Source organism: Ursus americanus, chromosome 25 (genome assembly GCF_024610735.1).
Source record: "Ursus americanus isolate L20-20 chromosome 25, mUrsAme1.1.p, whole genome shotgun sequence".
NCBI lineage: Eukaryota > Metazoa > Chordata > Mammalia > Carnivora > Ursidae > Ursus > Ursus americanus.
Genome location: NC_142151.1, coordinates 10,323,365 through 10,584,994, shown reverse-complemented (window position 1 = coordinate 10,584,994; position 261,630 = coordinate 10,323,365). Strand labels below are relative to the sequence as shown.

At 38.4% G+C, this 261,630-nt stretch overlaps 4 protein-coding genes across 5 annotated transcripts; 3 read left to right on the top strand and 1 right to left on the bottom strand.

The window, feature by feature from the left end:
* Positions 1-28,987: 28,987 nt before the first annotated feature.
* On the top strand, positions 28,988-78,641 carry LOC123781605 (ovostatin homolog 2-like). Its single transcript, XM_045781219.2, has 36 exons — positions 28,988-29,052; positions 29,371-29,554; positions 30,057-30,213; positions 31,511-31,563; positions 32,004-32,024; positions 33,992-34,160; positions 34,640-34,724; positions 38,141-38,258; positions 41,744-41,855; positions 43,212-43,321; positions 43,659-43,817; positions 44,904-45,131; positions 45,917-45,971; positions 46,402-46,547; positions 46,934-47,083; positions 55,703-55,873; positions 56,681-56,828; positions 59,573-59,678; positions 60,099-60,327; positions 60,690-60,819; positions 63,104-63,222; positions 64,143-64,194; positions 64,954-65,037; positions 65,883-66,059; positions 66,820-66,901; positions 67,946-68,102; positions 70,325-70,399; positions 71,464-71,629; positions 72,646-72,857; positions 73,767-73,976; positions 74,451-74,575; positions 75,616-75,706; positions 76,074-76,142; positions 77,155-77,257; positions 77,981-78,055; positions 78,479-78,641. Exons 1-35 carry the CDS (start codon positions 28,988-28,990, stop codon positions 78,031-78,033), a joined length of 4,371 nt encoding a protein of 1,456 aa, XP_045637175.2. The 3' UTR covers positions 78,034-78,055; positions 78,479-78,641.
* Positions 78,642-120,074: 41,433 nt separating this feature from the next.
* Positions 120,075-147,850, bottom strand: LOC148107755 (uncharacterized). The gene is made up of 7 exons (XM_087855403.1): positions 147,708-147,850; positions 124,081-124,142; positions 123,380-123,437; positions 122,803-122,949; positions 122,400-122,548; positions 122,041-122,115; positions 120,075-120,419 (listed from the first exon to the last, which is right to left on the bottom strand). The coding sequence occupies exons 1-7, from the start codon at positions 147,742-147,744 to the stop codon at positions 120,381-120,383; spliced, it is 567 nt and encodes a 188-aa protein (XP_087711529.1). The 5' UTR covers positions 147,745-147,850; the 3' UTR covers positions 120,075-120,380.
* Positions 147,851-149,122: 1,272 nt separating this feature from the next.
* On the top strand, positions 149,123-195,472 carry LOC123781661 (pregnancy zone protein-like). 2 transcript variants are annotated; one of them, XM_045781311.2, is made up of 36 exons: positions 149,123-149,257; positions 152,195-152,378; positions 153,129-153,282; positions 153,442-153,494; positions 153,992-154,012; positions 154,466-154,634; positions 156,120-156,204; positions 158,302-158,425; positions 159,992-160,106; positions 161,862-161,971; positions 164,158-164,319; positions 164,942-165,169; positions 166,454-166,517; positions 170,144-170,286; positions 173,860-174,009; positions 176,072-176,236; positions 178,393-178,492; positions 181,673-181,808; positions 182,202-182,430; positions 182,936-183,062; positions 183,288-183,409; positions 183,623-183,674; positions 185,823-185,906; positions 186,687-186,863; positions 187,152-187,239; positions 188,381-188,537; positions 188,928-189,002; positions 189,291-189,468; positions 189,773-189,996; positions 190,905-191,123; positions 191,263-191,393; positions 191,767-191,857; positions 192,517-192,585; positions 192,958-193,060; positions 194,028-194,069; positions 194,705-195,472. In XM_045781311.2, the coding sequence occupies exons 1-36, from the start codon at positions 149,175-149,177 to the stop codon at positions 194,725-194,727; spliced, it is 4,437 nt and encodes a 1,478-aa protein (XP_045637267.2). In that variant the 5' UTR covers positions 149,123-149,174; the 3' UTR covers positions 194,728-195,472. The 2 variants fall into 2 exon arrangements, with proteins under 2 accessions (XP_045637267.2, XP_087711729.1); XM_087855603.1 differs by having other exon boundaries at positions 178,393-178,498.
* A 14,083-nt stretch (positions 195,473-209,555) lies between these two features.
* Positions 209,556-257,697, top strand: PZP (pregnancy zone protein). Its single transcript, XM_045781306.2, is given in 37 exon segments — positions 209,556-209,691; positions 214,020-214,203; positions 215,184-215,343; positions 215,519-215,571; positions 216,607-216,627; positions 216,896-217,064; positions 217,498-217,582; positions 221,697-221,808; positions 222,358-222,472; positions 222,622-222,731; positions 224,752-224,913; positions 226,282-226,500; positions 226,751-226,814; positions 229,695-229,831; positions 230,394-230,543; positions 234,966-235,130; positions 235,503-235,605; positions 240,645-240,789; positions 241,398-241,626; positions 242,534-242,660; positions 243,048-243,169; positions 243,835-243,886; positions 244,997-245,080; positions 245,568-245,744; positions 246,029-246,116; positions 247,344-247,500; positions 247,815-247,889; positions 248,302-248,482; positions 250,918-250,952; positions 250,954-251,142; positions 252,587-252,805; positions 252,970-253,097; positions 254,394-254,484; positions 255,148-255,216; positions 256,365-256,467; positions 256,944-256,985; positions 257,545-257,697. Coding segments are annotated over 37 exon segments (4,431 nt in total). The 5' UTR covers positions 209,556-209,605; the 3' UTR covers positions 257,568-257,697.
* Positions 257,698-261,630: the final 3,933 nt, after the last annotated feature.

Sequence of the window (261,630 nt, the reverse complement as noted above, 5' to 3'; positions counted from 1 at the left end):
TTTATTATTCCTACCCTACTTCTTTGAATAAAATAAAGGAATAAATGTGATACCTGGGGGCCACTCCGGGACCCAAAAATTGATTATACATAAAAAGATATCTCAACAGTTCTATAATTCCTATTTTGGGACCTAAATTTGAGAAAGGCAAAATTAACTATTGCCAAAGGAAAAAAAGAGATAAATAGAATACTTTATTTCTTATAAATAGAATACTCTATCTATTAAGCAAAGATGAATAAGAACATTTAATATTAAAAAAAGGAATTTTATTAAAATACGTCAAGATCAAGTTTAGTAGAATAGATCGGTAAACAAAAAGAGCATTTGTTATGTGGGCACAGAAAAATAGTCATTTCACAGAAAAAGAAAAAAATTCTAATTTTGTTCATGTGTAAAATTTATGTGAAAATTTGCAGTAAAGGATTTATTAACACATTTCTATGTATGCATTTACACATATAAATATATATATGTGTGTGTATAAATATACAAATGGAAGATAAATTTACTAAAAATTAAAGTAAATCTAACTTAAAATATAATTAACACAGAACATTAAATAGGACACTCTCTGTATTATATTGCAATATAACAATGTTACATTGGAGCACCTGGGTGACTCAGTCAGTTAAGCATCTACTTTTGGCTCAGGTCATGATCTCAGGGTCCTGGGATTGAGCCCCCCATCAGGATCCCTGCTCAGCAGGGAGCCTGCTCCTCCCTCTCCCTCTGCCCCTCCCCCTCCCCCTGCTTGTGGTCTCTCTCTGTCAAATAAATAAATAAATAAAATCTTTAAAAAAAAAAACAATGTTACATTGATAATATAGGACAATATTCATATTATATTGAAATTGTCATCTTAATAAAGTGCAAAAATGTCCTTAATGAGCAGATAAATCATATTATCTCATATACAAATTCATGTTTCTCTGTAAGCATTGAACCAAAAATGTTTAATCATTTAGATTAATTACCATATTCAACCACATTGATTATTCTCTATATTATAGGTAGGAGTCACTCAACTACTTTCCGGATTTCTCTCAGACAGAATCAATCCACTGTACAGCTGTATATTTGGCACATCCATAGGAGGAGGAAATTCAGGAACCTCCAGTTTTCCATCTTGGTGACATCCATCCTCAGTGCTTATCCTGAGCCAAGACATCAGAACAGCCTTTCTCAACTGGGTTCTATGAGAGAAAGAAGTCCCATGGAGAGTATTAATCGATAATACCTATATTATCAATATTTTCAAGGATGGCACATAGAAAGTACCATTTTGAATGCATAGGAGAGAAGTTAATTCATTTCTTCCATTAGGGGTTTGGGGCTGACTTCTGTTACAGATGTCCAGATGAGAAAAGTTGATTTATTAAGTTCCAGGCTTGTCATTCCTTTGCTTTAATTTTCTTAGTACTCTTAGAAGTAGGCAGCCCCGTATTATACCACAGTAGGGTAAATGCGGTCCCCAAGTGCTTGCTCTGGATGGGCAGTTCATTAATGAGAAACAGGAGATTATTTAATTAGCTTTTTCATCAGTGTGTGATAGAACTGCTGAATTTTTATTTATCAATAGTTACATGATTTTCATTAGTTTCTACTTCATTTAGAGTAGGTAACTGTTACCTATGATCTTCTTCCTAACTTTCCCAAAGATAGGCAACCCAATCTTGGCAGGCCTAACAGAGCACAGATCCATCTCCTGATTATTATCCAGTTTCCAGATGTGGTTATAATTGATATGCCTAATAATGATTAGAGGCCCCACATTTGGCTCACTGATCTGTGAAATAAGCACATCAGACTAGGTGTGAAAAAGTTCTTATCTTACCCTCAGTGAACTAGAAGTTGCCACTCATCTCAGTTTCCCCCACTGCCTCCTCATTTCACTCATTTCTTTTCTTTTCTTTTCTTTTCTTTTCTTTTCTTTTCTTTTCTTTTCTTTTCTTTTCTTTTTAAAGATTTTATTTATTTATTTGACAGAGAGAGACAGCCAGCGAGAGAGGGAACACAAGCAGGGGGAGTGGGAGAGGAAGAAGCAGGCTCCCAGCAGAGGAGCCTGACGTGGGGCTCGATCCCAGAACGCCAGGATCACGCCCTGAGCTGAAGGCAGACGCTTACGACTGAGCCACCCAGGCGCCCCTCATTTCACTCATTTCTGACTCCAAGTCTCATAACAGTGCATATGATTGGTTAAATTCACATTACTTACCTGTACGCTGACTTCAAGGTAATCTAGGAATGGAATTTTCTAACTTCTTTCTTGGAAGTGAGACATGTATGTTGGAAAATTACCAAAGTCTATGAGAAATCCACCAAATGGCCCGAGGTAGAGATTTACACCATGTTATGAGCCCTGACAAATGTGTTGCAAGATGAGTTTAGATTTAAAACAAGACGCATTGGGACACTGTTGCAATGTGATTTAGGAATGAGTTATATTGAAGGGCGTGTTCTTCTTTCTGCCAGAAATGGAATATACGACTCTGGGAGCCAAGATGTGGATATGGCAGTGACTACTATAAAATGCTTGTTTTCCATCCCTGGGACTGTGAGCTTTTCTGATTTAGTTGTTTTAGAACCCAGGAGAGAAATATGTTTTCATTAATACACTTAAGAATTCCACTGAACTGGGAGCACTGACAGTCTTATAGGTACATCAAAAAATAAACCCAACAGAATGAACCTTTGGCCTAAATGCTTCGTGTTCATTTAGATACTTAGGATAGGATTGATCCTCCCTAGATGTAACTCATCTTGCTGACTTGGGCTAGAGAACACATAGAATTGAATATATGGGGAAATTGTCACTCAAATTGATTTATTAAGCCAAAATTGTGTTTAGAGGTCTGTACTTCAGTTATATAATGGGAATTGCATCAGAAACACAAGAAAATTCTATAACTACCGTAATAAAGATCTCAATGGCTCATATTTTCAAGCCAACATGAGCTGGGATCATGTATTCATTTTTGTGCTTCTTTTGGTCAGTCCGTGGAACGTATCTAATACTCTACAGTATTTTTTAATTAGGTATAATCTAACAAGAATACAGGAGGTAAAAATTCTTATGGCCAAAGCATGGTACATAGTTCACTGAGATTTAAAGATATTAGTGTTCTTAAACCCTAACAAACCCTGCCAAAAAGGACTTTTTTTCAGTAAAATATTGACCTAAAATAATGGACTTATATTTTAAATCCAAATATATTATGAAAATATATTAAAACTCAAAAGAAAATTATGAGTTTGGATTTTTTTTAAGTCCCTTTTGATGACATATCAAAAATTTTTGAGAGAAACTTCCAGGGAATCTGCTTACTATGGAAGTATACAAAACTAATTTTTATAGCCTTAAGATAAATATAACTGTGTTCCTATTTTATACACAACATGTGTAAAGTAGAACTCTTACTTCTCTACTCATATTCCACTTCAGAAATTAGTTTTAAGTAATCACTCCGTAGCACTAGCTAAAATAAAGGATTCATTCTTTATTCCTCATGTTCTTTTATCCGTCACAGCAAGTTCAGGTTCCTTCCCTCTCATACATATTCCAAATTCTCCTCTCTTCTCCATCTTCCCAACTACCCTCCAGCACAAAGCTACATTACCTCTCTTTGTATCTCTCCAATAACATCCTTAGTGGTCTACCTGCTGCCATTTTTGGTTCCCTAAAACCTATCCTCAAAGAAGCTGAAGCAATTATTTGTAAAAAATCAGACTCGCAATCATTACTTGAATGACGTTCTACCATAATATATAACATAATTCATTCATTAAAAAATATTTATTGAGCAATTATCAGATGTTACAAGTTTCAGTTCAAGACACTGAAAATACAAGACGACACAGCTTTTTAGTCTCTGCCCTCATTAAGGTCGCACTTAAGTAGAAGAGAGCAAACATTGACTCACCGATTTCAAATGCAATACAATAGGAAGGAGAAATCGTAAGTGGTGCCATGGGTTAAAAAAAAAAGTGATGGGATTATGCTGGTTTGAAGATTTCATTTCCTATTATCTTATACCTGTGGTCTACTATAGAGGTTTTCCAAGAAATGAAAGATAAAACCATCTTTTTTTTTTTTTTCGGTGGGAACTAAAGTTGATTTTCAAGTTTTTTTTAAATATTTTTTTATTATATTATGTTAGTCACCATACAGTACATCCCTGGTTTTTGATGTAAAGTTCGATGATTCATTAGTTGCGTATAACACCCAGTGCACCATGCAATACATGCCCTCCCCACCACCCATCACCAGCCTATCCCATTCCCCCACCCCCATCCCGAAGCCCTCAGTTTGCTTCTCAGAGTCCATAGTCTCTCATGCTTCATTCCCCCTTCTGATTACCCCCCCTTTCTTTATCCCTTCCTTCTCCTATTGATCTTCCTAGTTCTTATGTTCCATAGATGAGAGAAACCATATGATAATTGTCTTTCTCTGCTTGACGTATTTCACTTAGCATTATCTCCTCCAGTGCTGTCCATGTTGCAGCAAATGTTGAGAAATCATTCTTTTTGATAGCTGAGTAATATTCCATTGTATATATGGACAACATCTTCTTAATCCAGTCATCTGTTGAAGGGCATCTCAGCTCCTTCCACAATTTCGCTATTGTGAACAATGCTGCTATGAACATTGGGGTGCGTATGGCCTTTCTCTTCACTACGTCTATATCTTTGGGGTAAATAACCAGTAGTGCAATTGCCAGATCATAGGATAGCCCTATTTTTAAATTTTTAAGGGACCTCCACACTGTTTTCCAACGTGACTGTACCAACCTGCATTCCCACCAACAGTGTAAGAGGGATCCCCTTTCTCTACGTCCTCTCCAACATTTGTTGTTTCTTGCCTTGTCAATTTTTGCCATTCTAACTGGTGTAAGGTGCTATCTCAGTGTTGTTTTGATTTGAATTTCCTTGATGGCTAATGATTTTGAATATTTTTTCATGTGTCTGTTAGCCATTTGTATGTCTTCATTGGAAAAGTGTCTGTTCATATCTTCTGCCCATTTTATGATTTGTTTAGTTTCTCGTGTATTGAGTTTGAGAAGTTCTTTGTAGATCTTGGATACCAGTCTTTTATCTGTAGAATCATTTGCAAATATATTCTCCCATTCTGTGGGCTGCCTCTTGGTTTTTTGACTGTTTCCTTGGCTGTGAAGAAGCTTTTTATCTTGATGAAGTCCCACAAGTTCATTTTATCTTTTGTTTCTCTTGCCTTTGGAGATGTGTCATGAAAAAGGTTGCTGTGGCCGATGTCGTAGAGGTTGCTGCCTATGCTCTCCTCTAGGATTTTGATGGATTCCTGTCTCACATCCAAACACTAAATGGATGAAAACCATCTTCATCATAGAGCACAGCATGGAGAAAAAGACCTTTCTATTTGAGTAACTGAAAAAAGTCCACCAGATCTTAAGTGGGGCAAACAGGTTTTGAAAACACAATTACGTTTGTTGCAGACTTTTGTTGAGCTCAGACTTTGTTATTGCAAATTAGGGCTTGAAAAATAAAAGCAAGTTATAACTAGAAAATTTGCATTATTCTAAAGTTATGTAAATGAAATCCATATAAAGCAAAAGTGCCAGTTCTCCACATCTTTAAAGAAACCACCTTTGTTTAGTCTTTGACCTCCATCAGGTACACTGGCTCCACACAAGGCCTGCCAGGCACCTCAAGCCTCAGGGTTATTCTTGATAATATCCGTAAGTAGACTAAAGTCCATTGTCCTAGATATGGTAATACAGAGGAAAGTGAATGTGATTTGACTTAAGTATTCAAAGAGGAAGTATTTTCATCTATTTTTAGTAACATTTTTTGTTCAATTGCATATTTCAAAGGCATTATCAAGACTGTATTCTTATAGAGACAATGAAGCAAAAACTAGTTGGTTCAAAATATTAGCGTGTTTTAGCCATGGACCAATTGTTTAAGAGGAAAGATTTCAAAGACATGGATAGAATGGGATTTAAAATACAGGTGGAGGAATTTACCTTAAATGAAGGACGGACATTTAATCTTCTGACATTAAAAAAAAAAAAGGAATTGAGGGAAAAATGGATTCAAATGTATTTGAAAGTTTGTGAGAGATGTGAAATCATTAAGTGATATTCTCAATTTTATTGATGCAATGGGATAAAACTTTGAAAAAGAATTCACAGGTCGTACTAAGTGACTTTCCTGGCTGGACCATCACCAGTTTTGCTCTACAAAGGATTAACTTGTATAATTGTGTTATTTCAAAACTAGGCCATGATTAAAAAGAAAAACACATTTATTCTTGGTCAGGGCTATCTAGAAAAATAAGGATTTTACAATTTAAAAAATGCTCCATTTCTTTTGTTGGATGTAGGAAATAGATTGGTAGCTTCTCTCTTTACTTCTTTGTAATACTTCAAAGATATCACGGGTCAGTAGACAAAAGAATACACACACCATTCATATCCTTACGAGGCTTTCAACAAAGATTTAGTCATTTGTGACTTTAGAATAATCCCAAATAAGTGCTTTCTTATTTACACAGTCTTTAGTTTACAAAGGAAAATGCCTGGCTTTCTGCAAGGTCAGTTACCCTTAGATTTTTTTGTCCCAGTGAAGGGGTTTGGTAAGGAAGAAATCTGCCCGTGTTTGCATTGGACTAGATTAATCAAATATTGTTGTACTAATTTTGCACAATTCCAGACCAATTAGGTGGAGTCCAAGTCACAGCAAGCAACTGATTCTCCTTCCTCCTTCCGGAAACAATGGAATCACCGCCCTGGCACCAAGCAAATGACCATTTGCTCTCCCACTAAACAATTGATTCTATTTATTTCTTGGAATATCATTTAGTCTAACCTCAGAGGTAGGATGTATAAACAGAAGGAATCGGAGACTGTGTATTGCGCAATCACCACCTTCTACAAAAGTAGAGTGGAGCTCAGGTCAAAGAGTTTTTACTTTCTTACACCCCATGTCTTACCTCCCCTTAAATGTCCTAACATTTGAGTTTTTACAAAGATTAACACTTTATCTTTAATAACACATTTAATCCTCAGAGGAACTCTAAGATTGGTACTGTTATTTTCTTTATTTTGCAAATGAGGGTATCAGTTTCCAAGAGGTTTCAGCATGTCCAATACCAATCCATTGGAAGTCAGAGCCTGGATTTGAACCCTGTCAGGCCCCACAGCCCACACTCTATTTTCACTATCATTATGACTTAGTCACATTTTACATATATTTTTCAGTGTTAAGAACATAATTTAAACCATAATCAACTTTATAAATATTTTATTTATAAGTTTAAACAATAGTGAATCCTATCTAATGTCTACTCATCACTGATGCGTTTTATGAAATGTAGCAAGCTATTAACACTGAAGCCATTCAATATATGATACCACTAAAATAAGCATGTTTTAGAAATTTTATACTACAAAATTTTCTCCCTTTCTACTCAGATAATACTAACAAATCTTAATTACAATGAATAAATCATTCCCCCCTCCCAGGCATAAACAAAACCTAGCTTTTTTAAAAGGATTTCCATCGCCAGGCATATAATAATAATAGCAGATAATAAATATGATGAATTAGTAAGTGGAGAGGAAAGAACAAATTCATGCGCATCACTGAAACCTGAATTTTTTCCTGTGCAATTACAATCTGGAGAATTTTCTACCTAAGTGGTAGTGAAAAATATATTATCTGAAACTGTCATTACTTGCAACAATATTACCATATACTTAGAAAACTCAAAGGAATCATTTGAAATATTCCCATAAAACTTGGAGAAATATTCAGAAATCAATGGTCTTCATGTGAAAAATAAAACCTCTTTAAAATATGTAAGATACTTTAGTAAGTAACAAAAATAAAATTATTCTGACTTAACAGAATAAACAGTAACTTATTAAAATATCCCTGAAGGAAACAAAGGAGACTTGGCAGAGTGAACAGACAAGCAATGTCTTAGATGGGAAAATCCAACGTTTTCTAAAAGCATCAATTCTCCCTAATTTAATGCAACTCCAATAAAACCGACAACAGATTTTCTTTTATCCTGGAAATAAGCAGACTCTAAAAAGGTTATGGTAAAAGAAACATGAGTCAAGAAAACTCTAAAAAGCAAAAACACAGAAGTAGGAGTGGGAATGAGAGAAGGCAAGCATGAACGGTATTAGAACATATCAAAATTTTTGATCATGTAAATGGGTGCTTGTTTATGTTGCACAATGTTGTACATCTAAATAATTACCAAACTGATCAAAATGTAGATATAAGAGCCATAAAAATTCTAGAAGACAATGTGCTGAGGAACAGCAGCGATTCAAAGAAGGATGAGACAGGTTAGCTGTGAAGAAATGAGGGAGCAGGGGACGACCGCAAGAGTGCAATCGTCCGGAGCCCCTACAGCCTCTCATCTATTGGCAATAAACACAATCAAGGGTAATCAAAGGAGTCTTGTGGTCTGTAGCACATCCTGGTTGAATGAGCACAGTCCTTCAAAGTTAATGATTCAGGAAGTCTTCGGTGAATAGCAGTACATCACGGTGAAAGCCATGCAAAGTAAATCATGTAAAGGGAAGCAAGTGAAGCCTATTCTTAAACATGTTTCTATGGACCCCTATCGTCAGGAGCAATCAGGTTTCGGGTGGGGCAGCATTCCACCCTGAGGGGACCAGGCATTGCCGCTGGGCTGCTGGTTATCTGAGGGGGTTCGGGGAGGGCTGAGTTCTGCCCTGAGCAGACTGGGTGTTCCCAGCTGCTCTGGTCTGATGTCCACGCTGAATCCCCAGGAGCTCACAAACATGTCTATTACATCTTTAGCATAAGCTCTCAGCCGGGGGTGCTGTATTCCCTTTTTTTGCAGAGGCAGTCAGATTTGGCCACTTTACGTTCCACCACTCCTTGGAAGCTTTTCTCATCTGAGGACTAAGCATATTACAAAGATAAAAATAGTAAAGCTCCTGGTAGTACAGTACCGCTCTTAAACCACTGGAAAGGATTTCACCGGGACAGTGCCCCGTCAGTATTTTCTGCCAAGCTTAAGCCTGGTACATTTAGTAAGTCAGCAAGAGCGATGACCTGAACGGTGTCCTGTAGCTGCTTAATATCAATAGTTACCATGATTAGATAAACCTTTGAACTTTGTCCCAAGGGATTTCGGAAGCAGTGTTAACGGAGTAACACAAAATGTGACATTCCTGTCACAAAGATGGCGCCACGTGTAAGTCAATATTTTGTATTTCATCTACATGTGTCATAGTATATTCTAGACCCGAGAGCCGTTCACTTATTTGATCAATAGTTTGACTCCATGCCTTGTTGGCATTGTGATGCCAATCTTGCCCAGATCTTGTTTGCACTGTTTGGTGTAGGGCCACTCCTGCCACCGCAGCTGTGGTGGTGATGGCAATGACGACAAACAGCCATGAGGAGTCTTAGAAGCCTTTTTGAGCTTCTGACCCTCTTACGTAGGACAGCTAACAAGGCTTCATGTCTGGAGAACTCTCCCATGGACGGGGATGGTCAACAGGTAACCATATTCCAACTCTCCTTCGTGCTAGTATGATTGGTCGGTATTTATATCACGATTAGGCAGGTATATAACCTGCAATTTGTGCAAAAAAGCTTTTTGGGACATGTCCAAATCAAGGGGTCCTACCACCAACACATACGGGTCTCTCACACAAGCTTGAATATAGCCTTATCAATGAAAGTTTGTGTTGTTTTCCATCTTTAAATAGGTCCCATTCCAGATCTTAATAGGGGCCTGTGTTGCAGCAAGTTTCCATGTTTGTCTTTTGCGGTAGTCCATAAAAGGAGAGAGGGCAGCTAATCTGTCCCCATGCCACACTATGGGGCCACTGAAAAATAGTATCAATGGAGTATTGAGTACATCGAAGTAAGCTTCGATGGGAGCATTGTCTCCCAGGGGTATTAGACTGCAATCCCCTTAGAGGACCACTCCCATACTACTCCCTAGGAATCAACGCACTGGGCTGATTTGTTCTACATTCCTCCCAATTGGGCTAAACCCCTTCATCCGACCACACTCTGGCCGTTTTACATTGAGGTATTCGTGGGATTTCAGTGTTTTCTTCAGTAAAATGGTAGGCAAAGCCCACAGTACCAAATGAAGTTGCATTTTGGAGGAATTAACGCCTCCAGGAGAGGTCACCAGCCATCCTTGGTTTAATGGTCTTAAGAGATTTTCCTTAAGCAATTTTTTTTTAAAGATTTTATTTATTTATTTAACACAGATAGAGACAGCCAGCGAGAGAGGGAACACAAGCAGGGGGAGTGGGAGAGGAAGAAGCAGGGTCGTAGCGGAGGAGCCTGATGTGGGGCTCGATCCCATAACACCAGGATCACGCCCTGAGCCGAAGGCAGACGCTTAACCGCTATGCCACCCAGGCGCCCCTCCTTAAGCAATTTTCTAACAGCCTGCCCCGACACCACCCAGAGGCCCAGCAGGAGGCAGCGGCAGACAGGTTAGCTGTAAAAGAAAGCATGGGTGCAGGAGCCTACCACAAAGCATACAGATAGCCCAAACAGCTGCAACCTCCCGTATTTATTGGCGGTAAACAATCGAACAACCAAGGGGAGTTTCAATCTGTAGCAAGTACTAGTACATCATGGGGAAGGTCATGTAGACGATGATATTACGTTAAGCAAGTGAGGCCTATTATTACACATGTTTTCTATGGACCCCGCAGGCTATTGTCAAGAGCAATCAAGTTTCGGTTGGGGTGGCGTTCCGCCCGGTAGCAGACCAGGCGTTTCTGGCCGCTGGTTATGAGAGGGTTTCAGGAAGGGCAGCATTCCACCCTGAGCACGCCAGGTGTTCCCAGCTGCTGGTGCTCTGACGTTCACATTAAAGCCCGTGGGGTCACAAACATGTTTTCCTATTATATCCTTAGCATAAGCTCTCAGCCAGCGGCTGCTGCCATTTCCCCCCTTTTTTTGTAGAAGCAGAAGGCAGACTTCGCCACTTCGAGTTCCAACACTCGTCCGAAGGCCTTTCTTCGCATCTGAGGACTAAGCATATTACAAAGAGATAAAACTAATATAGCACTCCTAGAAGGCTGGTACCGTTATTAAACCAGTGGAAAGGACTTGAGGGGGACAGTGTCCCACCAGTATTTTCTGCCAAGCTTCACCTGGTACATTTTGTTAAGTCAGCATGAGTGATGCCCTGAACGGTAGCTTGTAGCTGTTTAATATCAAGAGTTAAATTGTTACCATAATGATTCAACAGGTATCTTCAAACTTTCTCCCAAGGAATTTCGGTTGCATAAGGAAAGGGAGTAACACAACATGTTTTAACATTCCAGTCACAAAGAAGGGACATGTAATTTAGTATTTTGTATTTCATCCCCCAGATATATCATAGTATATTCTAGATCTGAGAGCCGCTCGTTTACCTTTTGATCCTAGTTTGACGACTCCATACCTTGCTGGCATTGCGATGCCCACCTCGGCCAGGTCTTGTCGTTTGTTCGGTGCAATGCTGTTCCTGCCACCGCAGCTGTGGCAGTGATGGCAATAATGCCGAGAAGGGCCGTGATAAGGAGTCCTATAAAACTTTTTGAGCATCGGACCCACTTAAGTGGGACCACTAACAAGGCATGCATGTCCGGAGAACTCTCCCACGGACAGGGATGGTCAACAGGCATCCATATTCCAACTCTCCTTCATGCTAGTAAGATGATTGGTCAGTCTCTACACTACAATTTAGGCAGGTGTATAACCTGCAATTTGTCCCAAAAAGCTCTTTTTGGGACATACCCAATTTAAGGAGTCCCGCCACCAACACGTATGGGTCTCACACACAAGCTTGAATATAGTCCTTAACAGTCTGAAAGCTTGAAGTATAGTTTCTATCTTTAGAATAGGTCCCATTCCAGATCTTAATAGGGGACTGCCACGCAGCAGGTTTCCATAAATGTTTGTCTTTTGCAGTAGTCCATAAAAGGAGGGGGGCAGCTAATCCGTCTTCATACCGTATTACGGGACCATCAGAAATAGAGTAAATGGAAGTATGGTTAAGTACATAGCATCATAAGGTTCGATGATGGGAGCATTGTCTCTCAGTGCAATTAGACTGCAAACCCCCGAGGGAACCAGTCCCATACTACTCCATAGGAATCAATGCACTGGGATGATTTGCTCTACGTTCCTCCCAATTGGGCTGAATCCCTTCACCCAAGCACAATCTGGCCATTTTACATTTAGGTATCAGTGGGATTTCAATGTTTTCTTCAGTAAAATTGTAGGCAAAGCCCACAGTAGATATCAAATGAAGTTGTATTCTGGAGGAATTAACGTCTCCGGAAGAGGTCACCAGCCATCCTTGGTTTAACAGTCCTAAGCGATTTCTGTAACGGCCAATGCATATAGGTCTCGCATTAATGCCCAATGTGGTATTAATTTCTTGTCTTCCGCCTAGATCTGCTATCCTTGGGATCCACTTAGATGCATTAGTGTATACAGGGATGGCATCATCCCATTCAATTGGCCTGATAAGAGGAGGATTATAGGTACATAGGCCCAATAAGTAAAATTGGTGGCTGGTGCCATGCCACAGAGTGGGATACTTACAGCTACCGTCAGTAAGGCCATCATACTAACAGCCATATTGCCAGAGGTAAAGGGGTGCTGTTCATTGTGCAGCACTTCTGCTTTCTGGGTCAGCTTCTTGATCTCACCCCATGGGGGCATCTCTGCCATCTCGGTTCACACAGTGTGATCTTGGTGGTCTGTAGGGTGAGGCCCTCAAAACTGATTGGGGGACTAGGTCGAACGGGATCTCCTCCACTCATGTCAGACCTTTCCCCCAAGTGACAAGTACCTGGAAGCCATTGATTAGATTGTACATCTTTCCACCACATGGGAGGGGACTGAAAACATGTTTCTAAGTGAGATTAAATGTCTTTCAAAAGCTGCAGTCATTTTTGTCTGCTTTAAAAATTTAAGGTAAATAAGGTTTTTGCTAAATATTTCAGTGGGGGTTACATGTATTCCCCCTTTTTTGTTTTTGCAATTGCAGTTTGAGAATTTGGTTGGCTCTTTCTACAATACCTTGTCCTTGGGGATTATAAGGGGTTCCCTTGGAGTGTGAAATAGTCCAAGCATCAAAGAATTGCTGTAATTTGGCAGAAGTATAAGCAGAAGCATTATGTTTTTTATTTTTAGGGAATCTCATTAACAGCAAAAGCACTGGTTAAATGTCAGATGACATGAGGCGCCGATTCTCCAGTTTGAGCAGTAGCCCAGATAAATCGGGAGAATGTATCGATGGTGAGATGAAAGATGATTTTCCAAAGGGGGAGAGATAATGGGTAACATCAATCTGCCAGATTTCGTTGGTTTGTAAACCATGGAGGTTAACCCCAGTTGTTTGAGATTGTGTATTTAATGTGGCACAGGTCGGAGAGGATCGTGTAATAGTTTTAGCTTGTTCCCATGTTAAGTGGAAAGCTATGTTGTAATCCTCGACTATTAACTTGTGAGCCAGTGTATGGAAGTGAGAGGAAGCATCCTGAAATGCTGGGTATCAAAGAGCGTCAGCAGTGGCATTTCCTTTGCAGAGTGGGCCTGGGAGATTATACAATGGCGCACACGGTTGCTGCAACTGTTGAAAAAAGTCATAAGCTGGGTATCCGATGCTGAAATGGAGACTGTCTTGATGTGACTACTGACGTAGACTGTGTAGAAAGAGTCAGAAAGCAGGTTAAATGAATCAGACGTCCTGAAGAGTAATAACAGCCATTAATTCAGATTTCTGAGCAGGTAAGTGAGGGGTCTCAATTATTTTGGTTTGCGGCCCATAGTAACATGCTTTTCCTCTCGCGGATCCGTCTGTAAATAAAGTTAAAGCATTAAGCAAAGGTGAAGAGGCTATGACTTTGGGTAATATAAAGGGAGTTCATTTTAGAAAATAACAGAGGAATGGAGGGATATTGGGAGGGAAAATCCCCCCCAAATTGGCTAAGAGCAATCTGCCAAAGAAATTATTTTGTAGGGCAGTCTTGATCTGTGCCTTAGAAGGAAGAACGATTGAAGGACCCAAGCCAATTGTTTATAGCATTTTCTTCCCATCTGCAAGAAAGGTCTGATATGATCCAAGTGAACGGTGTTTTTGTGGTGTGGTTTGGTTAAAAGGCTTCACGTTGTATTAGAAGGCTGGTAAGTGCAATGAGGTATATGAAAAACAAGTCATGTTAAAGGCATATTTTGAGTTTGCATTTTGTGAATTTGTTCCTCTACAAACAGCTCAATTCTGAAATGGTTGCCTCATTTAGGGTTCGGGGGGCTGTTTAAATCAGGATCACCTTAAAGATTTTGTAGCGCATAGGTAGGAAGGCCTATTTTGGGTCTAATCCAGTTTTGTCTAATAATTTTTGCATATCACTTAAGGTTTTAATGGCATCCTGTCGGATCTGCACCTTTTGAGCACGTATTGTGATACGATCCATTAGGTAACCTAGGTGAGAATAAGGGGTTGAGGTTTGGATTTTCTCAGAAGCAATGACAAATTTATGAAGATCAAATTGCTGCTTGAGAACTAAAAACGACAGCTGATTCTTCAGACTTTGCTGCACATAAAATGTCATCCATGTAATGAATTAAGCAAGCTTGTGGATACTGGACTCTAAATGCTTCGAGAATTCGGGCCACATAACCCTGACATATGGTAGCACTATTTAGCATCCCTTGTGGAAGCACTTTCCATTGAATCCGCCTGCAGGGTTTTGTACAAATTTCAACACTAGGGATAGTGAAAGCGAAGCGGGGACAACGCTGTTGTGTGAATAGAACTGTATAGAGAGTCTTGTAAATCAATAACGGGCCAGTTAAAGGGCACCATATTGGGAGAAGGGAGTCCTGGTTGGAGTGGTCCCATAGGCTGATTGCTACATTGACCGCCTGAAGTCTGTAGGCAGACGCCATTTTCCATACTTCTTTTTGATCACGAAAACTGGCGAATTCCAAGGACTAAAGAATTCCTCTATGTCCTTTCTGAAGCTGCTCTTGAACTTAACCTTGTAAAGCCTGTAGCTTTTGTTTAATGGCCACTGCTCGATCCAAATGGGGTGCTCATCCTTCCACGTCAGCGGGATTGGTTCTGGAGGACCCGTTGGAGGTCAAGCAGTGGCCCCTATGAAAAAGGCGAATTGATATCCACTTTCTTTCTAGGGGTAAGTATCATAAATGCCTCCCACTGTTGGGAGTAAATCTCTGTCCCATAGATTGAGAGGAAAGTCTACTATATAAGGTTGAATATATCCCTTTTGCCCCTCGGGTCCCTCACAAGGAAGGATATGAAGACTCTGGTTTACACTGTCGGCTTGTCCTAAACTTGAGAGTTATCACTGGGGGGCCCGAGGGCCATTTTTTCAGGCCAATTACCAGTTCCAATAATAGATATATCTGTGCGAACATCAGTCTGTATTTTTTAGCCGTTTGGTTTTACTTTAAGAATTTTTTCAGTCAGATACACCCCTGATCGACCAGTACTCCCGAAACCTGCGTCACCACACGTTTGATTTTTAAATTTTCCCTTAATGTACGGCAACAGCAGCACCTGTGCCCTGCAGTTTCCTTTTAAGAATTTATATGGGGTATTTGAAAACAAAGACTTTCTCTGGTATAATCTGAATGACTCCTGTAAGAAGCAGGACACCTTCTTTAGTTAAACTAGATTGCCCCAAAATTAGTCCTGTATCATTTGGTAAGGGGCAAAAAAAACAAGCCTGTGGGAACCTTTTGGGGCATTTGATTGGTAACAGTAAGTTCTCTGCACGGAAGATCGAGTCCAGCGCTCCCCAGTGTAGCACGTAGTAAACCTAAAATTGTCCAAGACTGAAGTTGGGGTGTGCCCCCGCTGGGTTCAGGGCTGAAGGCTTGCCCCGCGAACCATTTCCCTGCAGGACAGTACCATCTTTATGAACTTTAGAGTGGCATTGATTAGCCCAATGACTCCCCTTTTTACATGGGGACAAAGACTGGGAGATTTATTTCGATTGTTTTTTCCCATCGTATTTTTATTCTTAAGACGGCATTGGGCACGAGTATGCCCATTTTTTCCACAACTGAAGCATTGTCCCTTGAAAGTATTTGTTGTTAAGGCTGCCATGGTCTGAGCTAGCAAGTCAGCTTTGTAGGTCTCGGTGCCTACGCCTTGGCACAACTTGATATGATCAATGAGTGCCTTTTCCTTTAAAAGGAGCTATTACTCTTTTACAATCTGAGTTTGCATTTTCATAGGCCAGTAATTGTAATACTATGTCCGCAACTTCTGTATTATTAATCGGTTTCTTAATAGCTTCCTGTAACCGCGCTACGAACGCCGTAAAAGGCTCCTTAGCTCCTTGAATAATCTTTTGAAAAGAGGCATTAGCTGTGGATTTAGACTCAGTTTTTTCCCAAGCACGTAAGCAACATCTGCGAAGCTATTCTATGGCCTGATCATTCATCTGCATTTGTTCCTGTACTTGACTGCAGGGTCCTACCCTCATCAGTTGTTCTAGAGAGATAGGGACATTAGCAGCTCGATCATGAGTCGCAGTGGTCTCCGCAGGATCTTGCCACCACGTGCGAAACTGTAAGAACTCCCCGGGAGGAAAGGACAGTTTTTGCTAACAAAGTCCAGTCTGTAGGAATTAATCGGTTACCTTCCGCAGTGAACTGAACAATGCCCTGGATAAAGGGAGCATACATACCCTAATTTTGGACTGCCTGTTTTAACTCTTTGAGCACTTTAAAGGGAAAGGGTTCGTGCTTGGCTCATATACTCCTTCCGGGTGGTTAGGATCTACCCCGGGAGCCAAACGTTCCCTTCTAGCTACAGGGAAACGGAATCGTAGAGCATCTAAATCTCGTTCTTTAGCTGGAGGTAGGCCTTTTTGGACCACTGAAAGCAAGGATTGAGACCGTCATTTACATGGCGGAGCCGTTGCCTTCTTCTGCGAAAGAGAAATACCGTTTCTCTTTGTAAGCGAGGGTGGCTGTGGAAAACCGTCCATTTCTACGGGGGGAGGAGGAGGAGGGGAACAGGTTCTAATTTTCCTCCTTCTGGGACAGCGTGTTCAGGTCCTGTTGGGGACTCATCTTTAGCACTAGGACTCTCAAGTTCAGTATCACTTTCCGAGTCACTTTCTGAGTCTGGAGTTCGAAGTGGTTCCAGAATAGAAAGAATCAGGGACCAAGTAGGCCAAACAGTAATGGGAATAGACTTTCCTCGAGCATGTTGTTGTTTAAGTTCATGTCCTACTTTTCCCCATGTTTGCAGGTCTAGGGTCCCTAGCGTGGGAAACCATGAGCAATAGTCTTCAATGGCTTTTAGTAATTCAGAAAGTCTGCCCTCACTAACCTTAACTCCTCCCGCTCTCAGGACTTGATGCAAAAAAACGTGCACAAGAATGATAATGATCCGGGCTCTCAGAATTACCCTGAGGAAGTATCCGCGACTCACCAGCAGGAAACGTCCAAGACCTTGCTTCTCTGTCAGGGACCCTTCTCCATTGTAGTTTCAGGTCCCTGTCCAGGCGCACTTGCCGCGAAGGAGCCGCGATTCAAAGACTAAGGCACAAACAACCTAGCTGCGAAAGAAAGGAGGAAACAGCTCCTCCTGAGGGGCTACAGCCTCGCATATTTATTGGCGATAAACAATCAAAGCCAATCAAGGGTAATCAAAGGGAGTCTTAAAGCCTATAGTACATCAAGGTTGAGCAAACAAAGCAAAGCATATTCTTATCTATGTGCGCAGGGACCCTGTGGGTTATGAACAATCAGGTATCTGGGTGGGCGGCGTTCTGCCCTGAGCTCGTTTAGGCATCCCCAGCTGCTCAAACTCTGACGTCTGTCCCAAATCCCATGGGCTCGGCTCCTAAACATGTTTTTCTACTATATCCTTAGCATAAGCTCTCAGCCGGGGGCCACTGCAGGCAGAGAGAGAGGGAGAAGCAGGCTCCCGGCAGAGCAGGGAGAGCCCAATGTGGACTCAATCCCAGGACCCTGGGATCATGACCTGAGCCGAAGGCAGTTGCTTAACCAGTTGAGCCACCCAGGTGCCCGGTAGCACTGTGTCTAAGAGCAAAAGATTAGAATTAATCTAAGAGTCCACATAATTATATCTCTGCTCTTGCAAAAGTCAGTGATGGTGCACTCCATATAATGATACGGCAAGATTTCTAAAACAGATTAGTAAGTGAAAAAAAGGAAGAAGCAAAACAATGCATATGACATGCAAACATTATTGGTAGACAGTTCTCCACAGGTCTCCACGCACATTTTGGGAATAGAGACACTAATGATTTTTTTCTTCCAGACTATCTTTTCAAGGATATATACAGTGAACAGCCTTGGATAATATAGACCATGTCTCCTTCCAAAGCAGAAGGCAGATTCATTTGCTGTCCAATAAAATAAAAGTAATGTCTCTTTTATTTTTAAAATAACTGATTTCTAGTATTTCTAGTATTTCTAGATAACTGATCTTCTAGCAGAGGTCAGGTAGGTCTGTTTGTAGCCTACTGTCAAGGTTTCTTAAGGTTGGGCTGCTGAGCTGTGACTCACACCCACCGCTTATGCAGCATCTCTTGGGGTCATCATGTCGTCACGCCAGTGGAACTGGGAGGGACCATGGAAACCAAAGTGAACATGTGATTGATACTGCTTACCATGAATAATGAGGTTGCTTTGTTTCTGCTCCAGGATTCTAGTGTTTTCTGCTAGCATCATGAAATAGATGGCTAACTTGTCAGCTTGAAAATAAGATAAATTCTCAGATGCTTCACAGGTTTTTGACACTTTGGGAAGATGAAAATGGGATACTGACAGAAACATGCCCTTCTAGAAGAGAAAGGACAAGAGTTCTGTGGGTCAAGCTAGGGAATATGTGGAAACTTCATAGGATCCGCTGGTGAATGCTCTCACTCAAGTTAGTAGGTGAGTAGAGAGAAGCAAGGATGCTCCACTGTCCTACCATTAATGAATGCTTAAAGGCTGAGTGGTTAAGAGGTAGAATTGAAACAAGTTGCCGGAATGGTACCTTAATTGCTTACTCTCCTATAGGCAGGAGAAGGAAGGGATGTGTATTAGCCAGAGTTCTCCAAAGAAAGAGAAACAATAGTATACATAATGATGACAGATGATTGACAGATAGAGGATAGATAGATAAGCAGATAAAGTAGAGATTTATTATGGGAATTGATTCATTTGATTATGGAGGCTAAGATATGCCACAATATGTTGTCCCCAACTGAAGGACCAGGAAAGCCAGGGGTATAATTCACTCTGAGTCCAAAAGCCTAAGAACCCAGAGCTCTGATGTCTGAGGACAGAATAGGGAGGCTTCCACTCAAGAAGAGAGGGAATTTGCCCTTAATCTGCCTTTTTGTTCTGTTCTGGCCTTCAATGGATTGGATGATGCCTGTCCACACTGGTCAAGGCAGATCTTCTTTACTCGGTCTACTGATTCAAATGCTAATTGCTTCCAAACACACTCCCACAGACACACCCAGAAATAATGTTCACTGTCCATCCCTTAGTTCAGTCAAGTTGACACATAAAATTAACTATCAAGGATGTTATTATGAACATAAGGCCTCGAGTCCTGTGACCCCAGCCGAGATCCAATGTGGGTATAGCTGCTAAATCAAAGAGTCCTTAATGGTGTCAGCAATAAATATGTCTTGTTTTGATGGGTAGAAGTTCGCTACCACTTCATTTGTTTGAGCCGTGAGCATTCCCCATCCTCACAGAACTGAGTGAATATGTCTTCCTTACTGATACAGAGTTTATTTCCTTCCACGCTCCCTGACCCACTCCCATCCTGTTTACCCGAACCTCAGCTGCTCTAAGGGGAAAGGGGACTGGAGGTGGTGCAGAGGTCTCTCTGACCCTAAGGAAGACCAAAGACCATATGCGAGACCATATGCGCCTGAGTATGCTGGGGAGTTCTGGAGAGGGGAAGGACTCAAACTTTTTAGACTGCACACCTGAAACCAGGCAGATCTCCGTCATTATCCTTCCTAATCCTGTGGCAGGGTGGGGACATCCAAATTCAACTGATAAGGTTCAAGCCTAGGGGATTCAAACTCAGGTGTGCTTCAGCCATGTGATCGTCTTGTTGAATTGACCGGGTCTTAGATTGTAAGAATAATGATCACTTGGTTGAGTACACTGCTTGCTGAGCTCCCCTGGAGTGGTCCATGGGGGCCACAGTAGAGCACATAATAGGTCCCTGTAAATTTTATTTTTAAAATGCCCTTATTTCTCTTGTACCTGACATTTTTGAACAAAAGATCAGGGTGCAAGTCAGGGATGACTGAAAAAAAAGATATGAAATTGTAGCTACTGAAATGGGACACACTGACTTTTTGGAGGTGGAACAGAGGATCAATTCTAACACCAGGGAGGGAATATCTTAGACCCCAGGGGGCATGGAGAAAGGAGGAATATTAGTGATCTTTGTCTTTCAAAAACCACACCTAGGTGCTTCCTCATGAAGGAACAGGCCCTGGGTGCAGTTCTCTCAAACTGTTCCAAGTGTCCTAATTTTATGTCAGTGTCAGGTCTACTATTCTCCACCAAACCATCCTAACCATGTTTTGATTGTCCTTCCTCTTAACCTTCCAGGAAGCCTATCTTTCTGATAGAGAGAGGGATGGCTTCAGCTCCTGCATCTCCCAAGCAAAACTCCTGCAATGCCTCCAGTGTATTCCCCATGCCTGTTCATTATCTCTTACTGGGCTCCATATATGCCACCCAGCTGTTGGCTTGGACAAAGGGAAAGTTGGACTGACTTCCCTCATGCAGCCCCTCAAAAAAGAAAGACTAGCCTCAATTATTAGAACTCACTGAGACTCTTAAGGTGTATCAGCCAGCTGGGAGGCTATGTCAGTCTATGCCTTAAGACTGATGACTGATAGAAGTCCCACTTGGGATCTCCAACAACTGTAAATAATATTTTGTTCTTAGGCGCACCATTGGAATTATATGTTTCATGTGGAAATCAGGCATTAATTTGCCTTACTCCCCAATACACAGTGACTACCTTATGGGTAGTTAGGAAATTGAAATGTATGGGGCTCTAAGGCAAAAGCTGCTATTTCCAGTTTAGTTAGAATTAGCCCAGATATTTTCTTCCCAGATGTTGTAAGAATATTCCTGTTTCGATGGGGTGGTCGTTTAATTTCCTCTATAGAAGAGGTATTTTGGATTTCATAGAACAACAAAAGAATGTAAAATAAAAATGAGGAAATTGACAAAGGTGGCTGATTTTTTTTTTATTTTGCTGTATAAGGAATTAAAAATTAAAAAGTACAATCATTGGGGCACCTGGGTGGCTAAGTCGGTTAAGCATCTGACTCTTGGTTTTGGCTCAAGTCACGATCTCAGGATGAAGGAATAGAGCACCATGTCAGGCTCCACACTCAGTGGGGAGTCTGCTTGACATTCTCTCTCTCCCTCTCCCTCTGTCCCATCCTCCCCACCTCTCTCTCTCTCAAATAAATAAATAAATAAAATCTTTAAAAGAAAAAGTACAACCATTTATTACTCTATAAAAGAAAGGACATTTGATACCAAACATGTAGGAAGAATATAACTTCAGAATAAAGAACTTAATATGCTGTCAGGCTTCCTTACCTCCCCAAGGATTAATGCAAACTTTGTCCCCAACATCAGTATCACATTCTCAAATATTCTTGCATTATGAATTGACAGTCATCGCCTTGGTGGTTCTCAACAGGGGAAAATTTTGCCCCAGGGGGACATTTGGCAATGTCTGGAGACATTTTTGGTGGTCACAACATACTAGCATCTAGTGAATAGAGATCAGGGATTCTGCTGAACTGAACATCTTACAATGCACAGTCCCGACAACAAAGAACTATCCAGCCCAAAATGTCAGTGGTGTCAAGACTGGGACACCCTGCTCTAGGAGCTCCAAAGAGTAAAGAAATTCGTGTCCTGATAAAAATGACAGCTCACTCAGCACTGCAGGGCAACACTTTTTAGAAAGGAACATCAGTGTCTTCTTTCCTTGGATTTTACGACTTCTGTTAGGGACTTTGACATCTATCTGATGCCACGTGGGTCAAGAGTTAGTTATCATTTAATCAGTGCGCTTCTCATTACCCTCTTTCTCCCAGGCTACATTTTCTGGAGAAAGTGTACATGAAAGTATCTGGCAGAGCGTCTGGTATGTAATAAAGACTCAATGAATGCTGCTTTCCTTGTTTTTTTTCTGTCTTTTCTCTAAACCTTTTTTCCACGTGTAAATCCATGACTGAACTTAATAACATATATGGAACAGCTCACCAACATTCCCTCACAAAGGAAAAATGATCATCTTACATGCTGGAAAGATGACTGGCGGATTAATAGATGTAAGAGACCGAGTTTATCTGAAATGCTCTCAGAATTTTAATTAGCAAATCTGAATGGCCAGTCTTAGAACTTCCTTGAACCCAGTTTCCAATAAAACAACTGTTCCTGTCATTCCCACTTGTAAAACACTTTAATGGATTACAGTTGCCATTTGAACAAAATAAAAACAAAATGGCCTCCTGATTTGGCGTCTCAGTTTTCTGGCTGCCTCATTTCTCACTACATCCTCCTCTCGCTTTCTGTATCCCAGCTACTCTGGCCACTCCGAATCCTTGTACTTGACAGACTTTCCCTTACTTTTAAGCTGCAGCACACTTTTTCCTTCATTTGAGACCTACTACTTACCCCAACAACAGACATATTTTTCCATTACAAACATAATACCTGTCTTTTACCTACAGCATCATACTTTTAAGGAGGTAGCCTTCCCTGCTGCTCTGGCCACCTCTCTTACTTGCTCGGTGAGCACCTTGCAGGGCTCCTATCAAGGCACTTATCATACTGTATTATAACTGCTTTTTAAAATGTCTCTCCCAGGGGTGCCTGGGTGACTCAGTCAGTTAAGCATCTGCCTTCTGCCCAGGTCATGATCTCAGGGTCCTGGGATTGAGCCCCGTGTCTGGATCCCCACTCAGTGGGGAGTCTGCTACTCCCTCTCCCTCTGCCCCTCCCCCCTTGCGTACGCTCTCTCAAAAAAATAAATAAGATCTTTAAAAAATAAATAAAGTGAAATGTCTCCCCTGACATTCAGTTGTAAAGCCTTTTAGAGTGGAAGTCACCTATGTCTTGCTAATTTCTGAATTCCCAATACATTTTTCCCTTGAAAAATGCAGATAATAGATATCCAGTAATTATTTGTTAAATAAATGACAAATTCTTTTAAAACAAATTAATCCACTTTTTATATCTTTACCTAGTTAACTAGTTGGAGGGCTTTTCAAGCAATGCTTAGTTGATAGGCATTGACAGGACTCCAAAGACAAGAGGAAACTGACAAATTCCCATGTGCTACAAAGGTGTAGCAATTTGGCGATCGTGCCCGGGAGGTATCCCTGAAAGATCATGATCAACTCTGAATGGATTCATTGTAGAATGGCATTTGAGCCAAATTACTGAAGTATGTCTTGTCTTGTCCCATGAGTGTCAGAGTAAAAATTCAGCTTACTATGCTTGATATTTACCAACAGGGACACAAAGTCAGAGCTAGAAAGAAATTTGGACTGACCTAAGGCAAAATAGACTGTGAGGAAATATGTCTGAAATTATAACACAGGCCATACCAACACAGATTACCATTAAATGTATCATCCCTGTATCACTGTGATATCAGAAAGTAGTAGAAAGACTGATGCATAAGATTATATGAAATCATGTGGCAAAAGTCACATATGAACATATTCCTTTAAATCTCACCATGAGCTAGGTGTCCAGACCAGAAGGATTACTCAAGGTAGTTTGATTGCCCAGATAGTCACAATCAAGTAGGTCAGTTCCACTCAGCTAAGGTTATTTCACTTTATGATACTATCTCTTCATTTAGGAAGCGAAGGAAAACAGACACAAGCAAATAAGGACACAATGTCCCAGTGCCTGCCTTGTTCTTCAAAAAAAAAATGTTATCTTAACTGGTTTTATCAATCTAGTTGATGATAGAAGGAGAAAGAATACCACCAATTCAGAGGAATTCAGAAACCTGGGTTAGATCATTTTTATCCCCTTTTATTCCGGGGAAGAAAGAGAAAAATCATACTTTATCTCTCATGCCTAACATCAAGCTTCCAAATTCAAAAACTGTTTTGGCCCTAGAGTTTCATACCCTAACCTCTTCCAAGTTCCATTTATTGGAGGTACCATCCAGCCTACTAAATTAAAGTATAACAGCAGTTCTGGGTACGGACTACATTTAATTGAGGCTTCTGATTTTTAGATAATAATAAAATTAAAAACCTGAAGATTCTTAAGTGACACCTCTTTGGTGGGATCCTCATTGATCCTGCTTTCCTCTAGGCAGAAAACTTCCTAAAATCCATGTTTCTTTTACGTTTGCATGGTCTGGAGTGGATCTTGCACTTCTCTTACCAATTATATCACCATATTCTTGAAGAAAATAAACCATGTATTATTGCTTTTTATGTTTCTACCCAAGCACAGATCTATTATTGATATGTGGTCATTTCAAATATATTATGAATATTTTGTGAAACAGTGACTAAATCTCTGTGAATAGACAAGGTTAGCTGGAGTCTAAATGTTTTGCTAAGGTCACGTTTCTACAAGGGCGATCACAGAAATTTCCAGGTGGATGGTGGTTCCAGCGATGACCATGAATTAACTATGAATACTACATTATATTATCATTCTTACACATTCTCCCTCCATCTCATCCACCCCCCACCTCAGCCTTTTTCTCTAGCGAAGAAAAGGGTTGTAGAACTGAAGGTGTCTCAAACACCCTATGGGCGGTAAGCATGTGGTAAAGACTCCATTTGACATTTGTTCATTGATTTGTCTGTTGGGGTGGAAGGATGTTATTTAGGATTGGTAGTGGATGCTTAGGCAAATGGAAGGATAAAACTGCCCTAAATGATCTTGGATAATCTTATCTTTGTCCCTGTTGAATTTTGTTTGCAGAGTTGAAAAATACGGCTTTGTAAACCTAGTCACATCATAAGTATTCATGTGGCCATTCATCATCCAACTGTTTTTCCTCATCACTTTTATTTTAATCACTCATCCACAGGTGGGTATTGTGTGATTAGAAATTTCTTGGCAACCTTAACAACCAATCAGTGATGCAGAAGATAAACATCTGAGAACAAGAAGGGCGATTTCACTTGTAAAGCAGGTTGTTTTAGGAGGAAAAGGTGATTTCCTTTTCAATGGATTGCAACATCGGGAACTGAATAGTTTTATTTTAAAACATAATTAACTTCCTATATACTACTGCTCTTGAGAAATACTCTCATTTGTAGTGTTGACTTAAACATTTCATAAAGGTGAGATAGAAGTTCAAGATTTTCTCAGGAAACCTGAAATATATTTTAAATTTCTGACACTTAAAATGGAGTATTATTAATTATGTAGCTAAGAAAATCAAGAAAATGTTTTCTTGTTGTTTAAAGAATCTATAAAACACAAAATGTCAAAACATTTTAAAGCATTGCCTCAGATTCACCTCAATGGTGTTAGGGAAATAAACCAGTTTTCCCCCATGCCTGATAAATATCACCCAGCTGAAGTAGGAGAGAAGCTAATCTTCACCAGGCTTTCTGGTACCATTGGCTACCTTCTTTTCCTTTGCTAATGATTTTCCTCTATAATTTTAGCAATCCATGGTATTAAACATCATATATATGATGTAATGATTTCCAAATCTATGTTCACATCTCCAACTTTTTTCAGAGCACCAGATTTATTATTTAAACTGTCTACTGGGTACCCCATCTTTGTTGCACTGTAGTCCCCTCCTATGTAATATATACCAAACTTAAATCATCACTTCATCTATATATTCATTTTGTCTTTCCTATCTTGTCTAATTGCAATGGCATTCAACTGGAGTGTAAAAAATGTTTCTTGAGGAGACACTGCCATTGTTCAGTCCCTTACCTTTGTAACTGAGAATGGTTTTTGAGCAGACTCATGTATGGCTCTCTTGCCACTATTTTACTCCTTTCTGTTTTCCATGGAGTACAGAGTCATTATATCTGTTACCCTTCAAGATAACATTCAGTCTCCTTAGCACAAGAAAAAGACTTTTCACAAGCCAATCCAACCTTTTTCAATCTCCTTATTGAATGTCATTCCATACCACATGGTTTTCTCCACCAGTACTGAAACCGTTATTTTTAAAATATACGTAACATTTAATTATAGTTTTATAATTTTCTTCAAAAAGCTGTTATTTCAGAAACAACAAATGTTGGTGAAGTTGTGAAGAAAAAGGAACTCTCACGCACTGTTGGTGGGAGTGCAAGCTGGAGCAGCCACTGTGGAAAATAGTATGGAGGCTCCTCAAAAAATTTAAAATACAATTACCATATGATCCAGTAATTCCACTACTGGGTATTTACCCAAAGAAAACAAAAAGCTAACTTGAAAAGATATATGTACCCCTACAATTTTTGCAGCATTATTTATAATAGCCAAGATATGGAGGCAGCCCATGCCCAACCATAGATGATGGATACAGAAGCTGTGGTATTCATATATACAATGGACTATTACTCAGCCATAATGGATAATGAAATCTTGCCATTGGCTACAACATGAATGGATCTAGAGGGTATAATGCCGAGTGAAATAAGTCAGAGAAAGATAAATATCATATGATCTCACACATATGTGGAATTTAAGAAATAAAACAAATGAACAAAGAAAAAAAAGACAAGCAAAAAAACCAGAATCTTAAATATAGAGAACAAACTGGTGCTTGCCAGAGAGGAGGTGGGTGAGGGGATAGGTGAAGAATTAAGAGTACACTTATGATGAGTACTGAGTAATGGATAGAATTGTTGAATCATTATATTATACACCTGAAACTAATAGTAATTATACTTGAATCCTTTCTTCCTTTCCTTTCTTTCTTCCTTCTCTTCTCCTATCCTCTCTTCCTTCATTCACTTCTCTACTAGAAGGTAAACTGCTTTAGAGAATTGAGTCTTACCCATCTTTTGATCTCTAGAACCCAGCACTATTGCCAATACATCACAAGTACGCAATAGGTAAGGTTGGAATCATATCTGAAGTCTCTGGGACAAGAGCCCATTAACCTGAAGACCACGTTAATCAGATAAAATTATATTTGGGGAAAGAGATATCATAAAAACATGCTAGTCCCAAAGATGAATTAAGATGATGGGGTAAAACATACATTTTCATTAGCAGTGAATTGCCTTGATTAAAGATAAGATAAACAGAGTTATTTAATCAGCATAAAAGTTTTATATTTGGAAAAATGCAAATATTTTAGAGAAGTTTCAATCCTTTGGATTTATCAGCCTTGGGAATAAAGAATTAGTTGCTTTGATCTACAAGCAATCTGCCTTACGGAGCTGTTTGCCTTGAATACTGGTGAGTGAAAGCTGGTGAGCTTCGGTTGTTCGGGAAGCTAGTGTAATTCAATTTATCTTATGAGTCTGGGGAGTGGAGTGGAGAGAGTGTTCTAATAATAAGCCTGAGCGGCTATCAGAGTTTAGGGTGTTGGTCAAAAACAGAGATGAACCGTTTGAGTATTGTTTTTCCCTTTGTATTTGCCTTTGCCCTGTTGCCTGCCCGCCTATTTCTTTTAGAAATAAAGACTAAAACCAGTTCTTTCTTCATGACACAATGTAACATTCTTCAAACCAGATGTTCTAACTCCATCAATACTTGAAATAGAAAATATGTTTAAAAAGAAAGAAAGAGGGGCGCCTGGGTGGCACAGCGGTTAAACGTCTGCCTTCAGCTCAGGGCGTGATCCCGGCGATCTGGGATCAAGCCCCACATCAGGCTCCTCCGCTATGAGCCTGCTTCTTCCTCTCCCACTCCCCCTGCTTGTGTTCCCTCTCTCTCTGGCTGTCTCTATCTCTGTCGAATAAATAAATAAAATCTAAAAAAAAAAAGAAAGAAAGAAAGAAAGAAAGAAAGAAAGAAAGAAAGAAAGAAAGAAAGAAAGAAAAGAAGTGGGAAAATTCACACACTAGAGACAGTCAAGAGGTGGTCAGTTACATTGGTATGGCTCAGTTTCCTTTTAGAAACATTTTGCAGTCAAAATTATGATAGAGTCTTTTTTTTTTTTTGCCAAGAAGTGATGCATAGGTGTGTACACAGTCACACATAAATTTATTACCTTTTCTTTAATTTTTTAATTATAGTTGGTGTAGAAAATGATACTGAATATTGTAAAGAAAATCTTACTAAGAAAATCGTAGTAAATGTTGACCACATATCAACATTTTCAATGTTGTATTCTGTATTAGGAATTTATGAAAGAATAACAACAGTTCCAATTATCTGTAAAATGAGCCTTTATTAAGATATCTATTTGCATCTGTGTTTTGACAACATCAGATATACTACTTTTCTCAGCAGCCTGAAAATTTTACCTTTTGGCAATTGGGATGATAACAGCTCTTGGGAGAGGTATTTTTCTTCCGAGTGCAAATTCCTAGCTATTAATGCTTTTGATACTGCGGTCAGCCCGGGGAGGGAAATGCTAAATTAAACTAATGGACTTCCACGTGTCACACAACTGCTTTCTTTGTTTTCTCTTTTTTCCTGTCCGACCTGTGTTGCTGATTCCAAAAACAGCAGCATCCAGTGAACTTGAGAAGGAAGTTGTATACAAAATGACAAGCACCCCACCCCCGCACCCCACCCCACCGAGTAATGGGAGAGGCCATCTAAATGTGATTGGTGGGTCCCCTGTGACTTGTTCCAAAAAGTAGCTGATCCTTCATTGTGGGTGACTATAAAAGCAAAGAGGTAGAGAGGCAGAGTAGAAGGAAGAAAAGCAAGTGGATAGTTGGGGCAGCTAACATCTACTAAGAAAGAGAGAGAGAGAGATTGAATATTTACCTTCAAGTCTTTATTGTTTAGACACCAGGGTAAAATGGTGCCTGTCATTTTTCTGAGCACCTTTTTGCTTCATTTTGCTGTTTCTGTGACCTCAGAACCGTAAGGAAATGTTATACCCTCTATTCTTTCTATAGTACTAGCAAAGTGACCTTATTAAATGTGTTCTGTGTTAAAATTTGATTGCAATTCACCATTTTAACTTCTGAGACTGAGTGCTGGTTTGCCTTATAAATTTTAAACAAGTGTAAGAAGGGAACTGTCATCTTTTTCTTAAGATAACTCTCTCCGCATACTCAAGTTTATTGTAATATAATGAAAAATGTTTCAGGACTATTTCAATAAGCTAAAATTGTTTCTTATGCATGTTCTGCGTTTCTGCTACACTTGTTTCAAGTGCTGATCCCTTTCTTTGCATAGACGGTATATCCTTTGGGTCTCCTCCGTGATGCAGACTCGTTCTGCCGAAAAGGCTTGTCTCCACCTTTCAAACCTTAATGAATCTGTATCCCTGAGCGTCGTCTTAGAACATGATGGATACAATACCACTATTTTTGACCAATCTGTGGAAGAGGGTAACTTCTATGCTTGTGCAGATTTCCAGGTAAGGCACTGGATTTGCCCTTTCAGAACTTCTGTTGGGGTGATGAAATTATTATAAAAATCATTTTAGGAGAAATAACAAATCTTGATTTGGGATGAATTGTGGAAGCGAGGGAGTAGAACTAGAGAATTCCTGAGAGTAACCCGTGCCACAAAACTTGTGAAATATTGCCATTTTTCTTTCACAGGGAGTGATAACAAAATACAATCACTTCTTTTTAGATAGAACCATTTAACAATATAAGGAAAGAGAATCCAGGTAAAGAGAAGCAAGAGTGGGACTCAGGGCAATGAAAAAAGAAAATGGAAGGCTAGCAGACGTAAAAATAAGTTTATTAGAAACATGCTAAATAAAGAAATTGTAAAAAGTGGTCTCCATGTCTCCCATTAAGAAATAATGTGCTCTCTGGAGACTCTCAGCTTGAGAAACCAAATTAAGACATTGTTTACCAGCTTACCATCTAAAAATTGTTTTCTCATTCTCTTCTCTTTCACGTAAACAGGTTTCTCAGAAGTCCTCTGAGCAGTTGGCTTTTGTGACATTGTTGGCTAAGGGAGAGACGCTTAGAATCTTCGAGAGGAGATCTGTAGCACTCACTTCAGAGGAGACGGTAACCTTTATGCAGACGGATAAACCCATCTACAAACCTGGAGAGAATGGTAAGTCAATGTTCATGTTTCCTCTGTATCGCTGGCCTCAGGAACACATTCTTCAAATTTAGAGCAATCCAAACACGTGAATGTCAGTCTTAAGTTTAAAATGTTATGGGATCGTGGATTTCTAGAATGTCTACTGGTTGTCTAGATCAGTTATGAAACAGTGCCCTCCAACTCCATTAATTGAATGCTTTGCTTCTTAAACTCGTGCATGCCACGTTCACTCTTTAAAAATCCTAGTGACAGCCTTCCATAATACAATGACAACGAGCATGGGACGTGGAGTAAAATTATTTGGTTTCAGTTGTTCCTCCCTAATTTACCATTGGGCAAGCTAATTAAACCTCTGTTTAGACTCAGTTTCCTCTATAGAATAGAGATACTAAGAAGATCTAACTTACTGAAATACTGTGAGAATAAAATAGGATAGGCAATGTAAAATAGTACCTAGCACCCAGTAAAGACTCAGCAAATGACATTATTATTACTATTCATACCAGTAGAAATAATCACAAATCTGATAACCTAAGCAGAGTCCTTCTAATTTTCTTTATTATTACATTAGGTAAAAGGTAGCAGAAAGAACACCGAACTAGGATTCTGAAGGATGTGGTCTTTGTTTTGGCTCTGTGGATAAATTATTGGGTTTTGCCAAGTAAACTCAGCTCTTTGAGATCTTCAGTTTTCCATATATAAAATTAGGGGGTTGGGTGACAGCATCTATGTATTTTCTTCTACTATTATATATTTGCATGATTTAGTTAAAAGACATAAAAGAATTGAAACAGAATTCATATAGTGAGATGCTTTGCTGCATTATATCCTCTCGCCTTGTTAAGATGCTATGATGACAGCTATGTATACAAAGGTGGTTAAAATGGTCTTTTTGGAATTAATTTAATGTTTGCTAACATTAATATGTTTTTCCAGGAAAATTATAGGAGGAGTGTAACTCCTACTATAGATATTTCACATTTGTCTTTCTATGATTAATTCTGGCACCAATTTGTAAGGTATCCCTGTGGGCCTTTAGGGTAGAAGTTTCTGGTGGCAGCAGCAGCTAGTGTCAGGTTTGGTAGTGACAGAGCAATCGGCAACAGAGGAATTACAAATGTGTAATAAGAGATCTTTCCAAATAGAACACAAATTTCAAAGGGTCAAGTGAGGACTAGGGGAGAAGGGAGTGTAGCATTCTGGAATAGCATGACAATTAATTTCTATATCTATTTACAGGCAGTCATACGCAGGAGAGAAATAACAACAACAAACAATATTGTCCCCTCTTCCTCTCTTCTTTTAGTTCAAATTCGCATTGTGACACTGGATACCAAGTTCAGACCTGTTGAGGATTTGGTGAGTTCAATAATTTCTAATGATACAACGAAATTGCAGCAAACGAAACAAATCCATTGCTGTATAAAGTGTCATCAGGAAGCTTTCTGTAAGTACAGAAATCAGTTCTGACATGGAATATTCCACAGGTATAGTTTCAATGCTGACCCCTGAATTTAAACCTTCCCTTTATAGTGAGTTAATTTGTACTTTTTTAGGTCTTCCCATCCTATAACGGAAAAAAAATGGGTTTCATGGAACGTGCTTTCCACTTCCCTGACGAGGTTCAGGATTCCCTCACATTTGGGATTTTCCTGGCATGCTTAGCTATGGAAACTTTGTCTTCTGGGAAAGTTAAGACTGTTTCAACACTAAGTCAGATAATCTCAATAATGCAATATCTGGCAAAAAAAAAAAAAGCACTATTACAATATTAACTTGCATTTTTTTTTTCTTTTCAGTATCCATTGATCACCCTTCAGGTAAGTGAACCGTTTTATTACAATTTCTCAAGACTATTTTCTGAAAGCACTCATTTTTAAAATATTCAGATAAATAATGATGTGTCTAGTTCTCATTACATGTAGTTAGAAATTAAGATAACTGAAATAAGGGGAAGAAAAACTTTTATCTACATACACAGTGTAAGGCCTCAGAGGAAGGCTGCCACGTTTAGTGTAGGTCCTGTGTGGCAAGTGCCGTAATGAGTTTTCATGGAAAATAGAAGATTGGCCTCCTTCTAAGGGAGGTTTATCTTTAAAATTGCTTAGTTTTGGCTATTCGCCTTTCTCAATCTTAATTTGACCACATCTTGTTTTAAGGAAATAGAAAACATAAACACCTAAAGATTTGAAACTAATTAGGTGATATTGTTACAAAATGGATGCTTTGCTTTCAAATCTCTATTGCAGTGTAGTGTGATTTCAAACTCATTTCAAATCTTATGTCTGTCAGTAAATCATTTGTATCAATCGACTCCAACGTATGCATTTTAATTTCTACATGCAGTATGTAACATTATTATTAACTCAGTCTAAATGCTAATACATTGAGATCATCATTAATGAACACGTATGTAAATACCTACTTCAAATAGGCTTCTTTAGAATTTGAATTTTTTTGACTTTGTTAAATGGGTGGCAAATAGTTCATCCTTCTAGTAAGATAAATATCAAGTTGGCCATTTTCACGTTTCCTGCGTCATTAGTAATCCGTAAATAGTAGTATCTTCACATCCTAATTCAGCTAGTGTCGTGTTCCATTGAAAGCAACAGAAAGCTTAACTAACATTGGCTTCAATGGGTAAAAGGTTGATGTTTTCACAAACCTCTACATCTAAGTGTAGGAGCTTCAGGATGGGGACGGTAACAGCATAATATTACCAAGGATCCAGGCTTCTTCTACTTAACCTCCCTGCCATCCCCCGTGTATTGTTTTATTCTCCATGCCAGCTGCATCTGATTCTTTTAGAAATAATTTCCCAGTGACTTCTACTTATATTCAATTGGCCAACACGTGGTCATATGGTCAATCCTTATTGAAAGGAAGCCTGGAAAATTGACTTAGTTGTCTAGACTTTATCATAGAGGAAAGGAAAAAAATTAAAATTAAGTGGGTAGTAAATAATATTTTTGTTTCTTTGTAGAAATCTTTTTTTTTTAAAGATTTTATTTATTTATTCGACAGAGATAGAGACAGCCAGCGAGAGAGGGAACGCAAACAGGGGGAGTGGGAGAGGAAGAAGCAGGCTCACAGCGGAGGAGCCCGATGTGGGGCTTGATCCCAGAACGCCGGGATCACGCCCTGAGCCGAAGGCAGACGCTTAACCGCTGTGCCACCCAGGCGCCCCTATAGAAATCTTTTTATCAGGAGTTCTTTAATCACAACTGGGTAGTATCAATAAACTTATGGAACCAGGCTCACATAAGCTGCAATATGTTAAAAGCAAATAAAGGAGAAAGGGTGGCATTATCAATCCATTCTTATTGTAGAACTTCCATTGAACAGCTCTTGCATGCAGTGTGAAAATTCATGACCAAATAAACACCAGTGACAATCCGTATAGGTATCTGTTAGGATAAATACCTCCTTATACATCTGTTGATGTGGGTCCACTCTAATTTGGAAGGCACTACTCTGGAGCAGGCACAATGAGTTTTACATTTTTTAACTATGCAGCTCTGGTTCAGAAAGACAAAAATTTAAAGCATTCATTACAGGTTATCGTTCTTATCTTTTGGGGGCTTACCAGAAATATACTATATTAATTGAATATTGACATTAATTGAATTTGAATACCTGAGTAAGTTATGTTGTTTTTACAGTTTGAGATATCAGTTCAATAAAATGGTAATTTTCTTTCCTTACCATAACTACAGAAAATACCCCAAAAAGAAGGCAAGACTAATACTCTTTATGACCTCTGATTTTATTTCTTCTTTATTTCTAGGATCCTCAAAATAATAGAATTTTTCAATGGCAAAATGTGACCTCTTTTCAAAATATTACCCAACTCTCATTCCGACTGATTTCAGAACCCACGTTTGGAGATTACTCTATTTTTGTGAGAAGAAAATCAGGAAAGACGTTGACACACCAATTTACTGTTGATAGATACGGTAACCAACTACTACTTATGGTTGTCCCGTATGAATGTAGAGCTCAAAGGACTCAACAAAACAATTTTTATGTTAGATTTAGGCAAAAGTCGATGAGGCTTGATTTAGTTTTCTGCCATTTTCCTTTCTTGGGGTTTTCTGCTTTATCATCTCACTCCTTGTCCCATAGCCTGATTCTAACCTCTGACTCTTCTACCTAGGAAATAGCTCATACCTAGGAAATAGCTCATCTTCTAGAATCCAGACGATCTTCTACATGACGTAGAAGATTATAATAAATGAAATGTGAAGTTCTGAGAGTAGGAAAGAGAAAGGAAAGACACTGTCACTTACACAGAATTTGGGGCAATTGAAACGTGGTCTATAGAGATGCATACATAGCCCAATGTTGTGCACAGAGGCTTCCTTAGTTCCGTGATTGCAATAAGTTTTTCTCCCAGTGATTGTAGGGACTGATGTCTGTTTCTTTGTATTTCCAGTGTTGCCCAAGTTTGAAGTTAAGGTCAGTGCACCACAAACAGTAACTATTTCAGATGATGAATTCCAAGTGAATGTATGTGCTAAGTAAGTATTCAGGAGATTTGACTCCACAGGTCAATACAAAGCTCAGAAAGAATGAGAAATAAAATTAACCATGTAGCTTCAATTACTTATAAGCTTACGTAAGATGATTAGAGAAGTAATGAATTCTCATTGTAAAATATTTGGAAAAGATAAAGAAAAATATAAGAAATTGCATATAATTAATTCTACCAATTGCCACTTACGTTGTGATTTATTTTCTTTTAATCTTTTGTGACTATTTTGCACAACTGCAATCATACTTTTCTACCCACTGTAATTAAGAAAACATGTCTTCATATTCAGCCACTCTTTCATGAATTCCAATTTCTTGCTGCATAAACATACCTCTATATGGCCATACCAGGTTAACTTTTCTTTTATTATATAACATATAAACTATTTGAGTTTGTTTTCCTAGTAAAAAGTACTATTGTAGTATATGTCTTTGTGTATAAGTGGTGTATAAGTAGCTTCTGAATTAAAAATTATTTACTTAAGAAAGATGTCCGGTATTGGAATTATCAAGACAAAAGTATAATGTTCTTTCAGGTTTTGATTGCCATATTACTCACTAAATACGTTGTGTCAGCACACAGTTCCAAAACCTGATATAGAAGTACCTGCCTCATGGAATCATCACCATCCCTGGTGTTTTCATTTAAATGAAAAGAGAAAAGAAAGAAAAGAAACTCTTGAAAATGTCATAGTGGGAAAAGAGATATTTTATCAATTTAATTAGGATTAATTTGAATGCTCTCAATGTGAAAAAAGAATCCTATATGATTTGAGAGATTTTCATTTTCTTTTTGAGAAATTATTTCTAATGTCTTTCATATTTTTAAAAGTGTGGTGCCTTTTTTCAAATTTCTAATAATAATTAATATAGTTAATATTTACTGAATGCCAATTACTGTGCTGGGCATTGCATTCATTACATTCTTACCACAGTGCTATGAAACAAGAGCTGTTATCATCTCTATTTTAGAAAGAAAGATAACAAGATACAGAGAATTGAAATAATTTATCAATATTAATGGAGCTTTTGGATGGCAAACCTAGCATTGGATGTAGACCAATGCTATTTGGCTTCAAAGTTACTCTCCTAACCAAGACCTCTGTTATAATTTATAAACAATGAAAAATTTAGTATTTGACATAATTGTTTAAACTGTTTATTTAATTGATGACATGGAAATTACTTGCTTTTGAACATTTTCGAAGTATTTTTAAATTTTCTTTAGTATTTTCAAAATATCTTTGAGAATATTCAAAGTATTTTAAAGACATATTGGATAAAAGGCTGACACTTTTTACAATGTCCTTTGGACTCTAGGAAAAACATAATATTTTTCTGTTTCAGGGAAGAGTAGCTGACATGTGCCAGAATTTCATAAATGTAATATATGAGAGAGGGAGATTATATGTGTTAAAAATAAGGGGAAAATCAATATAAGTTTCAAAAAATCCAGGATCCTAAATTAGTTTCACTAGTAAAACCCTACCCAGAGCCTGAATTGTCAATGGGATTAATACTTATAATTCATCTGCCCAGTGTTATGCTAAAATAGTACAACACACTTATCAGGAGAGCCAAAATATCTTCATAGGAGACAAAATATCTTCATAGGAGACACGCTAAGCTAAATGTTGATACGGAATTGGAACTTCTGGACACTTCTTTAACATTACATTCCACCTAGATTTGACATTAAATAGTATGCCACTATCAGCAATAATGATAGCCTGCAACAGGACCAGGCCTTGGAGACAGAAGCTGGGGGCTACAAGGTTATTTCTGGGCAGGCTGCAGGAACAGGAGGAAAGAAATGAGTATGTCCAGGAGTGAACAGGAGTGAATGAGTTGCCTACTTCAGGTTTTAGGTGCTGTATCTGTGCACTGTTTCTTTAGTGTTCCCTGGGACTTAACTTGGAACAGCTAGAGAAAACAACAGCAAATCAGATTACTTTAGCCAACAACCTCAGAGATGAATTAAGCTTTTAGAAGGGAAGAAAACTTGCCTACAGGCAAAGGCATTTTAATAAACTGCATTAATATCCACCAAAATCTTTTCAAATCACAAAGAGAATGTTTATTCTTTCCAATCCGTATGAAAATTTGAGCTATGTATTTCATGGGCATGTGTGAACCCGCAGATAATACTACAGTAAGAGTTTCATTTTGTAAGCGACAGACAGAAGACCTAGTAAGATATGTGCAGGAATAACATTTGTGGCCCGGTCTTAGTCTTGCCTCTATTTTGCATGTAATTGATATTTAGAGTTCACTGCTGATTTTAGGGATTTGGGTTGAGTCTCAGAAGCATTTAGAATTTTTAAATAGAGAAAAACCAATTAGTGGAATGGGAAGAGCATGGACTGTGGGAAGTGAGGAAGATCTGAGTTTGAATTTTAATCCTATACAACGTGGAGAAGTGAATTGCTTGATCTCAACTCACTAATCTGTACAATGAGATAATACACCTACATCTTAGGATCACTTAAAAAAATAAATGAGATAATCTATGTAAACATCGGGTATATACTACTGTCCAGCAATCAGGAAAAAAATATTAGAATTGATAAATGTAATTATATTCAGTTTTACTATTTCCTAATTGCACATTCGTCAACTTTTTCTCAATGTTAGTGGAAACAATCCTCCAGTAACAAAAAAACTCAAATCAACTGTATTTCCCTTTGACTGAAACTTTAAAAGAAACTTGTTTTGTACTTTTTTGTGTGTTTTAGGAGAAAATGAGATATTTATTTAACCCCACCCCTAAGACATTATACCTTTCATCAGAGTTTATCTAGTTTATGCCAGTCTCCATACCTTCTCTATTTATTGAATGCACAAGAATTGTTGCTTAAAGTATTGATCTAGACGTATTCTAAGATCCTGAATAATCCACATATTAACTTATATGCATATATGTTTTATGCAAAAGAAAAAAGGTGCTGCAATTTTTATAATTTTTCTATCAGAATAAAATATAATTTTAAAAACTCAATTTAATCATTAAATCCTATTCACTGAGATTTTAGATTCTACATTACCTTGAATTTGATCTTTTCTCATTCCTTCTTTCTCTTTTTTAAAGTAAACTCTACTACGCCCAACATGGGTTTTGAATTTAGGACGCTGAGGTCAGGAGCCACATGTTCTCCCAACAGAGCAAGCCAGGAGCCCCCTGAGTTGGATTTTTTAAAAAGCAGCTGAATCCTAGTAACAGATCCCATGCCTAATTTAACCCAAATTCTTTGGGGAAGGTAGCACCAATAGGTGAGGATTCCCAGTTGAATTTGTTCACTGGGGTAGCCGTAGATTACAGATTTCATATACAATTTCTGAAGAAGCCCATAAAATATTCCCGTGGTATTGTTCACCTATAAGTATGTACACTTTCTCCTACCAGGTACACCTATGGCCAGCCTGTGCAAGGGAAAGCCCAAATCCGGGTGTGCAGAAAATTTTTTTCCTCTGGGAATTGTGAGCACAACAACAATGAAATATGTGAACAATTCATGGCACAGGTACGGATCATCATCTTTACTCAAAAAAAAAAAAAAAGTTCTTGTTCATTTCATTCTGTAGAGAAGGAAAAATTTCCCTCTACCTTTGATGGTCTTCCCCGGGACTAAGAATTAAATTTACATAAATTTACATGAAGCAGGTTAACAGGAGAAAAAAAAAAAAGGAGTTTTATTAGGTGCACATGGAGGCCCCCTAATGAAACTGAGATCTAACAAAATGATCAAGGCAGGTAGTTTTTATACTTGTTAAACAAAGAGACAATAAATTTGTGAGGAATTGACAGGATAAAGAAATGTTTGGGTGCTTTAATTAGTAGGGAATTCTTTTTTTTTTTTTAAAGATTTTATTTATTTATTTGACAGACATAGAGACAGCCAGTGAGAGAGGGAACATGAGCAGGGGGAGCGGGAGAGGAAGAAGCAGGCTCATAGCGGAGGAGCCTGATGTGGGGCTCCATCCCATAACGCCGGGATCACGCCCTGAGCCAAAGGCAGGCGCTTAACCGCTGTGCCACCCAGGCGCCCCATTTAGTAGGGAATTCTAATTGAAATTTGGGCTGAGGTAGTAGATTAGAAAAAAGTAACAGGGTTTATTTCCACAGCTTTCTCTGCTCTCAGGTTCCTCTCTCTAGTGGTAAGGATGTCTTCTTACTTTTTAGTGCAGCGAGGGTGCTTTTCATGTGGGAGATTTGTTTCCTGCTTTCACAGGGATGGAGTAGGGTCTGAGTGTCCTGGCACTGGCTGTTTCTTAAGTAACTTTTATTTAAAATAATCAATATGCCAAAGTGGCATGTTTGGGGAGGCCTGCCCCCAGCCTCTATAATTCCGTTTATAAAAGGGACTTAACAACACTGTTTTCATTTTGTGGATAATGGAGGTTTCCGCTAGATAAGGTGAAGAATGAAGAGCAAATACAACATCTACCAAGAGTCTCTTATTCTCTAGGTCATGTAAATTGTTACCCACATATGGATTCATCGATTTGTTAACTTTGAAAAATCTTATTGGCTTTCTTGTTTTATATACTGTCTACTGACCTCTCTGATCTTTCTGTGTGGAATCAGTAGTCCTCTATCAGATAAATGAACCCCTGATTGTACGCACTATGCAACCTAGAATTGTCCTTTTGAAAAACGCTCATTTGCAAACACCTGCAATGTCAATCAGAGGTTCATTTTTGAAGGCCCCATTTGCTTTCCCCATCTGCAGCATCTCCACCTAAGTAAACAATTCTGCCCATTTCTTTGAGGAATAACTTTGGACTTTGAACATGAAATTTGTATACTGAACTTCAGTTTATAATTGAAGTTTGATTGTCCTGAAGTTACTCACCAAATTGATGGACATCCTTTAGGTAAATATAAATATTTGGCCAAGACAAGCAGAAATCTTTTAGATGGGAATGCAGGCGAAGAAAGGCTGGGTGGAATTCTTCCACATCTGCACATTAGCTGTGCATTTTTCCATGGTGTGACTATAACGTACGTTAGTTAACTGTTTTACCAAGTGATAGATGTTCTCTCAGCTAATGCCTTTTACCCCCATGGTGAAAATTGAGCAATAAATAATCTGCTACAACTACCTTTATATATGAGTGGGTTTACTTATTTGATATAGATTCCTTGGAGTGGGTTCCATGAGTCAAAGTAGATAGATCAATGACAGATAGATACAATTATATATACATACAACTCTAATTTTTAAAAATATTAAGATATTATTGTCCAAAAAGTTTTTAAGCATTCAAATTCCTGTCAGCAACATGTGAGTACACTGTATTTCCCAAATTGCTGTCAGCAATATACATATAGTTTTTTTAAAGTTGCCATTTTGATAGAAATTCATTTTGTTTTAATTTGCATTACTCATGAGTTTGAGCATATTTTCATATTTTTGTTATCAGTTTGAATTTGTTCTTTTAAGAACTCTTCATTATCCATTTTTCCCGTTCACTTTCTTTTCTTATAAATATTACCCTCCATCCTCTACGCATATTTTTTCAAGTCTGCTATTTAAGTACTGACTTCGTGGTATTTTTGAAATATCAAAGCTCCTAATGTTTACTAAGTTCTCAGCCTTAGAAAAAGTCTCACCTACCACCGTGTTGTACATACAGCTATTTCAGCATTTTAAGATTTTAAACATTTCTCAAATCAACATAAAATAGTTGTTGATTATATTCTAAAATACGACATTTTGTTTTCTTCCAAATGGACATTCAGTTGTGTGAGGACCTAATCTTGTACAACTTTGCTCTCCCTCTTTATTCTAAATCATGCTCATGAAAGTTTCATCTATTTTATTGGCCTTTCTCTGACTTTTGTTTTATTATTTCCTTTCTGATATTATTTTTATGTTCCTAAACCATTTATTTTTATTTTCAACATATTCATTCTTTTCCCTAAAATTTTATTTTGTGGATTTTAAAAAAACATTAGTTGTTTCTTTTTGTTAAAAACACATTGCATGGGGCTCCTGGGGGGTTCAGTCGGTTAAGCCTCAGATTCTTGATTTCAGCTTAGGGTCACGATCCCAGCATTGTGGGATCGAGCCCCATGTGGCTCCCTCCTCAGCGGAGAGTCTGCTTCTCCCTCTCCCTCTTCCCCTCCCCTCTGCTCATGTTCTCTCTCTCATTCTCATGCTCTGTCTCTCAAATAAAAAAAAAAAAAAACCCTTTGGGAAAAACACACACACACACTGTGTTTTACCTTTTCCTTTAACCATAGCTTAATACCATAGATTTTCAAGCAAAGCTCTTTTTTCCTTGGTATTAACATTAAGATTCTTGTCTCTCTGACTCAGGGATTACTGAAAAATGTTTTTCCTTTAGTTTCAAGGCACTTAAGATTCTTCCGATTACATTTTATATTTCTTTTTAATTTGTATTATAAATAGATGAAGTAAAATTATCTGTTTTTGTTGTTGTTAATGTTATAGTGGATAATTCAGAGGAGCACATATTCTGGGATCCGAATGCCTAGCTACCACTTTCTATTTGTGTGACCTTGGGCAGATCATATAATCGACCTGTATTTCAGTTTATTCATCCATACCATGGAGGTGATAATAGGTCTAGCTCAGATGGTAGTTTTGAGAATCAAATGAATCGATATGTCCCTCTAACATTTTAAATTTAGGATTAATAGACACTGTTTATTTTAAAATAGAATTAAATCTATATTTCTCATCACTAATGGAAGATTATCTATAGATTTTTCCTTATTTTAAATCAACAGTTTACCTTAAACAGTGTTTTGGTGTTACGCACTTAAGACTCAAGATGGTTTTCTGTAACTCCTTAACTTGCTTTAATTGCTGATGAACTCCCACCCCTTCTTTTGTAATCCTTGGTCGTTTCACCATGTTTGTGGGATGAAGCCATGGGGTGGGGGTGGGGGCGGATAGAAATCTGTGCTAAAACTCTATATCCTTTTAAGACTTTTGAATCCCTAATCTTTTCATTATACCTTCTCTTCATTTTTCAGTTGAGAAATGGTTGTATCACTCAAATTGTAAATACAAAGGTCTTCCAACTCTACCGTTCAGAATTTTTCATGTCATTTCACACCACTGTAACAGTTACGGAATTTGGGACAGGTAATGATCGCATTTTATGGGCAACCTGGGGATATACACAGCTTGCTGGGAAGAAGTTTATCGAGTTAGCAATACTCACCAAATAGAGATCATTCATTGTTCAACATAGTCAAGTGGAGTGTATTTGTCAAGAGGTCAACTTGAAGGTTGCTTTTGAAAAAGATTTTCCTCATAGTATGTAAAATAAACTTATTATGTAAATACGACGTGTTTATATCCGCATCTGTGCCTGCCATCAGTCAGACCGAGGAGCTTTCTTCTGAAATAGTAGAGCTAAGCTAATAAATCACGGATCTCTCTTTAACTTTGTGTAAATCAGTTGATAACCAGTTGCCAGGGTCTAATCTTTGATTTAATACAGGAGATCACAATTTATATCTAGAATGTCACATCCAGCTCCCTGCTTACTGATGTGAAGTTTATTGGAACAGGACCACATTTGTTTACCTTGTTTAAGAGCTACAATTACAAGGCAGAATAGCTGTGGACCTTGTGGTGCAAAGCTTAGAATAACAACTATGAGATCCTCTTCACAGAGGAAGTTTGTCAACCTCTAATTTGATACAAATGGAGACATTTGCAAGTGTAAAATATTAATGAGACATTTACAAGATTACACATAGTAAGTGCTCAATAAATAAAAGAATGGAAAAGAAAAAGTGGAAAGTGAAATTTAATTTGGGGTGGAGAAAACCAGATTCAGTACTAATTATTTCTTGTTACTTAAAAATGGTTGGGCTGATATTATTTATAAAGTGCTCTGTATAAGCGTACTTGATCAATAGTGTCGTGGCATTCATTATGGGTGTTTGTCCCATTCATATTGTAACTCAGCTAGACGTGTTTGTCCCATTCATACTGTAACTCAGCGAGACGTGTCTACCTCTGCTTATCACATGCGTTGCTGACACCATAGCACATTTCTATTTACTTTGCTTTCAGAGATTTTTCTTATCTGGCAAAAGTCTAAAAGCATAGTTATCTGGTAGGCTAAGGAAAGGTTTAAAGGAATTGAAAGCCTTATTCTTGAGATGTCTCTGAAATTCTGTGTTATAAAAGGAGTTACAAGCTAGAACGGAATAGAATGGTCAGAGGAAGGAAATTAAAAGCATTTTCTCCTGCTTCTGATTCAAATACTTTCATATGAATAACATTTTTCAGCTGGATGTATACTATAACCACATAGATATGGAGTATTCTGGAACACGCTCCAAAGCACCCACACCCCCCCTTTCAATGTAAAACAAGAATGTAATTCTGTGTACAGAAGTTTGTGCATGTCCTTGAAGCTGTTTTTCTTTTGAGAGTCTTGATCAAGCAGTGCATTCTCCTCACACTGTTTTTCATTTCTTACAGGTGTGCAGATCAGTGAAAGAGCTTCTACTTTTATCACTCAATTGCTTGGGAGTGTGAGCTTTGAGAACATGGATCCTTTCTATAGAAGAGGAATTTCTTATTTTGGAACTGTAGGTCTGACTTAAAAATACATGTTTTCGTTTCATTTTCTGGGATCATGGATCGCCCTCTGAAAATTTCTGGACACGTTTTTCCTGCTTTCATAACACATTTGTGGCCTTACTACATCTGATAGACGAGAAAAATCCCAGGGGGAAAGAAAGCGATAGATAAAATTATAGCTGTTTCCATTTTATGTATCTATTTAATAGAACATCTTTTTGTCTATAGGAATTTCATAATATTACAAATAAATAATGACATTTAGGAATAGAAAAATTCCTTCTCTGTAGAAATGTGACGTTTTGAGTTTTAAAAATTAATGCTTTTTTTTTTTTTTTTGCACAGCTTAAATTTTCTGGTCCTGATAATGTACCGATGGTGAACAAGTTATTGCAGTTGGAGCTCAATAACAGAATTATAGGAAACTACACCACAGATGAGAATGGGGAAGCTGTGTTCTCTATTGACACTTCAGATATATTCGATCAAGAGTTCAACCTGAAAGTAAGACATCAAAGAGTAGACGAGATCCCACAAAATATTTGAGTGTTAGGGATTTTGAACATTAGGAATCTCTTAAAAGATCATTTGTATTAAGAATATATTTTAGGGGTGCCTGGGTGGCCCAGTCGGTTAAGCCTCAGACTTTTGGTTTCAGCTGAGGTCATGATCTCAAGGCTGTGAGATAGACGCCCTTAGGGCTCGGCACTCAGTGCGGGGTCTGCTAAAGACTCTCTCTCCCTCTGCCCCTCCCCACTCTCTAAAAATAAATAAATAAATCTTAAAAAAAAAGAATATATATTAACAAAGTTTTAATACTTAGAGTATTTTATAGGTTTGTTTGTTCATTAAATAATACCCGAGAATACTTACTCAAGAGGATAAGATAATAGCCGGGTACAATTGTTAAAATGTCTCTACCAACCAGTATTTTCCTCTGAGAAACTACAAATAGTTCATGAAGATGATTTGGCCATTTTTCCCCTTTGATCATTTGATGCACCGGTAAGGGAGATACTATGATGTCTACTTTTCTGCTTCTTTTTTTTTTTTTTAAACATTTTATTTATTTATTCGACAGAGATAGAGACAGCCAGCGAGAGAGGGAACACAAGCAGGGGGAGTGGGAGAGGAAGAAGCAGGCTCATAGCGGAGGAGCCTGATGCGGGGCTCGATCCCATAACGCCGGGATCACGCCCTGAGCCGAAGGCAGACGCTCAACCGCTGTGCCACCCAGGCGCCCCTACTTTTCTGCTTCTTAAACAGAATTTTGGAGTTAAACAATTGTCCGTGTACAAATATAGCTGAAAGACACAGGGTATAAGGCGATTCTCTGACTTCAAGTACAAAGTAAAAATAAATTAGCAAAGGCCTAATAAAACAAACATACAATTACGGTCATGTTTTGTATACAAAAAAGAAGGAAGTGTTATTATTATTTTACTTCCAAAAACTGGGTATTTGAAACGTCAGCCACAAGCTAAAATTCCTCCCTACTTTGAAGAGATAAGAAGCCTTCCATTCTGGAATAATTCCTGTCTTTAAAGGTCTTTACAGCTCTAAGGTCCTTCGCTTTCCTTTTCTTATCAGGCCACATATATTCGACCTATGAGCTGCTATCCTTCCAGCTGGCTAGCGCCTGAGTATGTGGACGCTCATTTCTCAGTTTCACGCTTTTACTCCCGAACCAATAGCTTCCTGAAGATTGCTCCTGAGCCAAAGCAGCTTAGATGCAATCAACAGAAAACTGTCACCGTGCATTACTCCCTAAACGGGGAAGCATATGGGGATGATTCAAATATCAACTTCTTTTATTTGGTGAGTCTCAGTTGATGGATCCTTGGGTCTTGTCTAATTGTCTGCTTAGCACAGTGCAGCTTGGAGCGGGTATGTCAGTCATGCCATGGTGTGTGAGTGAGCCGACCTTCTCACTTTGCTGGGAATACTATGGGATCTATTAAGAACAAACAGAAACAAATAAGCGAACACATCAACAAACACATAAAAAGATCCAAGGCAATTTCAATTTCCCTAAGGAGGAAAAACTTACTATTCCGAGTCTATTATTTTAAGTATTCGATTATAACTCATATCAAGGATTTGTGACCCTTCATGAGAGTACAACATTAGGCAGATACCAGAGAGTAAGGTGCAAGCTCATTCTGATAAGCAGTAAAAGGAATGCGCTTTTTTGGTTCTGTCCCCATATTTATCCGTTCTGTCCTGATAAGCATATTGAAAGGCAAAAAGCTAGAATTTTCTGCCCTATGGATGTCTCTGTCTTACAAATAAGGGAACAGTGGTGAAGAAGTCAGATGACTTGGCTCACTCAAAGCCAGACAGTCTAAATAATTCAGAGCTTCGTATACCCCCTTGCACAGTACACAGTGTATTATTCACCAAGTTTCTAGCACATAATAGGCATTCAATTAATCATGAGTTTCTGTGTTGTTTTCCAAGTTGTGCAGAGTCTACTTTTTGTACTTGCACTTAGACGCTACCTTCTCTCTGGAATAGAATTCTCATTAGACCAGTCATTATCCATTTTTAATATCTGTGAAATGGTATGATGTTCCACATTGTGTTTTCTTTGTTCTGCACAGGTGATGGTGAAAGGAGCGATCTTCCTCAGCGGACGGAAGGAAATCAGAAACAAAGGCATATGTAATGCATTCATTTTTTGCTATGTACCCTGCCTTCATTTTTCTTCCTTTTAAGGAAATGTTACAGGGGTAGAGTCAAGAGGTTAGAAAGAGCACTTAGTGTTAACGATCAGTGGCTGGAAAGCAGTCATATGGCCCAGGGTATCCTTCCAGCTATTTCAGAGAAAGAGTTCTACTTGTTTATATTATTGCCAGGTTATCAAGCGCATTATAGAAAAGTGATGTTCGAAACCCAAATATTGTCAGCGCCTCAATTATGCAGTCTTTTTTGTGTACATCGTTCCCGTTACTTAATTGATTTGCCTTTAAAATAAAGCCCAACTTGCTCTTCCTTCCCATAAGCCATTCTCTTTTAGCGAAGCGTCATCGGTGAGCCAGGGACCTTTGGGGACTGCATCGGTTAATTACATCTCCTATTTACACAGCCTGGAATGGCAACTTCTCATTCCCCATCAACGTCGATGCTGATCTGGCTCCCGTGGCTGTCATGCTTGTCTACACCCTTCACCCCAGTGGGGAAATTGTGGCCGACAGTGCCAGATTCCAGGTTGACAAGTGCTTTAAAAACAAGGTGATGTTTCTTCTATTTTTTGCCTGTCTTTCGAGAGAGCAGTGAGCAGTTTTCTCCCTGTCGTCGTCTTCTTACGTGATTACTATCACCTTTTACATGGTGATCTCAGAGTCAGTGTTGGTATAATTAAATTATTAGAATTGCCAAGCAGAATGAGTAACTTTTGGTAGCAATGCCAATCCTGAGACGATAGAAGGATGGTGAAGATGTCCTCATAGGGAGAGTTAAGGGTGAGAATGGGCGGGAGAAACATAGGTACAGAAATCTATAAACATTTTTTTATTGGAAAAGATTGTGTTTATTTAAATTATTTTGAATGTATTCAAATGTACTTATTCAACTTATTTTTAAAATTATCTTACTCCCCTTTTCTTCCTCCACTTTAGGTTAGCATAAAGTTCTCTAAGGAGCAGGGGCTACCGGGCTCCAACGCCAGTCTCTATCTGCAAGCAGCCCCTGACTCGTTTTGTGCGCTCCGGGCTGTGGATAAAAGTGTTCTTCTGCTGAAAGCGGAACAACAGCTGTCAGCTGAAAGTGTAAGCTCTCGAATTTCCTCATTTTCATCCAGATTCCTCCCCTTCAGCTTATGTTTTGTTTGTTTGTTTTATTTTTTAAGATTTTATTTATTTGTTTGAGAGAGAGAGAGCACGAGCAGTGGGAGAGGCAGGCAGAGGGAGAAGCAGACTTCCCGCTGAGCAGGGAGTCCCATGCGGGACTTGATCCCAGAACCCCGGGATCGTGACCTGAGCCGAAGGCAGATGCTTAACCAACTGAGCCACCTGGGAGCCCTCGATGTTTTTATTTGAGATGAAACATGTTGAGAATATCAAATATTTTCTTCCTTTGTTCTTTCATGGGTTACACACTTCATTTTTCTTGAAACCTACAGTTAAATCTCCGTGTTGAAGGATATGTTTGGATACAGCATCTAAAGTTGTTACCTATTAACAGATCTTATATTGTCATAAGCATTTGCAGACCAGCAATTCTCGACTTTGACATCAAAATTGTTTCCATTAATAACTCTTAGATATTTTCCCTTTATTTTTTATCTCAAGAACATATAAATATTGAGGGGCACCTGGGTGGCACAGCGGTTGAGCATCTGCCTTCAGCTCAGGGCGTGATCCCGGCGTTATGGGATGGAGCCCCACATCAGGCTCCTCCGCTATGAGCCTGCTTCTTCCTCTCCCACTCCCCCTGCTTGTGTTCCCTCTCTCGCTGGCTGTCTCTGTCAAATAAATAAATAAAATCTTTAAAAAAAAAAGAACATATAAATATTGAGATGTATGAACCTATTCACAACTACTTTAATAACTTAAAATTTTTCTTATTATTAAAATTATTCCTATTGCTTTAATATATTTGAACTACTACAACAAAACACCCCAAATTAGGTAGCTTATAAACAACAAAGTATTTCTCGCAGTTCTGGAGGCTGAAATTCTGAAATCAGGAAGCCAGCATGGTCGGGTGAGGTCTCCCTTCTGGTTTGCAGACTCCTTGTATCTTCACGTGGTGGAAGGGACAAGAGACATCTCTCAAGCATATTCTATAAGGGCATGAATCTCATTCTCTACTGGCTCCACTCTCACGACCCAATCACCTCCCAAAGGCTCCACCTCGTAATTCCATCACATTGGGGGTTAGGATTTCAACACATGTATTTTGGGAGGACACCTTCAAACCACAGCACCTGTGTAGTGGAGAAAATGTGCAAAATACACAAAGGCCTAAAGAAGGAAATCTTTAAAATCGTTCATAATCTTAACACTTAGACATATTTTTTTACTTCACAAAATGGACTTCTATTGTACCGAAATGAACATTTGTGATGCGATTTTTTAAATCTCTTCTCTGAAGGCCTGAAAAATGCAATTTTGTTTTGTACTTTTAACATTCTATAGTACGTCTAGTTTTAAGTATAAACTATAAAAATTAATTAATAACAATATACTAATCATGATTAACCATGACATAAACTGTATATTTTTTCCCAATGTAAAAGTTAAATACATTTAAATTTCTTCTTGGTGCTAAGCTTCGAACTGATTTCAGAGTCAGTTAGAAAAGAATCAACAAATAAAGGATAAGCTTATCTATACATGTGGAAAATATATATACACTTTTTTTCTAAGAGTTTCATGGTGCAGGGTAAATAGTTTCTGCTCATTTGGTCCTCATGTTTCTTTAGTGTCATTTAACCTAGAACACAATCTTTCTTTGCCCCTTTTGAAACTGATATTTTTGGAGAACATAAGCCATGTATTTTTGTTTGTTTGTTTGGGTTTTGTTGTTGTTATTTCTGTCATTGTTGTTGTTTGGGGTTCTTTTGTTTGTTTGTTTTTTAGAGAGAGAGTACAAGCAGGGGTGCAGGGCAGAAGGAGAGAGCAAATCTTAAGCAGGCTCAATCTCATGACCCTGAGATCATGACCTGAGCTGAAATCAAGAGTTGGACGTTTAACAGACTAAGCCACCCAGGAACCCCCCCGCCAAGTAGTTTTTTGATAAAATGTTCCTCATTTTAAGTTTGTCTGGTATTTCTCATAATTGGGGCAAGATTATGCATCTCTGGCCAGAATACCACATACACGGTATTGTGAATTTCTCCAGGTACACGACATCCATGTGCCTACCATCGGTGATGGTAATTTTGGTCATCTGATAAATGTGTGCCCATCTATCTCCATGGCCTATTTTCTTCCTTAAACTAATAAGCAATTTGTGCTTATTTTTTTTAAAGATTTTATTTATTTATTTGACAGAGAGAGGGGGAAGACAAGCAGGGGGAGCGGGAGAGGAAGAAGCAGGCTCTCAGCTGAGGAGACTGATGCGGGGCTCGAACCCAGAACACTGGGATCATGCCCTGAGCCAAAGGCAGACGCTTAACGCCTGTGCCACCTGGGCGCCCCAGCAATTTGTGCTTATTAAGACTATTTGTCCACCCTGCTCCTCATCAAAATTTCCTCAGAGTTAACATCCATTGATACTTTTTACCTAAACCAATATTGGTAGGATAGTTGAAACATGATTTGCTAATTTTCCCTCTTCCTCTTTACTTATGGTTGCAGGAATTTTTATGTCTCAAAGATTTATAATTTAGATTTCATAATTCATCACTATCCTTAATTATTTTTATGTTAAAATTATCTTCAATTTTCCAGTGGGAGCATCTTCAAGTTCTTGTGATATGGCCAGATCCTGTTTTTAGCACTCACCAATTTTCTGGCACAAGATGTTCTGGGCCCATCTTCTACTTTCTTTGCACTAGCCTTAAAAATAACTATGTTTCCAGGGAACCTTAATTCCTTAGACTATGGAATAGCATTTTCTTAATTTCTCTCTTTTTAAAATTTAATGTCTATTCAGCTGATACAACATTATCTTTGCTGATTTGTGATACCGCCTTTTTCATATAGTGTATTTCTATTGGTGATTATGTTTATTTCTGGAATTTGTATTCTGTTCCATTGGTCTGTCTATTGATGTGTCAGCACCACACTGTTTTAAGTATGGAAGCTTTGTAATGTGTATTAATTATGGGTAGGAATCAATTCCTCATCCTCATCCCCCAGCTCTTCTGTTTTAGGGTTTCCTTAGCTATTTTTCCATGTTTGATTTTTCCATAGCAACTTTATTTTGGGGATATTCTTTTTTTTTTTTTAAGATTTTATTTATTTATTTGACAGAGATAGAGACAGCCAGCGAGAGAGGGAACACAAGCAGGGGGAGTGGGAGAAGCAGGCTCATAGCGGAGGAGCCTGATGTGGGGCTCGATCCCACAACGCCGGGATCACGCCCTGAGCCGAAGGCAGACGCTTAACCGCTCTGCCACCCAGGCGCCCCTATTTTGGGGGTATTCTATTACATTAACTTTTGCTTTTATCCTTATTCTTTACCATTACTCTTCTCGTTGATGCTATTTTTAGCTTTTTTATTTAGAAGTTTGCATAATTTCCATTTATTTATTTTTACTGGTTTAAGGGTTAAGACCTATGAATTTTTCTCTGATCCCTACTTTTAAAGTATACCTTAGATTCTGATCTATTGTACCATCATTTTTTTGACAATTGTACCATCATTTTTCAGAAACTCTGTAATATTTGCACATAGCCTTTCACTGAAAACTTAGTTAGTGGAACATTCTATAATGTATATGTAAACAGGCCTCCTTATTTGGGGATTTTCTCTTTAATTCCAAGTTATATTGCCTCATGATCAGTAATCTTTCTATTTTATGGAGACTACTGATATTTTTTTGTGCACCCAAGTATATCAACAGATTTTGAGAATGCTTCACTTGAGTTCAGAAGATGTAGTCTCTTTTATTAGTTTGTTTTCTATCCATAAGATCCGATTTTTTCTAAGTTTTTAGTTAAATTCCAGCTGGTTAACATACACAGCAATATTAGTTTCAAGTGTACGAATAGTGATTCAACACTTTCATACAACACCAGTGCTCATCACAAGTGTACCCCTTAATCCCTATCACTTATTGAAACCATCCTCCAACCACCTCCCCCTGGTAACCATCAGTTTGTTCTTTATAGTTAAGAGTTTGTTTCTTGGTTTGGCTCTCACTCTCTCTTTTTCCCTTCTTTTTTTTTTTTTTTTTTTTAAAGATTTTATTTATTTATTTGACAGAGATAGAGACAGCCAGTGAGGGAGGGAACACAAGCAGGGCGAGTGGGAGAGGAAGAAGCAGGCTCATAGCGGAGGAGCCTGACGTGGGGCTCGATCCCGTAACGCCGGGATCACGCCCTGAGCCGAAGGCAGACGCTTAACCGCTGTACCACCCAGGCGCCCCTCTCTTTTTCCCTTCTTAAATTCTACTTATGAGTGAAATCATATGGTATGTCTTTCTCTGACTTAGCATAATACTCTCTAGCTCCATCCACATCATTGGAAACGGCAAGATTCTGTTCTTGTTTTTTTAAATACACTTGACCCATCTTGTACTGAGAGTAGGGTGTTAAACTACCCTATTAAGAGTGTTTCTATCTGCTTCTCCTTGCATCTTGTGTTGTTTCTGCTTTGTGCAAGTGGCTGCTGTATTATCTGGTGCCCAGATATTCAAAACTCTTACACCTTTATTACACAATGGGCGGTTGCACGAGAAAGTGCTCTTCTCTCTCTTATTTGATGGCTTTTGGCTCTAATTCTACTTTTTCTGATATCAAGATAATTATAACCTCTGCTTTCTTATTAATTTCACTTAACTGGCCTTTAGTTTTAATATTTTGAAATACTGTATTTTATGGGTTTTTTTCTATATAGTACAGTGCCGGATTTTGCTTTTTTATATTTATTTTTTTATTTATTTGACAGAGATAGAGACAGCCAGCGAGAGAGGGAACACAAGCAGGGGGAGTGGGAGAGGAAGAAGCAGGCTCACAGCAGAGGAGCCCGATGTGGGGCTCGATCCCAGGACTCTGGGATCACGCCCTGAGCCGAAGGCAGACGCTTAACAACTGTGCCACCCAGGCGCCCCTGGATTTTGCTTTAAAAAAAAAAAAAATTCTTTTTTAAGGAGAATTAAGTCCGTTCACTTGTATTGATATGATTGATATGTTAGATATCAACTTTATCATGTTTTTGTTATCATTACTGCACATTATTTAAATTTAATTTATTTCTTTAGCTTTTTGAGTTTTTCTCTGCTACAGATGTTCTCGAATTTCTTCTTGCCTCGAGCTGAGGTTTAATTTTTATTTTAGTGATTGTCTTTGTGTTTATATCTTTTATAATTCTCTAGCTCACTTTTTTCTTGCCTCATCATTAAAGCTAGCCAGTCTTTTTTTTTTTTTTTAAGATTTTATTTATTTATTTGACAGAGACAGCCAGCGAGAGAGGGAACACAAGCAGGGGGAGTGGGAGAGGAAGAAGCAGGCTCCCAACGGAGGAGCCTGATGTGGGGCTCGATCCCAGAACGCCGGGATCACGCCCTGAGCCGAAGGCAGACGCTTAACCGCTGTGCCACCCAGGCGCCCCTAGCCAGTCATTTTTAAGTAGTATCCCTTGACTCCCTATTACCTACACCACAGTCCATAATTTTATTGTATTTTTCTCTTTTCTCTCATTTTAAAGTCGGATCCTTACTTCTTTGTCCAAACATACTCATTTACATTCTCCTTTTCTCTTCATATCCACAAAGTTCTGCCCACTTCCTCAGTCACCTTTTGGTTGTGTAAAGCTTTTTTATACTAGACTCTTCAGAAGGTCACATGGGTATAGAATTCCCTGAATTTCTCATATTCACAATTGTTTCACTAAAGCTTTCCTGTGGGAAGGACAAGTTATCTGTATCTTAAATCCTTGTTTCCCCTTTCTTTGAGTTTCTTGAAAATGTTATTCCACGATTGCCTTACTTTGAATATTGCTTTCAAGAATTCTGACATGTCTGGGGCACCTGGGTGGCACAGCGGTTAAGCGTCTGCCTTCGGCTCAGGGCGTGATCCCGGCGTTATGGGATCGAGCCCCACGTCAGGCTCCTCTGCTAGGAGCCTGCTTCTTCCTCTCCCACTCCCCCTGCTTGTGTTCCCTCTCTCGCTGGCTGTCTCTCTCTCTCTGTCAAATAAATAAAATCTTAAGAAAAAAAAAAAAAGGAATTCTGACATGTCTAATTCATTTGCCCTTAAAAAGTATTTGAATTTTTTTTTTTTCCTGAAGGTCTTGAGGGCTTTTTTTCCTTTATATTTAAAGTCTAATAGTTTTAGTAAAACATCTCTCAGAATCTATTGTTTGGGAGAAGTGTTACCAGGTACTCAGTAGACCCATTCATTGTGTAAATTCATCTTTTATTTCCAGAATTTGTCTTGGATTATAATTTTAAATGTTAGTTTTTCCATTTTCCTCCTTCTAGAAAAACTCTATAAATATATTGGATCTTCTTTGCCGGCTTTTCAATTCAACTACTCTGCCTATGACTCATTTTAATTTATTCTTCTCTCATTTTTATTCTTTTTTTCTTTACTTTTATGCTGCTTTTTAAAGTTTTCTTTCGATCTGCTTTTTCTTGAGCTCCTTATAGAGTTTATATCTGATATTATTTTAACTCTTTCTGATTTTAATAAATTATCATTTTATTTCTTCCTAGGTTTTGTTCATTTCCATTCTTCCATTCTTTCTTTATTGAATTTCTAATTCGTAGTGCTTTTTAATACCCCAAATGAGTGTTTAAAATTATTTGATTTATATGAAGTGCTTTGGGATGGCTTTTCTGTTTATTTATTTATACAGTCAGTTAGGTAGTTACTTTAGCAGATAAGTTGCATTAGCTAAAGTGTTCCAATTTGCATTTTCCATTTTATCTTATCCTGATTTTGTATGGAATTAATTTTCTCTAGTTCTTAATATTTTTGTGGACAGTGTTCATGGGTAATGAATGCCTTTTCCTGTTATCTTAATGAAATACAATTTCTTTTAAAAGAGGTGTTGTTAATGATGGAAATAGGAGTGGAAATTGGCATATTTTTATTTCCCTTTCCAAGGGGCATCACACCTTCTCTAATAATCTAATTCCCAACAGCCATGCTTTTGGGAGCTGCCACTTCCAAGCCCATTCATTTCAATCCCCTTCCTTGTCTCATATATTGAATCTAAGAACTATGACCCATATTTTGACACTGAATGTAGTACTTTCTTTATCCGGAGTTGACTTGGTGTGTATGTCCTCTCATTTCTCCATCCAATCTCTTCTTTGTCTTACTCTCTTAAGCCTTCCCTCTCCAACTTTCCATACCCTCAGATTTCCAGCAGCAGTACGGAGCTCTGTTGGAATTTGGTGTTTATTTCTTTACTAACAAGTAATTTGAAGGTCATGGTATTATTTATATACTAGTAATGTTAAAGACAGTCATGCATGTTATTATATTTCTTTGATTTTGTATTTGTTTTGGAAGGATATGTAAGAAGATTTAGAATCAGACAGCTACCAGACAGTTGGGGATTCTAGCATTATAATTGCAATGGATCATCTGTCAATTAGGCCTTGGAATAATCTGTAGATCTTCAGGCATCTCTTGCTTACATACTATCCTAAGTCCTGAACCAAAACTGAAAAGTTTTATGAACATGACATTGACCACCTCAAACAAAATTGAAGTTTCCCTCTTCTGAAAGGATGAGTTGACTCAAAAGTGTTAGATTAAATATCACAGCAATGCTCTGTTTTTTCTTCAAATTTTTATTTAAATTCTAGTTAGTTAACATAGAGTGCAATATTTGTTTCAGGAGTAGAATTCAATGATTCATCATTTACGTACAACACCCAGTGCTCAACACGACAAGTGCCCTCCTTACTACCTATCACTCATCTAGCCTATCCCCACCCACACCCCTCCATCAACACTCGGTTTGTTCTCTATCTTTGAGTCTCTTATGATTTGCTTCCCTTTCTCTCTTCCCCCCCATATGTTCATCTGTTTTGTTTCTTAAATTCCACGTATGAGTGAAATCATATGGTATTTGTCTTTCTTTGACTTATTTCGCTTAGCATAATACCCTCTAGTCCATCCACGCCTTTTTGAATGGCAAGATCTCATTCTTTTTGATGGCCGAGTAATATTCCATTGTGTAGATATACCACATCTTCTTTATACATTCTTCAGTCACTGGGCATCTGGGCTCTTTCCATAGTTTGGCTATTGTTGATGATGCTCCTATAAACATTGGGGAGCATGTACCCCTTTGAATCTGTATTTTTGTATCCTTTGGGTAAATACCTATGTAGTGCAATTGCTAGATCTTAGGGTAGTTCTCTTTTCAACTTTTTGAGGAAACTCCATACTGTTTTCCAGAGTGGCTACACTGTTTTGCATTCCCCCCAACAGTGCAAGAGAGTTCCTCTTTCTCCACATCCTCACCAACATCTATTGTTTCCTGTGTTGTTAATTTTAGCCATTCTGACAGGTGTAAGGTGGTATCTCATCATGGTTTGATTAGTATTTTCCTGATTATGAGTACTGTTGAGCATCTTTTCATGTGTCTGTTAGCCATCTGGATGTCTTCTTTGGAAAAAATGGCTATTCATGTCTTCTATGTGATGCCTGTGCCCTTAAAGAAAAGAACAAATTATAATGGCAAAAAACTTGCCAATTTTGTAAAAATAAAACAAATGCTTAAAATCATTGGGAACCATGTGATTTTTCTCATAGGTGTACAGCTTGCTTCCAAATATAGAACTATATGGTTATTTCTATCATGGGCTCAACCTTGATGATGGCAAGCTTGACTCTTGCATTCCTCAAAAAGATATGTTTTACAATGGTTTGTATTACGTACCTGTAAGCAACTATGGGGATGGAGACATCTATAATATTCTCAGGGTAAGATCATTTAAGATTTTAAAAATTATGCCATCTCAATTGTAATTTTAGTATTCATAATGCATATCTATGTTTTATTAATTATGTACCTTTCTTCCTATTCTTGGAGATTGGTGTCCATAATTTGTTTAAAGATCACTCAGAAATTATCTTATAAAAAGGAGATATTAATTTTTGTTAATTTTTCTCTTTTTTAAAAAATAAATAAGTGGCAGTGAAGTTATAAAAACCTCATGTTTGAAGTAATGAGACAGTTTTCAATTTATTGCAATAAATATTATGCAGAAATCGTCAAATCAAGAGGTTAAAATATAGTCCAGGCACCTTCTGTACCTAGGCTATCAATTATGTATGCTGAGGCTTCGACAAAAGGATCTTTATAATTGAGGTCAGAGGAAAAGGGGCATATAATTAGACAGACTTTAGCTTAAGTCCCAACTCTCCAAAAGACTGACTGCATTGTGTGTGGGGGTGTGTGGGGGGGTGTGTATTTGATATTAATTAGGGTGATGATAGTGCTTATCTCATAAGTATTTTTCCCTTTGAATTAAATGGGGAATGATTTAAAATAGCCAAATCCTAGCATATAAATGCTAGCTAAATCACAGTGCTTATCATTTTTTGTTCCAAATTCAAGACTTTCCATACATTAAATTGAGGTGACTTGACTCCTAAAATCCCAGATCCTTGTTAGCAGAGGAGACCTGTATTTATCATCTACTTATGGTTATAATATAGTTGATAGGCCTTTTTAGGTCTTGCATGAAAGAAATGCACAACTTTCTTTTGCTGTTTGTTTCTTTGAAGGCTATGGGTCTGAAAGTCTTTACCAATCTTCATTACCGGAAACCGGAAGTATGCTCAATGGAGGGAAGGCTGCCATTCCCTAGGCCATTGTATCTAGCCTCAGAAGAATTTGCACCGTTGTACAGTTACGCCCCATCTAGAATTGCATGTGGGTAATCTGGAATTTTATGTCTGGGAGATGGCTAAAAGAACTAATGGAATTGGGTGTCTTTGGGATAAAACTATAAAAATTGGGATTTAGGTGTGAATTATGCCATGTTTTTGGCTACCACTAGACATCCTGCAAGTGAATAAAGCAGGATAAGGCAGACCAGAAATGGTTTTTGTTTGTTTTGGTTTTTGTTAAAAGGAAGAATTAGCTTCAGCTATGAAAGGAAGTTTATTTTTTTGGTAGAACACAATATCGGAAGAGCATAGGAAGCAGGCAATGTGTAGGGATGTGGGAGGACGTCATTTTAAGTGAGTGTGACACAGGAGAATGCGGTGTCCTGATGAGGCCCTTATACCTTTATTATGTATAAACCAAAATACACAGAGCTCAAGGCAAAGGGTATTTTAACTCCCAGGTAGCCAAAAAGTTGGCATCAGAGAACTGTGTTCAAATATTAGTCCATTCTCTATTGGAAAGGCTGTAAACACAAAAATCAGCCAGAGTCTTAGATGAATAAGGTCACTAGGCAGATTTTCAAAACAGAAATTTAGTCAGAGAAGAAAAATGAAACAAGATCAGCAAAACAGAACTAAAATCAAAGCTGAATTCCAGGTCTGAAAATACTTGAATAACGCTCTTAAATCCTTCTGTGTAACATTGAATTAGTCCATTAATTCAAGTGTGTCTGTCTGATCCTGAAGATGAGTATCAGAAACCACTAGAGAAAAATCAAAGGCCTGACAACGTTATACAAGGGTGGACTCAGTGAGTAGTCAAGAGACCCTACAAAATCGAGTTTGAACTCACTTTGGAGTCCTAGTCAACAGGTTGAAGCTCCCCACGTTTCTGCTACTTGATGACACCATAAGCTTTATCGGAAACATTTCAACTTTTTAGTATCTTTTGATAAAATATACCAGTCATTCATTTTAATTTCTTCTTTCTTCAGTTATGCATTTGTTAATTCAGTCAACAAACATTTATTGAGGCCAGGCACTGAGTCACACAGTGTAAAGGCAGTGGCTTAATCTCTACCGTCCCGGAACTTTTAGACTAACAGGGAAGTGTTACAGTGAAAACAGGTGAATTCCAAAGGCCTTGGGAGAGTGCATTCCATGGAAAGAATAGGAATAGAGGACATACATTTCTCCAGGGCCTCTTATATCCCCCTGAAGGAAAGAGCATTTACTCCAAGACCTGAAAGAGAATGATTAGGCACCACAAAAAGAGACAGAAGAGCATTCCAAGCTGAGAGGGAAGTATTCTGAAAGACTAGCGAAGAAACTAGAAGCACTTCAGAATGTCAGAAGGGTGGCTCCAGGGCCAGAGTAAAGGCAACCGAAGCAAGAGGGATGGACAGCTCACGAAGACCTTGGAGGGCACTTAAAGAGTTTGGAACTCATTTTCATGAATAATGCACTATTGACAAGTTCTCGGTCAACAATCTAATATGCGTTTTTAAAAGATATCTCTGGCTGCTCTGTGGAAAAGGGGGTTGGGATTTGGTCTGTTTGTATGAAACGTTCTAAATGCTAGTAATTAAGTCGAGAGGGGCGTGCTTGGACTACTATAAAAAGACAGTGGCAATAGAGAATCATGGATAGATTTGAGAGCTGTTTTCAAGCAGTTTTCATCAGATTGGTTAGGATAGGAAATGCAGGATGGGGGTGCGGGATCAAGGACAACTCTTAAGTTTCTGATTTGGATGAGTGGATTTTGGTACCTTTCATGGAGACAGGAAATACTGGAGAGAAACAGGGGGAAGATATAATGCGTTTACTTTTGGGACAGTTTCATCTGAAATGCCTAAAAAGCATCTGAAAAGAAATGTGTGCATAAGGGTGTGACATACATAAGTTTGGAGCTCAGAAGAGAGGTCCAGGCAGGAGACACAGAGGTGGGGGGAGGGGGGACGGACATCCACTCAAGTCCTGTAACGGCACCACGTGTGAAGCTATCAATGGGGAGACAGTGAATACAGAAAAGGGGACCTAAAGCAGAGCTCTTAGGAACAAGTCAAAGAGGGAGAAACATCCTCAGATGAGAATGGCAAAACAGAAGAGAACTAGAATGATACTGACAACAGTGACTGTTTGAAAAGAACAACGTGATTAAGAATGCCAAATACAGGGGCGCCTGGGTGGCACAGCAGTTAAGCGTCTGCCTTCGGCTCAGGGCGTGATCCCGGCGTTCTGGGATCGAGCCCCACATCAGGCTCCTCCGCTAGGAGCCTGCTTCTTCCTCTCCCACTCTCCCTGCTTGTGTTCTCTCTCTCGCTGGCTGTCTCTATCTCTGTCAAATAAATAAATAAAATCTTAAAAAAAAAAAAAAAGAATGCCAAATACAGCCTAGAGGCCAAGCAAGTGAAAGAAAGTGTTTTTTAGAGTTAGTAACATTAATGACACTAGAAACTTTAGGGAAGGTAATGTTAGCATAGTGGAACTGGCAGACACCAGAATGTCAAATGAAAAACTCCATCCAGTGAATAAACATCACTTTCTCTAAATTTGGTTGTGGAGGAACAATGTAGTCTGGTTGTTGTTTTTGTCTGTTTGTTGTTGTTTTTAGAAATGGCAGAGATTTGAACCACAAAATGCTGATGCCTTGGTTGAGATCTACAGTTATTGGCAATGAGCCCCGGGAGCAAAGCACGTGTGGTTAAAGACATGGCTAATTAAGTGTGTGTCACTGAAGCCCATACCTTTACTCCCTCCAAAGAAAGCATTTCTCTTTTCTTTTAGCTTCTGGAGGCATGAAGGAGAATTTTGACTTTGTGGAACAGGCTGTAAGAGAAACAGTAAGAACAAACTTTCCAGAGACATGGATATGGGACCTCGTCAGTGTTGAGTGAGTTTTTGAGTTTTCTCTCCTACATATCTTTATTTCTATTTTATTTTTGTTGTGATCTCTGAAACTTTACTCCTGGGTGTAGAAAGCGGTACCGTATCTGTAAAATATACCATACATTTGTATGTACTGACCATGTATCTTATTTTATTTTTTCTATAGCATTCTCATTTATTAATCTCATGCAGATAGATGTAAGCTGCCTCAATTTTTTAAAAAAATAATGCAGTGTTTAAAGAAATGGGACATTTTTAAGGACAAATTTCATACACATCCGGCTCTCAAGATTGTTATCTAATGCCCCGTCTAAAAGTTTTCATTTACTTTTAACCTTCAGTTAATGCCTTTTTGCTTGCTCTGGACTAAATTTAGTTTCCTCGTTTAGACAAAGAATGTATTTCATCAATGATCTCTCCTCAGTTCCTCAGGCTCAGCAAATCTGTCCTTCCGCATCCCTGATACTATCACCCAGTGGCAGGCAGATGGCTTCTGTGTGAATGGGGATGCTGGATTTGGCATTTCGTCAACAGCTACTCTGGAAATCTCCCAGCCTTTCTTTGTTGAAACGACCTTGCCCTTTTCAGTTGTTCGAAATGAACGATCTGATCTGATCGTCAATGTCTTCAGCTACCTGACCACATGTGTAGAGGTAAGCTGTTCCCTTTGACCTGGAGACAAGATCTAACAAGGCCAAAAGATCCCTCAGTATTTTCCTTGAATATTGCCGTCTTTTATTCTCAAAGGCAAAATGGTACTATAAAGTGATAAGACGTGTTCCTGTATTCCTTAGACAAAGACAGTTGCTTTAATTCACAGCAAAGATTTAAAGACTGCTTTGACAATGTCATTTCATTACGATGTGTGTTCTGCCCTATTTTTCTACTTGTGGGAAGTCATCTGGTATCTTTAATTTTTGCTAACTTAAAATAGTGAATATTCTCAAGATGGGAAGAGGATTAGTAACAGTAAAGTATTTGGAGAGCCAGTCTCATTGCATGACTGTTTTTTTAGATTTCTGTTCAGCTGGAAGCATCTCAGGATTTTGAGGCAAATATCAGCACCCCTAAAAACAACGTCAGTGAGGTTATCCAAGCTGGAGAGAAGAAAACATATGTCTGGACTCTATTACCTAAGACATTGGGTAAGTGGCTATGTGTACGCCAATCTCTCATGGAAAGCCAGCCTTTTTTTTTTTTCAGACCTTTTTTTTTCACTTTTAATTCCAGTAAAGTTAACATATAGTGTTAGTTTCAGGTGCACGATGTAGTGATTCAACAGTTCTATACATTATTCAGGGCTCATCATAATAAGCACACTCTTAATCCTTGGGATGGGTGAAATAGGTAAAGGGGAAAACCAGCCTACTTTTATTGCCTTCATTTATTTTCCTTACATCCTCTATACAAGCATAATTTTCTCCCTCTCCTTTTTTAAAATTCTCAGTTAAAAATCCTGTTTTTATAATCTTTTTTTTTTTTTAAGATTTTATTTATTTATTCGACAGAGACAGCCAGCGAGAGAGGGAACACAAGCAGGGGGAGTGGGGGAGGAAGAAGCAGGCTCATAGCAGAGGAGCCTGATGTGGGGCTCGATCCCATAACACCGGGATCACGCCCTGAGCCGAAGGCAGACGCTTAACCGCTGTGCCACCCAGGCGCCCCTGTTTTTATAATCTAATGTCCGGTAGCTCATGCTTCTATAGAGCAAAACCACCATTCATTTGTATAAAAGTGTAATGTGATTGAAATATGATATAAATGCCAATTTTCATGATCTATCAAATCCATGTATCATATCCTAAAAGAACGTTATATATTCATTAATGTTTCCCAATTCCTTCACTTTCAACTACCATCAGGAACTGGTGTCACCTATCCCAAAATTACTCCTCAATCCCAATGATTGCCAGGATTCACGAATTTACTAACCATATCATGAGACACCAAGAATACTGAACACTAGGATGGAGGTCAAACACTGAGAAGAGTATTGTCTTCATGCACATGTTACCTGCAATATAGAAAAATTAATTTGAAACTATCCTATCTTTTAAAAAGAGTCTAGTACACAGGAAAAGCTAGATGTGGTAGATGATGATACTCATTATCATTTACATAGAAAGTTGTCATTAAAATTTCCTTTATTTCATGTTTCCTATTCATTGTATTATTATTTGGGGCAGCAAAGAGTTTATTTATGCGATCATGTTTGTTCATCTGTGAGGTTGGTCTGACTAAAACTAGATTTCTGATAGATTTTGTTTCTCAATTGTTCTGACTACCCTCGGTCTTCAGAAATCTTACCCTGGCAATTAAGATAGAACACCACATGGCATTTTTTATGGCAAGTGTTATGGCCTTAAGTGGGGGACACAGTTCTAAGAATGGAGAATGAAAGGCTTTCTTAAAAAGAAACAAATGAGACAAAACACAGCAACAAGCAAAAACAAGAATAAATTGGTTATATATATATTGGTGTATAGGCATACAGTAACAGTCAACCAAAAGAAATCTCCTTTTCAATCTTCTAATATTTACAAGTAAGGAAACTGAGGATGGGTTTTAATTGCATGACCTATGATTCACGAGAAGTTAAAAAAAAAATGGATTCCTTGCTAGCACTAATTTAAATCCAATGCCCTTTCCACTATGTCATATTTTACATTTTTGTTTGTTCAAATTTGGGAGAATTTAAGAGTCCTGATTATTTGATGTTGTGTCCCCATATTGGCATATGTAACCTTTATAAACAATTAATTATCAAAGAATTGGCTCTGTTGGCTTTGCAAATTATTATTTTTCCTTAAAATTTCTTACTTTTTAATTAAGTAAATGAGTCACTTATTTTTGTTTGGTTGGTTTTTAAAAACTTTTTATTTGAGTATAGTTGGCCCACAATGTTAATTAGTTTCAGATGTATAGCTTAGTGATTCAACATCTCTGTAGGTTACGCTGTGCTCACCACAAGTATAGTTACCATCTGTCACCATACAAGGCTATTACAGTATCATTGACTATATTCCCCATGCTGTGCCTTTTATTCCCATGACATTCATTCCGTAACTAGAAGTCTGTACCTCCCACTCCCCTTCATCCATTTTGCTCATCCCCCCCACCCCCTTCCCTCTGGCAACCATCTTTTTGTTCTCTGTATTTATAGGTCTGATTCTGCTTTTTGCTTATTTGTTTGTTTTATTTTTTAAGTAACTAATCATTTATTTAATATAAGGAATCATGAAACAGGTAAAACAGAACATACCAAATTATCTTCAGGCAAGAGAAAGAGCAAGTTATTTTGGTCTAAGCACAAAAATGATGATAATATTCAGTTCATCCCATTCAAGATGTGGTTCATTCGATTCTAATAATTTCCCATTACAGAAGGGGCCAATTATCATTTAACTTATATTCAGGAATGTTTTCCAGGTAAAGTGAATATCACTATAGTTGCTGAGTCCAGACCAAGTACTGCCTGCCCAAAAGAAGGAGCTGAGCAGCAGAATCTAAACTGGAAAGATACTGTGGTCAAAAGTCTGTTGGTAGAGGTACGTATATGTGAAACTATCAAGCTCTTCCAGATAAGAAATAAGTTAAATAGGAAAAGACTTTCTTCTTGAACAGGCTTAATTAATTGACTATGGTTACTTTTGACACAAGACATACCATTTTATATGAATTAAACAGCAATAAAATTCATCCTTTCTTTCATTAATACCTGACCTCAGGGTAGTAAAACAACACTTGAAACAGGCTTGATGATATTTTGCTTGCTTCTTTTCTTTTTTTTTAAATGGAATTTTTTTTTAAAGATTTTATTTATTTGACAGAGAGAGACAGCCAGTGAGAGAGGGAACACAAACTGGGGGAGTGGGAGAGGAAGAAGCAGGCTCCCAGCAGAGCAGGGGGCTCGATCCCGGGACTCTGGGATCACACCCAGCGCCCAAGGCAGATGCTTAACTACTGAGCCACCCAAACGCCCCTATTTTGCTTGCTACTGACTCATGTTTCCTGTAGACCTGTTGCTCTTCCCTTCCTTTTTTTTAACTGACTCTCAAAGCTGAGACAAGTCTGCTTGTCCTACACTCCCATGCTGTTCCCATCATCCTCAAAAAGAATTAACACTCGTCAGTGCGTATTTCTCATGTTGCCTCTTGGCCTGTCCCTACTCTGCAAAACACTTCAGTTTATCTATTGGAGATGTTAGACAGGAACAGAGGAGGTGAGAGTGTCCCACAATGACATCAGTTATCTCTGTCCGAAATACGGGAACACAGGGTCTAAAGTGGATCTTGGCAATGTACAGTGACTTTCAAATTTAAACAGATGGGGGAGGCTGAATACATCATCTCCCAGAGACAAACCTGCACCAGCCAGGCCTCCATGAGCTGACGTTTGATTATGTTCCCTACGGGGAAGGTGACCCGGCCTCATTATTTTGTGCTTGTTTTTGTTTACTCTTTGACAGCCTGAAGGGATTGAAAAAGAAATGACTCAAAGTTTCCTTATCTGTACAAAAGGTAAGAGGATCTTTTAGGTGGTCAAATTAGTCCCAAAGAAAAAATTATCAACAGGGTCAGTTTATTTCCTCTCCTTCCACATTGGTTCCTTTGCCATACTGAGTCTTTTCAGTGATTTGCTTTTAAGTACCCAGTGGAGGGTTACTTCATTTCATGCCCTATCTTCACTATATAATTTTGGCTAACAAAAAAGTATATTTATTTATGAGATTTTTTTTTTCGTTCACCTATGACATTGGTCTGCCTCAGCCCATTTTTCCCATCTCATGTATTTTTGGCTCCTCTCGTCATGATCGCGGTACAGTATTGGACAGAGGAAGATCAGGATTATGTCCATTGTACTGTCGGGATAAAGCAACTGAGAGCTGCATCACCGCCCCTCAGTCGCCTCCTTGGTGGCCATCTTGCTGATGATGACCTGATTTTAGTGGGAGTCTCCAAGCTTTCCCTTTTGTGGGTGCTGTTTTATATGTCATAGTCAGTTGTTTTTTGCCTTTTTTTACATACATACATAGTTGAGGCACTAAACTAGTGGTAAATAAGGGCCATTATCCAATACACACATTTATATACCATTTTCTGAATGTCCTGTTATTCTAAACTAGATCAGAGATGTCAGTTTCATCTTTTCTAACAAGCACCTTGCAAGATAAAAGTAAATACTGGAATCTATTTCCTAATATGTTTGTCCCACGCATCTGCTATTGTTTATAAAGGAAAGTTATCACATTATCTTTTTTATCAATATTTTCTTTCTAGGAACCAAAGCCTCCACGCAGGTAGTTTTGGACTTGCCAGACAGGGTGGTGGAAGGATCCACCAGGGCCTTTTTCACGGTTGTGGGTAAGTCGGTTAAATCTTGTCTTTCACGATGATTTGAAAACTTTGATTGAGGTAATCTTACAAAATAATAATCCTTACAATAACAGGATGGAGAGGTTTTTCTAAAGTATTAGTTGGAGGGAAGTACTGCTGAATGTCATCCCCTATGCCTGTTTCCATGTGGGATCCGAAGGGATTACAGTACCGTTTTCAAATCTATGTCCCTAGGAAACGCTTGTTTTGCTGGATGATAGCTGGCATTTAGAAAACAAAGGCTTCTATTATATAGCTCATTCATCTGAAATATTAAATTCCCTTTTCTTTTAAAGACTATTTATTCATTTGACAGAGAGAGAGAGCACAAGCAGGGGGAGTGGGAGAAGCAGGCAGACGGAGAGGGAGAAGCCGGTTCCCCACTGGGGAGCCTGACTTGGGGCTGGATACCATCATGACTTGAGCCAAAGGCAGATGCTTAACTGACTGAGCCACCCAGGCGCCCCTTAAATTCCCTTTTGAAGAATCAAAATAAACTCTGCTTGTTAAAAGATAGTGGGAATTTCCTCAGTAACAGGAAAACTCTTGCATAATAATAATGACAAACAAGCAAACGAACACACACTTTTCTAATCTCCCCCTCTCTCTGATAATGAGATTGTCAGAAATATTTTTCATAACGGAAACTCCTTTAATTTCACCTTCATGCCTATCTCCTCTTTAGAATTGTCTCATGAAAACTTTCCTTGTCTCCACCTTTTAAATGCAATTTTAAATATTTCCTTCTTCCACTATGCCTCTTTTATCCACAGTTATTAATGCTGAGATGCCAACTAGAAGCAGTAGTAACCTTCTGCTTTTCTTATTTTTAGGGGATATTTTAGGACTTGCGATGCAAAATCTGGAGAATCTTCTCCAAATGCCCTCCGGATGTGGAGAGCAGAATGTTGCCCTACTAGCATCGGACACCTATGTCCTTGACTATCTGAAATCTACTAAACAGTTGACAGAGGAAGTTAAATCTAAGGCTTTCTTTTTCTTGTCTAACGGTGAGACCACTTAAGTAATTTCTGCCCATAAAAAATAAAACCAATTGTTACTAATACTAAGATGTCATATAGTTGTTATTATAAGGTATTCTCGTGGGGAGAAAGTGGATCTGTACTCTGGACTGGGGTGCTCTGAGTCCTCACTATTCTTTCTTTTTCTTTTTCTTTTTTTTTTTTTTTTTTGCTTCAATATCAGTGTGGTCATTTGGCTTCATTATTCAGAACAATAACATTTCAAATTATGAGCCCAGTTTTTTTAATCTGAATATTTTGCCCAGCTACCTTGTTTGTTGCTACTGTAGCTATAAATTGTTCATCTATCAATTTCTTTATTTGTTTGCTCAGCGGTGTTCCATTGCAATGAAGTGATTGGATTTGCATGTAGAAAAAGGGTATATAAATCTTGTAAAATATGATATCAAGGAAAGGCCCAAGGGTATAATTTCTTCAGGTTTTCTTTTCAGAAAGTTAACACAGAAGTCAATTAACTTTAAGGAAAAGATATTAAATAATTAGTTAAGTGCCAGTTACTGAGCTGGGCGTAGTCACATGTAATATCTTGTCAGTAAAACCCTCTAAACTTGGAGTTAGTTTTTCCCGCTATGAATAGAGACCCTGAGTTTCAGAAATTAAAATTGAAATGGTCAAGCTAGTGATTTATGTCTGTCTAAAACCCAAACACAAGGCTTGCTCTATGCCATTCTTTTTCTTCTAGTTTTCTTAGATTAAAAAGATAATTTCCTACGATTTTTTACTTTAGGTTATCAAAAGCAGTTGTCTTTCAAAAACTATGATGGTTCATATAGTGTGTTTCGGCAGAGGAATCAGAAAGGAAGCATGTGGTAAGAGATGAAATTTTATTTTAAGTAATATAGGAGTGATCTGAGGAGGGCTTGGGATGGTCTAAGGGGGTTGAGTGTGGTGGGATCTGGAAGCAAAGTGGGTTTCTTTTTTTCTTTTTTTTTTTTTTTAAGATTGTATTTATTTATTTGACAGAGATAGAGACAGCCAGCAAGAGAGGGAACACAAGCAGGGGGAGTGGGAGAGGAAGAAGCAGGCTCATAGCGGAGGAGCCTGATGTGGGGCTTGATCCCACAATGCCGGGATCACGCCCTGAGTCGAAGGCAGACGCTTAACCGCTGTGCCACCCAGGTGCCCCCCAAAGTGGGTTTCAAAGTGAATTTACAGAGGTGAATCAGAGAAGCTAAAGTGTTTGATTATTCTATTTCTAATGCACCCATATACCTGGACTGCCGTGGCAATATGCCTAGAAGTCTCATAATTTACTGACAAACCCTTGTACTTCCACAGCCTAACTTTGTGGAAAATGGCACAGGCTAGTCTACACTGCTCAGAGACCCATGTAGAGTCAGGGGAGAGGAAAGTAAAACCAGAGAGGAAAGTAAAACCAGCGGCACATGGGTGGCTCAGTCAGTTAAGCATCTAACTCTAGATTTCGGCTCAGGTCATGAGTTCAGGGTCTTGCGATCAAGCCCCTCATCAGGCTCTCCTCTCCCTCTCCCCCTGCCCCTCCCCATCCTTCTTTCTCTCTCTCCCTCTGTCTCTAAAAAACAAACAAATAAAAACCAAAAAACCTAGAAGGCCCCAGGGCAATCCATCTCCATGTGTAGATAATCCAATGAACCATAAAGCAAGAACCTTATTTGTAAACATGCTGAAAATAACGTTTTTTTTTTTTACAATTTGATATTCGTAACATTTTATTGACCCAAAGAGAAAACTCACTATCAATAAAGATTCTTTACAGTCAACATTAGCCAAATTAGATGCATCCATTATCCAAAGGGAATAATGGTGATGAACCCGTGCAGTAGAGAACATTTCTTTCTTATCTAACTTTGTCTAACTAGTGATTTGCATTGCAGGCTCAGTGCTCTTACTTTTAAGACATTAGAGAGAATGAAGGAATATGTTTACGTTGATGAACAAGTTCAGAAAGAGACCTTAATCTGGCTTTCAAGCAAACAGAACAAAAATGGCTGCTTTAAAAGTGATGGCAAGCTTTTCAACAATGCCTGGGAGGTGAGAGACGATCAGAACAAGGCTTTCCTTGCCCCTTTGCATGGCCTACCTTTCCTATCTCTGATCTAACTAACCTGGAACAGGGATATTTTTCCTGTGACTGTTACCCTTTCTGAGTCTGCGGAGTCATAGGCCCATGGTGTACTGGTCGACAGCATCATTCCACGGCATGCATGCTAACCCTAGCTGGACTCAACTCCTCCTGAATCTGTGGTTTGCTTCGCTGTATTTAGTTCTTCCATGCAACTAGTCTCCTTCAGTGGATACACTGAAAACAGGAGAGAAGGAAGAGAAAAGAAACCTTGGAAGGAAACATGCATAAATTTGGAAGCAGACAATATGTCAGGGGCAGGCACTCTGATTAGGGAATTCTTTCTATTTATGGATGGCAAGAAATTTCAGGAAGACTAGTAATTTACAGCATTTCAGTGAAACACTCTTCCAATACCTTCTCAAGTCAAATCATAAAGGCCTTGCTTGCTGTAGGTCAAAATTCAACTGAAATGAACTATGTTCTTGACAGTACCCAGGCCTTCTCTTCCCCTGTCCATATTTAGGTAAATCACTAGACATTTTCCATTCTGATTTCCTGGATTTGCAGAAAGCTGTCCACCTCCATTCCATCCTCTGTGCCCTTTATTCTCCTAACTTTGTATTTCCCTCTGAAAACAGTCCCTCTGGTCATCATATTTTAGCATGCCCTAATATCACCTGAAATATTCTGGGCTTTCCCTCTGTATCCTTCCTAATCACCGCTCCTATTCTTGGATTTTGGAACGTAAAGCTAATCCATTCAAAATATGGACAAATGGCCATTCTGTGTGGTATTTAATTTAATGCAGATTGTTTTCAAATTGTTATACTGTTTGTGATATAGAAAAATGTCTTTAAATTATTCCAAATCTATTCTTCACTACAGGAGCTCCCTGGTAGAGAAGAGCTCTTGTTCCCATGTAGAACATGAGAGTTTTTCATGTTCTCTTCTAAAACATCTCCATAACTTTCTTCCTACTGGATTCATCACTGATCACTGCTTCAGTTTGTCTATTCTTACCCAATCCCTTCTCCATAATTTGTGTGTGTGTGTGTGTGTGTGTGTGTGTGTGTGTGTGTTGTGTTGGGAAGGCGTAAGAACCAAGAGAAAAATAAAAACCTACTCTGCAGAGGAATGGCAATAGAACTTACCATTTAAATGGATCCCCACAGCTTAGTTTATTGTTTCCTTCTATAATTATTTGCACCTTGAAAACCGAGCTCCTCAAAAATTCATTTTCTGAAGAAAGAGGTCACCTTTTGTTTAAATAGAGAAAATGAGAGGTTTATACCAGATCAGTGGATCTCCGATGCCATCTGAATGATGTTTGCATTAGTATCATTAAAGCACCCGTTCATGTCCGTGTCTTATTCTTGACTTTCTGAATCAGAATCTCTTGTGTGGATGCTGGTTTATTTGAGGCTTAAATTCCCCACTGCATTTTTGTGCACTGTCAGCTTACAAATTGCGTAACTTAAAAATGTTTTTCTGATTTTACACTTTAAGAATCTACGAGACCTGGGGCGCCTGGGTGGCACAGCGGTTAAGCGTCTGCCTTCGGCCCAGGGCGTGATCCCGGTGTTCTGGGATCGAGCCCCACATCGAGCCCCACATTGAGCCCCACATCGGGCTCCTTTGCTGTGAGCCTGCTTCTTCCTCTCCTACTTCCCCTGCTTGTGTTCCCTCTCTCTCTGGCTGTCTCTATCTCTGTCAAATAAATAAATTTAAAAAAAATCTTAAAAAAAAAAAAAGAATCTACGAGACCTGACTATTGTTACCTCTTAGGATGCTTTTCCAGGGAGGTTCAGGCAGCTTCACAGAAACTTTCTGCTCCGCCGCGAACTTCCTTGTTTGCTTTTCCAAATTAACAACAAGTAGAGTAAAATAGAGCCACGCGAATTCCTTGGAATTCATGACCAAAACTAGGTCACATCAATAGATGATATATGGCATTAGTATACTTGAGATTAATGGTATTTTTTATTTCATTACTATAATGAATCTTGATGGATTCTTAGACAGCATAGTTATTAACCATTTAATTTTAAAATTACATTTAAGGTGTTTTTCTTTAATAAGGGTATTTGTTCCAGTGTTTCTTTCATACTTTGTTTCACTTCAGAAGAATAGCTCTTTTGTGTGTGTGTGGTCTACTGTCCTGTCTGATTAATTGTGCCTTTGTGTTTAGGGTGGAGATGAAGAGGACATTTTATTCACTGCATATGTTGTTGGAGCCTTCCTTGAAGCTGGACTCAATTTCACTGTATGGCTTCCCATCATCCTTGAGTTCTAGTCACTTAAATGCACATTAAATCAATTATGGATTCAGAATGATCTGAAATTGTCAGACCGAATGAAACATCAAGAGAGCGTTTAATTCATTACCACCCCTTAAGTGACTGCTGCTCAAAGTTTTTTTGATTTGTAGGAACCGGTGATGAGCACTGTTGAGTTTTTCTCCAGGGAGAATACACAACTGCACACATGCACAAGCTTCTTTTTTTTTTTTTAAGATTTTATTCATTTATTCGACAGAGATAGACAGCCAGCGACAGAGGGAACACAAGCAGGGGGAGTGGGAGAGGAAGAAGCAGGCTCATAGCGGAGGAGCCTGATGTGGGGCTCGATCCCATAACGCCGGGATCACGCCCTGAGCTGAAGGCAGAGGCTTAACCGCTGTGCCACCCAGGTGCCCCCATACACAAGCTTCTTATACCATTTCGGGTATTGAGATATCTCCTGAAGTTCATCCATGAATTTCAGGTTAAGAATCCCTAGTCTATGTACAGACATAACCCAATATTCTGTTTGTCTAATCAATTCACTGTGTAAACATTTTCAACTTAAGCATGATTCATATTGGCCACCCCCAATCCAAAATTCAGATTATCTGACTAAAAAATCTATTCCTGAACTAAGATAGCAGGAATTTTCACGGTCCTTCGTATATCTCGAAAATCATCTTTAGGAATATAAGCCTCTATTTTAGGCATTAGAGTAAAATATCTTGGTCTAATAATAAATTCATTCTTATGCTTTGCCACATAGAAGAAATACATATTATTAATTAAAATATAACTGATGAGATATAAAACTGCTATTTTTATATTACTTACATTTTATTTCCCAAATACTAATATTACCATTAAAAATGAAATTCAACAATATTTATAAAGTATAATACATGTGTGTATATGAATAAGCTTGTATGTAAAATATACAAGGATATATTATAGACATTTTAAAGAATGATTAGTTTAAATATTCAGCAAGCTTATAAAGTATTCAGATATTATTTTAAAATATATCATCCTTCTCCTTGATTAGTTTCCTGCTGTACGAAATGGGCTCTTTTGCCTGGAGGAGGCACTGGAAGGTGGCATCACTAATGGCTACATCCATGCAATTCTTGCTTATGCTTTCGCATTAGCTGAAAGAGAGAAGCAAGTGGAATCCTTACTCCAGATCCTGGATAAATCTGCTACCAAAACAAGTAAGTAGTATTCTTCATTTTTACTAATGGGGTTGACCTTGAGAAGAAAGCAATGAAACTTACTCAGCAATCATATAGGAACCCTGTCTTCACCGCTATGCTTCTATTTCTCTTACGGAATTTCTCAGTGGTCCCTTCATCTTTAAAGAACATTATACATTTTCTACTTCCCTCTTTCTCCTTTCTGCTAGTTTCTCTTCAAATGAGTGAAGTAAAGGAAATCAAGCATGATGACCACACCATAGACCAAAAGTACTGTTTGTGCAACTTAATCACGCACCACTTTTAACCTAAGGAAGTTGCTACTGGAGGCTGTATGAGTGTGCTAGTAGGGCCACCATAACAAGACACCCCGACTAGGTGGCTTCAACAACAGAAATGTATTATCTCATGGTTCTGGAGGCTAGAAGTCCAAGACTGAGGTGTCAACGGGTGTGGTTTCTTCTAAATTCTCTCTCCTTGGCTTATAGTTGGCTGTCTTCTCCCTCTGTCTTCACAAGGGCTTTTCTCTCTGTGCCTGCCTATCCAGTGTCCCCTCTGTATATCCCGATTTCCTCTTCTTATTGGAACTCCAGTCATACAGGATTAGGGCCCACCCTAACAGCTTCTTTTTAATGGAATCACCCCTTTAAAAAAAGCCCTATCTCCAAATATAGTCACATTCTGAGGCACTGGAGATTAGGACTTGAATATGTGAATTTTAAGAGGACACATCTCGGGGCGCCTGGTTGGCTCAGTCTTTAAGCATCTGCCTTCGGCTCAGGTCATGATCCCAGCGTTCAGGGATCGAAGCCCCACCTCGAGCTCCCTGCTCGGTGGGAAGCCTGCTTCTCCCTCTCCCTCTGCCCCTGCTTATGTGCTCTCTCTCTGTCAAATAAATAAATAAAATCTTAAAAAAAAAAAAAAAGAGGACACATCTCAGCCCACGGCAGGGGCCAGGAATGGAATTTGCACTGTTCTTATGTGTAATTAGTGGTATTTATAGGGACTCTGTGAAAATTCTTCCTTTTCCTCAGATAATGTGATATATTGGGAAAGAGCAAAGAAACCCAAGACGGAAGCATCCCCATCCTTTATTCCTCACGCACCTTCAGCTGAGACCGAGAAGACTTGTTACGTGCTGTTGGCTGTTCTTTCTAAGAAAACTCCCGACCTTACCTATGCGAGTAAGATCGTGCAGTGGCTTGCCCAACAGATGAATTCCCACGGGGGCTTCTCTTCCACTCAGGTGATTGATGTGCTCCCGATCTTAATGACAATAGGTGCAATGCAAAAGATGCTACTTTTCATTAATCTAGATAGCAAAGGTAATCATAGAAAATGCCTCCTGAGATGAAGAATATCTGATATCATGTATCCTGTTATTTAGTCAACAACTATTTATTGGGCCATTCTTGTGTAACAGACACTAGTAAAAATTCGCTATGTACAAATGAACAAACTAAGGCCTCTTTTCAAGGAATTTATGACTCATTTATACCTCCACTTACACAGTAAAAGTGGAATATAGGTTTAGAAGAGATGGTTGTCATAGAGTCTTGATGATAAGTTGGCTATCCGATGACATATGATACTACATATCAACCAACCAAGTAGAAAGATTCTATTTCTGTGGTTTATACATTGGTAAATACAAATGAAAGGAATGCGTAACGGAAGAAAGGGATATAAAAAGAAGAGTGGTTTATGTCTTAACAGGAAAAAAATTAAAATTCAAAGAAATGCAGTTTCTTTCCCACAAAGGAAATCCTGACTTCCCTCCTTACTTTCTTTGCCGTAGTCTTAGTTTCTGAATAGAACCATGTGTTAGTGAATCTGCCGACGTCCTTTTCTGATTTTGATTCCTTTCCTCGAAGATCGATGGGCGTAAGCATTCTCCAAGGCAGCCAAAATACTTAGCAAATGGACATAATGGAAAATCTTATAGATTTAGACTACTGAAATCTAAGATTTGTTGAGGGAGACTAAATGACAACAATTGCATAAGCAAATGTATTTTCCTGTTGTTTAGGATTTTTTTCTTGGTGTTCTGTTGACTTTGGAATGTTTTTATGGATTGACTTAAAGTTCATGGTCAAATGATGACTAATATTGCATTGTATCAAGCTTAGATCTTTGCTTCTACTGTTCTTTGCAGGATACTGCCGTCTGTCTTCTTGCCATAACCCACTACATGAAGTTCACCTTCTCTGATGATCAAAACACTGTCACCTTTAGCAGTGAAGAATCCAGTAAGATTTTCCAGGTTAACAATGACAATCGCTTACTGGTCCAGCGGTCCGAACTAACAAAAGCACATGGACAATACACAGTAGATGTGGAAGGACAAGGTTGTGCATTTATCCAGGTAATAGAAATCTACCTGAGATAGAGATAAATGTTTGCCAGTTAAAGAGCTAGACTATCCTTTCAGTTATTATTTAAATTATATAAATAATATAAATAACACAGACTGTTATTTTACCATTGTGTATTTCCATTATTATTTGTTCTTTCTGTCACTGATATTTTCTAATAAATAGCTGAAAATGCAAATTATTTTACGAAGAGATACTTTTAAGCATAGCTGGATAACTGAGGAGTTTCTTGAAGAGTGTCACTGTTAGAAAGCATTCTGATATTTCCATTATGTCAAGGTTACTTGCTTATGTAAAGATTCTTGCATCTTCTGAAAACTGAACAATTACATTTTGCCTTATTCCTTGATGGTAAATAAGTAAAATAATGTGCAATAATAATGAAAGTAGAGAAAAAATAAGTCCTTCGGTTCTTACTACAGGATAAATGAATGGATTGTCTTCTGATTTGCTATTCTTTCCAGGGTACTCTAAGGTATAATGTACTACTGCCTAAAAAAGCATCTGGATTTTCCCTTTCCTTGGAAATGATCAAGAAAAACTCTTCAGATACATTCCAGAGTAATTTTGACCTGACAGTAACCCTCAAGTAAGTGTCCCATTTTGACATCAACTCCTGGGTTAGAAAGATGGTAATAGATGAAAAAAATAATTGTTTTAAACAGTAGCAAAATCAATATTAATGATGGTAACCAGATGAGTTCATCTGGTTGGTGGTGATAGTTCTGTAGCATAGTCTCTTTCTAGCTCTCTGTGTGCCCGCCACAGTCTAGTACTTATGCAAGCAAGATGTATACTGTAGGCAAGTATAAACTTCAAAGTTTCTGCCTCACGGATATGCCAGCAATGCCTCCATTGTTTTGTGTGTATGGAAGTACTGTCAGATTTGGACAATGGAGTTGATATTTTTCTCCTAAAGACAAGCACAGGTGGGCCGACATCAGAAAACTTACGATGCTTATTCCAAAACTGCATAGAGCAAAATTTTAGACTTTTATTTTTTGGAGTTGACAAAATAATTCTCTTGAATTAAAATATGATTTACAGCTGCCAGAGAGTTTTAGCCCTCATTAATATGTGGGGAAACACTGAGTAAAATTCATCTGGGGGATTTTTCTTAGGATTTCCAAATGAAAATCTCTTAAACATCCGAGCTAAGATAAGAACTACATACACCACAAAACTCTCAACTTCGTGTGCCAACAATGCTGCCCAGCGTTAGGGACATAACCTACATGGGTTGGGGGCATGCTTACTCTAAGATTATGCCAAAATCTTGCCTTCTAAACAAAGATATCCTTTAGGTATTGTGCAAATCTAAGGCTAAGTATATGTGATATAAATTTATCAGCTTTGCTTATAAGCTAGGACTTTGAGGCCTCTAAGAGATTGGGGAGATTCCAGGTCCAGATAATTCACTCTTTATTTCAACTTACGTGTCCACTGTCACTCTAGTTGTGCCTATTCTCAGATGTTTGAGAGTGACTTTCTTCAGATGTTCCCTCTTCAGCTCTTTGACTTTGCTCCAGACATATGGCCAGTTGGTATCTATGAATCCACCATCCTTGCCGTAAGATAGGTCACCTTTCTAGACTGTTGTCTACACTTGTGTTTGTTTTTAAATTTCAGGTATACTGGAATTCGCAATAACTCTAATATGGTCCTTGTTGATGTAAAAATGCTGTCAGGGTTTACTCCAGTCATGGCATCCATTGAGGAGGTAAATAATAGAAGCCTACACTTTCAGCACGGAAAAAGCAATAGTGTGTAGATAAAATAATTCGTTAGCTAAACAAAGTCATGCACTTCTTCCTTTAAACAAATGTATTCAGAGTTCATGTTTATTTTTGCTGTAATGCTAGAGAGACAGTGTTTTTAATTTGTAGCTCTTGGCAGTCATTCTTCCCATAGTTCATAATTGAGTTCTTTATTTAGTCCTTACTTGTTGTTTATAAAATATCATGGCACAGGGAACATCCATAATACAGATTCCTGACAATCGGTGAAGTAAAAAGCATGAAACATTCAATACTGGAAGGTATTCTTTAATATTTATTCTCCATGCCTCCCTGCCAATTTCTATAAAGCTTGAAAACAATGGCCGAGTGATGAAGACTGAAGTCAAGAATGACCATGTTCTTTTCTACTTGGAAACTGTAAGTTGAGCAATAACTGTTTATTTCTTCTATGGCTTTCTCTTCTTTTCTGAAGATAATAGGATGCTTGTATTTTATTCACATGTAGATGAATATATCCAGTTGACACTTGAACGACACAGGTTTGAACTGCATGGGTCCATTCACACAGGATTTTTTTTTTAATAAATGCAGTACAATACTGTAAATATATTCTTTCTTCTTTATGATTTTCTTGATAACATTTTCTTTAGCTTGCTTTACTGTAAGAAAGCAGTATATAATACATATAATCTACAGAATAGATGTTGTTTATATTATCAGTAAGGCTTCTGGTCATCAGTAAGCTGTTAGTAGTTAAGTTTTGGGGAAGTCAAAATTTATATGCAGATTTTCAACTACACAGGGGGGTTGGTGCCCCAAACCCCTGCATTGTTTGAGGATCAGCTGTATATATGAAAAGGTTTTTCAGAAAATATGGGATATTAAAGATGATCAGTGTTCTTCAGTCCCACTGATAATCTATCTTCTCCCTGTTGACTCTAACATTATTTCATATGTGTTTTAGCTACTTTACTAGGCAACTCTCAAGTCAGAAATATCGTGTCCCTGTTTTTCATTCCTTGCAATACCTAACATAGTATGACCACAGAGCAGATGTGTAATTCTTTTATAGTTTGACCTGAACTCCAACAAAGGCTGGAAGGAGTTTGAGTCATCGCTTCTATGTGTACATCATTACCATTCACATAAATGCCTACATTACCCTCATGCTTTCAACTACATTTCTTGCACCTCACTATAAGCAAAGGAACTTAAAATGTCATATAATTTAATGTCGCCAAACTCATTATTTTGTCATTAGGTAAGATCCTGATACCCTAGATCTATTAAATTGGGTAAATCATGAACTTCTGGAGATAATTTGCTCTGATTTTCTTTTTGCAGACCTGCTGATTTATACCTAATGTATTTATGATTTGTGTCTTTGTGGGGTGCAGTCCTGATGTATTTATACTTTGTATCTTTACAGGTTTTTGGTACAGCAAATCATTTTACTTTCTCTGTTGAGCAAACCAACCTTGTGTCCAACATTCAGCCAGCCCCCGTTATGGTCTATGATTATTATGAAAAAGGTAGGCAAGCAACGCCATGCCCTAAAGCTACTGAACATTATATCTATATCTAAGACTCCCTGAGCCACTAAGTTTTCCAAAATCATCCTCCATCATCAAAGACTAAATGACGACTGGTTTTACTTTATATAAATTGATATTTTTTTCTCTTTGATTTATCTTCTGACTGGGTCATTTTCCAGTTACCAGAGTTTTTCAACTCCTGGAATCTTTCTGATATAGTGTGAGAGGGCTCCCCTTTAACTTAAAATACAAACCATGCTGAGCCTCAGGTTCCCTTTGTTGTTATTTTTATTGTTGTTAATGCCAAGACTTACCATTTCATGCTACTTTTATGGACTTGGATTTGACAAGGGGAGCGGGCAATATTCTGAAATGTTATAGGAAAGTCTTGATAGATTAGGTTCCAAAACAATGACTAAGATGTTGTAAAGACCATAAAAATTTTCCCTGGAAGGTCAGTGCGGTTAGTTTCTCATTGAATGTCATATAAAGTCTGTCAAGAAGTATTTGAATTCCTGCTCTGTCATTTACCAATTGAGTGTACTTCATGAAATGCCTTAAACTTTAATAGGATGTTTTTGGATTTAGAAAATGAAGAAGAGATCAACTGTCTTATGAAATTATTGGAAAGATTAGACCTGATGTATCTATGCTGTCTGACATAATCTGATTATAGAAGGTTGGAAATTTAAGAACGGTGAACTTTCCTTTATTTTCCAGATGAATATGCCCTTGTTTCTTACAACATCAACAGTGTGTCAGTTTCCCAGTGAGACAAATAAAGCCCAGGAAAAGGTAAGGAAATTACAAATATTGAAAACAATCTGGTGCTAAAGTGAAACCTAAAAAAGATACAGTGGATGAAGCAAAGAGAAGTCTGTGATAAGTCACAGGATTGAATAGCTATGTGCACCAGAGGAGTATTCTGATAGCCATTAAGATTTTATTTATTTCTTCAAAATAGCTTTAAAGAATTTACAACTATATATGTGGCTTTTATCCATGTCTTATTTTTAAAAATCACTCCCCTGTGTTTTATAAGTTGATAGGTCATTAAATACATACGTACCTATATGTATACATATCCACGTACGTAATCATATGTGTATGTGTGTATGTTTGTATATATGTATGTTTGCTTAGCTATATCTATATATTTATTTATTTATACACACACACAGAGTTATTTATTGTTTAAACTATGTTTTTAAATCCCAGGTGGAAAGCTATTTACTTCGAACAAACTCATTCTTCTGTATCAAACCTGGAAGAAAACCGTGAACCGTCTCCTGTACTGAATATACTGCAATCTTCCATGACTTCTTTCTTATTAGATTTTATTTCTTTATTATCCCATAAAATGCTCTCACTTCTCATCTGAGTCTGTGATTTTCTTTTCTTTCAGTATATTACACATAATTTTCATCCAAGAAAACTCAGGGCTTTCTTTGATGGCAACTCTCATAATTTGTTTTATTGTGGTCAATTCTGAATTGAGACATTATGGTGTACATAATATAGAACCCTCCAGTATCCAGAGGAAGAGAGAGAACATGAGGGTCAGTGGACACGAGGGAAAGAGATTAAGTTGGAGAGGACTTCGTATGAGCTCAAGGAAATAAAAGAAACACACACAATAGAAAACACATAGACTCTTCTCTGTGAAATATCATCAAAGAATGGGGGAGAAGAACCTAGAAAGTCGTAAATTAATTGATGGATTTATTGAATTCCCATACTTGATTGAGAGGGTAATCCAAGGGTATTTTATCTTTTTAAAAAGTATTTTATTGTATTGATCTTGTCACTTATTCCCGAAAAGCAATATTCAATGTCTATCCTTTGCTCCACTTAACACTACTGATAAAACAATAAATTAATATTGAGAAAACCAAGGCAGGAGGAAACTGGAGAAAATAAGGATATGAAAACAATTTCTCTACTGACTTTCATACAGTCTTCTAACCCTGCTGGGATAGTGGTAGAGGCAAAAAATGGATACAGATAAATTCTCCAGTTGTGGGGTTAAAAATAAATTGGAAACAGAGTATACTAGGATCTATCATCAGGACCCAACAAATTAAAAATAGAGTGTTTTAATAGACGACGGTTAGACTTACTTATTTTTGTAATCTCCCTGCCCAGTGTACACTGCTAATAGTTCTTAAATTACAACTGGGCTGTTAATAAATGTTTATGAATTGATTCATCATAGATAAACTGCTGGTGTCAGTCCACATCTGATGCTACAAAAGTTTATTTCAATTTGTTAAGAATTTCTTTATACTGGGGCGCCTGGGTGGCTCAGTCGTTAAGCAGCTGCCTTTGGCTCAGGGCGTGATCCCAGGATCCTGGGATTGAGCCCCGCATCAGGTGCCTCCGCTGTGAGCCTGCTTCTTCCTCTCCCACTCCCCCTGCTTGTGTTCCCTCTCTCTCTGGCTGTCTCTCTCTCTGTCGAATAAATAAATAAAATCTTTAAAAAAAAAAAAGAATTTCTTTATACCTTCTCAGTTCTTATTTTACCAAAACATGGCACATCAGAGGTGTAGTTATGACATCAGTACTCAGAGTTTTTAAAAATACCCTAAGGTCTATACATACTTGGGGATTTCACTGAAGGAAAAATAGGATTCTTCTAGTACATTTTGTGCTAAAGATTCAAGTAAAATAAAGGGAATTTACTTTGTGGTGAATAATGTCTTTTTGCGGGAAACTTCTTTTTTCCTAAATAAATAATTCTCAATCCTCATTTTACTTGGCATGTATCCAAAAGTCCACTGACGTCATAAAATTGTTCCTCAAATTCTAAGCAGGCAAGGAGGGCACGGGGAGGTCTGCCACTGGCTATGGTTTAAGGCATAGAGAAAGTCTGAATTTGATGTTTATATTTGCAAAATTTCTTTGTCAGTATGGGAGGTGACAGGGAACTGAGATCTAAATATCTTCTAAAGGATAAAAGACTATTGGGGCGCCTGGGTGGCTCAGTCATTGGGCGTCTGCCTTCCACTCAGGGCGTGATCCCGGAGTCCTGGGATCGAGCCCCACATCAGGCTCCTCCACTGGGAGCCTGCTTCTTCCTCTTCCACTCCCCCTGCCTGTGTTCTCTCTCTCGCTGGCTCTCTCACTCTGTGTCAAATCAATAAAATAAAATCTTTAAAAAAATAAATAAATGAAATAAAATAATTATTTAAAAAAAAAGAATAAAAGGCTATTGATGAACAATATAGTTCTGTTACTTGCCCTTTACACTGAAACCTCTTTCCAGCTTATGTTGGACAAGAAACCAAAATCATTTCCCTGGTCCACAGTTTAATATAAAATGGAGCATATCGGACATTCCAGTTTAGGAATGTTGAATGGGAAATGCCAAGTGTTGATGTGATTGTGTGTGTTGACGTGTATGCCTGGGTATTGAAGAAGGGATCTTCGTACTCTAGACCACCACGGACTATTTCATGGAGGATGTATAGCTCTGACCTAGATGAGGTCGATGAGGCTCTTTGATCTCATGTTATCAAAGCATCGCAGGACACGTGCCCCTCTTGCCCCTTTACACAGAAGTACTTTGACAACGGGAAGAATGCATTCCCTCTATCATGTTTTTAGGTAGTAATCACACTGTTTTTGCATTTTGAAATAAGTTATGGATACATTTAACAAGTACATGAAATACTTAACCCTAACATCCCCTTTACTGTCTTCTAGAAATCTCTCTTTGGCCTCTTCTTCATTCTATCAATTTTTTTTCTCTTTTCTTAGATCTCAGCCTCTTTCCTTCTATTTTATTTTTCTTCCATCATCACTTAAAGGTTTGAGTCCTCTCTCCCCGTAATGTACACTTCCCTTCTCACTATCTAGATACTTATTGATCTTTTCTCGGCTCCACTTTCTTTTCCCAAACATTAAATCATGTTTTTCATCATGATTCTAGCAAGTCCTTTTCTCTTCTCACTATATACACTAAAAATCCTGCAAAATTAAAATTCACATCTGATTCCCAAATATATGCCTCTCCATTTACCTTTCAGCCCCATGAATCCCACTGTCTACCATACCTTAGCTAAATGTCCCACAGGCACCTCAGTACTATCCATCATTTACCCCCAAACCAGGTTCTTTTACTGAGATCCCTATCTCAGTGTGTGACAATATCACCACTAAACAATTACCTACTATCAATCTTAACTCCTTCCCTGTCTCATCTCTCACATTCTACTCCTTGCTGCTGATAATGGACCAGTGTTGACCTACCACATGAATGACTCATTGATCCACTTGCTTTTATCCACACTGCCCCGTTGCCTTAGTTCAGACCACCAGTCTTGAGTGCATATATGAGCCCAAAACCTCTTCAGATGGTCAGGCTATATCAGTGAATGAAAATAGTAAGAAACGGTTACTCTTGTGGAGCTTATATTTTAATGGGAGGGAGAGACATGTAATATAATCAAACAATATACGCAGGCATAAAATCAGAAACACAGATAAGCAAAATACAAGAAATTGGAAGGTGATAGTGTTATGGAAAATCAAAACCGTAGAGATGGGTGGGAGGACCCAGAATGTCCAGGGAGATGGGAAGAGAAGGACTGAAATACTAGGTAGATTCGGGTTCAACCTCATTGAGGCAGTGACATTTGAGCAAAGGTTTGAAGGAGGTGAGGGAGTTAGCTACATAATGTCTGAGGGAAGAATACTCCAGACCACGAGAGCAACTGGAAAAACAGGAACTTGTGTTTTGCTCTGGCCTCAGGGGGCTTTTGAATGAATCATAATTGTTAAGCCAATCTCATTATCTCAGTTCCCTCTGGCAGGGAGTGGTGTCCCTGGGTGTCCCTGGGGTCAGGTTCCCTAGAATACAGACTCTGAGATGGAGATCTGTGTGTAGGGGGTTTGACTCAGGAGGGCTTTAAAGAATAACACCAGTGGAGGATAAAAGAATCTGGATTATACAGGGAGAGGAGTTGAGCTGCGAAGGACTCCAGTAAAAATTTCAGCCCATAGAGAGCTTTGGTGCCAGGATGGGCTTTTAGAATTCTTCCATCTTTTTTTTTTTTTTTAGATTTTATTTATTTATTTGAGAAAGAGCGAGAAAGCACAAGCAGGAAGAATGGCAGGCAGAGGGAGAGGGAGAAGTAGGCTCCCCACTGATCAGGGAGCCTGATGCAGGGCTTGATCCTAGGACCCTGGGGTCATGACCCGAGCCAAAGGCAGATACTTAACGAACTGAGACACCCAGGTGCCCTAGAATGTTCCCCATCTTAAGGCGAGGGAGGCAGGTCTTTATGCCGCCACAGCACCCATTATGGGAAACGAAGCTGCTATTAAGAAGAAGGGGGAACTTGGGTAAAAAGTCTCTCTGATACTGAGGGAAATTTTCAGAGCTGAACTCATCTAAGAGCCAACAGCCATCAACATCTCTAGAAGCTGGTGTTGCAGGATTGCAGGGTTTTGTCTCAGAGTCAATGAATGAATCTCAGGGTCATAAAAGGGTGAAGTGAAGTAAAAGTTCCTTAAGTGGAGGTGAGAGCAGAAAGGAAAGATAAAGCTCTCTAGAGTGAGAGAGGTCCCGAATGGGTTGCCAGTGAGGGATTTTAGTGGCAATCTTTTATTGAGAACTTGACCAGGAAGCTTGTGGCCTTGAGATTCTTAGCTGCCTTGGTTTGAGCAAGGACTATTGATACCATCCTTAATGACTTACTTCTTTGAGGTCTGACAGCCGCCAAAGAAAAATACTCCCTAACATCCACAGCCAGGTGGTCTGGTCTATTCCTTATCTCTTGTTCACTCTGTCTTAGGCTTCTGCTGGCCAGGAATAGATTCAGAGCCCAGCCAGGGGTCCTCTATCTCTCCCTGCCTATATCTTAAGCCTTTCCTTACTCACTGGGATTATGAGTATTTCTGCCATAGAGGAGAATATCTAAAGAGCACACCACAGATCACTACTTTGGTCCAGCAATAGGATACAAGAACCAAATCTGATTAAGGACCTATACAGAGATGGCTTTTGGGACAGCATCTGGAATGATTTTGCTCCTTGGTAGAAAAGAAGGGGGGGGTGGAAAGAGAGAGAGAGAGGAAGATATTCAGGAGATTCAGGAGGAGAAAAGTCTTTTTCTGCTGACTCCTTTGTTTAAGATTGAGATATTGTTGGGAATAAATAACCTTTGGTACTGCAGGAGGCAAGCTGCCACTAAAAAAGGCAAACAATACTGATCCACCAAGTGTGGAGTAGAAAGAGCGAGAGAAACCCGTTGGTGGCACTGGGTAAGCTGCTGAACCAGCGCCCATACCACCTTCCTCAGAATTTGTGCCAGAAAAGAGAAATGTTTGATTTTTTAAGTCTCTATTAGTTAAGCATTCTGTTACTTGCAGCTGATAAGGATGCTCTCATTATTTTTCCGCAATTCTTCGCCTTTTTTCCCCCTATCCTATTTTTATATAGAATTTGTGATATCTCCTTTTTTAAGTTCTTTCTAGATTACTGATCCCAGGGAAATCATTTTGGAGATGGCCCAGTACAGATGCTAACTGACTGACACGAATCACCCGTTGTTCACAGTAACGTTCTTCACAACTAGAACTTGGGGGTGGGGGGGGCTGCACGCGCACGTGTGTGTATGTGTGTGTGATACTAGGTCTCGACAGGGATTTATCCAAGGTTTCCTATGTGTCAGGCACTGTACTCATTTTTTCTTTTAAAGTGATAGAAGCTTATTAAGTGAAGATACAGAAAAAGCTCTCAAGAGTGAGAGGGGTCCCGACAGGGTTGCCAACGAGGGCCTTTAGGGTTGGTCTTTTATGGGGGGGGGGGGGGGCTAGCCCAGCGATGGGTAGTAAGGAGGGCACATATTGCATGGAGCACTGGGTGTTAAAGGCAAACAATGAATCATGGAGCGCTAAGTCAAAAACTAATGAAGTATTGTAGCAGTTCAATAAAGTCTGAAAGGATTAAAAAAAAGAAAAGAAAGAAAGAAAGAAAGAAAGAAAGAAAGAAAGAAAGAAAGAAAGAAAGAAAGAAAGAAAGAAAGAAAGAAAAGAAAGAAAGAAAAAAAGAAAGCAAGCTAACCAGGGAACTTAAATCCTTTCAACATCTCTACTGATAACACCTCAATGGCTTACTTCCTTTCTAGGGGCCGGTTACTCTTTGTTGGTCACAGGTGATTATCATAAAGACACACACCCCACACAACCCACCCCACACGCCTTATCTCTGGTTTCCCCACACCTCCACATTTTTGGGATTTCTGTGCACCAATCACTTTAAATATATTAATTTATTTAATCCCCACAACAAGCTTATAATGGATTGTTATTATCATTGTCATTTAGGGACAAAGAAAGAGAAACACAGGGAATTTCAGTAACTTAGTCAAGGTCATTCCTCTGGTAAGAACTAGGATCCAAACACTGGCTTCGAAGCTTTAGGACCTTTGCACTATAACTGCTTTGCAAAGAAAGGTAGGAAAATTCTACACACCAATCACAACCTTAACATACCACTATTGAAAAGATGAGGTGAGTAAATGTGGTTTCCTTTGGGCTACAACAAAAGTAGGACTTTATTTATGCAAAGGGGTTGCATTTACCGCAAACCTTTCCCAGCATCGTGCATTCATTCCCAGTCACGCTCCGCCTGAAAGACTAAGTCTGCCTCTGCTGGCAAAAAGATCTGGAAATTTTTATAACTTGCTAGAAAAACTTTGATGCCAAAATCAAAACAAGTTTACAGACACCTTATTATTTTCAGTAACAGTAACTCAGAAGAGAACACTGTGAACTTGCTACGCTTGACAGAGCCCCACCACAGTACGGACTCTGTGGGTCTTCACACAAAGAGAGGTCTGAAGGGAGAACACAGATGAGCATTGCTTACCATCTACTGCATGAAATATCTGCCTGTTGAGGTTATGGGTAGAATTCTAGTTAAGAACAGGTTCCACAGAAGGAAGGACAAGTTCTCATTTGTAACGTGACTCCTCGTACTAAGTTCCTGGCAGATTTCTCTAAGCCCTTAAGCCTCTACCCTAGCACTGAATGTTATGCAAAGTACTGATAGTCAAAGTTTGCAAAATGGTTAGGGTTCTTCCCAGAAGTTTCATGTTTTAATATTAAAAATTATAAATACCACCTGTACTTTAAAGAAAATGAAGCAAGAAAGGTGGAAGGACAAAACAGAAGTTACACTTCAAAATTAACTTTGAAACCAACAATATATTTTCACTAAGATGGGAAACATAATTTCATCTTTTTCTTTCTTATTTTGACTTTTCATGAGTATTTATTACCTATGTATTTTTTAATAGTATATAATGCCTCTATACTTTTCAAACATTTTTCAATGTAGATAAGAGTAACCGGATATAAAATGTCTTTGTGTATTAAATACATGAATATATTGAAATAAAAGCACACAGTATCCATTAATAACATCAATATATTCACAAATACACAGACTTGGACTCATGTTTTCTTTATATTTCATTTTGACAATTACTGGACTCATTCTCTTGATTTCATAGAAGAAGTCGCGGCTCTTTTGAAAATATTTACCATAAAGGGATCCCCAAGATGCATTTTAGATTAGAGCAATGATCTTGAAATTAAGAATGCTAGTTTAGATTTTGCTTGGACCTCTTATTAGTAACTATGAGGAGGCCTTATCCCAATATTATACTTTTATTTTTTTTTAAAGATTTTATTTATTTATTCGACAGAGATAGAGACAGCCAGCGAGAGAGGGAACACAAGCAGGGGGAGTGGGAGAGGAAGAAGCAGGCTCAAGCAGAAGAGCCTGATGTGGGGCTCCATCCCATAACGCCGGGATCACGCCCTGAGCTGAAGGCAGATGCTTAACCGCTGTGCCACCCAGGCGCCCCCCAATATTATACTTTTATACTCCATGATCAAATATATCTCTGCCTTATAGGATGAAAAAAACATACAATGGAGGGGTACCTGGGTGGCTCAGTCAATTTAAGCGTCTGCCTTGAGTTCAGGTTATGATTCCAGGGCCGTAGGATTGAGCCCCACTTCTGGCTCTCTGCTCAGCGGGGAGTCTGCTTCTCCCTCTACTCCTTCCTCGACTCTTGCTTGCGTGTGTGTGCACACTTGCTCTCTCTGAAATAAATAAATAAAATCTTTAAAAAAAAAAAAAGTACACTGGAACATATGTGAATAGAAAAAGGGAGATTTACCATATGTTGGAAGTGTCACCCCAATTTTGCCTGGTGAAAAACCCAACCGTGAGAATCAGAAGCAACCATCAGCCTTCTTACTCCTTGAATTTTTCCTAAAAACCTTGTGTGTCTGTGTTTGGGGATACATACGTATTTCTGCTACGGTTGCTATTTCACATTTAAATTTCACATTTAAACAGCTCGATCACCGTTATCAAATTTAGAGGGTGTGTTTGAGAGATACGTGCATGCACACACATACACACACAATGGCGACTGCGGAAAATTCACTTTGGAGGTTCCCGGGGGGCATCTCAAAGCAATAAGCAATCATCGTCTCTGTCAGATGCGACTGAATTACAGTCAGAGGCAAGTATGAGCAAGATTAAGAGAATCAGTCTGTGAATATTATAATTCCACGGAAAAAGAAAATAAACCAATATTTCAAACATGAGCCCCAGAGAGAAAATTCTAAGGGTAGATACTACAAATTTTAGTTGCTAATTGGCAATCTAGAGAATTCTCATATGGGGAAGTCAATTTAGTGAGCTTGAAGGTAGATACATATTTATTTATCAGAGGAGTAGCTATTGAAATATTTAATCATTATGATTGTCTCTACCAAATCAGGTCAGATTACATGTATATGTGTAAATATAAACGCAACTCATCTTATTCAAAGGAAGTGTTATGGTAATTTTTCCTCATTCAACAAACTTAAACATTTATAATAATTACCTTGTGTTTTCAAAACTCCTCATGTTGAATTTCCTCTAATTAAGGCATCCAAATTACAATATGTTAATAAAGTCTTAGAAAACATTTGACTTCCAGGTATGCCCCATTGCTGGTATGATTTATATTCTGCATTTTAATTAATAAAGATGTCCTAAATGTAAGCACCATTTCAGAGTCGTACCTTGGAGGGAGTGTTATGACAAGGGGCAAAGAAATGCCAAGGGATCAGTCATGGGAAATCATGAAGAGGAGTAGATTTTTGTTGTTGCTTTTCATAAGGGATAACATACAGCATCACCAGTCTGACACGACTTCCTATCTGTGATGTAGAGAAGTCTTAGGTTAAAGGCGTAAAGATATAGTCTTGGTCAACTAAGTGGGACCAATTTTCTTTAGGTTTGGCCCAAAACCTTCAAAGTAAAGAAATACACACTACAAGCCTGTCTTTTTAGAAAGAGGTGAGTGAAAATATAACAAGAAGAAAACACAAGTCAGTACCTCCTTAAATGGGCCATACCCTGTGTCAACCTTGTAAAAGAAAAAGGTAAGCAATTGAGCCAGCAAAATTGAGTTTATTCAAGCATAAAAGAGAAGTTACAATTCAACACAAGCAAATTATGGTGAACCATAGGCAAGTCCAGAGAACAAAGGAAAACAGCATCATTTTACAGAGGAAAGGGGGAAGATGGGAGGAGTTGTTTTGAGCAAAAGTTTACTGAAGTAAAATGAGAACTTGAAGCTGTGATAGCTTCTCATTGGCTGCAGACAAGGGCAGCTTGCTGTTGTGGCCAAAAGAAAAATATCCTTCTTCCTACTGGACTATGAAGCTGTGATAAGTGCACATGCATAAAAGCCCTCTTTCCTTGGCTTGACAACAGCAATTTTTTAAAAAGACTGATATATTTATTTGAGAGAGAGAGAGAGTCCTGGGGGGGGGGAGTATAGAGGAAGAAAGAAAGTCTTTTTTTTTTTTTTAAGATTTTATTTATTTATTTATTCGACAGAGATAGGGACAGCCAGCGAGAGAGGGAACACAAGCAGGGGGAGTGGGAGAGGAAGAAGCAGGCTTCCAGCAGAGGAGCCTGATGTGGGGCTCGATCCCATAACGCCGGGATCACGCCCTGAGCCGAAGGCAGACGCTTAACCGCTGTGCCACCCAGGCGCCCCAAGAAAGAAAATCTTAAGCAGGCTCCACACCCAGTGTAGAGCCTGACACAAGGCTCCATCTCACAACCCTGAGATCATGACCTGAGCCGAAATCAAGTCCAACACCCAACTGACTGAGCCACCCAGGCACCCCCACCAACTGCAATTTTGAGTTAGGTTTCCTTAACATATTTTCACATCTGAACACTAGATGATGACTAGCCTTAGTCCTATTTATTATCTGGAATGTGCAACAGTTGGGAACTCCGCAAAAGACACTACCGGTTGGAAAGGTGAATCATTCTCCATTAAAAGAACGGTGTCCAATTCTGAGTTACACTGTCTCACCACTGTTAAACCACTGTATAAATGGGTTTTTGTTTTAAAAATTTGGGGATCAGGAGTACTTCCTTCATTGTGGCATATATATATGTATAATGAACATTATTTGGCTATAAAAAAAGAAGGGAAACCTGCCAAGGATAGACCCTGAGGACATCGCATCATGCTAAATGAAATAAGTTAGACAGAGAAAGACAAATAGTATATGATCTCACCTAATGTGGAATCTAAAAATAAAAGAAACAAAAAACATAGAAAAAAGATACTAGATATGTGGATACCAGAGCTGAGGGACGGGGGAGGGGGATTGGAGGAAGATGGTCAAAAGGCACAAACTTCCAGTTAGAGGCTAAATGAGTACTAGGAGTGTAATGTACACCATGGCGACAATAGTTAACACTGCTCTCTGGTGCACTGAAGGTTGTTAAGAAAGTAAATCCTAAGAGCTCTCGTCATGAGAAAAATAAAGCTTTTTTCTTCTTCTTTTTTTTTTTGTATTTATATGAGATGATGAATGTTAATAAAACTTAATGTGGTAGTCATTTCACAATGGATGTAAGTCAAATCATTATACTGTATTCCTTAAACTTATACGGTGCTGGAAGTCAATTATATCCTAACAAAACTTAAAAGAAGTGCTTACTTCAAACATATCATAAGGTGGGTTCAGTGACTAGGAAGAAGTTCTCTTTCTTGCTAGCGTTAAACTCTCCTACTTTACTCCCTAACGATATGCTTAGTTGAGAGCAAAGACAAAATTCTATGCAAAATCTGACACTGACTAAAAGCCATAAGTAACTCAAAAGGTACTTGCATTTATTAAATATTTAAAATAGCATTCGCATCTATTAAGAGCTTGTGATAGTCTCACTATTAGAAAGTTAACCATGAACGATGCATACCAGTGGTGCCTTTGAGATTCTGACAGCCACGTACGGATGTGACATAAAAGCAAACATCTATACTGGAACGTGATATTCTGTAACAGAGATATGTACTCGAGTTATGGGAGTTTAAAGCAGTGCCAACTCATTTCATCTGGGGATTCATGAAAGTTTGAAGTGCACCGGGAAGGAGGAAGTACAGAGCTGGCAGGAGGAAAGCCATGGAGAGACATTCTAGACAGAGGATTTAGCACATACACATATACACGGAGAGACAGACAGAGCGTGTGGCTCATGTAAGAAATTGCTCCTGTTTTCATGGAAATTAGCAAAGCGTATCTGTAGAAAAATGGACAAGGTAGTGAAGAACCTTCTTAAGAAGAAACTTGCTGAAGAGTTTGGGATTTATCCTGTACGTAATTATGGACCATTAAAAAAATTTTTAAAAGGACATAATTTTATTAATTTGCATTTGAGGGAGAAAAAACTTGTTCTATTGGCAGTGTAAAATGATTTCCCACTGTTTCCAATAAAAGGGCAATATTAGAGGCAGAGCCCTGCCGAAGAAATCCTTTGTGGTGCATGACGAGATCTCAGCAATCATGAGATTGTCTTCTAAGAGTTTCTTATTTAGTGAAAACCCTAGAGATAAGTAACACAAAATACTTGGCCGTAGTCTTGGAAAGGGAAAGAAGCAAATACAATGCAAAAAAGGGGTAAATGCTTCAGTGTCCTGCCAGGATACCTTTATTTCACGGATCTGGGCCTTGATACGGCTTACCTCGGTTCACTCACACGCATCTTCACACGGTTCCCTAACGGTGAATGCTACAGTGATCTCTTTACCTCCCAGAAGGCTTCTTAAGTTTCTAAGGCAAATTGCCCCACTACTTTCCTGAACTTGGTCTGCCAAGGAATATAAAGAGATGTACCTTGAAAAGGCAATGGGGTGGGGGACAGGAAGCATATCTAGATTGTCCTCACTTTATAGGTGACCACCACCTATCTGCCTTTTGACCTTTATACATTCATCTCTCCCTCTTCCTCTGCGAAATTCCAGAAGACATAACATCAGTCCACACTGAAAATTTTACAGGCAGTTATTGATGGCGAAGTTGTTGCCAATTTAGCCGTTTAAAATTCTTAAGAGAAGACCCACAGATTATCCAGAAACATTTTTAAACTTTATGTTTTCTGGTTTCACATTTGGCATTTAGCATACATAGAAATACCCTACACTTGTAATTAATTATCTGCCTCACCGAAAAACTGGATACTTACTTGGCTCTTCTTGAGTTGTTATCCGTTCTGCCCAAAGTTGCCAAGAGCAAAGAAAAAGCAAACAATGAAATTTAACTCAGAGATCAGAAATAGGGACACGCTAGCCAATTTATTTGCCTGCTCTTTTTACAGGTAGTGACAACAGGGCAGGCCTGAAGAAATTTAGAGTCTATGGGGTACCTGGATGGCTCAGTCAGTTAAAGCGTCTGCTTTAGCTCAGGTCGTGTTCCTGGGGTCCTGAGATTGATCCTCGATCCTTGTATATGCTTCCTGCTTAGCGGGGAGTCTGCTTCTCCTTCTCCCTCTGCTTCGCCCTCTCCCTCTGCCTTCCCTCATTCTCCTCCTGCCTTTCCCCCCACTTCTGCTTTTTCCCCCCTCCCCACTTGTACTCATGCCCTCTGTCTCTTCAGGCTTTCTCTCTCTCTCAAATAAATATCTTTAAAAGAAATAAAAACTAAATTTAAAAAAATTAAGAAATTTAAAGTCCATTTCTTGTATAATTTCAGGTTGCAAGTCCCTCCGCTACCATGATCCCCTCTACTAGTCCTAGAATCCCGCATTTCTATAGCGGGAGCGTCACTGCATTTGTTTAAAGTGTTTATCCTTGCTAGAACACGCAATTAAGACAACAAGCCATTTTCTTTATTTAAACTCAACAAGTTTTAGTTTTTTTCTTGAAAATACATACAGGTAGGGGCGCCTGGGTGGCACAGTGGTTAAGCGTCTGCCTTCGACTCAGGGCGTGATCCCGGCGTTATGGGATCGAGCCCCACGTCAGGCTCTTCTGCTATGAGCCTGCTTCTTCCTCTCCCACTTCCCCTGCTTGTGTTCCCTCTCTCACTGGCTGTCTCTATCTTTGTCGAATAAATAAAAAAAATAATAAAATCTTTAAAAAAAAAAAAAAGAAAATACATACAGGTAAATCTATAAAGACACTGGGCACCTAAGTAGAGAAAAAAAAAAAAAACTCTCATCAAAAATTTGAAAGATGTTTTAAGTTCCAAAAACAAACCCCTAATGGCCATAAAATTAGGAAGAGGCGGTTATTTGCCCCTCCCCCGCCGAACCCAGAGTAAACAATAGTGCCTCCACTGCCTAGGAAAGAGTAATTAGATTTATACTGACAATTACTGTCAGTCTATGAAGAAAGTTTTGTCTTATTTTGGCCATTTTGTGCTGTCTGAGTGTTATTTCACTAGAAATTTCTGTGAAGTATACGAATTTAAACTATATGATATTGAAAGTGTTGAGATGAATATATATGTATTTAAATCTCATTCAATGTTCATAATTTTAGTAAATGAAAATATCTCCTCATATTTTTTTAAGATTTATTTATTTATTTTAGAGAGAGAGAAATAGAGAGAGAGTACAGTGCAGGGGTTTCCTTTCAGGAAAGAATCCCAAGCAGGCTCCACACCCAGTGCAGAGCCCAATGTGGGGCTCAATCCCACAACCCTGAGATCGTGACCTGACCAAAAAAATCAAGAGTCAGACGCTTAACCAACTGAGCCACCCAGGCGCCATCTCCGTCTTATTTTTTAACAGACAAAAATGGTTCAGTTTTCATAGTTTTAAAGCTGAAAAAAATAATAAATAAATAAATAAATAAATAAATAAATAAATAAATAAATAAAGCTGGCAAACTAGTTTCTTATAAGCGATTTCTGCTATGGCCGCATGGGGACTAGACTTTAAGTAGTCCACAAAAAACACATGTCATCTTTTAACAAGGTAAGTCCTGAACTGAATAAGTTTTACATTGAGATTTTCAAGAACGTATCTCTTACAAGAGGAGTGCCCTCTTACTAAAAAAAAAAAAAAAAAAAAGTAATAAAATTAACCTGTTGTGTTCTAATATTACACAACTGTCTCAAATATTTCACAGGGTGTTGACACAATCCAAAACACCTAATTAACTCCGTGTAATGTTTTAAAAGAAGGAACAAATGCAGTATTGTTGAGTCTACATGGAACATATACACACAGACAGAAGCACCCAAACTACCAACCGCTTTTGGATACTGTTTCTGTAATTGGTTTATAAGGAATTTATTTTTATCTTAGGACTTTTGTCTTCATTTTCTTTAGTGACTATGTGTTGTGTAACATTAATCTCTTATAATAAATTTAAATATCACCTAAACTATTTGACATTATGAGAAACATTGGTTCATAATTCCATAGAAATCTGTCCTTCAAATCAGCAGTGCATCATGTCATAGTAAATACCTGGTAGGATTCATATTTTAATATGGTTGAAAAAAATCAATGTAATCAACGAACACATTGAGAGCTCTTGTTGTAGGCTGGGTAATCTGATATGGGGCAGCAATACAAAGGTGAATAAGCAATGCAAAATTCAGCAGGAAACTGATCAGGGAGCCCAAATAAAAATATGTTTAGTGCACCATGGTAACTGCTCTATAGTGGCATGGACAACAGTTGAAAGAAAATAAAATGGCTAGTTTTTCAGGGGCGCCTGGATGGCATAGCGGTTAAGCGTCTGCCTTCGGCTCAGGGCATGATCCCGGAGTTCTGGGATCGAGCCCCACATCAGGCTCCTCTGCTATGAGCCTGCTTCTTCCTCTCCCACTCCCCCTGCTTGTGTTCCCTCTCTCACTGGCTGTCTCTCTCTCTGTCAAATAAATACATAAATAAAATCTTTAAAAAAAAATGGCTAGTTTTTCAGGTAATAAAGAAATACGCCATGGGAATATATAGGCGTGAATTTGGAGACATAAAGGATGAGGTAGTTAATAACACACTAAGCCTTCAAACCTACATAGATTCCAGTTGTGTTTGGGCGAATTAAAGAAGGGGCTGTCCCATACTGCCAAGGGCGAGGTAAAAGAGAAAGTGGTCCCCTGTATGGAAGGAAAAGGGCAGAATGCATCCTATTAATAGCAATGAAAGAAGTATGGGTAATGCTAATGAAGGAATAACTGTGGGAGAGACGTGCCCTGTGGCTTTGGGTTAGCTGGCATCCTAGGGAGTGACTGGATAGGAGCTTTCAGAAGACACTCAGGCCAGGACTTTAACAAAAAGCAATGTGTGACCACTTACCTACCAAGATATGAAGACACTGACATTTACGCAATGGAAGGCTTTCAGCAGAGAAGAGAGAAGATGGGATTTTGTTTTTGAAGGGTTAGCTAACACTGGTAACTATGGAAGAATTAGCTAGATTAGGGCAACATCAATGGCAGAGCTCCAGTTCGAGACTGTTGCAAGAGACCAAGCGAAAGAAGATTATGTCTTGAACAAAGACAGTGAGTAAATAGTGCTGGAGTAAAGGAGAAATCAATTATACGTCTCAGACTGCAATAAGCTAATGCTTTCTGATTTGTCTAATTAACTTAGTAGGAAAGCTCTGAAGACACAAAACTAAACACTTTCCTTCCATTAGCTTTATATCCTTCTCAGGGATCTTTTGAGCTGTGTCTCTGGATGATTACTTGAAGCCTGATCAAGAAATTGTAGGTTATAATTGGAAGTACATAGGTATTTATGCACATTTTTGTTTCTCATCTCTCAAAAGTAATCCACAAAAATGAGGCAGGTCGGTCACCTGGGTGGCTCAGTCGGTGAAGCGTCTGCCTTTGGCTCATGTCATGATCCCAGGGTCCTGGGATTGAGTCCCGCATGGGGCTCCCTGCTCAGTGAGAAGCCTGATTCTCCCTCGGCCTCTGCCTCTCCCCCTGCTTGCGTGCTCTCGATTTTTCTGACAAATAAATAAAATCTTGGAAAAAATAAAGAAGAGGCAGGCCAATCTTAATTATTGATTATGTATTCCTTATCACCTATTAGTCAGTGGAGTAGGCAACTCTTGATCTCAGGGTCATGAGTTTGAGCCTCACATGGGGGTAGAGTTTACTTAAAATAAGTAAATAAATAAATATAAATAAATAAGTAAATGAAATTCTTGCCTTTCTTCTCTCTCCTGTCTCTCTCTCTTAGGTCAGCAAAGTTAAATATATTTCCCAATTCGTCACAAGATTTCTAAATAACTGAACCCTTATTATATATATAACCTGTGCTACCTAAGGTGACATCAAAAGAGAAGATATTTTCTGCCTCAAAATAATTTCATTGGTAGTATGTAGAGAAGGGGCACCTGGGTGGCTCGGTCAGTGAAGCGTCTGACTCCTGATTTCGGCTCAGGTCATGATCTCAGGGTCATGAGATGTAGGTCGTCCTCATCAGGCTCCTTGCTCAGCAGGGAGCCTGCTTGGGATTCTCTCTTGCCCTCTGCCTCTGCCCGTCCCCCTACTCTCTCCCTCCTTGCCCCCCCCCCCGCTCAAATAAATAATTTTTTTAAGTAGGTGAAGAACATAAATAGCCAAAATCAAAGTGATGTTAGAAAAGTATAAACAAACAAAATACATTTCTGTGTCCTTGCTATCTGGAAGAATAGGACTTGGCATACAGTAGACTTAATATTTAATGAATAAGTTATGAAATGAGTATTATATAATGAGTGAATTATGTGATAAGTAAATGAAAACTATGGATGCTTTGTATTTTCGTTATCAAGAGAGGTATTATCTTAGGTCAGCTTCCCCAGAATCAGATTCTGAGACACAAAAAAATAAGCCAGGGAGTTATTAAGAAAGTGGCCCCAGGAGAAACCAAAAAGAGAATGGGGGAAAGCAAGACAGGGAAGGAAAGAGCCAGTCAAGGGGGCAATTGATTTTGGACAATGTCTTAACTTCGGCCTGAGCTGAAGCTTTCTAAGCATAAACCACACTTCAGTTCGTCCCACGTTTAAGAGAGGAAGCGAAGTTTCTATACTCTAACACCAGGCAGTGGCTAGTGATGGGCAACCCCCAAGGTAGTGGTAAACCCCACGGACTTGCCAAGAGTCCAAGGACTGGCCTCTTAAAAAAAGTTCACAGATGCAAGCTGTTAGAAGCAAAGCACTATGAAACCGGGAGTGGGGCAAAGGGCTAGTAAAAGGGAACTAGGACACAGGACACGTGGGTGGGGAATTGGCCGTGAGCGCCCCAGGTGGGTCTCCTGGGGAGGGTGAACTTTCAGAGACTCCCTAGAAAATAGAGATGAAAGGAGGATTTTGTAAACAGAGGAACAATGTTAGAGAAGGCCTGGGGGTGGAGAATCAAGAGAACTTTGGGAAGAGTAACAATTCAGCGCTGCTGAAACACACAACATTTAATCTTGATGAAGTCCCATAAATTCATTTTATCTTTTGTTTCTCTTGCCTTTGGGGATGTATCATGAAAAAGGTTGCTTTGGCCGATGTCGTAGAGGTTGTTGCCTATGTTCTCCTCTAGAATTTTGATGGATTCCTGTCTCACATCGAGGTCTTTCATCCATTTGGAGTTTATTTTTGTGTATGGTGTGAGATAGTGGTCAAGTTTCATTCTTTTGCATGTAGCTGTCCAATTTTCCCAAAAACTAAGAGGCAGCCCACGGAATGGGAGAAGATATTTGCAAATGACACTACAGATAAAGGACTGGTATCCAAGATCTACAAAGAACTTCTCAAACTCAATACACGAGAAACAAATAAACAAATCAAAAAATGGGCAGAAGAAATGAACAGACACTTTTCCAATGAAGACATACAAATGGCTAACAGACACATGAAAAAATGTTCAAAATCATTAGCCATCAAGGAAATTCAAATCAAAACCACACTGAGATACCACCTTACGCCAGTTAGAATGGCAAAAATAGACAAGGCAAGAAACAACAATTGTTGGAGAGGATGTGGAGAAAGGGGATCCCTCCTACATTGTTGGTGGAATGCAAGTTGGTATAGCCACTCTGGAAAACAGTGTGGAGGTCCCTTAAAAAGTTAAAAATTGAGCTACCCTATGATCCAGCCATTGCACTACTGGTTATTTACCCCAAAGATACAGACCTAGTGAAGAGAAGGGCCATATGCACCCCAATGTTCATAGCAGCATTGTCCACAATAGCTAAATCGTGGAAGGAGCCGAGATGCCCTGCAACAGATGACTGGATTAAGAAGTTGTGGTCCACATATACAATGGAATATTACTCAGCAATCAGAAAGAACGAGTTCTCAACATTTGCTACAACATGGACAGCACTGGAGGAGATAATGCTAAGTGAAATAAGTCAAGCAGAGAAAGACAACTATCATATGATTTCTCTCATCTATGGAACATAAGAACTAGAATGATCAGTAGGGGAAGAAAGGGATAAAGAAAGGGGGGGTAATCAGAAGGGGGAATGAAACATGAGAGACTATGGACTATGAGAAACAAACTGAGGGCTACAGAGGGGAGGGGGGGGTGGGGGAATGGGATAGACTGGTGATGGGTAGTAAGGAGGGCACGTATTGCATGGTGCACTGGGTGTTATACACAACTAATGAATCATCGAGCCTTCCATCGGAAACCGGGGATGTACTGTATGGTGACTAACATAATATAATAAAAAATCATTATTAAAAAAAAAAAAAAGAAACACACAACAAAAAGGAAGTCGGTGAAAACGATTTGGGAAACACTTCGGAAAACACTTTGGAAAGGAGGCTTGGGGCCGTGTTGTGAAGGCAGTTGGGTTACAGTCAGTCATAAAGTCGCCCTTTGTGTTTAGAATAGAGGGATAAAAGGATTGAGGAAGGGTTCCAGGGCCTCTTCGGAATTTACTCATTACTTATGTCCGGATAGGAAAAGTGAGAAGTGTTTTTACCCATTCAGGAAAGTGACCCCCACCTCCAAGAAATCCAGGGGAATTATTTTAGAGAAACCGCTCCCTGGTTAAGGGACTAAATAGTCCGAAAATGGTGAGGATCGTCTAAAACAATGTTTTATCAATGGGAGAGTACTACCCACAAGAGGGTGATAACAATGAAAATGATCAAAAGGAAATGAATCATGACTTCCAAGAGAATAAAGCTGCCGTCAGGATGCCTGCCACATTTTGTTTCGTGTGTTGTCGAACCCAGTGTATTAGAGCTAGTTATTGTTTTGTGGCTCCCACATCAGTCTGCTGAGCACTGTTACATAGACGCTTGCTAAGCCCAGAGGCTATGCAGAAAATAGACTTGCAAAAACTGGCAACCTTAAAATCTACTAAGAGCTACAATATGTAGCCACTTGAACCCAGAGAGTAATCAATTCCCCCTAGGGAATCAGAGGACATCTGTCGGGGTTAACGTAGAGCATGAAATCAGCCATAATACCTGGCTTGCTAAAATGTAACACAGAGGCGGCTAAGGGCAGGAAGGTTTCAGAGAGGGGTGTAGGCGTTTGGAACGCCTACGTGACCACTCTGCCCTTGGAATGCCGGGGCGAGTTGCCTTCCTGAAAATTTCTAGCCCAAATAGTAGCCCTGTGATCTAAGGCATGCAGGCATTGTCCCTTAGGCTGTGTTTAGCAGGACTTGTAGACAAGCCCAAATTAGTATATCACGTCTTTCCCGTCAACAGATCCTCCCAGTTTTCAGTAGGACCCTTTGTCACACGGGTCAGGTGCTTGAGGAACAGTGATAAGGATTTGTGATGATCTTGAAGGACCAGTAAAAGCGGAAGCAAAGAAAAGTAAAGGGTTCTCGCGTCTGAGCGTTGACCCCCTTGCCCTTCTCCTCTCTTTCACCGCAAAGTTTGGAGTCATATTTCATCCGTCGGTACCGGGATTGCTGGCTGTTCCCGGCAGACGTCCTCATGTTTTCAATCAGTAGGTTAGAATCTTAATAATGGGCGCGTGCGTGGCGCAGTCGTTAAGAGTCTGCCTTCGGCTCAGGGCGTGATCCCGGCGTTATGGAATCGAGCCCCGCATGGGGCTCCTCCGCTGGAAGCCTGCTTCTTCCTCTCCCACTCCCCCTGCTTGTGTTCCCTCTCTCACTGGCTGTCTTTCTCTGTCAAATAAATAAAATCTTTAAAAAAAAAAAGAATCTTAATAACTGGGAAGCTTCTCGCTGACATTTTCTGATAAGAAAAAATTCCTCTTGTGACAAACTTTCTTTTTCTTAGGATCCACATGTTAATCAAATTCAGTGGGTGAATAAGGAGTCTCTGAGAGGTGTGGTACAGCTCTCCCTCCAATTAACCTCACAGCCTGTCCTTGGCTGGTGTGAAATCATGGGGATGCTCTAAAAAGAAAACATTGCTTTGTGGGGTAGATATAGTACATAATAGCTATGAAGATATTATCCACTAATGATACAAAATAATAAAAATAAAAATCTGTCCAGTTTTGGAAGAGCATGATTACTAAATGGCATTTTTTTTAAGTAGGCGTCACGCCCATCATGGAGTCCAATGAGGGGCGTGAACTCAGGGCTCTGAGATGAAGACCTAAGCTGAGATCAAGAGTTGGTGGCTCAACCAACAGAGCCCCCCAGGCACCCCTGAAATAGCACTTTTATGTGTGTATCTCTTCCTGGCCTCCTTCCTTTTCCTCTGTTAGTGTTTCAGGATTCTCCACCTATCCATCTACTCCGTCTTTATGCCCTAGTTCACCTATAATCTTCATGTCATGTTCTGCTAACCTAGGATCCCTATTGTAACTTTTTTGTGGTATTTGGAATCCAATTTATATGATGGTTTCTGAAGTATTAAGTCTCTCTTTTTTTTTAAGATTTTATTTCTTTATATTAGAGGGAGAGAGAGCATCAGTGGGAGGGAGGGGCAGAGGGAGAGAGAGAATCTCCAGCAGACTCTGAGTGAAGCGCAGAGCCCCACTCGGGACTCAATCTCGCAACCCTGAGGTCACGACCTGAGCTGAAATCAAGAGTCAGCCACTCAACCAAAGGAGCCACCCAGGTGCCCCAAGTCTCTTTTTTAAGACACATTGATGCTTCAGAGCACTCTGTGTAAAAGGAATGGAATTAACATTAGTTGATAAGGATACACTCCCTTTTTGTTATCTTATAAAATCCTCATAAAAGTTCTATTTTGGCGTCGTTATTCCCATTCTACAGGGGAAGATATTGAGACACACTTTCCCAAGAACAATACCTCAAAAGTTATGAATTTGAAATTCAAATGTTCATTTTTCTATCCAATTCCAAAATCCAGCTCTAACGTCCCGCAGTGCCTTCCTATTAACAGCAAATATAACCAAAGTCCATGATTTGTTAAGGGGAAAACAACTGCTTTTTATGAATGCATTTATGTTTTTTTTCTTTTTACTAACAGTGTCACCCAAATGACTATGGATGCACCAGAAAATGTCTTAGTTGTGGACCCTTAATTCAAAGCTGATGTCTGCGCCTTGTCAGTTTGAATTGTGCACAATAAAATGACGTATTTACAGAAAGATATGAGAATAAGATGAAGACAACCAAAAAGAAGTAATACAGAAATATATAGATGGCAAGGGGGAAAAGTATGAAATGATATCACTTATTTTATGAATTTGACTATATGTCTAATTATTTGAGTATGTGTTAGGGCACATGGTTTTAGGTAGTAGTTTAAGACTACAATGTTTTTTATTTTATTTTATTTATTTATTTTTTTAATAGATTTTATTTATTTATTTGACAGAGATAGAGACAGCCAGCGAGAGAGGGAACACAGCAGGGGGAGTGGGAGAGGAAGAAGCAGGCTCACAGCGGAGGAGCCTGATGTGGGGCTCGATCCCATAACGCCGGGATCACGCCCTGAGCCGAAGGCAGAAGCTTAACCGCTGTGCCACCCAGATGCCCCAAGACTACAATGTTTTTTAATTTAAATTTTAGTTAACTTACCATGCAATATTGGTTTCTGGAGTAGAATTCAGTGGTTCCTTACTTACATACAACACCCAGTGCTCATCATAAGTGCCCACCCATCACCCATCTAGTCCATCCCCCCCTTACCTCCGTCTATCAACCCTCAGTTGTTCTCTATTGTTAAGAGTCTCTTATGGTTTGTTTCTGACTATTTCCTTATTTACATCACCAGGTAATACAGTGTTTTGCACTCTCATACATGTGGCCATTGAGATTTCAATTAATTAAAATTAAATATAATTTAAAATTCAGTCTCTCAGTTGTACCAGGCACATTTCAAGCGCTCACCAGCCACATGTAGCTACCAAATTGGGAAGCACAGACATAGAACATAGAACATTCTCATCATTCCAGAAAGTTCTCTTTGGACAGTATCACATGATTACTCTCACTTCTTGATTTAATCTTTATATATTACATGATTAAGGAAAAAATTCATAGCTCAAATTTCCAGACAAAACCACTGTGAGAGCTGGAGGTGACTCCTGGGTAATTCTGCTGCACTGTGGGGAGGGTATCAAAGGCAGACAGGGACTTCACGCAAACAACAAGGCACTTAATTGGTGTATGGTGGAGTACTAGCCAGGTAGTTCAAATTGATTTCTTTCTACCTCCTAACTAAGTGCAGAAGCATTAGCTGAGCTTGTGTAACCAGTAAGAACCGCTGGTGTGCAAACATAAAGCATTGTCTCCTCAGACCTGATGTGAGGATTAATTTTTTCTCTATGAATCAAATCTCATGGATATTACGTTACTTTTCCTTTTGGGTAATTAGAAAGAAAAAAGTACCCTGGTGATTTCTAGTTATAAGGGGAATCTCATTCTAGTCATCTAAAATTGCATGCTAAACTTCAAGGTTAAAGCGTGGCCCATTCTCCAGATTCTCTGCTTTAAGCTGGAAGTCTGTAATGGTAAAGAAGGGGCATGGCTGACCTTTTTATATCCCTATCTTGGACTTCACTTTCATTGTTGGAGCAAGAGGAGGCAAAAGAAGTAGGGGACAGGAAAGTCCCAATATACTTGGGTTGAGGAGGCAAGAAGTTACCAACTTAGCCGGAAAAACCCCTGGACAAAGGAAATCCCCAAAGCCCAGATGACCAAGTACCATCAGTCATGCTAGGCTGTGTGTCACCTCTGTGTTGTTTTGTTGGAGACATACTGCAACTAGCAGACCAGTACTCCGAGACAGGCCACCTGGGAATCCCCAAACGTAAACATGAATAACCAAATCATTAAAGACTAACAGCTTGAAATCAAATATTAAACTGAAAAATGAGTAGCTTATAACAGAGAACATAGTTGAAGATGAACCAGAGCAAGAATTCATTAATAAGTAAAATCTATATACTCAGAAATGAGTGTGTAACATATCTTTTTAAAATAAACAATGAAAGGGGCGCCTGGGTGGCTCTGTCAGTTAAGCATCTGCCTTAGGCTCAGGTCATGATCCCGGGTCCTGGGATCGAGTGTGGCATAGGGCTCTTTGCTCAGCAGAGCCTGCTTCTCCCTCTGCCTTCTTCTCTCTCTGCCTGCTGCTCCCCCTGCTTGTGCTCTCTCTCTCTGACAAATAAAAGCTTAAAAAAAGTCAAAGAAAGGTCTTGGAATTCAGCATGTTGATTTTTAAAATAAAAATGTGTAGATGGACGGATTAGGAGAACGGAGAGCACCGAAGAGAGGATCACTAAGTGGAAGATGAAATTGATGAATTGTCATAGAACACAGCCCAGAGGAATCTACTGATATTTCTTACAGACAATTTTGTTCTTTGACTTTTCTACCTATAGTTTTGATTTTTTTTAAAAGATTTTTTATTTATTTATGTGACAGAGAGACAGCCAGCGAGAGAGGGAACACAAGCAGGGGGAGTGGGAGAGGAAGAAGCAGGCTCATAGCGGAGGAGCCTGATGTGGGGCTCGATCCCAGAACGCCAGGATCACGCCCTGAGCCGAAGGCAGACGCTTAACGACTGCACTACCCAGGCGCCCCTAGTTTTGATTTTTTTAACAATGAAAACATATATATATATATACTCTGTGTAATTAAAAACAAAGATAACTTACATTTTAAAAGTAAAAAATAATGTATGCTCATTATAGCATATTTTGGAAATGCAGAAAAGCCAAAAGATGCAAAATATTATCCTCAGAAATTAAAGCCAATATCATTCTCTTTCTTTTTTATTAATGTCTTTCTTTGTTTATATTGTGTCTTAGTGATTTAGATATATGACTTCTACATGTTGCTTATTTCTAACTTTTTAATTAAAACCTACCTTTGCCTAAAACATTTAACTCAATTAAAATCACATTGTTTTAGATTTCTTCCAGGAACTAAAATTTAAAGTAATTGGCTATTTAAATGTAGGTGCACTAATGGTTTTAGACACTAAAGAAAGGTTTCACAACAGGCTGCACAGATTAATAATGATATTAATCTCTGTAATTTTATCGTTTTTATTTTATTAGGTATGCATATGGCAAACCAATAGAAGGAAAGTTTTGGCTTAGTGTGTGCAAGGAAATCTACTTCTTATTGAAAGTTGCTTAGAGAATTTAAAATAAGGAATTAACCAAAATAGTTTTATGTCAACATCTCAAAGATAACCATGATTAAATTTTGGCTTATTTTCCTTGGGTCTTTTCTTCTTTTATATATAAACATAATTGAGATTATCCTCTACTGAGTTTTTAGTCCAAGGTTTTTGAAACCTAACATTAACAATAATGACTTTGCCATATCATTAGAATAATTTTAAAAAGTGAAATTAATAGCTTCACGGTAGACCATCATACGGATAAACCTTAACTTAGTACTCTTGCTAAACTTTCAGTAATGTTAAATGAACTCAAAATAATGTTGTATAAACATTCTCACACATAAATATGTGCCCCTAGGTCATTACTGACTTAGGATAGATATCTGTAGGTGAAATTTTTAAAGTTCTGATATAATGTCACCAGATGGATGTTTAGTAAAGTTATGCACGAGTATACTCCCAGTACATATACAGTGTCTGTGTGACTTATCGCACTATCATTAGCATTGAGTGATATAAATATTAAAACAAAACTCTTCACAAATGGAAGAGCAACAAAGATGATGCCTCATGTCCCTTTTGGTTTCCAATACAGTGAGTCCAGAAGACAAATATTTTGTATATGATTACTTTCAGTGTTTATTTTCTCCCTTGTAATTGCCCTTGAAACTTTTTTTTATAATAATTTTTTATTATGTTATGTTAGTCACCATACAGTACATACCTAATTTTTGATGTAGTGTTCCATGATTCATTATCTGCGTGTAACACCCAGTGCTCCACGCAATATATGCCCTCCTTAATACCCACCACGGCCTATCCCATTCCCCCACCTCCCTCCCCTCTGAAGCCCTCAGTTTGTTTCCCAGAGTCCATAGTCTGTCATGGTTCATTCCCCCTTCTGTTTACTCCCCCTTCATTCTTCCTTTCCTTCTCCTACCAATCTCCCTGCTATTTCTTATGTTCCATAAATGAGTGAAATCATATAATTGTCTTTCTCTGCTTAACTTATTTCACTAAGCATAATCTCCTCCAGTCCCGTCCATGTTGCTGCAAATGTTGGGTAATCGTTCTTTCTGATAGCTGAGTAATATTCCATTGTATATATGGACCACATCTTCTTAATCCAGTCATCTGTTGAAGGGCATCTCAGCTCCTTCCACAATTTAGCTATTGTGGACAATGCTGTTATGAACAGCCCCTGAAACTTTTTGTCTACTTTGATTTTATTTATAACTAATGTTATCGACCTAGAATTTATTTCAGTGTATTGTGTGATCTATATATGATTTATTTCTGAATAGGTCACCACTTACTAGAAACCTCTTGTTAAAGTTGTCTGTCCCGACTGAGTTTTGAGACCAACTATTGCTTGCTACCTTCTCTACTTATTCTGTTGATTGACCTGCCTTTCTGTTTTATACCATACTCTTTTAATAACTATAATAATATAGCAAGCATTTTCCATGCTACTTTCTTTTTTCTTTTTTTAAGATTTTATTTGTTTATTTGACAGAGAGAGAGGCAGTGAGAGAGGGAACACAAGCAAGTGGAGAGGGAGAGGGAGAAGCAGGCTTCCCGCTGAGCAGGGAGCTGGATGCGGGGCTCGATCCCAGGACCCTGGGATCATGACCAGAGCAGAAGGCAGATGCTTAACGACTGAGACACTCAGGCGCCCCTCCAAACTACTTTCTGTGTTATTTCTAGGATGAAGATGAGGCTTAATGAGAGCTTTTCAGAGCATTCTGAGTTTCCTTTGATTCTAAATACCTCCTCAGGCACATAGTTATTTTACAAATTGTGTCCCTACTCCTATAAATTCCCTGGACTTTTCTTTTTTAATAAATAAAAAATAAAAATTAAATTAAAAATATTTTAATAAATAAGTATTTCCTGATTTGATAACAATACATTTGGAAGATATGAAAAACCCCACCTGAAAAAAATGTGGAAAGAAAGCAACCAATCTGAGTTTTCACTGTTTTTCTTATTAAAAAGAAATGTATTCCTTCCTCTGAATTCCATGGGACTGACATGTCACCCCAATGTTTTATTCAAGGGGAAGAGGATAATGAAATCTTTCTCACTGCATATGTTATTAATACACTGCTAGAAACTGGTCACCCAACCTCAGTACACAGCCCACTGGTGATACCCAAAATTTGCTTCTTAGGGGCTAAAACATTTTACACCAACAAACAGTAGTGGGAAATGTAATTATATGTTTGTGGCTACCCCAAAATAATGCTGGATCAATATCCTTCTCAATAGTCAAATCACATCTTGTAATTGCAACTTCACAGAAATTAAAATGTGTATGTTGCATTTGCCCTTTGAACATTTCAGCACAGACGAGATTCATTGCTGATTTTTCTCTAGTGATGAACACATCTTCATATGTGTTTGCATGTTTGTGTTTGTGGGCATGGTGGAGGAGGTCATCAAGAGGACGTGACCACTGGTTGACCTCCAGGCTCAGCCTCCTAACTGGAGGTTCCTCATCCCTTCCTCTGTCCTTGGAATATACATAGGACACAGCCTTGAGATGGTCATGTGGTGTTGAGAGCTTTTGGCTGGTATACTTGACTGAACCCAGGAAGACCTCCACATAAACTTTAAGATATGGCGGGCGGGTGCGGGGATTCACTGGTCCTGAGGCTGCCCAAGACAAGCCTCATGTGTAAGTTCCCTTGTTTACTCAACCTACCACCTACCATCTAGAGTGGCTTGCCTCTTTCCTTGGTCTTTCCCTGCCCTCCACATATGGGGGGCTGGTTTCTGATTTTACCTGGCAAGTGCCTGAGGGGATTGTGAACCAACAACTGGTGAGCCAGCCAGAAGACTGAAGAAATGGCCTTGGGAAAGAGACATCTGTGGGGGAAATTCCATACTGGCCATTGACTTCTGTGTGAGAAGAGGTGGCTTGTGTGTTAGATGCTTGTGGACTGCAGTGTGAGTACAGGGACCCCTGAAAATATTGTTTCCTGGTATGGCCCACTGACATCCATGCTGAGTCCAGTTGTAGAACAAGACCTTATGACAATGGACAATCTGTTGCTGATTTTGGGAATACTGACAAATCCTGGGAACAGTTACAAGCTGTGGGAAAGATCCAAGACAGAGAAGGAACTTGGAAAGCCAAGAGACTATCCTAATTGGCTGTAAAGGGTCAGGTAAACGTAACCCAGAAGCAAATATGGCTTGACCTCATTGCTGTGGGGACCCCATCTGAACACACAGACAACCTAATACTGCGTTGATTGTCCTGTGGAAAGCCCTAAAGCCTGAACCACAGTTCAGACCTGCCACACCTGCCCCTGTCATCCCTGATGCACCATCTGCTCCAGCACGGGCCTCAGGGACACAGTGCTATTCAGGGTGGGTGCCTCCTGTGCCCTGGGTATAAACTGCAGGCCAAGATTGCCTCCAGGGGAGGGCCATTAAGGGTGACCAGAAGCCTCATGTTGAGCTCACTGTTCACTGGTCCTCCAGAAATAAACGAAGGTGACAGCTCTGGTGGGCAGTGGAGCTGATCCCCTAATGCGTGGCTACCCTCAGAAGCTTTCTGGCTCCCTTGAGGCCCTTGACAGATATGAAGGGCACACAGTTATAGTCAGGAAGGGTCTTTTGACACTGTAAATTGGGTATTCCCCACCCCAGCCCAAGAATATGAGACTTTTATCTCCCCAGTTCCAGAGAACATATTGGACATCGATAGCCTCCAAAGTTAAACTTTGCAAAATTGTATCAGTGAAATCCAGCTCTAGGTTGGGGTAATCAAACCAGCGCTGAGAGGAAATGCCAGTGGGAACTGGTAAGCCTGCTGCTCCCCTGAGGGGTGGTAACTGTCAAACAATATAAACATCCTGGGGGGTATAAGGAGATAGGAGAAACTACGAAAGAACTGCCCTCAGTGGGCATTTTGTGTCCTGACCATAGTGTTTTCAACAATCGGGTATGGCCTATAAATAAGCCTTGTAAGATGACAATGAACTACTGAGAACTGAACAAGATAGTGCCCCCCATCCATGCAGGTTTCGCTGGAACATCTGCAAAGGAGAAGATGGACAATGAACCCACAGAAAATTCAAGGGTCAGGCACTACTGTAAAACTTTGAGGAATTTCTTATTTAGGTGAGACCTGTGTCGTCCCAGAAGCTATGATTGATAAGGTGCAAGCCTATCCAACCCCTAAGAATGTGAATAAGATTTTTTTTTTTAATTTTTATTCCTTTGTAGGCATTTGGGGCTTTGGCAGACTTTTATTCCCTACCTGGCACCTATCCCTGATACTGCCTGATAAAGAAAAGGCATCTGTGGGACCAAGGATCAGAGCAACAAGCTGCCTTTGAAAAGGCAAATGTACTGGTGAAATAGATTAAAGCTTTGGGCATCTCCCAAGTAGGGCTACTGTTCAAGTTAGATGTTTCCATGACTCTGCAAAGTATGGGCCGACACTGTGGCAGAAACAACAGGACTGACTGCTCCTAGGTTTTGGTCTCAGCTCTAGAAGGCGCCAGAAACCTGATATACCCCCATAAAGTAATCATGCCTAGCAGTGCATACAGCCCCCCCCCCCCCCCAAATAGAGCTGCTCACCACAGGACAGCACATTATGGTAACTTTCCTGTCTAGCAAGGAATGGGTTGACAATATGTTCCATCGATTCACCTCTGTCATGGCTCAAAACCCCACTTTGACTAAGTGACATGCCTCTTTGCAGCAGAGGAGCACTGTCTCTAGAAAAGTGGGTGCTACTAGCATGTAGATCCTGCAGATGCCCCCACCCCTATTCCTTATAAAGAGGGAACAGGATAAATTTCCTCTGATGCCTGGTATACAGCGTGATCTAGTCAAGGAAATCTGTCGCAAGGTCTGTCGACGCTGTTCAGCCCAACACTGACACCATCTGGTAGGAAGCAGGAACAAACCATTGCTGCCAGTAGGTTGAGTTCGGAGTGATCTGGCTGGTGGTGATCACTCATAAACCCTGGCCATTAGCCCTTTGTACTGACTATTGGACTGTTCTAAAGAGATTAACCCAATGTCTTGGATGATGGGAAGCCAAGGAGTGAATGATCACGAGTGGGCCCTTATGGGGTCAGGATGTGTGTGGAGACCTTTGGGTTCACCTGCAAGAGCCTGAAACAGTCCTCATTGTCTTCCACAACCTGGCTTATAAGGCACTGACACCCCCTGGCATTCTGAAAGCTGAAGCCCTAGTTCAGGAATGTGCCCTGGCAACTGACCCTTCAGTAGGTCATAGAAAAAGTGACCAGTGCAGTGCTGCCCAGGTGGGATGCTAGGTTATCTGTGCTTGAAGTACAGTAACTTAGTTCATGAAATAACATGTCCTGCGTGTTCTAAACAATGCCCGGGGCAACGGCCAAAAGAGCCAGGACCATCGACTGGAGTTCCCAGCCAGTAAGAGACTGGCAAAATAGGGGTGCCTGGGTGGCACAGCGGTTAAGCGTCTGCCTTCGGCTCAGGGCGTGATCCCGGCGTTCTGGGATCGAGCCCCACATCAGGCTCTTCCGCTGTGAGCCTGCTTCTTCCTCTCCCACTCCCCTGCTTGTGTTCCCTCTCTCGCTGGCTGTCTCTATCTCTGTTGAATAAATAAATAAAATAAAATAAAAAAATTATTAAAAAAAAAAGAGACTGGCAAAATGATTACATTGGTTTCTGACTTCCAAGCAAGCGTTCTAAATGTCTTGGATTGTGTGGGTACTGCCTCACAACTAATTTCAGTTTATTATGAAATTATTCCAATATCAGAACAATGAAAGCTAAAAGGTTATGATAGATTTTTTGCATAAAATACATTTTTATTGGTAATTTATTTTCCTAAATAGTGAGCAAATTTATGTCAATGTTAAATTTTGTAGCTTTTTAAAAAAGCTAGGAAAGGTTCAGCACTTCTAACATGGCAGTCATTGATGCTTCAGGCTTTGTACCTGATAAATCATTTGCTAAGAAGGGAAAGAATTAACTCTTTTTAAATTAAAATAACTTCAAAGATAGGTATAGTGTGTTAGGTCCTGTGCTGTACGTTGGCCCCAAGTTGATTTTTAAAAGAACACATTTTCTATTCTTAAGGAATAAAATTTGAGCCTCATGTATCTAATAGTACAGCATCGAACTTCTCAAATTTATATTCTTATATTGTTGAGACAATAAATCATGAAAAAATAAAACATGTACTTGAGTTGGTGTTTAGTATTATTCTATCCTTTATTATTCTACTAAAAATTAGAAACTAATATTTACCGAGCTCTCAAAACGTTCTCTCTCAAAAATGTTGAATGAGTGAGTATCAAAGATTACTATGTTAGTGAGGCCATATGAAACACTGCAAGTGTTTATAATGATGCAGAAAAGCCACCAACTTGAAACTGAATGTGTTTATCTTTTGTAATAACCAGATGTTTCCATTACTAGTTCCCTGAGTTTTCAGCACATTTTCCCTCCTCATTTTTGTTTCTGGAAGATGACAAGGTAGAAATCAAAACCAACCGTGTCTTTTTCTATCTGGAAAATGTTTGCTGTCATAATTTGGTTTGTGTGTTGGTATATATATTGGAGGCATATTGTGAGTTATTTAATTTTTTAGAAAATTTTCCTAAGGATGTGTCAAAATAACATTGTCAAAATAATTTTGAATACTTGAAATGAAGAGAAATTGAAGAAATAGCTTTCAATAGGCAAAAGAGCATTGATTTATTCCCAGATTATTCGAAAGGAAATTCAATTCTCACTCATTGAATGTGGAGTCAACATTCAGCCCACGTCCATTCAGTCCTATGATTACTTTGCAGCTGTAAGACTTCTATTTAGTTTCAGTGCCGTTGATACTTGAGATTACATTAAATATAAACCAGTTTTCATTTTCTCTACCAGTGTTACAGTTCTGTTTGAAATCACCTTCCCTTGTTATCTTGTAACTCTTCATACCACTTAATGCAAGATATTTCAGAGTTTAAATAGCACATAAATTTTAGATTTGTCTCTCAAACCAGACTTTTCACTAAAATATTAATTTAAATTAAAAGAGAATAAATGTAAAGTAGGTTATCTGTCTGAGTAAATTGTAGATTCAGGCAAAACTAACTTAATGGCTATAAATGTTGACTTACAGGTTTGTTTGTTTTTTACGAATTAGTGCCAATTAGAGGACACAGCAATTATGTTACTTGAATACAGAAAGACATATATACTATTAGAGAAGATAGAGATACCTTAGTAAAAAATATTTTGACAAATCATATTTTTTAAACTCACAACCATTAATTATTCTTTGTAATTCTATGGATCAGCCAGGCTGACTGGGTTGGGCCGGCTTGATTGTTCTGCTTAAATTCCTCTTGTATCTGAGGTCAACCTGGCCAAATGATCTAGGGTGGCCTCCTTCAAATGTCCAGCTGGTGGCAGGCTCTTGGCTGGGGAATAGCTGACTATTGGCCAAGGTAACTTACTCTGGCCTCTAACCTTCAACAAATTAGTCTGGTTATCTATATAGAGGACTATTATCCCCTATCCAAATAGTTCCCAGTACAGTGAGGTTTTTCAATTAAAATAAAATATTTTTATAATCAGAGCTACTTTGCCAAGTAATTTGGGGTTTCTGTTTTCTTCTTTAACCAAATTTTTTTTCCTGTTGTGTGCTTTAGCCAAAGCTCAACAAAGATCATTTCTTATTTACATCACAGAACAAGGAAACGACAGAGCAAAGGCTCTAGACTGGGTATTTTGACTTGAAATTGAAACTTCTCTGTACTACAACACCTTCGTTTCCTTAGGTAAAAAAAAATATGCGTTTTAAATCTCAAAATTCATATTTAATATTTTTAACTCCTTAAAATGGGCAGTGAATACTTTTATTAGTTTTTCTTGATGAACACATTTAAAATTATGAGCATTCCTTGAAGGATTGCTTTTGGTGTTCTTCCCTGTATATTTTGTTTAAAATGTTAGTCATTTTACTGTATTTTAAATATTTTATAACTCTGTTTTGATCATTCCTTTTTTATCTATGACTGCATTTCTTAATTTCTATAGGAAATGACTGCTTGCTTGTCTGTTTTTTGTTGATGTATTTGTTTGGTTTTGGATCCGGGAACAAAATCCTTTTGAGTAAGGAACAGGTGAGGGTAGGTAGGAAGAGATAGGTAGGGGGCTACCATGCGGGGGGCTTGGTGACCGGGTTCACAGAAATCCCAGATGTAGAGAAATGTTATAGATGAGACATTTACCAGAGAGAAAGGTATATAAAGAGTCCACCTTGCTTATTCTAAATATAGACGAGATATTTTCATGAAGTTACAAATCCACCCTGTTTGTCTTAAATGTTATCGATGAGATATTTACCAAGTTCCCTATAAAAGACCAACCAAATGGGACTGCTGTGTGGCTCGGTTGTTAAGCGTCTGCCTTTGGCTCAGGGTGTGATCCCAGAGTCCTGGGATCGAGCCCCACATCAGGCTCCTCTGCTGGGAGCCTGCCTCTTCCTCTCCCACTCCCCTTGCTTGTGTTCCCTCTCTCGCTGGCTCTCTCTCTCTCTCTCTCTGTGTCAAATAAATAAATAAAATCTTCAAAAAAAAAAAGACCAACCAAAAAGCCTTGAGTGGCAACCCATTCTAGACCCCTCTCACTCTAGAGAGCTTTTTTTTTCCCTTTCTGTTATCACCTTCACTTAATAAACTTTCACTTCACTTCACTCCTTTGTGTCCGCAAGTTTCATTCTTTGACTGCATGAGACAAGAACCCTACAACCCCAACACACTTTGATCATTTTCCCTATTAATATTATGATCAGAGACTGTGAATAGTAAAATCAATACTTAATAAAATCTGTTAAAGATTTTATTTGTGACAACATAAATGATCATTTTTTACAAATATAGTGTCTTTAAGGCATATAAGAGTTTTCAGACTTGTTTTAAATAAAGTGTTGCTCGTATTATTGACTTTTTCTCTGTGCTTACTCAATGCTGTTACTAAAAATAAGTAACTTCTTGTGTCTCTAATGTTCATCTAATGTTTATACATTTATGTTCTCTGATTTAGTATCTTCTTGAAAAATTACCCTTTATTGCTATATATAATGTAATGCTAATGATTAACCAATTTACTGTTTTCAACATTAAATAACATCTTGTACGCTGATGATAGCACAACTCCTAATTTGTTTGGGTACATTTTCCATTTTCCCATTTCTTTACTTTTTACTTTCTATAGCATTCCTGTTTTAAATGTTTCCTGTAAATTGTTTTCAGTTGAATGTTCTTTTTTTAGCCCAATCTGATAGTCTATGGTTTAATGAGAGAATTCAATCCACTTGTGTAGTGTAGTAACTGATGTATTTGGTATTATTTCTGGTTTACTTCTTATAAATTATTTAACTACTTCATTGTCGAAGCATTTTGGTATAGTAGGAAAAGCATAGACTCAGGAAGCACACCACCTTGGCTAAAATACCAACCCTACCACTTGCAATCTGGGCACATTATTAAACATCTCTGCTTCAGTTTTCTCATTTGTAAAATATGTAGTATCATAGGTGGGTACTTCGATTTGAGGGAGAGGGATGGGGATAATCTCTGGTAAGGGAAGTACGCCTCAGACTCTTGCAAGAACGTATGTGAAAGATTCCAACGTGAAATAAGCATGGCTAAAAGAGTCACTCAGAATAGGGTCAGGAAGATATTGAGAAAGCAGGACCTATGCATGTCTCCTGTTTCAATTTTTGGAACACCATGAACTTTTGACTCTGTCAATTGCAACTTGTCAGTTGCACCCAGACCATCTTGTAGACTACATCCTTCTATTTTGGAGTGAAACAGAGATAATGTAGCATCTATTAGCTAAATAGCAATTGTGTATTAGATAGTCTTTTTAACTCTATTGGCACCAATTCCTTCAAAACAAGTTATGTAACCTTGTGGGTTTTGCCTTTACAAGCCTGTACTCCCCATTTGCAATTCAAAGCTCACTTTTGATTTTCATCCACTCTGTCTCCAGGATTGGATTCCTAGACCCCATATAAATGCTTGTAATTGCTTAACAATTTCTTCTTCTTGGTCAACACCTCATGCCAGATCTGAGTTCTCCAGGTACCCATACCTGCCCCTTGGACTTCCAAGGTGGCCTTGGCTGCCCAGATGTGAATCTCAGCACTCTCCAGGCTCTAGATATAAATCCTATTACCCCAGCTCCCCCTACTTTCTTCCAGGACCTTCCAAGAAAATAGCCTTCACAACCCCATTGGGAAGCCCCGGGCTTCCCCAAGCTGTACCTTTATCTCCAACATCCTCTAACAGACAGCCCTAGTTGGATTGATCCTGGAACAGTGTTTGGCCTCTGGACTACCTGGAGGGGGAAGGTGTCAGCTGTTTCAGTCTTCTGGTTGTCCCCGGTGCCCTGATGGCTACTCAAAAAATATTTCCGCGTCCTCTGCAGAGGACTCTCCCCATCCTATAATACTCCTTGTGGAACTTCTGTCATTTTGCCATTATCTCTACGGGTCTCATTTGCCAAAGACTGTGCAATTTGGTATTTAAACAAGCAAGTGTGAATTTTTAACAACAACAAAAAATCTATCCAAGAATAATATGGGACTAACACACCTTTTTGGTAGTTTTCATAGCTTTGAGTTAATTGCTTATCTAATAACCTTACCTTCTGGTGAGTAGTCTTGGCTGTCCCCAGCCCCAGCATAACTGAAAAATGCAAACAGCAGCCTGGAGGTGTAATCTCAGATACACTTCACTGGCATCCTGGGCCTTTTTTTTTTTTTTTTTAAGATTTTATTTATTTATTTGACCGAGATCGAGACAGCCAGCGAGAGAGGGAACACAAGCAGGGGGAGTGGGAGAGGAAGAAGCAGGCTCATAGTGGAGTAGCCTGATGTGGGGCTCGATCCCACAACGCCGGGATCACGCCCTGAGCCAAAGGCAGACGCCCAACCGCTGTGCCACCCAGGCGCCCCCATCCTGGGCCTTTTAACCTGCATAGGGGAAGATGGTTCTACTCTTGTCTGCATTTGTTTACTGGAAATGCTGTAACAAATACAACACTGGGAGGCTTAAACAACCCACATTTTTTTTCTCCCAGTTCTGGAAGCTAGAATTCCAATATCAAGGTGTCAGCAGGTTTGGTTTCCTCTGAGTCCTTATTCCTCGGTTTGCCTGTGGCCATCGTCCTTCTTGCTATGTCCTCACGGTCTTCCTTCTGGGTACTAAATTCCTGGTGTGTCTCTGTGTGTCCAAATTTCCTCTTATAAAGACACTAGTGAGATTAGATTAGGCCCACCCTAACGGCCTCATTTTAACTTAATCTTCTCTTCTATGGCCCCATCTCTAAATACAGTCACAGTCTGAGGTCCTGGGGGTTAGATCTTCAGCATATGGATTTGGGAATGGGGGGCACAGTTCAGCTTGTAACACCAACCCTGTAAGTAAGCTTCTATACAGTAATAAAATATCTTCTCCATTCTCCTTCTTATTTATTTCTTTAAAAAGGGGGGGTTGCCTGGGTGGCTCAGTCAGTTAAGCATCTGACTTCTGCTCAGGTCATGAACTCAGGGTCTTGGGATCAAGCCCTACATCAGGCTCCAGGTTCAGTGGGAAATCTGCTTCTCTCTCTCCCTCTGCCCCTCCCCACGTTCAGGCGCGTGCTCTCTCTCTCTCTCTCTCTCAAATAAATAAATAAATAAAATCTTTAAAAAAATAAAAAATAATAAAAACAAAATTTTTAAAAAAATTAACGAAGGGGGGCCAGAGAAGATGATACTAGTACTTTTCTTTAATATTCCAAGAAATCATTAAGGTAGGGCTCTCCACACACCCCCATTTGTTTTGAAGCCTAACTTTTATTTTGTTAGGTGCTACCAGAGAGGAATTCTCTCCCAAAATGACCAGACAGTAGAATCTTCAGAAAGTTTGGCAGTCCTTTCCACAGATTTAGATGTGTTTGAAAATAACTGAACTCTTTCATGAAGACTTAGTTTCCTTACTAAAGAAATTTGTGTCTGTGCCTTCAACTATGTATATTTCGCCATAAAGTTTTAGTAATCGGACAAGTATATTATTCTCAATAATATTATTCTTAATTTAAAAAAATGTTTTTGTAAACTGCTCTTGTCTTTATTTTTTCTTCTATCTGGGTTTTTGGCATATTAAAATTCTTGGTTTAGGTGTTTTTAGCTTTTATCGGACAATTTTGTTGAATCATTTTATTAGCTCTAATATTTCTTTTCCCAATGATGATTTCAGCTTTAGCTTTTAAAATGTAAATTAAAAACAGGATCAAGTCCCAGTTTGAGCAATTGGCTAAATTGTTGTAAAATTGAGATAATAGTAGACGCTCCATCATTGGATTACTGTAAGGATTAAATGTGCTAATAAGTGTCACATTCTTAAGGTAGTGCCTGTTCTATGGGAAACCCTTAGCAAATTATCCTTCTGTGGTGCTCTAGCAAAATAATGACAAGTTAATCTCTTCTTTATTATTTTTCTGATGAAAATTAGATACATTGTTGGAGGAAAAAATGGCTTTTCAACTAATTATCTTCCCACAACTCTGAATATATAAGAAGTGGATGAAAGGGCATTTGTAGCAAAAGCTACTTGTTTATCCTGTGACCCTCTGCTCTGCAAACCAAGCAAGCTCTGTTAAGAGTCTGTTTTTTTTGCTTGAGTGTTTGTTTGCTTTTCATTTTCAAACTGAGTCTAATGTGTTCAACAGATGTTTTTAAGTATGGTAGGGTTAGATCTCAGAATTTAAACTATTTATTTTTAGAATATTTCCCTCCCCTGTGCTTTCTCACTGGCACCTTAGATCATTCCAACACCACAGCAAAAAAGAAAACAGATCCTCCCCCCCCCCCAAAAAAAAACTGTTGACATAAGAGCAGGGCAATAAGATCCTCATGCAGAGCCAGATTTTTCTCTCACAATGTCTCAGTAAGAATGGATACCCTACGATGACCAACCATCTTGATTTACCAAAGTCTGTCCCACTAACAGCAATGAAAATCCTATTTCCCAGGAATTTAGTCACTCCCCAGGATGCAAAAAAAATCCAGATTTTTGGAAATGAGAAGTTGGAGAATCAGTACAAAACACGTATGATGATACAAAATATAGGGGCTGGAAACAACACTGTTTTGAACGTCAAATGTATGTGACATCATCAGCCTCTTGTTGTTACTGGTTTTTTTCCAACCACTGATATAGACAACCATGATCCTTGGGTCACAAAAATGGACCATCCATTATCGCGTCACTCAAAGTGATGCTACTTAAACATGGAACTTAAGTGTGTCATGGTCATAAACATTAACAATCCATCGGTAACTTTGTGAACTAGTTGCGCTCTGTACTAAGATAGTGTGACTTTAATTTTTGACATCGTGACTGTTTTGATTATGTGGTATAAGAGTTCAGATAATAAAAATGAAAATGGTTGCATGATAGTCTTAGTTTGGGCTGCTCTAACAAGACATCATAGACTGGGTAGCTTAGACAGCAAACATTTATTTTTCATAGTTCTGGAGGCTGGAAGTCTGCGATCGGAGTGCTAGCATGGTCTGGATCTGGTGAGACTCCTTTTACTAATGTGCAAATGATCGTCTTCTTGCTCTGTCTTCACATGGTGTAGAGAGAGATATTGTGTCTCCTCCTCTCTTCATCGGGGCAGTAATCCCATCAGGAGGGCCCCCGGCCTCATGAATTAATATAATGCTAAGTGCCTCCCAAAGGTCTCACCTGTAAAACCCATCTCACTGGAGATTAGGGCCTCAACATGTGAACTCTGGGGAGATACATTCAGTCCAAGGCATATACCAAGGCCAGCATCACCCAGACATTACAAAAAAGGGGGGGGCTAAATGTGTTATTTTATTTTATTTTTAAAGATTTTATTTATTTGAGAGAGAGGGTGAGCGAGAGAGAAAGAGAGAGAGAGAAGGAGCAGTGGGAAAGGGGAGGGAAAAGCAGACTCCCTGTTGGGCTCAATCCCGGGACTCCAGAATCATGACCTGAGCCTAAGGTGGATGCTTAACGTAATGAGCCACCCAGGTGCCCCTAAGTGTGTTCTTTTAATGATAAGTGAAAGGATACATGCAACTGGATCAGGGCGTTAACCAAAAGAGCATCCTGCACAATATGCAGAAAACAATGTGGGATTGAACATGGTAGAGAAAAGGATATAAAAGCACATGAACACTGAAACTCTCAAAAAAATGATAATAATAATAATAATAAAGAGGGTGGAAGGAAACTTTTGGAAGTGATGGAAATGTTTATGGCACAGGAGATAATTTCACAGGTATATATTCATCTACAAATTCATCATGGTATGCATTAAATATATACAGTTTTTTTGTATGTTAGTCATACCTCAAAGTGATTTTAAAGGAAAAGACTGAATTTCACAAGTCTACAGTATGGCAGGTGATTACTCGAAAGTTAACCAAAAGATTTTTTCATCTCCCAAAGCAATTACTTGGTTAAAATGATAGCCACTGAATTTGTTTGGGCATATCACTTGAAGGGACACACATAATTGCATCCATCCCTAGGCTGTTCTATAAAAAACTAAGTAAAATTACATTTCCTGATTTAAAGGTCACAGCTAAAATGTCCCTTGGGCAAACAAGAGGGAAATTTTGAGGACAGATGTGTCTGTTGGTCCCTTAGAGGATAAAGCCATTTTTTTCAGATCTTACCAAAGATCATGATTTCAACAGCATATCTAGTAACTTTTATCAAATTACGTTCACAAAAATGTTCTCCTTAGATCTTAGGCACTCTTATTTGAAAAATGAAATTTCAAATCCTCTCCTTGATTTCTATGAAGATTTTAACAAAACCACAGAAAATATAAAACAAAAGATTATTGATATCTTCTCCAAATACAAACTAGATTTTTTCACATGAGACCATGAAAATATAAATTTTGACAAATTCTATTTAGTCTATAAATTCTAACCAAAGAAAAAGAAAAATATCCTGTACATATGGCTTAAAAGAATGTAATTCGCTTACCTGTAGTATTAAGGTTTTCATAATGAAAGAGTTCTCACTTTTCAGCTTCCTCAAAATGTGCAGAAGCACTTCAATAAGATTTCTGACATTACAGAAATGGAAGGAGATAGCCTAGAAGGACATGTGCCCACAAGATGATTGTCATTATAGCCGGCCGTGTCAAAGATGCGGAAATGTTGGCCTGTCATGAAATCTTATTTTCAAATTACAGGACAAAAAGAATGTCCTTCTCTGACTTAGAAATGCATTGAAGATGAAAATGGAAAAAGGGATATAACAGTAAGACAGAAATGTATGTGATTTCTCCAAAACTTTGATGATCTTTGAATAAGCCATACAGAGCTCCCAAAAGGATAAACTGCCTAAATCGGAGTTATTCAGTGTTATAGATACATTACAACAAATACTCACACAGCAGAAAAATTACTTCATTTTGGAAATAAGACTATTTCAGAACAATCACAAAAAGTCACCAGAAAAGAGCAACCAAGTAAAAGAGGTCTTCTTAATTTATTTGCTAAAACTGTAACTTATTTGGAATCCAACATCAGTTTTACAAGTTCAAATACTCTCTCTGCTTTAAAACCATTACCCTGAGAAAGAAAGGTTTAAGTTTGATGACATCCAGGGTGCTTGGGAGTGTTTTAAAATAATGGATATTTAGACATGAATAGCCTATATGAAAAATTTATACGTGTAACAAACCTGATTGACAGCCAATCAGGCTTCAGGAAATTATCAAGGAAAGAAAAATTATAGGGAAACTGATTTGTGATTTGAAAAGATAAAAGAGCTTTAAAAGGAGGATAATCGAAACTTCTGAAACATGGATTCTAGAAAATTCTTTTGGCCCAGATATCCTTGGAACTGCATGAGAAAGACATCTTCCCACATGAGTAGAGAGAGAGAAAACTGAAAAAAATAACTGAACAAAAAGCCTGACTTCTCTCTCAAAAATAGCAAGAAAGAAATAGAAATCTAAAACCTGTTATGCAAATAAACTATAGGGTTGACAGAACTGAGATTACCAACTATTTAAAAAGAAATGAAAATCAGACTCTTCATACCACAACCACCAGAGCAGAATAAAAGTAGTTCTCTGAGGGAAATGTTTGATTTAAAATATGCTAATCAAAGAAAGACTACAAATAATGATCTTAATGACTCACTTTATGAAGTTAAAAAGATTACAAAAAGCAATTTTCAGATATTTGAAAGAGTAAATTAATAATGATCAAAGTAAAAAATAAAATAGAAAATCACACTTAAAAGAGCAGTGAACTCTAAAAGCAAATTCTTTGAAAATAAATGTAAAACAAATGGTCTTACAAAACTGTAAGAAAAGAGAGCCATAAAACCAGCATTGGAATGAGGAAGGATACATAAGTTCTGCCTAAATGAGCGATGAATAATTTATGAGTGATGAATTTATATACTAAACTTATGTACTAGTGGGCCTGGGACCTACTGACTTGTGCCAGTTGTCCTCAAATAATTATTACTAATGGCCGTTTTACCTCAAAAGTCCTAAATTGGGCAATATATTATATAGTTTCACTAATTACAAGAGATTATTATAGTGAGTATCAGTACAATAATTTGAAAAGAAAGAGAAAGTAGACTCTTCCTAGTATAAAGTAAATGACTAAAATTGACATAAAAGTAATCAAAAGCTAGAAGAGAATAAATACCACAGAAGAGATTAGCAAATTTATTTTACTAATAAAGGCACCTAGATGTGGTTTCCTAACTGAGTTATAGTTAACCTTTAGCGAGCTGGGGACTTCCAATAATATGTCAACTATTCCCCCAACTTGGACCTCCACTTTCATTTTATGAGTCAGCTTAATGCCCAAACCCAGAGATATGGCTCCAAAAATAAAAATTAAGCCATATCAATTAGGAGTATAAATAATTCTAAATGAAATGCTATCAAATACAATCCAGAAATATATAAAAAACAGATTTTATTCACAGAATATACAAGAATAATTCAATATCTAGACATCTTTTGATATAGTTTCTTATACCAACAAGGTATAGTCATTGGAGTCTCATTTCTCAGAATTACAGTTTCCTTTAAGAAATAATTTCTCAAGTTTAGGTGTTGCTCTGTAATTGGGCTGGGGACCGGTAAGCATGGGCTGATGTAGAAATCATTACCAGATATTCACAATGTTTCACTGTTTGAAATCTTGAGTCACTGAAAGAAAGTCCACAAATATTTCCAGCTGGCTGATCTTCTAAAAGCAGTGGTCATTTCAGAAGATGTAGCATACTTGAAACAAGTCGTTCCTGGAAGAAATTTTTAAAAGATGTTCAAATTAATTGTACAGCTTCCATGTGTTTGTGGGCAGCTAGGGACTTGGGTAAAGTACATAATTCAGAAAAAAAGTGTGAAAAGAAATATTCTCATAATTGGCCTGAAAAGCGTGTTCCATATGCTTTCATGGTATTCCAAACAACACAATAGACTAAGATTAAATGTGTAAGATTTCCATCACAATACTAAGAGAGACAGTGTGTGTAAAGAAGGGAGACGCTCACATACAGAGAGAGAGAGAACCATGAGGAGGAGCAAAGAGAAGAAAAGGAACAGAAAGAAAAATAAAAGATATGGGAGGCTGAACAGCTGACCTTTCTTCCAGCCTCAAGGATGCGCAAGGATTTTATTTTTGGTCAAATCCTCCTTGAAATACTAATTCAGATAATTTATGGGTACCTCAGATGTAAGATAAATGAGACTCTGGACTCACTGTCAAGTTTATTGAGTAAAATGTAACCTGAATGTTAAGGCACAGACACTGAGTAGGGAAAGGGTTAAGGGGTAGGCAGGGAAAGAGAGGAGGCCCCTCACTGGCTCTGGAACTATCCCTGCCAGGCAGAGATGCTGAGACAGGGCGAACAAGAGATAAGGGAACAAACCAGATGCCCCTGCCCTGGATGTTCGGGGGTATTTTTTATGGCAGCTACATGTAACCACAGAAAATGACCAGACCTCAAAGCAGAAATAAGCCATTAAGAATGTTATCAACAGTCCTTGCTCAAACCAAGACAGCACAAGAATCTCAAGGCCACGACGAACTTTCCCGTCAGTGCTCAATAAAAGACTGCCAGTGGCAGCCCACAGTGGCAGCCCACTTGGGACCCCTCTCACTCTAGGGAGTTTTTTTCTTTCCTTTCTGCTCTCACCTTTACTTAATAAACTTTTATTTCACTTCACCATTTTGTGTCTGTGAGATTCATTCTCTTACCCCTTGAGACAAGAACCCTGTAACAACACCAGAGAAGAGGGCTGGTCTCATATACCCGGGATGAGCACTGGAAGAGATTATGTGACTAACAGCATAAAAACTGAAAGTACCAGTGTCTGATGGCTGCCCTGAGCTGAGGTGATCTGAGCCAATCCCACCTCATCTTTCATGACCTTATGACCTTAGCACTACATGATTTAGGGATTTCAGAATGTGGTTCTGGGAGGCCTCTGTTATGCTGTTCCTGACAATGCTGCGGGTTTTCCTGCTGTATTTTTTTTAAAGATTTATTTATTTATTTTAGAGGGAGAGAGTGCATGGGTGGGGGGACAGAGAGAGGGGAAGAGAGAGTCTCAAACAGACTCTACCCTGAGCACCGACGTGGGGCTCGATCTCACAATTCTGAGATCATGATGTGAGCCAAGACCAAGAGTCAGACACTTACTGGGCTGAACCACCCAGGAGCCTCTATCCTGTGTATTTACATAAAGAAAGTAAACTGGGCAGGACGAAGCCTGTTATGTCTCGTGGGTTTCATTGTTAATGTGAACCTAAGACCACAGCTGCTGGTCAAGCCAAAGCAGCCTTGCAAAGAGACGGATAAAGGTATTGGGAAGAGAGAGTATTTAGTGCCTAGGGGCAGACTGAGAAAAAGTACTCACACAGCTCTTCACTTCTTCCATTGTTTCATACAACATTTTGAGAAATGTTGTCTCCTTTTTATGGGGCAGGTATGCCTTCATTAAAATAGAAATAAATTATATTTATTATTTGATCTTATTTAATTTAAAAATAAGAAAACTATTTATTTCATTCTGTTTTATAATCACGGTAAAATTTTCATGTTCGTGTACTCTCCAGATGAGTAGAACTTTGGGGAACCTCAAGTATTCGAAACCACCATTTTTATTTCCGAATGTTACCAAGTTAAAGGCAATTCTCCTCTTAAGGAGGCCTCTGACATAAAGATAAACGTCCATCTTGAGAGTGAATTTTACTCACAAATCGCCGTTGGCCTTACCTTTTTTCTGGGGTGGTGGCGAGTTTTCCTTAGTATCTTCTCTGTTCTTGACTCACACGCTCTACCGCGGTTCCTCTCAGAAACCAAGGATGTCTTTTCTCCCTTCCGATCATCCAGCTTCAAATTTGACACTTCAAAGAAAACTAGCCCTGAAGGGGAAATGACAAATGTCAGTTTCTCCTGACTCAGGGATATTTGAGATTAAGATCCATGCGTGTAGAAATATATACGTGAAAGAGGGACTATATGTATGAACAATTCAACTGAGAGAGGCTAAAATTCTGAAGTAGGTCCTAAGCAAATACAAGAAACCAATAATAAAATATCTTGTCTCTTACATCTCATCTCTACACTTGTACCCCACCCCAATTATCTTTGAAACCTCTCATAGAGACACACAAACCTGGCGAAGTAGCCTGAGACACACCATTCTTCCCCGCTAGTTCTTTTTCTCCATTTGCTGGCATCTCCAATAGCATTTGGACATCTTCTTCCATTTCATAGTTTTGTAAAAACTTTACTAGAAATTCATGGCCAACGATGGGTTTATCTGATAATACAGGGGGAAAAAAACCTGCTGAAAAGTGGATTCTCCTAAGGAAATTATATTTCACGAAAAATATTCCTCTTATTCAACATGGAGTAACACCCCCGCTTCATGAATTAGAGTTACGGCACAGTGGGCGCAATGGAGAGTCAAAGCAAACAAACAAACAACAGATAACAAACAGAGAGAGAGAGAGAGACAAGCACAGTCTGAGAGAGATGAGAAGTGGCCTACTGTATTCATTCAGGTTTCCTAAAAGTTCTGACAATTTAGAGATATAGTCTTCTCTTTGGCCTGGATTTTTTCCTTTCCTTAACCAAGATAGAAAAGTGTTGAAAAGTCAATAGATAAATATTAAGGATCCTAAAGGCAACAGCTAAAAGAATAATACATACAGATTCTGAGGAGAGGGACAATGTTGTGAAAATGATACCTGTATGGGAGATATCCTCTTTTTGGAGTATGTTCAAAGGAATTTCCAATGAATGATTCTGGAAAATAAAATTTAGAAGATTCTCATTTTGGTGAGATGACTGAGCATACTGGAGCAATTAGATTTATTGGACAGAGTTGATAACCAAATTTGACATTTGTGGGTGTCTTTTTGCTGAATATTGTCCCCCAGAAGATAAAGTGAAACTAAAAGCTGTAGTTATCTCCACAAACTTAAATTTTATCTGGTAGAGTTTAGTCAGAACATTCATAGACAATCAGGTCACGGAAGTCAAGTTGGAGAGAGTTTGATAGTCTATGGCTTTGCCTCAATGCCACTGTGATTCTGTACCCAACACTGGGCTCATGAAAAATCCAATATAGGTGCAGTGAAGTCATGCTCCATTTTCATACTACCATAATCCTCACGAGCACATTTACAATTATATATAACTTTCCAGAGCTCACAGCTCTTGAGTGGTGAAGGAGTTCAATACTAATATTTCCTTTATGCAACATTCCCTCCATCTAAAAGCATGCCCTGGACATGGAGTCACTAGTATTTAAATTCATGTGACCCAGGTCAATATTCCCTTAACATCTCCAGGATGCTTGCTTGCCCTGAAAGAATTATACAACCTTGACAATAGTTTTCTACTATTCCAATGTTCCTCTAACTCCTGGGGGTAAATGACAACTTACCTTGGATGACCAGCACTCCATTTCTGAAATCGCTGAAGACAGATTTCCACTAGGAGAGTTTGCTTTTTAAAGGAAAGTAAATTTAATCAGTGCAAATCCAGCCAATGGAAATAGGTGATTAGATCAAGTTTGGCTCTCACATACCCCTGATAATCTGATGAAGTTTCAGACTCTTAAACCATGAAGATAATACTCCCAATTTCTTTTGAGGGCTTAAATCTTCTAGGGGTATATTTAATCCCTGAAGCCCGTCTATGGAAGTCACGTTTAAATTCCTGGATAAGCAAATTTTCCCTGAAGAGTCTAGTGTCTAAACACAGTCCTATTTATCCTGCATCTGAAAATTTAGGAAGATTTGTAGTGCCAAGGAAGAGTGAGTATAACTGTATTGAGAGGCCAACCAAAAAAGAACTCTTCCGTTCAAACTATCTGTTTTTCACTTCTCTAATTTCAAGTTCAAAAAGAAAATACAAATTTGCCAGTGTAGTGACGGCTTTAAAATATTTGATAAATTTCTAAAAATTTTTTTTTTACTTTGTCTAGTGAAAGAGTGACAGTGTTTTGTTTTTAGCTCAATAGGAGTTTTATGTTTATTTTGGGCAAGATCAGCCAACAAGAATCCTACAAAGAAAGCAACTAAAGATGGTGTCTCCCACCCATGCTGCTCCTAAAAATGCTGGCGTGAGAGACCAATATTCTATTTTGTGCCTAAGCGTTGCTTGGAAATGAAGTTTTCCATCTCTAGGCAGAGTTGAAAGACATTCCAATTCCAGTAATACTAAAAACTATTTTGTTGTTGTGTTTAGAAAGCAAACTCGTGATCTGTGAGTTCCTCTGATTTTTATCTCTTATGGCCCATAATATTTGCCCAATTAGAAAGAAAAAAAGAAAAAAGAAATTTCAATTTTTCCCAGAGAAGGAAGTCATCCCTGATTGGGAAAAAACACATCCTAAATCGCTCCTTAATTCTTTATAAATCTCATCTTTTAGAAGCTTGTGAAGTTCATTAACTTTCTCCTAAAGGCTTTACATGCAGGAAGTGACTATAATGGGAACAAGTTTCATTTGAAAAAAAAAAGCCGCTGAAAACACCCCTCGAGTATTAATTTATTATTAATTTACTTGGGAAATAAATGATTCAATTCTTTGTTATCAAAAATCGGATTCCTTTTAGAAAATTGTTTATCAAACAAAACTTCGGAGACTGATTTTCTTTTACAATCAATGTGTTTTCAGTGACTGAAGAAGTTACTTTTTTAAGCAAATCCTAACTCCATTGTTGCAGCATTACTGAGAGGTAAAATCAATTTTTGCCGGGGCTTTTCTACCCACGGTACTCAGTCATCTTAGAATAGAGGAACTATAATTGAGGAACTATAAAATCTTCCTTATTTCACTTTCAGCTTCCAAACCAAGACCAAAAGATGCCTAGAATAACTTTTGGCAAGGAGTAAAAGCTCACAAAACATTTAATCTCTTTTCTCTAACAAGATTTTTTTTTTCTAATATGCGTATCCTGGATGTCTCCCCAGCATCCACTCACACTGGTATTTTTTTTTCTTACTGGGATAGGGCGGGGAGGGGAGGCTGGCAGGAGAAAAGGATCCAGCCCAGGGGCCGGTCCACTGAGAACAGTTCACCTCATCGAACCCCTCTTGCCTGTTGATGGTTAAGGCAGGCGGCAGCCTAAAGGATAGGGTTAAAACAATCAGCACAGTTGTTAATGGATCTATGATTTTGAGACAGCATTAACATTTCCTTTAAAATAGTTCTTGTCTTTCCCATCTCATCAAAATCAAAATACATGTGTTGATAAGTTAAAAATCATTGGCAAAGACTCGAGAGAGCCTGGTAACCATAGACCCTAATATAATTATCTTTCCAGAAGTCTTACTTAAATTGCATGTCTTAAATTGTACCCTATTATGACTTTCTTTTTTTTTTTTTTAAAGATTTTATTTATCTATTTGACAGAGATAGAGACAGCCAGCGAGAGAGGGAACACAAGCAGGGGGAGTGGGAGAGAAAGAAGCAGGCTCATAGTGGAGGAGTCTGATGTGGGGCTCGATCCCAGAACGCCGGGATCACGCCCTGAGCCGAAGGCAGACGCTTAACCGCTGTGCCACCCAGGCGCCCCCCTATTATGACTTTCAATGCTCAAAAACTAGCGATTTGAAATGTGTATTTCTTTATTTTTAGCCTTTCATCTTTATATTCGTTCTATGACATTTTCGTCTGAGGCAAATCCCTCTGCCCGATCAGGGACCTGAGCACATCACCTCTCCCTACTTTGTTCCTCTAAGTCTCTCCCCTTTTATATCCATAGGATAACCTTTCAGTTTGAAAGCGAAGTGTGACTTCTTTATTCCTATAATGCCTTTTCCATTTATTAAGAAGCTCTGAGAGGCACAGGTTATATTTATTTCGGATTATCTTTCTCTGAACATCAAAATAATTTTCTTTTCAAATTCCTTCAACTTATGTTGTTCTCTGTTCATTCTTATTATCTGTGTCGGTAATTCTCTTTTGAATTAATGTTTGAGTATTTTAATGATGTTTCATGGTGATATATTTTAGTTCAATATATTTCAATATATTTATTCTGTCATCTTACTTTCCACTACATTTCTTTTTTAAAATAAACATGTACTTGAGTAATTATTGTACCTAATTTCTCTCCTTACCAAATGTTATGCACTAACTACACTTTCTTTTTTTTCTTTCTAAGTTTTCTTTTATGTCTTCAATACTATGATCTTTTTCTTCTATATAATACTGACTTTAAGCCATAAAACAGAAGTATGGACAAATCATATTGATTAACATAGATTTGTTAATACCTTAAAAGGCTTCTTACAAAAGTAATATATTAGGAAGAAGTGTACTTTATTGCAGGAATTAAAGAATTCACATTATCTGTTTATGTTGTAAATTAATAATGTAAACCGAGAAGAAAAATATCAGGTGGTAATCTTGATAAGTGTCAAAGGAAAGAATGTGACTTTCTACAATAAACTTCTGATTTTAGGGGCACCCGGGTGGCGCAGTCGTTAAGCGTCTGCCTTCGGCTCAGGGCATGATCCCGGCGTTCTGGGATTGAGCCCCACGTCAGGCTCCTCTGCTGGGAGCCTGCTTCTTCCTCTCCCACTCCCCCTGCTTGTGTTCCCTCTCTCGCTGGCTGTCTCTGTCAAATAAATAAATAAAATCTTAAAAAAAAAAAAAAAAGAAGAAGAAGAAGAAAATAAGCTGATTTTAAATTTTTTTATTAGATTAGACACAGTGAAGCACTTTATATAAAATAAATCAATTTATATAATACAGACATGTTAATGTCAAATATTTTTCTTCTCATATTTTTAAGTATTGCTTCAATCTCATTTCTTATAACTTTTTTATAAACATACACTTCACACTTCCTTTCTATTTTGCTTTCTGTATTTTCTTTCCAACATTTTCATCCCTACATTTCTGTCTTCATCATCTCAGAAACTGCTCAAATTTTAGCCTAAAACAATCCTTTATCCTCTAATGTCAATTCATTTTTTTACTAACTTTAGTGCATTTTTAATTGTTATTCTAATTTGTACTTCTATTATCGCTTTTCATTTCTTTATTTCCTTTTTATCTTATTTTTCTAGAACCTCAATCTGTTCTCTCCTAAGCTTTTTGTCCCTGTTCCATGGAGGTCATACCTTTCATATTCTGTTGTTGATGATGAGCAGTTTTGACTTTAAATTTCTAGCTAATTTATTTAGTAAACTATTTAAAAAACTGAGCTCTTCCTCTGTTTCTGATCATTTTTCTCCATATTTAAGATTTTTTTCTATTTTATACTCCCGTTTTTAAAAATATTTTTATTTATCCTCAAATGAGTAGGAATCTTGCCAGACTCCCACGCGACGAGGCGTGTAGATTTCCCTTGGTTCCATTCACTTGATATACACATGTGTGGCTTAAATGCCCTTCTAAGACCTATACTTATAGGTCAGTATGTTGTCATTAGCACTTTTCTCAATTCCCAGTGATCTACCCAAACTCTTTCCTCTAAGGCAGTGTTTTTCAAACTGAAGATTACTCTGTATTAACAGATCCGGAAATCATTTTAGCAACGTCAGTATGCATCGACATAACTGTTTAAGTATTGCTTGGTGATGGCTTGTTTCAGTTGTATGTACATATACACAGGTATGTATGTAAAATGTGTTTCTTACTGCTCTCATAGTCAGACTTGTTTGAGGAGCACTGCTCTTGGCTGGATCTGCTGTCTAAAGTTGGTTTATATCCTAGTCCCACTGCCTGTTTGAAACCCTTTGAAATGCGGGAACATAACAAAATTCAAATCCACCTTCAGATATTCGTATTTGTTACACATCAGATACAATAAAACTTCCTTTGATACTCTGACATTTCTCCTTACCTCTCTCCCCAACCCCTTCTGGCCCTGGTCTTTACAAACACTGCTCTTAAACACAATGATAAAGCAGAAAGATGGTTGGAAGAGTTGCTTTCTCTCTCCAATGGACAGCATACATAGTTCAGGGATAACTGTTCAATTTTATGGTTTAACACAACCCTATGTTGCTAAGCAAAGGAGGCAAGAATGACATGTCTTTCAGTCTTCTTTCATGTAGATGGAGCTGCTGTGTCTGTTTGGAATCTATCATCACCAGCTATGTATTCAGTGGAACGAAATATGGCTTTGCTATTAGTCTTTTACTTAACTGTCTTATTTTTCAAACTCGTCTGTTTCATTCTAGATATTTTATGGAGAAACTACGGTAACATTTCTAGTCTGATGACATTTGAAAGCACTTATTTTATTTAAAGCTGTCATTTGCCTGTTTTTTTGGTATCATATCCATTTTTTTCTCTTATCTCCTTTTCCCTTTTGGTTTATTTTACTTTGTGAAGGAATTTCAATCTAAAATGGAACCGGATGATATAAAATGAAAAATCTCATGCGTATGCACTCTGCGCTTAGGAAAACAAAACGTTAAGAAACTGATTTTCCATAAATGCCTGATTACAGAAAACTGATAATGTTGAAACTTTCTTAAATGATAGGGAATTGTTCAGGGGTTACTTTATATGAACCTTGGGATATTTTTGTTTATAGTTTCTAGAGAATGAATAAGAAATGCCCCAGATCGGGGCCCCTGGGTGGCTCAGTCATTAAGCGTCTGCCTTTGACTCAGGGCAAGATCCCAGGGTGCTGGGATTGAATCCGCATCGGGCTCCCTGTCTCACTGGGAGCCTGCTTCTTCCTCTCCCACTCCCCTTGCTTGTGTCCCCTCTCTCTCTGGCTGTCTCTTTCTCTGTTAAATAAATAAATAAAATCTTTAAAAAAAAATGCCCCAGATCAGGTCGGTCTCATAAAATAAGTGGAAGTGAACTTTATTTGTATGATTTGACTGGTTTGCCTGCTCCGGGAATTTTCAAAGCTGGTCTCTGCTCTTGATTTTAACAGTCTCTAAAGTGAACTCTCCCCTCTTCACATTCCCTGCCCATAAATAGAGCCTACCCCAGACCCTCATCACATTCCTCTTGCTACAGTTTGTGCATCCTAAATTGCAATTTCTCCGCTAATCCCAAAGAAACTCATCTTTTTTGACAATCTTGAGTTTCTTCAGTCTACCTCTTTTTTAGGTCAATATTCCTTGGTATCAGAAGTACGATCCAGCAACTCCTGGGTGGCTCAGTCATTAGGCGTCTGCTCTTGATTTCAGCTCAGGTCATGATACCAGAGTTGTGAGATGGAGCCCTGCGAGGGGCTCCTCACTGGGCATGGAGCCTGCTTAAGATTGTCTCCCCCCGCCCCCGCCTCTTCCCACCCGCTCTCTCTCTCTCTCTCTCTCTCTAAAGATGAAGAAGAAGAAGAAGAAGAAGAAGAAGAAGAAGAAGAAGAAGAATCATCCAAAGGAGATGACCATGAAGAATGAGGATCCTCCAAACGGAGCAGGGTGCCCTCTCTTCCACAAGCTCCTTTAGCTCCTTGCTTCTAGAAATTGTTGCCTATGATCAGTTCATGTATCTCTCACGTTCTGAGCTCCCTCCTTTCAGCTGACCTTTCTAATCTCATGTGAGATCTGTTTAAGGACTTTGTCCTTTTTAGTGAATACTCATTTGTTTTCTTGGTTTCCAGAGGCACACTAGAATTTTGGTATAATTCTTTGGAATTCTTAAGAGCAAAACCAAAAAATATATGTGGTCAGCACAGGTCGAACAAATAAATGCTACTAGAGGGCCCACCTCCTGCTAATGAAAGATCTTGGTGTCTGAAGTAAAAGACTCTTGTCAGAGGATAAGTTGGTCACACACAGGACAAACTGGCATTTAGTCACCTGCTGCCTACAAGACAACTTCTGTGCAATAAGGGACACCTGGTCACTGTAGGACAACTGGGGCAATGACCATCAGCCAGGAAAAAAAGAAGTAATCCCTGAAAGGAGCACTGTTAAACAAAACACAACTCCCAACCCAAAAAAGCACACCCATCAGGCTATTCAGGAATTGTTTTTCTCTTTGCCCTTAAGAAACCCTCTGAGATAAGGAATCCCAACCACCTAAATGCTCTAACAGTGGCACATTTAGGGGCTCCAGATCCCTGAATGGCCCCACCTTACTAAAGGTAATTTACAACTCCAATGGCCACTATGGGGAACTTGCCATCTCCCCAGACTTGCTTTTCTTCAGACTATCTTAGAAGACCACAGTAATAGGGACGCCTGGGTGGCACAGAGGTTAAGCATCTGCCTTCGGCTCAGGGTGTGATCCCGGTGTTATGGGATCGAGCCCCACATCAGGCTCTTCCGCTATGAGCCTGCTTCTTCCTCTCCCACTCCCCCTGCTTGTGTTCCCTCTCTCGCTGGCTGTCTCTATCTCTGTCGAATAAATAAATAAAATCTTTAAAAAAAAAAAAAGAAGACCACAGAAATAGAACAAACACACTGAATGTGGTAGCTATTTTAATCAATACCTAGTGGATTCTAAATTTATTCAGGATTCTAAATTTGCCTCTTTACAAAATACTATTGTTAAGTTAACTGAAATAAATAAACAACCAAAAGATGATTTAAAAAAAAAAATCTGAGGCGTCTTCTTTAGCAAGACCAGCAAAGGTTCCCCCGACCCCATTGCTCCACCTCCGCTTGATCCACCTTTGCCTTTTTCTAATGTCTTCCTTGACCTGAACTCCCCTTCTTCTCTAAAGCTGAAACCTTACTGACTGAGCCTGTTAAAACTCTCCCTTTTAAAATGAGGCCTCTGAAGATCCTGCTAAACCATTGGGTTCCTAAGTTCCATGGACCAAAGCTGAACTTAGAGCTACAGTAAAAAATTTTCCCAAGGTAACAGGATCCTCATAGATTTGCCAAACAATTCAATTTTGTAATTCAAACTTACCAACCTGGCTTCTCTGATTTTTATCGATTAGTCCACATGCTTGTTGAAGAAGGTCAAGCCCAACACTGGATGAAAACTGCTAATTGGAAAAGCCCTGAACAATCTTTAGAATTCCAGTTAAGTCAGCCACCAGATCTCTTACGTGATCAAGCTTGTGTCATGGCCAAAGGCTTTATCTGTTCGTGATTACTATAGTAGACTCCAAGTTGTTTTAAAAGAAAATTCTAGACTCCCTGTGGACATTGAATTCACCAGAGAAGCCTTTAATTCAGTGTTTACAAATGGTTTAGACAGAGATCTATCTCTGCTAGTCAAGAGAACCTGCAGGAGCATGGGAAACGGTATCCACCCTTGATCTCATCAAACTAGCTGATCAGTTAGGCCATATCCTAGAAGATGATCGCCAAAAAGGGGCAACTAAAATTTTAAATTTCCAAATTCAATATAGGGAATTTCCCAAACAAACCCTCCCTATCAGATTATGTCATTATTGTAAAAGATCTGGCCATTGGGAAAAGGACTGCTACAAATTAAAAAGGTCTAATGATTAGAGTTTTCTAGGAGCCAAGTGTCAGACTCATCCCAATGATGGGACTCCAGGGAAACACAGGGACTGTTTCCTATTCTACCATTAAGTAGGCTGGGGGGAACGAATCTCCAGATCAGAGACAAATCCCTTACAATATGAACACAGGAGCTACTCTATTGGTGCTCAACCCCACAACAATTAAACACCCCCTTCCTCAGAGTAAGACATTTATTCAAATAATAGGGGTCTCAAGTAAACCACAACATGTTCCTATTTCTAAACCTATACCCTTTTCACTTCAGACTTTTGCAAGATAAACATCTATTTCTCTTCAGTGAATTGGTTACTAGCCACTTATTAGGACAAGATTTCCTAGAAAAATATCATACTGCCATTTCTCTCTTGAGTTCAAATCCCCTGCACCGAATATATATCCCTCTAATGTAACCCCCCAAAAATCCAACACCTTTTCCTTTCACATGTACTTTACAAACCAGGGAAGATCAAACTCTAGTTTCATCTCCATTATTAATTTTAGTGTCCCCTACTCAATGGGAAAAATTCTTCATACACATAGGCGGCATTCATAGTGCCCGTTCTGTTAAGATCCAAACCGATCCCTTAAAACCTCCTCCCCAAATTATGAATACCCTATAAACAAGGAAGATTCACAAGGCATAAGATCTATCACAGAGGAACACAAAGTGCCCAGACTTATTATTCCTTGCACCAATCCTTGAAATATCCCTGTTTTATCTATAAGAAAACCTAATGGTTGGGGGTGCCTGGGTGGCACAGCGGTTAAGCACCTGCCTTCAGCTCAGGGCGTGATCCCGGCGTTCTGGGATCGAGCCCCACATCAGGCTCCTCCACTATGAGCCTGCTTCTTCCTCTCCCACTCCCCCTGCTTGTGTTCCTTCTCTCGCTGGCTGTCTCTATCTCTGTCGAATAAATAAATAAAATCTTTAAAAAAAAAAAAAGAAAACCTAATGGTTGAAGATAGAGATTTATCCAAGATCTCCATACAATAAATAATATTGTTATTCCTTACCATCCTGTTGTTTCTAATCCCCATACATTGCTTTCCCTGGGAAGGACAACATACCTAGACAGTAATGTACCTGGGTTTTACTGAAAGTTCTTCTTACTTTTCACAAAGTTTAAAAGGTGATCTAGATGTTATAAAATTTTCTGGAGGCCCCACATTACTACAATATGTAGATGATTTACTTTTCTGCTTACCCTCTCGAGCTTCATGACAAAAAGACCGTATTCATCTGTTAAAACCCTTAGCCCCAAGGGACACAGTGTCTCAAAGGAAAAGTTGTAATTTGTTCATGCTTAAGTACATTACTGTCCCAATCCTTATATGTCTTATTTAAAAAAAAAAAAAGTCCTAAACCTGACCCCATTATCTAGGAAAATCAAGATAGCTTGGCCTTTAAAACCTTGAAGAGAAGCTTAATAAGTCCACCTGCCCTTGGACATTCAAATGATCAGCTACCCTTTTCTGTTTTTTTTTTTTTTAAAGATTTTATTTATTTATTTGACAGACATAGAGACAGCCAGTGAGAGAGGGAACATGAGCAGGGGGAGCGGGAGAGGAAGAAGCAGGCTCATAGCGGAGGAGCCTGATGTGGGGCTCGATCCCATAACGCCGGGATCACGCCCTGAGCCGAAGGCAGACGCTTAACCGCTGTGCCACCCAGGCGCCCCCTTTTCTGTTTTTGTATATGAAAGAGAGGAAAATGTCCTCAGAGTACTTACCCAAAAACAGGGGGTTACCACCGCCCTCTAGATTACTACAGCCAACGATGAGACTTCATGGTCTGAGGTTACCCCTATACTTTAGAACTTTACTGCCCTTCTGGTAAAGGCCATTGAAAAAATAGTTATGGGATCCTTTTTGAACATCTTAGTGCCTCACGCTGAGGCACTAAGCTAAAGGTAAAACCACAAACATCTATACTGGTTTCCTTACTCTCTTGAGCTCACACAACACCCGGCACCTTTCAGCAAGTCCCCTTGCTTCTTATGAATTTCTCTTGCTAACCACCCCTCATATCACTCTCGTTTATTGTAACGATCTCAACCTTGCTGTCCTTCCTCTTTCCTCAATGGACAAAATCCCCTAAGACTGTTTAACCTGGACTATTTACCTCTCACCTGGTAAGTGATTACTTACAAGAAACCCCCTTGAAAAATGTTGATTTTTCACAGTTTACTGATGGCTCCTACATGAAAAAGGAAAATGGAAAATGTTGGCTGGTTATGGGATATCGACTCCTTGTGAAGTCATTGAGACTGCACCTTTATCTTTGGCCATTTCAGCCCAACAAGCTGAATTATATGCTCTTATTTGAGCTTATACTCTAGCTAAAGGTAAAACCACAAACATCTATACTGATGGCCCATGGAGTAGCCCATGGTTTTGGAATGTTGTGGAAACCAATGAGGTTTCCTTACTTCCAACAGAGGCAAAATTAAAAGTGGTCCTTATGTCCAAAATTTATTAGATGCTTTGCTCCTACCAGCAGCTCTAGATATTATTACAGTCCCTGGGCATTCTAAGTCTTATGACTCTGGGAGCCATAAGGAACCACTTTGCTGATACCACCACAAAAACCATACCTCTTACGGGATTCAAAGACTAGAAAATCACTTTCCCTGGTGATGACCTTAGAGGATTAAGGGAAATACAAAAATTGGTCTTTGAATAGGAAAAACAAAACTAGATGTCTAAAGGATTATGAAGAAAAGAAACTTTGATTCGACCCCAATAAAAAACCGGTCCTGCTAGAAAGGTCTAAAATTTCCATTATTAACTACTACACTTGAATTAAATAATCAACTAACATTCATGAATCAATATTGGTGGTGAAATGTTGGCAAGGCTGCAAAAAGTGCTTATCTTGCTTGTTTCGTGTGTCCTAAATTTAACCCAGGGAAACTTATCTGTACTTCTCCTGGACATTTTAATTTACCCAATGTACTATTTAAGGTTTGGCAAATGGATTTCACACAATTGCTCCTGTCTTAGGGATATAAGTATGTTCCAGTAATGGTTTGCATGTTTTCACATTGAACTGAAGCTTTCCCATGTAGGCAAGTTACTGCCCCTTCTGTAGCTAACATCTTATTAGAAAAGATTATTCCCACTTGAGGATCACCCTGCCCCCCTCCAAACTTCATAGTGATCATGGAACCCGATTCAGTGTTCAAATACTTTGATGAGTCTGTACCGTCTGGCTAATTCTGCAACACCGCCATTGTGCTTACCATCCTCAGTCTTCAGGATCGTCCAAATATACAAACGCAATTATTAAAACTCGGTTAGCTAAATTAGTTGAAACTCTCCAAATACCCTGGCCAAACGTTTGCCATTGGTTCTTCTATATCTACTTCCTTCAGGATGCATAAACTTTTGCATTTTTTAAAAGAGTTTATTTATTTACGTGAGAAAGAGAGCTAGAGAGAGAAAGCATGAGTGGGAGAAGGGGCAAATGGAGAGAATATCCAAGCAGGCTCTACTGAGCACAGAGCCAGACGCAGGGCTCGATCTCACGACGCAGGAGATCAGGACCTGAGCAGAAACCAAGTGTGGGAAGCTTGACCGACTGAGCCACCCAAACTTTTGCTTTTTGAAATAATTACAGAATAGCTAATGCGCGGGGCGCCTGGGTGGCACAGCGGTTAAGCGTCTGCCTTCAGCTCAGGGCGAGATCCCGGCGATCTGGGATGGAGCCCCACATCAGGCTCTTCCGCTATGAACCTGCTTCTCCCTCTCCCACTCCCCCTGCTCATGTTCCCTCTCTCGCTGGCTGTCTCTATCTCTGTCGAATAAATAAATAAAATCTTCAAAAAAAAAAAAAAAGAATAGCTAATGCGCTTAGACCTCCCACACACTTATTTTTACCCGCAAACCAATAAAAGGGGACATACTTCAGTTTTGCAAAGGCCTGATCAAGTACTTAGTAAATAAGCATGCTCTGACAGAACAGTCTTCCCATAGTGCATTCCCAGGACATGAAGACAAACTCACATCTTACGCCTGGAAACTTTGTCTGTTGGAAAGATGTCTCCAAAAAAACTCTCCAGGCTCACTGGTAAGGCCTGTCCCAGGTGTTACTAACTGGTCTCTGTGCAGCCAGACTTCAAGGAATAGAGTCCTGGATTCATGAGTCGCATCTCAAGAAAGCCCCAAAACCTGAATGGACTTGTACCCAACTGGTGACCAGAAACTGAAGATCTCTGGGCACTGAAGCAGACAGCGTCTAAAATAGACAACTCACCCAAGATATACAGACTAGGCCTGCGTAACTTTACCTTTTTTAAAAATTACCCTATGTTTAGTTGAATCATGTCATTCAGGCCTTCAATTCATCTTTCTCTAGTTTTTCTATCTTCTTTACTTAAGCTTTAACACATCGTTTTATCCCCACCTTACAGAAACTCTCTGATTCTGCCACCTTATTGCTTACTGGCTTTGTGCCACAGCCGACAATGCTCATGGTGAACCTGAATTGTGGCCTGGCTGCTGTCTTTAGAAGGCTAGTGAAACCTATCTAGCAAAGATAAAGGATTTTCCTGTGGTACCTTTGAATCCATACACATCGTTTTCTAGAAGACTGGTGCCAAATATCATGGTTTTCCATTGGGAATGCCTTACTCATAAAGGGTCACTCAGGTCTGGACTTGTATCCAAAATCTTTGTTTTGAAAACCCATGATGAAAATGGAAAAACTCTAGGATTTCTCCCACCACATAGTTGAAACTATATTATTTTATATGACCTAAAGAACATGAGAGAACCTTAATTCGACTCGCTTTTTCCCTGGATATCTTTTTCCCTAGATATCCAGACCACCACCAAAATCTGACTTATACTAGATCAGCTCACTTGTTACTTCAGTCTACAGAAAATTTAAGATGTTCTCATAACCATTCCTATAACGCTAGTAAACCAGATTTCATGTGTTCCACATAAATGATTATATTTCTGATCATGATACCCCTCTTTCATTTCAAGAAAAAGAATCTGGGCAAAGAAACCTACTATGCTTTATCCTTACAATACATTGCGTATTTCTTTTTTTTTTTAAGATTTTATTTATCATTTACTTGAGAGTGATCAAGAGAGAAAGAGAATGAGCGAGAAGAGACAGCGAGCACAAGAAAGGGAAGGGGCAGAGGGAGAGGGAGAAGCAGGCTTCCCATCAAGGAGGGAGCCCAAAGGAGGCCTTGATCCCATGACTCTGAAATCATGACCTGAACCAAAGGCAGACACTTGACCAACTGAGCCACTCAGGTGCCCTGGGTATTTCTTTTCATGTGAAAAAAAAAAAAAAGAAGTGTATATTCTATGTTTTCCCTTAATTGGAAGGGACACTGTGGGATTATTGCCCTCACCCCTGATGCCAAAATTAAGAAACACTCTTTCCTCTACTGCTTATATACATAATCTAGGGTCTTTATCTTATCAACTTAAAAGGACACATCAGAACTGGGAAATATAATATAATATAATATAATATAATATAATATAATATAATATAATATATATTATAATAATATAATATATATTATTATAATATAATATAATAAATAATATAATATAATAAATAATATAATATAATATAATATAATAAAATTTTGAGTGGCTGTGTACGAATAACTCTATAGTAAATAGAAAGGTTTCGGGACATGTTTTCTCCAGAGACGTTTCAGCTTGGATTGCAGTAGCAGACCTTGAAAAAGCAGTCTGCAATCTTTCGGAGTCATGTCTACCACTTTCAGTGCTTCTGTCTGAGCTTTTGAACACACACAAGCCCAAATAGATAGCCTTCCAGGAATCATGCTACAAAACTACAGAGCCCTAAACCTGCGTACTGCTTAGCAGGGGGGCACCTGTGCCCTACTTGGAAAAGAATGTTGTTTTTATGTCAGTAATTTGAGAAAAATAACACAGGAACTAAAAATAACGAAAGACAAGATCAAGCTGCTGCAGAAGTTAGCCAGACTCCTGGAACTTGGGACAGTCTTGATCTATTAAACATAAGCAATGGGGGAAATTGTCTGAGAAGTATGTTTTAATCAATAGTGACCATTGGGCTTTTGGTCATCGGATGAATTGTTTAATTAAACTTCTTTTGTTCTGTGTTAGTAAGCAAATGTCTTCTTCCCAAATGTAGGTACAAAATAAAATAATTTTGCTTTCAAAGGCTTTTCCTGAAACTCAAGTGACCATGGAAACTAAACCATCCCTCTTAGAAGGATATAACCGAGATTCTTCATTTTCAACCCTCTTGTTCAAATCAGGCCAGTGCCATTCCATACCATGTCCCTCCTTTGTGGGACAAGACACATGAGGATGGTCCCCCAGCTTCATGAAAAAAGACACCTGCGGATGACCCTTCTCAGCTCCATGAAACATACAGTATAATCTAGAAAGAACTACACCTTTGACAAAAATTAACAACACCTGAATGACAGAATTGACCAGCATTGTTTTCTTGAAAGATCTTGATCAAAGGGGAAAAGGTGGAAAAAAGGGGGGTAGGTGAAAGAATTCCAATCTAAAATGGAAAATCTCAGGCAAAGTCAACAGGGGAAAAGGGAGGAAAAACGTAAGGCCTGAGAAAGAGACTTATTACCCATAAATGCCTGATTGACAGAAAACTGATAATGTTGGAATTTTTTTAAATGATATTGAATTGGTCAGGGGTTCCCTCACATGAACCTTGGGGAAAGTTTTGTCTATAGTTTACAGAGACATGAAGAATGACCAGGTCAGGTTGATCTCACAAAAAGCTGAACTGAGCTTTATATGTACGATTAGACTGGTTTTGTCAGCTCAGGGAATTTTCAAAGCTGGTCTCTGTGTTTGAGTGACCTCTCCCCTCTTCACTTTCCCTCCCCATAAATACAGCATGTCCCAAACCCTCAACACACCCGCCTAGAGCTTGCTAGAGTTTATATGCCCCTAATTGCAATTCCTTTGCTGTTCCCAAATCAAGTCATCTTTTTTGGACAATTTTGAGCTTGCCCCAGTTTAGCTCTTTATGCTCTTGACAACTTTTCCCTCCTTTTTCCTACTTTATCTTTTTCTCATATATGACTTTTTTTCTTTAGCATACATTTATTTTTATCTTTTTCAGTTTTCATTTTTAACTTATTATTTTTTTCAAGATTGATTGATTGACTGATTGATTTGAGAGAGAAAGAGAAAACTCCCTGCAGAGGGAGAGGGAGAAAAACTCCCAAGCAGACTCCCTGCGGGGCTCGATCTCAGGACCCTGAAACCACAACCTGAGCTGAAACCCAGAGGCAGACACTCAACCAACGGTGCCACCCAGGAGCCCCAACTTGCTCACTATTTTAATAATTTATTACACTATTTTATTTTTTTTTAAAGATTGTTTATTTATTTGATAGAGAGAGACAGCCAGCGAGAGAGGGAATACAAGCAGGGGGAGTGGGAGAGGAAGAAGCAGGCTCTTAGTGGAGGAGCCTGATATGGGGCTCGAACCCAGAACGCTGGGATCACGCCCTGAGCCAAAGGCAGATGCTTAACCACTGCGCTACCCAGGCGCCCCTATTACACTATTTAAACCATGTCTTTTATTTACTTCACCTTTTCATGGAATTACTTATGTTTTGCATTAGAAAGCATTATTCCAAAGGTATAACTGTTGTAGTTTCTGGACTTTTCTCTCAGTCTTGAGGAAGTTCTAATTTCCTTGAGAGCTGCTATGTTATCTCACTTGTAGCTTCCTCTTTCTCAATCTCAATGCTAAAAATTTGAAATGAGTAATTCTAAAGATACATAGCCCAAAATCTCCACCACCATCCCACAATACTTGCACAGCAGTAGACACTCCATAGATAGTCTAATTCTTCCAAGAGAACAAATGAAATATAAAATACATAATATCTAACATACATAATATCTGACTAAATACATAATATCTAACTCAGTGATGATTAAGTCCTGAAGAGGTATTACTGAATAATAGGAGAGAGAGATTGCAATTTACAAAGGAATCTTAAATATACAATTACCTGTAATTCTCTGTAATTACCAGTTACATGAAATCTTAAATATAAACTCCAGATCTATTTGTTTATAGTAATCAGCTTGCCTCCAATAGCCTCTCGAGGATTATTCTCCCCTGATTCTTGTAATAAATTTGTCAATTGATTTGCCAACAGATAATTAAGAGAAATTTCCATTACTTCTGTTACTCCATATTTTTAGCAAATAGAATTCCTTCTTTCTGCTTCTGATTTGATGGAAATAATAATAATAATAATGATAATGGTGGATTGATTACTTGGGCAAGATATTCAATGAATCGCATAAAAAACTCTTCTGGAATTTATTTCAAACTTAAAACTTTGTGACATTGTATTGTCTCAAAATCCTGAGTCCAGGAGTGCCTGGGTGGCTCAGTAGATTACACGTCTGCCTGCAGCTCCAGGCCATGATCCAGGTCCTGTGATGGAGCCCTGTGTCAGGCTCCCTGCTCAGTAGGGATTCTGCTTCTCCATCTCCTTCTGCCCCTTCCGGCCGCTCATGCTCCCTCTCTCTCTCCCTTTCTCTCTCTCAAATAAATAAGTAAAATCTTTAAAACAAAAATCTTGAGTCCAATAAATCCCCACAAGAATCTGTGAAAAATTGGGGCTCTTGGGTGTTTCACTAGGTGGTTCACTAGGTTCAATCTGACTCTTTTTTTTTAAGATTTTATTTGTTTATTTGACAGAGAGAGAGAGACAGCCAGCTAGAGAGGGAGCACAAGCAGGGGAAGTGGGAGAGAAAGAAGCAGGCTCCCAGTGGAGGAGCCTGATGCGGGGCTTGATCCCAGAACTCCAGGATCACGCCCTGAGCCAAAGGCAGACGCTTAACAACTGAGCCATCCAGGCGCCCCCAATCTGACTCTTGATTTCGGTTCAGTCATGATCTCAGGGTCGTGAGATTGAGCCCGCATGGAGCTGTGTGCTAACTGTGGAGCCTGCTTAAGATTTTCTCTCTCCCTCTCTTTCTGCCCCTTACCCACCTCTTCCCCCCCCCCCTCTCTCTCTAAAATAAAAAGAATCTGTGAAAAATCTGAAAATCCTGTACCCTACTTGGGAGCCCCTGAGGAAACCTGGTGTGTGTAGAAAATGGAGGGTGGAGAGGGGACGATCTTCCATCCAGCTGTCCCTGCCCTGTCTCCTGACATGAAGAACTTCAGCAGCCTTGCCTTTCTCGAGTCTTAGATCAAAAGTTAGGCAGCAATTACTCTGTCCCTGGATTTTGCTTGCCCAAAGGAGGGGCACTTGCCCTGATGTAATTGCCCCACTGTTGAATCCAGGCCAGTAGTCAGAGGAGGCACATAGGGCCATGCCTAACTCCTTTTTCTCCCAACATCTCTTCCTCTTTCCTCTAGCTTGGAGCTCTTTTATGAGATCTGGGGAACTAAAGGACCCCTCTTAGATTTTCAACATAGAGCATCATTCCTTCAAAACAATAAACATTTTTTTCTGAGTAGTTCCTTAAAAATGTATGCTTCTTGTCTTCTTAGAAAATTGCAGAATAGCAGGGCACCTGGATGGCTCAGTCATTAAGCGTCTGCCTTCGGCTCAGGGCATGACCCCAGGGTCCTGGGATCAAGCCCACATCGGGCTCCCTGCTCTGCTGGAACCTGCTTCTTCCTCTCCCACTCCCCCTGCTTGTGTTCCCTCTCTCGCTGGCTGTCTCTCTCTCTCTGTCAAATAAATAAATAAAATCTTAAAAAAAAAAAAAAGAAAATTGCAGAATAGCATCTCTCAGACTCACATTTTCATTTGACAAAAATCAGGGCTCAGAGATAGTTATGTCACACCTAATTATTGCTATACTCTATCATTTTATCACAAAATCAATCATGACAGCATACACCCAGTTACCACTGGAACTGACCTTAGACTTCTGACTCTCCGGTCATTCACTTGGTATGGCATAAACTACATGGACTCAAATGGAGTTTTATCTTTATTTTAATAACACCTCAAAAATATAATTATGTAGAAATATTCTACCATCAGAAACAATAATAAACTAGAAGATTATGAAAGAGAATGGCATTTCTATCTTTCTTACATTTAGCTAATATCTTAACCATTTAAAACATGTTTCCATGTACTAGCTGTGTATTTTTACCCATGTCATTAACAAAAAGGAAAGAAAGTCTTATGTTCTGATGATAAAAGTTATGTAACTGAATCTTGTAGATGACTTCTTGCAGAAAGACTAACTTGACAATCCATCAGGTAAATCTTAACCCATTCTCCTTGAAATGTTTGGTCAATGTTAAATATATACAATCCAATTTATTCCTTTATAATTTTTATATACTTTATGAGAGAGAAAAGGCATCATGTTTCATGGGCACATGATTCTTCATTTACTCAACAATGATTGAATGTTTACTGGATATAAGTTCTCATTCATAAGGAACAGTGACCAACAAAACAAAATCAATTTTTATTCTAGTGAGAGGTGCCAGACAATAACCAATAAATACAATAAGTAAGACATGATATAATATGGCAGAAAATGGTGGGCATTATGCTGACCACAACACTTAAAATTGTAGTCTACCTCCCTATCTTGCGCTCCTACGGATCTCCCTTGCTCCTCTAGTAACTGCAAGCCTTAAATAATTGTTTGTTGAATAAATGAATGAAGAATAATGTGCCCATGAGACATGACACTTCCTTCTCATTGAGAAGACGACAGATGAGCAAAGGTATAAGATGAGGAAGTTAGCTATGTCAACAACCAAGAAAAGAGAAATACAGCAGAAGGGAACAAAAAACACAAAGTCTTTAAGATAGGAAGGTTTCTAGATCCTGGAGGAAAGCAAGTTCAGTATGGCTAAACCTGGAGGAGCAGCAGGTTGGGGCTGTGGAGACAGGAATGTGGGGGAGGGTTGTACAGGCATGGAAAATGTCATTCTCCTGAACAAAATTTCCAATGAAGGCTCAGAGGAAGAAAACTGAGCTGCATAGAACATTATTTTGCTAGCGGGGCAGTTTTTAATGATGTCCATGAAGAAAATATGACTGCAGTCTAAATAAGGAATCACAGCTCAGTTGACAAAGCCACTGCCCTGATCTCTGAATCGGCATGGTGATATTAAACATGAGTCTTTTTAATAAGACCCCCCCAAAAAAAACCCCATGTTCCTTCTATTCTTTTTATCATTTGTCTTGCTTCTCAAAATCTGTGCCTAGACTGGGTGTTATATGTGAGTGATGAATCACTAAATTCTACTCCTGAAACCAATATTACACTATATGTTAACCAACTTGAATTAAAAAAAGAAAAATCTGTGCCTGGAAATCCCTGATGGATGAAAATGTGTCCTTTAAGCTCCAACTTTTCCAGCCTGCTCTCTACTAGACCAAGCATTCACAGGAAGAAAAAATATATACTGAAAATCAGCAAGTTATTACACAGGATAAATTATTGCAGCCAGGATTCTTGCTTCTTTATTCATTAAAAACATTGCTATGAATGTGTATTAGTATGAGTTTCAATTTTATTTCACACTTATGCTTCTAACTCTACCCCCCCCACACACATACACTAGCGTGGCAAGGACCTTCATTCTCACCCACTCACAGTTGCTCAATACTCTGTAAACACATCTTTCTTTGGAAATAACATTGGTTTAGAAATATGTCCAAAGGTAATGATGTCTTTCGTAGAGCTTTTTTTAATAGCTTAAGAATTTTTAAAAAATTATTTGTTGTATAATTAACACATCAACGTTATCAATGATACAAAGTCAACTCTTTTCATGTTTACTTACTCTCCTCTAATCCTTCTTTGTGTAAATATTTAATGCTATTATTAGAGCCATAACTTAGCTTTTGTTCTCTTTTTCATTTAGCAGTAAATAACAGTAATAATTTACATATGTTAATTAATGTAATCCAATTATGCAGGAATTATTATTATTATTAAGCCAATTTTACAGGTGGGGAAGCAGAAGCACTGAGAGGTTGTGTGATTTGCCCAAAATGGCACAATAAGTAAGGAGCCTGGGATTTTATCTGAGGCAGTTTGCCACTTGAGTCTATTCTGTTAACCTCTGTGTTGTCCAAACTTAAGTCCAGTTAAAATATTCCCAGGGGCCCCCGGGTGGCTCAGTCAGTTAAGTGTCCGACTCTTGATTTCCACTCGGGTCATGATCTCAGGGTCATGAGACTGAGCCCTGCATGGGGCTCTGTGCTCAGCGCGAAGTCTGCTTGTTTCCCTTCCTCTACTCCTCCCCCTGCTCGCTCTCTCTCTCAAATAAATAAATACATAAGATTTTTTTTTTTAGATTTTATTTATTTATTCGAGAGAGAGAGAGCATGAGCAGGGGGGAGGAGCAGAGGGAGAGGGAGAAGCAGACTCCCCGCTGAGCAGGTAGGCTGCTGCAGGGCTCCACCCCAGGACCCCAGGATCATGACCTGAGCCAAAGGCAGATGCTTAACTGACTGAGCCCCAGGCGCCCCAAATAAAATCTTAAAAAAAACATATATTCCCACACTGTATTTCAGATTTCTTCTTTTCCAAATACTTTTCTTGGTTCTATGAACATTATTATAGCCAGGAAATGATATCAAATTATTTTATTACTTCATTCCACAAATATTTATTGAGTGTCTATTAAACTGATGACTGGAGTTTCATTACTATATTTTCATTCGTGTGAGTTTAGTGGCTACCTACTATTAAAAATTGGAATGCTGTGACATTGATCTCTGATTTTGACATTTGGCTAAAATCTGCCATTCAGGTTCAGTTGTGGCCTCAACCTATTTCGACATCATTTCTGGATCCCTGAAATTGTGTATAATCAATAATCCTATGATCTTTGTAGGTAATAATTATATAAAATCACTATCATACTGTTGTTAATACAATCAAGGCATAATTTGTGGATCTATTTTAATATATGAATATTCACTTATACTTGTATGTATCTTAGATTTATCTTGGAGTGGAAAACTTCTTGTCAGTCTATTCCAAAAAAACAATTCAAAAAAATTGATATTTGCGGGACACCTGGGTGGCTCAGTTGGTTAAGCATCTGCCTTCGGCTCAGGTCATGATCTCAGGGTCCTGGGATCGAGTCTCGAATCGGGCCTCTTGCTCAGTGGAGAGCCAGATTCTCCCTCTGCCTGCAGCTCGCTCTGCTTGTGCTCTCTCTTCCTCTCTCTCTCTCTCTCTCTCAAATAAATAAATAAATAAAAGCTTTAAAAAAGTTGATATTTGCAAAAACTCCCTTACGACATCAAACCCATTATTGGCCTTATTCATCCATCTGTCCTAAACATTTTCCAGGAATAAAAAAAATATGACATTATAAATGGGTGATTTGGGCTCATTTTTAAATTTTCTGTACTCATACATATTGTAGGGGTGAGTGGCAGAAATAATGACAACTTTCATTTAAAGCCCCTCCTCTTTTCTCCAGCCCTTGTCAATGTCTATTGCCCCTGAGAGTTCCGCAAGAATGAAGCAGAGAGCGTGGAAAGACATACTGAAGCAGAATTGTCCTCCTGGGGGTGCGTGGGTGGCTCGGTCCTTAAGCGTCTGCCTTCGGCTCAGGGCGAGATGCCAGAATCCTGGAATCCAGCCCCGCATCAGGCTTCTCTGCTGGGAGCCTGCTTCTTCCTCTCCCACTCCCCCTGCTTGTGTTCCCTCTCTCGCTGGCAAGACTCTACCTTACCTTGGAATTTAGAAGTCAAACAATTATCATAGGGATGTATATTTATGGGTTTATTAAAATAAAAAATGAAGCATTACTAGTCCTATCAGATATGTTTCATCTCATCAATTATTTTGACAATGAGAACTGGCTTTGCAAAATTAGGTTAATGGTGAACATTTTCTAGAAGCTAAAGATATGTCATGGTTTAGAAAGTAAGTTAAAGAAGTTTATGAGGATTTTTTTATACAAAACTGTAATTGAGTTAATAACATTTTAATTTCCCAAAATTTCTTAAGTATCTTAGTTGTCTCTAAGTAAGAAAGTAACAATCAGTAACCATTTATAGTGCTGATAAGTCTTTTTTGTGTACTTCCTAGAAACTGAGAATGAGATTGAATCTAATGACTGAGCTCCAAACTCTTTTGCAATTGACCTAGTTTCCAGTGCTTTGCTTTCAACAAACTCAAGGAGGCTATTTTTTTTCAGCTGAGAATTATAATTATATAACTACAATTATATTTAATGATGATTATAATGTGACCTTTGGCTTATAACTGAGATGCTTAAATACTTAAATGATATTGTTCTAATAGAAGCTTTCTCGTTTTGCTCTCTTTATGTGAACAAGATTTCTTGGTGCTTACACCTATATGGTAGGAAACAACAAGAATATTCGAGAATAGAAATAGAATAGAATAGAAAAAATAGGAGGTAAATAGATAGTGGAAACTTGCCTCAATAGAGCAATAAGTAATATTCATTCAAGGATACAAAATCTGACTGTGGAAACCAGTTGGATGAAATGTACAATTTATTTCATTAAGAAATTATTTTCAAACTAAATTTTATCTCTTGTGTTTCCTATTTATTCAGATTATAGTAGATGTGTATGGTCTTGATAAGTAATATACCGACAACACTTGTAATGATAATTCAATCCAGAAAAACTGCATTACTACTCTGAGCCTTATAGGTACAAAACCTTTTTTTAATGATTTGATTATCTTTAGTTACAGAAATGAATGATAAGGTGTTCATTAAAATCTATTGAAGAATAAAATACCAGGATAAAACGACGTGGGGAATTAGAATGGAAATACAAGATCCAGAAGAAGCAAGAATCATGTAAAATTTCCAACTAGCAACAAAAGGATCCAACAATGGATGATGGTACGCAATAAATGACGAACGGTATGCACATTGCATTGGATGTGTTTAAAAAGTGATATCACAGTTTCATTTTTAAAATAGTAGTATTTATAATACACTTTTTTATCATCTTGCACATGATGAAAAAATTTAAGCTAAGGAAGTGTGAGGAGTTACATGTTTAATAAAATTCTTTTAGGGAATATAAGAAAAAGGATGGAAGACCAAAGAATATAAAGTCTTAGTTGAGAATGCTGGAAAAAGTATCATTTATGCCACATCATATATATTTTAAATGAACCTAATAAAATTTGCAATTAAAAATCAAAATGATAAGTTTTGATCACACTCAATTTATTCTTCTATTCCCAAAGTTCAAGCTACAGTGCTGATTTTTGCTTCATCCACATATGGATTTTTATTTTTAGTCATTAGGCATTTGGCCAAAATATAGGTTTGTTGCACATCTAATAAGTTTAATTATGCCTGGGAAAAGTAATATAGGACCTCTTATAAGTCATGTATTACTTATTATAAGTTAATTTATCCCACATTAAGCGGGTGGAGAGTAAGTGCATTGCTTAGTGCAGTGCAGGAGTGGAGAGAGAGCACTGGGAGCTCAGTAGAGGAGAAAAGTACGTAAAGATTCTAGTGAGGGAAGGACCCAAAATCAAACACAAGAGATTTATATTCATTCAGCAAACATTTGCCAACTGCTAAGGACCACGACAATGCTTTATTATAGCTTATTCTGTTTGACTTGGCTCTACGTCACCCACAGTTTATTATCCTCCTTGGAATTTAGATATCTTACGTACCTATAGTTTCACAGTTCACAAGGGTGGCTCCGTACATTATCGTCACTTCTCACTCTCTCAGATCATTTACAAAAATGTAGTCAAAAGGGCGCCTGGGTGGCTCAGCCAGTTAAGCGTGGGACTCTTCATTTCACTCAGGTCATGATCTCAGGGTCCTGAGATTGAGTCCCGCCTCCAGCTCCGCGCTGGGTGTGGAGCCTCCTTCAAATTCTCTTTCTCCCTCTGCCCCTCCCCTCACTCGTGCTCTCTCTCTTTCACTCTCAAATAAATAGATCTAAAAAAAAAATGTGTGTCAAAAACAAAAATCTACTTCATTTATGGAGATGCTTGTTTCTCCTCACATACTATTTTAGAGTTTAAACCGGTTCTCTATTTAAAATATACACACTTCATATTCTGGGGTCCTAGTTAAATTAATGTAACAGCGTGGATCTTTCTTATTTCACAATTCCATGAAAATAGATTCTAACACCCCAATCTCCCTCGGAAAGCAAATAGGATGATGAATGACTATTGATAACATTTTTTAAAAGATTTTATTTATTTATTTGACAGAGAGAGTGAGAGAGAGCGCACAGGCAGGCGGAGTGGCCAGCAAAGGGAGAGGGAGAAGCAGACTCCTCGCTGAGCAGGGAGCCCAACGTGGGACTCAATCCCAGGACCCCAAGATCATGACCTGAGCCAAAGGCAGACGCTTAACCAACTGAGCCACCCAGGCGCCCTGATAAAATATTTTTATATTGCTCAAAGTAGAATTAAATAAGAACGTTCATCAAATAAAAGTCGTTTCCTTAGGGAACAATTAATTGGCTTTTATTCTAGATGTTCAATGAACTAAGAAATAATAAGTATGTATTACCTGGGTAGTATCCAAATGAATTATCTTTTTCTTTATGAACAAACAAACATAAAGAGAGCTATAAGATGCAAACATTAAGCTGTTAAACAAGGGAGAGATTGTCTTCAGATTTTTTTTGCTTCAAATCCTTAATTTCCCTCTTTGTTTCATTAAAGAACCATGTAGGATGAAGCTGAGGGGAATAGGTGATGTTCCCTGGACTACCAAGAACCGATTTGGGATATGTATTTATATTAATAGCTCATTAAAAAAAGAAAATGAAAGTCAAGAATATTAATTGACTTCATCAAGTCATATAATTTATTTTGTTTCTTCTTAAAAATACTTAAGGTACTGATTAATAATCAGAACCAGCGTAACCTAAAAGTGCTATTTTTCAAAGGCTTAGAAAATTTGAGAAAGTGTATCAAAGAATACTGATGGTCATAGACATAAGCTGGGATTGATTTTTTTATACTGGAAGTAGTTAATATGTTACAAAAATAAATGTTTAGCAGTTTACTTTCACTGCCCATCAGATAAAATAAAAACCAGTGATTCTGGAACAAGAACAGAGTTCAAGGAATCAAGGGCTCAAATTCCTATTATTTCCTCTTTCTCTCCACACCATGAGGGGAAATCAACTGCCCAATCCAGTCCTGATTCTGTTTTTCCTGCTTCTTCCCAGAGATGCTTCTACTACTCCAAAACCGTAAGCAACATTTCCAGAAAATTCGATTGTCTTTCTCTTTCTTTTTGTGTTATCTGCTTCTTGATATGTGTCTCTTACTTATTTTCTGATTTCCTGTGACATTATCTGCTATTGAAGGGGTTTGGAAAGGTCAGTAAATTGTTATGGCTCATGTGGAAAGAGGCATACTCCAATTCTAGCAAACACAAAGACATAAGGCAGTAACATTTATGAAACATTCGCCAAATAAGAATACAGAATTACACAACATTCATTAAATAATAATATAGAATTTCTGCCAAAAAAAAAAAAGGATACATTCCTTATTGTCTCATGAAAAGGGCTGCAGTGTCTCGTCCACTGAAATGACTCAGTGGCCGTATTTTCCCCAGTGAGGGATCACCAGGATGGATGCATGACTTTCAGACAAGCCAGGCTTTGTGTGTCAGATCGCTCAATTCTTCAGCAAACCTGTAGAGGCTGGCATTAGATCTTGAGAATATACAGATTAACAAAACGTGGGTCCCGCCCTCAATACCTCACAGTATAGAAAATAGGAGGAGATCGTGCACAGAGAAAGGAATCCAGTGCAAAACCAGAAATGAACGTTGCAGGATTCTTTTCTTTTTCTTTTTTTAAATTTTTCCCATGGCTTTTATTTGTGATTCATTAAAGAAAGTTGTTACACTTGGTATTGTAACTTTAGTAACATGAATACAGTTTCTAACTGGATTGTAGGAAATAGGCAGTTTTGCAGTTTCAGTTAATGTATCACTTTCATGTATCATAAAACATACTAAGGGACCAAGATGTTCCTTTTGAATGAGATTTTTATAATCCACAATGCTGGGGAGATCTTAAAGGTATCTTAAAGGAGATCTTAAAGGTAAAAAGATCTTAAAGATCTTTTATAATCCGCAACAGTGGGGAGATCGTAAAGCCTTAAGATCTTTTTTTTTTAATCTCTTAAGAATTTTTATTTTGTTATGTTAGTGAGCGTTGCAGGATTCTGTGAGAATGCCCACAGAGATAACCTATCTCTTCCTGGAACCTTTACGGGATCTAAGAGAAGAGGCATCACCTATGTCTGCAGAGAGAAAGTTGTTTTGTGATAAGTCTTATGAAATAAATGGAATGTATCCAGATAGACAAAGACACTTCAGAAAGAGAGAAAGGCCTGGGCAACCAGAGCATTGCAAAGTGCAGCACATTTGAGTGATTGTAAATGATGGACCAAGAGCAACAGGAAGGGGGTATTTTCTTCTGGGTGGACATGGTAATATACTTGGTGATTAGCCTCGCATGGCTTGGCTTGTCTTCCAGCATCGGAGAGTGAAAGAGAGGAAAGAACTGAAATTGCTTCTGAAATAATACTGCAAAGCAATTCAATTCCTCCTTATCTATTAATTGTTATCTCTTTAGTGTCCTGAAATAAGGAAATTCATGTCATCCACATGAAACCCAAGACCACATGTACACAGGTTCTTAACACTGTCAGTGATAATCAATTGCTTAATCATATTTCGTTGTTGCTAAAAAACATTTTTCAACTTTATAGACATATAATTGACAAAATTACAAAATATACCATTTGATGGTTCCGTGTGTGTGTGTGTGTGTGTGTGTGTGTGTGTGTGTGTATACATATACATAATGGAGGGATTCCTCCCATTGGGCGAATTAACATATCCATCTCTTGCATATTTACTCCTCTACTTCTTCTTTTTCTCCTTCTTATCCTCCTCCTCCTCCTTCTTCTTTTTCTTCTTCCTCTTCTCCTTCCCCTTCTCCTTCTTCTTCTTCTTCTTCTTCTTCTTCTTCTTCTTCTTCTTCTTCTTCTTCTTCTTCTTCTTCTCCTTCTTCTTTTTGTGAGAACATTTAAATTCTACTTCCAGCAAATTTCATTTATACAATGCAGAATTATCAACTACAATCACCATGTCATACATTATATCCCCAGACTTCATTCATCTTATTATAACTGAAAGTTTGTACACTTTTACCAACCTCTCCCGATTTCCTTCAACACCTCTCCACCCCAGCCCCTGGCAGCCACTTTTCTATTCTCCGTTTCTATGAATTTGACTTTTTTAAAAGAGTCTACATATAAGTGACAGCATGCAATATTATCTTTCTCTAGCATATTTCACTTATGATGATCTCAAAGCCCATCCATGTTTTGCAAATGATAAGATTTCCTTTTGTTAAGGCTGAACAATATCTCATTACATATAATCCCAATTTGTTGATCCCTTTCTAAATTTGAGAATAATTTCCTTTTTTAAAAAGACCTTATTTATTTGAGAGAGAGAGGGAGAGAGAGAGAGAGAGAGTTCGAGCGATGGAGAGGGGGGAGAGAGAAAGGAAGAAGCAGACTCTCCGCTGAGCAGGGAGCCCAATGTGGGGCTCGATTCCAAGACCCTGGGATCATGACTTGAGCCAAAGGCAGACACTTAACTGACTGAGCCACCCAGGCAACCCTGACAATAATTTCTTTTTTTTTTTTTTTTAAAGATTTTATTTATTCGACAGAGAGACAGCCAGCGAGAGAGGGAACACAAGCAGGGGGAGTGGGAGAGGAAGAAGCAGGCTCATAGAGGAAGAGCCTGACGTGGGGCTCGATCCCAGAACTCCGGGATCACGCCCTGAGCCGAAGGCAGACGCTGAACCGCTGTGCCACCCAGGCGCCCCTGAAAATAATTTCTATTCAAAATACATAATGACTCATGGATTGCTTATCCATAGCTTATGAATAGCTTTTCAAATATTATGATTGGAAATTTCTGAGTTTCGAAGATCTTTTTGGATTGGCTTTTGAAGAATACATTCCTCTACCCTATTACTGAAATCTGGCTCTGTTCTATGATTGGTGATTACAGAAAAAATGATCTAGAAAACAGCCACGATAATGCCGTCTTTTTAACTTTTCCATGATTGATCCAGGCCTCTTCTCCACAGGCAGTATCTGGTGCTGGTCCCGTCCCAGCTGTACGCTGGGGTTCCTGAGAAGGCTTGTGTCATGCTTAATCACCTGAATGAGACGGTGACACTGAACATTATTCTGGAGTATGGAATGCAGGCCAGAACCCTCCTTGCAGACCTGGTGACAGAGAAGAACTCCTTCTACTGCAGCCCGTTCACTGTCAGTATGACTCCTCGGGATAGGGGAGCTCGATAGAGGAAGAGCATATTAGCTGATGCCTTGTGTCCTGACCCCCGACAATAAAAAAGTATAATGAAAAAACTGAGAAGTACAAAGTGACTTTCAAATTAGATTCTAAAAATGAAAGTTCTACTGAATATGCTTTCATAATATTTACAAACAATTCCAGTGCAAGATGCAAAATGTAGTAGTAGTTATAGGAAAGATTTCATTTGCTCTTAAACTTGTAAGGGAAATAAAGTTCATGCCATTACCCATAAAAACACTGAAACTCATAAATTTGAGTGACTTATTTAAGATCTCACAAGTGGTTGTTGGTTAATGTCTTGTCCTTGTAACCTTTTATTATGTAAGGAATTAAATAATTAATCATACTGGCTAACTACCAATGATAACACATAATGTTGATGTTGACCATCGGAAAATAACATTCGATAATTATTTTAATACCATCATATTGCTGTGGAAATGAGAGTATATTATTGCCTTCACCCTCATGACTGTTTGAAGAACTAGTTCCTTTTATTGCAGTGACATCTTCCCTTTAAATCAACGAAGCATTACCGTGGTGATACATTAAGCATAAGAATCTATAAATCCAGGGACCTAATTCTTGACTTGTTCCTAACTCGTTCTCTGGGACTAACCAAGAGAAATAAGAAAGTCATAAAGACTGAGAAATTCAGAAGTGGGTCTGCACAGATCTTTCAGCTCTTTTCTGCTTTACAGCTTCCAGAGTTACCATCTTCCTCAGGGTTGATTACCGTGGAGGTGAAGGGGCCAACCCAGCAGTTCATAAAGAGGAAGACAGTGCACATCATGAAAGTAGACAGCCTTGTCTTTGTCCAAACAGACAAACCCATCTACAAACCAGGACAAACAGGTATCAGGAAACAAATCAGCAAGGGCAACTTTAAGGGGTGGATGTGTGGTTCTCTATTATTTTATTCTCCAATCATGAAAATCCAGGCATGCTGTTATCTGTGTTATTTACCCCCGATTCCCATTGGAGGATTTCATGGGCAAAATCTCTCTGTTTCAGTGAGATTCCGCGTTGTCTCTGTGGATGTCAATTTCCACCCTTTGAATGAAACGGTAAGTCTCATTACGGTGGATGAGTTTGGGGGAAAGAGGCAAAAACGTCGAGACCATTCTTTTGGAGAACCTGAAACCAATACGATCTCATAAGAGTACCACTGCTGGAGAACAGTTAAAATTTCCTTTTAAAGATCCCAGTAATTTTTATCGAACAAAAGAAAATAAGTGCACTTGATTTCTCCCTTAGAGAAATGGAAACTTTCTCAAAGATAAATTCCATCTGCAAAATGAACTTCTTATTTGGACCTTTTTACCTTAGCATAGGTTTCCTCAATTGTACAGTATTTCATAAAAGTAAAGTCATGACTTCTCAAGAGATATATGTCCCAAACTAATCATATAAAGTGACGAGAACCAAACTGGGGCACATTTCCTTTTTGGACAAGAAATATACAGACTCACTCCCTCTGATCCAGATAGTCTATCAATGCTGATGTCATGGTTTTCTTTTTCTAACCTCTATCCCATATTCATACTATTTTTTTTCTTTCCAGTTCCCAGTGGTTTATATTGAGGTAGGTAATATCTTATGCATCTCAGTTGGAATGAGGACTTACTACAAGTTATGTTCCATTGCCCCTTGCCCCCTCCTCCCTCCCCGCTAGCACTTCACCAAAACTAAACAGTTTTCCGTCTATCTTCAATCCTTTGGAGAGTGGGTAAGACGTAAATGAAGGAACAAAATCCCCTTAAATGATACAAGTTCATGACTCTTCCAATATTTCTAACCAAAATGGATATGCATAATTTCAAAAAGAGGTATTGCAGTCTGCAATATCTCATAGCTGGTAAGCTTGCTGCCCTTTCTTCAGTGTGGAATTCCTAGAAAACTTTGCTCAGTACCTTTGGTGTCAATTTACCATCCATCTCTTATCCAACTCCCAGTGTGCCCTCCCTAAAAAGCTGTCCCTCTACTCAAATTATATATTTCAATTCTTTCTATGAACTCATAATGTTTTTACCTATAGAATCCCAAGAGGAACCGAATTTTCCAATGGCAAAATCTCAGATTGCAAGGGGGACTCAGCCAGCTCTCCTTCCCACTCTCAGTGGAGCCCACTCTGGGTACTTATAAGGTCAAGCTGCAGAAGGAGTCAGGGGAAAAAACAGAGCACCCTTTTGAAGTGAATGAATATGGTAAGAATTCTGCCTGTGTCCAAGACATTTATGACATTAGAGTATTTAAGAGTTTAAGAGTTTTTACACATAGGTACAAGCAAAAATCTAGCATACAGTAGTTGGAAATTAGCTAGTTTTTTTAATTTACCTATTCATTAAGCTTTTTTCATGCACTATCTCATGTAATCCTCTTATCAACCATCTGAGGCGGATACTGTATTGTCTCCATTTTACAAATGAGTACATCAATACTAGAACAGTTAGTAATTTACCAAAATCACAGAGCCAGTGAGAGGTAAGAGAGATTTTAATAGGTCCATTACCCTATTCGAACAGAAATTGTTAACCAATACAACAAACATCTGCAAGCCATCTGTGGATCTGTATCTTGTAACTGAAGGTACCTCCTGGCTGTCTATGACCTACACTTATACTACTCTAATCAAAGTGGTCAGACATTGAAGCCATCTTATTAGCAATCAGTCATGTGGATTTTCTCATGTGAATTGAGCATATCATGCCATGAATGAAGAGACTTATCACAAACACATGATTCCTTGGGGCACCTGGGTGTCTCAGCCGTTAAGCATCTGCCTTCGGCTCAGGTCATGATCCTAGGGTCCTGGAATCGAGCCCCGCATCAGGCTCCCTGCTCGGCGGGAAGCCAGCATCTCCCTCTCACACTCCCCCTGCTTGTGTTTCATCTCTCACTGCCTCTCTTTGTGAAATAAATAAATAAAATCTTAAAAACACACACACACACAAACACACACACACAAAACCATGTGATTCCTCAAATTCACCTGAACTGCCATGAGGATTATAGAACAGGGATGTATTATAGGAACAGCTAGCCTTACGCAGCTGTGAGAGAGAATGGAAAGGTAAGGGTCCAGCAGGAGGAGCTGGTGGATCACAGGAAATTACTAACCAGTTCTCCTGAAGCATTGGTGGAGATGAATAACTTAGCACCTTCAAGGGTATCTTCAGATGCCAAAGTGGACCACAAAGGGAAACTGATAGAAGAATCTATGGAAGACTATATGCATCTCTACCTCATCATATCTACCACTTCAATATTTCTGTAATCAAGTGTCTGGTGGTGGGTCTGGGGCCTCTATTAGTCAGCAGGACAAACAGTTGGGAAGAACTGGACACAGAGGGAAAGAATAAGGACAGATTGGAATTTCCTCACCTCTCTGTACCTGTCACCACATCTAACCAGGATGATCTTCAGAGACTAATGACGCTGCTTTCCTTCCATCTTTAAGTCTTGATGAGATTCAAAGGGATTCTAGGAAATATAGGGCCAACATAACCAAGTTAACATGGTACAAAGTACCCATGGCCATAAACACATCTCTGTGGTCAGTAGGGGTCCTCCTGCTTCTTATTGTAATTGAAATATTTTCATGTGATCCTATGTTATAAGGTTCTGTAATAGAATTGTTACTAATACTTGCAAGATATCCTTCACCTCTTTCTTCCTTCTGTTGACAACAGTTTTGCCCAAATTTGAGGTCCAAGTGAAAATGCCCAAGACTATTGGTTTTCTAGATGAAGAATTTACAGTATCCGTCTGTGGCCTGTGAGTTACATTTTTCATCACATTTCTGTCTCCCTAACTCTATGTGCATTGCAAGTAATCGTTACCAAAGTATTTTAATTAGAGAATGACTTTCTCTCCAATACACCTGAGCTCCAGCTAAGAAGCAAGGGTGGCAGCATAGGACACTTTTACTTCTACCAATAAAAGCATTTATTGAGCACTTAAAATGTGCCAGATAATGTTTTAAGTGCCTTGTGAAATGGGGATGGTTATCCTTAGTGTGCGAATGAGGAAACTATAACACGTGGGGGATAGAAAACTTGTTCAAGTTTCTACGTATAGTAATGAGAGACTAGAATTTAAGTCTAACAGTCTGGCTCCAGACCCTGAACTCTTTGCCACTATCCTATATTGCCTCTGCAATTAAAAAAAAATCCAGCTTCATAAAACATTGTACATGCCAGACACTGTGCCAAACTGAACACAGGACGTCCAGCTCAAGGTCATGTTCATGTTCATAACCTCTGTGTTATTCTGTATCTTATTACCCCCATTTTTTTATTGCTCCCAGTTTCTTAAACTATGGAAAATTGGGGGGGAAAAACAAGCAGACCTTCTTAAGTAGATATATAGATATATAATGTAGAATTCAAAAGTCATGTCATGGTTATTTCTCCCCTGATTGCCTTTTAGTTCAGTAGAACATTCTCCACGTGCACTGACGTGACTGACATGAGGAGAGACACTCTACCTCTTGCTTTTGAAAACAGTATGAGGATCATATTTTCATCTTTCTTACCAGTTTTGATGCTTTACATTTTTCCTTCAGAAGGGAGAGCCCTTTGAGTCGCATTTAGAAATAACATTCAACAACGTGAGATTTAGTAAATAATTTATTGCTTTATCAGCACTTCTAGAAATTAAGAGGGAATAAACTTTAGAAAGGGGAGGCCAAAGCCAAACCTTTCTTACCTCACAGTTTGGGCTAAAGCAAGAGGTCTCAAACTTAGGTGAATATCAGAATCTATGGAGATGATTAGTTAAAATGTAGATTCCTTGGCCCCATGTCTAAAGATTCCAATCATAAATCTAAGGAAAGATTCAGGACTCTGAATCTCAATCCATATCTCAGGTAGTTTCCGTGTAGTAGGTCCATAAAGCATACTCTGAGAAACAGCAGACTACATTTGACCTCCCATCATGTCTTACTTCACTCAGCCTGCTGTGACAACATACCACAGAGTGGGTAGTTTACAAACAATGGAAAGGTATTGCTCGTGGTTCCAGAGGCTGAGAAATCCAAGATCAAGGTGCCAGCACCGTCACGTTCTGGTAAACGTTCTCTCTGGTTCAGAGCTGGTGCCTTCTTGCCATGTCCTCATATGGTGGAAGGGGCAAAGGATCTCTTTGGAACCTCTTTTATAAAGGCACCAATCACATTCAGGAAGGCTCCATCCTCATTATCTAAGCACCTCCCAAAACCTTACCCCCTAATACTATCATCCTTGGGGGTTAAGATTTCCACATATAAATTCTGGGGGGATGCAAACATTCAGACCATACCATAGCATATCCTTGTATGAGATTTGGCAGAATCAGACTAAGTCATTATGATACTGTCCATTTATACATATCTATTCTGTGTAGCTAGTGATTTTGAATATTTAAATTCCCATTTGAGTTCTTATTTTCCTCTTAAGATACATATGACTAAGGGAGAACTTAGAAATACACTGTCTACGCATCCTTAAATTTTTCCCTAAAACAACTTGGGAGGTATTGTAAAACTAGAATTATAACCTAGATAATCTGAAGGCAAGGAAAGAAGGAAATAAGAGAGTCTTATAGTAAAACCTCAATTGAAAGGGAGGAAAGATCTGAGAAAAACTACGTTGTTAACTTTTTGTTTAGAAGTGTTTCAAAAAGATTCAGTATTTTCTCTTAGAGTCGCAGGCGTAGGTCCAACTTAGATAATTAAGACATAGTTTCAGAGTAAGTGCTTCTGAAGTACAAATCTGGAAGGAAATACAACTGCTATATGAACAAGATGGATTTATGAATGGCTCAAATCATGTGAAAAAATATCTGAGTTGTTTATATCAAATATCCTTTTGTATAATTGCTTTATTGTTATAGATACACATATGGAAAGCCTGTCTCTGGTCTGGTGACAATTAATGTATGCAGAAAATACTCACGATACCATTCTGCCTGCCATGGAAGACATTCCCAAAGTATCTGTGAAGAATTCAGTCAACAGGTATATGGAAACCATTCTCCCCAGGACACTAACACCAGGTCTTGTTTTCTCACGGGTAATAATGCAATAAAGAATATCGTACAAAAGAATGCAATGTTGTATAGAGAAAAGAGCACAACAGAGAGTAGTGTGGAGTAGGGAAATATTATAAGACTGCCTGGCAATGTTAGGAGCCCCCTTGAGAGTTGGGTTCATGAATTTATAGTGGTATTTATTTAGCTAGTTTTGTAATTGCCTTCTGATGGTGATCAGCATGCCAGGTATAAAGGCATAAAATAATGTGGAAGTGTCCAAAGTTGGCTTTTCTCAAAAACAATGTGGCAGATGTTAAGAATTTAGTTAGTGGGAGAGGGCGAATGTCTGGCTCAGGTGGTAGAGCAATTCAGGGTTGTGAGGAGAATCAAGTGACTTGTTATGGAATCTAAAGCTCATGTGGAATAATATGAAACCAGCATAAAAAGATAACATAAAGGCCCAGGGAGTGACAGTGAGTGGGCACTAAAAGGTATGGTAAAGAAAGTTATCAAAGCTTCAGAGAGGGGCTCAGTCAGTTGAGCATCCAACTCTAGGTTTCAGCTCGGGGCATGATCTTGGGGTGGTGGAATCGAACCCCACTTTGGGCTCCATGCTGGGTGTGAAGCCTGCATAAGATTCTCTTTCTCCGGCTCCCTCTGCCCTTCCCTCACTTCTCCTCCCCCATGCATGCATGCACACACTCTTTCTCTAAAAAAAAAAAAAAAAAAAAGCCGCAGAGTGCAAATGAATGAAAGGCAAGGGTGTTGAAAATGATGATGGATGTCAAGATAAACATCAATAAGAAAGATAAACATGAGAGAACTTAGGTTGCCAAAACTTTAATATATAGGGGACACAGGAATTCATTTTTATTTTCAAGTGAGTACATTAAAATATGATTAAGTAAATTATAAGGAAATTCAAACAAATTAAATATGATTAAATTTTATTATGCAATAAACATTTTCAGGTAAATAAGTAAAAAAAATGAAAACAAATCTTTCTTAAGGTGTTGGTCCCAATATTTAGTTTGGAATTACTGTAATGATTCGTCTATTCAATGAATATATGTTTTTATTAATATCCTAGGCATGGAGAAATACAGTTAAGAAAATATAATCCTTAGTCAGTGTGTAGACGAAGGTGGTCACAGAGGAGATGTTACATCTGAGCTGAATTTACAAGAACAGTAACTGTTGGCCAAGATAAGAATGGAAGAAAAAATGTTGTCCCTTGGGGAACAATGGATGCAGAGGAAGTAGAGTGGCACATGTGGAAACTAGGAAGTTTAATTTGGCAGAAACAGGATAGGCTTTCAGAAGAGAAGGAGGAAGGCAGAGGTTGGCAATGAGTAACTCAACAATTAATGAAGACATTTGATATCATTTTTGGCTTGGGAAGAAATTTTGGCTTGGGAAAGAATCAGCACCTAAAAGATGGTCAGAACATTTGTAAAATTTCCTTGGGCCAACAAAAAACTTTCACAGGTTGATAACTGACTTTTTTGACAGCAAACCAGAGGACCCAGGAACTCTGTTTCTTTCTCTTCAGGCAGACAGTGAAGGCTGTTTCACACAACTTGTGAGGACAAAAGCATTCCAGCTGAGACAGAAGGGGTATGACATGACTATACACGTGGAAGCCAAAGTCAAAGAGAACGGAACAGGTTCACGTTATTTTCAAATATTTATTAATTCATTAAGTCACCAATATGTTAAGCACTTATCAAACATCCATTCCATGTGAAACACATTGTAGTTTCTGGGGACTATGAAAATAACATGGTCCCTGCTTTCAAGGATCTAGAAATCTAAAGAGAAATTACATATATGTGTGTATATGTGTATGTGTGTGTGTGTATGTTTATATTTACAGCCATAAGAAAATTTCCACGAGAAATGTAAAAACTAAAGTCCAAATGAGTATGAAGAGAGAGAATTCTTTTTTTTTTTCTTTAAGATTTTATTATTTATTTGACAGAGATAGAGACAGCCAGCGAGAGAGGGAACACAAGCAGGGGGAGTGGGAGAGGAAGAAGCAGGCTCATGGCGGAGGAGCCTGATGTGGGGCTCGATCCCATAACGCCGGGATCACGCCCTGAGCCGAAGGCAGATGCTTAACCGCTGTGCCACCCAGGCGCCCCGAGAGAATTAATTCTTATGTAGAGAAAAAGAAAGTTTATAAAGTAGTATGTGAGCTGGTTTGTATAGAATGGCTAATATCTTGAAAGCTAGTGATGGACTGGGAACACATGATTCACATAAAACAAATGTGTTTGGTCTCCGAAGAATCTGAAAATGTAAGTTGGGGCTAAGGTGTGTAAAAAAGGAAATCGCATGTTAAAAAGGTTAGACTTTATTATGAAAAGCCTTGGATATCAGCAGATAGATTTAAGGAGAATGTTCTAAATAATTGATATTTTGAAAATATAATTCCGGCAGACATGAAGAGGACAGGCTGGATGAAACAATTTTAAGAGGTTACAATGTGATACATCAGGTTATTATTCAAAATTGCTCCAAAGATTACAAATCTGGGACCTGGGAAATGGAAATGCCATTAACCAAGATAAGGAGTAGATGAGAAAGAACTATGGTGTTGAGAATGTGTCAAAGATAATTAATTGTAATCTGGAATATCAAGATAGACGTTGACTCATTCAGCTTTAAAAATAATTTTAAAAGAAAACCAGAGCAAAGTCAGGACCAGAAATGTAAATCTGGAACGATTCCCATTGTAATTATCTATATCCTCCTAAGAGTAAGTGCAATTATTCTGAAAGTGAACTCACTTAGCATTGCTAGATAGGGGCTAGAGACAGACAAGGAGAGGCCCAAGGACAGAAACAACTACATTTAGGACATAGTGTCAAATAAACAAGCATAATAAAATTAGAAGTCACAGGGATGGGGGAAAACAATAAAGGTTTAGATGATGAAGCCAAAACACAGATTACACTTCACTGAATGGAAAGGCACCAGGTGTTGCTGTACTGGAAAGGCCATACAGTGAAAGGAAGGGTCTTGCCGGGGAAGTAGTTTGTGATAGACATTTAAGCACATTTTGAGGCCAATGTGAAGAGTCATGTTGTATGCAAAAAGGCGCGGGGAGTGGGAAGGCATCTGAGAGAGACAGAAACAAAAATGGAGCAAGATCACAGAGGAGATGGGAAGAACTTAAGAACACAGGTGGAACCAGTAAGATACTTGTGAAACCACAGAAATTGGGGAATTAAGTACAATAATTTCTGTACGAAGGTGAAGCTAATGTCAGGTTGCTTGTATTTTCTCTGTGAAAAATTCTGGAAAGGATAAGAAATAGAATAGGGATAGTACTTCATCATGATGGAGTGAAGCTGGGGTGGAGGCGGGAGGTGAGTTGAATATAAAGAACTATTCAACTTCTTTTATTTCTTTTTCAGAGTTGGAATTAACCGGGCATGGATCATGTGAAATCACAAATACCTTAAGCAAACTGAAATTTATAAAAGCGGATACACATTATAGGCATGGGCTCCCTTTTTTTGGTCAGGTACAATATTTTTTCAATATAATCATAATTTGGGGGCTGTGGTCTTAAAGAAAATGATTTTTTATACCACAACAGTACAATTGATTATAAAAATAAATATTTATTTAGAATGAGGAAAGAAATTACAGCAAATGATGAACTTAAGAGGCAAATACGATCACATTCAGAAAAATAAAGCACACTTCTATTAGTTCACTTCCTAACACACCTCATTCACACTTTTTTCCTGAGTAGTGTGGCTGCATTCCCTTTTGATTGCCTCTTTATAAACAATGATTTTGTAATATAATTTTTTAAAGATACTCTTTCAGCTTCAAAGCTCAATATTGGTAGTAATATTAGTAAGTTTACAGACTGATATCCAACTTAGTAAACTATGAATTTTCTGTCGTATAAGAGGTATAAGGTTTCTAGGCATTTTAAATTTCCTTTTTTAGTAACTAATCTTTGAATTGACAGTTGATAGATAATTGACAGTTGATAGGCAATTGGCAGATGATAGGAAATTTCCTTATTGACTGTGAAACAGCTTTTAAAGAGCAGAGAACTAAGAGTGTCCACGATAGCCAAACTGTGGAAGGAGCGGAGATACCCTTCAACAGTTGAGTGGATAAAGAAGATGTGGTCCATATATACAGTGGAATATTACTCAGCCATCAGAAAGCATGAATACCCACCACTTGCATCGACATGGATGGAACTGAAGGGATTATGCTAAGTCAATTAAGTCAAACAAAGACAACTATTATATGGTTTCACTCATATGTGGAACATAAGGAATAGCATGGAGGACCACAGGGAAAGGGAGAGAAAAGTGAATGGAAAGAAATCAGAGAGGGAGACAAACCATGAGAGACTCTCGACTCTGGGAACCAAACTCAGAATTACAGAAGGGAGGGGAGTGGGGGGATGGGGTAACTGGGTGGTGGGTATTAAGGAGGGTACTTATGGTGATGAGCTCTGGGTGTTATACACAACTGATGAATCGTTGAACGCTACATCAAAAACTAATGATGTACTATATGCTGGCTAATTAAACATAATAATAAAAAAAACAATAAATTAAAAAAAAGTGTGACTGACTGAGGTAGAAGATTAACTAACTGGATTGGCTGGATAGTTAGTTCTGGTAATCCAGAATAGATCTTGAGGGCCTTTTAGGATATGTTCAGAATTTTGGACTAAGAAGCAACTGAAGATTTTAAGAAGAATAACATGATCACTTTAGCTCAGGCTGTAGAGAGAGTTGTTTGAAGCAAGCAGGAAGCAGCAAGACGGTGAACTGTGTACAATTAAATAAAAAGCTATTGGAAACCAGATGGGGAAAAAAATTGTGTTTTGTCAGCTGAGAAAAGACGTAGAGCTAAAATAAAAACAAAGCACTTCTTTGGGGCCTAAGCATTGCAATTCAGGCCACACGGATTTGGGCAGCAGTTTAAACACTGCTCCCTGTCCCCAAGAACAAATATTAAGGGTTTTTAAAGACAGAGGTGAATTCTTGTACGTGTTATTCATGAGAATTTTGATTGATGTTGGTGGCAGAGAGCTAGTTGTGACTGAATATAATTGGTTGCTAACTCTGTCACTGAGTAAAATCTGTAGCAGGTTCAGGTGTTTGGGCTGAATTTGGCCCAGTTCAAAAGTTCATGGGTCCTCCAGTGAGGACGTGCATAAGGCCCATCTCCTTAATGGCCTCCCAGCGCCATTGTAAACCCCTTGATAAGGGATCTCATTTTATTTCACTTTGAACAAGTTTAACTGGAATGGGAGAAGTAAATAAAATAGTGTTTAACAGAGTAAGAGATAGCACTCGGCCATGGGTTAGAGTTAGTCAGAGAAAGAGAGAAAATGATTTTTAAAAAGGCCCTTGATATTGCTGCATAATCTATGGGATTGAATAGAAGCACCGTGTACAGAGATAGAGAACACCAGGGATGAAAAAAATTGGGAAGGGTAATATTATAAATCCGTTTTTTGGATATTCTCAATTGTTTTGTGTTCACAGAATATCTAAATAAAAATGTCAAAAAGAAAAATAGCTTAGAGCCCAGAAAACAAATCTTATTTTCATACTGATTCTAAGATCTTCAGTAAATGACAGCAGCCACAAGGTCAAGAGGTGAATGCAACAGAGAGTGGAAGATGTCATGGTGACGTAACACCAGCTATCACTTCCACACTTCTAGGTTCTTCTAGTTGATGAGAAGGATCAGCCGATCCCCAATAAAACCGTAGTCGTCAGTGTGGATGTAACTGCATACCATTCCAGCCTTACCACCAATGAGCATGGTTTGGTGAACATTTCCATTGATACCACCAACTTCACGTCTTCTCTCTTTACAGTTATGGTAAGTGGGAAGGGGTATCGAGGACTGCAAAGAGATTACTAAGACCACATAATTTAAGGATATACGGGAAGCATGTAAATTCTAGGGAGAAAAGAAATGGCAATAAAGAGTAAAATAGAAATTAAGCAATTTGGAGACCTAAATTATAAGAAAACATTATTTGCCAGAAAACTTTTACTTTAGATAGACTCAATTTACAGCATGATATAGTTTCAGGAAACACTTATTATATCATCTTGATATTCCCTTGTAAAATTCAATATTTTTACAATTCTATTACAGATTAGATTTTTGTTTGGTTTCTTTGGCGTGCCGCCATTTTTTGTTTTCTGTAAAAAATTTAAATATCTTTACACAATTTATAGGCATAAGGGTATTCAGAAAAAGTAATTGATCTTGACTGTGAGTGAATATTATCTACTAAATCAGTATAGCACAGCCTTAAATAAACTTACGGAAAAGTCACTCACAGATTATGCTTTATTTGGGAAAGCAGACTGTGATGGAACCAAATAGGCATGGTTCACATAAAATCTTCCGTAAACAACTCTTCAGAGTGACCAATATATAAATAATGTACATTAACAAATAGCCTTTTTAAGACCTTTATTCTTTCCACTAGGTCACTTACAAACAGAATAACCTCTGTTTTGATAACTGGTGGCTTGAAGAATTTCATATGAGGGCACAGCACACTGTAAAGCATATTTTCTCCCCGAGTAAGAGTTATGTTCACCTTGAACTCGTTGCTGGTACCATGGCCTGTGGACAAATCCAGGATATCCGGGCACACTACATCCTGAATGGACAGATTCTGAAGGATGAAAAAGAATTAACCTTCTATTATTTGGTAAGAATGGAAACCACTGTAGCTCTTCTTAATTGTGTAAACCCCCAAAAGATTGAGTTCCTATCTAAGTAATGCCTTTTGTAAGATATTAGCGTAAACCCTTTTTCTCTTGAAGAAAAGTTTCTTCCTAATAAAATTATTAATGCTTTTATTTCTTATTTATGCTCTGGTCTCTACTGAAACGTTTTAGCTTTTATGAGTTCCAATGGAAAATTATTGAATGAGAGGAAAAATCAAGAACTTAATCAACAGGAAATAAAAATTATAAACATTGGGGCACCTGGGTGGCTCAGTTGGTGGTTAAGCGTCCAAGTCTTGATTGGTCTCAGCTCAGGTCTTGACCTCGGGGTTGTGAGTTCAAGCCTCATGTTGGACTCCTTGTTAACATGGAACCTACTTAAAAAAAAATTATAAACAATCGTCTGGAAAATATTCAATTTTGACATTAATTGGAGAACTGAAAATTTACACATATAAAGCTTCTAAATAGTCTCAAAGTTCATGACTAGTGTGATTGCAGGGGAAAAGGACATTAACAGGCATATTATAAATTGGTATGATGGCTCTGAGACCAAAAAACCTATTTGTGTCCTGAGACTAAAAACATGATCCAAAATTGATAGTTACTCAAGTAAGTCATTTTAAGAAGAAAAATGTATGTGTAAGAAATTTTATAGGAACATTAACCATAAATAATATTTTTAAACTTCTATGAAAAAGTTAAAAAAAATTGACAGTAAGTTAGAATCTTAGTTTTATTGCTTCCTCGTTATGTGACCATGGACAATTTATACAATCTCATTTGTAAAAACAAATGTCAGTTATCTTCCCTGAATACTAGGGATTGGATTTATACCTATTTCATAGGAATATTGTGCACATTAAATAAAATCTGAAAACCAAATTTTCTAGTTCAATGCCTGACACATAAAGAATATCAATACATTTAGTTTTTTAACAATAGAGAATACCGACATATTTTATACCTGCCCTTACTGTGTGTTGCCTTGTGTATGTTTAAAATATTTGTTGAAAGAACATGTAAACTTGAAGTATTAATATTCACGATAAATAGCAAACATTAAGTAAAATACTAAAACATTGCAAAACTTATATATCTGTTATTTAAGGTATATAACTCTACATATAGGAAAATACTGAGAGAGAACTTAAGTATTCGAAACTTCTGGGTTGCAGTAGAGTGATTATTAATGTATTTAAATATGTTTACGTAAGTTTAATATGTGCCCTTTAAAATGATAATTGGTATATTTCCTTCTTCAGATCAAAGCAAGAGGAAGCATCTCCCAATCGGGAATCCATGTGTTGTCCATTGACCGAGGAGACAGTAAGTACTTCCAGGATTTCCTGTTTTTTTCTCTCATATACTCAAATTCTGAACATTGTAGCAAGATAGAGTTATTTTTACATCTTACATTTTACATGTACATTTTATAGAGATAATGGTCACCAACCTTCTTCCATCAACCAAAGATGAGGAAGCTAATATAAAAAGATGGCATACTAGGTTCATTTTACTCCAGTTAGTATTTTTCTTCATTTTATAACATTTCCATATTTTAAATTTTATTCCTAAAGTAAAATATATTCATTTTATAATTAAATATTTTAAAATGCATAAAATAGGGATGCCTGGGTGGCTCAGTTGGCTAAAATGCATAAAATAATTTCAAAGTGCAGAAAATCACCAGAGAAAAATCTTACTGCCTAGTTCTTTGTATTCATTTCCTATTGCTGCTGTAAGAGATTGCCACCCACTTCCTGGCTTAAAACCATGCAAATTTATCAGCTTACAGTTCTGTAGGTCAGACGTCTCCCTGGGCTAATATCAAGGTGTCAGCAGGACTGTCTGCCTTCTGGAGCTTTCGGGAATTATCTGTTTCCTTGCCTAAGGACCTCCTGCATTCCTCAGTTTCTGTCTTCGATGCCAGAAGTACATCATCTTCAAACTCTCTCTTGCATTTCTGCCCCTTCTTTAAAGATCACTGTGATTACATTGGGCTCACTTGGACAACCCAGGATAATCTTCCCATCTCAAGGTCTTGGACTTAATCACGTTTGCAAAGTCCTTTTTGCTATATAACATAACACATACACAAGTTTTTGAGATTATGCTGTCTTTGGGGGGACATTAGTCTACATACCACAAACTGCCCTTTGGCCCCAAAGATTCACATCCATTCCATATACAAAATGCATTCACCCCATTCCAACAATCCTAAAAGCTTCAATCCTTTATAGCGTTAACTCAAGCCCAAAATCTCATGTAAGTCTCATCAGTTCATAAGGCCCAAATATCATCATCTCAATTATCTAAATTAGATACTGATGGGGCCTTGGATGTAATCCATACTTCCATGACAGAGAGTTATTAGTCCCAAGAAATTTTGAAATCGGCTGGGCAAACATTAGGTTTCAAGATACTGTTTTATCTGCATCCTACAAGTATTTGCTTGTGACATTTTCATTTATGTTCAGTTCAAACATTTTCAAATTTCCCTTTTAATGTCTTTTTTGGACTATGGATGATTCATAAAATAAATATGTTATTTAGTTTCTAAATGTTGAGATACTTTTCAGAAATTTTTCTTATTGATTTCTAATTTAATTCCATTATGATCATTTCTTTTAAATTTACTGAGACATGGGGTACCTGCGTGGCTCACTCAGTTGAGTGTCTGACTCTTGACTTCAGCTCAGGTCATGATCTCAGGGTCGTGAGATCAAGCCCCAAGTCAGCTCCGCACTAGTGCAAAGTCTGTTTGAGATTCTCTCTCTCCTCCCCCCTCCACTACCATCCCCCTGCTCATAAGCTCTCTGAATAAATAAATAAATACAATCTTTTAAAAAATTTTTTTAAATAAATTTACTGAGACAGTTTTATGGCCCCAAATATGATCTACCTTGGTAAATGTTAGCATTTCTATTCTTATGCTCTTAAGTGAAGTGTTTTCTAAATGTCATTTAAGTCAAGTTGGTTCACAGCATTTCTATATCTTAGATCATATTTTCCTTCTGGATTTTCTTGAATCATCAACATCTCTTTTTTTTTTTAATGATTTTTTATTATATTATGTTAGTCACCATACAGTACATCCCTGGTTTCCGATGTAAGGCTTGATGATTCATTAGTTGTGTATAACACCCAGTGCACCATGCAATACATGCCCTCCTTACTACCCATCACCAGTCTATCCCATTCCCCCACCCCCCCATCAACATCTCTTGATGAAAGATAATTAACTTTTCCAAAAAAGAGTTTGTTACAAAAAGATGAACACGTTTGGTCTATTTATTTATTACATGTCCCCAGTCTAAATCTCATAAGTAGTTTCCCTTTTTTCTATTCATTTGAATAATTATAGGCTATCATTTTACTAAGGCAAAATCAAAATAATATAATTTTTTTTGTTGTTGACAGCATATTTAGAGAGATCAAAAAGCTCGTTTACCCAAAATGGGCCAGAATATCCAGGAAAAAATGAAGAATACATGTTACAAAGATTAAAATGTGTTTGTCTTTTATCTTTGAAACTCCATTTCTTCTACTAGTTCTTGGCACACAGTGGGTACACAATAAATACTTTGAAACTAATTCATAAATAAAGGATAGGATATATCTTTGTTTACAATTTGGATGGATAAACTTTATTTAAAGTTTATGTATTTTAACTACCCTTGAAGAGAACTAAATTTGAAGATAATATATTTTCCTGTCTTCATATCTGTCTATAATAAGACTTTTGGATAAAAATATTAATAAAATATGGTCCATGCTTTCAAGATGTTCTCAAGATGTTACACATTTTATGTGTTCTTTGTGTGGTTTCAGTATTATCATTTCAAATTATTTTATTGAAGTATAATTAACACAATGTTATATTAGTTTCAGGTGTACAATATATTGATTTGACAATTCTATACATTACTCCGTGCTCACTATGATAAATATAGTCACCATCTATCACCATACAACGTTATGACAATATTATTGACTGCATTCCCTATGCTGTAGGACTCAGCCATAAAAGAAAAGAAAAGAATGAGATTGTTCCATTTGTGACAACATGGATGGACTTAGAGGGTATTTAGCTAAATGACATAAGTCAGAAGTTTCAAATTTTTTTTGACCCTGAGGTTTCCATGTATTTTCACCACAAGCTGTCCTTAAATTATCTATAGATAGAGGATGGCTATAATTTTTAAAGCATTTTATGCTACAAGCAACTTAGGACATTTATGAGAAAATTAAGTGGGTATATCCTATAAGCATTATGTAGGCACAAAGAAACCACTAAGATAAATACAGGGAATTCTCTGATAAAAATCAGACTCACCTTGTTTTGTATGTGATTATTTGTACCCGTGTCTCTGCGGTATTGAAAATGGCCTGAAGGCAGAGACTGTGCTGCTTTCTTTGAATTATCCTCGTACATACAGAGATAATTAAAGATGTCTAGAAGTTCTTCTCTCTTGACTTTTTTCTTTTTCTTTCTTTTTTTTTTAAGATTTTATTTATTTATTTGACAGAGAGACAGCCAGCGAGAGAGGGAACACAAGCAGGGGGAGTGGGAGAGGAAAGAGCAGGCTCCCAGCCGAGCAGGGAGACTGATGTGGGGCTCGATCCCAGAACCGTGAGATCACGCCCTGAGCCAAAGGCAGACGCTCAACGACTGAGCCTCCCAGGTGCCCCTCTTGACTTTTTTCTTAAGAAATCTTTTTTTAAATTTTAAAAGAAAAATGAGCATTAAGTGTCTTTCTCTACTTAAGCAAAGGAAATGAACAACTTATCCTACATCTTTAAGGAAGCCTGTCGTTGGTTCAGCACGTCGATGTACGCGCACCATGGTATAAATGCAAGTCTTTTCTTACTTTGGTGTGCTCCAGATGTGAGTAACTTTAAAGTTGAGAACTCTTCCGAATTGATTATCTTGGACTTTCTTTATTCTCCAGTGAAAGGCGTATTTTCCTTCTCCTTCCGAGTGGACTCAGACATTGCTCCTGCAGCCCAGTTGCTGGTTTATGCCATTTTACCCAATGGAGAAATTGTTGCCGATACTGAGAAACTCGAGATTGAAAACTGCTTTGCCAATAAGGTGGGTCTTTTGTGAAAGCAGTTCTCTTATACATCTTCCCTTTTGAAGGATGAAAAAGAGGAAATTGTGTCCATTTAACAAACTGCCCCATAGGTCTCCTAAAACATCCTCCAAAGGACTCCGCAGGCAGACAGTAATGCCATACCCCGCCTGAGAGGGCTAGCGAAGAAGTCCAAATGTTTTAAAAGTTTCTTGTTTTATCTTAAAATTCATGTGGAATCCACAATCTGCTCTCTTATAAAGCTTTAATAGTTTCAATTTTGAAGTGTTTTCTTCCCCAAATTTTCAATTAAAAATGATACTTCCCAAGGATGTGTCAGTTTTACCCCGTTGCACCCCCGACACACATCCATGTACTATTGCAGAAACCAGTAAAATTCTGATAATACAGAACAGAGGTGTATGTATGTGCCCCATGTCGAGAAACATAGCCTGGGCCCTCTAATAATGACCACAGCAGAAAAATCTAACATACTTGCAAATGGGATCTTCTATTTCCAAAGAATACATAGTTGTAATAAGAAGCCTACTGAGATATAAATAAGCTTTTTTTTTTTAAGATTTTATTTATTTATTTGACAGAGATAGAGACAGCCAGCGAGAGAGGGAACACAAGCAGGGGGAGTGGGAGAGGAAGAAGCAGGCTCATAGCAGAGGAGCCTGATGTGGGGCTCCATCCCAGAATGCCGGGATCACGCCCTGAGCCGAAGGCAGACGCTTAACCGCTGTGCCACCCAGGCGCCCCGAGATATAAATAAGCTTTATCCCAAGAGAATTTCGTGCTGTAATCATAACATGGAGAATCAGAGGACATTCACCGACTTCACATATCTTTTTAAAAATACACCTAGAAAGACTCTTTAAATGAGTTTTTGGGAGATTAAAAGTATGCATTTATAGCAAGTGAACATTTCTGCAATGAAAGCTATATTAGATTATCCTTTTTAAAATATATAATGATCCACATAAATAAATAATGATCCAAGAAAAAGACACAATGGATGCTGATGTAATTTTTAATTCCATCTTCCTAAAGAATGCTATTAAACCTGGACAGGTGTCCAAGAGCATAATTTCTGTTCTGTTTGAATGTTCTGTGTGTTCCTTGTGAATCTAGGAGAGGCTTCTGTCTCGAACTTCCATGCCCTTCCTGCTAATCGTGGGTAGTTAGTTGTTTGTTAAACCTTGGAATGGCCGTGTTATGCTACCGCTTTCAGCACAGTTTGCTCATTCCAGCAGTGGTTTCTCTCTGGTAGAAACATGCAACAAGTCCTGAATAACACCAGAAAACTTCCCATAGAAGCAAAAGCCCCTGGACATTATTCTCAACCTCTTCATGTTAAATATCTTGTAACTTACTCATCAGAAGTAGAGATAAGCTGAGGTGCCTGGGTGGCTCAGTCTGTTAAGAGTCTGACTCTTGGTTTCAGCTCAGGTCGTTTTCTCAGGGTCATGGGTGCATGTTCTGTCTCTCTCTCTCTCCCTCTCTCTCTCAAAAAAAAAAAAGCTATGAAAAAAGAAAAGTATTTAGAAGAAAGTTGACTATTTTTATTTACCACTAAAAGTTAGTAAAGAGAGTTATTAAAGTTACAGATTGAGGACCCTAGACAGTAGACAACCTGACAGGTTGATGAATTGCGTGAAGAGCGGGCTGAGAATGTGAGGGAAGATCCAGGTCCGTTGGAGATGTGTGTTCCCTCAAACCAATGATATACTAGAAGTATTTTCTTCAATTTTCATAGGGATAGGGAAAAACTATTTTCTATTCAAAATTCATATCCTTCTTTCTTACTTTAAAAATAACAGATTTAGGGGCGCCTGGGTGGCTCAGTCGTTAAGCGTCTGCCTTTGGCTCAGGGTGTGATCCCGGTGTTCCGGGATCGAGTCCCACATCCGGCTCCTCCGCTGGGAGCCTGCCTCTTCCTCTCCCACACCCCCTGCTTGTGTCCCCCCTCTCGCTGGCTGTCTCTCACACTATCAATTAAAAAAAAAATCTAAAAATAAAAAAATAAAAATAACAGATTTAGTATACATGTTATATACGATGTAAGAGTTTAAATTGCCTGTCATTCTTGACTGGATATGATTATTTATTAAGGATAACTGATCAATATGGTTAAGCGAAGACTCTCAAAGTATGTCTTAAAATTCTCTTTTGTTCTCATATCAATAAAATATTTTACATTTTCTAACATAGCCACTTCTTGATTAATAGTATTTTCAATTGATTATAATCCCAAATAATTCATGTGTTCATTTGAAATAGGCACCCAAAAACATATTTTAATAAACTTAAATTTTCTAAAAATAAAAACAAGCATGTTTAAAACAGAATTCTCCATACGCAGTGTTTTCATAATATATTGAACATCTAGAGATGAATATTGCTTCATTGTTTTAAAGGTTTATTTATGTATTTTGAGACAGGGAAAGAGAGTGAGTGAGCACAAGTGAAGGGAGGGGCAGAGGGAGAGAATCTTCAAGCAGACTCCCTGCTGAGCACAAGGCTCAATCTCATGACCCATGGGTCCTGACCTGAGCTGAAACCAAGAATCAGATGCTTAACTGACTGAGCCAGGTACCCCTAGAGATGAATACTATTTCATTTTGAGGATAAATCAATTAATATTTTTCATATGGGTGTCATGATACATGAATCCAACTGTTAAATTAATCCACAGATCATAAACCAGGATTATCATAGTTAAATTCAGCAATCCAGGTCAAATATTATTTACCTAAACATACTGACATTTCATTCCAAGCCAACTCAACTTGTGGTTCAGGAACCTAGAAGGTTACCTGATGCTACTACAGTATCTAAATTCTAAATGATTTTTTTTCTATTTTGAATAGAAAATAAAACTCAGATTCTACTCAAGAAATGCTTACATGAACATAGGGAACTGATAGATTCACTTATCAGTGGGTTTCTACTGGACAAAGCAGAATCAAATCTATGAAAAAAATAGGCACAATTTTCCATTATTTTGTAGCTCTTGCTCTTTATTCACAGTTCTTTGAATTTTCTCAATCAGTTAACTCTCAGGATGTATATTAGATGTTCAATTTTTTTAATGATCCAATAAATCCCCGATCCCGAGAAATAGTACTGCAACCTTTTAGAAAGTCAGATGACTAAGACTGCCACCTGGAGGAGACTTCCCCTGGCTAGTCTCAGAGGCAGAGCATGATTTTTCACAGCACAATGCAAACTACACGCATTCACCATAAAAACACTGCAGAGAGATAGGTCAACTACAGCAAGGTATGTATCTATTAGCATGTGTGTTCTTATTCCATTCAGGATTCTGCTTCAATGTGACCAAAACCAATTTACATTTCACCAGTTACAGAAGGAGCAGGAAACCTAAGTTAACTGGAACCACATTTCCAATTTATTCCAGAGATAGTTAACCGGTAGTCCCGAGGAGTGTGCCCATCTTAAGCCTGGTCCAAAATGGATGAAGAGAAGCCTAGTGTAGAAAGAACTAGTCCTAGCCTGGGGTAGAAGAGAGTGTTGAGGTTGCCATACTTAGAAAATTTGCTACCATAATCATATCCTCTTTACAGGTAACTTTGAGCTTCTCCTCAGCCCAGAGCCTGCCAGCCTCATACAACAACCTGGAGGTCACAGCCACTCCTCACTCCCTCTGTGCCCTCCGTGCGGTAGACCAGAGCGTTCTGCTGATGAAGCCTGAAGCTGAGCTCTCCCCTCAGTCGGTGAGTCCCCTTTCAGTCTCACATGTCAGAAAATGCACACATGAGAAGACCAGTTTGAGAAACTGGAGGCTGTAATGGAGAGGACACGTTTTTCCGAGTGTCAGACATAGTGTATTAAGTTATGTAGGAGATGAAATTAAATTCAGTTCCACAAAAGACATTGCACAAAGTCCTTCACACGTCTCACCTCGCTTCATTCTCTGTTATGATACATTCTCAGTGAGGGAGCAACATGGCTCCCCACCGCGTGCCCCGCCTAGCACAGTACCTCAAGTGTAAAAGGTGCTCGACACATTGTCAATGAATGAATCCATGAAGAATAATTCTTTATGGTGGGTATTATTACCTTACTTTTAAGAATGAAGAAAATGTAGCTAGAATAGATAAAGCCATACAGAAAGAGCAGGCCAAAAATACATCTTAAGGGTGGAACTGGAATCAGATTTCTCATCCGATGCCACCTTTAACGCACCACGTTTCAAGATAGTTTGTGAAGTGCCCGATTTTTAAGGTTTCCTTAAAATCTAGGCACTTACTCACTGGTTTGAAGTATGGACAAAGAAGGGTTTCCATTCAAACTTGTCTTTTAGAGACGCCTCTTGTAACGAAGCACTTTCCAAAAGGCCCGGTAGTTTACTTTCGTCGTGCCTTTATTTAACAAATGTTCACTGCATCTTGACTAGAGGCTGGAGCCTGCTCTGGGAACGGGAGTTCTATTGGTGAATAATCAGATGTGGATTTTTGAACACCTTCTACTTACAGTCCTATGAGGTATTAAATAAGTAACAGAAACATATAAACATGTAATAGTTTCAAATTTTGTTAAGTATAATGAAAGGGCCAAAAACAATGTTGACATGAAAAAGAAATTGGACATTTTTAAAAATAGCTATTAGGAGTGTCTTCTTAGATGGTCAGGGAAAGGAGGGGTAAGGCCAGGCACGACAAAGAATGAGAGTGGCATGGCTGAAGGTCTTGAGTCAGATTAAGACTGGAGTGCTCTAAAAGGAAAAGGTAATGACCTAATAGGTAATGGGGAGGGAAAAGGATGGTAGAGGCTGTAAGTAAAATGGAAAGTAAGGAAGATAGTGATGAGCTCTGTTAGCCTAGAGCGGAATTTGGAGTTGACACTAAATGCTACGGTAAATCTCAAGAGTTGTTTTCAGCTTTTGTTTTTTAAAGATTTTATGTATTTGAGAGAGCAGGCAGGAGCAGGGGCTTGGGAGAGCAGAGAGAGAGGGAGAAGCAGACTCCCTGCTGATCAGAGAGCCGGGTGCACGACTTGATCCCAGGACACTGAGATCATGACCTGAGCCCAGAGCAGACGCTTAATCACTGAGCCACCCAGGTGCCCCGCATCTGAGTTTTAAACAGCAGAGTGACAATTCAGATTTCTGTTAAGGAGATGCTGTTGGCTGCTGAGAGGATGAGAGCAAGAATGAAAGAATGGAAACAGTAGGTTATTGTGGTAGCATAGATCAGAGGTGAGTGCAGCCAGATTAGGAGGTCCTCACGGAGGCCAGTGTTTGCTTAACGGCCTGGGTACTATGTGACTGAGCCGGTGGCCCAACACTAGGCTCTGGGCAAAAACTGAACTGCAGTTGGCTTATTTTCTAGGTTGCCTGTGCACCTAGTTTTTTCTCAAGCCAAAGTTGGTCCTAAAATAGTAGACTAAAACAAACAAACAAAAAACTTGCTAAGAGTTAAAAATGACTTAATCATTACATAAAGCGGGAAAAGGAATGAATCAAGAATTTATAGTGATTATTTTTCAGTGATGGGATTATGAGTGGCTTTCGTTCTCTCATCACACTTCTCTGCACTGTTCACATTTTCTGCTTCCTTTCTTTTTTTAAGATTTATTTACTTCTTTGAGAGAGAGTGCACATGCAAGTAGGGGAGGCGAACAGAGGGAGAGGGAGAATCTCAAGCAGACTCCGTGTTGACCATGGAGCCCCATGTGGGACCACAGTCTTTTCAATCCCAGATTGAACACTATCACACCTGAAATAAAATTAGAAAACTAAACAAGAGTTTTCCCTTTTTTCTCTCCATTTTGCAGGTCTATAATTTGCTACCAGTAAAGAGTGTCCTTAGCGTTGGGTACGGAGGTCCCCTGAACGAAGATAGTGAGCAGTGTGTCAATGCAGACGACATAATTCACGATGGAATCGTTTACACACCAAAGCGGTTCCTGGATGATGATGATATTTACAGTATTTTTGAGGTAATTCATCTTCCTGAAAATATAACCCAAGCCGAGTGTTAAGTATTTGTTAAAATGGAGAACAAGTGGACTTCTAAGCTCTCAAATCTGATCTCGCGCCCCTTAAAGCAAAGCTAAGATTAACAGAGAAATACTGAACCCTCAGAGGCATGGAGAGCTTAGTATACATACAGATATTCAATCACCAATTTATCTGGCACTTTAAAGAGCAAGGGGTATACTTTTAGGGCCCACAACCTTAACCAAATTAATCCCAGAGTTTTTTACTACTGTCATATCCCCCCTCAGCCTCTGTCAGAGATTCTAGTGTGTGAGAATAACCAAACATTTTCCATGACACCCTTGGAAGGGTGACTACCTTATTGGCAGCCATTATAACCGGCTTTGCACAATAAATGCATATTGAATGAATGCAAGACTGAATACACAAAGTATAATACTTTCATCATCTTTAGTGCCACAAAATTTCAGGAAAACTTGAAAGTAGCCTTTCAGGAAGAAGTGATTTATAAAACTTGGGTAGTCATGCTAGCTTTATGGATATGTTAGATTAAAATGTTTTATTTTTGAGATTAACTGTAACTAGGCAGTGTTATGCGAGGAGAGTTGATCCAGTTTGTGAGATAAAGTCTTATCACCACCAAAAGGACTAACAACTCGCTTTATACTTTGAGGAAAACATGTCATTCCTCTGCAGCATAGCAGACAGCAATTTAAATCTCCCTCCTGCGAAGCCTCCAGAATCATCCATCAGTTGGTTGGTGGTAGGGATAGGAAGAGGACTTTTTGGGTTCACTAGCTCATTGTTTAATCTTTAAACATGTATTTCTGACGTCTTTCTCCCTATTCCATGTCACTGCCACCACGGACAGCTGTGCCTCGGTGTCCCACAATTTCCTGGTACGCTGAGATAAGACAGCAAGTAGTATTTACCCGTGACTAGTATTGAAGAAAAAGACAGTTGGGACCAGGTGGGCTGTAGGAATCAGGCTGTACTGAAGGTATCCATATGTCTGCTTTGGATGCAGAGACTTAAGATACTTAAAAGAAAATGAGAAAGAGAGGAGATAATAAATTATGAAAGAGCTGAGCTGAGTATAAAGATTCAGCGAAAGGCATATTTTCCAATAAAACAGAAACAAAGCCAAGTTTACAAAGACTGTGAAGAAAAATCTCCAATATGCAACCCTATAATTTAGAATGAAAGGAAAAAAATTACTCTGTGCAATAAAGCCATGAAGTACACCCCCCCCACACACACATTATATTTTTGGGAGGGAGAAAAGAAAGGGAAGATAAACATCCAAGTGTAAAATATTTAGTTTCTTGGATGCAGAAGATAATTAAAGGGGCATCAGCTTATAGCACACAAAATTCAGAAATAGGAAGCAGAAGGCTGGAGTGTAATCCTGATTTCTCTTCACTGACTGGATGAACTGGACTTTCTGTGACTCTGTTTTCCTATTTATAAAATAGCTCCGCTCCCTATTGTGTGGACTTTTCACGAGGATCCTGTAAGCTCTGTGCATAATAATAAAGTGTGATAAGGTGAGGAAGAAAAAAGTCTTCCTCTACCCTCCTTCAGGGTCTTCTGGCTGAACTAAGAATTACATTTACATGAGACAGATTAACTGAAGGAAAAAAATAGTTTCATTATGTGCTCACGAAGGCCCAACAATGAAACTGAGACCTAAAGAAATGAACAAACCCCCGGTTTTATACTTTTTAGACAAAGACACAATAAATTTGTGAGAAATCGACAGGATAAGGAAAACAGATATTTGGGAGCTTTAGGATTCTCAGTGGAATTTGGACTGAGGTCATAGATTAGAAAACAAAAATAACGGGGTTTGTTTCTACAGCTTTCTTGGCTTTAGAGTTTCTATCTCTGGTGATAAGGATTTTTTTTTTCCATTCTTAGTGCAGGAAGGGTACCTCTCATGTGAGAGTTGTGTTCCTGCAGTGAGGGGGACAGAGGAGGGACTGAGTGTCCTTGCACCAGCTGTCTCCCAAATAACTTCAACTCAAAGTAATCGATATGCCATGTGGGACATTTTGGGGCAGCCTGCCCTTGGCCTCTAGAGTCTAAACATAAGACACTACTCCACTCTCAAGATTGGATTGCCAGTATGTTTTCATAATTCATTTTCGTCCAGTCTGCAGGATTAAATATTTTTACCAACTCAAAAATCCACAAGCCGCATTTTTGTCAGCTGCTTCCGCCGTATCCAGGAATGCCTATGGCCTATTCAGGAGGTAACGGTGAGATTTCTTTGCCTGCTAGCATAATAGGAAAAAAAATGTTTTTCTGAATATAAATGTTGTGAGTCTGGAGCAACTTCTTGGTAAGTTTTCTCTGAATAACATCTCCCCCCTCTAAAAAAAAAAATGGGATTTTTAAAGCAATTATTGTTTCTTTTTTGTACTCTCTCACTCTCTCTCTTTCTCCCTGTATCTGAAATCAAAATTGACTGTCTTTTTGTCCTAGCCTTCAATAATCTTGCTATTTCAAGTTCTCCTTATCCAGGTGGTTTCAGCACCTGCACTGGTCAGGATAAGACAGCCTATACCGCAGTAAGAAACAAACCCCCACATCTCAGTGACTAAGCATATGACAGTTTTATTTTTTGCTCACACAAAACTGCTTTTGAGTCCAGTAGCTGTCTGGAGTGCTCGTTATCAGTCAGTGAGTTGGGGGTACCCATTCTGCTGTCACCTTGTGACTCCATCTCCAGTGTGACATTTAAGGTCATTACCATGGGAAAGGGGCGGGTTTGCACATGACCTTTTCTGGCCAGCTGCGGAAGTGGCGTCTGCCCTTACTGCAGGGGAGACTGAAAAATGTGAAAGATCTACGGACTTTTATTGTCTGCGTCATATTCTTTTATAAAAATCTAAGTGATTTTGATCTGTTGGACAAAATAGAATAATCCAAATTTCAGCAGCTATACTACTAGTCTCCTTGTGTGTCTCAAGTATACCTGGAAATGAGGGAAAGTTGAAAAGATTCTGAGTATTCTTTTCGATTGCTGTCAAGCCTAGAGAAATTTCTTTTTTGTTTTAAAAATTTTATTTATGAAAAGTATTTATTTATTTTTATTATGTTATGTTAGTCACCACACGGTACATCATTAGTTTTTGATGTAGTGGTCCATGATTCATTGTTTGCGTATAACACCCAGTGCTCCATGCAATATCCATCCTCCTTAATACCCGTCACCGGGCTAACCCATCTCCTCACCTCCCCCTCTTTGAAACCCTCAGTTTGTAGTGCATAGTCTCTCATGGTTCATCTCCCCTCTGATTTCCCTCCTTCGTTTTTCCCTTCCTTCTCCTAGTATCTGCCATGCTATTCCTTATGGTCCACATATAAGTGAAACCATATGATAATTGTCTTTCTCTGCTTGATTTATTTCACTTAGCATAATCCCCTCCAGTTCCTAGAGAAATTTCTCACCGCATATTTGAATATCTACTAATCCTACTTCCTAATAAGAAATGTGCTGGCATAAAATGTTCCTTAAAAATAAACATATACAGTATACTTTAATACAGTAGAAATTATTTACCTAGGAAGACAAAGAATAAAGTTCTAGTCAACAACAGAGGAGTAACTAAGAATATTCCCTCAACAGAAAGAAAATTCTGTGTACAAAAAAAAAAAAAGAAAAGAAAAGAAAGAAAGAAAGAAAGAAAGAAAGAAAGAAAGAAAGAAAGAAAAAGAAAATTCTGTGTACAGAAAAAAGAGCACTGTGCTAAGAGCAAAGAGACATGTTCTCATCATATTCCTACGTAGTAGGACATATGGAACTTTGAAAATTCACAGACTCATTTTAACTTTCAAAGGCTCAATTTCTTCCAATCTAAAATCAGAGTGACAACATCAGAGTTACCGAGCATATGTGTGAGCATAAATGAAGAAAATAGAATTATGATTCCATGAATAGTATGTTTTTTAAAAAAATAATTGAAAAGTACTATTACATTATTTTCATATCCCTCTTAATACCAAGCATGTATTTTCTTTCCAATCCTGAGAGAAAACATGTTCATAGAATGATCCAGAAAACCTGAAAACAGAGTACCATCATTACATTCCTTTTTTAAAAAAGATTTCTTTATTTGCGAGAGAGAGAGAGAGAGAGAGAGAGATCCCATGTGAGCAGGGGGAGGGGCAGAGGGAGAGGGAGAAGCAGACTCACCGCTGAGCGTGGAGCCCAACAAAGCTCGTTCATGACCCTGAGAGCACAACCTGAGCAGAATGATAACCAAGAGTTGGATGCTTATGGATTGCGCCACCCAGGGCCCCATGGTTGCATTCTTACCCCACGTACTCTGTAAGGCTCTACGCAAACTTTGCATTTGTATTTGTCACCCATCCATCCTTTCCTTTTCATTTCCACCTTAGTCTTGTGCCTCATTATTTCGTAAGGAAATGACTTTAAAAGCACCGTAACGTACCTTTCTTGTCTCCAGTCCTTCTCCGCTTCAATCTGTCCTGGATACTGTGAAAGGCATTATCACCCTTAAACATTGCTTTTATCATGTCACTTATTTCTCATAGACAGTCACTATTTCCAGAATTTGTAGAATTACTGCCCTTAAGGTTTTAAAAAAGTATGTCCCGTGATATTATTTCATATATATGTAAAATATATATATACATATTTATCACATTTCTACTTATATATTTATACCTGTGATCTCTATCTTCTGATCTCTAGAGCATCACTTTTTTTTTTAAATCAAGCTAACTCCTACCGTAACAGACATCCTACTCCATTTTCCTGTGGAGCATCCCTTCTGACCTCTGTGTGCGTATTCAGAGAGCCATTTCCATCAAATACTTCCTCCTTTCTCCTCTGTTTCTCATCCTTCAATGATCCTCTAAAAGTCTACTTTGGTGAAGTCTTCTTTGGCCAATCGAAAGCTCATTTTCTGTCCTTTATTGAGTCTCTGCTGTCTGTAATACATACTTTACTGTATCCCAGAGTTTCTGTCCATATCTCAATCACTGTAAAATAAAAAAGCATTTCTGAAATCCTCTTGCTGCAGCTACTATTCATTCTTGTTTGATTCTCACTGCAAATGGAGAACATGTGATCATCCTTTAGCGTAAAAACAGTATTTGGTGTATTAAATTACTCTTTATTCTTCCCTTTACCTGTTGAATAATCAGCTTCTAGAGAGTTCCATTGCTTTCGTGTCTAGAGAAAAATACATTTACCTCCAGATTCTTTGAAGAAGCAATAGAATTAGCTTTCCTAGAGGACAAATAGATAAATGAACGAAGTTACAAGCTGGTAGATCAAGCTGTTCCAATAATAAACATTCCCTGAGCAAACGACCTTATTCTACTCGAGAAACTAGGCAACTTTAAGAAATTCAAGATAAAAATGAGGTTTACATTGGGCCCTTCATACCGTCCTGCCACAGTCCCTTCTCTCACACGTGGTGTTGGAGGACCAGTTTATCCAATGCTCCAGAGCGAGAGCTCTCCAGTCGTGGAAGTGAAAGAGACGATCCGGAAGTACTTCCCTGAGACCTGGATCTGGGACTTGGTGCCACTTGAGTAAGTCGTATGTTGCCCAGAATTTCGTTTAGGAAAAGATGTGACTCACCCTCTATGATTCTGGTGTTCCTGAGCCTTGTGGTTCTGCTCCACTTCTTTTTGGTAAACATGTGGGTTCCTAGTTCATTGATCGCACAGCTCAACAATGCAATGTTTTGTTTTGTTTTTTTCTAATTTGGTCCTGAGATATCTAAAATCATGCCAAGTGGGAAACTATCCTTGCCCCTAAAAGGAAAGGAAAACCTTTCAGAGGCATTGCTAGGAGTGCCGAACCTAGTATCAGGTTTCGTGTTGACCGTACTGGGTTACTAGGTTAGCATGCTTCACAATCAGCTAATGTCCATGCTAAAAAAAGGATTGACTCACAAGGCTTCCTCTTGTTCCCTTCTCTAGTTTATCAGGTAGAAGTGAGTTGGCAGTGAAGGTCCCTGACACCATCACAGAGTGGAAGGCCAGCGCGCTCTGCTTGTCTGGAACGACAGGGCTGGGCCTCTCCCCCATCATCTCTCTTCAAGCGTTCCAGCCCTTCTTCCTGGAACTCACTCTCCCCTACTCTGTGGTGCGAGGAGAAGCCTTTACGCTCAAAGCCACCGTATTCAACTATTTGTCCCATTGCATTCGGGTAAGGGCACCTCCCTGGGAGTGAGCAAAATTGGAAGGGAGATGAGCAATTGCCATTTAATATCCAGGTCTTCTAGGTAATCTCCCAGCAAATCATAGGTGAAGAATGATGTAGCCTAATTTGGGAATGGAATAGTTGCTAAGGGCAAAGCCCCCTGACCGGTCCAAGGTGGTAAGGTCATATTCATTTGGGGCTTTATATTTGCTCTGTTTTCCCAAATTCAGACATCATTTCTCCCTGATTATTTTTTCACTCTGACTAAAGCAAACATGTCTTTGTTGTGTTGGCACAAGCCTAAACCCTGGGAATAGCTTCAATTCTTATCGGTTTTTCAGTTCCCTATTGGCAACATCTAAACTACAAAGCATTGGACAGGATTTACCTCGTTTGAACAATTTCTCAAAGCCTCTCAATTAGTTCCCATTGTCCCTTGAAGCTCCTTGCTCCTGTCATTGTCCCTCTACCTGTGTTCTTTCTCAAACTTGTGCGTGGGTATGGGGGACAGGTCAGCGTGCAGCTGGAAGTCTTTCCTGACAAGTCAGCCGACCTAGTGAAAAAGAATGAAGAAACTCCCTGTGTCTGTGGAAATAGGCAGAAAACTATGTCCTGGGCTGTAACCCCAAAGTCACTGGGTAAGTGGTAAATTTGTTGACAAATCCTACTTCCTATGTTGTAACAATTTGCTTTCCCCTCTGATCTAAATACATCTTTTTTTCCTCCTCCTTCAACAATGATGCATTGAAAGAAAGCCAATAGATACCTATTGGACACAATATAAGCAATATAGGAGAAACTTGAAAAGACAAACCATGCAATATAGAATCACTATTTAACTCCTTAAGAATCTTATTCCCCAGGAAAGATAAATTTCACAGCTACTGTGGAAGCCCTGCAGTCTCAGGAATTGTGTGGCAACGAGGTGCCAAAAGTCCCAGCATTTGGACAGAAGGATACCGTAATCAAGCCCTTATTAGTTGAGGTATGCGTCTAAACTTTCTCTGAGTCTCAGAGGCCTTACTATATTATATAGCATTATCCAATATGTCTGTGACAGTGACATTTCACTCCCCAAAATATACATGTATCTACAACTCAGTTTCTTACTAACGCTTTCTCCTCTACTTTAAAGTGATTGATTTTTTTCCTATATACTCAGTATGACCTTCGTTTTTCACTTTTTTTCAATATAAAGCCTGAAGGAATTGAAAAGGAAGAAGCTTTCAACACACTCCTCTGTGCATCAGGTAAGTGTCAAAAATAGACAAAATTTGCATCTTAAGCCACTTGCCAAAGTGTATAGTTTTAGAATGTTCTTCGGGGTATGTTTTCCTCTGAAAAAAAAAAATTAGAGTACTCTCCCATGTGCAAATCTAAGGATATTTGATTTGGAACAATCTTTTCCTGATGAAGGCTTAAAGAAGTTAAAAGACTTACCTAAAAGCTCCTGGCTAATAATGAGAATTAAAGTGGATGACCATAGAACAGGATTCTTTCCAGTACTCCTGTGTTTTTCAAACTTGCTCCTAAACAATTTTCGAAGTATTAAAATATCTATGTGGCAATAGTACTATTTATTATTCAATTAATAGTTTAAAGGTACTCCAGTGTAATTTACTTGTGTAAGTTATTTGAAGAAGAACTTCAGGTCACTAACATATATAGGAAAACAATATTTTACTAATACCATTAATATAATCATATAAAAATTACCATTAAAATATTCAACTCTGCACCATCTAGAACCATCTTGAGGATGATGCTCAGGGTGCAGATCTCTCCACTCTAGAAGCATTCCTTGATAATCTTATGTAGTCACAGAACTCGAATAACAACTTTGTGCTGGAAACTGCAAAATGTACAATGTGGGTCCACGCCGCTTTCCTAACTGAATCTCGCATAATCAGTTGCCCACTAATCATCTCCACTTTCAGGCCTGTCGGCTAATAGGCATCTCAAAACTAGCATGTTCAAAACTGCTTTTCTGCTGGTCCCCACAAACCCACTCGTCCTACAATTTTCTCCATCTCAGATGATGGAAATTCCATTTTTCTATCTGCTTGAAATAAAAACTTTGAAGTCATCCTTTATTATGTTCTTTCTCTTATAATCCACACCCAATCTATTTTCAAATCTAGTTGGCTCCACCTTCACATTATATCCAGAATCTTCCCACTTCTCACCATGCCCAGTTCTACTCTAGTCTTTTCTCTCTTGGATCATCTCAGTAACCTCCTAACTGGTCTCCTGGTCATCTTTCCTTGATCTCCTACAGAAAGAGGGATCATTTAAAGCACATTTCAGATCATGTGCCTCTTCTGTTCAAACCTTCCAAGAGTTTCCCATGTCCCTGAAAGTTAAAGCCTATGTCTCCAATGTCCCTTCCAAACCCTCGCTACCGCCATGACTTCATATTCTAGTACTCTCTCCCTCACTCACCCTCCTCTGGCCACACTGGAATCCTAGTCTGGTCTTGCAACACAGCCAGCATGCTCTAATCTCTAGAGTCTTTTCACTTTTCGTTCCTTCTTCCTGGAAGTCTCTTCCCCCAGAGATCTATAAATCTTACTCCTTGAGATATGTAAAGTCTCCAGTCACCTATGATTTTGTTTTATCAAAGAGGGGAAACTGCTGCCCACATCCTCCACTTCCTGATTTGCTCTGTCTTACTAGCTCACCCATATAAACACTCTGCTTTACTTTTCTCTATAGAACTTACTAGCATCTATCATACTAAATATTTATTGTTATCTTAATACTCCCATTAACATGAAAACTCTGGGAAGTCAGGAAATTGCTTTGAAAAATTTTTTATCGTTGTACTTAAAACAGAACCTGGCATTTAGCATGCACTTAACACATATTTATGACATGAATGCTATTTTCAAAAACCACTAATAATAGGGGCGCCTGGGTGGCACAGCGGTTAAGCATCTGCCTTCGGCTCAGGGCGTGATCCCGGCATTCTGGGATCGAGCCCCACATCAGGCTCCTCTGCTATGAGCCTGCTTCTTCCTCTCCCACTCCCCCTGCTTGTGTTCCCTCTCTCGCTGGCTGTCTCTATCTCTGTCAAATAAATAAATAAAATCTTTAAAAAAAAAAAACCACTAATAATAAATATTAACATAAACAATGAAGGGAAAGAAATAAGCATAGCATAAGGTATATACTTATAAGGAAATCTGTAAAAAATTAGCACAAACATATATTAATACGAACTTCACTATGAGATGAATCATGACTTTAGGAGAAACTCAGATTGCATCGAAGAAATTATAGAATGATCAAGAGACATGACACATTGGAATTTGATCAAAATGAGGAAAAAAATTTTAAAAATAGAATATTTCTCCAATTTTTTCCTTCCCTTATATATATTTGTCTTCTTTCATTAGACCCTGGTGTATCTGAAAAGTTGCCATTAAAAGTTCCTGCAGATGTGGTTGAAGGATCTGCCAGGGCGACATACTCGGTTTTGGGTGAGTCCGCCAGCCCAGGCCAGCAGCTGTCCGTCTCGTTGCTCTCGTGCATGCAGCCTCGCCATCCATGGTTAATGAAGACTTTGACTGTAGGCATTGGATTGAGAGAAAGAGTGCTAAGCTAAGAATCGCATTGCATATTAGTCAGAAAGGGGGTTGAATAGATGTTGTGCTACTTATTATACTTTGACATACTCGAAAGAGTAAGAAGGGTCACCTCTCTGTGCCGTCATGTTCAGAGACTGACTAGGTGGTGATGCTTCCTAATAGATTTGCAAACAGTTGGTTTTTACCAGACATGCGGTTCATCAGAAAAGATGTGCCCAGCCATTGTTTTCCCATCCTGGAATCATCGACTTCCTTCTTCCACTTTTCTCTATCCTTTCTACTTCTTGTTTCTTTTCACCTTTTATGCTTTCTTGTCCTTCCCTCTATATGTGATTTGACCTCTCGTTAGCTAGTAATCTATTTTCTTATCCCAACAGAAACCTGCTCTGAGTTCCTCTGATTTTTTAAAAAGATTGTTTATTCATTTATTTATTTCAGAGAGAAAGAGAGAGAGAGAGAGCGCCCGCCCTAGCGAGTGGAGGGAGGAGCAGAGGCCAAGGGAGAGAATCCTCCAGCAGACTCCCGCTGAGCACAGGGCCCAACACAGGGCTCAGTCACACCACCCTTATAAGATAGATCATGACCTAAGCAGAAACCAAGAGCTGGATACTTAACTGACTGAGCCACCTAGGAACCCCTCCTCTGATTTTTTTAATGTCTTTCATTCCCCAGGCGACATATTAGGCTCTGCAATGCAAAATCTTCAGAATCTTCTCCAGATGCCGTATGGTTGTGGAGAGCAAAATATGGTCCTTTTTGTCCCTAACATCTATGTTCTGAACTATCTGAATGAGACACGACAGCTGACAGAGACGATCAAGGCCAAAGCCATCAGCTACCTCATCAGTGGTGAGTGATAACCCCAAAAGGAGAAATCTTAATTGATTCCCTAAATATCTCTCTCAGTGAACTCAAATCAGCATCCCTTTGGTTAAGATTTAATAATCACTGTGGCTATGACAACCGATAAAATGTCCCACTCTACTACCAAGGAAATTCAATGGCATTATCAAGACTTGGAGACAACTTAATAAAATAGTAGTCTTCCTATGATTCCTAACCAAGTTTTGAGGAAAAAACTGATTAATTCTCCAGCGTCTCTGCTATTTCATAAATCTACAAAAACTTCCTCTTCAGGGTACCAAAGGCAGTTGAATTATAAGCACAGCGATGGTTCATACAGCGCTTTTGGGGATCATCACGGCAGAAGTCAGGGAAACACTTGGTAAGAGAATTATTTCCATATGCTTGCTATAGCTCCATTCTATTCTGGAATTCTGCAGATACTTATTCTCTGATACCTCGAGTTCCTTCATGGAAATGTGTTATCCTTTAAAAATCCATATGTCTGTCATCACTACTGTGATTTCATGTATGAACACATGCCCGCTGTGATAGCACAGTAAAGAGGAGTAAAATAAAGATCCCCCCAAATGGAAATATAAGGCAAAAAGTGTTATAATGTGAAATGGTAGTAGGAGAAGCTTCTATACTGTGCATTAAAGGAAAGGAAGACGGAAAGGACAGAAAGAGACTGTGCTGTTATTCAAATCATTCCAGAAATGGCAGTGTGGGCGATGTGGAAAGGTTTGGAGGCTCCAGCAAACATTTTGTGAGAGAAAAATAAAGTGGAAAGCATCAATTCAGGGGAAACCAATAAAGTTGAGATTTTATTATTTTTTTTAAATATTTATTTTGTTACATTAGTCACCATACAGTACATCCCCAGTTCTTGATGCAATGTTCCATGATTCATTACTTGCATATAACACGCAGGGCACCATGCAATACGTGCCCTCCTTAATACCCATCACTGGCCTATCCCAATCCCCCACTCCCCTCCCCTCTGAAGCCCTCAGTTTGTTTCCCAGAGTCCATAGTCTTTCATGCTTCATTCCCCCTTCTGTTTACCCCCCTTCATTCTTCCCTTCCTTCTCCTACCGATCTTCCTAATTCTTATATTCCATAAATGAGTGAAACCATATGATAATTGTCTTTCTCTGCTTGACTTATTTCACTTAGCATAATCTCCTCCAGTCCCGTCCATGTTGCTGCAAATGTTGTGTAATCATTCTTTCTGATGGCTGAGTAATATTCCATTGCATATATGGACCACATCTTCTTAATCCAGTCATCTGTTGAAGGGCATCTTGGCTCCTTCCACTATAAATTGAGATTTTAAAAAGGAATTCAGATATTTGCTGAACAAACAAAAGAATATTTAGCGTGCAAGTGTTATTTCCCCACCAATTCTCCCCAACAATTGCCTCCACTGGATGGTAAAGACCAGTGTCTGAACGCAGTTGCCCAAAGTGAACTTTAAATGTGAGATGGTCCTCATGTCTGTCACTCCTGTTTTGAGACAGGCTCACTGCATTTGTGCTCAAGTCCTTTGCTCAAGCCCAGTCACACATTTTTGTGGAGACATCACACATCACGAACGCCCTCACCTGGCTCTCACGGAGACAGATGGAAAATGGTTGTTTTCAACGCTCCGGATCACTGCTGAACAATGCTATTAAGGTGGTGCCGTTCATCTTATTCTGGTCCCTGGAAATAGTGACACATAGGAGCAAAGACACTCCTGTTGGTTCCTCACGTCTTGGTGACGTAGCTTTGAGGAAGGATGGTACTCTCTAACGCCTTCTGAAATCTGACAACAAATTAGTAGTTTTTTACTGAATTATAAAATAGTGTACAAAAAAACACACCCCAAAATATTGCTAAAAGTGGGGGTAAATGATTTGGGACAGATTCAAAAGTTTAAGGGTGGAGGGGAAGGGGGAAAATCAATAATATCGCACAAGAAAAGATGCTTTCTAGTGAAGAGTGTGCAGGGGGAAAAGTAGAATGAGTCAACTCTGGCTCATGAGTGCTGGAGTGTTTGAGCATCTCTACCTCTGATCTTTACAGGGTGGGGTAGATGATGAACTGACGCTGTCTGCTTACATCACCATTGCTCTGCTGGAGATGCCACTGCCTGTCACTGTATGTACCTGCTCAGTCCCTGTACCTCCCTCACAAATACAAGGAATACAAGCCATGACACTATGACTCTCTGAGGAGAATGAGTTGTGGCTTTCATGTTACTTAGTTTTGGTATATTTCACTAGCCCATAAAAGACCAGATCCCTTTGGAAGCTGCAGAGGAAATTATTCTCCAGTCAGAACCATGATGTTACATGACACATTGTGCCTTTTAATCTGGGGTTAGCCTGTGGACAATTCATGAGCCTGCTTCTGCTATCTAAAGATCTCTTTTCATCTGCCTCACAGCACCCTGTTGTCCGCAATGCTCTATTTTGCCTGGAAAGTGCCTGGGGATCCATCTCAGAGGCCCAAGGAAGTCTTGTCTATACCAAAGCATTATTGGCCTATGCTTTTGCCCTAGCAGGAAACCAGCCCAAGCGAAGTGAGCTTCTTGAATCTCTAGACAAAGATGCTGTGAAAGAAGGTAAGGGCTGCTACTGCAAAATCTACCTCCAAAGTCACCAATGATTGACAGGCACCTGGGTGGCTCATTTGGTTCAGTGTCTGCCTTTGGCTCAGGTTATGATCCCAGGGTCCTAGGATCGAGTCCCACATCAGGCTCCCTGCTCAGCGGGGAGTCTGCTTCTCCTTCTACCCGTCCCCCCTGCTCGTGATCTCTCTCTCGTACTCTTTCTCTCTCTCAGTGAAATAAATAAAATCTTTAAAAATTAAGTAAGTAAGTAAGATCATTCTTTAAGTTTAAGATCACATTCTTTTCCATTTCAAAGAGGACTCAATCCACTGGCAGCGTCCTGGGAAAGTGGAAGAAGTTACGACATTCTATTATCAACCCCGGGCTCCTTCTGTTGAAGTGGAGATGACTTCATACTTGCTCCTTGCCTATCTTACTGCTTGGCCTGCCCCATCTTCAGAAGACCTGTCTGTGGCTTCACGTATTGTGAAATGGATCACCAAGCAACAAAACCCCAATGGGGGCTTCTCCTCCACTCAGGTCTGTGAAGAGCCTTTAGGAAGAAAAATAAATATGTTAATACATGCGTAGACACAACCATATTCTAGTAGTTGAATAATCGGATAATATTTCTAATTCATACTTTCTCCATTCCTCCATTACCAGAGAGGTTCCAGCCTCATTATTTTTTATATTCATCATTGTTCTGTCCTCTGTACAGTCTCTCATATCTTCTCTCCTTAGTCGACCTCCAAATATAAAGTAGATCAATCTTCCTAAAGCAATATTTCAAAAAATTACTTCCCTGATAAAGTAAATTTTTTTTCATCCAAAGACTAAAATTATCTAATAATGTTATTCAAAATTTTTACTCTCCCCCAGTAAACACAAATACTCCCATATAATTAGGCTAATCCCTTCACTTTTTCTGGAATTGCCTCTCTCCTTCTTCTATGTCTCCACATAATATTTCCCACCCTGGTAGTCCCTGATGCCTCTCTTTCTGTCTATATAAACCTTTCTCGTGATTCATGCATAATTTTATTTCTTCTTCATAGTATCTTCCTCAAGTAAGTCTTCTTACTTACCTTCTCATTAGGAAGTCTTCTCTTACTAACCCAGCTCTGTTTTCTTCTCCTTTCTCTGAATGTTTACAACAAATATTACTACTATAAATTCCTGAATTATATTGAATTATATATATTATATATATATTGAATAACCTCTGCTTTATGTCAATGTTTGGGTCTAATTTCCATATGTGTAGTGTAAACTACTTGAATGGAGAAAATTTTTCACGTCCCCCAAGTACACAGAATAGTTTATGGTTAATAATGGGTCTATGTTTGTCATGAAATAACTCTGAGAGAGAGTAGTATTGACATGATTTACATCCAGTATGATTTTGTTACCTTCACTCCTGTGATTTCTGCCCCATTTTCTTTCAGGATACGGTGGTAGCTCTCCAAGCCCTGTCCAAATATGGAGCAGCAACTTTCAGTAAAAGGGAGAAAGCGGCTGTAGTCACTGTCAAGTCTTCAGAGACGTTCTCTGAAGAATTCCAAGTCCATGATGCCAATCGCCTGTTGCTGCAGGAGGTCAGGTTGCCAGAGATTCCAGGGGAGTACAGCACGACAGTGTCGGGGTCAGGATGTGTGTACCTCCAGGTGAGACTTCCAGAGTTTAGGGGATGCTGCAAATGAGGAGGAAAAGCCTCAAGAATTGGATTTGAATCTCCAAATGTGTGCTAAGGAGAGACAGACTATTTGAATGCAATGATAAAGGATTTTTTCCCATTTGTTTTAGACTTCCTTGAGATACAATGTTCTGCCCAAGAAAGAAGGGAAAGTTCCCTTCACTCTGAAGGTTGATACTCTCCCCCAGAATTGTGATGGAGTACATGCTCACAGGAAATTCCAGATTCACATCAACATTAGGTAAGCCCTTTGTCAGTAAGACCTTTTATAGAATATGGAGAAACTGATTTTCTTTTGTGGGGGAACTCCATTGTCCCAAGTCACACGATATGAATATGGAATTCTTGCAATATTTACTAACAAGAAAATTTTCTTCACTCTTACTGAAAAACCTTAACATTGAGCATATGATGTTGCCATACCCGCAGAGTGTGTGGTCGTAATGATGGGTTTTCCAAACAAGCATAACAGAAACAAATAGAATAGATGGGGAAGCTGAGCCATAGTTAAGGATAGGAAACACCAGAAATAAAAGAGAAGGGGGAATTTCTGTCTTGAATGAACTCCAAAGAATTTTGTTTGAGTGCCCTGTCCTTGTGCCTTGACTTTATAGTTACACTGGGGAACGACCAAGCTCCAACATGGTCATTGTTGATGTGAAGATGATATCAGGCTTCATACCTGTGAAATCATCAGTGAGAAAGGTAAGCCCTAAATCCCTTACAGATAGCAAAGTCATGATAAATGCTGACATTTAATGCTTGTCAATTTTATTTCTCTGATTGGGTTTTCAAGAGGTTTATTCCCTCACACTTACTTCTCTAGAGTGTTTCCATCATTTTAGTAGTGGGTATCACTGTTAAGTGTTCTCCAGTGTAAGGCATAAGTCATAGATATGGTTAATAGTGCTCCGGCAGCCCTTGACACATTAGGTATGTGGAGAGGTATTGAATTATCATATATTTTAAAAACGGAAAATATATATACATATGTATGATATAAAATACAAAATATAAAAATATATCTCATAGATGTACACATATATATGATATATGTGTTATACTTCCTTTTTTCTTTTTATATATAAAGATAATTCTCTCATATATCATGAAGTTTATGTTAGATATATATTAGATAGATGATAGATGGACAGATAGATACAGAGATGCATAGGTGTAAATAGATGATAGCAATGATAGATAATAGAGAAAGGGTTTAATAAATATTACTATGACTCTCAAAGAAATCACAATTAGCAGTTTGGATGTTTCTGAACAGCCAGTTAGATCATAAGTACCTGAAAAGTGCTCTTAGCCTGGCATTTCCTCATCCCATATGTCTGTCTCATCCTCTTGGTCAACAGCTTCGAGAAAAGCCTCAGATTCAAAGGACTGATGTGAGCACCAACCATGTCCTGATTTACTTTGAAGAGGTAAGATTCTGTGACTCTGCTAGATCTGGGGAAATTCCTGGAGGTCCCAACACACCAGTCCAGATTCTGGATAATGTTTTGCACACACGCACAGGTGAGGGAGGAGAAAATAGCCAAAGAGGAAAGTGAAGCCTGGATTGGTCAACAAGGCTCAATTTACTACATTTGACTATCCATAGAATCATCTCTTTTGTCCTTCTTCTATCTGCCTTTGAATGTATTACACAAGTCTCAAAATGTTCCATTCTTTCCATAGGTTTTGGTACAGATGGATAGCATAACCATCAGCTTTGATAATTCCATAGGAAGAGAGGATGGTAACTAGAAACTAAGTTAATCTTTGATTCCAATTCAGTTTTCCTGTCTCTCCAGCTAACCAATCAAACCCTGAGTTTCTCCTTCTCAGTGGAACAAGACATCCAAGTTGACAATTTGAAACCTGCTACCGTAAAAGCCTATGATTATTACGAGACAGGTGAGTGAGATTCAGACATGCTGAGCTTTGAAAGGAAAAAACTGACTAACCTGGTAAAGGGTCACCTTAATTCAAACAAAATTCCACAATCTTTCACCAGAAGAAAAAGTGAGTTTACAGTCATTGGATAATCATGTTCCCCCTAAACTAGTCTCGAACCATTCTTATAAAGCAATAAGGGGATCAGTTCTTTCTAAATTCTCCCATGAAGTTTTTTGTTCTGGAGTGAAATATTCCAGAAATGTAAGTACAGTAGCAATAACTAAAAAACACCTCAGTACTGATTTGTGATATGAGACCTCAAATTTGATCTATTTTTTTAAATATTTTATTTATTTATTTGAGAGAGACAGAGCATGCACCAGAAAGAGCATGATCTGGGAGGAGGGGCAGAGGGAGAGGGAGAAACAGACTCCCTGCTGAGCAGGGAGTCCAAGGGGGGGCTTATCCCAGGACCTGAGCGGAAGGCAGATGCTTAACTGACTGAGACACCCAGGTGCCCCAAATTGATCCACTGTTGACTCATGCCTTGAGTAGTCTCACAAAATTCAGGAAACTCTGTAATATTTTTCCATTTGCTCATGACTTTGAATTAGAAACTTATCAGCATCATAACATGCTGGTAGTGTTAAAACTTTACTCCTTCCTGGACTGAGAAACAGTTCAGAGAGGAAGTTAAATTCCAATAAGAAGAACACAGCTATGAGGAAGGCCATACAGTATCCTATAGACAGACAATCTTCCATCTGTGAAACCTGCCCTTGAATTCTGTATCCTAGTCCAGTTTTCTCTTACTGCCCCCTCCACCAGTCCTGCATGGTTTAGTACAGAAGTCATTCATTTCCATTGGCTCCATAACTGTCTTTATATTTTCTTTCTTAGCTTATACAGTTTATTTACAATTAATTGCCCATATGCTTATTTCTGAATGTCTTCACTCTTTCTGTCCTACCATTTTGTATTTCAGAGGAATTCACTATTGAAGAGTACAGGGATCCCTGCGGTGCTGGTAATTATAAACAGCGAAGTCTAATGCCAACATAAAGAAAATAAATAAACATTGGTTGTCCATATAAGGTTGCTTCTTGGGTATATCCTTATCATATTATAAAGCCCATGGTGTATCATTTAGGAATTTAAACTATTTCAAATGTATTATAGAATTTCTCAGTAGAAAAAAAAATGCATGTAAATTATAATTACTGGGTCTGGGGTGACTTGTTTGCAGATGAATCCAGGAATTTGTCACATATAAAAACTAAATCATCTAATATTTAGTTTATACTCTATACCCTGTGGTGATATATTTATCACCTATGACCTTTTTAGGATAGTTCTAAACTTATACTAGTTAAGGTCAGGAAACTTTTCCCTGTGGTTTTTCATATAGCATAGCATGAGAGATGTCATCTACAAGATTTTCTTTTAGGCTGGTTGACAATATTCATTTTTGACAATATAGCACTTGCTGTGAGATCTTCAGTTCTCCGTTCTAAAATAGGAAACTAAAAACAAGAACAGCCCTATCATTAAAAATAATTAAAATTTATTAGTTCAAATACTTATGATTGAAATATGAAAAATTATTCCTTTAGTACATGACAGAATTTCCCTAATTTTCCTAACTTTTATTCCACTGCTTAGAATCTGAAGACAGAAATGCTTGAAAATGGAAACTTGTGGACCTCATCAGATGATCTTCTCCAGCAACGAAGGACAAAGACTTACCAGGAGAGAGAAGATAGTAGGAGAAACAGGGGACAGGAATTAGAAATATATAAAGTTTGTATGTTGAATAAATTTATGACGTATACACTTCTACCATTTGTTATTTCTCAATATTGTATTTCCCTTCTGAAATATGTATCTATTCCCTGCAGTATTTTTACAAATACTATAAAAGCTATATGAAAAGCTAAGCTACAAACACTACAGAAAAATCAAAATGGAATTCCAAAAGGTGTTCTAGTAACCCACAGGAAGGTAGGCAAAAGAAAATAATGTTTCCAAATACTGGAAACAACCAAAATGTCTATTAATAGGTGAATGGTTATACTAACTGTGGTACATTCGTGCCCTGGAATACTACTCAGTGATAAAAAGGAACAAACTCCTGATCTACACAACAATTTGAATGAATTATGAGAGCATTATGCTTGGTGAAAATAAAGCCAATTTCAAAAGGTCATACTGTACAATTCCTTTTATATAACCGTCTTGAAATGAGAGAATTATAGAAATGGGGGGGAAAATCAGTGGTTTCCAGGGATGAGGGATGGTAGGGCAAGGGGAGATTGGCATACTATAAAGGGATAGCTTTAGAGAGATATTTGGGGTGATGAAATCCTGTATGTGTTTCTTTACAAGTAAAGTATTTGCATTTCTGTGGCTTAATAAAATGTTTTAAAAACACCTGGGTGACTCAGTCGGTTAAGCGTCTGCCTTTGGCTCAGGTCACGATCCTGGGGTCCTGGGATGGAGCCCCGTATTGGGCACCCTGCTTAGTGGGGAGTCTGCTTCTTCCTCTCCCTCTGCCCCTCCCCCACCCCTATTCATGCTTGCTCTCTCCCCTTCTCTCTCTCAAGTTATTTATCCCCATAATCATACTGGGTACTCTTTAGTACTGCATTGAATATTAATCAATTTATAATGATTATGAATGTCAACATTTTACAATATTTAGCCTTCCCTATTCAGACACAGTTTATCTTCATTTATTCAAATCACATGAAGTGAATTCTAAATTTGATTTACTTTCTGAATTTGGACTGAACTACAAAGTTAAAGATTAACTTCATGAATATATATATAGTACGATAAGTTGAAAGCATAAAACAATGTATACACGGAGACAAAAGATATGTGCAAGAATCAGATTACAAGATAATGAAAGACTACAACAATAGTTTTCACTTGTTGATAGAAATCATTGCAAGATTTGAAGCAAGAGAATATTCCAGATTTGCGTTATAAGAGTGCACCTTCTAGGGGCGCCTGGGTGGCACAGCGGTTAGGCGTCTGCCTTCGGCTCAGGGCATGATCCCGGCGTTCTGGGATCGAGCCCCACATCAGGCTCCTCCACTATGAGCCTGCTTCTTCCTCTCCCACTCCCCCTGCTTGTGTTCCCTCTCTCGCTGGCTGTCTCTATCTCTGTCAGATAAATAAATAAAATCTTTAAAAATAATAATAATAAAAATTTCAAAAAAAAAAAAAGAGTGCACCTTCTAGGCAAAGGAAGAAGGAAGTTTTTGCTGGTCTCCAAATACACAGTCCATTTGTGCGGAGCTCAGCTCTCTTCTTCATGCTTCATCAAATGTTTTAGCACTTATTTCTCTTCCACATTTATACAATTCTACACTTTAAAAGATTATTTTCCTCTTATCAATAATTCAGACCTCTTTGAAAACCAAACCTGTATCTTATCTGCAGCCAGTTCACTCAACGCTGCCGTGAATATTGTAGGCACTCAGTGAAACAAAGGAGTGACTGAATGGGTCTCTGCCCAAGTGAGCATATTCCCATGGGTAGATAGGTAGAGGAGAAATGGAGGGACACAAAGGTGTTGGAATATACCAGTAAGAAAAGTGAGCTAGAAGGGTTGCTGGAGGGGAAGTGGGTGGGGGGATGGAGTAACTGGGTTATAGGCATTAGGAAGGCACTTGAAATAATAAGCACTGGCTGTTATATGCAACTGATGAATCATTAATTTCTACCTCTGCAAACTAAAAAAAGAAGAAGAAGAAGAATATATAGAAGAAAAAAAGAAAGAAAATGAGCTAGAAAGACCGTTTTACTCAAACCTGAGTTGAATTGCTTAATGCTTCACAAATATTTTATGGAAAAGATTTTCATACTTTTCCAAAGTCAAATACATGAGGAGGAAAGGGAATTTTGGTTATTTAATAGCACTTTAAGCAAAACGTGTTTAAAAGTAACTTTTATACGTTCACTGAACTCTAAGAGGAAAATTATTGCCTCCGTCTTGCAAAACTGGCTGTCAGCAATCATCAAAAGGGTAAATACACATTATTTCTGTTGTGGGTTGAATTGTTCCCCCCAAAAAGACATGTTGAAGTCCCAATCCCTGGCACCTGTGAATGTGACCTTATGTGGAAATAGGGTCTTTGCAAATGTACTTGAGACGTGAGTTAAGATGAGATCACCCTGGAGTAGGATGGACCCTTTGTCCAATATTACTGTTGTTTCATAAGAAAAGGTGAAAGTATACAGAGGCAAGCACGCACACAGGGAAGACGACATCAGACACACAGAGAAAAGGTCATGTGATGATGGAAGCAGAGACAGGAACACCAAGGGCTGCTGGCTACAAATGAAGCAAAGAGAAAGGCAGGCAAGAGGTTGCCCTGTAGAGCACTTGGAGGCCCTGTGCACACCTTGATTTTTGACATCTAGCCTTCAAAACTAGGAGAGAATAAATTTCCATTGTTTTAAGCCACCCAATCATAGGAAACTATTGTACTATCCAATTTAAATAATATATTTTCATTACTGGACCAGTTTACTTAGTTCATTCTTATCTGTCTATTAATCTGAGCAAATGGGGGCCCCTGGGTGGCTAAGTCAGTTAAGCATCTGACTTTGGTTCAGGTCATGATCTCAGGGTCCTGAGATCAAGCCCTGTATCAGGGTCCACCATCAGTGTCGATTCTGCTTTTAGTCTCTCTCTCCCTCTGCCCCTCCCCCCATTCGTGCTCTCACTCTCTCTCTCAAATAAATGAATAATAAAAATCCTTTAAAAAAATAAAATAAATCAGAACAAATAGATGAGCATGTTCCAAATGATTGAGAGGTGGAAGGAGAAACCAAGAAATTTTCTTTTTGTTTCATATATTCCCACACAGTTGAATAATAAAATATCTTGTTCCATAACTTACAACAAACAAAAAATAAAATGAGGTATGGGGTCTAGTTTTTCATATCTAGCCTTCTACCATGTTTATAGCTTATCTCAAAAAAGATGAATCTCTTCTTTCTGTTAAAGTTCTCCAGGAGAATTTTCTTATATATTTCTTCTGTATTCATAGGGAAAATAAAATGATTCATAATAAAAATAAAAAAATCCATGAGCCATTAAGATTGCTGGATTTCAAGGCAAATTTGGGTGAAAATTCTGATTCATAGATTTTAATCTGTGCTGGTATGCTCCCTCAAGGAATATTTGATTAGTACTTAATACAAAGTAGAAGTATTTTTGCAGAGCTTTCTTAGTGATTTTAAAAATATAAAGGAGTCACTATTATTTAAAGGGCAATAATGTGCAAAATATCTTTATGCTTTTCACTTAATATTCTCAGGCCCTTCTCTTATAAAATCTAGGAATCAGAATTAATGAGATATATTAAAATAAAGAATACTCAAGCCACTAAATGCAAAAGGTCTGCAAGGACTCAAGTTATTGTAGAACAAAGTTTGGCCTGAGGAAATCTGTGCCAAGATCTAATGTGTACTTAATCTGACAAAATGAAATTTGTCATGTTCAGTAAATGATCTTTGATTACCCAAACTCTGTTAATATATAAGCCACACAAAGACTTTCATCCTCAGTACACTCGGATATCACTTGGCCCAAAAATTCTCCCCCAAAGACACTAAGCAGCTGAATATAAAATTAAATTGCTTCTTGATATCGGGCATACAAAGAGAAAAGATTGAAAATAAAAGAGAATGCTTTTGCTTATTTGTGTAAAATAAAACAGCACCTTTTCTATAAATGTTTTTATAATTTGTACTAGCACTCATAGATGAATATTATTAACTATGATATCTTCTTATTTTAACAAATTATTCATCAAAGTATAATTTTCAAAAAGAAAATATTTGTTCATATATATATAATGTATATTCTCAAGCAAACATAAACACGTGTCAACGATTTTATTTAACCTATTAAGTAGCTAGTAAGATGTCATAACCACTTCAAAGAACATCCAAAGAGCTAGGGTATTTACAGGCAATGTAATAAAAACTGTTAAGATAAGAAGGATGGGTTGTGTATAAAACTAAACAATATAAAATATGCCATAAAATTCTTGGGGTTATCTCTTCCACTGGACAGAAATTATTTGCATGTTTTTCTGACAAAAACCCACAAGTAACCTCACTGAGTCTGGAGCCTTTCATCTGTAGTAAATAATGAAATGAACGAAGTATATTCACCTTGATAATCTTTAAGTGGCTCTTGCCCCCAAGTTGTGTTGAAAGAAATGTGCTACTCCTCATTTTTGCCTTATTGCTGAGTTTCTGGTCATTTTTCTGATGGTCTCCCCTCTCCAAAGATTATTCTTGATTTTAAAAAAGAGAAGCGGCAGTCTCATTAGGTCTGTTATGAATTGTTTTCATAAGTGCTAGGAGGGTTAATTAGCTCTGTAGGACTCCTTGATTTTGTCTGCAAATCTTGAGCCTTCAGTATCAAGCAACTACCAAGGCCACATAACTAACTTCTATCCAGCAGCTTTCATAAGGAATCTTTGTTCTAACTTTTAAGACCCTCTATGACTTACCATTTCGCCTACACTACCCACACAGTTAGATGAATGCCTCTCATCTAAAAGTCCCCCAAATTCCAGGGTCCTTGGCTTGCACGATCTTACTTGTACTTGTGAGACTGAGGCCCTATAAGTCAGGTACCAGGTCAATTTCATGAGAGAACTTTGTAGGCATTGACTCCACTGATATTTCTCAATAGTGAACTTATCAGGTCCGATGATAAATGAGAATTATCTTCAAATATTATTGCCCCAAGTAGGCCTTGATTACACAACCAACCTTTCCAATTATATCCATGTTAAGAGAAAACAACAGATTCTTATTAAACCATGCAATTATTTGCCATGCAAAGTGTAAAGATTCAGTGAAAGTGTGTGTTTGAACTCTAAGGGAATCAGTGGGAATCAGATATCATTTTTTTTTAAGATTTTATTTATTTATTTGACAGAGATAGAGACAGCCAGCGAGAGAGGGAACACAAGCAGGAGGAGTGGAAGAGGAAGAAGCAGGCTCATAGAGGAGGAGCCTGACGTGGGGCTCGATCCCATAAAGCCGAAGGCAGACGCTTTAACCGCTATGCCACCCAGGCACCCCCAGATATCATTTTTAAATGTTTTGTTTTCATCCAAAGAAACAATATCTACTAAATTAGGAGTTAGATATAATGTAAAAAAGAAAAAACTTTTCCTATATTTGTTAAAAACACAATATCTAAAATAATACTTAACCATATTCCAAATAGATAACCACATTTTAATTTCCCTCCTTGGTTTATTCAATCCTAGTAATTCTTGTTCTGCTTGATCTTAGGTCAAGCATTTTTGCTATATTTGCTTCTAAACTAAAAAGAGTCCTGGATATCTTGACAGATGCATTAGCACAGCCCAAAAGTTGTCTAAGGAGAACAGCTCAGAAACCTGGGTCCAAGAGTCTATTCTTTGAAGTATCAATGTTCATAGTATCTAATACAAGACTTTCCAGAAACATTCAGCAAGAATCAAGAAGTAAACACCAGGAGCACCTGGGTGGCTCAGTTGGTTAAGCTTCCAACTCTTGATTTCAGCTCAGGTCATGATCTCAGGGTTGTGAGACCCAGCCCCACATGGGGCTCGCACTGGGCACAGAGCCTGCTTGAAATTCTCTTTCCCTTTCCCTCTTCCCCCACCCCAACTCTAAAAAAAAGAAAAAAATTAGACACCTACTTGATAGTAAAATTAGTTAATTTATATCAATAACCAATAACATATCATCACAGTGAAGGAGGACAAATTTCTCTATAGGCATACTGCACATAGCTATTTCACAAAGGTTTGATCAATGTTTTCATGGAAGTGACAATAGGGGGCCCTGGGTGGCCCAGTCAGTTAAGCATCCACTCCTGGTTTTGGCTCAGGTTATGATCTCAGGGTCATGAGATTGATCCCTGCATCAGGCTCCATGCTCAGCCCCGAGTCTGCTTGAGATTCTATCTCCCTTCTGCCCCTGCCGCTTGTGCTCTCGCAAATAAATAAATAAATCTTAAAAACAAAAGTGAGAATATGCTACGAACAGTGACGACCTTGACAAATCTCCAGTGTCTTCACATAAGAAGTACAATTTCTGAAATATTTATATTGACATTTTGCCTGTGCAAACTTAACCTAGGGAAGGCTGACTATATCTTCCGATTTGATCATTCTTCCCAAGTAGGTCTTACAACACTGATGAGCTAATTAATAAATATAATGAAAAATATCCTGACTTTATAATTTCTTTTAAATTTAGGATTCCATCCAAGGAAAGCAAAAGAAAGTAGACCAATTGTACCTGGCAACTAGGTTAAAAAGGGAAAATGATACTTTGTTACCTATTACCTAATCAAAGTGAAAATATTTTAAAGTTAACATAAGAGAAAAAAGAGAACATGATTGTAAAGTCAACACAAAGCAGAGAAACATATTCTGGTGCATCACTGAATAGTTGCTATCTGGACACATTACAACAGAAAATAAGTAAAAATCTCAACCACTGTTGAGAGCAAAACCTACTAAATTGAGGGTAAAATATAGCATAAAAAGAAATAAAAAGAACTTCTCTTATAATCTTTAAAAACACAATATTTATAATCGTACCTATTATATTCCAAGTAAATAACCACAATTTAATTTCTAAGACCAATATATCATTAACAGAGAAAGCCTAATTTTAGTTTTACATTAATATAACATTTTGTAGTAAAAGTTTTATAAGTTTTTTAAAATTAATAAACCCATCAAAATTGAGCCAAGAGTGGGGCGCCTGGGTGGCTCAGTCATTAAGCGTCTGCCTTTGGCCCAGAGCGTGATCCCAGGGTCCTGGGATCGGGCTCCGCATCAGGCTCCCTGCTCCCCTGGGAGCCAGCTTCTTTCTCTCCCACTCCCCCTGCTTGTGTTCCCTCTCTCGCTGGCTGTCTCTCTCTGTCAAATAAATAAATAAAATCTTAAAAAAAAATAATTGAGCCAAGAGTAACATCAACAAAAATGGTAAAGAACTCCAAGGTATCAAATATTCATGGATTGAAAGATATATATTAATGTAAAATATTACATAGAGTAATGAAATATAATATATAAATTTTAGTATACTAATAGATTGATAAAATTAAGATGGCAATATCCCCCAAAATGATCAGTGCAATAGATTCAGTGCAACCTCAACCAAAATTACAAGTGCTTTTCTTTCAAAAATGAGCAAGCCGATCCTGAAATTCATTTGGAGATGCAAGGAACCCAAAGTAGCCAAAACGATATTGGAAAAGAACAAAGAAGAAAGGCTCACATTTTCCTATATTAAAACTATTTTCAAAATTGAATCTAGGATCCAGAACACATAAAAACCTCTTACAACTCAACCCTAAGAAAGCAAACAATCAAATTAAAATATGGTAAAGGAATTGAATGGAAACGTCTCTAAAGAAAATGTGCAAATAGTCAGCCAACTCATGAAAATATGCTCAATATCGTTAGTTATTAGGAAAATGCAAATCAAAACCACAATGAGACACCTCTTCACACTCAGTAGGATGGGGATAAGAAAACAAACAACAAAACAGAGAATGACAGGTGTTGGCAAGGATGTGGAGAAAAGAGAAGCCTCATTTATGGAATGCAGCAATGTAAAAAGCTGCAGCTGTTTGGGAAATGGCTTGGCAGTTACCCCAAACGCTAAACAGAGATTTCCAGTGTGAGCCAGCAATTTTTTTTTAAGATTTTGTTTATCCATTTGAGGGAGAGAGAGGGAGAGAGAGAGAGCATGAGCCGGGTGGGAGGGGAGGGGCAGACTCCCTGCTGAGCAGGGAGCCCCATGTGGGACTTGATCCAGGACCCTAGGATCATGACCTGAGCTGAAGGCAGACACTTCACCAGCTGAACCACACAGGTGCCCCTGATCCAGCAATGCTATTCCAACTTACACACCAAAGACAATTGAAAACACATATTCACACAAAAACGTCTACACAACTGTTCATGGCAGCATTATTCATAATAGCTGAACAGTGGAAACAACCCAAATGTCTTATCAGCCGAATAATAAATAAAATATGGTATGTCCATACAATGGAATATCTTTCATCCATATAAAAAAGTAAAGTACAGGGGTGCCTGGGTGGCTAGTTGTTTAAGTGTCTGCCTTTGGCTCAAGTCATGATCCTGGGGTCCTGGGATCGAGTCCCACATCAGCCTCCCTACTCTTCTCCCTCTCCTTCTGCCCGCCCTCCCCCACCCCACTCATGCTCGCTCTCTCTTGTGCTGTCTCTCTCTCTCAAATAAATAAATAAAATCTTTAAAAAAAATTAAAGTGCTGATACAGGCAGCAGCAGGAATGAACCCTGAAAATACCGTGCTAAGCGAAAAGAAGCCAGACACAAATAACCACATAAGTTATTAATCCATTTACTTATATGAAATGTCCAACCAGACAAATCCATAGAGACAGAAATAGATTCAAGTTTGTCAGAAACTGAGGAGGAGGGGCGGCTGGATGGCACAGCAGTTAAGCGTCTGCCTTCGGCTCAGGGCATGATCCCAGAGTTCTGGGATCGAGTCCCACATCAGGCTCCTCTGCTATGAGCCTGCTTCTTCCTCTCCCACTCCCCCTGCTTGTGTTCCCTCTCTCGCTGGCTCTCTCTATCTCTGTCAAATAAATAAATAAAATTTAAAAAAAAATGTTTAAAAAAAAAAGAAAGAAACTGAGGAGGAAAAAATTGGGAGCAGGTACAATATTTCTTTTGGGAGCAATGGAATATTTAACAATTAGACAGTGGTAATGATTGCCTAACTTGAATATACTAAAGTCACTTAATTGTACACTTGAAAATGGACTTTTACATTATTTGAGTTGCATCTAAATAAAAAATTACCCCCAAAATGTGCCAGCTATGGAGAAAGTTGTAATGCTTCTTTCCAGATTCAATGTTACATATGAAGGGAGAAATAATCATTTCCTGCAGACCTCATTCTACATTCATTCAGGTTCTCTCTTTCACCATTCTGTTTCACATTATGAAAGAACCAGTCATTTTAAAACAAAAATACTTTTTTTTTTCCCCTTGGAAAAACAGACACTCAGCCCATTACTTTGCACAATTGTGTTTTTCTGTTCCCAGTATAGTCTCACCTTATTGATAATCGTAACTTTTAGCCCTACATACAGAAAAGCAACTGGAAGAGAGATCATTGAGAAGTGTCTCCCGTATCTAGCATTTTAGCAGGCTAATAAAGCTCTCAAGAATAAATGTAATACAATTTTCTGCAGCCACCCAAATCCCTTTTACAACTTTTCAAAGTTTGGAGTTGTAAAAACAAGGAACAGAAAATGTAAGGCAACATCGGAAACCGGGGATGTACTGTATGGTGACTAACATAATATAATAAAAAATCATTAAAAAAATAAAAATAAAAAAATAAAATAAAAAAAGAAAATGTAAGGCAAGGAAAATGTGGTTAATCTGAAAAAAGACCAACTACAAATAATTCAAGAAATAAAAAATTGATTCATTGAAATAAAAAAAATCAGGGGCGCCTGGGTGGCTCAGTTGGTTAAGTGTCTTGATTTCAACTCAGTTCTTTTTTGTTTTTTTAAAGATTTTATTTATTTATTTATTTGACAGAGATAGAGACAGCCAGCGAGAGAGGGAACACAAGCAGGGGGAGTGGGAGAGGGAGAAGCAGGCTTATAGTGGAGGAGCCTGATGTGAGGCTCGATCCCATAACGCCGGGATCACGCCCTGAGCTGAAGGCAGACGCTTAACGACTGCGCCACTCAGGCACCCCTCAACTCAGTTCTTAATCTCAGGGTTGTGAGTTCAGACCCCACTCTGGGATTTGGGCTGAGCGTGGAGCCTACTTAAAAAAAAAAAAAAAAAGAAAGGAAGAAAGAAATTTCTAATGGTTTGAGAAGTAGATCTGACAGATAAAATGAAAATTAACAAATTTGTAATAAGATCTGAGGAAATTACACTTAATGCAGAAGAGAATAAAAAGATTATACAAAATATCAAAAACAAGCAAAAAAAAAGCACAGAATAGAGTCAACACTTATTTCCAATAAAATGAAAAATTAACACAGACTGCTTCTTCCTTCTTCCAGATAACCATGGAGAAACAATATAAGCAAGAGAGAAGCAAAAGATTTAGGAACCAACAAAATATTAGGAAAAAAAGGAGGAAACGAAGGCGATCTGGAGCTGATGAAGAAGTGGCAGGGGAGTTAGTAGTCAAAGAGAAAGGAATTTGGGAAATGGCTGACTTTGTAAATTGAAAGAAAGTTATTTAAGTTCTGCTGTTGATTTTCTTTCAAGCTGGTTTGGGACAATCATTATCCCTGCACCACAGAAACAGCAGCAAAAGCCTAGAGTAAAATCCTATTAACAGAAAAGCTCTGCAAGTATGAAGAATAGATGAAATCCCATGTGGAATAACCAGTTGCCTCTGGCTTTCATTTTTCCATTTTGTCCCCCTTGCAACCCTCCAAGCTCCGGAGGTGATCTCTTTTCACTGCTGTCTCCTACAGATATAAAAATGTAGCAAGTAGGGGCGCCTGGGTGGCACAGCGGTTAAAGCATCTGCCTTCGGCTCAGGGTGTGATCCCGGCGTTATGGGATCGAGCCCCACATCAGGCTCCTCCGCTATGAGCCTGCTTCTCCCTCTCCCACTCCCCCTGCTTGTGTTCCCTCTCTCGCTGGCTGTCTCTATATCTATCAAATAAATAAATAAAATCTTCAAAAAAAAATGTAGCAAGTAAGAGTGATCACCAGTGGTCCTTGGTGCCTGGGGATTTCCTCCCTGGACTCTTTCCCTCTCCATACTTTAAAGTCACTAGCAGGATCACGGACAAGGATGATCTTTGGCTCTTCCCCTACATATATTATCGGCCAAAGTATCCCATTAATAATGGGCTCACATGCCAAAATAACTAAACAAATGTTGTCTGTTCAAGTCCTATAAAAGAAACACAGCAAAGTGATCAACATATATTACCTAAAGAAGAGTTATCAGAATAAACATAATATAAACTAATCATAATTTTTTAAAATAAATAATAAAAGGTATACAAAATATAATTAAAATCTAGAAATCATTACACAAAAAAGTGGGAATATTAGATATGAACACATAACATTTGATATTTATGAGATTAATATTCTGATGTGTATACTGACGAACAAAACAATGAGCTTGAAGATAAAGTGGAGGAACTTTGCAAAAAAGCAGCAGAAAAGTTGAAATAAGTACATAGAAAATGCAAATGAAAAGCTAAGTAATATGGAAGATTGAAGTAGAAGTATGAACATCTACATCTTAGACTTCCCAGATCAGGAAAGGAAAAAGGAAAAAAATATAAATTATGGAAATAAATTTCCCAGAATCAAAAAAATTTTAATAACTACATAAAAAAGATGAAAAAAATACCACAAACATGGACATATACTAAGCTTTTAAAATTTGTAAGATAAAGAAAAATTCTAAATGATTCCAGAGACAAAGACTAAGTACAAGTTCTCAACAACACTGAATACAAGAATACAACTGAAAAATAGTTTAAGGCACCAAGGAAAACTTCACATCAAGAATTTTATGTCCAAAAAATAAGTAAAAATTAAAAAGTAAAGAATTTTATGTCCAAGAAAATCATGACTCAAATGTGAGAATATAAAAATATTTGCATGTATTCAAAGCCTCAGAAGTTTTGCTGGACAAAAGCCCTATGCTGAAAACCATTGAAGAGAAAGTTTGCAAACAAAATAGAGAATTAAACCAGGGTACACTATAAAAGATATGAAAGCAAAAATGATTTAAAGTATTAGTGCTATTTATGGATTTCTTTAAATAAAATGGGTAAAATCAAAGAAACTTGAGAAAGTATTAATTTTGTATCAGGCAAGGTACAATCAAGGGGATCAAAACCACATTGTAATTTGAAGAGGGAACGTTTAATATAAACTATTATAAACAAAAACAGGAGATTGGTATAATAAGAGATTATTTAATACAGAATAAAAAGAACTCTAAAAAAATATTACAATACCAGGACTATGAAGCAGACACTTTCCATGGGCTGAAACAGTGCACCAAGGAAAAGACAGATCTGAACTACATCCAACAAAGGAACTCCGCAACGCTGAGTGCTGAACTTTGTTGGAGTGGAAGCAGCCCTGGCTCACTGGATGATAGAGAAGTTCACTAAGGCTTTAAAACCAGGTGACAAGGGAAGGGGCTGGGCTGGTGGCACTCTTGCTGGGAAGCACCTCAGAAGGTGTTGGGGAAAATCAACCACAGTCAGTTGCCAAGTGCTGCTAGCGATGGGGGGCACCTTGCGGTACAAAAGCCACATGCACTGCTGAAGACAGGTGCTGAACAGATCCTGCAAACTGCAGGAACCCGGCACCAGAGGAGCCTGAGACTGCAGAAGCCACATCTGCTGAAGGAGACTACCTGGAAGAGCACCTTACAACCAAGAAGAGAAATTTCTTCCTTCTCCAGTGTTCTTCTCGAACTCTTCATTAGGACAGCTTAACATCTTAGCAAAGGATAAAAATTCACAGACACCAGTTCCACAAGGCAAAGTAACCAGTGAAGGGTGGATTTGGAAGGTATTGACTTGGTAACTCACACAGACCTCAGTAACTCATTACTTTAAAATGTATATATGAAGAGGGATAGATATAGGAGAGACTAAACATATATAGGCAATTTCTAAAATACCTGCCCTATTAGATGGAAGATGTGGAAAGTCTAAGCTATCACAGGAATAAATAAACATGAGTATGAGTCTTATGTAATAGCAACAATCATAAGACAAAACAGAAAATATATATTTTAAATCAGATGAATAAAACTTTCAGAAATAACAATAACTGTAAATGCATTAAACTTAACAATTAAATGAGAAACTATTAAACTAGCTGATAAAAAAGGGAAAAAATCTAGCAATGTGTTGTCTACACTTTAAAAAAGAAAAAGTTTGAAAAAAGAAAATCAGAAAAATGATACAGCTTGAAATGAGATAAAGCAATAAATATGAACCAAAGAAAAGCTACCCCAGTAGCAATCTTATATCTATCAAAATTAAATTTAAGGAAAAATAAAATCAGAAGAGACTGTGAGGGATATTAATTACTTTAAAAGAAATATAAAGCAGGAAGTTACGCCCATTTTCAATACATAGTCATTAAAATTACACAAACAAAAGTGGAAATAAATTGCAATGCAAAATAAATATTAACTATCCCTCTCAGCAACTGACAGCTGCTGCAGGGGAAAACAAAACAAGAATATCAAATACTTGTACAATGAAATGAATAAGCTCAAGTTACATGTACATGGGGGAGAAGGATACTGGTGTAAGAGTGAACAAAAAGACCACTAGTAGGAAATAAGGAGTTCAGAGATGGATCAATGGGTATGTAAGACTTTAACAGACCATATAAGTGGCACTAAAAATGAATGGGATTTAAAAAGATTGGTAGTATGGGCGCCTGGGTGGCTCATTTGGTTAAGCATCTGCCTTCGGCTCAGGTTATGATCCTGGGGTCCTGCGATCGAGTCCCACATCCGGCTCCCTGCTCAGCAGGGAGCCTGCTTCTTCCTCTGCCCCTCCCTCTACTCCTCCCCCTGCTTGTGCTTGCTCTCTCTCTTGCTCACTCATTTTCTCTCTCAAATACATAAATAAAATCTTTTAAATAAATAGATAAATAAATAAAAAGATTGTTAGTAGAAGGGGCTAGGAAAATTAAAGGGTTACAAACTAAAAGCATATTTAAAAAAAAACCTTGAAGTCATTGATAGTGAGATAAATACAGACTGAAACAATGATACGATATCACTTCATACCCATTTGGCAAAATGTGAAGACCAGCCTTTGGCAGAAATGTGAGGGTATGAAAACCCTCGTGCACTAGCTGGTGGAATCATCGTGTGTTACAACCATTCTGGAGACTCATCTGGCAGGTATTTAGTCTGTTAAGTACGTGCCTCAGATCGACAATCCCACCTCTGTGTTTGTGTCCTCCAAAGAGTTTTGTCTAAGTGAGGAAACATGTTAAAAAGATATTTATCAAAGCGTTATTTGTGGTCTCAGGGAGGTGGAGGCAATCTTGATTCTATCACTGGGAGCGTGGACACATAAAATTTGGTTGATGATGACCAAGAAGTGTGATAGTGTAACAAAATACAACTGATTTAATATATACACAATAACGGGGATGAATCTCTTATAAGGAGCCCTTCACCAGGAGCTTTGCTGTCAAAGTAAAAGAAAGTTCATTCTAACTAAAATATGAATTTTATTCTCTGGAAATGCCTCCGAGCCTGTCAGGGGTTAGCCTTGAGGGTAATGAGGCAATCTCTAGAGCAATGACCTTTTTAGGGAAGCTCTGCCCAACTCTGAGCTCCATTTGGAGGCCTTGGGGTGGAGCTTGTTTGCAAATAGCAGCCACGTAAAGCCTGATAAATTTAAGACATCTCAGGGACCAGGCTGAAGGCAGGGAGTTGGGCGCAACACAGTGGCTGAGACTTGACTATGGACAAAGGCAGACTTCCTCGTTCATGTTTCATGCTGCTCCTCCTTGTCCTGCTGTCTACCGATGCTTCAGACCCTGCAGAACCGTAAGTCTCTCTTAAAGTCCCCTCCCCGAGGTTCTGTGCTTTTTCTCCGTCTCTTCTTTATATCTTCGCTTTGACTTTCCCATTAAATGCTGCCCTTCCATTTCTTAAGATACCTTCCAATCATAAGAGATGAATCATAAGTGATTATTTTTTCTTTCTCTTTTTTCTACACCTTTCTTTTTTTTCCCCACTGGGTCATCATAATCATAAACAGAATAAGTAGTCACTGGAAGGCATGATTTGATTAGACAGTGAAACGTCAGATCCCACCTTCACGGAATCACTCTTTAGGATGGAAAGCATTGACTATAAAAATAGTTACAGTGTAGAGTGGGGTGCAGTTTAATTCATATTGTAGATCACACATGTAGAGGAAGTATAGCTCCTTTGTTTTTTGAAAATTTACTGAGTCATCAGCAAGAAACCCAAGTAACTGGCCAGTCGGGGAGGGGGGCAGGGAGTAATTGAAAACAATTCAAATTGTAAAGTTGGTGAAATCCAGTCATTGTAAGACTTCTCTTCCACCTCTCCCCAGTTCCTCCCCAAGACAGGATCTAGAAGGCTGTGATCTCCATTCCTTCCTGGTAGAGAAAAAGGTTCAGAGTCTTTGGTCTGGGAGTTCTTGGTCTTCCTTGGCCACTGTTAATCTGGCTTCTCCTCACCTGCCATTCATCGTTTGAATCTTCAGCCATCTGGTTTTGTCTCAGCTTGGTCCCTTGACCAAGAAATCCCAGAAGCCCTCTCTGGCTGACTCCGATTCGCCTCAGCTCCTTTTTATCCTGTAGAACCTCAACTTGCCACAGCATCCTGCCTCCAATCCTGCGACTATTCCAACACAACCTGGACTGCAGAGTCCTGTTTCCCCTTTGTAATTCAGGCCCCTACCCACTCTGCACTCCTGACTTGCATGTAGCTACGCTCCAGAGTGATACAGGCAGCCTCCAGAGTCCTACATGCGCAGAGGCTTTTCTCGTTGTGTTGGCTTAATCCACTTAATACAGTTGGCCTCTCCAGGCCAGAGTGCAGGAAGCAGAAATCAGAGCTCTGACCAGCTCGCTTTTCTTTCTTCTTCAGATTTCTTCAGTGCACAACTTCCCAGTAACTAGTAGGGGTTCATTTTTCTGCCATCATTCCTCTACCTCATGTACAACTGTGGATGGCACCGCCTTCCACTGCATTCCACCCAGAGAGCATCTGGAAATATGTGGGAGCTGTTCAGATTTCTGAGTAAAGACTGAATGGATGGAGCAAGTGGCATTTACTGGGGTTGGAAATGTTAAGCAGTCTGTGTTTTCAGTCCAACTATAACATACGATAATTCTGGCCCCTGAAAACTCATTACTTACCATCGCATCCAACAGTTGATAAGGCACAACAAACCTCATGGCCTAGTTCTCATGAACAGAAGAGGTATTTTCTCACTATGCAGAAAACATCCCGTATCCCTCCAGCATTATTAGCCCTTGATGTGGTAAATGAGAGATATTACCCAAAAGACCCAGTAACTGTCCTCCTTTGCCTTCAGAGAGATGGAGGTGGCAGGGGAACATGAAAAAGAGAAAATTAAAAGTCATCTGTTTAATATTTGCAAAACTTAGTCACTCCAACAAAGGCAAATATTTAAAATGCAAACATCCATGGTTAAGTAATATTTTAATAATTTAATTGATCACTTATAGATGAAATCTTGGGCAAATTACTCAAGCTTGATGGGTTCCAATTTCAATATCTATTAAATGATACTAACCAAACCTTTATGAAATCGTTGTTTGAAATATCTAATATGTATGGAATTAATTTTTAAATTATGACATCAATTAAGCTTATAACTAATAAGAATAAAAATAGTATATTGAATAAAATTATAATACACTGCCTTCTTTCCTATGAAGATGAAAGAACTAGAGGGAAAAAAGTATGCATGGGGAGGTAAAACAATGATAATTTTTATCACTTACCATATTTTTGAAAGAGTAGATTATTCAGATAAGAATTATCCAGATGCCAGGGGCGCCTGGGTGGCTCAGTTGTTAAGCGTCTGCCTTCGGCTCAGGGCATGGTCCCGGCATTCTGGGATCGAGCCCCACATCAGGCTCCTTCCTCTCCCACTCCCCCTGACTGTGTTCCCTCTCTCACTGGCTGTCTCTCTCTCTGTCAAATAAATTAAAAAAAAATCCAGATGCCAGAAAGGAATGAAATGAGAGGTACTATCTGAATGATTATGGGCAGGTTGTTTAACTGCTCTGAGCTTCTCTGCTTTAGAACAAAACCTTAGCACTATGGGGGGCGCCTGGGTGGCACAGCGGTTAAGCGTCTGCCTTCGGCTCAGGGCGTGATCCTGGCGTTATGGGATCGAGCCCCATATCAGGCTCCTCTGCTAGGAGCCTGCTTCTTCCTCTCCCACTCCCCCTGCTTGTGTTCCTTCTCTCGCTGGCTGTCTCTCTCTGTCAAATTAATAAATAAAATCTTTAAAAAAAAAACCTTAGCACTATGCAATTAAAAAATCTGAGATTTTAATTTTTGAAGGGTGGGCCTAAAGATTCATGGCATACAGTTTTGCTAAGGAACAACTTAAAACACATACAACATGATGAATGAGAGAACCAAACTTGACTTCCAGATTCCACAACTAAATTGTCTCTGTTTCTCTCTTCTCCTAGTCTCATACCTATTAACTTTGAAAAGTAACAAAATAGTTTTTCATGTGTCAAATTGCCTGATTTTTTTTTTAAGTATAAGAGTCCATGTTGGAAGTAGAAAGGAACGGACAGTAAAACAATATAAGAAAATAGTAGCACTTTTTTTCCTAACTGTAAATTAACTCTAAAAACAAATGACTTAAACCTGCAGCTATGAATCATTAAAGTTTTGAGGAGTCACATTTTATGTACAAGTTACTGATTTAGTGAGTAGGCAGGGATTTTATCTTACTGTTGAATATTCAAATTTGGGGACTGGCGAGGACCTCATGTTTTAGCCGTCATGAATATGAAGAGTATGATGTATGTATTATATAGGATTGCTAGGAGGGTTAATACAGAGAATGCTTAACACAATTCCTTGCAAGTAGTAAGTATGTAGGAAACACATATTCTCTTTCAGCCCATACAGATTCAAAGTATGGAAAGATTATACTAAGCTGACTGCTTCAGGAAAGTTTTTCTGTCAAAATGTCACTTGGGATGGTTCCCAAAGAATGGGTAGAATTGTAACTGGAAATATGCCGGGGGGGGGGGTTGTGGAGGAGGGGAGTAGAATATGTGAGAATATAATAGATAAAGGAAACTTAGCAATGAAGTCAAGAAAGTAAACTCACAGGGGTGCCGGGCTGGCTCAGTTGGTAGAGCATGCGACTCTTGATCTTGGGGTCGTGAGTTCAGGCCCCACGTTGGGTGTAAAGATTACTTAAAGATAAAATCTAGAAAGAAAGAAAGAAAGAAAGAAAGAAAGAAAGCTCACACAAAAAATTGCCCATGCCTCTGAATAATTAAATATATTCAATAATTAGAATAAAAAAGACTTTGCAAAATAATACATTTTATATGAACTTGTTTTTTTAGTAAGTAAAGATAATTTATCCACCCATATAGTTTGACACAAGCATATATTTATGAACATAGAAGTATTAATATTCATATATTAATATTGATTACCTCAAGAGGGTGAGAATGAAGGAGAATGTTAATCAAATGCAGTGTGTACTTGTGTGTGCTTGCAAATTATTGACAGAAATAAAAACTTATTGATAAAAAATTATTGATTTTGGCTAAGGCATATCTGAGGAACCTTAGAGAAACAGCAAATATATACTGTTTTCAGTGTTCCTGTTATAAAGAAAACCATTTTGCAATATAGACATGAGTTATTTTATGTAATGGATATATGCTCACTGAAATTTTTTCAGTTGAATTTACATAAATTCAGTCGTGGTGTTCATGTACCAGCGATGTTTATTTAGACATATTTTAATGTAAATCTTTTTATAAAGTGAATAATCAGAATTTATTATATTTGTGCACTTTAACGGATATATATTCAGGAATTCAGATATTAATGTTCTACAACACAAAGAACTCCTATAAAACTGTAACATCCTGAAGCCAACTTCCGGCAGACTGACTGTATGGGTGAGGAAGTACTCAGGAGTAAGAAAACATAATTCTTATGCCAGGCAGTGGTAGAATTTCCATCTCAATGTTCTTAGTCCATCGACATTTGGTATAGAACCAATTGTAGTAAGAAATACATACTGTTATAGAAAACGCGTTTAGGGTTGAAAATGCTTGCTATCCTCCATTTTTCTCTGATTCAGCCTCTTCTCTCCCCAGGCAGTACGTGGTGCTGGTCCCCTCCCTGCTGTACACTGGGACCCCTGAGAAGGGCTGCCTCCTTCTGAGCTTCCTGAATGAGACAGTGACTGTAAGTGCTTCTTTGGAGTCCCTCGGGGGAAACCAGAGCCTCTTCACTGACCTGGTGGTGGAGAAGGACTTATTCCACTGCGTCTCCTTCACTGTGAGTACTATCTGCCTGTCCTTGTTTGGTACATTATATTGAGTCATCGTGATGGGGAACTGGTGTTGAATCCCAAAGAACGACTTTAAGAATGTTACTGAGGACTTCGTAAAGTACTAAAGAGAGTGAGTTCTCAGCTACGAAGGAACAAAGCATGGATTTCCCACCAGCATAGGAAAGAAAATTAAAGTTCTAAAAAAAAAAAATCCTATCAGCCATAGAAAGCGTATGACTTGATTTTCTAGTCTTTTTTTTTTTTTAAGGATTTTATTTATTTATTTGACGGAGAAAGAAACAGCCAGCGAGAGAGGGAACACAGCAGGGGGAGTGGGAGAGGAAGAAGCAGGCTCCCAGCAAAGGAGCCTGATGTGGGGCTCGATCCTGGAACGCCAGGATCACGCCCTGAGCCGAAGGCAGACGCTTAACGACTGAGCCACCGAGACGCCCCTAGATTCTCTAGTTTTGATATGTAACCACCTCTTTAAGGCCGGAGTAGGACAGTGCCTAGAAAGAGATTATACAAAAATTTCATGGTAGGACAACATGTAGCAGAATTGTTCTCCTGTGGTGAGACATTAGGTGTCTTTGTCCTCTGAATGTATAAATGGTGCAAGACCCTCAAAGCCAGCATCCAGTACCTCTTTGAGGTTGCCCAGCGTGGGATACTCAGCTATATATTCTCACACGTTTTTACAGAGAGGCTTCTTTCCATTCCTTCACAATATATATACTCTGTTAAAAGGAGTACAATTCAATAACCAGAGTTCCAGGTAAGCTATATGGAGATTTGGGTCCCACTGATGGTACTCTCACTGACATATCTCCCCCGTATCTTATATTATTATCTTCACTCATATTGGGAGAAATATTTATACTTACGTAGTCCTTTGTGAAGCTGAAAGGGATAGAAAACAATAAGGGATGAAGGATTTGGAGGGAGAAGACTGCGTGGCTGGTCAGCAGTATTCTTTGTTCCTTAGCTCCCAAGGATTTCCTCGTCTTCAGAGGTGGCATTCCTCACTGTCCAGATAAAGGGACCAACACAAGACTTTAGGAAGAGGAACACAGTGCTGGTAAAGAACACTCAAAGTCTGGTCTTTGTCCAGACAGACAAACCCATCTATAAACCTGGACAGACAGGTATGTCGGGAAATTCCACTATTTCCCTCAGTGGGGGCAGCGCTGAGAAGGAAAGGCCACCCCTCAGTAGGTTTTGCAACCAATCACCATAACCCCCATCTCTTAGTCTCCTACATTATCATTCACATTACCTGCTTTATCATGTCCAAGTCTCACCAGGGAATTTCTTTTTCAGTAAAATTCCGTATGGTCTCTGTGGATGAGAACTTTCACCCCCTAAATGAACTGGTAGGTATCTCGAGTGTTATGGTTTTGGTGGGGGGTGGGATGGAAGTACTCACCCAGGTGGGAGCAGAAAGGTCCAAGAAAAGCAAGAAGACGAAAGACATTCCTTTTGGAACCAGGGCACCAGCCGCACCACAGATCTAGAGTCTTATGTAAGGCATAACTAAAGGGTAAGAGATGAGGAAGCTATTTCTCTTATAATAGTAATTAATCGTTCGATAATTGCTACATTTATTGCTGTAAACACAATACACGGAACATAATGAAGAGACAAAATTTAAAAGTTAGGAGCTATCCATACCGGTACTCTTAAGGAGTTTATGATTACTTAAAGCATGAAGAGTTTTGCTGATTCTGAATATATATATATATAATAGACAATATTATAATATGGTAACAAATACATATACATATATTTTATACATATATATTTTATTATATATTTTAATATGTAATATAGATATAATATCAAATATATATTATATACAAAGATTTTGTTTTTGCTGATTGAGTGTCCCTTCCTCTAATTAGCTTTCAACATTGCAAAGAAACAAAGCTACTTTAAAAATACAATTTTTAAATTAGAAAAAGTATTCTTGGCTAACTGTTAACCAAATCATTCTGAGAACTTTATCACTATTTGGTCTAAATTATAATAACATATCACTCTATTAATATCCATTTCCTAATTTATGCAAGTAAACAGTATGGTCATATTCTTTATTAAGAGAACTTCAACCTAAATATTCCTGGTAAGTAATATTAATAAATTAGTAAATATTACCAAAATTTATTCACCAATAATATTTTTCAGGAAATGGCAACACAATGATTAATTGTTGTAGAAATATTTATGCTTTTCTTAGAACTATTTACTGGTTTTCCTAAGTAATTCTAGTTCTTTAAAGTTTCAGGTTAAATTTTGTTACATCTTACTACAGATACTATTTTTCCTGAGTAAGCTATTGGATCATAAGTCTGAAATAATAGCCTTTGGTGAAATTCCAATCACATCTCTTCTTTCCTTTTTTCATATAGATTCCACTGGTATACCTTGAGGTAAGCAACAGAAAGAGTCTTATATAAGGAAACCAGCACATTTAAGGTTAGAAGTTCTGGTATTCCTTAGAGATGAATTACTATTAAAAAAAAAAACTTTCAGATCTAAAATTTCCTATTCCCAGATGTCAGGTTTATTCTGTTTTATCTTTCTTCTGTGTTTATCTCTTCTGAGGGCGAGGCCAGTTACCAACCCCAAAGTCGTTTGTTTGGTTCAAGGACTATCATGGCTATGCAATTATTCCCCATGCTCCTTGTTTACCTCTAGGACCCAAAAAGAAATCGAGTTGGACAATGGCAGAGTCTCAGGTTGGAGAGTGGCCTCCAACAGCTGGCCTTTCCCCTCTCGTCTGAGCCCATTCAGGGTTCTTACAAGGTGGTGGTACAGAAGACATCGGGTGAAAGGATAGAGCATCCCTTCACTGTGGAAGAATTTGGTATGGATTCTGAAAAATGAAAAGGACATAACTTTTTGGTTCATACCATGCACTCACTTAGCCTTTCTGAATCTCCCATAGGTATGTGGAACTTGGATTAGAATCAGCTTGAGCTGTTTGTAAAGCCATTGTAATTCTGTGCACCAGAAGCTCACAAGACCTTGATTTTCAGTACCAAGTTACATTTTGCCAAGTACCAAAATTCTTATTTCAGTGGAGCCATCATCCTTTGTTAGTGTCATTGAGATCTGCTGTGATCACAAAGTCAGTTAAAGTTTGCATGAATTGTTAAAACTTATCATCTTAAAGTTGACACTTGAAAAATGCATCTAGCGTTTCAGGGTATTATTTTGGGAAAAGTTATAGACATGAAATATTTGTATTTCCATTAAATGTTTACCAGCCTCCCTATTTCCATTATCTCTATCAACAGTGCTTCCCAAGTTTGAGGTCAAAGTTCAGGTGCCAAAGATAATCAGTATCCTGGATGAAAAAGTGAACGTATCAGTATGTGGGATGTGAGTTAAATTGCTTTTGTCTGAAAGTTCATATTTTGCCTCAATTTCGAGTCATTATTTGGCTAGGTACATAATCATAAATTAATTTTACACAGAATTAAAAAAATTACTTCAGTGACTTATTTCAACTGCTTATTGTTAAAATGTTCAAATATACAAAGGAATAGAAGACATCCCTAATCATGATTTTAACAATCGACGTCTTTCTATATTTGCTACAACATTTATTTTTTTTGCTTTAAAATTTCAGGATAAATTACAAAGATCATGACATTGTGCTCCAGATGCAGTACTTTGTACCTCTAAAAATTACTGACATTTTCTTACATAGTCATGATGCCATTCTGAAACTTTAGGAAATTAAAAGTAATTTTCCAATACTGATTCTTATTCTACACTCAATTTCCCTCAATCTTTCTAAAAATGGTGATTACTCATTGCTTTTGATTGTTATAACTCACATGTACCCTTTTCTTCCATCTCTCTACAATGGAAATTTTCAGTTGAATGCAAAAGTTAACAAAATAGTAAAATGAAAATCCATGTACCCATCAATTGTGACTAAAGTTATGAAAATTTGCCAAATTTTTCCATTTATTCTCCTCCCTTCCAATTTTTTTCTCCAATATTTTTTAACAAGCCACAGGAATCTATAAATATCTCAAAGTTTTAGAAGTCTGTAACCTCCTTTTGTCCCTGTGATGTTAACTTATTGAAGAGCATAGGTTAGTTGGTCTGCAAATGTCCCACTTGCTGGATTTGCCTGACTGTTTCCTAATGGTACGTTGAACTGATTAATTGTAATTTCTCCTCTAGCCTTTTATGAGGATACTTGGAGTATTTTGCATACATAGATCATAGATCCTCTTGGTTCAGTGAAAGAACAAAATTTTAAAACCTGACATAATCTCTATTTTTAATTTTTTGAGAAACCTCCACACTGTTTTCCACAGTGTCTGCACTATTTTACATTTCCATCAACAATGTGCAAGGGTTCCAATTTCTTATTATGACTAGTGTCATAAAGCTTTCCCCCTATACTTTTGATAGAAATTTTATGATTTCAGGTCTTACATGTAGGTCTTTATTTTGAGTCATTTTTTGTATATAGTGTAACATAAGGGTTTAATTTCATTCTTTTGCACGTGGATATCCAGCCTTCCCAACACTTTTGTTGAAGATACTATCCTTTCCTTACTGTGTATTCTTGGCACCCTTGTCAAAGATAAATCGAATATATATATAGATGAATTTATTTCTGCCCTGTGTTCCATTGATCTACATATCCATCTTCATGCCAGGGCTGTACTGTATTAAACCAGGAAGTGTGATGCCTCCAGCTTTTCCTTTTTTCTCAAGATTGTTTTGACTATTTAGGGTCCTTTGCTGTTCCACATGAATTTTAAGATTGTTTTTTCTATTCCTGTAAAGAATGCCATTAGGATTTTGATAGGGATTGCATTGAGTCTGGAGATTGCTTTTGGTAGTATGGTTATCTTAATATTGTCTTCCAATCCATGAACATAGGATGTCTTTCCATTTTTTTTTGTGGCTTCTTTACTTTCTTTCATTAATGATTTGTAGTTTTCAGTGTATAAGTCTTTCACCTCCTTGGTTAAGTATATTAGTAAGTCTTTTATTCTTTTTGTTGCTATTGTAAATAGGATTATTTTCTTAATTTCTTTTTCATATAATTCATTGTTAGTGTATAGAAATACAGCTCGGTTTGTATGTTGATTTTGTATCCTGCAACTTTATGGGATTTGTTTATTAGTTCTAACAATTTTTTGTGAAGTCATATGGGGGGGCTTCTACTTTTAATATTATGTCCTCTGCAAATAGTGATAGTTTTACTTCTTTTCTGGTTTGGATGACTTTTTCTTTTCTTTTTTTTCTTTTTGGTATGCTTTCCTTTTTTAATTTGAATATAGTTGACATATAATGTGACATTTGTTTCAAGTGTACAACACAGGGCTTAACAAATTTATATTATGCTGTGCTCACTCCATGTGTAGCTATCATCTGTCAGCATACAACATGATTACAGTGCCATTGACTGTATTCCTTATGCTTATAATTCCCATGATTTATTCATTCCATAACTAGAAGCCTGTGTCTGCTATTTCCCTTCACCAATTTTGCCCATCCCCTCTGAAAATCATCAGTTTGTTCTCTGCATTTATAAGTCTGATTCTGCCTTTTATTTGTTTATTCATTTGTTTTGTTTTTTAGATTCCATATATAAGTGAAATTATACAGTATCTGTCTTTCTCCGTCTGACTTATTTCATTTAGCATAATATCCTCCAGGTTCGACCATGTCGTTGCAAATGGCAAGACCTCATCCTTTTTATGGTTGAGTTGTATTCCGCTGTATCTACACATCTTCTTTATCCATTCATCTCTTGTTGGACCCTTGGGTTGCTTCCATACCTTGGTTATTGCAAAAAAAAAAAAAAGTTGCAATAAATATGGTGGTGCATATATGTTTTCAAATTAGCATTTTCATTTTCTTTGGATAAATATCCAACAGTGGAATTATTGGGTCATATGGTAATTCTATTTCTAATGTTTTGAAAAACCTCCATAGTTTTCCACAGTGGCTGTACCAATTTACATTCCCACCAACAGTGTACAAGGATTCCTTTTCTCCACATCTTTGCCAACACTGGGGTATAATATTCTAAATACATCTCTTAAGTGCATACAGTGTCTAAGGTTGTTCAGTCTCACCGTTTCCTTATTGAATTTCTGTCTGGATATTCTATGTATTATTGACAGTGGAGTACTAAAGTCTCCTGCTATTATTGTATTGTTGTCTGTTTCTCCTTTCTGTTCCATCAGTGTTTGCTTCATATATTTAGGTATTTTGATACTGGGTGCATATGTAATTGTTCTATCTTCTTGGTGAATTGATACTTTTATCATTATATAACTTCTTTGTCTCTTATGACAGTTCTTGACTTAAAGTCAATTTTGTGTGATGTTAGTATGACTACCCTTGATCTTTTTTGGTTATCATTTTTTATGGAATATCTTTTTCTATATCTTCACTTTCAGCCTAAAATGTGTCTCCTGTATATGACATATTGTTGGGTCTTGTATTTTTATCCATTTATCCCCTCTATGTTTTTTATTGGATAATTTAATTGGCTTACATTTAAAGTGATTATTGATAGTGAAGGACTTATTAATGCTATTTTTGAAATTTTTTCTGTCTTTTTTTCTGTCTATGGAAAAGTGCAATTACAAATAACTCTTAGAGTTCATTTCAACCTTGAGAATTAAAACGCATTTCCTATAAATCATCAGTACCGGAGGGAGCATGCAGAGTAAAAAAAAACATATGCCCATCTGAATATTATATACTGGAAGCATCAAAGTATCTGGACCTCTGCCTCAATTCTGTCTTGGAGTAATGACCAAGGATTATTTGTCTAATTTAATGCATCCTAGTACTGATATCTGTATGTTAGAAAGGGGTTTCAGAATAAGTTGCTCTGATAACATTTTTTATTTGAAGTGATATTGGAGACACTTACAAATAGGAAAGAAAACTAATGCCCAAAGCAAGCTGATTGCTAATTATTCCATTTTTATTAAGAAAGAGAAAACTAATAGAAATATAGAGTGCATACACATGCAATTTTTTTATATGCCTCATGGTTGTTAGGTTTTATTGGGGCTCTTTCTTCCTCTCTCCCTCTCTCCCTCTCTCTCTCTCTGTGCATGTTATTATATTGGGTTTATTATTTCTATTATTTATTTTTTTATGTTCTATTTATTACCCGAGTTTTCTCATTTGGTATAAACAACAAGTTTTGATTTTACAATGACTGAAGAAAAAGAATGATAAAAAAATAAATAAGCTAAAAGGAAGAAATTTTTTTAAATCCCGAAGGAAACTTGATTGTACATTGCAGCAAAATTTTAAATGTTTTAATGAGTAGTACCTCTTGATAAAGATATTTTCCAGGCATATTTCAGTTGATATGAGCCCAAAATGATAAAGAAGTGCAAGGAACTGCAGAGAGTAATTGTCTCATCTGTGGTGGGCTGGTGGTGGAAAATGTTGATACCTTTCTTCAGTTCCTGATTTATTTCTTACATGACAGATACACCTATGGGAAACCTGTCCCAGGACTTGCAACTGTAAGCATGTGCAGAAAATTATTTCATCCCACTTATTGTCAAAAACAAGAGTTCTGTGAGAAATTCAGTCAACAGGTTAGTTTACAGTTTTCTCTCTAGGGGCTATTATTGTTTTTTTGTTTTGTTTTGTTTTAAAGATTTTATTTATTTACTTGACAGAGAGAGAGACACAGCCAGCAAGGGAGGGAACACAAGCAGGGGGAGTGGGAGAGGAAGAAGCAGGCTCATGGCGGAGGAGCCTGATGTGAGGCTCGATCCCATAACACCGGGATCACGCCCAGACGCTTAACCGCTGTGCCACCCAGGCGCCCCTAGGGGCTATTATTGTTGACAACCATTGAGCTACCCCGTTTTACTTAATGGAAAGAGAACATTGGAGTAAGGCTCTCACAAAATATTTCCCACCAATAAGGAGAAAGAATTTCTATTCCTGGTCAATAAAATTCTCATTTTGATGATTAACCCTTAGAGATTATAAAGCAGATGTGAATATTAAATTCCTGAAGGTTAGTTAACATGTTTAACCCAAAGAAGTTGTCTTGGCATTGGAAAGAAAATAATATATTTAGTGATGATTGGTCTTAATCAGTATGGCATTTATTAATTTTTTTACATTTCTCTCAGCTCAACAGCAATGGCTGCATCACCCAAGAAGTAAAATCAAACCTACTCCAAATTAAAAATATGGGTTATGAAATGCAACTTAAAGTGGAAGCCAAGATCAGAGAAGAAGGAACAGGTTTGAACTCTAAATTAATATAAGGAGTGGAACAATAAACATTTGTTTGCTTTCCATAACAAAATAAGGGTCATTGGAAGGTGGAAGGAAATGAATTTTAGTACTAAAGTAACTTCCAAGAGTACTTACTCTTCTCTACATATTTTTAGACCTAGTATTTACTGGAAATGGGACCAGTGAAATCACAAATATTGTAACCAGAGTCAAGTTCGTGGAAGTGGATTCACACTTTAGACGAGGAATCCCCTTCTTTGGACAGGTAGAGTATATTGCAATTCACATGTAATGAAGTATCCACAATGATGCATCCAACAATGCAGCCTACATTGATGTAGCCAACAATGCAGCCAATGATGTAGCCTACAACTAGTTAATGATATCAATTAATTAATATGACCCAAACCATGAGGCCTAGCAAAACTACTTTCCTTTGTAAATATCACTGATAAAATGTACAAACACATACTGTAGTATTTTGAGAATCAGAGGTATTATTTCTTTTTAGAACATATAGCTAATGAAGATGCTTAATGTGATATGAGTTAATTATTATGTCAAACCTTTCTACCAACCATCTGACAATAAATATATTTCCACCGATATCCAAACAGCTTCAGAATTTTAAGAGAATTTCTCACAAATGATTCTCAATTTATGGATACCAATATCCTCCTTTATACCTGCTGTTTTTATTTTTTTCTTTTTCAAAATTTAAAAAAAATTTTTGTTAATTAACATATAGTGTAATATTGGTTTCAGGAGTAGAATTTTGTGATTCAACACTTTCATGTAACTCTCAAGACTCATCACAAGTGCCCTCCTTAGATAATGCTAAGTGAAATAAGTCAAGCAGAGAAAGACAACTATCATATGATTTCTCTCATCTATGGAACATAAGAACTAGGATGATCGGTATGGGAAGAAAGGGATAAAGAAAGGGGGGGTAATCAGAAGGGGGAATGAAACATGAGAGACTATGGACTATGAGAAACAAACTGAGGGCCTCAGAGGGGAGGGGGTGGGGGAATGGGATAGACCGGTGATGGGTAGTAAGGAGGGTACGTATTGCATGGTGCACTGGGTGTTATACACAACTAATGAATCATCAAGCCTTACATCGGAAACCGGGGATGTACTGTATGGTGACTAACATAATATAATAAAAAATCATTAAAAAATAAAAATTTAAAATAAATAAATTAATTAAATAAATAAAATAAAATAAAATAAAAAATAAAAACAAAAAACAAGTGCCCTCCTTTAACCCATCACTCATCTAGCCCATTCCCCACCCACCACCCTCCATCAACTCTCAGTTTGTGCTCTATTGTTAAGACTTGTCTTATGGCTTGCTTCCCTCTCTCTCTCTTTTTTCCTTTCCTTCCCATATGTCTAGACTGGATATGTGTAGTCTTATTTTTAGACACAGAAACTATAATAGTGTACATTTTATGGCCATTATCATTTAATTATTTTCATACTTAAGGTATACATTTTAATTTTAACTAATAATTTTACCGCTTTTATAAGTATTTATAATTAGTTACCCATTCCATAATTCCTTTTTAAAATTACTTTTTTAGGGGCGTCTGGGTGGCACAGCAGTTAAGCGTCTGCCTTCGGCTCAGGGCGTGATCCTGGCGTTATGGGATCGAGCCCCACATCGGCCTCCTCCGCTATGAGCCTGCTTCTTCCTCTCCCACTCCTCCTGCTTGTGTTCCCTCTCTCGCTGGCTGTCTCTATCTGTGTTAAATAAATAAATAAAATCTTTAAAAAAAATAAAAATAAAAAAATAAAATTACTTTTTTAAATTTAAAATTACAATTTTTTATTTTTAAATTTTAAAAAATTTTAAAATTTATTTCTAAATTTTTAATTATTTTTATAAATAACAATAATTTATATTATTTATTATTAATAATAAAATTAAAATTCTATTTTAAATTTTAATTTTTTTAATTTTTAAAAAATTTTAAATTTATTTTTAAATTTAAAATTACACTTTTTCTCAAAAAGAAACACTTTTTCTGGGGAAGCTTATGTAGTTTGTTTCAGGAGATGAAAAAGATCCAAGGATCCAAAAAAAGGAGAAAAAGGTAAAAGACATGAGGGTAAAAAATGGGACAAAAAAATAAATTTTGTAGTAAACATAGAAGGGTTATTTTCCGGAATTGGTTTTGCTTTTTCTTTCCGTTATGGCAGCAAAGGAATTTGTTCCTATGAGTTCTGCCTTCTCTGAATATTAACCACATAACTTATCAAATTCTTTTCTTCTTTAGGTGCTTCTGGTGGATGGGAAAGATGTGCCCATCCCCAATAAACTTGTCTTTATCTCTGCAAATGAAGCAAATTATCTTTACAATGCAACTACCAATGACCAGGGTCTCGTTCAGTTTTCAATCAATACTACTAATATCTTGGCTAACAAAATTTCTGTCATGGTAAGTATGAAAGGAAAAGAAACACCTGAGGACAAAGAGAAACCTTAATACAGCAATCATTTATTCAGTAGTGAAGAAGTACACATATTATATTTGAGAGACAGAAATAAGAAGCTGCCCAACTTAGGGATAAACTTAAGAGATTAAAAATTTAATTAAAAACAACAAAACCAGTAGAAGAGATACTGTCAAAGTGTCTGATCATTTCACTAGCATTATCTTTAAAATTGTATGTATTATGCAAAAAAAAAAAATCTTATAGGATTTGTTCCTGAACCATATCAGTTCTTCAACAGGTAAGTAATTTATGTAATTTGTTTTATATTGTTTTTTTCTATGTCCATTCAGATAATTTAAAAAGTGAGCAGAACCCCCCCACACACTTGATATATATTGCCTAATGAAGATGATCAAAAGATTTCTACAACAAAAAAGATGTTATGCTTGTAATCTCAAAGAAGTAAAGACAATGATTTATTGATTCCAGCTTAGATAAATAGCATTTAAATTATTTCTATTTCCCAAAGTTCACATGTTAATTGAATTTAAAATATGGAGCAATGCTTAATGTTTCCTATGTAATAGATACCTGCTCTTCCCTAAGATTGAAAAGATGGGTAGACTGTCCCTATATTTGAAACTCTATAATGATAGAGTTAACAGAGCTGTAAATTATTAGTATGATATATTTAAGAGCAATAATACAAAAAACAGATAATTTATCATAAGAGCAAATAGAAAGGTCCACAAAATACACCTAGTAAACTCAGAAAAAGAAAATAAGTGCACCCGTAAAATGGCTAAGGAGCAACCATTGCAGGGGAAATCAATGGAATTATCTGCTAAACAACATTTGCAAGGTTTAAAGGTCCAGAAACCACAAAGCCTTGAAGATCAAAAGTCATAATAGTGATAAGGAGCATAGATGATAATTTGTTGGGATTCTTTATAAACAATTTTGAAGCCCTTACAGTTATAAAATATTACATTAATATATAACATAATTTTAATTAAACCAACTTACAAGGGACTTCTATTATCTAAAGATTTCCTTTTCTGCTCGCTGCAATTATTTACCATTCTCATTGGGACATCATTGTTCCTCTGGCCCTGAGCCACAGAAGAAAAGATAAATCAGTAATGATTTAGCAGAATCAGGGCAAAGGAGATTAATTTGTAGATTATTTCTCTTTAATCACTGCAATTCGGGAAGGTGGTCATTTGTTTCTTTGGTGGTCAACAGGGATGAAGACAATGCAGAGTGTATGTTGGAAGGGAAGACACAAAATTTTAACTCTTCATTTTGGTGGGAAGCTGACTTGAAGAATTTCAAGACAATATCGATTCTTTGTTTTTCTGTTTCATCAGGCCTACGACAAACAACCTAACTTGTGTTTTAACTCTGTATGGCTCCGAGAGGAGCACCTCACAGCTCAGCACGTTGCTAAGCATGCTTTCTCCCTACGTGGGAATTATGTTCACCTGGAACCTGTGGCTGGTACCCTGCCCTGTGGCCAAACTCAGATTATCAAGGCGTACTATGGGGAGGCCATTGGGGAACCAAAGGAACTCATTTTCTATTACCTGGTAAGAATAAGGACACAAAATATATTTGGAGTTTATCAGTAGACAAAAGTGGTTAACAGGCCAGGAAAAGTGATTAACTTGCCTCACCATCTTCCTGTCTCATCCGTGTTCCCCCTGATTCTTTAATTTTCATGCCGTTTGTTCTCTTTAGCAGAGATTCAAGAATCAAAAGCAGGTCATGTGGGGAGTAAGATGTTGAGAAGTGTGTTAGGCTCCAAAAGGTTGCTTTTTTGTTGATTTTTCATTTCAGATCATGGCGAAGGGGAGCATCGTCAGATCTGGAACACATGCTGTGTCTCTAGAGCTAGGAGACCGTGAGTATCCTTCAATCCTCCCCACCTGCCATGTCCTTCCCAACACATCTAGCCTCACACGTCAGTGACAGTTCACAAATGGGGATGTTATTCCCATTATCCCTTTATAATAAGGACACACAAAAAAAAATAAAGATTCTCCTTATGATTCTAACATTTTTTTTTTATTCAACGGATACATTTGATTGCCTCCTATGTGTCAGTCATTCTGCGAAGGTACACTTTTTTTTACCTTAGTGTGTTTCTTCTATCTTGACATTTAAATTAGAAACTTCTGAAAATCTAAGCTTCCTTCTGTTTTTAGCCCTAAAATAAATGTGAATTGGTCATCTTTAATCTTAGTATTGCAGCGAAGAGAGTTAAGTATCATGGAGAATGGGGAGGATAAAGATGACGGACTGGTTTTTTTTCCAATGCCAGACTCTGGGCTAGGCTTTCTTATCTCTGGAAAGGATCTCTCCCTTCAACAGTTAATAAGGGCGCACACAGTGCTGCAGCCATGAAACTGGAAACCTCACACGTGAATTTGAGTGCACTTCGTGAATAATCGGGGAAAGGAAACCAGGATTATTTTCTACCCTATTTAAATCATGTCAGAATTTAAATCACAGGAAGAAGAGCCCATGAGCATTCTTATAATTAACTGAAATTAAGGTAAATATTTCACCAAACTCTACCTCGCCCCAGAGCTGAACTTAACAATGGCTAGGATTTGTTCCATAGCTGTGATTTTTTTTTTAAGATTTTATTTATTAATTTGAGAGAGAGAGAGAGAAATTGAGAGATCGAATGGGAGGAGGGACAGAGGGAGAAGCAGACTTCCTGCAGAGCAAGGAGCCCTACTCCGAACTTGATCCCAGGACCCTAGAACCATGACCTGAGCCAAAAGCAGATACTTAACTGAGTTAGCCACCCAAGCGCCTGTGATTTTTTTTTTTATAGTTCCTTTCTCTATCAAGCAGGAAAAGTAAAACATCAATTATATTTTTGTTTTTCCATATTGAAACAATATTGGAGAAGGTTTAATTCAAAAGAAGGTACTAATTAGTACTCTCAAAAATTAACACTTGTGGGACACCTGGGTGGCTCAGTTGGTTAAGTGTCTGCCTTTGGCTCAGGTCATGATCTCCAGGTCCTGGGATCGAGCCCCACTGTGGCTTCCAGCTCGGTGGGGAGTCTGCTTCTCCCTCTGCTTCTCCCCTCTGCTCATGCTCTCTCTCTCTCTCAAATGAATAAATAAAACCTTTAAAAAAAAACACAATTAACAATTGTTTGAATTAAACATTAAAGATTGCTGCCAGCTCTGAATATCATTTATCCCAATATTTATATAAGAATAGTTCGATATAGAGAATGGACCCCCCTGCATGCATTATTTCCCTTCAATGCATCTAGTTGCTTGTTTTCTATTTTCTTACAATAATGGAACATATAACACATTTATAGAAATAGATGAGTGTCTTAAAACATCATGTTTATCTGATTTTTCTTTCCTGATATTTTAATTTGTGCATCATTCAGAAAAGGAAGAATCTCTACATAATAATATAAGGAAGAGTTTATTAATTATTTACTTCATGAAGATATCACAAAAAAAGTAATGAAAGTAACTCAGCCAATAATTGAAAGAAATTTCTTTATATAATCAATGAATTCACAAGTATTTATAATAAAACTATTTTAACCAAACATTGTAATTATGTTATTAATTACCAGTTTCTTCTTCATAAAGATGTACCAAAAATCCTTGACTCTATTAGTTAAAAGAACCAATTCTGTTCACAGTTTGTCTAAATTTAACCTTTTTCATTGCTTACTCAGATTGTTCTTTTCTTGTACTATTCTGCAGTTTTAACATCAAGGTGCAAATTACTAATTTCAGAACAATTTCTGAGTCTGTTTTAAATTCAGAATTCATTTTTTAAATGACAAAGCCTTCACAAATTTCATTACTAAAAGGTTACTTTCCTCCCAATCTTCTCTGAGAAAAAAAAAAATCTGCCATAACGTCTCTATTTTTGTGATGCTTCAGTCTATTCTTAACTACTATTGCTCACTCCAGACACAGCAATACAAGGATTTAAATTACCCTCCTATTAGAGAAAATCTTATTTCCTTTTAGGGGTCTAAGTTAAAACTTGATCCCTCCAATGGGACAAAAATATGAATGCCATGGCACTGCCTTGGTCGTTCCCAAAGGTGGGGGGAAGGGAACAGGAGAGTTTTTGGTAAATGGGCATAGTTTCAGATTGGCAACATGAGAAAGTTCTGGAGAGCTGCTTCACAACAATGTGAATATACTTAACAGTACTGAACTGTACACTTTAAAATGGTTAAGATAGTAAATTTTATGTTATGTGTGTTTTTACCATAATAGAAAAGACATGTATTTGAAAAAAAAAGTGAACTCTATGATTATACCTTACAAATTATGGCTCTGTATTTAAATTCAGAATCACAGTCTAAATGAAATTGTTTCCATTCATCATACAGATATATGAGATATATAGTCATTATATATATGACATATAAAAGAAGTTCCCTATTCTCTAATTTTTAACTGAGCCCAGCAGGCTTTATAAAATATTTTGTGTATACATACATACATAGAATAATTTTGAGCTATTCTGACGTATGCTGGTTACCGTTTTAATTAAGTGGAAAATCAGACATAGACTTGAGTGTAAGGAACTTGTATTTATTCTACATTGAAGTTGTAAAGGGACACATTAGCCTATTAATTTCACCAAATAATTAGAATGACATTAAAGAGACTATGCCTTTGAATGAGTAGGCACAGTTCTAAACTGGGTTAGGATCTAGCAACAGTGTTCTGACCCATGACCATCTTGTCTCATTTTCTCCACGCCCCTGTAAAAGGCAGTTTTTCCTTATCCTTCCCTGTGGAGTCGGACATCGCTCCCATTGCTCGATTGTTCATCTTTACCGTTTTACCGGATGGAGAAGTTCTTGGAGATTCAGAGAGCTTTGAGATTGAAAACTGCCTACCCAACAAGGTGACGGTCTTCAGCATAAAACTGTAAAAACACAAATAAATGGTACTGTAGGTATCATCCATTTACCTCAGAGAAAATGGGCCCAGAAAATTAAGTGAGTTGCCCAAGGGTTCCCAACAAATTAATGGCAGAGCCAAATCTCCAGGCACCTAGCACAGAACTTTCTCAATTATGCCAAATTGCTACCACATAAAACATAATTCAATCTTGTGTCCATGGTGCCCTATTCCACGAATTCAATTGCATGAGGTATGTATGATGTTTAGACTCAGAAGTTCCAAAAACCTTAAGGACAAATATAAATACCTAGACTCACCCTATAATGGATCCGAGATAAAGGCAAGCTATTCATCCCTTCCGAGGTATCAGTTTTTCCTTTAGAATAAGACTGAGCTGTTGACTAAACCTTTTCAACGATAAAAGGCAGATGGGAAACGAGGTTCCTGACTTGACACGTGGGCAGTCCTATAAGGCTAAGGTAAAGATGACTCGGGACATGTAGGTGACTGCAGGATTGCAAAGGTAGAGGACGTGGGGCTGACTTTTCCTTCTGTTACGACAGGTGGACTTGAGCTTCCGCCCAGCACGAAGTCTCCCGGCTTCCCACGCCCACCTGCGAGTTTCAGCTTCTCCTCAGTCCCTGTGCGCCCTCCGTGCGGTGGACCAAAGTGTGCTGCTCGCAAGGCCCGACGCTGAGCTGTCCACGGATTCGGTGAGCTCCCGGCAGCCTCGGGGTCAGCAGGGCCACTGGAGGGGCGGGAGGCGACGGGAGGCAGGAGAAGCCCCTCTTGAGAGTACAATATAAAAACAGTCACCATTGTCCAATTTTATATAGTTTCTGGAGCTTTCTCACATGCATTTTCTCATGTGATACTCCCTAGATCTTAGGGAGTAGCAGACACATTTTAAGATGTGGAAACTAAGGGAACGTTTGAGAGATTTACGCAAGATTACCAGAAGTAAATGACAGCCGAGCGTCTGACACTGCCCACAAGCTTCGATCTCTTCCTGGATATAACTTCTTTCTCTCTAGAGAATCAAATCTAAATCTCAATTACTCATGGTTTAAAATGATATTAATGAAAGCTATGTGTTTTAAGATTCACCGCTTATGCGATGGTCTTATTTAAAAAAGAATTAAAAATGGGGCACCTGGTGGCTCAGTCTGTTAAGCATCTGCCTCCGGCTCAGGTCATGATCCCAGGGTCCCATGATAGAGCCCTGCATTGGGCTCCTTGCTCAGCAAGGAGACCGCTTCTCCCTCTCCTTCTGGCCCTCCCCCTGTTTGTGCTCTCTCTTGCTCACTCTCTCTCAAATAAATAAATAAAAACTTTAAAAAGTAAAGAAAAAAGGGAGGGGGGTGGGGGAATGGGATAGGCCGGTGATGGGTAGTGAGGAGGGCACGTATTGCATGGTGCACTGAGTGTTGTACACAACTAATGAATCATCGAGCCTTGCATCGAAAGCCGGGGATGTACTGTATGGTGACTAACATAATATAATAAAAAAACATTAAAATAAAAAAAAAGTAAAGAAAAAAGAATTAATAAGTTCCCAAAGTATTAGATAATATGGATCATACCTAAAAAAATCATTTTTGGTCAATGGAGTAAGTAAGCTTTTTATAAAAATTGATATTTACAAGCATAAGTCATGTACCTTCCAGTAGATCTATTTCCATTTCTAGAGTTCTTGGGGTCTATGAAACTGAAAGTGATTCACCAATTATTTTCAACTTAAAAAAAACGACCTACAACACCTTTGTCAGCAATGATGAGTCATGGACAAACTAAAATTTTAAGTCCTTTTTTTTTCTAGAATTATATTAATTCATAGCGGTAATATTTGGTATATCACGTTGATCTTTATTTTCTTCATCATCGTCGTCAATCTCATCATCATCATCATCATCTTGCAGGCACACTATGTGCCAGGTCTGTTTTAGGGGCTGGGGAAATAGTGGTAAACAACCATAGTCCTTGTCCTTAGAAAGCTGTCATTTTAGAGGGACTATAAGAGATTACATGTGGCTAACAATTAGCATTAGGAGAAAGTACTTTCAAACATGGGGTTTTTGAAGAGAAAGCTATTGGAAGGAAGGAAAACTCCAGAACAACTTTTCTAACCTATTTAAAACTAGATTACTCATATTTTGAAATTGTTCAGTACGATGCAAGAAAACTGATACGTTATTAGAACTTGGTCATTGTCAAAAAGTTATCACTGGCAAATTTTATAGCTCTCATTGCCTTATGCATCAGTGTTTAAGCAGATTAACTTGCCTGTTTGGGAGTTATTATTACTTATCAATATTGGAAGATGCATCAGTAATATTGAAGTTCCTTCTGGTTTTGTTCTAGTTTCTGCTTCTGAAAATTCATTTATATGTATTATATGTTCTTTAAAGAGTTGTTTATTTATTTTGAGAGAAAGAAAGAGAGAGAGAGCATGTTCGCACACAACCAGGAGGGGCAGAGGGAGAAGGAGAGAGAGAATCTCAAGCAGAATCCCTGCTGAGCATAGAGCCTGACATGGGGCTCTATCTCACAATCTTGAGATCATGACCTGAGATGAAACCAAGAGAAGGATGCTTAACCAGCCACACCACCCAGGCGCCCCATATGTATTGAATTTTAAAACTGTAAGATAAATATATCAAGAATCACTATCCTGTTTCTAATCACCAAAATTAACATTCTTCACAATGGAGGGTATAATCAAAGTTTTTCTCAACCTTGTCTTTTATTGACAGGTCAAAATATCTCTTTGTAGCATAATAATTATTACATAAAAATATTTCTCTGACTAGGGTTCTCTGGAAGTTAACCTGAAAAGTAGGGAAATTTCTCCCTGGGGGTTTTCTTTGGAGGAGTAGCTTACCTTTTTTTAAAGATTTATTTATATATTTGAGAGAGAGAGAGAGAGAGAGAGAGAGAGAGAGACAAAGAGCAAGGGGAGGAACAGAGGTGGAGAATTTCAAGTAGACTTCACACTGAGCACAGAGCCCCATACAGGGCTTGATCTCACGACCCTGAGATCATGACCTGAGCTGAAATCAAGAGTCGGACACTTAACCAACTGAGCCACCCAGGCACCCAAAGGAATGGCGTGTGTGTGTGTGTGTGTACACTCTGTATTTATGGTAGCCTATTCTAAACTATATTTCAGCCTGTGTTGAAGGAATTCAGTCTACTTTTCAAAATTTAATGTCTACCCTATTTTGTGTCATTATATAAATTTAATAGTTGCTTCAGGTGCGTTACACAGCTTTGAACATAATAGAGGTAAGAAAGGATTATGAACATAACTGGAGATTTGGGTTCTTAAAGTTGTAAAAATCTTTAAGTCACTTGCTTTGACAATAAACTGGAAAATATTCATTCACCCAGTATAGATGATGCATGCTCATTTATGTGACCATTTTGCTCTCCTGCTCAAGAACAAAGTAAATAGAGAAAGAAGTTTGAAGTGTGTTTGTGGTTAGTTATCTACTGCTGCATAACAGTCTTCCCCAAACTTAGTGGTTTAAAACAATAAACTGTTCCTATCGTATGCACTTTCTATGGATTAGGAATCCCCAAGTGACTTATCTGGGTGCTTCTAGCTTGTGATCTCTCACGTCAGTCCACATGTGAACATGTTAGCTAGGGCTTCAGTCATCTGAAGGCTTGACTGATGTTGGAAGTCTACTCATATAGTTGTTGTCAGGAGGCCTTAATCCCTCATCACACTGACTCCTCCATAGGGCTGCCTAGGCGTCCCCACAACAAGCGATTTCCTCCAGAGAAAGTGATCCGAGAGAGAAGCTAAATCTGCAATATATTTTATGATCTGGCCTTGGAATTTAGACGCTATCACTTCCACAAAATCTTATTAGTTATAGATGTCAGCCCTGTTCATTATGGGAGGAACTACACATGAGCATGAATACCAGAAAGTAAAGATTCCTGGGGGCAATTTTGGAGGCTGTCTTCACAGTCTGCCCTCCGACTCCCCATGATTTATGACCCTCCCACAGGTAAAATACACTCACTTTCCTCTCAAACTCCTAGAAGTCTCATTCCCCAATAGCAACAGCTCAAAGGTTGAACTTCATCATTAAAATAGGTCCAGGTGCAGATGGTGTTTCTGGGTGTAGTCCTTCAAGTACAATTCCTCTCAATACAAGGACCTTGAACTAAAGTGCACTGAAGTTATTTACCTCCACACATCCAGCATGCAATGGTGTAACTAGCATACTGACGCTCCTATTCAAAACGGGAAACAAAGGCACATGGGAGTTATTGGTCCATGGCAATTCTGAGATCCAGCCAAAGGTTTGAAGTCCTTTGATTAGGATTTGTCTTACTCCAGCTTAGGAAATAAACCAGGCTTCTTGGTTCCACTCTATGGATTACTGGTTCTTTCATTTAAGTCATCCTTGTTCAAAAAAAAAAAAAAGTGGCCTGTGTTTGCAATTGTGTAGACATTGTTCTATTGAATATAGATGATATGTATCCATTTATGTACCTATGTGGTTCTATCCAAGAACAAAGCCATATAGAAAAAGAAGGTTAGTAGATTGCAACAATCCTACCTAAATTTGTCAGGGTATTAAGTATTCATCAAACACAGAGATAATTTAGATCTCCTTCCTATATTTGGTCTAGTTTTACCTCTAGAGTGAAATTTTCATTAATCCTTGGTAATTTCAGTTTTATTATTCCTTGGAAACATTTTCCCAGATAGGTTTCATATCATTAGAATGAAAAAAACACTGTTAAAAATAAACAAACAACAATTTTAACTTCTCTCTGAGGTGTCAACTACTTGAAGGTACTCAAGAAAGGATTGGAAATGGGGGCGCCTGGGTAGCACAGTCAATTAAGCTCCAACTCTTGGTTTTGTTCAGGCATGATCTCAGGGTGGTGAGATCCAGCCCCATTTTGGGCTCTGCACTTAACATGGAGTTGGCTTGGGATTCTCTCTCCCTCTCCCTCTGCCTCTCCTGCTCCTTCACTCACTCTCTCTCTCACATAAATAAATCTTAAAAAAAAAAAGGATTGATGATGATTATCATATTTCTCTCAGTTCCTTGGATATTTCAAAAGAAAAACAGGTAAGAGCTCTATCTTTAATCTCTCCATTGTTACAGGTATATAGTCTGCTAACTATGAAGGATCTTACAGATTTCCCTGAAAATCTGGACCAGCAGGAAGAAGAAGAAGCAAGTTGCAGCCATCCTTATGTCATTCATAAAGGAGCCATCTATATTCCCTTACCAAGTTATGATGAAGACGATATGTATAGCTTCCTAAAGGTAAAGTCCTTATTAATTTTTATTGTACCAGCTGATGAATGTTTTAATGTTAGTAAAACTATATATGTAGTTTAGAAATTGTTTAGCCCAAGATTTGATACGTCAGAGCCAGAGCTAGACCTACTCTCTGCCATTTCATTGAAATATTTTTGTTATATTTAGTTTATTTGTAAAAGGCCATAAGTAATAAAATCTTAATAAGCCATAAAGTTTACAATTTTGCCACTCTATTTATATTTATCGAGTTTGTGTATCTCCACAAAATTAATATAACATTAAGATTATTGGGGTTACATAGGGACATTTCTAAGGAAAATATATTTCATATATCCTAATCAAGTTTACATACCTATCGAGTCGCCATTTTTACAGGGTATGGGATTAAAGGTGTTCACCAACTCTAAGATCCGAAAACCACAGTCATGTTCAATGATCCACCCACCTGTAGGAAGAGAAGGGCAACCGTTGATCGCAGGTAAAATAACAAATTGCTTTCAAATTTGTATTACATCCAACAATATTACTTTGCAAAAAAAAAAAAAAAGGTAAAATGAGATACATAGTGTAACCATTTTATACATAGAAAAACCAAGATTCAGATAAGATGTTTCTTGCTGAGATCATTTAGCTGGTAAATGGCATAGCCAGAACTGACAAGAGTGTTCTAAATTTGAGTCGGATACTTTAGGGCACAAAATCAGATGAAACACAAGATTCTACTGTCAGATAAGAAAGGAAAAAAGTTTACAACGTAAGGAGAGAATAATTTTAATTATAGAATTAAGAAACACTCACAGGGATGCTGTATCTTAAAGAACAGAAAGGAGGAGAAAAGGGTGCCTGGGTGGCTCAGTCAGTTAAGTGTCTGCCTTCGGCTCAGATCATGATCCCAGGGTCCTGGAATTGAGCCCCACATAGGGCTCCCTGCTCAGCAGGGGAGTCTGCTTCTCCTTCTCTCTCTCTGCCCCTTCTCCTGCTCGTACTCTCTATCTCTCTCAAATAAATAAATAAAATCTAAAAAAAAAAAAAAAGGAGAAAAGCCTCACTGGTGAAAAGAAACAGTATGAAGATGGCAGAAATATCTCCTAATCCAAGACCAAAAAAAAAAAAAAAACCCAAAATAAAACATCAAATGAAGCAGCGTCTTTCTACATCCTTCAATTTCCCATTCAAACATATGTCCCAATCCCCAGGTCTATTTATACTTGCAGCCATTAACCAATACCTTTTCCTCCTTTTCTCTCATGATTCTGACTATTCATTTTTCCAAGATATTCTTGATGTCTACTGTTTTTGAAGATTAACATCTTTTGAGTTTTGGTTATGAATCAAAGTTTTTATGTGTCAAGTGGGCATGTGATTCCTCTTCTCTATGCATCAAATCCTTCATCAATAAATTGAAGGAATTTACCTAAAGGCTCTTCAAGCCCTTTCAAAATATCCAATAAAATAACAAAATGTAATGTACCAAACAAATTAAGGATTTTGACTGCTTAAAAATTGTTCCCTATGTCCTGAGACATTGAGCCTACATGTAAGGTTAATTATACATCTATAAAGCAGCCCTATCATGAAGAAAACAATCCTATCAGCTTACTTTTAAAAGACTCTAGACTATTTTTCTCAATAATAACACGAATAAATTCCAAACAGTTTCTTAGTGATGGTAAATATGATTTTTGTCAGGTAACTAAATGTTATATAAATGATGGAGAATAAGGCAAAGGAAAATAATCATGAAAGTTACAAAGGAAGAAGTTTGAGTTCAAACCATGAAAGTTTAAGGGAAAAGGAAATTTTCTGGAATGTGATAAGGATAGAATTATAGGCATATGATATAACTCAAAAAAAAAAGAAACGTATAAAATGTATAGATATAAATAGCTGAAAATTGAAATGGGCAGATATAATGAATGATAAATGGGCAGATATAATGAATGATAAATGGGCAGATATAAATGAACCACGTAGATGACGTGGTGAAAGAGCTACAAAAACTAGAATACTTGGTAAAAGTTCTTGAAAATAATTTGAAGAACAAAAAACCCATTCCCATGTCTGTTTGGGAAGCCATCATGCCATCTCGAAGGGTTTGATGACGTAGAATAGTATACATGGAAAATAAAACTTTAATAATGTCCCTAGCATGAGAGAGAGAGAGAGACAGACAGAGAGAAAATGGTTCATCTAAAAAAGAGGTTAAAATCTTATTAGACAATGATAGAAATGATTAGAGCCTGAAACTGTAAAAATTAAGAAGTCATAAAAATTGGAGTTATTATTCATGCATGTGTTCCATGACTTTTCACTGAACACTTACTGACCGACTTTCTGGACTTACCACCAATATTGAGAACAAAAATCTTCACCTTTCTGAAGGCTATGTCCTAATGGACACAGAAAGAATGTAAATAAAATAAGCAAGTATATTATATAGTCTATTAAAACATGATAAAGTCTATGGGAAAAATTAAAAGAGAACGGGATATTGAGACTAAATGAGTTTCAATAAGTTTGTCAGTGAATATCCTACCAAAAGAGTGAAATTTGAGCAAAGACTTGAAGGAAGAGAACAAAATAAGAGACTATCTGGAAGAAGAGTATTTCGGTCATAGAAAGCATCACCAATAATAGAAAATATCTGTGGAATGCTTGCTCTGTTTTGAAAGACTGATGAGAGGGAGATAGAAGATAGATGGCTTCATTGAGATGTAACTGACATATAATGGTATACGTAAGTTTGAAGTGTACAGTGTGCTTATCATATGCTCTTATTTTTTAGAGGGATGGGAAGAAGGAGAGAGAGAATCTCAAGTGGACTTCCCACTGAGCGCAGAGCCCCATGCAGGGCTCAATCTCATGACCCTGGGGATCATGGCCTCAAGAGTCAGACACTTAACCACTGAGCTACCTAAGCCCCCCTTGATGCACTTACATTTTGCAAAATGATTATCACCACAGCATTAACTAAAATTTCCATGACCTTATAATTTCCATTTCTTTCTTTGAAGTTTTTATTTTAATTCCAGTTAGTTAACATACAGTGTTATATTAGTTTCAGGTGTAGAATTTAGTGATTTCATCACTTCCATATATCATCCGGTGCTCATCACAAGTGCCTTCCTTACTCCCTGTCACGTATTTCACCCATCTCCCCAACCACCTCCCTTCTGGTAGCCATCAGTTTGCTCTCTATAGTTGAGTCTGTTTCTTGGTTTGTCTGTCTCTGTCTTATTTATTTCCCTTTGCTTGTTTGTTTTGTTTCTTAAATTCCACATATAAGTGAAATCGTATGGTATTTGTCTTTCTCTGACTGCCTTAGGAATATTATTCATCCTTTAAAAAATGAAATCTTGCCATTTGCAACAACATGGGTGGCGCTAGAGAGTATAGTGCTAAGTGAAATAAGTTGGTCCATTTCTTTTTTATGGTTATCACCACTTTTCAAATGGAAAAGCTGAACCTGGAAAGGCTGAGTAACTCAAGCCATTAAGATGCCACAGCCAGTAAGATATGGAATGGGGATGGATTCAAATCTGGCTGCTTGACTCCAGATCCATGTTTTTTAACCTCTACACTATTCTGTCTCTCAAAGGCTCTAAGGTGAGAGCTTGTCTGGAACATTCTAAAAGTAAGGAAACCACGGGGTGCCTGGGTGGCACAGTGGTTAAGCGTCTGCCTTCGGCTCAGGGTGTGATCCCGGCGTTATGGAATCGAGCCCCACATCGGGCTCCTCCGCTATGAGCCTGCTTCTTCCTCTCCTACTCCCCCTGCTTGTGTTCCCTCTCTTGCTGGCTGTCTCTATCTCTGTCAAATAGATAAAATCTTTATTAAAAAAAAAAAGTAAGGAAACCATTGTGGTTGGAACAGAGTGAATCAAGGGAGAGTGAGATCAGTGGAATAATTGAGGTGAAATTGTGTAAGGCCTTGTAGGTCATTGTAAGAATTTGACTTTTTACTCTGCATGAGATGGAAAGATTATCAGAAGGGGTGGGTAAAGTGATCTAATATGTTTCTTATAAGAATCACCGAAATATTACGTTTAGAAGAAAATTAAGTTTTGAGTTTTTATACTTTTTTGCTTGAAAGTAGCAAAGGTCAAAAATGAATACAAGTATTACAAAGCTAGATTGAGTGGCCCTTTAACAGCCATGAACAGAATGTCCAGGAGAAACTATTTTGTGATCAGCAGTGAAACAAAATATAAGTGGGTGTGTCCAGGGATCAACACATTTTGATGAAGTCAGATGGGGGGAAAAAAGCAAGATAATAATAATAATATTGTCTTGAGAAATTAATCTAAAGGCATTTCAGTAGAGTTTATGAGTTGTGACATAATGAAGAATAGAATTTTAATGTAAACACAGTGAAAGGATCAGTAGAGAGTTAAGTTGACCTTGAGAATGAGACGATAAGATACAGCCATCATCCAATAAATGGAGTTAAAATAACACATTAAGCCATTGTTCATTAACTATATTAGCTGGAGAGGTTGAAGGGTCTTTGATGTCTGGAGCAGGAAAAAGAAAATAGTTTATTTAGATGCATCATCCATTTAGATAAACTTGAATACTAATAATCCATTTACATATTCAACATAAAAGTAAAGACAGAGACAGTAGAGCAATAGCAGTGAGAAACCAAAGGCAGAAATAGAGATGGCTACCACTTGGAAGGACATGAGGGAAAGAAGTTGTATGATATTTATTTAAAGAAATTCCTTTTCCTTTTTAGTTGAGAGAGATACTGAGTGGAAATATCTGACAATGTTTTTCCTTATAAATATTCTTTCACAAGGCAATTCCGAAATATCAGATGGGGTACGTGGATGGAGAACCTCACTCAAATTCAATTAAGCATGACTTCAGGCACAAAATAGAACCACAAAGTCTTCATGTTTAGTTCTCTACCCCCTCACTTTTGTAAATAACTTCTGTCTCCATCATAGAGCTATACCAAATGGAAATGTCTCTCTTTGGCATCTTCAATTTTTCATTTCTCCTTCCCAAGAAATAAAGAGAATAAAATCTAATGCTCTAGCCTTGTTATCAAGAGAACAATGAGCTTACAAGCTTCAATGTAGTGCAAAGAGTTGATATTATTAAATTCTCTCACCCCATTGGTAATTCAAACAATTGAACACATATTGCCTAAAGAGAGTTTGGCATTTTCTGCTCAATCCTTCTTGTGGAAGAGACGATATTCTGTGACCTTGAGAACTCACTATTTCTCCCACAAACCATAAATGCGTCTCCAAGTTATCTTGTCCTACAAGCCTCCACTCCGTGTAGAATTATGCTATCTCTAGGATACATGGAATTTTTACCTTTAACGAGGACTCCTGTCTGCTCAAAGAATAAGGGCTCAACAAGTTATTTCCAAATTTCTACAACTCTTAGGGGACAATCTGAGCAGGAATGCTGAAAATTTGTTCTTCTAAGTCTCACACTTGCACCAGGAAATGAATGGATGTTTTTTCTTTAACTAGATTGTAATTTTCCCTTATTTTAATAGCAGGTAGTGGAGCAAGTCAATATATTCCTCAATTTCACTCATATAATCTCATGTCTGCAAATAATATGCAAAGTCCGGAGCCAGTCTCTGAAACAGTACGGACTTACTTCCCTGAGACCTGGATCTGGGATTTGGTGGTGGTGGAGTAAGTACCTTCATTCTCCTCCATTTGCTGTGGTCACGTGAGGGAATATGGATCCTCCAGCATTTTCAGCTCTAAGATAATCTTTCTGAGAAGTTCTAAATAATCGTCTTAACCTCTCATTCTTTCAGGATGGCCTACGAAAATGCTTTTATTATTTAGGTTCATTAGTAAAATTGTCTCAGAGATGAGCAATTCTAATAGAATTATTCTGCCACAAAGCAGATATGGGTACTCAAAGTATTCAAATGCTAGATTGCCTAAGGCCATTGGGGGAACCGTCCATAAACAAGATTAGAACATCCACATAAACACATCAAGCTATGTAAATGTAATGGGCTGCTTGTTGGATCATGATTCTTAAGTATGCTGGTTTATGAGATCATACAACAGTGAGGGGAGTTTAAGGGCCAAACTGAAATATTGAAATATTTTTCTTTAAGGTACAGACATGTTGATAAGGGAAAGAGGCAGCATTTAGTACCTTTTGCTTTCCCAACTCAGCTTCCCAATACGTAACCTAGTGTGCACATGTGCACATATTGATTCTCACTTGAGAAGAGGTGTTTCACCTGCTCACTTTCTGTTCTTCACATCTCTATCTTCCCCAGCTCATCAGGCGTGGCCGAAGTGGGGGTAACAGTCCCTGATACCATCACAGAGTGGAAGGCAGGAGCCCTCTGCCTGTCCAATGATACTGGACTTGGTCTCTCTCTTCCTGCCTCCCTCCGAGTCTTCCAGCCCTTCTTTGTGGAGCTCATAATGCCCTACTCTGTGATCCACGGAGAGGCCTTCACACTCAAGGCCACCGTCCTCAACTACCTTCCCAAATGCATCCAGGTAAGGAAAATGAGGGTGGATTGAAAGGGTGGATAGAATCAAAGACTTCTTCAGTCCCTTAGCTCCTGATTCTGTTCCCAAGACTGTGGCTAATTCTGGGAATTATGCACAAGCACTGTTTGTGCTAAGCAAGGCAGGACACGATCAGAAAGATAACACAATGAGGTTTGAGCTACAGGTACTGAAATCGTGGGTATCCAAATCCCATGCATTTTCGAAAAATTTCCTGAACCTTACAGCATCGTCTACCATGGGGTAGACTTTTTGCCAGGAAAATTCTTGATGCTGACACAAAACTCAGTTTTCTTAATTCCATGAGTGTCATTCTTCAAGGTCTCCCATCTCTAAATTCCCACAATATGCTGTAACTTCTCTTCTCTTACGTCACATATTTCTTTGTAAATTTTGTCACAATTTTGTATATAGATTATCCCCTTCATAACACCATATCTTCGAGGTCAGGAACTTCTTACATACTCTTCATAATTTGCCAAGCCTTGTACGTAGTAGACACGTGATAAATGCTGCAGGAAGTGGGAAAAGGTAAGAAAGAAGAAAGGAAGAAAATCTACATGAGAGGTAGGAACCAACAAGTAGAAACCAGTAGGCAGTGCTCCCAAGGGCAATATACCATTGCTGCTTTTCCCTCCTACCCACTGCTGCCACATCTGCAGATTTCTCCAATTTACCCTAATGCAAAGGCCAGATCCTCCTAGTGAGTAGTCATCCTTGATTTGTACAACTGACATTCTTATACTTCTCAAAGCATGCATGAGCTTACATGACATCATTTTTTTTCCAAATCCCAATTTAGTGCAGCATTTCATATGTGGGCCCAATTCTGCGCATTCATTGTCTCTCCGTATTCTGACAATGTCTCTCCCTCTGCCTCCCTTGCAAATGATAGGTCAGTGTGGAACTGGAAGCTTCTCCAGCCTTCCTACAATCCCAAAACGAGAAAGGAAAAGAATCCTATTGCATCTGTGCAAATGAGCGGCAAACCCTGTCTTGGACGGTAACTCCTAAAACTCTGGGTGAGTGACGTTCCCCCAAAAGGTTCTCTAATCGACAAGGGTGGTGGATATCTGAACACTACTGACATCACATTCACTTTTTTGTTTCCCACAAATATAATTCCATTAGGTTAGTTTTTTTTCTTCCCTCGATTTCTACCCACAATGGTCTCCTCGCAATACTCCCACTGCTCCTGGGCCCCACAGTCACTGTACTTGGGCACTGATCATCAGTGTCCATTAACCTTGAGGTTTTTTTCAGCTTTATTTCCTATTCCAGCCAGTTGTCAGGTTAAAGTGCAGCCCTTCAAGGTGATTACAGAGCACAAAGTCATTTTCAGCTGTTAAGAATGGCTTGGACTTCTATCAAGATGGATGCTCACTTTTTTTCTACATTCTTTGTTTTAGGGAATGTGAACTTCTCAGTGAGTGCAGAGGCAATGCAGTCCCCAGAGGTGTGTGGAAATGAGGTTGCTGAGGTCCCTGAGATTGGGAGAAAAGACACAGTCATCAAAACCCTGTTGGTGGAAGTAAGTCGGTCTGGGCACTTCAATATTTTTCTTTTTTCTTTTTTTTTTTTTAAATGTTTTTTATTATATTGTGTTAGTCACCATACAGTACATCCCTGGTTTTTGATGTAAAGTTGGATGATTCGTTAGTTGCGTATAACACCCAGTGCACCATGCAATACGTGCCCTCCTTCCTACCCATCACTTCAATATTTTTCTAAGACCCTAACAATAGTAACAGTGAGAAACAGTATGGCCATATTCTCGAGCTAACAAAGAATAATTAACACCATACCCACACAATCCACCTGATAAGACTAATGGAATTTCCTGTCCTAAAATAATTATGGTAAACCTTTTTAGGAAAACTTGTTAGCTTATCGTAAATACTTTTTCTCACAAATTAATTCAGAGCTAGTCCCTTTTCCTGACCTCTCCATCTCTTCTAAGATTCATTTATTTCTCACACTTTTTACCTTTGATTCTTTTTCCTTATTACCTCTCATTTTCTCCTCTGCTGGTCTCCATGGTTCTTCAGAGTTTTATGGATTTATAGCAATTTGCTAATAAGTAGAATGTTAAGATTGTTTAGGGTAAACCCCACCCTTCAAAGCATCGAATCTGCGTTTGTCTTTGAAAAACCTTTATCCCTTTTCTCCTTCTTTTTTTTTTTTTTTCCACTTGAGCCTGAAGGTATTGAGCAAGAAAAGACTTTCAACTCTATGACCTGCACTTCAGGTAAGAGTCCATCTTCATAGTCATAGTGAGAATAATGCCTCACGGGGATATGTCTGTCAAGTTACAGTGCATGTCCATACATTTTATCTCCCCTTATCTTTAGAATGTCCCCTTAAATTTGGCATAGCAATAAGTACTTCTTTATATGCATTTTAGAGAAGAGAACACTGAGCCCAAGAGAGTGGGTAAACATGGCTTAGGGATGCAGACAAGACTAATACTGGGGCTTGTTCAGTTCACATTCAGCCTTTACCTCCATAGCCCAGTGACTGCTCATGAACCAATCAGGACGTAGTAGTTTAGTGTGTCATAGTCTGGGTAGGAAGACAGCAAAGTCATAATAAGATTGAATGACAGTGATAGTCTCTAAAATAGTTCACGATGAAATGTGGGGCACTTTATACTCATCGTACTGAAAAAGTGTTTCATGGCAAAAAAAAAAAAACACTTTACATTAGGGCTTTATCGTATCATTAAGAAAGAGCTGCAGCTTTTAAATTACATTAGTATTAGTTCTACATCCGTAGCATATATGACACTGTTCTTGTTTTTTGAGAAGGACCAATTTAAAGTATAAAATCAGCGAACAATAAAATCAGAGAATTAGACAATCAGATCAAAGAACTATACACCCCACCAGTTCCCAGACTTCTTTTAGAGAGAGCCACCATGCACAGCAACCCAGAACATAGTAAAGTGAGAGGGGAAAGGACTCTGGAAGTCGTTCTGTGCCAAGAAGAGCTGGACAGTTAAAGGTAATCTCATCATAAGCCAAAGTCCTTATTCCTCGGACCCAAGGTTCCTGAAGGAGACATAATAACACTGTTAAATATAATAATAACAACAATGATAACTGCTCACATGTATGGAGATTTCACATGTTGCAAAGGCTATTCTAATGTACGTGTTTTACATGCATTCTTCCATGGAATCATCCCATGAGCAAGTTAGAGTATGAGGAGTTTAAATAATGTGTCCAGGGTACTGAGCCAGTAAGTGGCAGGGCTGGTGCCATCCCCAGGCAGTGCAGCTCTGAAGCCCCTCTCTTAACCACTACACCGTATCGCTATAAGAGATGTCATACTTTGATATGGTTGTCTGTTTCCAAAGGTACTGAAGTATCTGAGCAGTTATCCCTGAAGCTCCCACCAAATGTGGTCAAAGAATCTGCCAGAGCTTCTTTCTCAGTTTTGGGTGAGTCATCTTGCACCTGGGAAACTCAGGACAAAAGGGCAGCCATCATACATCTGTATCTACATACATATACCTATATATTTGGGGTTTTTTAAAGATTTATTTATTTATTTATTTGAAACAGAGAGAGAGATAGTAGGGAGAGGGACAGAGGGAGAGAATCTTCCAGCAGAATTCCCACTGGGCACGGAACCTGACACAGGGCTCAGTCTCACAACCCTGAGATCATGACCTGAGCTGAAGCCAAGAGTCAGACGCTCAACTGACTGAGCCACCCAGGCACCCCAATATTTGTGTTCTAAATCTCAACTTATTGATAGCATCTATTTCTGTTAGGATTCTGAAAGTCTCACTCTCTAAATATAAATTTCCTCTTGCCTAAATAATGGTGCCTATGACTCTAAATATGAAAATAATTTGTCTTTAATAATGTTGGTCTACTTAGGAGCTGAAATTACTCTGACATCTCATCTTTCACTTTCCCTAGGTGACATATTAGGTTCTGCTATGCAAAATATACAGGATCTCCTCCAGATGCCCTATGGCTGTGGAGAACAAAACATGGTCCTGCTTGCTCCTAACATCTATGTCTTGAACTATCTGAATGAAACCCAACAGTTGACTCTGGAGATCAAGTCCAAGGCCCTTGGCTATCTTATCAGTGGTGAGACAGAGAAAAGTTTACTTTGTTACTCTAATGAGACTTTTCCAGATTAAACTTGAATTATATTCCCAGATATTAAGCTAATGACGGTGATTTTTGTGGAGATGACAATTTTCCCAACATTTAATAGGATGTTGTGTTGTGATATATCCATAATATTCTATGTCAGATCCTATGCGCAGGAGACCATACAATGTCTGTGGCTTCTGGATCCATCAGCCTGCACCTATGGGTGGCCTGCCTTTCTAGAACACTTCTCGAACTAGTTGAACCTTTCATTCCAGGTTACCAGCGACAGCTCAACTACAAACACCAAGATGGTTCCTATAGCACCTTTGGGGAACAATATGGCAGGAACCAAGGTAACACTTGGTAAGAAAAGAAAATCTATTCTGAGTTTCAACTGTGAGTTCATAGCATGTACATATATTAGCCTATTTAATTTTTAAAACAATCCTGTCAAGTGAGAGCTATTCACTTCATTTTATAAAGGAGGAAATGGCATTCAGCATGGATAAATGGATGTATCTGGTATAAACAACTAATAAGTAGCAGAACTGAGAACACCTGGAAGTTGATTCTTTTTATATCTGATACACCAAGCATCTTTTCTTTCTCACGTTACTAAGGGACCTTTGTAAGTTTGTGATTTTCCCTCTTAAGTTTTTGCTCAGCCCTGAGAGCACTAGAAACGGGCTAGAAAAACTGAGTGTACTTTACTACCTTGTACTTGATAACCGTGTGTGTGTGTGTGTGTGTGTGTGTGTGTGTGTGTGTGTGTTTATCCATCCATCTGTCCATCTGTCTGTCTTCCGTCTCTCCAACCACCCATCTGTCCATCCATCCATCCCATCTACGTACCTATCTGTCCATCTACTCATCTATTTCTCTATGTATCTATCTGTCTTTTTTTTTTTTAAGATTTTATTTATTTATTCGACAGAGACAGAGACAGCCAGCGAGAGAGGGAACAGAGCAGGGGAGTGGGAGAGGAAGAAGCAGGCTCATAGTGGAGGAGCCTGATGTGGGGCTCGATCCCATCACGCCGGGATCACGCCCTGAGCCGAAGGCAGAGGCTTAACCGCTGTGCCACCCAGGCGCCCCGTATCTATCCGTCTTGAATAAGTCCGACCACACAGGAAAACACACGGAGATCAATGACCCAGAAAGTGGTAGAAGGTTTGGATGATGGAGGAAAATATTTGCTGAAGCAAGACGTTCAACGTAGTTAGTTCATTAGAGTATTAGCTGCAGAAGAGAAGGTTAAGAAATCTGTGAAAAAGAAATAAATACAGAAAGCCCAGAATGTGACAGCAACTATCATAACCACCCGAGAACACTAGGAGACACCCGACTCTCTAAAGTGACACAGAAATGCTTTAGGAAGCAGGGACGGTGGGCAATGCATTTAACAGCATGTCGTAGCCAAACAGAAAGAATACGGAACCGGCCAGGTTAACAGAAAAAGTCTCCAAACTCTTATTAATAGCTCACGGACTCTCATGAGGGTGCACTGGGGGGAGAGGGAGTCTATGTGTGCGAAACAGAGTATTAGTGTGCTGCGTGGAAAACAGCACCCCACTCTTCCTCCCCCTTCAGGCTCACAGCCTTTGTACTGAAGACCTTTTCCCAGGCTCAAACCTACATCTTTATCGATGAAGCACACATCAGCCAAGCCCTCGCCTGGCTCTCCCAAAGGCAGAGGGACAACGGCTGTTTCTGGAGCTCTGGGTCACTGCTCAACAATGCCATTAAGGTGAGGTGTGCTGAGTACTTACCCCGAACCTCATGATACACAATACTAACATTCCTCCAAAGGGGAGATGAGAAGGAAGGCACAGAGAGACTGCAAAGTTGAAGTCCAGCAGTGTGAAAGGGCGTCAGGGAATGAATATAATATTAAACCTGAAAAATATTGAGAAGAAAGAAACAGTGCTTCGCATGAGGATGTTATTTTGCTTGATAGAGACAGATCCTGAGGAAGGTCTCCATGAAACAGCAGTAGAGAATATACTAAAATTTGAGAGTAGAATTAGTCAAAATTCCCTCTCTCTCTCTCTCCCCCCACAGGGAGGAGTAGAAGACGAAGTGACCCTCTCTGCCTACGTTACTATTGCTCTTCTGGAGATTCCTCTTCCAGTCACTGTAAGGTTCACTTCAATCTCATTTCCCATGGAAACTACAGGCCTGATGTCTGGAACACCCCCTACTACAAGCCAAGTCTCAACTTCCTTTTGCTCAATGCTGAGGCATTTCTCAGCTAGCTGAGCTCTTCGGTTAATCCACTAAAGGGAACTTATCCTTGCCTAGCCATGCCCTTGGACTGTGTACCAAAACTAATCTGAAAACCTCAGGCTCACTAGCCTTATTCTTTTAAGACTTAACTATAAAGCTAAGAGACTTAAAATATTTTTTCAATGTCAATATCGTGGCTGGCTGGCTGTCTACCTGGCTGGCTGACAATGACAAATGGCAACTGTCGAGCAATATCCAACTCAGGGTTTGCTCCATCCTCTACTTACCCCAGTTTGACATCATTACCTCTTTGTCTTTGCAGCACCCTGTGATTCGCAATGCCCTGTTCTGCCTGGAGACTGCCTGGAACACGGCGAAGGAGGGGACGCAGGGGAGCCATAGCTACACCAAGGCGTTGCTGGCCTATGCTTTTGCTCTAGTGGGAAACCAAGATAAGAAGAGAGAAGTACTGAACTCTCTTGATGAGGAAGCTGTGAAAGAAGGTGAAAGCAGATGGTAAAAAAAAGGTCTCCCCTTTCACTTACACTGATGCTACAAAAGGAGAAGAGCTATATTCTTACTGGAAGTAACGAGCTTCATCTGGAATTCCTTAGCCAACTCATAGGTGGTGAAACCAGAGCACTTCTTATAAAAATGTCTTCTTGAATGCCTGGGTGGCTCAGTCAATTAAGCCTCCGACTCTTTTTTTTTTTTTATTCCAACAAATACATTTATTTCAAATATGCAGAGGTTTGGAAATTATAGAAAACAAGTAATTAAAAAATTGAGAATTGTAAAATGCAGTAAATGAAATTAAGAATTAAGTAGATGGGGGGCGCCTGGGTGGCACAGCGGTTAAGCGTCTGCCTTCGGCTCAGGGCGTGATCCCGGCGTTCTGGGATCGAGCCCCACATCAGGCTCCTCCACTATGAGCCTGCTTCTTCCTCTCCCACTCCCCCTGCTTGTGTTCCCTCTCTCGCTGGCTGTCTCTATCTCTGTCAAATAAATAAATAAACTCTTAAAAAAAAAAAAAGAATTAAGTAGATGGATTTAATGACAAAGTAATTCAATAAGTAGATAGATTAAGAGTGCAGAAGAGTGGAGTAGTGCACGGTAGTGTAGAAGAGTAGACAATATCCCGCTGATCACAAAATAAAAGGGGTGCCTGCGTGGCTCAGTCGGTAAGCTTCTGCCTTCAGCTCAGGGCGTGATCCCAGAGTCCTGGGATCGAACCCCACATCAGGCTCCTCCACTGGGAGCCTGCTTCTTCCTCTCCCACCCCCCCTGCCTGTGTTCCCTCTCTCGCTGGCTGTCTCTCTCTCTCTGTCAAATAAATAAATAAAATCTTTTTTAAAAATTACAATAATAATAAAAATATGCCAAAAAACACAAACACACGTACATACATGTGCACACGTACAAGAATAAAAGATGCATGAGGCATAGTGGAAATGTGTGAGATATTTAGAAATATATGAGATATTTTTTCTTTTCTTTATTTATTTTTTATTTTTTTATTATGATGTTAGTCACCATACAGTACATCATTAGTTTTTGATGTAGAGTTCCATGATTCATTGTTTGTGTATAACACTCAGTGCTCCATGCAATACGTGCCCTCCTTAATACCCATCACCGGGCTAGCCTATCCCCCCACCCCCCCTCCCCTCTAAAACCCTCACTTTGTTTCCTGGAGTCCATAGTCTCTCGTGGATCATTCCCCCTTCTGCTTACGCCCCCTTCATTCTTCCCTTCCTTCTCCTACCAATCTCCCTGCTATACCCTATGTTCCACAAATGAGTGAAACCATAAGATAATTGTCTTTCTCTGCTAGGCTTATTTCACTTAGCATAATCTCCTCCAGTCCCATCCATGTTGATGCAAATGTTGGGTAATCATTCTTTGTGATTAAGCCTCCGATTCTTTTTTTTTTAAAGATTTTATTTATTTATTTGACAGAGACAGCCAGAGAGAGAGGGAACACAAGCAGGGGGAGTGGGAGAGGAAGAAGCAGGCTTCCAGCGGAGGAGCCTGATGTGGGGCTCGATCCCATAACGCCGAGATCACGCCCTGAGTCGAAGGCAGACGCTTAACGACTGCGCTACCCAGGCGCCCCTAAGCCTCCTACTCTTGATTTTGGCTCAGGTTTGTGGGATCAAGCTCCATGTTGGGCACCCTGCTCAGAAGGGAGTCTGCTTGAGATTCTTCCTTTCCCTCTGCCCCTCCGCCCATACTCACGCTCTCGCTCTCTCTCTCTTTCCCTCTCTTTCTCTCAAATAAATATATACAATCTTTTTTAAAAATGTCTTCTCTGTGATTTCATATGTTATACAGAGAGTAATATAGTAAATGCTGCAGGTAAATTTTATGGAATTATATTCCTAACTACGATGATAGATAGATAGATAGATAGATAGATAGATAGATAGATAGATGATAGATATAATTTAACTTACATATATTTCACATGATATCCGTCTCCCTACTTGGATGAAAAGAGGCACAACCAAAAACCATACTAAAAGAAGCGCAATAACATTTTTAAAGTCTTTTTATCTCTATTTGCCAGAGATTATCACAAAAGTCCTCTGAGATCAATAGGTAGGTTTTATATTCCAATTTATCCTTCAGTTTCCAGGAACTATCTCAAGCAATAAGAGAACTCTCTCTGTCACTTTTCCCTTCCCCTGACTCAATTAAAATAACATTTGAGAGACTGATAAAAATGTTCTATGCTTCTGCCTCCAGCAACATGCTTCAGCTTACCCCCACAGGACCAAACCAACTTTAGCATGGAAATGTGAGTTAGTAAATTTGCAGGGCTTATGACAGAAAGGACATTACTTCTCTGTCCTATCTTCGGCTCCGTATGATACAAATGTGTACTCACATATCATCTACTGGTAATTAGGATTCTTTCCTTTTTCTCACCCTTAAGACAACTCAGTCCACTGGGAGCGACCTCAGAAACCCAGGGCACCCGGGGGGGCATTTTTACCAACCCCCGGCTCCCTCAGCTGAGGTGGAGATGACGTCCTACGTGCTGCTGGCTTACCTCACGGCCCAGCCCGCCCCCACCGCAGAGGAGCTGACTTCCGCCGCACGCATCGTGAAGTGGATCACAAAGCAACAGAATTCCCAGGGGGGCTTCTCCTCCACCCAGGTCTGTGGTTCCCGAATTGTCTTCTCGAGACTCCAGATTCACTTGGCACATAGGAAGCTTGAAAACACAGCAGTTACCAAGGAAAAGAGAAGAGACTTTTACATTTTGGGAGAGTTATTTAGGGATATTTGAGGGCAGTGGGAATATGAATTAAAGAGATCTAAGACATCCCCCCAAAACACTTTTCCCTAAGATATATGTTAACATCCTATCGATTTGGCTACTTACCATAAACATCATTCCTTTCTAAAGCTTATACACATTGGTCATTGGCCACGCTCTAGGATTTTTGAATATCAGCGCTCTTGACATTTGGGTCAGATAAGTACTGTTGTGAGGGGTTGTCCTGGACCCCGAAGATGTTTAGCACCACCCCTGTCCTCTCCCCACTAGATGCCAGTAACACCCTACTCCGAGTCAAGACAAGGTAAAATCACCCCTGGTTAAGAATCCATGTTCTAGGGGCACCTGGGTGACTTAGTCAGTTAAACCTCCAACTCTTGATATCAGCTCAGATCGTGATCTCAAGGTGGTGAGATCAAGCCCCACATCAGGCTCGGCACTCAGCAGGGAGTTTCCTTGGGATTCTTTCTCCCTCTGCCCCTTCCCGCCTCAAATTATTAGAATAAATCTTAAAAAAAAAAAATCAGTGTTCTAGGCTCCAGACTACATTTGTAGGATTCTTCCAACAAGAAATCCTCTAAGGTAAACCAGAAAATTGTACGATTAAAAGGAAGGTGGACCAAGTAGAGTTTACTATGATCTTCAGAGAATGATTGAGAAGTCCTGTTCAGGCCATCCACTCCTTTCTACCTGCCCTGAAACAGATGGTTTTTTTTCAAAGCTGAGGTTCTTGTAATTTTCCTTTTGTGTTAAACATCCAGAGAATCTGGGTTTTCTCTCCTACAATCCTCTTTCAATATTTAGGATGGACATAGTGAAATTTTTGTTTTTCAGAGAAATTAGGTGCGGGAATGAAAATAAGCTATATAAAAGAGGAAAAGATGGTCGGGAAAGTTCAAAGTCACCACTCGTAGCCAATTTCTCTCACTCTTCTCTCTACATTAACACCAGTCACTCTTTTTCCTAACTTGCTAATTTCCGACCCAGTCTTTGAAAGATACAGCCAAGAGGACCATTGATGAGAAAGAGCAAGCCACAACTTCTGGATAGAGAGAATAGTCCCTTAGGACAAAACCAATATAAGGGAAAATAAATGGCAAGGCTAATTGACATCAATAATCTTGTATTTCATTTGCAAAAACTGTAGCATAAGTTTGATGATGCCCAAAAGTCAGAGAAAGAGGAAAAGCAATGAGTAGGTGTATACTTCAGGGGGAAAAAAGCCAGTATCCCCTTGTGGTAACCAACACAGACTTTGGGGGAAAATCCCTGTACCAAAAACTTACTCTGTGGGAGGGGGTTCTCTACTCATCTCTTCCAGGACACAGTGGTGGCTCTCCAGGCCTTGTCCAGATATGGAATAGCCACCTTCACCAGGACTGGGAAGCCCACACAGGTGACCATCCAGAATTCAGGGGCATTTGTCACCAATTTCCAAGTGGACGACAACAACCGCCTATTGCTGCATCAGGTCTCATTGCCAGAGCTGCCTGGAGAATATTCCATAACAGTGACTGGAGACAGATGTGTGTATCTTCAGGTGAGACTTCAGTTACATGGGGAATTTTAACCTCACTGAATGAAAGGGGAGCTCTGATCTTTCCTTCCTGGACAAGTGAGGGGCAAATTAGAAAAGTCGAATGATGAAAAAGTGAGGAGTCCCAGGGAAGGAGAGAATCTGATGGTTTGCTTGGTGTTCCACAGACATCCATGAAATACAATATTCTTCCAGAGAAGGAGGACTCCCCATTTGCCTTGAAGGTGCAGACTGTACCCCATACTTGTGATGGCCCCAAAGTTCACACCAGCTTCCAGATCTCACTGAATGTCAGGTAAGACCTCTGACTGAATCACCTAATCCTGAGTCTAAAAGCTACCTGGAACCTTCAGTAATTAATAATATATTTGGAAGCTATGCTATATATACTTGTGGGTGTGTGTGTGTGTGTACTATATATAGTCTTGTATCATTGCAAAGTGATCCTTTTCTCTAGCAATTTTTTGTCTTAAAGTTTCAGTAATACTTTAAAAGCATTTAAAAGCAAAGTCTTAAACTTTCAAATAAAAAATGTAGACTATTCAAATGTTCTAATAAATTCCTCCTTTTACACTAATTTTTGTTCAACTCATCGCTGAAGAATAAGTTAGTTTCCAGAAAGATTTGTACTTTGGGTTGAATTAGGTTTTAGGTTGAATTTAGGTTGAATTAAGTCTTCCTTACCTTTTCCGAATAATTAAATTCTATTTTATTATTTTTCTAATCAAATACACAAATACCAAATACTAATATTAAATAGAAGTATAAATTAAATATAAAATATAGAAATTACATCAAAAACTTATAGGAATTTGGGGCACATGGGCAGCTCAGTCAGATGAGCAACCGACTCTTGGTTCAGGTCACGATCTCGTGTTTGTGAGATCCAGCCCTGTGTCTGGCTCCACACTCAGCACAGAGTCTGTTTCAGATTCCCTCTCCCTCTGCACTCCCACCCCCCACTCACACACGCTTTCTTTCTAAAATAAATAAATAAATAAATAAATAAAATCTTTCATTAAAAAAAAAAAACTTACAGGAATCCTAAGGAAGCATAGCAACATATAATACTATGCATCTGCTACTAATGATATTGATATTGTAAAACAAATCATATTTCAGACAACCAACCTAACTAGTAAACATCCATTTATTCAGAGTATAAAGCATAAGAGTCTATCTGATCTCACAACACTTTGGAGCCTCTCTGGAGACATGCTGCATTCAAGTTAACTAAAAATAGAAAAGTAATACCTGCTAAAATAATAAATGTATAGTATAATTGGAGTGTTCAAAAGCTGGCAATGTGTTAATGAATGCAGATTACCAAGCTCCATTCCCAAAGATTCTTGATTTGATAGTTTTGGACTGGGACCTAAACATCTATGATTTTAGTAAGCCATAGATCTGATGTACATTCAGGGTTCCAAACATCAATGTCATACATGTCCAGGAAAAAGATATTTCGAGGAGTTATGATGTTACAGAAAACTTAATGAAGATAGGCATGTTTATGGTAGGTCTTGAAGGAGGGACTCTGCTTTCTTTCACATACGAAAAGCTCTTACTCCTTTTTCCTTTGACACTGCAGTTACACAGGGAGCCGTCCTGTCTCCAATATGGTAATTGTTGATGTGAAGATGGTGTCTGGTTTTATCCCCTTGAAACCAACGGTAAAAATGGTAGGTGTTGTTTAAGCCTAATAGATGCTCTGTATCTTCAAACTAAGACCATACCAATATCAAAGCCTTATCAATAGCATCCTGTCTCAAGAAATAGTCTTCCCAAACCCAGGAAATTCAATTCAATAATTGCTTATTTGTCTCTAAGCTGAGGGCCTTGTGTGAAACTAGAGAAACATGAGAGGAGTCCCTGTCCTTGAGCCATCACTGTCTAGTTAGGGATTTAAAGCACATGGACATGAAACTTTATTTTACTATAACAATGCAAGAAAGACAGATTATGATTAAGTACCAAATTGTCTGATATGCTCTAAAAAATTTGGTAATGATAAAGTCAATGTGAACTAGAATCATCACAGATGCCAGAGGGTCTAATTGTTACCTGGATATCAAAGCATGGTGGAAATCCTGATCTGAAAATACCTGACTTCCATCTCTTCATAGAAAGCCGGGTGATTATTTCAGTCAAGACATGACGATATTGAAGCCTGTATCCAAATCTGATTCCTCCCCCTCACCATCTTTTATATCTTTGATGTACCCTAGCTATTTAATCATGAAAATGATTTATAGGAATCCTACCCCTGACATTGTTTGGACATTTTCCCCTTACTACAATCTGCTCTCATTTTCTAACTTTTTGACTTTTTTCATTTTCTTCAGCTTGAAAGATCCAGCCATGTAAGCAGGATGGAAGTAAGCAGTAACCATGTCCTCATTTATCTGGAACAGGTAACAGTCTGACATTTTGGCAGACACTATACATATTGGTGGTCTTTTTAAGTGGGTCTCTTCACTAGAAAATAAGTATTATGAGGAAAGCAGTAATTAGTAACACTCTTCCAGAAAGTTCACTTATTCTATTCTAAGAGAATAAAAATCTCCTTTTAGATCCATGGAGTCTTCTGCTTTCTTTAATTATGTTAAAATTGGAAAACGATATTTCTATGGAATTTCAAGTAGAAATCAATAGAACAAAAAGTTTATTTTGTCTGTTATTTTAAAGACCTCCTCCAAAAGAATAAATATACCACATGGTGGTTGATCAATGGTAGTATAAACATTCTAATATATCTCTATATAAAAGAAAATAAAACAGAGACCTCATGAATATCTTCAAATCTGACTATAAAGCAAAGGGAATGATTTATCCAGGCACACAAAAAGACTAGTTTAATAATTACAAATGGTACAAAGCCAAGTCTCTGCATCATAGAAATCATTCACATGGGTCCAGAGAGTTAATGTCATACAAAAGACTACAAGAGAATATGGATCGTCTCAGCTGTTTAGGGGAAAATCAGCGAAATTTTATTCATGGTAAAGTGTTTTCAAAGTTGCATATAAAACCCATCTTGGGGGCACCTAGGTGGCTCAGGTTGTGGTGTCCGGGTCATGAGATTGAGTCCCACATCAGGCTTCAGGCTCAATGGGGAGTCTGCTTGGGATTCTCCCTCTCCTTCTGCCCCCCCTCTGCTCATGCGCACTTTCTCTTTCTCTAAAATAAATGAATAAATATATTTTTTTAAGATTTTATTTATTTATTTGACAGAGATAGAGACAGCCAGCGAGAGAGGGAACACAAGCAGGGGGAGTGGGAGAGGAAGAAGCAGGCTCATAGCAGAGGAGCCTGATGTGGGGCTCGATCCCATAACGCCGGGATCACGCCCTGAGCCGAAGGCAGACGCTTAACCGCTGTGCCACCCAGGCGCCCCTAAATGAATAAATATTTTTAAAAATGCAAAAATAAAACCCATCTTGTCATCCATAAATGTTTGCTTACCTAAAAGACACTAATGTGTAAGAATCAGAGAACAATAAAATTATCATTTACTCAGGGAAGAGGGAAGGAGGCGTCATTACTCCCACTTTTCCTTTAGGTAACAAATAAGACACTCAGCTTTTCCTTCATGGTTCTTCAAGACATCCCAGTAAGAGACCTCAAGCCAGCGACTGTTAAAGTCTACGATTACTATGAGACAAGTAAGTCAAAGGAAACTGAAACAATGAAAGAATCTCAACCCAGCGCCAAGAAATGGATTCTGTTGTAACAGTAGATCCTAGATTTACTCCATTCAGTCGGTAGTACGTCTATTTGTCTCTTTACTTTGAGATACATAGTGTAGAAACTATTAACAGAACAAACTGATCAATATCTGTTGAGTCAGAAACTTAGAAATTTGAAAAGAAAGATAATATTTGGTCACTGCTCTCAAATAGTTTAGAGACATAGAGAATGTGATACACATAAAAAGATAATGTAATGAGGAAAAGCAGTTTATGACAAATGAGTGTTAGAATATAGATATTTTAACTATCCTGTTCAACACTTGTATATTTATGCAGTTTTGACAATCCTGATATGATGTACTTTTCTCCAAAAGTAAAGTGAACAGACTTTATGGGCTCCAGTTTATAGATTTATTTTTTTGTCTCCTTTCATCCAACGATTCTTTCAGATGAGTCTGCCATTGCTGAGTACATCGCCCCCTGCAGCACGGGTAAGAGGTCACATGCCAAGACTACCATCTTTCCACATTAACTATGCTCCCTAAACTTCTAAGTTTAAAATTCTCTACCAGTCTTTTCCTAGACCCGAGACAGTTCATAGGACACATTCTCACACAAAGAGAAAACTGTGGAGAAGAGGACTTACTCTGTAGGAGGACTCCAACCTCAGATATTCACACCATTAATAGTGAAGTCAATAAGTGTTGTTTGCTTGCTTGTTGGTGGGATAGCTGTCACTAATAGGCAGCGTTTTACATCACAGCTAATTTGTTTCCTTCAGACAAAGTCTAGCCCAACATCTATTTTTGTAAATGAAGTTTTTATTGGAACAGAGCCACACTCATTACATTATTTTCTATAGCTACTTTCAAAAGTTGAGTAGCTATGATATAAGCCACATGGCCTACAACATTCAAAATATTTACCATATGGCCTTCCACAGCAAAAGTGTGCCAACCTCTGTTCTAGCCCATTCTGCTGCCCAGACTCAACTGAGGGAGTATTCCTGAGGAAATCCCACAACTTTCCTATGTTTCTCTTTCTCCATAGATGCAGAGCATGGCAATGTTTGAGGACCATAATTAGGCTACATATTTTGCTGGATGCCCTGTCCTGTACTTCTATTTAAAAGAAATGGAGTTGTTTGTCTCTGTGAAACAGACATCGAAGAAGCTTGTTGAATAAACATATATTTCCGGTCAAGCTATCGTTTGTTCAGTCATTTACTTATCAAATATTAATTACATGTTCACATGAGGAGTTATATAATAATATATAAAAATAAATATTTTTATAAAATAAAATAAATAAAGTAAAATAAAATTTTTATAAAATAAAAATAATAAAATTTTATATAATTTTAAATAAGAAACAGTATGAAAGAATACAGCTGTGTAACAAATCTACTTACAGCTCAGCTGTGGATATTAGACATAAAGTCAAACAGGGAATAACTGGTAATAGTTAACATTCTGGGAAACCTCAAGAAAAAACTCATTCATTGGTCTAGGAAGCCTTTGCTTAGAGAGAGATAAGTAAGTAGAATTGATTAGTAACTAGGAAGACACAAATATTTTTTGAGAGGAAACCGGAAATATTTGTCTTTGTCCCTAAACTAAGACATCAAAAATGGTCTTCACAAGAGACTAAAATGATTGGAGTAAGAGAATATGTTAGAGACAGGCAGTATTGTGCAGTGGTTAAATTCTAGATGCAGGGGCCAGACTGCCTAGAGACAAATTCAGACTCCATCTTTCCTCACCAACTGAGGAGGGCAGTTACTTAACCTCTCTGCTTCAGATTCCTCACAAAGAAATGGGAATAACAGACCTTCCTTCAAAGTATTCTTATGAGGATAAACTATTCTCATGGAAGAGGGGAAAGAGAAATAGCTGAATCAAGCAAGGGCTCTTAAAGCTTTGGCTAAAATGAAGAGTATATAACTTCCATTTGCATTCTATTGGCTAAAGCAAGTCACATGGCCAAGCCAAACTATAATGGGGCATTCATTCAGTATGTTCTCACTTCCCTTCAAGGGAAAAATCACAGACCGTGGGGGTCTCTCCTGGCACTAAACTGTGCCACCTTGGGAGAAGGTAATGAAGGCAAAGTAAAAATATCCTCTTACCCTCTTCAGTGCATCTATTCTTGGATTCCACCCCTCCCCCAGGTGTGTTGGGACTTCCCCACTGGACTCTCCATCTCCCCCATGGTACTTTTATCCATAACTGCTAAAATCAATGTTCTGTGGGGGGTGATGGTACAGAACTCTTATCTGATGATGTCCCCTCTCATTTTCAGCCCTACTGTAGGTTTCTTCCTATCTTCAACGTTCTTTAAATGGGTGATTGGGAAGAGGAAAGAAGGGAAATGGACCTACATTTGATTCAGAAGCCAAATTATCTTTAAGTTGCTGTCCCCTTGGTGAAAGAATTCTCAACCCACATTTTTGAGGAGGAATTTTGTCTATTTACTTATTTTTAACTCATATGGGTCTTCTCCTCCACCTCCTCCTCCTTCTTCCCCTCCTTCTCCCCCCTTTCCCACACCTCCACCTCCCCCTGCTCCTCCTTCTCCCCCTTGTTCTCTTCTCCATTCTCTTCCTCTTCCCCCTCCCCCTCTTCTTCCTCCACCTCCTCCTCCTCCTTCTTCTTCAGAAAATCAAATACTGACGTAATTTTATATTTGCATATCATTTTAAACATCTCAGAGACTTTTCTATATATCTTATTTTATCTAAACCATTTTGCAACTCATAATGCAATAATATATCTAGGTCTTTAACACCAACAACTGCTAACATCACAAAGAGAGATAATTAGACATTCTGTGCATCCTGGTGGATGAATATAATATTTTCTATGAAGTAGCATTGCCAAAAAATTAAATCTAATTCTCTGTTCCTGAGAAAAATATAAGAAACAGTATGAAAAATCATTCTCCTTGGCCTTCCTCAGAATCAAAGGCAGTGTTTCAAATGGAAAATTTAGAAGAAGTCTTTAAAGATGACCCAAAGATCTGATTCCAAATGAATGTGGGAATTTTGTAGGAAACAAGAAGTTTCTCAATCACAGGGATTAGATGGGACAACAAGAGGGAGGACAGAAGGGCGGGTCAGCCAGGAGTCTAAAAAAGCCTCTCCTTAATCCAGACCACTTTTTGATCTCACCTTACGTTTTCCAAAGAGAAAAGAATAAACTGTGCACTAATCCCTCCCTTCAAATGATGCAGGTAGTGCTACTTATCACTATGAATTTTGATCCTTTTTTTATGAGGTCAAGTATTGCTGATCCATTTTCACATAAGGAATGAGAGAAGTAATAAACAGAGATTAACACATTTTTCCAACATTTCACTACTCCTAGAAAAAGAAGTAAGTCTCTTAATGCTAGTGCTCTTTATTAAATCCTGGGATTAAAATTCCATATTTCTAGGATCATATTTTTGCTTGCACAAGCAAGAAAAATATATGTGTGGGCAGTAATGGCATTATCGAATAGAGACCCAAGAAGATATTGGGAGGGGGGATAATTTTACCCACTCCTGTATAAGAAAATCATAACACGGGAGACTAACACCAGAAGTCTTTGTGTGTTTTTATCCAATAATGTGAGGTTATGGAGATGTATATGTAAAAATGGAAATTACCAAAATGATAACTGGACTGTTCTCCCTTCTTTTATCTTTTCCTTTCTCTTTTTTCAAAAAGAAATATTTATGGATATATATATATCTATTATATGTGTGTGTATATGTGTGTATATATATGTGTGTGTATATATATGTGTGTATATATACATATACATATATACATACCTGAACTGAAACTATACATGCTTGTTTTTCTTTCAAAATATGTGAACTATTTCTCAGTTTCCCAACTTCCTTCCCTGAATAGCATGGAAGGATAACTTATTAAAACATTGCTGGTGTTTTGTTTTCACTTCTAAAAAGGATTTGGGAAGAATGTGATCTCTGCTGATCCTAATCCCTTGTTTTTCCCTTCCCTATTTCAAAAGTGTAGCCAGGCCGTTGGGTTCTTTTGTCTTAAGAATTTGCAAGGTTAGAAGCAGAGGTTACTTAATGATAACTTTGTGAAAGCCTGCCTACTGAGCAAATTACTTATTCTAGGTGCCTCTGAAGAAGAGGAAAAAGAAGTTTTTTGCAGGAAGGGAAGAGTAGAAACCCAATTGGCAGGGAGAATCCAAAACCAGGAGTTGGGTGGAGGTTCGTGTGATCCAAAACAGTGGACATCCGTGGTTCCCTCCCTCACTGTACCCAAGAGGAAAGACAGGGCCTCTGAGTTAAAAGGCTATGTGAGGCCCCCTCTGAACCACAGAATTCTCAGTCTCAGCAAACATTCTCATGCCCAAATCTAGCATAGAAGCAGCCAAGACGCCAGGCTTCAAAGGGGCTAAGGGGTTAGACAATGACACAGTCATATCAGGAGCAGCCACTTCAAAGAAACACTAAAGCAATCTTCCCAAACATTTTGCATCACAAATCCCACTGTGAGAAAAGCTCTAATAAAAGCTAAGACTAATTCTCAGCCAGCAATTTGGAAGAATGGAAGCAGAATTTAATTCAACATAAAAAAAAAAGAATGTTCTATTTCTTGAGTGCCACAGTTTGTGGTCCCTAATTCATATCAACTGCAGCAATAAGCATTCTTAAAAATATGCCAACACTCCTGAAAGTTGAAAGTTCTTATTCTAATTTGCCATAAATGTAACCATCATCAGTTTCTTCCCTCCTTTTTGATAAGAATATTTAACATAAGATCTACCTTTTTTAAAAAAAATGTTATTTATTTATTTGACAGAGAGAGAGACAGCCAGCGAGAGAGGGAGCACAAGCAGGAGGAGTGGGAGAGGAAGAAGCAGGCTCCCAGCGGAGGAGCCTGATGTGGGGCTCGATCCCAGAACGCCGGGATCATGCCCTGAGCCGAAGGCAGAGGCCCAACGAATGAGCCACCCAGGCGCCCCAAGATCTACTCTTTTAAGAAACATTTTATGGACAGCCACATGTAGAAGAATGAAACTGGGTCATTTTCTTACACCCAACACAAAGATAAACTCAAAATGGATGAAAGGCCTAAATGTGAGGCAGGAATCCATCAAAATCCTATAGGAGGAG

Coding starts and splice junctions, on each gene's coding strand:
- LOC123781605 (XM_045781219.2), top strand. CDS start 28,988: ATGGTGCCTGTCATTTTTCTGAGCACCTTTTTGCTTCATTTTGCTGTT. Junction 55,874..56,680: donor ACATCTATAATATTCTCAGG/GTAAGATCATTT, acceptor GTTTCTTTGAAG/GCTATGGGTCTGAAAGTCTT. Junction 66,902..67,945: donor AATCAGAAAGGAAGCATGTG/GTAAGAGATGAA, acceptor TTTGCATTGCAG/GCTCAGTGCTCTTACTTTTA.
- LOC148107755 (XM_087855403.1), bottom strand. CDS start 147,744: ATGTACGGAGCCACCCTTGTGAACTGTGAAACTATAG. Junction 124,143..147,707: donor TGTGAACTGTGAAACTATAG/GTACGTAAGATA, acceptor TCCTTTAAAAAG/CAAACTCTCCTAGTGGAAAT. Junction 120,420..122,040: donor TGGAAGAAGTGAAGAGCTGT/GTGAGTACTTTT, acceptor AATTTCTTCCAG/GAACGACTTGTTTCAAGTAT.
- LOC123781661 (XM_087855603.1), top strand. CDS start 149,175: ATGAGGGGAAATCAACTGCCCAATCCAGTCCTGATTCTGTTTTTCCTG. Junction 189,003..189,290: donor AGATGCCACTGCCTGTCACT/GTATGTACCTGC, acceptor TCTGCCTCACAG/CACCCTGTTGTCCGCAATGC. Junction 189,997..190,904: donor GGGGCTTCTCCTCCACTCAG/GTCTGTGAAGAG, acceptor ATTTTCTTTCAG/GATACGGTGGTAGCTCTCCA.